At 46.9% G+C, this 252,335-nt stretch overlaps 3 protein-coding genes and 1 long non-coding RNA gene across 22 annotated transcripts in view; 3 read left to right on the top strand and 1 right to left on the bottom strand.

Moving 5' to 3' along the window:
- The first annotated feature begins 24,446 nt into the window (after positions 1 to 24,446).
- Positions 24,447 to 66,323, top strand: Plekhg3 (pleckstrin homology and RhoGEF domain containing G3). 18 transcript variants are annotated; one of them, XM_076921942.1, is made up of 19 exons: positions 24,447 to 24,718; positions 48,912 to 49,301; positions 50,745 to 50,842; positions 52,004 to 52,073; positions 52,337 to 52,383; positions 52,494 to 52,644; positions 52,727 to 52,858; positions 53,016 to 53,198; positions 53,351 to 53,443; positions 53,702 to 53,788; positions 54,003 to 54,036; positions 54,388 to 54,486; positions 59,082 to 59,171; positions 59,606 to 59,644; positions 60,053 to 60,075; positions 60,417 to 60,761; positions 61,263 to 61,391; positions 63,197 to 64,610; positions 65,012 to 66,323. In XM_076921942.1, the coding sequence occupies exons 2-19, from the start codon at positions 48,951 to 48,953 to the stop codon at positions 65,737 to 65,739; spliced, it is 4,113 nt and encodes a 1,370-aa protein (XP_076778057.1). In that variant the 5' UTR covers positions 24,447 to 24,718; positions 48,912 to 48,950; the 3' UTR covers positions 65,740 to 66,323. The 18 variants fall into 18 exon arrangements, with proteins under 18 accessions (XP_076778057.1, XP_076778054.1, XP_076778055.1 ...); XM_076921939.1 differs by lacking the exon at positions 24,447 to 24,718 and adding an exon at positions 36,677 to 36,814; XM_076921940.1 differs by lacking the exon at positions 24,447 to 24,718 and adding an exon at positions 36,678 to 36,814 and having other exon boundaries at positions 60,056 to 60,075.
- Positions 66,324 to 67,791: 1,468 nt separating this feature from the next.
- Sptb (spectrin beta, erythrocytic) lies at positions 67,792 to 197,065 on the bottom strand. The gene is made up of 36 exons (XM_076921958.1): positions 196,867 to 197,065; positions 138,294 to 138,495; positions 120,558 to 120,709; positions 118,753 to 118,926; positions 117,762 to 117,853; positions 117,077 to 117,157; positions 116,657 to 116,772; positions 116,066 to 116,178; positions 115,116 to 115,303; positions 113,355 to 113,472; positions 112,643 to 112,801; positions 111,326 to 111,628; positions 110,544 to 110,694; positions 109,055 to 109,925; positions 107,446 to 107,583; positions 100,909 to 101,665; positions 100,356 to 100,558; positions 100,174 to 100,264; positions 99,109 to 99,255; positions 97,646 to 97,909; positions 97,099 to 97,305; positions 96,610 to 96,699; positions 94,381 to 94,659; positions 93,413 to 93,543; positions 92,095 to 92,299; positions 91,462 to 91,836; positions 89,945 to 90,189; positions 88,665 to 88,803; positions 88,173 to 88,257; positions 86,946 to 87,142; positions 86,654 to 86,703; positions 86,106 to 86,181; positions 75,052 to 75,311; positions 71,247 to 71,420; positions 70,906 to 70,948; positions 67,792 to 70,740 (listed from the first exon to the last, which is right to left on the bottom strand). The coding sequence occupies exons 2-36, from the start codon at positions 138,439 to 138,441 to the stop codon at positions 70,573 to 70,575; spliced, it is 6,990 nt and encodes a 2,329-aa protein (XP_076778073.1). The 5' UTR covers positions 138,442 to 138,495; positions 196,867 to 197,065; the 3' UTR covers positions 67,792 to 70,572.
- LOC143437077 (uncharacterized) lies at positions 150,764 to 159,704 on the top strand. The gene is made up of 3 exons (XR_013106762.1): positions 150,764 to 151,122; positions 158,518 to 158,712; positions 159,498 to 159,704. It is a non-coding gene; the product is annotated as an uncharacterized LOC143437077 (long non-coding RNA).
- Positions 197,066 to 236,241: 39,176 nt separating the features above from the next.
- Churc1 (churchill domain containing 1) overlaps positions 236,242 to 252,335 on the top strand; it is a 19,655-nt gene continuing 3,561 nt past the window's right edge. The window contains exons 1-3 of one of the 2 annotated variants that reach the window (XM_076921937.1): positions 236,242 to 236,390; positions 244,697 to 244,832; positions 247,106 to 247,176. In XM_076921937.1, coding sequence (XP_076778052.1) covers positions 236,352 to 236,390; positions 244,697 to 244,832; positions 247,106 to 247,176 — 246 coding nt within the window. In that variant the 5' untranslated portion in view covers positions 236,242 to 236,351. The remainder of the gene's footprint in view (positions 236,391 to 244,696; positions 244,833 to 247,105; positions 247,177 to 252,335) is intronic. The other variant, XM_076921938.1, reaches the window with a different exon arrangement.

The following is a 252,335-nucleotide window of genomic DNA, read 5'->3' as shown; positions in this document are numbered from 1 at the left end:
TCTGCTTTGTTTTGGTTTTTTTTTTTTTTTTTTTTTTTTTTTTTTTTTTTTTTTTTTTTCAGTGCTGGGTTTGGAACTAGGGGCCCTGCACAAACTAGCTAACAGCTTACCACTGAACAACAGTTCCAGCTGGTCCCCGACTTCTCATGGTTAGACTTGGGGTTTCCAGCATTCCAATGGTACAAAAGTGATGTTCTTTCAATAAAATCAAAACTTCGGAATGTGGTAAGTGCAAAGCTGTCAAAAGGCTTGGGAGGTTCTAGGCTCTGTGTAGGGAGAGGACCTACGTGATGTTAGTCTGCCTTCTAAATATTTATCAGACCCGAAAGATCAGTGCCGTTCTCACTGTTGGCCACAGAAATGTCTCTTTGTGCTGGGTAATGGTTAATGCAAATTCTTGCAACTGGCCAAGTTGCCAAGAATTGGAGACTGTTGAGTGCCAAGCCCTAAGCAAAACATTGATATAACCCTCTATGGTGGTTTGAGGGAGAACGGACCCCACAGACACATACATTTGGTTGGATACTTGGTCCCCAGTTGATGGAACTGTTTAGAAAGGATTAGGAAGTCCGACTTTGTTTGGAGGAAGTGTGTCACTGTTGGTGGATTTTGAGGTTTCAAAAGACTCCTGCCATTCTGAGCCCCCCCCCCCCCCCCTTCGTGGTTGTCTCTCAAGCCCTTGGCGACTGACGGCTCCAACATCATCCCTGCCTGCCTGGCACCGTGCTTCCTGCCATGCTGGTCATGGATCTAAACCCTCTGAAACTGTAAGCCCCAAATAGGCTCTTCTTTCTATAAGTTGCCTCAGTCCTGGTGTCTCTTCACAGCAATAGAAAAGTAACTAAGGGCTGGTGAGATAGCTCAACAGTTAAGAGCACCGGCTACTCTTCCAATGGTCCTGAGTTCAATTCCCAGCAACCACATGGTGGCTCATGACCATCTACAAAAGGATCTGATGCCCTCTTCTGGCAGGCAGGTGTACATGCAGACAGAGCACCCAAAATTAAAAATAAATAAATAAAACAAAACAAAAATATTTTAAAAACAAAAGTAATTAAGACACCTTTCTCCAAGGTTCAGGGGACATCAAGAAAGTTGGGGTAGACAAACAAAATCAGGGATGGAATGAGTCTTGGTGCTCATGCATTCACTGCCGCTATGGGTGAGGGGGCTATGGGTGGGGGTGCAAGACCTGCGCATGCACAATCCTATCAAAGATTATGGAAGAAGGACTCATGAGGCCCTAACCCTCCCTAAAGCGCTACTGGCAGTTAATGGTTGCTGAGGAGGGAAGTCATTTTCTTCAGCCATGTAACCACTAGTAAGTTGCTTAGTAACCTCCTACCTGTGCTGATGCAAGCAATCCTGACTGAACCCAGTGACTCACAACAAAGGATCCAAGGGTAGGCGGGGCTTGCGGTGAAGAGGGGATTTAGTGGGAGGGGAATGAGACAGTAATAAAGGTGAGAAGGACCACAATGCATTATATATACATGTATGAAATTGTCAGATAGTAATCTTAAAAAGAGTTCATCTGTTTTTATTTTATGAGTTTTGCATTATGCCTGTATACCATGTGTGTTCAGAGGCTAGAAGACTGTGTCGGAACCTCTAGGACTGGAGTTGCAGGTGGTTGTAAGTCATCATGTTGGTGCTGGGAACCGAACCCAGGTCCTCTGCAAGAGCCTAGTGAGGGCTCTTACCTGCTCAGTCACTTCTCCAACCCACCAATGTACTTTTTAAAGTACATGCAATAACTGTAGTCTCTTTTGTGAAGTTGGGCGGTGGCACTGAGCCACAGCACCTAGTCAGTCAGCTAGGATCACCAAGAGAAGCAATCAGTACCCTGTGCTGTATGCTGCTAGGTGATGGTCATAGACTAGGATGTTAGATGCCTTTAAAACATTTTTTTTACTTTATTTATTTATATGAGTACACTGTAGCTGTCTTCAGACATAGTAGAAGAGGGCATCGGATCCCATTACAGATGGTTGTGAGCCACCATGTGGTTACTGGGAATTGAACTCAGGACCTCTGGAAGAGCAGTCAGTTCTCTTACCCACTGAACCACCTCTCCAGCCCCAGTTAGATGACTTTTGACTTTATGATATTTTCAACTTATCATGGCGTAGCGGGATGTAACTCCAGCCTAACCCGGTAGCGCCTGTACTTTAACATGGTCGCACTCACAATGCACTTTCCCACGTCCCCATTGACTGGAGGGCACAGCCCACTCTGGTGGAAAAGATGTGAAGACTAGGGTGGCTCCATCGTTGGCAGTGGGAGCTTATGTCATAGCTTGATCACAATACATGTACTGTTTTAGTAGCGCACACACACTCAGCATAAGCATACGAACACCGGGTCTGAACACTTGCAGTTTCTGCCTTAGCCATCCTAGTACTGTAACTGCGTGCCTGTGCCACTAACACCCTCTCACATTCTTGTGTTTCTCTCCTTCTTCCTCCTCCTCCTTCTCCTCCTCTGCTTCTTTTTACTATTATCATTAATTTATTATTCATTCATTTAGTGTACATGGCATTATGGCCTGAGTGTATTATGAGCAGCATGTACATGCCTGATGCCTGGGGAGGCCATCAGAGTGTTGGATCTCCTGCAACTGGAGTTAAAAACACTTGTTGGTCACCATGTGGGTCCTGGAAATTGAACCCAGGTCCTTTGCAAGAGCAGCAAGTACTAGTCCTCTTAACCATGAACTATCTCTCCGTGGTCACTACCCTTTTAAGTTTCTTACTGCATTTTGTGTATGTGTGTGTCTGTGTTTTGGGTATGTTATGTGTATGTATGTATATGTGTGTGTCTGTGTATGTGTGTGTATGTATGAGTATGTGTCTGTCTGTATGTTATATATGTATGTATGTATGTGTATGTATTTATGTATGTGTGTGTCTGTGTTTTGGGTATGTTATGTATGTATGTATATGTGTGTGTCTGTGTCTGTGTGTGTGTATATGAGTATGTGTCTGTGTGTATGTTATGTATGTATGTATGTGTGTGTGTTTGTGTGTAGGCATACATGTGTCACAGCACACATGTACAGGTCAGAGGACAACTTGTAGGAAATGGTTTTCTCCCATCATGTGGGTCCAGGGCTCAAACACAGGCTTTCAGACTTGATGGAAGGTATGTTTACCTACTAAGCCACCTCCCCAGCTCAGATTCTTAGATTTCTTTCTTTTTGTTTGCTTGCTTTTGTTTTGTTTTGCTTTGTTTTTCAAGACAGGATTTCTCTGTGTATCCCTCTGGAATGTGTTCTGTAAACCAGGCTGGCCTTTTTTTTGTTGTTGTTTTTTTGTTTTTTTGAGACAGGGTTTCTCTGTAGCCCTGACTGTCCTGGAACTTACTCTGTAGACCAGGCTGGCCTCGAACTTAGAAATGCACCTGCCTCTGCCTCCCAAGTGCTGGGATTATAGGCATGCACCACCACTGCCCAGCAACCAGGCTGGCCTTAAACTAAAAAAAAAAAAAAAAAAAAAAAAAAATCCACCTGACTCTGCTTCCTGAGTGCTGGGATTAAAGGCATGGGCCAACACCACCTGGCAATTTTGGTACCTCTAATTGGAGACATTTTCACACACACAGGACGTATGCTATTGTTCTTCCCTGTTCTATAGATGACGATGTACTGTATAAACCGTCCGGTGCCTCGTCTTCCCCTCGTTGTCCATGATTCTTAGAAACAATCTAGATCATCGGGACCAAAGGGCTTCCTCATTGTTTTCTGCCATGTTGAATTCCACTTTGTGGAAGTACATACATCATTTATGTAACCAGTTCTCAGATGACACATTTATTCTATTTTGAAATGTTTTGATATTTCAAACAAAGCTGTAGTGAAAATTTTTTATAGATATTAGTCCCTGTAAATGTGATTTCGCCCACTAATACTATAAGTATCATAAAATGTAACAATGAAGGTAGTGACCACCCAAGGAAGGGCACAGAAGACAGACCCTAGACCCTTAATGTGCTGCCTGTTAAAAGCATGATGTGTAGCTGTGTGGTGGTGGTGGTGGCAAGTGTCTTTAATCCCAGCACTCAGGGAGGCAGAAGCAGGTGGATCTCTATAAGTTAGAGGCCAGCCTGGTCTACAGAGAGTGTTCCAGGATAGCCAGGGCTTCACAGAGAAACCTTGTCTCGGAAAAACAAAAACAAGCAAACAGAAAAGCATGACATGTTTCTATCTTCCTTCCTCTCAACATCTTTGTCATAAAAAACAACATTGTATCACAAAGTCAAATGTTTTCAGAGTGGAAGACCCTTTTGACTAAGGCAAACCCAAACTACCGGGGTTTGAGATGGGTACGCAAGTGGTTGACAACGACAAGGCAATGTCACCAGACGCAGACAGACACCCTGCAGAAGCTCCCTGGTTTCATTTATACCCATCTAACTTACAAATCACAGATCTTAGAGCTCCTATGTTTTTTATATACGGAACATATATTTAAATTTCTAGCTGTCTCACCTGGGATAACACCCCAGTGTGCCGGTTATCATTATTGCCGAGGCTGCCTCCAACACAGACTGTGCTGGGCTCTGCACGCAGACATGTTGATCATTTGAGAGATGTTTGGGCCAAGTCTATAATCCAGGGCTAACTTGGCCTGCTGCCCACTGAAGCTGACTTATGGGTTGGTTTTCCCCCCTGCCCTTGTGCTTACTTGGCTGAACATCTACAGTCTCTCAGCCTTATTCAAAGACAAACCAAACCATGAGGCCAGGATATGACATGGGCAGTAGGAGAGACTCCATAGATTGTGACTGCTAGCTACTAAGAGTCCTTTAGTAAGACAATGACACCAGCCATATAGATAGGATATAACAGTTCCTGGGTTGTCATGCCTACTAGCCCACCAAAAACAAGGCGAAGACATTCACACATAAGGTCTTTTGAAAATAGGACTATGATTCGTGGAAGTTATCAAATTTTATTCCCTTCAGAAAATTAATAAGAAGCCTGAAGGGACCATCTACAGTTCAAGAGTCTGCAGAAGAGACTGGCTAGGTACACTGAAATGTGCAACTTGGTTTTCTTTATATTGTTTCCACGCTCGGAGAGCCCACCATCTGGTATCAGCTTTTCTGTTTCTGAGTCTTTGTTTTAATATATTTATTCCTTCCTACCTACCTTCCTTCCTCCCTTTCTCTCTCTCTCTCTCTCTCTCTCTCTCTCTCTTTCTCTTTTCTTTTTTTTCTTTTTTCTTTTTTGTTTGTTTTCAAGACAGGGTCTCTCTATGCCATCCTGGTTGTCCTGGAACACACAGTAGACCAGGCTGACTTCCTGAGTGCTGGGATTAAAGGTATGTGCCACCACCACTGTCTGGCCACGTTTTATAATTTCGTTTTTTAAAATATAATTATTTATTTTATGTGTGGTAGTTTGAATATGCTTGGCCTATGGAGTGGCACTATTTGGAGGTATATCCTGGTTGGAGAAAGTGTGTCACTATGGGCGTGGGCTTTAATACCCTCATCCTAGCTGCCTGGAAATCAGTCTTCTCCTAGCAGCCTTCAGATGAAGATGAAGATGAAGATCTCAGTTCCTCTTGCACCATGCTTGCCTGGATGCTGCCATGCTCCCACTCTGATGATAACAGCCTGAACCTCTGAACCTGTAAGCCAGGCCCAATTAAATGTTGTCCTTATAAGAGTTGCCTTGCCGGGCAGTGGTGGCACACGCCTTTAATCCCAGCACTTGGGAGGCAGAGGCAGGCGGATTTCTGAGTTTAAGGCCAGCCTGGTCTACAAAGTGAGTTCCAGGACAGCCAGGGCTACACAGAAGAACCCTGTCTTGAAAAACAAAAACAAAAAAACAAACAAACAAACAAACAAACAAAAAAAAGAGTTGCCTTGGTCATGGCATCTGCTCACAGCAGTAAAATCCTAACTAAGACAATGTGTATTGGTGTTTTGTCTTCATGTTTGTCTTTGTGAGGGTGTCAGGTCCTGAAGTTGCAAACCGTTGTGAGCTGCTCTGTGGGTGCTAGGAATTGAACCTGGGACCTCTGAAGAGCAGCCAGTGCCCCTAACCTCTGAGCCATCTGTCTGTAGCGTGTTTTTTAATTTCTATACCCTCAGATACCCACAAGTCTGATGGGCTCTACTGCACATACTGGAGGGCATCGGGGTGTCCTAGTGCCCAGTGCCAACCCAAAGACTCTTGCTTTGGTGGGAAAGAGACAACTGTTCCCAGGCTACTTAGCATTTCAGTTGGAGTCAGTGAAGTGTGGCTGTCTGGATGGAAGGACAGGGAGTAGTTACAGACCTGCTGAAAAGAGAGGCATCTGCAAACCCAAAGCTGTTATCTGGGTGTTTTCCTGTCCTTCATTTGGTCAGCAGATACACGGGGCCTGTCATGTGCAGGCAGGGAGGGTAGAGCGGAAACCAGCGAGCAGGTTCTACCCTTAGAAAGCCTGCAAGCATAAAGACACAGAGTAGAACATTTACACTTGCATCAAACAGAAACTGAAAAGTAAGGGTGTACAAGCATTCCCTAGCTGAGGCTGACCCCAGAATTTAGAAGCAGATGAGAGCACACTCCTTGACTCCCAAGATCTCATTGCTTTTCTTTTGACTATCCATCCCTCTCCCTCACTGGCTCTGGGCAAGTGGAGGCCTGTAGGATACGCAGCTACTGGTGGCACATGTGGAAACACAGTGGCACTTCAGGCTTTGCAACTCTGCAAATGACAGGATGGCCGTGCTGGCTCGGATGGCAGTGGAAGCAAAGTCAGGAGGAAAGGTTGACTGCTGCCTTCTGCCCTTCCCAGCATGGCTGTCTAGTGTGCTGGGAAACCAGGGAAGAGCTGCTCCCCTTTGGTGTCCCTGCTGGCTCCACCTGCCTGGTGCTCCTGGTATTCTGTGCTTCACCCTTCCTGACAGGCAGGAAGACAGTGATCTGATAAGACAGGTGGCTCTCCCGGGAATACTTGTGTGTGGAGTTTGCTTAGCAGCCAAGGAGGGAACTGCTAATTAGAGAAAAATGCAAGCTTTTATTTGGGTGGGTCACAAGGGACCGTCCCACACTGCAGTATCTCATCTTGTTTAGGAAGAAATTGTCTATAATCTCAGCCTTGATTTTATTGTTCTTTTCGCCATGAAGAATCTGGGTAAATTAAACACCCATCCCTTACCTTCATCAAGCACCTGTAGAGGCAGCTGCTCCCCAGACCTGATAGAAGGACAGGTCCTGACACAGGATCCATAGAGGGGATCAACATTGACAGAGTCATTCACTATTAGGTAAACACTATGCTTTTCAATTTAGAAAATTCATCTATTGTCGCCTGGCGAGTTCCAGGACAGCCAAGGCTATACAGAGAAACCCTGTCTCGAAAAACTAAAAAAAAAAAAAAAAAAAAAGAAAGAAAAAAAAAAAAAAGAAAAAGAAAAGAAAATTCATGTATTGTCAATAAGATAGATTAAATGAAATGTTATCAACTGTAGATATATAAATGTAGATATCCAACTGACTAAAATTAGCAGGATTTGGGGTGTCCCTCTGTTGGTAGAGGGTTTGCTTGGCATGCAAGAAATCCTGGGTTGAATCCTCAGAAATGCATAAACTGGGCTTGGCTGTACATGCTTGTAATCTCAGCACTTGGGGCAGGGAGGTAAGCGCTCTCATTTTATAAGTGAGGAGACCGTTAACCACCTTCAAGTGGTATCTGCACGCTGTTTACAATGACAATCAAACAACTGAACATTATAATTACTAAAAATAAAAGGTTGGAGGCTGGAGAGAGGGCTCAGAGGGTAAAACCACTTGCTGTTCTTCCTGGGGACCTGGGTTTGGCTCCTGCATCCACAAGGTAGCTCACAAAGGTCTGTAACATTAGTTGCAGGAGATCTGGCACCTTCTTCTGACTTCTGCAGGTACCACATACTCGCAGGGTACACAGACATATAGGCAGGCAAAAACACTCACACATGTAAAAAATTTTAATAAATACACTTTTGAATAGAGAGAGATTGAAGAATAAAAATGTTACTCAGTTGGTAGAGTACTTGCTTAACGTACATGAAGCTCTGGGGTCTGTCTTCAACACTACACAAACCAGGCCTGGTGGTACACGCCTAGCACTAGGAAAGTGGAAACAGGAGGATCAGAAGTTAAAGGCTAGCCTGAGTTACATGAGAACTCCATCTCAAACCAACCAACCACCAACACACCAACCAACCAACAACAACCCTTCCCATAGTATTCATGTAGATAATTCTAACTAAACTCAGTGAGTCACACATAGAAACACACACAGAGGCATAACAGCACAAGAGGGGACTTGCTGACAAAACAAGGGATTCAGAGGAAGTGGGAAGGGGATGAGAGAGAGTAGTGGAGAGCAAATGAAAATATAAAGAATAAAAATAAAATATGGTCTAGTCATGGTGGCTCATGTCTTGAATCCTACAATTGTGGGGCAGAGGCAGTTGGCTCTCTGTGAGTTTGAGGCCAGCCTGGTCTACATAGTGAGCTCCAGGGCAGCCAGAGCCATATAATAGAGAGAGACTCTATTACAAAACAACAACAACAAAAAATAAAATAAAATAAAATAAAAGCCAGAGAGTGGTGAGAAGGTTGGAAGATGGCTCTGAAGCCTTATTGTTCTTAGGCTCTGAAGCTGGTAAGTAGCTACTTAGCCGCACAGTTCTTAGCAGTCAGACAATGGCCATCTAAACTCAGAGCAGTGACCCTGGCTGTCTTGGGGAAAGGCAAGGGGCTGCTTGCTGCTACACTTTTCAATTCCTATAATATCATGTTTAAGTTAGACACATTTTACCTTCATAAGATGTATAATAAATACTTTTTCATATTTTCCATAATAGAAATGTAAAAAGCTCCATTTATTTTTTTATTTAACATTTTTGTTTTGTTTAACATTTTTACATTGTGATAAAAATAACATAGCTGGGCGTGGTGGCGCACGCCTTTAACCCCAGCACTTGGGAGGCAGAGGTAGGCAGATCTCTGAGTTGAAGGCCAGCCTGGTCTACAGAGCAAGTTCCAGGACAGCCAGGGCTACACAGAGAAACCCTGTCTCAGAAAACAAAGAAAACATAAGACAAACAACTTGTGTACAGTTCAGTAGTGTTAACTATTTCCATTACGGCACAACAGAGTTCTAGAACGTTTTTCATCATATAAAAAAGGAAACTCTGAACTCATGGAGGGCTAATGCCCCATGTCTACCTCCCAGCAACTCTGGGAGACCATCCTACTTTCTGCTTCTCTGAGTCTGGCTGCTTTCTGTACTTCATCCAGGTGGGATCCTGCAACATTTGTCTTCTGTGACTGGAGTATTTCATCTAGGATAATGTCCCCAACGTTCTCCCATGTTGCACCCACAGGATTTGCTTCGTTTCAACGGGAATGATAGCCCATTGCGCGTACAGCCATGTGTGTTTGGATTGTCTCCCCGCCCGGCTGTGGTGAATCCTGCAGCGATGTGTGAGGAGGTGCAAGCTCTGTACCTATTCTAAAACGGCACTCAGGGGCTGGGGGTGGAGCTTAACCAGCAGAGTGCCCGCCCGCTAAGCAGGAAGCCCAAGCATTGTTTAAACCAGGTGTCATGGCACATACCTGTAATGTGACTGGAGGATCAGAAGTTCAAGGTTATCGTGGGCATAATCATTCTACTTCTTTTTCCCATGAGCTCATATTTTAAAATTAAAAAAAAAAAATTAAGTTCAAATTAAAACAAACTTTTGTTGTTGGTGGTTTTTGAGACACGGTCTCTATCTAGTTCTGTCTATCCTATGAACTCACTATGTAGACCAGACTGGCCTCAGACTCACAGAACTTTGCCTCAGTGTTGGGATTAAAGACATGCATTCCTGACCCTCAAAAAAATTAATTTGTTTTAAATTAAAATTTAAACTTAAATAAAGAAAACAAAACATGAGCCTGTACCTTGGTGTTCATATGTGCAGGGCTCGCTTGGGTCTCCTGAGTTATCGGGAGCCAGTTACTTAAGCCCTGGGTGCGGGAACAAGACAGGTCCCTTTCAAGACTGGAGGCTGAGAGCCGGGCCTCCGCTATCTAGCTGGATCGTTTCCCACTGTGTGAGGTGACAGCTTGTTCTTGGACAGGAAATTATATAAGTTCCACTTTTTCTCCAATGACCTGGAAAGCATGCAGTCAACACTTGTAAAACTGACATCCGGCAGTGACTTGTCTTAATGGGCACGTGACCCGATGTCCTCCACCACCGCATAAGATACTTTCCACAGTAAGGGACAAGTATGGGATACGGGGGTCTCCAAACTCATGGTGGGGGAGAGTTGTGTTCCCTCTGGGGCTTTTGGGAGGGGTGGGGGTTATTTCCTTCCTCACTGGACAGTGGCTTCATGGCCACCTGGTAGCCTCAGATGACTTTTGGTAAAGTCCTTTCCATAGGCAGTGCCTCTCAGACCTGGGTGACGGTTGCCAGGGCTCGGCAGCTGCTTTCTGTCTCTAGGAAGGAAGTTAACACCAGGGGTCGTCCTCGTTTCCCAGTCTGCACCATCTGCCTTTCCTGTCATCAGCCACCAATTAGGATGTTGTGTTCCAATTTATCTGATTTTTTTTCCTTTTGAGGCCTGGAGGTGAATGGAGGAAGGATGTTTCCTGAGAATTAGAGTCTACTCTGTCGTCACTCGCTGTGCATGGATACTGAAACCATGTGTGGATACCTATTAATTTTAATTAAATTTTAAAACAAATGCAGTTCCTTAGTTGTACTAACCAAATTTCTCTGTGCATGCATGCATGCATTTGTGCATGTGATTTGTATGTGAACATGCGCACGCACATGATTTGTGTGTGCATTCCTCTATGTGTTGGGTTTTAATTTTATGGAGACAGGGTCTTATATAAGAAGTCCAGGCCGGGCGGTGGTGGCGCACGACTTTAATCCCAGCACTTGGGAGGCAGAGGCAGGTGGATTTCTGAGTTCCAGGCCAGCCTGGTCTACAGAGTGAGTTCCAGGACAGCCAGGGCTACACAGAGAAACCCTGTCTCAAAAAACCAAAAAAAAAAAAAAAAAGAAGAAGAAGAAGCAGCAGCCCAGGATGGACTCAAACTAGTGACTATATAGACAAAATTTATTATTATTATTTATTAATTTAAAAGTTGTGTGTGTGTGTTCTGCTTGGTTCTTTCCTCTTACTTTGGTTCTCTCCTTCTTAAGATATCCTGTCCTTAAGATAGGGTCTTTCTTGTTGTGTTACTATGTTGTGTATAGCTAATTTTCACATGGGTTTCAGAGATTAAACTCAGGTTGAGAGGCTTGCACAGGAAGTATTTTGACTTACTGAACCAGCTTCTATATAGAGACCCTGTATTTTCTTTTAAAAATTTTCTAGATGGTTGTGGTGGCACACACCTTTAATCCTAGTATTCAAGAATCATGGGCAGGTAGAGGTCTATGAGTTCAAGGCCAGCATGGTCTACATAGCAAGTTCCAGGGCAGCCAGGCTACATGTGAGACCCTGTCATTAAAATAAATTGATTGATTTTAGTTCTATATCACTGGTTCTGATTGTTGATGTTTTCTTTTTATCTTTTAAAGCTCAGCAAATGTATATTTATTAAGTAAAAGAATAGGAGGGGGGCCTCCAAGGAGGAATACCCATCCGTGGACTTATCCCATATGCTGGGATTACAGGCATGGGTTTTGTTTCTTTTGATGATAGAATCTCATTATGTCGCCCTGGCTAGCCTCAAACTCAGAGATGTTCCAGATGTGCTTTCTAAGTGCTGGGAACACAGGCGTGTGCCACTAAGCCAATGTTTTAATGCTCAAAGGCCACATGTGACCAGTGGCTAATGTAATGGACGTTGTGGAAACGGAATACTCCATTGCCATGGAAAGAGCCACAGAACATTGTTGTCAGTGCCCCATGTTTTTCGTCTGCACTTCTGTCTGAAGTGCTTGAGAGTTGCCACCGTTATCAATCAGCCAATCAGCCAGAGCTCTCCGTTCATCGAGAATCAAAAGCAGAAGTGAGCAGCCGGAAAACAGCTGACCACCACAACTTGTAAGGAATGGCCAGATGAAAATATACAATCCAGAGACTAATATTGATCTTAGGTTTGCCTTACTAATGCTATCTTCTGTTTCTAATCATGTTTCCCCCTCTTCAGCTTTCTAAAGTTCCCCTCATTGTAAAAGCTCTGGTTAGGAGCTGGAGAGTTGGCTCAGTTGTAAAGGATACTTGTTGTTCTGCTGAAGTATCTGATTGAATTATCAGCACTGACATGGTGGCTCACAGTTTTTGGTAGCTCTAGTTCCAGGGTATCTAACTCTCTCTTTTGACCTATCAAAGCATCATCAGGTACACACATGCACACACACACACACACACACACACACACACACACACACACACACAGGAAAAACTTTCATACACATAAAATAATTTATAAAAAGCTAACAAAACAAAGCAAAAACCTCTGGTTAGAGCCTTTAGCCTCCAAAGGCTTGCCCAATCGTGCATGTGGTGAGTTCCCTGGCCTCTGCCCTCTACTTCAATTATCAAAGACATCTGCTTTCCATGTCTAGCTAGAATGAAACTAAAACTTTGCTGTTCACAGTAAAATTCACAGGGTCAATTTCAGAACTAGAGCCTAATGATTTTTTTGTTTCTGTTTTGGGTAACAGTTTCCTCTGAGATTGAAACATTTCACCCCACAGGGAATCTCCTCAAGCAGGAACAGCTTCAGGAACTCCCTGAAACTGACTAGATTCATGAGCTTCTTCCCAGAATAAACAAACCAAGCTGCAAAGAAGACTCAGGCTGGCAGAGCTTCCAGGAAGAAGCAGAAACCAACAGAACTGCCTGGAAAAGGTTTAGACCAGAGCCACTTGGAAAGGATACTCACCAACCTGTTGAGCTCCAGGCTCCTAGCTTTTGTGGCCTGTCACCCATGCTGGAGTGAGCTTTGGTGATGCAGCTGTATTTGAGCTATTTCTACTCCTGAAAATAACCTCAAGCAAACTCATTGTTTCACCAAGCTGGACTTTGCTGACATCTGTACTTCAGTCTGTCATGAGATCCCTACTTGGGGTGAGTAGATGTGTTTGTTACATCTCCCCAGAAAAAAGTTTTGCCACACAACACTCTGACAGAAGGCCAGTGTAATGTCTGGCACATAACCTCAATGATTATCTGGGGATCACGAAAATTTATGGGACATGATTTTAGGGTAGAAAATAGCTGGGCTGTCACAGTGTGGGAGCAACTAGAGACAAGTTGCTTCTAGCTCTCCTTAGATGAGAGACAAGCATGCTGTTCAAATGCCCGATGACAATCAACTGCATTCCTCTGTTCAAGCTATCTGATGGCCTCTTGCCAGAACCCATAACAGAGAATGATGACAGGGAAGGGAAGGAGGAAGAAGATAGGGAGGGCAAGGTGCTGGACTTGGCTCTCTGGAGCTCAGAGCTGTCTCTCCCCTGGGGAAAGTGGCCTCATAGCGCCTCTGTCAACACTTCTGTAGATCAGGTGTCTCAGGTTTTTTTCCACTTGTGACTTCATTTCACCTAAGAAATTTTTTTTTGTTGTTGTTTTGTTTTTCAAGACAGGGTTTCTCCGTGTAGCCCTGGATGTCCTGAACTCACTCTGTAGACCAGGCTGGCCTCGAACTCAGAAATCCGCCTGCCTCTGCCTCCCAAGTGCTGGGATTAAAGGCGTGCGCCACCACTGCCCGGCGAGAGTATATTTTATTAATGAACAAGGACATGGACTCTTAAAAATGTGTAGACGGCTCACCTAAGAAATTTTATTTGACTCTCAGTATATAGGTATATAACACAAATTAAAAAAAATAATTTTCTGATGACAAACAATAGAGAAATTGAATTTGAAACAATTCTTTGGTACACATATCATTTTTGTATTTATTAAAGGTGATGTAAAATTCATCATCTAATGAGATAGGTGTGCACAGGAGGCAGAGGCAGGCTGATCTCCAAGTTTGATCTCTAGTCTACAAAGCAAGATTCAGGCTAGCCTGGGCCACACAGAGCATCCCTATCTTGAAACTCCTCCCCCCAAAAGTTTTGTTTATTTTTATATTATGTGTATTGTTATTTTTATATTATGTGTATGAGGGTTTTGCCTGTATGTATGCATGTGCACCCAGTGTGTACTAGCTGCCCTCGGAGGTCAGAAGAAGGCAGTCAAGTCCTGAGAACCTGGAGTTATGGATGGTTGTCAGCTGCCATGTGGGTTCTGGGAACTGAACCTGGGTCCTCTGAAGGAGCAGCCAGTATTCTTCATTGCTGAGCCACCATTCCAGCCCTCCCTGTTTAATAATATTTAAAGATGAAACTCAAGTCTGTAAATCAAACAATAATTTTGTGGTTGTTTTGTTTTGTGGTGCTTGGAATTGAACCCATGACCTCACAGATGCCAGGCAAGTACTTTATCACAAATCTACATGTCTAGTGCTCAAAAGGCAGTTTTGATGATCAAACTTTCTAACCCAATTTAATAAAAAGACATACTATGAAGGAGGAGGGTGAGAACAAAGTAAAAATCTTTGTTTTTCATAGTGAAACTCTCATGTTTCTATGAGAGCAGAAAGCTTTGTATGTACATTGTAAAACACTGTAATCCATAGCATCCGGGAGTCTGTGAGCCTTGCGTGGTGTGTGCTGTGCGGGCAATATGAAGTGCAAGTGTGCATTCGGAACCAGGCTGCAGTAAAGTCATGCTTTGCCATTGTTGGGTGCTGTCAGAAAGCCCTTGGATTCCTTACCAGCCCTAATATAGAATTAATCCCTCTTGGGGCTGCTCCCACCAGACATGAGACTGAATGGCATTCAGTCATTTCCCAAATATCCTCCCCAACCTAAATATGCCCAGGATTTGACAACATTCAAGCTATTAAAAATAATTTAAAAGCCTTTTGAGTGGTGTGGAGATCCTTGAGATAAGCACATACCTTGTTCTTTGAAAGGCAAACACACTGTGGGCGGGCGGTCGGGCGGGGGTGGAATATCTTTCCTTTCTTCAGGTATAATAATAAATGGTCACACAGAAAATGCAGACCTGCAAATCTTTTCTATTTGTTTTGGAGTTTATTTTTTGATTTGGTTACTTGTTTTCCTCCTAGAACAAAGTCATGTCTTAAACTAAGTCTACAAGTCCCAGTAACCAGGACAGCTGACAAGTGACTTCCACGGGTGAGTTGATGGATTGGTGAGTGCCTGGCTGGATGGCTTCATAGATAATGTAACTATGAGCTAAAGTTCCCCAGGAGAGCCATGTCTGTCTTAAGATTCTGCACACGGATGAACTGAATAGAGGGTCTCTTCGGGCTATTCCAATCTCTGACTTGATATGGCAGTAAGGAAATTGGGATATTAAGTCTGGCCTTGGAAACCCAGCATTTATAATCTGAAATTAAGAAAGAAAAACAACCAAACAGTGTAATTTTAATTATTTCAAACCTTATTTTTAATGATGGTTCTTAAATGTTTTAACCTCCCTTGTAGCCCACCACCCACCAGAGGTAGTAGAGAAGAAAGGATACAGGGAGGTGGACCTGTTTAGAAATGGCTCTTTGGAGCAAGTCTGATCTGCGTTGTCTGGAAATTAGCAGTTCAGTTCACAGGTCAGCAGCAGCAGCTGGATCCACTCAAATTTATGGATATACCAGCAGTCCTGTTCTGTAGAGTTGGGTTAGCAGAGACAGTCAGCTTGGCTCAAGTCAGCAGGAGGAACCAAGAGGAACACCAGGAGAAGTTCTCCGCTGTGCCTCTCTCAACTTGGTTACATACAAGAGAGTAACCAAGGCTGATGAAGGCAAGATGATTCTACAAAGTGCCCCACATGCAGAAAGTATGGGTTTTGGTAGGAGCACCTGGCCGTCAAGGATAGGACGGGCCTGTGAGTCTCCTCACTGTCACTGTGCTGATGGAAACGCTCAGCTATGCCACCCACCTGTGTGCCAGCTTTCCCACTTTCCTGGATGAGTTGCTGATGACTTAGGAGACTCTCGGGGCTGGGCCACAGTTACTCTAGTGTGCTTTAGAACCAATGTGTGTGCCGGGCGGTGGTGGTGGCGCACGCCTTTAATCCCAGCACTCGGGAGGCAGAGGCAGGCGGATTTCTGAGTTCGAGGCCAGCCTGGTCTACAGAGTGAGTTCCAGGACAGCCAGGGCTACCAAAAACAAACAAAAAAAAAAAAAAAAAAAAAAAAAAAAAAGAACCAATGTGTGTTTCCTGTATGGTGTGGTGCAGAAACCAAGGGAAGGGTATGCAGAATGAGCTACTTCAGTTTGGCTGCCCTGTCATCTCAGGAAACTCAGAGTAGCCAGGGCTGAGAACTCAACAGGCCAATACAATGAGCAAAACATAGCCATGATTATAGTCAGGGAGAACTGCCTCCCTCTGCAAGCAGCTGGGCAATTACCTACTAATTAAGCCCTTGTTCATTGTTTTGGAAGGATCTGGTAGAGTCCCTGGAAAACCTGCCCTGCCCTTCTGTTCACCAAGGTGTTGAAGATTGAGGATTGCAAGGGAGTCAATGCGAACTCCTTTGTCTGATTTAAGAACAGCCAGACTTTCTCCCAAGTCAGGATGCCTCACAAGCGAGACCCTTTTCCTTATCTTTTGGAGCATGTGGGGATTGTCTGTGTGTGAAATAAATAATAAAAATTCTTATGAGGCTAGAGAGATCTCAGTAGTTAAGAACTCTTGCAGAAGATAAGAAGCTCACAGCAGCTGAAACTCCAGCTCCAGGGGTACCCAGTGCTCTCTTCTGCATGTGCCTGCATTCACATGTACATACCCCTATGAAAAGACATACATAATTAAAAAATCTATCCATCTATCTATTTATCTATCTATCTATTTTGTTTGTTTGTTTTTTCGAGACAGGGTTTCTCTGTGTAGCCCTGGCTGTCCTGGAACTCACTCTGTAGACCAGGCTGGCCTTGAACTCAGAAATCCGCCTGCCTCTGCCTCCCAAGTGCTGGGATTAAAGGCATGCATCACCACCGTCCGGCCTATCTATCTATCTATCTATCTATCTATCTATCGAATGCACATATCGAGTCAGGCATGGTGGCACACACCTTAACCTCAGCATTCAGAAGACAAAGGCAGGTGGATCTATGACTCTGAGGTCAGCCTGACCTGTTTATCAAGATACAGGGCAGCCAGAGCATCACAGAGACCTTGTCTCAAAAACCAAACCAAAGGAACCAATCAAACAAACACCCCAAGAATATACATGCTAAATCTGGGTGTGATATGCATGCTGAAAATCCCAGCTTTCAGAAGGCAGGTGAGGGAGGATCAGGGGTTCAAGGCCAGCCTTGGTTACAATGAATCCTATCAAACACCAATGAAACAGCAAAAAGAATGAAGATCTATATAGCCCTGAATTAGAAAAATTCCAGCAACTCTTATGAACCCCATGCCTGAAAACCTCTGGTACAAAAGAATCTAGAAGTCCAAACAACTCAAAATATCATTTCACCCAGTAGGTCTACTCCAGATGGTCTTTCACTTTGGTGTGGAGCAGTGTACAAGCAGTAGCCTGTCTTGCAGACAGAATAGCAGCTCACAGGCCAGAAGTCATGGACTGAAGAGTTAAGCTGCGTAGAAAGCAAACCCAATGCTTCAAAGGCCAATGTGTGGGTGCCGACTCCCTGTCTCGGGCGTCGTGAGTACTGACTAGCCCTTTTGTCTACTGATAAGGAAGGTGAGCATAAGAGATCTCCAGAAATGGTTCACACAGGCTCCCTGCTTCTTGAAAAACCGCAAGTGATTGGCAAATGCTTCTGTTGCAGACGCAATGTCAAACAACAGCTTGTTTCGTTCAGACTGCCCGTGCCGTGGCAGTGAGCCGTGCATGGGGCACTCATCTTCTCCCTTCCCCCACAGCCTCTTCCTCTTTCTGATGTCACAGTTTTCTGACACCAAGAACAGAGGAAGCTATCAATAAAGAATTTCAAGGAGGGGCACCTTATCCCATCCTTACCCCCTGCCATAACCATCTCTAGGAGTTAATTACAAACCTTCCTTAGTGGTTTTGGGAGAAGCGTGGGGCCACAAAGCTTTGAATTATTGAGTGTTCTAAGGCACGGAATTACAGTGTCTATAGCTTCATATAGCATTCTCTGCTGAAATGCAGAGCTGAGTCTGCCCTTCCCTCACTTGCTGAGCATCTTAAGATGCTGATACAGTAACAGATTTTGGTTTGTTTGAGGCAAGGGTCTCTCTCTATAGCTCCAACTGGTCTCAAACTCATATAACATTTTATCCATTTAATAATAATAATAATAATAATAATAATAATAATAATAAAAACCCTGATGGTATTTTTTAAAGTATGACTCAATTTATTTTATCTGTATGGGTTTTGTGCTTACATGAATGTTTGTGCACCACATGCGTGTCTGGTGACCACAGAAGGCAGAAGACGACATCAGATCCCTTCGAACAGGAGTTACAGATGGTTGTGAACTGCCATGTGGGTGAAAATTGGAATCAAATTTGGGTCCCCTAGGAAGAGGAGCCAACACTCTTAACCACTGAGGCATTTCTCTGGTCCTCACTTTACTGCTCAAAACTCACAATTCAGATGGAGGTGGTGGTGCATGCTTTTGGCCTCACTAGGAAAACTGTTAACTAGCCATGGCTGACAACTTGGTTATAACCAAAATCCAAAAATGGAGGGCACATCTGTGAGTGACTTTTGCTCAATTTGAAGTAAGAAGATCCTCTTTTAGTCTGGCTCCAAGAGAGGTAGGAAGACAAGCCTTTAATCCTGGTCTTTTGACCTGGGAAAGGATATGCCTTTAATCTACATCTAATCTGGGCCACACCTTCTGATGGAAGCCTATCCAAGGGCATGGGAGAAGGAGGCTGCTCTCTCTCCACTTGCTGTCACTCTTTCTGGCAAGTCAGTGTCTTCACTGGCATCAGAGCCGCTTTCTTCGGGATTCTGGTGTATACTAAAGTTCCAGCTGACACATCCAGCCTGTGGACTGAGCACCTACTGGATAGTTAGACTTTCTGTTTACAGCAGCCATTATTGGGTTAGCTGAACCGCAGCCTGTAAGTCATTCTAATAAATCCTTTCTCTTTATGAGACTCATTCCATAAATTGTTACTCTAGAGAACCCTGACTAATACACAGACTGAGGCAGCTACTCATAAAAGAGGCTGGAAGCCAGGGGATCATTTAAGCCCAGAATTTCCAGAGCAGCTCGGAGCTGGGCCTGGTGGCATAGGTCTGTAATAGCAGCTACTCAGGAAGTTGAGGCAGGAGGATGACTACCCCATGGCTTGTCTGAGAGCTACAAAGTAAGCTCATGAGTGCCCTGGGCAACTTCATAAGACTGTCTCAAAATACAAAAGAGCCAGGCATATAGCTCAGAAGAACATTTACCTAGTATGCATGAGTCTATGGGTTCAAGCTCCAGCACAAACAAATAATAAGAACAAGATACTCCCTTCCCCCAAAAAACCCAGCCTGACCCATCTGTTTAAATTGTAGTTAAAATGTACAATTCGGCTATTGTGGAACTCAGTGAGAGAACCCATGTTTAGCATGGGTATAATTTCCAACACAAAACCCCAACTCAGCAGTTAAGAATATCTAGTTGTCACCATATTTAAGAGTCCTGAGCTGGCTAGCAGCTCTTCCTCATTCTGCCAACCCTATTCTGGACAGTTCGTGTAAACGGAGTTACAACATGCTGTTCTTTGTGACTGGTTTCTCAGTAATAGGCTTTCTTTCTTTCTTTCTTTCTTTTTTTTTTTCTTTTTTTTTTGGGGGGGGGGGTTCTCTCTTGGCTGTCCTGGAACTCTGTAGACCAGGCTGGCTTTGAACTCAGAAATTCACCTGCCTCTGCCTCCCAAGTGCTGGGATTAAAGGCGTGCGTGCCCCACCACTGCCCAGCTAGCTTGCCTGTGAATTGAGACTTCATTCTGTTGTATTCTACGTAACAGTCTCTTTACCGCCAGCAGTTGATGGCTATTTGAGTTTTTATTGTGGGTCTGCTACGAATAATGCTGCAATGAGCCTTTATGTTCACAGTTGTGTGTGGACAGGTGTTCTCATGTCTCCTAGGTACATTCCTGGGACTGGAATTGTGGGTCATAAAGCAAATCTATGAAGAATGGCCAGACCATTTGAAGAATGGCCAGACCATTCTACAAAGCAGGCATACCAGCTGTGTGAGGGTTGCAGTTTCTCCCAGCCCTTAGGAACACTCACTGTCACATGCTGCTGGTTACAGGCGTGCTGGCAGATGCAGCAGTGTTCACTGTAGCTTTTATTTGCATATCCTCGGATAAAGCTGTAGGTTTGCTTGGTGTCCATTTATGTAGCCTTTTGGGGAGATGTCTATTCAGATCCTTTACACATTTAAAAACCACTTGTCTTTTTATTGAATTGTAGGGTTTTTGTATGTTACATTTCTTCCATTTTTTGGGTCTCTCTCTCTGGGTTTTTTTTTTTTTTTTTTTTTTTTGGTTTTTCGAGACAGGGTTTCTCTGTGCAGCCCTGGCTGTCCTGGAACTCACTCTGTAGACCAGGCTGGCCTCGAACTCAGAAATCTGCCTGCCTCTGCCTCCCAAGTGCTGGGATTAAAGGCATGTGCCACCACCACTCGGCCTCTCTCTTTCTCTCTCTCTCCAGTGTCTCACTATATAGTCCTGGCTATCCTGGAACTCACTATGTAGACCAGGCTGGCCTTGACCTTAAGAGATCAGCCTGCTTCTGCCTCCCTAGTGCTGAGATTAAACGATTGTACACATTACCATGCCTGGCTTTTTTTCTTTTTTTCAAACTTTTTTTTTTTTTTTTTTTTTTTTTAAGATTTATTTTTATTTATTTGAGCTGTCTTCAGACACACCAGAAGAGGACATCAGATCTCATTACAGATGGTTGAGTTGCCAGGAACTGAACCCAGGACCTCTAGAAGAGAAGTCAGTACCCCTAACCCCTGAGCCATCTCTCCAGCCCTTTTTTTTCTTTCTTTCTTTTCTTTTCTTTTCTTTTAAAAGGTTTATTTAATGTATATGAGTACATTGTAGCTGTCTTCAGACACAACAGAAGAGGGCATCGGATCCCATTAAGGATGGTTGTGAGCCACCATATGCTTGCTGGAAATTGAACTCAGGATCTCTGGAAGAGCAGTCAATGCTCTTAACGGCTAAGCCATCTCTCCAGCCCACCTGTCTTTCTTAAGACAATGTCACACTCTATAGTCCAGGCTGAAGGTCATTATATGGTCCTGACCCTGACGCCAGGACTAACATGCCTGGCAATTTTTTTTTCAGTCCTAGTCACAGAACCTCATACATGTTACCAAAGCAAGTCACCACTGAGCTTGCAACCCCTAGGCCTTCACTCTTTTAATATAGAAAAGTTTGATACTGTGAAGTTTATTGTTTTTTTCTTTTGTTGTATGTGACACATTTTTTTTCTTGCTTATTTTCTGTAGTGCTGGGGATTCAAGCTCAGAACCCTGTCCATGCTAGGCTCTGCTAAAAAGCAACTTGCAACCCTGAAAGAGCAGAGATTTCAGAGTGTTAATAGGGTCTCCTTTGAGAAGGATTTCTTCCGTGTTTGGGGATGTTCTGTCAGCAGCAGCAAGCCATGGCTCCTCCTCAGGGAACACAGCCCCAGGGGATCCATCCTCTGTGTTTACCTCCCTCCCTTTCCTGACGTTCACAATGGAGAGCTGAAATGACAATTTGGAAATGTTCTTTATTGTGAAAACTCAATGGCCTTGGTGTCTGGGATTTGAGCTTTCATGCAAGGCTTGGCAGCAGGCGTTCAGAAGGGAAGGGATGAGAGAAACCCTGCGTTGGTTCCCCATGAGTCATCTTGACTCTGGTTGTTTGGCTTTCTCACCCATAAACTAGGGAGAACACCTCCATTCTCCCTTCCAAGTGGAGGGGCTGTGAAGATGAATTAATTTGTATTTGTTAGACAGTCTGAGACCTCAGATTAAAGGCATTACTGAGACTCAAGGTGTTATTATAATAATAAATGATTTAATAGCAGGGTGAGGCCACTCGCTGAAGCAAGAACTGGTGGGAAGGTAGAAAGGCTCAAAGCTCGAAGGGGCTGCGGCTCGGAGACCCTGGTCCAGACACTGACCCTCTGGGTTTGGAAGCAGGAAACTGATTTTTCCCTGAACCCCTTGGTTGTTTCATCTAGCTTCGGCACGGCCTTCCTGAGTGCTTCCTACAAGTTCTGCAGAGTAAGATTATAATCTTTTCAGGAAACGGGCATATGAATTAAAGCAATTAGAAGCAACGCTAGGCTTTAGAATCAAGTTCAGGATGGACTCTAACAAGTGTCTAAAAGGAGAAAGAGCTGGCTGGCTAAATGCAGTTTTCCCTGTGGGGAGAGACTCCCAGCTCTGCCACCCACCAGCTGAAGGACCAAGCCTCAGTTTCTCCTTCTGTTACCGCAATTGTTCCTGTAAAACTCTCAAAGGCAAACACTCCAATGTCGCCCCCTCAGACTACACCTTGATGTGATTGATCTTGGCCAGACTTCTCCCTCTTCAGAGCCTCAGTATACTTCCTACAAAATGGGAGTAAGTGTATGCCTGCCTTAGTGGTTATAAAGTGCAGCGCACTTGGTAGGCATTCCCTAAACGTTACTACCATCGACATTTTTTTTTTCCTTTCCTGGCTAAAAAGCAAGGTGTGCATTCAAAAGGTTAAATCTTGGAGTGGGGGTTGGGGGACGTCTTTGGAAGTTGGGAGTTTAAATCAGTAGGAAAGGACTGGTAAGATTTAACAGATTAGAGAAGAAACAAGAAACCCAGAAAGTGCAAGGCGGGAAGGAGTGGGACTTCTCTTTCCCATCCCACCCAGTAGTTTTATCTTCTCCCGCCCCTTCCCGGTAATCTTGGTTCTCACCGGTGCTGTCCTCCAGCCTGTCGCTCTTCAGGGCCTTACTTTTTGGCCCTCCAGGAGAGACGCAGTCAGGAGCAAGGACTACTTTAATCTTTACTCTTCCCAGGGATCCCGTTTCAAAGTCACCTGAAAGCCATTTCCTCTCGTGCTCTGCCCCGCCCCTCCCCGTAAATCCCTAGGTCCTTGCTTTTCCCTGGAGCATTTTTTTTTTTTTTTTTTTTTTTTTTAGGGTAGTGGTGGAGGAGGGGATTTTATGAGCCATTTAGGATTTTCACTTGTCTACACCTGGCAGTCTAAATGCTGCGTTACTGGGGTCGATGCTCCACTTCTATTCCAAGAACCTGGTGCCAGCGTTTAACCCAGGAGTCCCACTTCTTCTGTGATCTCATAATGGGTTCCAATCTCCTACCCTTCTTCATGGTGGGTGTTGGGATAGCTTCTAACACTACCTCCCCTAAGATCTTTACCTGTGAAAGATTTATGCTTAATGACGTGTAGTAACGCACACCTTTAATTCCAGCACTCTGGAGGATCACCCAAGAGTTCTGGGCTAGCATGGGCTACAAAGTGTGGGCATGTCTCAAATAAAAAATTAAGAACAATAATTAGGGCGTGGTGGTGCACACCTGTAAACCACACTCGGGAGACAGAGGCTGGAGAATCATTACGCTCAAGGTCACCCTCCGCCAATCTCAGCTAATTGAAATCCTGCTTCCAAAAAAACCCAAAAAACAAAAAACCAACAAAAAACAAAATCAAACAAACACCCAAGCCAAACACAAAAGATTTATGTTCTTGCTCAAAATCTAACTTGTCTGTATTCTATATTCTTGTGCTACAACACCTCTCATACCCCAATTTCCCAGTGCATGCCTTTTGTTGATAGCCAGATCACACTCAAAATGGGGTCCGCTGTCATTCAGGTTCCTCAATCTGTTTTTCTCACTAACAGTCCCGCTGAGCGCCCCACCCGGCCCCAAGTTATGCGCTTCTTATCTCTTTTTCGTCAGAAGGTAAGATATTACAACTGTAAAGGGCTACCGAGACCTAGTTTCGGTGTGGAATTCGAGACGTGCCTTTCTGACTCAGCGGTCGTGGTGACCTGCTCAAGTAGGACCAGAACGTCCTTGCCATCCAGACCGGGGTATCTCCTGGGAAAGTCCAGGTGGCTGGGCTCGGAGTCCTCTCTAGTCGGAACCCAGTCTGGAGGCTTTGGCTGCCCTCTTGGCGTGAGATCAGGGCGGTGACCCTAGAGTAACCCCCACCACGTGCGTCTCGGGATCCTCGGGATCGAGTTCCAGGTGGCAAGGGGAGGCGGCCAGTAGGACCCACACGGCGGGCCACGCGCGTTAATCATTAGCCACGGCGGCCGCTTCCAATAATCCGAGCCCCAGCTCGCTCGCTCCGCCGTGAAGGTTCCGGGGCACCCCCCCCAGCCCCCCCATAGCCGCCAATTGCAGGATCGCAGCCGCGAGCGCTGTCTCCACCCACTGGAAACATTCCTGGTCCGCCCCTCCCTGACTCCCTCCCTCCTCCTCTCCCTCCCTCCCTCCCGCCGCAGCCTGGACTCCGTTCGGCCGCAACTTCCTGCCGGGTGCTGGGGAATCGTGCGCATTTCGGGGGTCCCCCGGAGTCTGGTGCTCGTAGCGGGCGGAGGCTGGGACCGCGAGGCAGCCAGCGGTGGGCGGGAGCGGCCGGCGACTTCTGCGGCTTCCGAGAGCGACTTTCAAACTTGAGCCCGCTTCGCGGCGCCACCTGGGCAGCCCCGCGCGCCCCGCGCGTCGCGAGCCGGAGGGGCGGCCACCGCTTGGTGAGTGTCCCCTGGTTTGCCCCTCTCCCTTTGCCCATGCTCGATTGGCGGAGTGGCGGCGCTCTGCGGGGGCCCCAGGCTAGCCCTCTGTGGGATGTGGACCTGGCCCAGGGCTGCCTCGGACGCACTTAGAGGTTGGAGCGCGGGGAGGTCGTAAGGGGAGTCACTTTTTGTTCCCACCCCGGAAACCAAAGCAGCATAGGCTTTGCAGAGTTTGAAATCTGGGCAGCTCTCGACGTTCCCGCCACCCCTTGTATGCACTGGCGCCCGTGGGCTAGTGCTTGCCTGGGACTGTGGGCCCTTCTAGAAGGACTCGTCTTTGGTCCCGCCAGCCCAGGAGTGCGCAGACACTCAGTCTGTTCCGGGTTGGTGCCACACAGTGCTTCTGGGGATCTCAGCTGCCTGTCCAGGCGGATTAGAGTGGGTGTCAGAAGCCAAGTGTCCCAGAACCTGCAAACCTAGAGCCCCTTGATGCTGCTCCTAATAGCCTCTCCCTCTCCTCCTTCAACTGGTTTGGTTATTGCACCCTTCTCTCAGTCCTTCGATTTGGAAAGCTTCAAGCCTCAGTCGTTCAAGATGTTTCTTCGGTGGCAATGTTTTATCCTGGAGCTACTTTTGAAAACAAAGAAGGAAAAAAAAAAAACGGAACAAGCGGTGTGATGGTTGGAGGGTGGAGAAAAGTAGCATTGGGAGGTGGTGCTACAAGTTGGGTTAGAGTATTGTCTAGAGTCACTAAACTCTTGGTAGATTAAGGGCTATTAAGGTTGCCGAGCCCTCCCCCCCCCCCCCAGCAACCGACCAGCACTAGAGCACCTTACAGAAAACCCTAGTCTTGGGGTTCCCAGTCTCCCAGCTGTGCCTGTTGAAGAATGCATTCCAGCCACAACCTTTCAGAAATAATTAGTGCGGAGTATCATGGCAGCCTAAGAGGACAAGGAAAAGATGCGCCCTGTGCCCGGCCTTACCAAGAGTTCCTTTCCACTCCCTCTGCTAAACTGGAATCTTGCACCATAGACGCTTAGCGTAAAACCCAGGGACTAAATACCAGAAAGTCAACTTCTGGTGCTACTGTTACTCCTTATGGGTTTGGGCTCACCGGATGGCTCACAGACCCCATCTCTCATTTGTAGACGTATTACTAACATGTCTGCTTGCCTCTGCTGGCCTCCCTTTCTGGACTTGCCCACAAGGTGCTGGGAATCAGGAACGAAGTAGGGACCACTTTCACCCCTCGCCTTAGTCTGGGCTGATTGCGGTCAGTGTTGTAGAGCGGCCTTGGGGCTTTTCTGTTGACTTTTATCAGACATGGTGGTCCGGCTAGGAGAGTGGGAAGACCACTGGCCTGAGAGTCCCACAGGATTATTTTTGCTAGAGGTTTGATGCTGGCCCGATTGCCTCACATCAAAGATTGATCAGGTCTAAGGCTTTTTTCCTACATGATTGGCCTAAAGCCAGATCTTCCCCTTTCCCCAACTCACTTATCTTTTCTGACTCAGTTTCCATACAGAGTACCTGATTTTCTTTATAGGGGATGTGGTAACAATAAAGGGGGGGGGGCTATATGAGAAGTATTTTATAAACTCCTACCAAAAAAAAAAAAAAAAAAAGCAGTGTAGTGGTTACAAGGGGCCCTTAAGTGTTTGCTAGATACACCCCATGTTTGACACAGGAGATGGTGGACACCAGGAGCCAATTGTGACAGTTTACTCTCTGGCTTGTAATATCTTAGTCCCAGAGTAAACACTGGCTTTACCAAACCCACTGCTATCTCAGGGTCACTATGTTTACACTAGAACAGGCCAAAGGCCATGGCCTGAGAGATGACCAGACCTGAAGGGGAGGAAGGTGTGGGTCCCAGATGTGAGGCCTGCCACTCCCACCCACCCTGTACAGGCTCTGGTCCTGAGATTGGAGGTTGCCACAAGCCGAGACTGGCCCTGAAGGGTTAATTGTGAAGCTGTTCTCTGTTGTGTTGTGGGTGGAGAGGACTGTGCTGATGGGAGGTGTTGTCTTTGCAGCTGCACCGAGGGCTGACTTCAGCCATCCCGGGCTGTTCTGTGGCCCAGGCCATTGCCCTGTCCCGCCTCTCCGGCCAGCTGCATGTCCACAGGCCTTTGTTCATGTGCTGTAGCTCGCCCTACTCATTACCCTCCTTCCCCAGTTTCTAGAAGCCCTCAGGACAGTGTTTGGCATTACTACTGACAATAGGAAAGCTCTTCTGGAGTCCCTGGGGTCCGACAGACCTGGCAGGCTCATCCTGGGTACACATCATATTACCCAGTACACTGTCTCTGTTCTCATCTCTCCTCCTTCCTACATCCATGCATCTTAGATCTATTTTATTTGTTCATCCATCTTTATCTAGCATCTTCTATGTATGAAAACAGGGTATGTGGGGGGACACGTTAATGACTGAAATACTGTTTCTAGCAATTGTTGACCTGGTGGAGTGGAATTTTACTGGGGGAAGTAGACAGAAAACAAGACGGGTCATTGAAAGCATGTTTAAAGTTATCAGGAAGATATGCCAGGGAAGGTCAATGTGAATTGCTGAGGAAGGGAGGAGGTGGCACCGGTCCCCTAAGGAAGGGACTTTGGAGTTGGTTGTGAGATTCTTTGAGCTCTGGATGTCTATCCCTTGAAACCTGGGTCAGCATCCCGATGCAACATTTGGGAGCAGGGTTTGGAGTTGCACAGACCTAGGTTTAAATCTCAACTTGACAACTTCCTAGCCCTGCAGCCATTTGTTGACTAAACTCCTTTATGTCTGTTTCTCACCTGTAAAGTGGCGTTAGTCATCCAGCCTACCACACGTGGCCTTGTGAGAGTGAACAAAGAGATAACACATCTACAGTGCTTAGCCAGCCCTACGGAGCTGTGTGCACCGAACTAGTTCTCCGACCGAATTCTACAGAGGAGGCAGCGGGGATTTCCTGTCAGGACTCTGGATGAGAAGCATTTGAAGTGTTGGGAAGTAGCAGGGAATTTGAAAGGAGGGCCTTAGAAGGCTTCTAGTGAGTGAGCCTCTCTATGCTACTCTGGATTGTAGCAGGTTGGGAATGTAGGACTCCCAGATGTGTGCCGGCCATTGTCCCTCAGATAGACAGGGTGACCTAGGGCAGCCCTGGCCTGCCTGGCTTTGGAATTCCCCCTGCTTCCGGTCAGTTGGTGAATCACACCTTTGTGTCTAGCCTCTTTGCTTGGCCTTACAGTTCTGAAGGCTGTCCACCCCTCTTCAACTTCGTCCTCCATGTGGGTTTGTTTTACTAGATGGGGGTGGGGATGAGAATATTGAGAATAAGGGATAAGGGAGTGAGGGGAGAGGTACCTGGTGAGCAGGCTGTTCAGGGAGAGTCTGATAGAGGTTCCGAGGTACCCTGCAAAGACTCAGCCTCATAAGGGCTCATTAACCAGGGACCAGAATGAATTAAAAATGTAGCGGTCAACTCATGGGCGTCCTTCTACCATGGGGGTCTCTGAGGATCAAACTTGTAGTCCGTCAGGCTTGGTGGTTACCACTGAGCCGTTTTGTTGGTGCAGAAATTAGTAGAGTGTTGCTATGTTGTCTGGTCCAGCTTCTCTTTCCTGGGCTTAAAAAAAATCTCTACTCAGAATTGCAACTGGCTGGATTATGGATACTTAGAGCCACTCTGAGAGCTCAGGGTCAGGTGCACGCAAATCAGGCTGTCTCCGCCCAATCCGTGTGATGGGGTCTGTCTCTTCCCATCTCTGCTGGAACTATCAGCCTCCTCCAGAGCAGTTTAATCTAAAATGCTGTTGTCAAAGTTTGTGGTCAGTGGTTTCCTGGGGGCCCTCCTGCGCAGGAAGTGAAAAATGTGCAGTGGAGGCCAGGCCTAGGGAAGCGGTCATCAGCCAGGCCACTCCCACAAGGCCTCTGCAGGCGGACATGCACAGGCAGGGCAGGCAGGCCCACCCTGTGATGAAGGAACTTTTGGAGACTGTCAGTTGGTATATAGCCAGATAGGATCAGGCCTCAGAGGAAGTTAGGGTGAGGGCCCTGTGTACCCTTGAACATGCTTGTGACGTTGGTATTCAGAAGTCAAGAGGAAGAAAACTGGGCCCTTGATCAGCAAGAGGCTGGTCTAGAGTTGCTAGCTGCTCTTCTGATGTCAGCCATTTGGGGACCAGTGTATCTTGTTAATTGGATCTGAGATTTGTTGACTTCTTTTCCCTCCTTTGAAACAGGGTCTGGCTGGACAAAGAGCTCAGTTTTTTTCAGACCATTTATACCTTACACTTGCAGTGACTGACTTGCCTTTACCTCCCAAGCGCTGAGATTTGTGCCACCATGTTTGTCTCTGTTGGCGTTGGTTCATTTAGAAGCTCTCTGAGGGCAGGAATGGGGGCTTTATTTATTGTTCTCATTCAGAACTGGGGATACTACAAAGTGTGATCGACAGGGCATGAAGGGCTGGTGCAGAGGCTCCACCCAGGAGGAATCCCAGCATGGTGGGCTCACCCGCACTGGGACTGGGAAGATGCACAGGTGGAGTCTACACTGAGTGGGCTGTTGCTGTCTGAGAAAACAGATTCAAAGGATACCAATATCTTTTTGGGTTTTTTTGTTTGTTTGGTTTTGGTTTTTTGGTTTTTCGAGACAGGGTTTCTCTGTGTCCTGGCTGTCCTGGAACTCACTCTGTAGATCAGGCTGGCCTCGAACTCAGAAATCTGCCTGCCTCTGCCTCCCAAGTGCTGGGATTAAAGGTGTGTGCCACCACCGCCCAGCGGATACCAATATCTTGATAGTGCTTTTGGGCTGGTACTTGGAGAGGAGCCTTGTATTTAATGTCAAGGGTTAGGGGGGGACTCCATTCAATGTGCTGAGCAGCCTCAAGAGCTGAGCATAGGCTGAACAAGGTTCTAGAAGGTGCCAGGTGCATGTAGGCCTTTTAGAGACATAGTGAGACTCCTAGGAATTTCTCTAATTATTGCTAGAGTCTGAGTTGAGATGGGAGAGAGGAATGTAAGATTTTTTAAAAATTTATTTTTTGTATGTATTTGGTGTGTGTATGTACCCATTGCACATGTATGTGTGTATGCGTGTGTTTTCACAGAACAGCTTACTTCTACCCTGTAGGACCCAGGAGTTGAACTGAAGTTATCAGGTGTGGTGGCAGGTACCTTTACCCACTGATACAACTATCTGATTTATTTTTTATTTTTTATTTTTTTTTATTTTTTTACTATTGAACCCAGGAGGATATCCTGTGGTTTCTTTATCTTTGCAGATGAACTGGGCTCTAGGACCTCGTAAAAAATTCACATTTTAAAATTGATTTTGTTGTTTTTATCCCAGGCTAACAGGTGACCTCTACATATGACCTTGAGCCTCAGGTCCTTCGCCATTTCCAGAGTGTGGGTTGTAGGCGCTCACCACAGTGGTTGGTTGGTTTATGCAGGGTTGGGGATTGAATGCTTGGCTTCATGTATGCTAAGGAAACATTCTACTGGCTGAGTTACAACTCTGGCTCTCCTAGCTTTTTTTTTTTTTTTTTTTTTTTTTTAATGGAATGTTTCTGCATAGCCACGCTGGCTTGTTTTGTTTTTAAGAGCTAAGGGCTGGAGAGATGGCTCAGTGGTTAAGAGCACTGACTGCTCTTCTAGAGGACCCAGGTTCAATTCCCAGCACCCACATGGCAGTTTACAACTGTCTGTAACTCTAGTTCGAGGGGATCTGGCACCCTCACAGCAAGGTACATAAAGCATACAATTAAATAAATTTAAAAAGATAGGGGCTGGAGGGATGGCTCAGTGGTTAAGAGCACTGACTGTTCTTCCAGAGGATTGGGGTTTGAGTCCTACTTGGTGGCTCACAACTGTACATAACTCCAGTTCCATGGGATCTGACGCCCTCTTCTGGCCTCTACAGGCACTGCACGCATGTGATGCACAGGCACACATGAAGGTAGAACACTCAAACACAGGACAAAAATAAAGCTTTTTTTTTTTTTTTTTTTTTTTTTTTTTTAAAAGCTCATAGCTTCTACTTTCAAGGCTATAGAGACAGTCTCTCTCTCTCTCTCTCTCTCTCTCTCTCTCTCTCTCTCTCTCTCTGTGTGTGTGTGTTGTGTGTACCACAGACTTGAGCAACAGATGACAAATCTTTATTGTAGAGAAAGAGGAACTAGTGTCCCTGTAGTTTTTATGTAGGTCATTGCTACATCCCCAGTGCCTGCTGAATGGTAGGATCATAATAAGTACTTCTCAAATAAGGGTCACGCTACTGTGTGACAAACCTCAGGAGTGGAGTTTTCATGTTCCTTCTTGTTTGTGTTTCTATGGTCTCCAGTCTGGCCTTGAACTCACAGTCTTCTCGCCATAGCCACTAAGTGCTGGGATCGCAGATGTAAGCTACCATGCCTGGTTTACAAATGACCTATTCTTGTCTTCTAAAGTAAATGACCAGGATATAAGATTCTACTTTGTACCTGCACAGGCGAGGTGGTAATGCAGGCAGCCTGGTATTCTTGCAGCTTGCAAAGTGTAAGGGATCTGGAGTTCCTGGGATCCATATTTGAGGCCGCTACAGAGTTTACCACCATGCAAATGGGGCCAAAAGAGGACACTGGGGTGTGCTTATAGATTTGAATATATGTCCCGTGACATCCTATAACACCACTCCCAGCTGCTTGGCGGCCTCCCTAAAATATTACTCATCTGTACATCACCACGAAGGGCATAGAGCCAGGGGCTGAGATGCTTATGAAATATCCACAGCAGCCCCCTGAGAGCCTGCTTAACTAGATCTCCGTATAACCTGTGTCTTACAGCCGAGCCCATGGTAGATGGGTAGCGGTAAGTGAGGAAGCCTGAGTAAAAAGGGAGAATAATCCTGGAGCAGTAAGTTGGCAAGGAAAACAGGCTGAAACAGAAACACCCGGAAAAGCCAGTACTAGCGGAAGGACCCGGGGTCATTTGTTTGCAGGGAATGGCCTGCCACGCCTTCCTTCCACCTGGATCATTGGTGGCATGATGGATGCCTGGCCAGCAGCCGTGACCCTGACTCATGCAGAACAGGCTAAATTATGCTCTCTTCACTGGGTTTAGGGGAGCAAGGAAGTGTAGAACGTAATGTTAAAGATTCCCAGTCAGATTGGCTGGCATCCTAAGAGGTGTTGACCATCGGCTAGTGAGCTCACATATCTCCCCAAGACCTTTCAAGGTCTGGTAAATCGCCCAGTGCCTCTGTGCTGACACTTAACAAAGATAAAATTTGAACTTCCCTTACCCTTAAAAAAAATTTTTTTTAGGGTGGGACTGGAACTGAGCCCAGGGTCTTCTGCCTGCTGTGAAAGCTCCCCACCTCAGCCACACCCTTATTCAGGATTTGAACTTCCTAATGACTCCAGAGCATGTGCTCCTGGTCGGCTCCCAGAACTGCAAGCGTGGACTGTTCTCCCTGGTGTCCTGGTGGGGCCGGGGCCCAGGTTTGGGTTACAGTAGAGTTGGGATGACTCCTCACTTAATTCAGTTCAGTGAAAACTGGTTGTCAGGTACCCCAGGGGTTGCTTACCTCTCAGAACAAGACTGCTTCCCAGGCATCTTTCTCACCAGCTAATGACAGGGAGGAACTGCCATCTCAACACCCCACCGGAATTTGCTACTTTGTTTAGTTTCTGGGCTCCGCGCCTATGCTGAGCTGTGTGGTCTTGGTGTCTAGTGATCCAGAATGCTGAGTTTTTGTGCTGTTCCTCCCGTTTCTTATAGAAGTAAAATGTTCCGTCTGTGCCCCACTTCCCACTGTATTTCCATTTTAAACTTACCTGGAATGGGCTTTCTGGTTGCTGGATTTTGGCCCTGGCAGTACATGGAAGAGCTTTAGCAGACGTACTGATGCGGGAGCCTCACTCTGGGTCGCAGGCATGGTCACAGACTGCTTCAGGACCCGTGCATGTACCCATGGCTAACCTTGTAAGACGGAGGTGATTTAATTTTTTTTTCCAGAACATTAGCCAGTTCTCCCCCATCCCCCCATTGAGTGGTCTATACTTCCCTACTGGCTTGTCTTTAATGTTTTTCTTTCCTTATTCTTTTGTTTCATTGATGTTTATTTTATATATAAATTAAAAGTCACCCATGCACAGTGTGTCACTCACTGGCTTATATTTACAGTTGCAGAGTTGTGTAGCCATGTGTAACTAATTTTATAACATTTTTATTATTCCCCCCACCCCCGCCCTTAGAAAAGCCTTTCCCATTAGCAGTCCTTTCCCATTTTACCAGCTCTGCGCTCCAGGTAGCCACTGAAGTACTTCCTGTTTCCCTAGTGTTACCTAGTGTTCTGGACATGTCTGAATGGATTTATGTACCATCTGTCTTTCTGATTGGCTTCCTTTCTGCACTCAACCTCTGGCTTCCGGTTCACCAGTGTCTCCTAAGGTGTTCCGTGTTGTAGAAAGCAAGTCATTGTTCATTGCTGAATACTTTGGCATTGTGTGGCTATATTGCAGTCTGCTCATTTGTCCACCAGCTGATGGACATTTCTGTTTGAGCTGTGTAGTGTTAAGTCATGCTGTTATGTTGGCTGGGGCAGTAGCTCAGTGGTAAAATACTTGTTTAGATGCACAAGGTTTGATGCTCTCCCCACCCCCCAGCATTGCCAGTAAGTAAATACGTTTTAAAAGTGAATATTGTTGCTGCTGTGAACATTTTAGATTATGTAATGTATAAACATCTTGGCGTGGACATATATTAATGATTTACGTAAGAATAGGATTGTTGGGTCATATGGCAATCCTGTGTTTAATTTAAAAAAAAAAATCTTTGTGTTAAATACGTATGTGTATCTCTGTGTGTGTCTGTATATGCCTGTTGTGTGTGCTGCATGCATGTTCTTGTGTGTGAGTGTGTGGAGGTCAGAGGTGAGTGTGTGACTCCTTATCTTTGACCTTGCTTGAGAAAGGGTCCCTTAGTCACTGCTGTGCACACTGATCTAGCTGGCCTGTGAGTCCCTAGAGACTCACCTGCCTCTGCTTCTCAGTGACCTGACCCCACCAATAAAACTGAACTATCTTATATGACTGTACTTACACTGACTGTAAATGTGAAGTTTTATGTCTGTGCTCTCGGATCTACGCTCTATGGGAGCCAGCACAGTGCAGTCCTGATGCGGGTGCTTTCCAGGGACAGGGAGAGTGGCAGGGAGAGCTGATTCTATAGATTGGATTGCCAAAACAGAGAATTGCTATTTTTAACAACAGTGTTACACATTCAGTACGGATAGACTGTGACTGACTGGCTGTTCATTTGATGGTCCTTAATTTCCTCTAACAGGATTTTAGTTTCTTGTGCCTTTTTTCTTTTGTATTTTTATTATTTATTTATTTTTGAGACAGGATTTCTCCACATAGCTCAGGCTGTCCTGGAACTTACTATGTAGACCAGGATGGCATTGAACTCACAGAGATTTTCCAAAGGTGTGCATCCACACCTAGCCTTTCTTGCTTGCCTTTAAAAAAAAAAAAACAAAAAACAAAAAACATTTATTTATGGTGCTGAAAAGTTGGCTTAGGGGTTAAGAGCCCTGGCTGCTTTTCCAGAGGTCCTGAGGTCAATTCCCACACCTACATGGTGGCTCACACTATGACTGTAGTTCTGTGGGATCCAGTGCCCATTTCTGGTGTACATACAGCACCATATACATAAAGTACATATGTGAATAAATCTGAAAAAAAATATTTATTTATTTATTTATTTATTTATTTATTTATTTATTGGGGTACCTGAGGTCAGAGGACAACCTGAAGTTCACTCCTTCCACTGGAGAGCACAGGGGACTAAACTCAGATGCTCAGGTGTGAACAGCAGCAAGTGATTTACCTGCTGAGTCATCTCATTACTCTGGGATGTCTTCTTAATTATGTTTTCAGATTTCTTCATCATCATCATCATTATTATTATATTATTATTATATAGGAACAGATCTTATTATTTTTAAAAGATGTGTCGGGGGAAGGGGGTATGCCCAAGCTGTAGCCTGCATGTGGAAGTCTGAAGAGTACCACCACCAGGAGTTGGTTCTTCTGGAACTATGTGGGTCCCAGAGAGAAGTTCGGGTCAACAGGTTTTGCAGAAAAATGCATGAGCCATTTTGCTAGCCGCTTGCAATTTTTGCATTGAGCCTTTTCTCTTCAGTGGGGTGTAGAGAGAGCTGGGTGCTTCAAAGCAAGACATTATGTAGATCTGTACTTACTTGCGATGTGTAGGTCCGGGCTTGCCGTGAGTGGAAGTGGGTGGTTGAGGTGGGGCAGAGAAGGTTGGAAGGCTTTGCCTGTGTGGCTGCTTTTTATTGTGTATGTCTCACCTCCCCAACATCTCAACCCTGCTCCCTTCTACTTAATGAAGATCCTGTCCCCCAGCCACGCCGTCTTCCCTCTTTTCTTCTTCTGCATGGCACCAGCACTATCCTGAAATATACTGTCTATTTACTGATGTGGCCATCTTCCCTGCTGTCACCTAAGTTCATCGAGAAGAAGCACAGTCTCATTCATGCTGGTTGCTATGTTCCCAGCACCTAGCCTATGATTTGCATTGAGATCAAACATGAGTGGTCCTCTGCCATTCCTGGGTGGTGTGCAAGGGGGCGTGGGGGTGGGGGACACGGATTGGTTCCTGGGCCTCACACATGCTAGGTCAGCATTCAGCTACTGGGAAGTTACTTCAGTTTTGGTTCTGCAGTATCAGCTACGACCAGGCAGCGGACAGGTGAGCTGCACCCCTGTCCCCCCATTCCCAAGTCTACATCAGTGTCTCTGCCAGGAGGACACTTCTTTCCTCTCAACACAGTCACCCACAAAGTATCATCTGTGTCCACATCACCTACACACTCATTTACATCAGCCTTCTTCTGGCTGTCAGCACAACTGACAGGACCTGGAGAGCATTAAGGGACAAACGTCTGGAAGCCCTGGACTTGCCATCTGAGGTTGTAACTGGGGTGTATGGACGGTACACTCACAGAAGCAGTTTGAGATTCTTACGCCTCACTCAGTGCTGTGTGCAGAATACTACCCGGCAACCCTGGAGTGTGTGGGCAGAACACCACTGTGTGTTTGCCCCCTGCTGTCTTCTGCTGGTCTCTTAAGTGATTTCTTTCTGGAAGCATCTATGGGTGAGATATGGGTTCCCAGATGACTCTGCTTGGGTCTCTTTCTGAGGTTGTCACACTGTGTGGGAACTTTTCACCAGCAAAATGTTAACTTTTAAAAAGAGCAGAAGAAAGGAGGTGTCCCATGAGGGAATGTGGATTCCTCTCTGGCTCCATCTAGTCTCCTGGGTCCTGTGTGTGAGGAGGGGGAGGCGTGTGTTGCTTGTGAATGAATTGCACAGGAATCCTGGATTCCAGCAAACCCTGCCTTCCCACCTCCCTAGCTGCATGGCCTTGAGTGGGGGAGTGTGGTGAAATTACATAGCGAATGTGTCAGCAGTGCCTGGCACACCCTTGTTGCTATTTGGGAACCATTAGTGCCTCAGTTTTCCTGACCAGAAAAGCAGGAATAATTCTGCTGCCACCTGTCCCACCCTCCAACTTGCAGCCTCGAGGATGGAAGGGTTAATAGCCTCAGGCTTCAAGGGCCTGAGTGGGGGAAGGTGCCCCATAAATGGAGTATTGTTGTGCTGTTGACTGATCTGGCTTTGTTTGAGTCTTCAGTGTTTGACTTCCTGCACTTAGTACCCCATGTGCTTAATCTCTGGAGATATTTGTGGCCCTCAGCTGCAAGGTGCTTACCTCCTGGGGCTGTGATCTGGGTCCTCACCCATCAGGGCCTGGCTAAGTCATTCTGGAAAGCTACATTTTCATGGTTAGGCCCCCCAGCAATCAGGAATGAGAGAAATGCAGCAAGTATGACCCACACGCGGAACTGGTTCTGAATAGGACGTTTATTGAAGAGGTTTCAGCAGGAGGCAGCGGGCGCTTTAATTCCCGAGGTTGTTGGTGGCAGTTTGTTGCTTGCCCAGCCCGAGCCTGTTAACTGCTGGGCTGCCGAACTCCGGGGAGAATGCAGCTCCCCAGCCCCTGGCCACCTTCCCAGGGCTGCTCTCTGTGTTGGGATGGGAGCCCTTTTGAGGAAAGCGGTAGGTAGCCTTGGGGACCCAGCCAAGAGTGTCTGAGTGGGGTGCAGGTGGGACTCTGAACTCTGGGACTCTAAGCTTCACCTGGCAACCTCTGGGGAACGTGAGCAGCCACAGGCTTGTGGCACAAGGCTTTAGAGTCTCCCCTGGAGGTTCAGAGATGAAGGATCACACCTGGTTCAGTGTAGAAAAGTGACTTCTATTTACCTTGCCAGGCTATTTCCAGTAGGTTTGGCCATGTGACTGGCAGACAGTCCTGTGGCTTTTGGAGTGCTTTGCTTGGGGACTTCAGAGGTCTCTCAACATTCACTGATGGGTGGCTAGAGAAGGTCCTGGGTGATCACACTGCCCCCATACCCACATACATACATGCATGATGGGAAAACATACTCTATCAGTTCTTCCCGAAGCGTCCTTTTCCCAGAATCCACAGGGGGTGGTGATGGTGGTTGTTTAGATGAAATCAAGGGGCACCATTAGTCAGGGAGGTGAGACGTGGGTCCTGGGCACCCTAATGGGTGTCAGGCCAGGAGGAGCCAGCACCTGCTATTTGTGTGGCTCTAGGCCTAGGGACCCAGGGGCAGATCCTTGCTCGGACTTCTCTACTTTCTCTTCTGTATCAAGGCCTCCCTCTTCATGGAGTGAACTGCACCGGAGCTGTCTTGCCCTATGTACTGTGTAGCCTCTGGGGTTTGGTAACAGGCAAGGGAACTGTCGAAATTCTGGTCTTTGTGTGCTCCTAACTGAGGGAGACGTTTCCTCTCTCTGCTGGAAACTGGTTGGATGAGTTTCCTAAGGCCTGTCTGGCTGAGGCTCTTAGCCAGGGTGTTAGGGACTGGGGGATGGGAGCAGGTGTTGTGTGTGGAGTGGCTTTCAGAGCTGCTGCACAGCAGTGTGAGGTACTGGGTCTGAAGATCTGGCTGTCTGTGAGGATTTACACTTGTGTGTAAATCCCTAAGGTCTGTCTTGGAGAAGCCACTCCCCTAACTTCTGGGCTAGGATTTTAAGGCCCTGGTGGAAGCCCAGGCAGAATCGGTTGTGGAAAAGCCACGGAGGAGGAAGTTAGTGTTTAACTACCTCAGTCCAGGAGGGAGCTTGCTTCTCTTGTTTGTTTCTGTACCTGGAGACTCCTGCTTAGAATTAGGGAGGAGCCTAGACTGGAGGAGATACCATGCTGGCAGCCTCACCCCTACTTCTGACATGTGTGGGAAAGGAAGTTAAAGATGGGGGGGGTCCCCTTTGAGGTTAAAATTCATATGGACCCTTCCCCAGCCAGGGTGAGAGCTATGGGCCCCTACTCCTAGAGGGAGATTCCCCTCCAGCTAAAACTAGAACCCATGGTCTCTGTTGGATTATAGCCTCAGGTCGTGAGGAATTGCATTAGGCTGTTTGGGTGATAGCTCTTACAGTCTCTTTTTACTGTACCCCCACCCGCTTTGAGAAAGGTCACATATAGCCCAGACTGGACACACACTCCCTATGTGGCTAAGGATGGATAGCTTTGAACTTCCAGTCTGTTTTATGTGGTACTAGGTATCAAATCCAGACTTTCCTTTCAGGCAGGCACTTTAGCAACTGGACTACACCCCAGTTGTTCTTCCTGCTTTTCTGAAACGCCCGATTTACACATTGCTTCGAGTCACCTTGAGTTCTGGATCACACATCTTCCCTCTGCATGAGAGTCGGAGTAGGTCTCACTCCTTTCTAGCCAGTGATCTCTGGGGTGCTTCCCCCACCCCACTCCCTTTATATGAGACATCTGCTGTGGAAAGTCTGCAGATCCTGGGTTTCTACCTTCTTTTCAAATCCTTCTTGGCCCTGTGGACACCTGAGCTTCAGTCTGATTCTCGAGTGGTGCCTTTTTAGGGCACATTCTCCCGGCTCATCTTCTGGAGCCTGTTTCCACCTGTCCCCATTGCTTGATCTTCCAGACCTGCCCTGGTTGTCTTTTCCCACAAAGCAATTCAGGTGGCCCCAGGCCCCCACTTCCCAGGCCTGCTGCTCCTGCTGCACAGGACTCTCTTTTAAAGGGAGTCCAGCTTTGCTGACCCCTTCAGGTCTCTTCTTCACCTGGCTTACTCCTCATTTGTGACTCAACAAAAATATCACCTCCTTTTACAAAGCTTGCAGGTCCCAGGCATACTTGCGCCTCTGTTCTCCTCTGTTGATTCATTATTGACTTAAGTGCTGGTACTCAAGGCATTGTTACATAGATAATCTGCCTACCAGCCCTTTCGTCTAGAGTTCAAGCTCCTCAAAGACAGAGACTGTGTCACCAATTTTAGTGTCCCCAGGGCCTAGCGTCATGCTAAGCTGGAGGCCTTCCGGAGCTCCCGTGCATCTCCTGACTCCACTCTCTGGATATTTGAGTTCTGTCTTCACAGTATAAAGTCTTGAACCCAGCCTGAAACATGCTAGCAAGCACTCCCCCAGCCGTGTCCCCCAGCCCATGCTGCCACTTAACCCTGGTTTGTCATTGATGCACTTGCTTCTCCTAATAGAAGAAGCTCTTGTGAGTCCGGCCTGTGTGTGATTCACCGTTATGTCTCCCACATGGCTGCCGCAGTGTCTTTGTGCAAAGTAGGCGCTGAATAAATGCTTGTTGAGTGAGTGGATTCCCAAGCTCGCAGCTTAGGGATGGCAGCTAGTGTTACCTCCGAGTGAGAGTCGGCATGGAGGTGTGTCCGATGAGCGGAGACAGGCCCCTTCAGAGGGATGCTGACGTCTTAGTCCCTGTTCTATTGCTGTGAAGAAGCACCATGACCAAGGCAGCTCACAGCCGAAAGCATTTAGTTGGGAGCTTGCGTATGTTTTCAGAGGGTGAGTCCATGACCATATGGCGGGGAGCGTGGCAGTAAGCAAGCAGGCAGACAAGGTGCTGTAGCTGAAGGAGTAGCTGAGAGCTTACATCTGATTCATAAGTTGGAGGCAGGGAGGGAGGGAGGAGGGAGGAAAGGGAAAGGAAGGCTGGGCCTGGTGTGGGTTTTGAACCCTCAAAGCCCACCTCCAGTGACACACCTTTGACAACAAGGCCACACCTCTTAATTCTTTCTAAACAAATCCACCAACTGGGAATCAAGCATTCAGTTATCTGAGGCCGCGGGAGCCATTCTCATCAAAACCACTACAGCCGGCTACAGTCCTGGGCTCTTATATTCTTCTGCCTTTTCCTGCTCGAATCTCCCTGTGACTTAGGAGCACTGGGTCCTTCCTTGCTGCTCTGACTGGCTAAAGCTGGTCTCAAAACCCAAGGACTAGTGAAGGATGGCGTTAGTTGCTCACTTATGTGTGCTTTTGCTCCCACGGTGCTTTGACTGTTTTTTCCCTTGGGCTTGTGGCTCCCCGCAGTTCTGCTTCCCCTATGGAATGCTGGGGAATGTGTCCTGTGGTGCTCACAGTGGGGCTCTTACTGACCCGGGGCTTTTTCTGGTGTGAGTTTCAGTTGAGCTTCTCTTGTGAGACTGTGAGATCGTGGTCTGAACTGTGTTGGGACCCTAGAAGATGGATACACATTGGTTTAGTGGGAAGGGCTAGGACTAGGTCCACCCAGTTTGACTTGAGCCATTTATTATTATTATTATTAATAGTTTTACATTTATTTATTGTATGCATGTGTGTGCTTGTGTATGTGTCTGTCCGTGTGTTTGTGTGTGTGTTTTGTCTGGGTGTGTGAATGCTATATCATGAGGAGGTCAGAGGACAACTTGAGGAAGCTGGTTCTCTCCTTCACCACGTTAGTTCCAGGGATCGAACTCACTGTAGTCTGGCTCGGTGGCAAAGCCTTTAGCTACTGAGTTATGATTTGAGATATGGGTAAATACAAATTTAGGTCTAAGTGAGAAGAATATTTCATCCAGGTGCTTGCGGAGCAAGCATCCTCTCTCTGGTTCTTGGTTGGCTTCCTGTATGTCGATTGATGCACAGGTTCCTTGTATCCTCCAGTCTTGGAGACAGTTCGTGAGGTTATTGTGACCACTTATCTGATGGAGAACTTGAAGCTTAAGGGCACATATAGTGGCAGGAAAGTAAAGATCCACCTGCTTCCAAGCCTCTAGTAAGAAGTAGTGCATTTTAACTTTTGTTGCAAAGCCTCGTTGTCCCCTCTTCTCTGCTGAGAGCTCTGCAGGCCATAATAGACTCCCACTGTGCTTCTCCTCTGCCTTTGAAGCTCTCTCAGTAACAAATGCTATAGCTGCGGTTCCTTTTCTCCTTTTGCAGCTAGCTCTCCATAGGCCTCAAAGCAAGCAGCTCTCCAGTGGGTCAGGCTAATCACATGGGGAGTTTTCAGGGCTGGGGCTTGGGGCCTTAACCGTGATGCTTGCTAATAAGTAATAGTGGTTGTGAATGAGAGAGAGAGAGAGAGAGAGAGAGAGAGAGAGAGAGAGAGAGAGAGAGAGAGACAGAGAGAGAGACAGAGAGAGAGAGACACAGAGAGAGAGACAGAGAGACAGAGAGAGAGAGACAGAGAGACACACACACACACAGGACCTGGTGCTCGTTAGGTAAGTACTCTACCACTTAGTTACATCCCCAGCACCCCCTCACCCCCAACCCCTTTAAACCTAGAGATGAGGGGCTAAAGAGACAGCTCAGAAGTTAAAAGCAGTGACTTGGGTTCAGTTCCCAGCACCCACATGGCAGTTCGCAACCATCTGTAACCCTAGTTCCAGAGGATCCACTGCCATCTTCTGGACTCCATGGGTGCCAGGCACACAAGTGGTGAGGCAAAGCAGCCATACACATAAAATCAATGATTAATAATAATAATAGTAACAATAATAAGTTTTAAATCTATAGAGGAAAGGCCCCTTCAGTAGGTGTGAAGTTGCCCCTAGCACAGCCTTCTAGAACCTTTACTGCTTCCAAGGCCTTGGCTGCTTCCTCTTCTGATACTCTGTATCTTTCTCTGCTTGGTGACAAGATTTGCCAGAAGCCATATAGACTTAGACCAGCTGTGAGCAAAAGTAACCACCCTCCTCTGTCCATGTGAAACGCCTTGGTCTGCTGCTTTCTTTGGAATACTTCTAGGGAGACCTTATCACTGCAGTCCCATGTCTAGACTTGGCTGTCTGCCCTCTGCTCCAGCCTTTTATGACTGATCACTGAGTCTGTGGCATGGCAGGGCTGCCTCTGTGGGGCCAAGTATGACGAGAGTGCTGGGGTGAATGATCAGTCACTGATGCTGGGGACGTCTGGGCTCATGGGACTGGCAGTGACTAATGTGAGTACTTCCAGGAGGAACTAGGTTAGGTCATGATCTCAACAACTGTTTAGATTTTCCCTGCCTATGGGAGGTAGTGAGAGGTGTTCTAGAACTGCAGGTCTTCCCGTGGGTGTTTATTGAGCACCTACAGGTGCCTTGCCCTGTTCAGACTCAGCCTGCTGTGTTTCTACAGACTTAGGCCTGAAGAAACATTTACTTTTGTATCAACCTCATGAACCAATGTGTCAAGTGATACCCAGAATCATTAGAACAGAGAGAAGCATTATAGTAGTTTCCTGCTTCCACTGTCTGTCTGTCTGTCTGTCTGTCTGTCTGTCTGTCTCTCTCTCTCTCTCTCTCTCTCTCTCTCTCACACACACACATGATTTTTTTAAAAAGCATTAAACTTTCAGATTTTTTTTTTTTAATGTGTATAAGTGTTTGCCTGAGTGTATGTATGTCTGAGGTCACCGCAAGGGTGCTGGGAACTGAACCTGGTTCCTCTGTATGAGCAAGTGCTCTTAACTCTTAACCACTGAACTAGCTCTTCACTTCCCTTACCCCCCAGTCTTCAAGGTAGCGGGGATCAAACTTTATTCTGGCCTCATGGGACTATGTGTTCCTTTTTCTTTCTCTTTATAGCTTTCAGAGGGTGCTGTATACCCTTTGACTTGTGGTCTTCCTCTGTGGTAAAGGTAACATCTCCCAGTCTGACTCTGCCCTCCTCATCCTGTAGACTTCTGACTCTGGCTTCTGCTCAGTACCTTTTATGATATTGTCAGTTGGGCACATAATCCAAGATAATTTCCACTTCTCAATATTCTTTATTTCAGTGGTTTTCAACATGTCAGGTCAAACAGCCCTTTCCCAGGTCACATGTTAGATAGCCTGCATATCAGATATTTATATTACAATTCATAACAGTAGCAAAATTATAGTTATGAAGTAACGAAAATAATGTTATGGTTGGGGGGCCACCATCCCGTGAGGAACTGTTGTTTAGTGAAGCACATCTTTAGGAAGGTTGAGAATCACCGCTTTATGTGATATCACATTGTGAAGACAAGGTGACAGAGGTCTCAAGGATCGGAATGTAAATGTCTTCGGTGGCTGGGGGACACTATTTGGCCAACAATATAGAGTATGCATGGGAGGGTTTATAAATGGTTGAAGTAAAGTAGATTCTGAAATTGGCAATTGGGAGAGTGTAGAGAGGGAGGGATGGGGACTTTCAAGTGTGAGAGCAAGCATGATGAACACATATGTCTCGGTTGTGAGAGGAAGGAGCAGTAGGAAGTAGGAGGGTGTCCCCCCTCTGAAGTGAGGTGCCAGGGGCTTTCCTTCTCCTTGAAGGCCAAGCTGAGTTTTTTAGACAGTCTGTAGGCTTGGTCTTCCTCTGGAATTCAGGTGGGAGAACCCCACTGACACGGTCCTATCCTGGGCAATTGTGATCTTGCTGCCTTCCATTCAGTCAAGGGCTCCTGCTGCTCCTGGGTGGTGGGAAAATGGATTCTCCAGAGAAAATGAGTCCCAGCCAGCTGGGCTGGGCTTTGGTGGCCCTGAAACCCCGGTCACACTGTTCACACAGCCTCTCCAGAACACATTGCTCACACCGAACACAATCACTCCCTAGGGATCGTCTCGGGGCTCAGGGCCCTTGAATCTCTAGGAGGCATGGAATGGGTGGAATGGGTCTGTGAGCAACACACTGGGGTTAGTGACAGCCACACCCCCGGAGAGCCCTCCCTCCCGAGAACCTCCGAGGGGTATGTGTAGCTTTAAGAACACACTGGCATAAGAGGGGCTTCTGGGAACACTTAGGGAGTAAGTCTGGTGTGTGTGTGTGTGTGTGGGGGGGGTGTGGTGCCGAGCTCTAAGGAAGTTCACATTGATCCTCAGTCTGTTTCGGTGGAAACATTGTAGCTGTTCTCTGTTGCTTCCCCTGGCACCCTCTCTAGGGAGGTTCTGAAAGTAGAGTCGGAGGATTGCTCTGGGGAAGGTCAAAGGTCCTTTGGCTGCTCTGATCTCCAGAGTTAGGGATAGAAGGCCAAGAAGGCCAGTGGATGGAGGCTGGACTGTCTCTGAGGAAGGACTGCTGCTTGTGAAGGGCCTGGATGAATTCTTCCCTCCACAGGGACCCATGGACTTTGGATCAGTTACCTTTGAAGCCCCCTACCCCCACTCCTTTTCTTTGTGCTGCTGAGGTAGGTGTGGTGTGTGGGGCTTCCTGTTTAAGGTAAAGGGTAATAGGTGAAAGAATGATTGGAACCCAGATATTTACAGGGAGTCTCCAACCTCCCCACCTACCAGACTTGGGGTTCATCCCAAGCTCCTCACTTCTCCTGCCATCTCCGCTTACCCTCCAGAGAGGGGCAGTTGGAGGGAGTGCAGACAGTTCTCAAGGGTCTCCCCAGGATCAGCAACAGGCTCTGTGGGCTCCTCTGTGGGAAGAGCCCCGAGGACACTACAGAGCCTCTGTGGATTTGGGGGTATCCCCTTTTGGGTCAAATTGAGGGCACACTATTGAGACACAGTTGGAAGGGAAAGGTGTGGGCTTGGCTCTAGTCTACTGCTAGGAATCCAAGAGGCCTGTTGCAGCCTGCCTGCCCCCTCCCTGCCTGGGGAGACTCAGGGAAGGTCCTTGGGGGATGGAGTCTTATACTTTAGATGGGTGTGGGTGGAGGAAGGCAGTAGATATATTTCAATTTAGATATAGAAGGACAGGGAGGGGAAGGAAGGGAAGGAGAGCAGGAAGGATGGGTGGGTTTCTCTTCCCTGGATTCTTTGGGGAACGTCTCAAAGAGGGCTTCATAGGGTAGGACTTGAGATTCTGTTCTCCATGAGGCTGGCTTGTGGATTGATAACTGGCTGGCTGATGAGAGCTGAAAGATGTGCTTGGTCTGCAGGAGCTGTGACCGTGGTGGGATGGGTGGGATTGAGTCTTGGCTGCTGCTTTTTCTTCTCTTTCCCCAGTGGACCTTGTCTTAAAAGACTTAAAAGTTTGAGCCTGGCAGCTCACGCCTTTAATTCCAGCATTTGGGAGGCAGATGAGGCGTGGGGGTACGGTGGGGAGGGAATCTCAGAGTTCAGGGCCAGCTTGGTCTACAGAGCAGCAAGTTCCAGGACAGCCAGGGCTTCACAGGGCAACTCTTAAAACAAAACAAAAACAAACAAACAAACAAACAAACAAACAAAAAACTAAAGTTAATTCTGGTCCTGGTTTATGGTGAATCTTCCACAGTGGGTGCTGTTTATCAGATAGAAAGGACAGGTAGCTCTGCCTTAGGGAGCATTTGGGTAAGATTTGGCTTAGGGGTCTACACTGCACCTGCCAGTGACTCGGGGCAGCTTCTTGCATAGGATATGTCTTCCAACAGTACCTCATGGCGAGCCTAACCGGTCCCTCATGAATCCTGCCCCACCGTGCTCACTGCCACTTGGGTTCTTTGGACTGTCTTTTCTTGGCCTCTCTCTCCAGGAGACCCTTGTGACCATTGGTAGGACCCCAGATCACTGCAAGTCTGAATATGTCATCTGAGAAATTTTAAGTCTGACCCTGGGAATCCTCTGCTCACTGCTTCCCTAAGACCCATGGTCTCAGAGTCTGTTTTGTTCCAGTGCTAGAGTGAGTCTTCAGAGGCTGGCCGTACGGTACAGATCCAGAAGTAGCCTTCCCAGTCCTTTGGATGGTCACATAGTTCTCAGGCTTTCAAGTTTACATGTGTCCTTGTAGCTTATCCTAAATCAAAGCAGTGGCATCCGGGGACCGTGACTAATGCTTTGCTGCTATGAAGTCCTTTAGTGTGGTAGCAACTGTGAGAGTGTAGGGACTGGAGTCCCAAGTGCCCAAGTCTGGCATGTACCATACTCAGTACATCTGGACAAGGACACTCAGAATAGCATCCACCGCAAGGCATTACCAGGGATAGGTGAGACTTACAAGTGGCCACCCTGTTTTGTTTTTGGCTCCAGAGGTTGCAGGTAGGTAGGTACCCTGCTTTCAACAGGACTGCTGGGTTCGAGAGCTTGGAAAGCTGTATGAAACTAAAGAGTGACTCTCAGAAGGTACCTTTCAGAGACCAACCCCCCTGATAGTGTGTGGCTGTGGTGACTCTTACTGTAAGGCTGGCTGTGAAATCCATTTGGGACTTGGGTCTTTTCCATTTAACCTCCCCTCAGGGGCTGACCTGACCCCGGGGCTAATCTGAGAAAGGTCTCAGGCCTTAAGTCCTTTGCCTGGTTGTTTTCTATCTGGGTGGAGGTCAAGGACAGAGTCGCCTTCCTAGAAAAGGGTGAGCTGGTTAACGGAAATGCTCTTGGATTGACAGAGGGAGCAGCAGTAGTAGAAGCAGTACACTTCTCCAGAGTGTTCCCCCTAAGATTAGCTCCTATGCTGTAGGCAGAAGCAAACACCAGCACCAATGCTAGAGCTGCCACTGGGCTCTCACCTGTCACGTGATAGGCTTATATAGACTGTTGTGTTTTATAAAAAAAAAAAAAAGAAGAAGAAGAAAGAAAGAAAGAAAGAAAAAGAAAAGGAAGCCAGGGGTATGTTTGGTAGAGGAGTGGTATGGTGAGGTGGAAGGGGGTGCCTCTGTGGGCCCATGCTGAGGCATCCCTTCCCCCTGAGGGACCGGCCAAAGGAAAGGTATGGCATAGAATAGAGTTTATTTAGACTGGTCCTAATGACCCCTGATCATGTAACCGGTAGCCCAGGGCAGAGGGTCTCAAGCTAATCTCAGTTTCACAAGGTGAGGTAGTAGAAGAGGAGACCCGAGGCAACAAGAGTGCATACAGGATAGCGGAAGCCTTCAGGGTCGCTGCTTCTGGGGAGCGTCCTCAAGACAGAGAACGAACGGCCTTGAGACTGGAAGAGTGAATGCAGCATGAAGTAGGTGCAGAGAGAGAATGCCAGGCAGAGAGGCGACATCCACTAAAGGCAGGGGTCCAAAGACCCTGGGTTCTAGGTAAGAGTAAAGACACATGAAAATGGACTGAAGTGACAGCTGTTTATAGATGGGTCCTCTTGTTCAGCTCAGGTCCTTGCCTGTGGGCCAGCTCTGGTCTGATAGCTTCTGAGTCTCAGGTTGGAGTTAAGAACACTTAGGAGAGTAGAGGTGAGAAAAGTGCCTAAAGTTCCTCCTCCTTCTCCTCCTCTTCCTTCTCCTCCTTCCCCTGCCCCTCCTCCTTCTCCTCTCCTTCCCCTTCTTCCCTTCCCCCTCCCCCTTCTCCCCTCTTCCTCCCCCTGAGGAAAAGCAACCAAGAGAACATTCTGGCAGCTTTGGTCCCATGGGTAGGCGTGAGGTGCTCTCTCTCTGGGCTGTAAGCAGAAGTGCCATCTGCTCATCGAATAAAGTCCACCTGTGGCTGTGTTTGCCCCACCTGGGTGCAGCTTCCTGCCTGCTGAGCTGTTCTGCCCAGCTGTGCTAAGAGGACACTGAGCTGTGGCTCAGCCCAGGGGAATTTCCTGCTGTGGCTGAGTCAAGGGCCTGCCTACACCAGGTACCTGGGAGTGGGGTAAGGAGTACGGTCAGATCAGTTTGTCATCCGGTCTCCTCCCTTTGAGTAGAGAGAAAGTTTTAGGTACAGGTGGAGACTTTGCAGTCCTTCTGAGAGTATTGCCTGCTGGTTGTAAGAAATAAGGAGCCTGCGCTGGTGAGATGGCTCAGTGGGTAGAAAGGTGCTAAGCCTGGTGATGACTTGAAATTAATGGCAGGAGAGAACCATATACGTACATATACCACGCATGTACATATATGGTATATACATACATGCACAAACGTAAACACATAAATACATTTTTTTAAAAAAGAGCCAATTTATAGATGGGTCTCCTCGTGCAACTCAGGTCCTTGCCTGTGGGCCAGGTCTGGTCTGGTGGCTTCTGAGTCTCAGGTTGGGATCACAGGTATGTACCGCCATGCCAGTTTTTGGTTTTGTTTTTTAAAGATTTGTTTATTTTATGTATGTGAATACATTGTCGATGTCTTCAGACACACCAGAAGAGGGCATTGGATCCCATTACAGATGGTTGTGAGCCACCATGTGGTTGCTTCGAATTGAACTCAGGACCTCTGGAAGAGCAGCCAGTGTTCTTAACTGCTGAGCCATCTCTCCAGCCCCATGCCTGTTTTATACAGTACTAAAACTTACAGCCTTGTGCATGCCAGGCAAGCACTTTACTAACTGAGCTATATTCTCACCTTTTAGATAGACCTGGGTTTTGAGGTCTCCAGAAGGCACCCTAGACTGTTGTGTTAGCTTAGGTAGCCTCTCTACTCTTCTAGGGCCTGAGAACTTGCTCTCTCCTGGTGAGGTCTTATGGTCTCCACCCCGAGAACAACAGAGAGGCTGAGCTGCTGGCATCTAGAAGGCACGGAACTTAAGGGACCTCACCAGTCTGTGTTCACAGTCTGAGGGAATAGGCTTCCCCCGGGTTTAGTTTTGTGTTTTTGTTATTACACTTATTTATTTGGGTGATGGCTGCATGTGCCGTGGCACACATGGGAAGGTCAGAGGGCAGCTTGCAGGAGTCAGTTCTCTCTTTTTACTATGTGGGTCTCAGAGACGGAGCTCAGGTTCGCCAGCGTGGGAGCAGGAGCCTTTACCTGCTGACCAGCTTGGTGGCCTTGTTTATAAAGTTGTGGTAAAATATGCAAAAGTGAAAATTTACTATCTTAACCATTTGTAAATGTCGTTCAGTGACATTGAGTCCATTTGTGTCATTACCACATGACTATCCGCTCTGAAACCGTTTTCATCTTCTTACACTGAACTTTGTACCCACTCAAAGTGACTTCCCATTCCACCCCCTCCCTGTCTCTGGCAACCTCCCTTCTGCTTTCTAATCCTGCAGGAACTCAGAGCTTGACCCTCCATCTGTCTGTTTTGCTCCAGAATCTCCCCGAGGTGACAGTTCCAGGCAGCGATGCCAGGATGCCCGTCTCTACTGCCCTCCACCAAGATGGCAGCCAGGAGCGGCCGCCAAGCCTAATGTCCACCACTTCTTCATCTGGTTCCTCCCGTGACAGCCATAGTGCCATGGAGGAGCCCACTGGCTCTGAGGCTGCAGCCCAGAATGGGAGAGGCTCCCCTTGGGGTCGGCATGTTCCCAATAGCAACAACAACTCCAGCGGCTGGCTGAACATGAAGGGACCTCTCTCCCCATTCAACGGGCGTGCAGGGACAGGTCCTGCCCATCACAAGCTCAGCTATCTGGGCCGGGTGGTGCGAGAGATCGTGGAAACAGAACGCATGTATGTGCAGGACCTGCGGAGCATTGTGGAGGTGAGTGCTGAGAGGCTGGGCAGGGCTGGCCATCTCTTCAAGAGGCCAAGGATGCTGGCCCATCTCTTTAGTACAACCTGTCTCTATAAATTTGCTTCCCATTAGGCTGTGAGGAAGCTTTGGGGACCTGCCGGGTGAAGGCTTTTGGCCTCTCATGCTTCCTTATGATCCCAGGCCATATCAGTAGGATTGTAGAATTTCCTGCAGGTGCTTGGGGAGTGGGCACTGGGATAGCATGAGGAGGGACTTTAGCCGGATAAGTGCTCTGTAGGGATTAAACCTGGGTAGGTACATCCAGGTTCCCTACTCGGCTATTTTGTGTCTGTGGAGCCTCCGGCTCTTTGCCTGAAGGTCGATTAGCTGTAGCAGAAGTAAAATGTTTCATATTGTAGGGCACTCGGGGAAAGGTGACCTCCATTGAGGAACCTGCCTGCTGGGGAGGCAGGTGTGTGAGCTTGTTAGGGCTATGCACAAAACCTGTTCTGTTGACTTAAAGCACCACAAACGATTTCTCTTTCAGACTGTTTTGTTTAAGGAAAATATGTAGGGCTGGAGACATGGCTCAATGGTTTACAGCACTCGGCTGCTCTTCCAGAGGGCCTGAGTTTGATTCCCAGCAGCCACATGGTGGCTCACACCATCTGTACTGGGATCTGATTCCCTTTTTTGAATGAAAGCAGAGCACTCATATATGTAAAACACATGAATAAATAAATCTAAAAAGCTGGGTGTGGTTGCACACACACACACACACACACACACACACACACACACACACACACACGAACGCACGCCTTTAGTCCCAGCATTCTGGAGGCAGAGGCAGGCAGATCTCTGAATTTAAGGTCAGCCTGGTCTGCAGATGGAGTTCCAGGACTGCCAGGGCTGTTACACAGAGAAAAACCCTGTCTCAGAAAAACAAAAAAAGAGTACATATTTATGTGAGTGTATATGCAGGTGTGTATATGTTCCATCTTTAAGTGGTTCTAAGGATTGACCTCAGGTCACTAGGAAAGAGTCTTTACCTGATGAGCCATTTCACCAGCCTCTTGGCTTGATTTTTTTTTTTTTTTTTAAGATAGGATTTTGCTGTGTAATGTCGGCTGGCCTCTAACTCATGTAAAATTTTCTCTACTGTCCTGTGGCTGTATTGGCCTGGCTTCCTCCCATTCACCAGTTTTCTGGCCGTGTCCTTTTCTCTGAGAAGGATACCAGCAATTAGACTTAGAGCCTCCTTAAATATTAAAGGATGCCTCATCTTGGGCAATCTTGTCTCCAGATGAGGTTGCATTCCAGGTTACCAAGTGGATGTGTGTTTCTGGGTAAATACCCACCGCTCAGTACAGTGGCACTGCCTGCGGGTCATCGAAGAGTGAGGTGTGATTAGGGGTGTTAGGTGATCAAGCCAAGGGGTACAGGGTCTTCACACCTCTCTCCATGCAGGACTACCTCTTGAAGATCATTGACACTCCCGGTCTCCTGAAGCCAGAGCAAGTCAGCGCCCTCTTTGGGAACATAGAGAGCATATATGCACTGAACAGGTATGTGCTGGGCCTGTTTTGCCTGGGGGCCTGGGGAGAATCCCTGGGTGTCTGGACACGTGGGCCATGAAACATAGGCCTGACGGTGGATCTTGGCACTGGGCTGGGAGACGGCACCAGCTGGCCTTTCTAAGGGTTTATAGATGGCGGTCACATGCTTGCAGGTTCCAGCACCTGGGTGTTAGACCTTGCATACTTGTGTGCTTCTTGTGGGTGGCTCTTTTTTTCTATGTCATCTTGCCCATCTTAAAGTTTATTTCTCTCCTTTCCCATGGATCCCAAGGGAAGTAAGGACTCTGAAGGTCTGACCTGTCACAGAGGGGTCTGAGCTTGTGGGCTGTGACCTCTTTGGCAAACCTTTGTCTCCAGATATTTACACTATAATTCATAATACTTGCAAAATTGCAGTTATGAAGTAGCAGTGAAAAATAATTTGTCCAGGTTGGGGGTCACCACAACATGAGGCACTGTATTAAAAGGGTCACAGCGTTAGGATATCACACAGGCCAGGCCAAAAAGTGACATTTGTGAAGATTCAATCTGCTGTTCTGGGACCACAGACACTCAGACCAGGGTATTGTCAAGAAAAACAGTTTAGCATGCAGCAGCTGACAGAGCAGGACTCTTCCTCTGGTCCCTTGCAGCTGGAGGAGTCTGGCAGTATGTAGTTAGGAGGGTAGGGTACACACAAGACCTAGGCAGGCACAGAACGGGAAAGAAGAGGAAAGCAGATGAAGTGACAGTAGATCTCAAGTGCCCCCCACTCCCGGCACCCCCAGTGTCAGAGTGCTGAATCTCCTGTCTCTTTGCTTCCTGCACCCTCCCATCTGGGAGCGGTCTTTGCTAGTTTCCTCTCTCTTTTTTCTCTTTTAATCTCTGTTTTTGTGTGTTTGACTCCTGCCAACAGAGGAGCTGTGTCCCCTCTCAAGGTGGGTACCCGTGTTCTCTCTTCCTCTGCTGCTTGCTGAGCATGTGGGTCTCTGGTTGTTTGCAGTGTTCTGAATACTTTCCGTGGTATTCCCGGGGGCAGGGTTCACTCAGGGTAGAAGCCATGACTCACAGCGTGACATCAAGGATGGCTGTGTTCTGTGTCTGAGGAGGTGGGCAGGGGGTATGCAGCTACAGAGGTGGCGGTCTAATGGTTTCTGTCCCCTCCCCCAGCCAGCTTCTCAGAGACCTGGACAGCTGCAATAGTGACCCTGTGGCAGTGGCCAGCTGCTTCGTGGAAAGGGTAAGAATGACAGGGTCCCTCCCTCCTCCTGTTTCTGGGATAGGAGAGCCCAATATAAGAGGACACTTAAGTACCAGGCATCTCTGTTCAAGGCTGATGGGTGGATGGGATGCCAAGATGGCTCTGCAGGCTGTCAGGGATGGGAAGACAGTGTGCCCAGGAGTCGGGAACCTGTCCTTTCTCCCCCTCTCCCTCCCCCGCCCCTATGTCTAGTCCTGTGAGAATCTCCCTGAAATCACTTCGGTTTTTTGGTCTTTCCTTAGAGCCAAGAGTTTGATATATACACTCAGTATTGCAACAACTACCCCAAGTGAGTAATTTTGGGTAGAGAGGGACAGCTGGGCCATTTGATGAGCGTGGAGTTCCTGTCCCCTCACCAGACCTTCCCCAGATGGTAACACCCATTCCTACCCCTCCCAGCTCAGTGGCAGCCCTCACTGAGTGCATGCAAGACAAGCAGCAAGCCAAATTCTTCCGAGATCGGCAGGAGCTGCTGCAGCATTCTTTGCCTCTGGGTTCCTACCTGCTTAAGCCTGTGCAGCGCATCCTCAAGTACCACCTGCTGCTCCAGGTAGCTCAGGCCTTCTCCCCAGGCAGAAGATGCTGGACAGAGCCTTGGACTCTGCTTTGCTCAGACAGCTGTCTTTTGTCAGGAAATTGCCAAACACTTTGATGAAGAAGAGGATGGCTTTGAGGTGGTGGAGGATGCCATCGACACCATGACATGCGTGGCCTGGTACATTAATGACATGAAGAGGAGACATGAACATGCAGTCCGGCTACAGGTGCTCTGGGCTGGAAGGAGGCAGGGCTTGAAAGAAGGAATATCGATTGCCGCTGTACTTGGCATAGTATCTGAGGAAGCCTTTGGGGTGGTGTCTGTGTGACCTTCCTGGGAACAGTGGGGCCTGACTCTGGGTGTTGGTGGGGTCTCTACTGCAGGAGATCCAGTCACTGCTCATTAACTGGAAGGGTCCAGACCTGACCACCTATGGGGAACTGGTCCTGGAAGCCACCTTTCGTGTACACCGTGTGCGCAATGAGAGAACTTTCTTCCTCTTTGACAAGATCCTGCTCATTACCAAGAAGCGAGGCGATCACTTTGTGTACAAGGGTCACATTCCGGTAACTGTGCTGCCCTCTCTTCTGCTGCCTCATGTCCCCTGGCTCCAGCTTCCTTCTAGCTTCATTGGGCTCCGCTGCCGTCTTCTGAAACTTGTCTCAAGGGTTGGGGTCCCCCTCTCTCCTGCTTAATTATCTTCTTCTCTGCCCCCCAGTGCTCCTCGCTGATGCTGATCGAAAGCACCAGAGACTCTCTGTGCTTCACCGTCACCCACTATAAGCACAGCAAGCAACAATACAGTATCCAGGTGAGGAGTGGCTTAGGTGAAGGGCTGGGGACCAAGACTTGCAAGCACACTTGCATGTGACTCCCTGTTCCCTGGCTGCCCCATGCCCTAGCGTCTCCATCTGTAAAGTGAGATCATCAGGGGCCCCCTCTGAGGTATAGACAGAAATCCCTGCACAGCCCCTCCTATTCTTTCTGCCCCTTGGTAGAAGTACTGTGTGTGCCAGACAGTTTTGACCTGAAATAATAAACCCAGTTCCTTCCTCCTGGGCCCTCCTAGGCCAAGACAGTGGAGGAGAAACGGAGCTGGACTCATCACATCAAGAGGCTCATTCTGGAGAACCACCATGCCACCATACCCCAGAAGGTTAGCTCCTAGGGGCTTCTTGGCTCAGATGGGCTTCAGAGAAAGCATGTTCCCTGACCCAGCTCTCAAGAATTTGCTGGAGCCTTTCTTCTTGGTTCCAGTGCACAGCAGGTGTTAGTACTTCAGATATTCAGGCCATGGCATGGAACTAGACGTACTCTGGGCAGACAAGGTACAGTCAGGTAATTACTATATGGGTTTCCTTTCCTTCCAGGCCAAGGAAGCCATCTTGGAAATGGACTCCTATTGTAAGTTACCCTTTTCTGCCTGTTTTGTCCCTAATTGTGTCCATTGTTAAGTCAGGCCATATCTTGGGCAAATCCTGTCCAATGTATTTGTCAAGGAGCAAGAAGGATAGGGGCTCTTTCTGTCAAGGACTGGGGATCAGTTGTGTAATTAGTAACATGGTCCGACCAAATGGCTGGGCTCTCAGTGCTTGAAGCAACCAATTGTAAGAAGATGGAAGATGGGGGACCTCCAGAGAGGCATCCAGGACCATCTGGAGCTGGTGTGGGTGATGAATATGTCATCTGGCATGGGCAGCTTCTAGTTAGGCCATTGGGGAACCAGAGGCCTAATTATTTCTCTCCTGGCTACAGATCCCAGTAGGTATCGCTGCAGCCCAGAGCGCATGAAAAAGGCTTGGTCCTCCCAGGATGAGGTGTCTACCCACGTGCGCCAGGGACGTCGGCAGTCTGGTAAGGGAGGAGCTGTGTGGACAAGAGACTTCTTTAGAGGATCCTGGCCCAGACCGGGATCATCTGTAGCAGCATAGTGGGGCGTCGCTCTCTTCAAAAGACTGGAGAGGACAGCAGGGTGGCTTGTTGGACGTCTGTGAACCATTTCCTCTTTATGCCCGTGCTGCCCTCCACCACCTCCCGTGCCTTCTGCTCACTAGGGCTGTCCACCAGCTCGAGGGCCTGGGGATGTTTGTTATTCAGGATTTGCTAGCTCTTCTCAGCCAGCTAAACCTCCTTGAATTGCTGCTCCGCCGGAGTAGCACTTGAAGGTCATGGATAGTTTTTCTCAGTTTAGGTCTCGAGTGACAGCAGAGGCTGGGTAGGAGGAAAAACGCTTAGACGGAGTGGCACCAAATCCAGACAGGAAATATTTATTTTGGGTCATGCCATTTTCCTCTCCTGGGTTTTCTTCCATGATGGGATTTGCTAATGTGTTCGTGGAGTTATTAGAACTGAAGCGTCTGTTTAGAAAGAGAAATGCTTCCTTTTTTTGCTCTAAGCTCTGTGATGGTGTGGTGTGGGGATGTTTCTGTGATTGATTCTACGACCTTTTTTTTTATTTTTTTGCTCTAACTATCTCTGACGTAACAATAAGTCTGAGCCCCAGGAGCAGATCTGGATTAAGCTGTGGCGAGTCTGGAAATGAGATCCATTCTACAGTAGTTTGGAACAGATGCTTTTAGATTGAGAATATTGTTTTGGTTGGATTCACAAGTGTTTAGGTCTTGATTGGCCACCACCTGCAGGGTCCTTGAACTCTTGGGATTGATATCTGAACCGTGGCCTTTGAGAAGGTGGAGCCAGGTGGTCTCTGGGGAGTTTTCATCTTGCAATGTTTAGTATTTTTCCAGGTGGTTCCTTTCTAGGCTAACCTAATTTGGCTACTTAAATTTTATGATTAAAAGCCTCCAACTAGGGTGTTGCTTTATTGGTCGCAGGCCATCTGTATTTTTCTTCCCTTCTGTAATTTTCTCCCTTTCCCACTAATGGTCCCTCTTAGCTTGCCATAGCTTAACACTAGAAGAGTCTAGCAATGGTAGTTGTTCCAGTTTCTTTGCTGGTACTGTGATAAAATACTCTCCCAAAAGCACCTTAGGAGAGGAAAGGATTCATTCAGCTCACACCCTGTTGAGGGAAGTCAAGGCAGGAACTTAAGGTAGGCCCACTTACTATTTTATATATTACCTGTGACCAAGGAATTCACTTCAAAGCTGAGAAGTACAGCAGGAACCATGGAGGAGGATGCTTGCTAGCTGACTCTCTACAGCTCATCTCAGATAGCTTCTTTATATAGCCAAGGGAATAGTGCCGCCCACAGTGGGCTGTGTCCTCCTACATTACTTTGCAATCAAGACAGTCCCTCACAGACAACTGATAAAGACAGTTACTTATTTGAGACTTTCAGGTGGTTCTAGGCTATGACAAGTTGGCAGCTAATGCTAACTAGGACAGCTGTGGTATTAATACCATGTTCTGTCATGATATCAGCATCAGAACTTTAGCTCTAAGAAATAGGGATCGAGCTCAGTAGCAGAGCACTTGGCTAGTGTGCCAAGACCCTAGGTTCAAGTCCTCGGTACCACAAAAGACAAAAAGTGCCCCCCAGTCAGGTGGTGGTGGTATATACATCTTTAATCTAAATACTTGGGAGGCAGAGGCAGGTAGATCTCTGAGTTTGAGGGAGTCTGGTCTACAGAGGTCTGGGACCAGCCAGGATTATACAGAGAAAACCTGTCTCTAAAAAACAAAACAAAAAAAGTCCCCCAAACTAGAAAAGCACCCATTGACACACGTACACACACACACACACACACACACACACACACACACACACCACCAGCTCTGAGGCATAGTTCTGTGAATGTACTTTACACAGGTGGTATATATAGTGTGTGAATTATAGCTCAAGAAAACTGATGCCTCTCTACCTCAGGACTGTAGCTGTCCAGGATGGTTGGGAAGTGAGCAAATATAAAAGGCTGAGATTTCCATGTGGCTGAGATTTTAGCCTGTGACTATTAAGAGAGTTGGCTTTTTAAAGACGTGTTAATTTTTCCAAGACATGCCTCGTCCTCAGGAGCCTTCTAGAAGATCACAGTTGCACTTTTCCTTTTCTGTAGCTGGAGCTGCATTGCTACTGATGGTGTGTGAGCTGCCAGATGTGATAGTGGCAGCACTGTGGGTTGCCATGGCGACGGCCTGTATTTGAGCTTCAAGTTCATCATGACATTTCTTCCATAATACCGAGGAGTGTCCATCCTCTTGCTCCTAGCACGTTCCCTACATAGTGGCTCTTTTTTCTCCTGTGTGGTAGAGGTCAGCTGATGGATTTGGAGGAATTATGTGTAAAAGCAGACCTTGGAGTTGCGGACGGGAAGGACTTAGATCACATGCTACAGCTTAGGTGCCCAGGCTCAGGGTCTTTGCTGCCACTGCCACCTCCTCTTTCTCCTCCTCCCCCCCCTTCCTTTTCCTACCCACCTCTTCCTCTTCTTTCTCTTCCTCCCCCTCCTCCCCCCTTCCTTTTCCTACCCACCTCCTCCTCTTCTTCCTCCTCCCTCCCCCTCCTCCTCCCTCCCCCTTCTTCTCCCTCCTCCCACCTCCTCTCTCCTCTGTCCTCCTCCTCATCCTCATCCTCATCCTCCCCCACCTCCTCCTCCAGAGCTCTATCAGGCAGACAAAGTCACTGTGGGATAAGATCTGTCATGGCTTTTAAACCCTTAAAAATTCTTTTTATAAGGTTTCAACAGAAAGAATAGGATATTTCTATTTCTCACTTTGTTACATTTTAAATCTTTAATAATTTACTACTACATGTATTTCTCTGTGTGTGTAATGTGTGTGTTCAAGTGCTATGGCATTTGAGTCCTTTCTTTCCTTCCACCACGTGTGTCTGGGGCCCGGGCTCAGGCCAGCAGGTGCCTATCCTGATGAGCCCTCTTTCTCATTTTAAAATCAGATGAGGGTGGTTGGGAGATAAAGCTAAGAAAAGTGCTTGCCACATAAGAATGTGGCCCTGAGGGGCTGCAGAGATGGCTCAGTGGGTAAGAGTGCTGTCTGCTCTTCCAGAGGTCCTGAGTTCAATTCTCAGCAACCACATGGTAGCTCACAAATGGTTTCAGATGCCCTCTTCTGGCATGCAGGTGTTCATACAGATAGAGCACTCATGTACTATAAAACCTGTTATGGTTCTGTTTCATCTCAAATGGGGGTTTCTACCCCACCTTAGATCATTCAGTTCTAAGATAAAAGTACATAACCTTTATATTTATAATAAACCTTAATCAGCACTAAAGCTGGACAGATATCTACCCTCTATGCTGTTACGTCTACTTTCCTATCAATAACCCTGAGTTATTGCCATGTTCTGTCTGGGCCACTCGTAACTCCAATTGGCCAGCCCTCATGGCCATGTTTTTGTACTCACCTAACCCCATGGCAACTCCTTCTCTCTTCTCTTCTCTTCTCTTCTCTTCTCTTCTCTTCTCTTCTCTTCTCTTCTCCCTCCCTCCCTTACTCCCTCCCTCCCCTCATGGTCCTTGGTCCTTGCCTCTGACCCCAAGCCCAGGAACCAAAAAAACCCAACAGTCTTCTGTCCAGTTATAGGCTATATAAGCAATTTTATCACCAATCAGAGATAACTTGGGGGACAAGGTTACATATCGTCACTTGAGTACTGTGGATTCTCTTGTCCCTGGGGGCAACCAGGCCTTGGGGGCCAGTATTTAGCATTATAACACGTAGCAAAAGACCAAACCTCAACAAGGACCTGAAGTGGATACCCCAGTACGCACATAAAAATCAGGCACACGCCTCTGATTCCAGTGTTGGGGAGATGGAAGCAGAAGGATCCCGGGGGCTTTGTGGATAGTCAGTCTAGCTGATTGGTGAGCTCTAGGTTCAGTGAGAGACCCTGCCTCAAAAAATAAGGTGGGAAGTTCTTGAGGAAGACATCTGATATTGACTTCTGGTCCTTCACATATATACAAATACATACCTGAACATGCATGAGCACAAAACAACAGAAATGCAATTAGGAGCCAGAGGCTGTACTCAGTAGGGACAGTGGTCATCTAGCACGTATGAATCCCTGGATTCAAGCCCAGTACCACGTAAAGCAGGTGTGGTGGTGTACTCTTGGAATCCTGGCACTTAAGAGGTGGAGACACAAGGGTCAGAGGTTCAAGGATATATTTGGCAACACATCAAATTTCAGGCCAGCAATGTAAGACCATGTCTTTTCAAAAAAGAATTAGAAGTTTACTTATGTGGATATAGAATGGGAATGTGCTGGCCTCAGTCTGTTCCCTTGAGGAGCAGCTAAGAGACCTCTGTAGACTTTCCTGTGACTCTTAAATTTATAGAAAAATCAGGGACATCCCTAAGCCGTCACATTTCATCAGTCAGGGTAGAGGTGGGCTGAGGGCTCTGTAGACAGGACTTTTGAGACAGGATTCTCTTATCCTTCCCCTCCTGTCTCATGTCTGTCCCCAGAAAGGCTGAGTACAAAGTGATGGCACCATTAGCCTAATAGTTGTGTTTTGTGTCCTCAGAGCCTGGTCATACCCTGTTCAGCAGGGCCACACTTTCCAGCAGACAGCAAGGATTCGAGATGCCAGGCCTTAAGGGCCGTAGAAAGTCGGGTGCGACCTCTGCTTCCCGGCCTGCATGCTATGAGGGGCTTGCTGTGGGGCATAGCTATTGCGCTGACGTGCTGCCTGTAACAGAGGTAGAGGCGCTTGAGATAGAAGCGTGGTTAGTGGCTAGTCGGTCATGTGGGTAGCATGGAGTCCGTCTTTTCCAGATGGCTCCTTAACTAAGGCCTTGGCTGGCACGCTAATACAAGGACTGAGCAGTTCACTGTGTGTTGCAGAGAGGCAGAGGTGGCTCAGGCCCCACCTGGGGGCCTCGGTAACATTGAAGAAGGCTTTCCTGAGGCTGGGGTTTGGGGGGAAGGTTGGGGGCCAGCTAGAGTGGACTTTGGGCTGGTGCTGGGCCGGTGATGCATTGAGCTTGGGGCCCAGATTAGGAGCAGCTGTTTCTTGGCCTGTGCTAACTACTTGTTTGTGTTCTTCAGAGCCCACCAGACACCTGCTCAGGCAACTGAGTGAGAAAGGTAAGTGTGGGAAGGTCAGGTTCGTCTCCCCAGGCATCCTCGGTGGGGTGGGAGGGTAAAGCAGCTAAGAACCTGGTTAGAGACTGTGGAGAACACAACAGGGGGAATTTGACTTGGGTTCTTCTCCCATGCTGTCTGTAGAGAGCCATGGCCCCTTTGTCCATACACTGTGCCTTTTCTTCCACTGGGATAGGAGCCTAGCAGCTTGCACAGACTGGCACTGGTTCTGTGCTGGGCTCCTGAGCTGTCATTCATTCCTTTGAAAGGCAGGACTAGGTGGGGGGTTTGGGAGTGTAGGAGCCCATGTGGGGTTTCCCCAGGGGCTCTGGTCTCTCTAAAGAGGTTCTTTCTTTCTCCTCTTCCTCCCTGCCCCTCCCACCATGTGCTTGGACCCTGTGGTGGTGTCAGCAGCCAGAGCAGCGGGAATGAAGGTGAGTGCCAGGGCTCTAGGGGCTGGAAGGAGGGACTGTGGGTGGCACTGCCCAGGTCCCTCCCTGGGGACCCTTTCATATCCTCTTCCTTACAGCAGCACCCTGTGGTGCCTTGCTTGGCCTGCATCCTCTCATTTTTCCCTCTTGGGGTACGTAGGCTTCTTTGGGGTGATTTTATTCTCAACCAGATCTCAGCCTTCCCACCACAAAATGCCTCAGTCGAGAGAAGGCCAGGATTTTGCACTTAGGAGTAGATTTTTCTATGAAGCCATTTCTAGCCACCTACAAGAAGAGGGGTTGCCCACAAGGCAGGTGACAAGGGGCTCTTATGCTCTGAACAGCATGCAGGCAGTGCCGGAGCCCTCTTGGACTTTGGGCAGCCACCCAGTGCCCAGGACCAGCAGCCAGAGGCTGAGGGGGCTTCCAGGGAAGAGCTTGAGGAAGAGGAGGAGATAGTGGAGGAGGAAGAGCAGCAGCAGCAGCAGACCTTCCCGGTCTCCCTGGAGGACCTGTCAGGGCATGATGGCAGCGAGAAGGTGCCTGGGCCAGAGCTCCCGGGCTCGGAGGAGGAGGAAGAGGAGGAAGAGAGTCTAGCAGTGGCGGAGCAGGTAGCTGACTTTGCCAGCTCCCTGCTGGCCGCCCTCCACTGCTGGCACTATCGGGCACTTTTCTCCCGGGGTGCTATGGTGAGGTGTCTCTTTGATCTCCCTTCTTCCTTGCATGTTGTCTGGCATGTGCATGTCCTTCCCGTGTCCTTCCCACTCTCCCCTACACTGTCCCCTCCTTCCTGCTGTCAATACTTAACTCACTCACTGTCACGCCCTGGTGAGCCCCTGGCATGCACTGTTCTAGGACTGGGTACCCACTGGGACGCCTCCCTCTCACTAGGACTAACAGGGTGGGGGAGGGGGGAGCCAGCAGCCATTAAGTGTGAAGGGCAACTGACTGTGTCTGTGAGGGGAGGTGGGGGAGGTGGGTTGGACTTTTCAAAAACTGCACACTTTGCAAGGATTTCTGTAGCCCCAGGCCTGGCGTTTCAGGTTGTTTGGAAGGGCTCGGGCACAGGACAGGGTCAGTCCTGGAGGTGCTGTCTGAACCTCCTTGGGGTATGGGAGGCAGTGTCCATGTTGGGATAGAATGCAGAGATGCCCATTTCTCAGTTGTAAGCTGACTTCTGCTTGCTGCAGGGGAAGAGACACAGGGAGTCTGAAGGCTCTAAAAGCTGCAGAAGGCCCAGTAACCGGTCTCCAACCAGTGCAGAGAAACGCATGAGCTTTGAGTCTGTTTCTTCACTGCCAGAGGTGAGCAGGCAGCAGGTGAGAGGGAGCTAGTACCCGGTAGCTGGAGTCCAGACCATAGGCAGGTCTTTGGGGCGCAGGCTATCTCATTGGGTACATGGAACAGGGATTCTCACTTCATGGCCCATGCCCCTTCCAGAGGCCTGGATAGCCTAGAGGTGTGTGGTTTGGCAAACAGTCTACCTGTTTCTATGAGTTAAGCAAAGGTGACCATCACTGGGCCTCCTCAGACAGGCTGCCTGTGTAGGACATAAGGCATGCCCTGTACAACGCGCTAGCTGCCTAAGAAAGCCTGGGGCCACCTGGACAAAGGGATAGAATGTGCGTATCTCTTTGGGGTAGCTCTCGCCATTTTCTCCTGTTCCCCACAACCATTGCAGAAGGAAAAGAGGCATAGAGAGCGTGCTTGACAGGCTGTGCAGTGGACAGCATCTGAGGGGACCTACCTCCTTTACTTTCTAAATTAGAAGAACAAGGTCAGGAGTTAGACCCCAGGTTGAGCCTCAGCCAGGACAGGGCTGAGGACCGAGATGACACTAGATAAAAATATAGCTGTCTACTGCTGTAACAGCGTGTCTTAGGTCAAGTGTTTATAAGCAGGGATATGTCATTCAGAGTAGTGAGTCTGCCAACTCCAGGATCAAGGCACCTCCAGCTGGTTTGCCGTCTGATGAGGATTCCCTCTCGACCTCAGTCACATTCTTGCTGTGCCCTCACAGCAAGGAGGCTTCCTTTAGTCTCTTTTCTGAGGCACAACTATGGAGCCCTTATGTGGCAGTCACTTCCTAAAATCCCTGCCTGTTCATGTTATCACAGTGGACAGCGGGTTCCAAGATGAATTTTCTGGAATCCCATTAATGGGTCAGACCTTGACCGTTGTACTGTCAGGAATGATGATAATATGTAATAGTCTGTGATTTTCTAGAATCTACTCACTGTTATCCATTGTGCCACTAGCCCACTAAATTTTCTAGTAACCATGTTAAGAAATACAAAGAAGCTGGGCATGATGGCACATGCTTATAACCTTAGTACCCGGGAAAGAGAATTTGATATTTTAAGGCCAACTTCAGACACATAGCAAGTTTGAAGCCAGGGTGGGCTCTATGAGAACCTCTCTCAAAAGGAAAGGGAAAAAAGGTGAAATTAATATTTTTTTTTCGAGGTTGGTTTTTTTTGTTTGTTTGTTTTGTTTTTCAAGACAGGGTTTCTCTATGTAGCCCTGGCTGTCCTGAAACTCACTCTGTAGACCAGGCTGGCCTCGAACTCAGAAATCAATCCACCTGCTTCTGCCTCCCAAGCGTGCCACCACTGCCTGGCGAAGTTAGTTTTAATATCTTATTTTACATAGCCTATGAGAGCTAAAGTAAAATTACTGATACTTTGTTTTATACAAAGCCCTCAAAACTCGGGATGTATCGTCTGTTCCTACGGGTCTTCATTTGGACTATGGTCAGGTCAGATGCTCAGCCAGAATGGCTGGTGGCGACTGTGATGGGCAGCACTGGTCTAGATCATAGGTGTAGCTCTGCAGGTTATGGAATCTGAAGTTTGCATCTGCACTGGTCTTCTCCCAGGAGACTGCTCTGGGAAGATACTTGTGTCAGCCGGCTTACTAGTGTTCTCCGTGGGTGTGAGGGCATGGGTCTGTCATCCAGCTGCAGGGACACTAAAGGAATACATAGACCTGGTGTCCTGCTTTTGAGTCACGTGCATTCTGATTGTCTTTGTCCTAAGCTGCAGGCCCTCTACCTAGCCTGAGAGCAGGCCATGCTCTCTTGGCCCCCAGCTCCACTCCTAATATGGTCTCTGTTGTGTTCCAGGTTGAGACAGATCCTGAGCCTGGGGTCGAGCAGGAGGCCTTTACTACCTTGGAAGGTCCCAGCACCGAGGAGATGCCTTCAGACCCAGAATTTCCAGAAGCCCTGGAGACACAGCTTCATGCCCCCAAGGGGCTGCTAGGAGTGGACAACCCAGCTGGTGAGGTGGACTTTGTAGAGCCTGAGGGCTCTGAAGACCTTAAGGCTCTGAGTAGTGAGGAGGAAGAAGAGGAGGCCGCCCAGGAACCCGAGAGCCTCCTGCCACCCTCTGTGCTAGACCAGGCCAGTGTCATTGCTGAGAGGTTCGCCAGTAGCTTCTCTCGGCGGAGCAGCCTGGCGCTGGAGGAGGGCAAGTCCAGTGGCCTCGGGACACCACGGCTTATCAGCCGAAGCAGCAGTGTGCTCAGCCTGGAGGGCAGTGAGAAGGGCCTAGCCCGATGGAGCAGCACTGGGGACTCTCTCAGCAACCCACCCACTGCAGAAGTGATCATTGGTGTAGACATGGTTACAGACAATGGCCCTTCTGTCAATGGGACAGAATCTCCAAGTGCAGGCTCAGGCTGCCCCACAGAACCAGACAGATCTTCCTGCAAGAAAAAGGAGTCAGCGTTGTCTACCCGAGACCGACAGTTGCTGGACAAAATTAAGAACTACTATGAAAATGCAGAACACCACGATGCGAGCTTCAGTGTCCGCCGGCGGGAGAGCCTCTCCTACATCCCTAAAGGACTGGTGCGCAGCTCTGTGTCCAGATTCAACAGCCTTCCCAAGCCGGATGCAGAGCCAGCAGCTTCAGCTGGGTACAAGAGGTTGGGGAGTTCTCGGCCAGCTTCATGGACCTTGTTTGACCTCCCAGGTCCCAGCCGGACGGACGAAGGGGACCCAGCTCCCGTCACAGATGCTGAGTTCCGCCCATCTTCAGAAATTGCAAAGATATGGGAAAGAATGGACTCTTCAGAGAGAAGTCCACGGACGGGGTCTGGCCAGAGCCAGGCCAATGGCTTTGAGCTACAGGAGCCACTGTTCATCTTGGAGGAGCATGAGCTGGGAGCCATCACTGAGGAATCTGCTTTCGCCTCTCCAGAAAGTGCCTCCCCTACTGAACAACCCAACCCAGCCCACCTGGCCCAGGAGTTGAAAGAGCTGGTGAAAGAGCTGAGCAGTGGTGTCCAGGGGGAGCTGGTTACCCCACTGCACCCCCGTATTGTGCAGCTCTCCCATGTGATGGACAGCCATGTGAGTGAGCGTGTCAAAAACAAGGTCTACCAGTTGGCCCGCCAGTACAGCCTCCGAATTAAGAACATCAAGGCAGCTAGGCCGCCTCTACAGTGGGAAAAAGCCACTCCTGAGAGGGATGAGCAGATCCCTTCCGTTTCTGGCCTGCCTGAGGAAGCTGGAGAGCTATCAGGGGGTAAAGGTATGATGTGGGTGGGGAGCTTGGGGTAGAAAAACCGAATAGATCAGTGCTTTTTGGGAAAGTAACCTCTAAAGAGGCTATGCCGCGAGAGGGCTGGACCCCAAGCACCACATGGTATACAGTGAGCCTTGGCACTGAAGGGCCATCCTATGCTTCTGATCGAAGCCTCAGTCTGTCGTCATCCCCTCCCCCCCCCCCCAGCTCTTCCAGTTGAGCAGAGGGAGCTTGGAGAACAGGCCAGGGACTCATTCCATACGAAGATGAGAGCAGAAGGGCAGATGGGACCTCTCTTCCAGCATACCCCAGTCCCCACATACAGCTGAAGACGGTTCCTCCCTCACCCTTTCTGTCTCGCATCTTCCTTCACAGTGGTTCATGTAGCTTGCTCTCTTTCTTCCCAGCCAGGAGGAAGCCTGTGCTATCCCTCCTCAGCTATGAGCAGCTGGTGGCTCAAGAGCAGGGCAAGTCTTCCTCTGCTGTGGAGACCTCTCCACGCCGTTTCTCCTTCAGCCCTTCTGCTGTCAGCCCAAGAACCACCTCACCTGGGTCTCGGTCCTCTGCTCGGAGCCCTCTCAGCCCCTTTGACACTGAGACCTTCAACTGGCCTGATGTCCGAGAGCTCTGCTTCAAATATACCTCCCACGACAAGACTGCTCAGGCCGAGAGCAGCTGGCCCCGTAGCCTGCTGGCCAGCAGGAGCCGCTCCCTGCCTGAGAACATTATAGAACCTCCTATGTCTGGCAAGGTGGACCGCTGCTGCAGCCTGAACACCAATAGGAACCAGAGAGATGGAGAGGCCTCCCAGCCTCCACCTCCTGAGTCTCCTCCCCAAAGCCGACTGAATGGAGGTGACGCCCTGTATGTCACTGCAGACCTTACTCTGGAGAACAACCGGAGAGTGATCATCATGGAGAAGGGGCCCCATCCTAACACTGCCATAGGGCTGGAGGAAGACAGTGGAAAGGAACCAAGTTCCCCAGTAGCTTTGAAAGGACAGGGCCAAGGTTTCCAGGAGTCTGCAGAGCACCAGCCCAAAGAAGATGGTCCCAGGGACTCAGCAGACACAAACAAACAGGGTAGAGTGAGAAACCTGAGGGAGAAGTTCCAGGCCTTGAACTCTGTGGGTTGACTGACTCCTGATGGAGAGAGCAGCCATGTGGAGGTGGAAAGGACCTGGCATGCTTTCTCCCAGGTCTGGCTCACTATGCTCTTCCTCCATTCTTCTGGAAGAGTGGTTTGGGAAATATGTGAACTCACCTGTTACCTGTGCTGGCCCCGCCTCTCCCCTGAGAGGTCCTATGATGATTTGCCTTAGGTCCAGATGAGCCACTTACCTTCTCTGTAAATACTTCTCTGATAAGAAGCCAACTATTTTATTTAAGCTTATTCTGCCCAGGGAGAGCCAGCACTGCCCTGGCTTCCCTTACTGGCTGGCCATTGCCCGGCTGAGAACCCAAGGAGAGAACTAGGAAGCAGCCCAGGCAGGCTCTACCCTTTAACTTCCTTGTCATAGGACCCAGGCAGGAATGAGGCCAATAATTTATTGCTTTACATCCTGTGGTATGTGTGTGTGAGTGTGTGTGTGTCTTGTAAAGAATGTAACGGACTTAGTTCAGGTACTCTCGAAGGTTGTCGCGCTGTCTCTGTGGTTGTTGCTAATGTACACACATTTCATTATTTGTCTATGGTGCAATATCCACTGTTGACCAACCATCCTGTGTGTGGCCTCCTTACTGGGGACATGGATGCTCACTCAATGTCCAGGCACAGCAAACAGAAGACATCAGGGTGCTCACAGGTCAGGTGGGGTACAGAGTGACAGGTGGGAGCTTGTTCACTGCCACATCGGCCTCTATGCACTGCTCTGTCCACCCCCAGTCTGACTTCCTATCTGGGGTGAGGATCCCACATGGGAGCCTTTAGCTCTTTTCCCAAAGACAAAAGTGTTCTAAAAAGCTGGAGCTGCCAGGGGCAAGGGGAACACTTAAGAGAAACAGGGCTTTCTAGTGTCCGGTGCCTTTTACTTATCTCTGCCTCTCCGGTTCTCAGGAGGGGCGAGGGTCCTAAGGTTGAGGCTTGGCAATGTCCTAAAGTGGTCTGCAGTGTTGTAGAGTATAAGTGTATTTTATTAGAATAGTTCCTGTCCTTACAGTACCCACAGAAGTATCTAAGGGCCAGAAATGCCCCATTTCTGAGTGGGTTCTTTTCTCCTCAGAAGACCAGCTTTACTTGGTCTGGTTTGTTCTGTCTGGGGCCAGAATAGAGGAGACTATAGGGCCTTGGTGACAGAGAGGTCAGTCTCTGGTGTACCTGCAAGTCTGCAGGTAGTAAGACCGGGGGATCTTCCAACCTAGGAGGATAGGTCAGATCAGATCTGAATATAGGGCCATCAATCCCCATCCCACCCTGATATATCAGGTGAGTGGTGGTCTCCTGGGCAGGAGCAGAGCAGGACTGCAGTAGGCCATGTCCTGTCTGTCCTCTTCAGCCACCGTCAGTCACCAAGAAGATAGCTACTGTTTCTGAGCAGGCCAGTCCCAGGATATGACACCTGATAGTGGCCATAAAAGCATTGGATAGGTGACTCAAAGTCTTGTCCCAGCCTTGCTCCCAGCCAACCGGGTCACCCAACTATGTATTTTTCTCATCTACAGACTGAAGGCTGAATGAGTCACTGTTTCTCACGCTCAATGATGGCATCTAGGGGCAGAACCTGGGCCGTGGTAGCTAATGTCTTTCGATGATTCTCACACTCCATGTGTAGGTGTGCCTGGGAACCTTGGACAGGGACAGTGGCATTTACTAATCCTATTAGAATTATCTGAAGACCCTCTGAACAGTCCTGTGTCCCACCCAGGCCAAACAGAACTGTCCCCCTGAAAATGGGTCCCAGGACAGATAGGGGATCAGGTTCCTGCTCTCAGTAGTTAACCGCCAAACCACCAGTAGTTAACTGCCTGAACAATAGATTGCTTAGAGACAACTTTGCCCTAGAGTTGATTGAACTCACGAATAAGCAAGCTTCCTTAGGGTCCCAGATGGAATCTAGGGCCTGGATACCAGCAGAGTCATCCCATAATACCCTTAGGAACAAAGTAAACCCTAGCCGTCTCTCCATGGTGCCTTCCCTCTGATGTCCAGTTTAAAGGAACAAGAGGCTAGTCAAATAAACAGAAACAAACACAGTATTATTGATTTATTAGAAAAACTAGTAAATGGGACTCCTCTGGTTGGTGGAAGCACATTTGAGCAGGTGGAGGACAAGGCCCAGCCAGCCCCAGGACCAGCCCCAGATGGCATGATCTGTGCCCAACAGGGTTTCCTTTCTCAACCTTCATCTCACTTTCTGTGTCCTCCCTGAGCTTGCTTGTCCAAGAGACCAAGCCATGTAGCCTGCTGGTCTCTTCCTCCTCTGAATCTCTGCCTCCTCTTGGTGATGGAGGAAGGAGATCCAGGACCAGTCTAGGGGACCTGTTGCCCTCCAATAGTCAGGAAGGAGAAGATGGGGGAGGGAAGGGAGCCGAGCCTACACAGACTTCTGTTAGTACCAGTAGAGTTGGGGTGGGAGGGTCCCAGGACCCTCTGCTCCTCCTCAGCCTGTCTGTCCAGGCCCAGGACAAAGACAACAGGGAGGGAGGGAGAGCTGCCCCGCTGTGCCCAGAGAGCTTCCTCCAACCGCCCTGGGGAGGAAGCCTGTTATGCTGGTGTGGACTGGAGCTGTGTTAACCCAGTTTGAGAATACTGTCAGGGAAGACTGCAAGTAGAAAATACCAGGAGAAAAGTCAGCCTTGCCAGGGCACCAGGAGAGCCCGGCCCTGGAGTGCACAGGGTTCCTGCAAAGTCAGTCCAGTATGTTGAGTGCCTTGGGGCCTGGGTGACATGAGTGACAAGTGTGAGGAGCTGGCTGTGATGGTAGGTCACATGCAGCTTACTACCCTTGTATAATCCTTTGCAGTGAAATCCTAACTCTTCCATTGGAGCCTTCTCTTTCTTGGCTCTGTGGAGTCACTGGAAAATTCTCACTTCAGGTGCTACTTGGGTACATGTAGAAGGGAAATGTAGACCCTCATCCCTTGGTCCCCAAAGACTAGGCCAGGGAAACTGCCTGAGGGAGCTGCTTGCCACCTAATGCTTCATCGAGGAGCCTACTTCGTGTCCCAGAGATAGACATGCCTTTCAGTGTACCAAGGCCATTTTATTGTCAGGGGTGCAGATGCCTCCCTGTCTACTGCTTTGGTTTCTCCAGCTGTACAGAGGCTGGTGAATGGTGCCCACTATGTTCCCTGTAGAAGGAGGGAGTTATAGAGTCCTATACACTGAGGCCAAGTTACAGACTGGCTGTGGAGTTGAAGATATCAGGTCCCACTGGCTAAGGTGGTCACAGTCTACTGGAGTTGAGTTCATACTCAGATCATGTTGGGGGTCACAGGGTGCAACTGATATCTGAGCTATACCTGTCTGGTCAACAATGAGGGATTCTGGGAAGGCCTAGTAACTGTATGCCTACCATTGAGCCTTACCCATGGGGAAGGCAGTAGAAACTGGCTGTGGGCCCTAGGGACACAGATGGTCTCCTAGGTGAAAAGGCCCCTTGCCCTCACCTCGACCATCTTTTGGATCTAACTCCAGCTGCCAAGTTGGGCTGGAGATGTGTTGCTCTCAGTTGTGAAGCAGTGTGCCTGCAGGCCCAGTGGTCCTAGTCTTCCCTAGGTGTGGGAAAGCACTCCCCAGGGACGAGCTGCAGAGCCCCTTTTGATACTTGAGGAGGGATAGTAGATGTTTGGTGATCTCTATACCATGTGACCCCTAAAAATCGAAGACCAGGTCTGCAGAAACCAACCAAGAGGAGTCACACCTTTATAAACAATAGCCTCAACATTCATCCCTATGCTCCAGAGGGTAATTGTGTCACAAGCCTGCATTTGTCACCCCTAGGTAAGGAACAGCTCTGTGTCCAGCTGCTGGTCTTGATGGTGCCAGCTGCAGGGTCAAGGGGGTACAGGGGGGGGGGATGTAGCTTTGAGATACTTGACTGCAGGGCCTGGGTATTCAGCTTGTATCCGGCACCAGCCCTGGCCACATACTGCTTGTTTGGCTGCAACTGGTGATGGAGAAAGAGCTGCAATATAGGCAGAGCCTTAAGCAGTGTTGGGACCTGTCTGTCTCTCCTGTGACAGAGGTCTGAACCCTAAGCTCTACCAGGGTTTCCAAGAGAGCGGTGTGAGGGCTTCTGGTTGATGCCAGGAGCATCAAAGGGTGTCACAGGGAAGAAGAGGCTCATTCACTCGGGACTCACCACAACTCTTAGGAGTATAAGAAAAAAAAAAGAAGGGACATACTAGCCCTGAGGAGAGAGTCCTATCTCTGAAGGAGCCCAGCGGGGAGGAGACTGGCAGTACTCAAAGCTTGGCATCCATACTGTCCCCTTGAAACTCCACCAGCCCCTTGTCCAGAGCTGGTTCTGAAGGCCCTTCCTCCTGCCCCTAAGGAACAGGGCAACCATCGTCAATATTCATTTTTGTTTCCCTCACTGACTATGCTCAGTGACCCCAAAGGGAATTTGTGTGGTAGTGGGCAGTGCTGGAGGAAAGCCATCGGGTATCCCAGCTTGTAGGCAGGAAGAGGAGAGTATACGCCTTACAGAACCGTTTTCAGCCCCAAAGGAGCTGGACCTCCAGTCCCTGGAGCCCAGCCAGCTGCATGGGGTAGGGGAGGTGGAGGGCTGTTGGCAGGCATTGGGAAGGCCAGGGAGGCCAGGCAGGCAAGGCAGCTATTGCAGTGCAGTGTGGGGCCCTGGGGCTGGCCCAGCAACTTGAGCAGGCAGGCTGCAGGCAGTGAGTGGCAGGCGGGAGGAGGACTGGCCACTGCAGAGGTCGAGGCCATGGGCTCCTTGTCCTTGCATGTCCCAATGCACACTGCAGTGCTGCCTGGCAGGCCTCGCCCACAGGGACCCTCCCAGCTGCTACTTCTTTTTGGGGAAGAAGCTAAACCTCTTCTCCTTATCCTTCTTGCTGACGCTGGCATCAGGACCAGTCAGGGAAGGCAGAGGCAGACTCTGTGCCTTGACACGGATGCTCTGGGACTCGTTGATGGCCGTGCTCATGCTCTGTAACCACAACAGCATCTCCTCCTGCAGGGTGGAAATGTCAAGGACGCTAGAGGTACACAGCCCTCCTGGGACCATGAAGGGATGGGTGTGCTTCTATGACTGCTCCCTTCTGAGGGAGCCCTGAGATCAGGTTTCCTTCCACCCACCTCATTGTTAGCTCATCTGAGTTAGGCTGCCTGTACTTACCTCATCCTTGCCATGGAAGAGCCACTCACTGCCATTGCTTAACCTAGGAAGACAAAGGGTTTTGGGTCAACCAACTCCAGAAGTCTTAACCTGAGCAGAGTCTTAACCTAGCCACTATCCTACAGCCTAATATTCATGCTCCTCTAGGGCAGCAGACCACCCAAAAAAGCTAAGTCTATAAGACCACCAATCTTTTCATTTAAAGACACCCAAGGAAGAGCTCCAGCTGGGAGCTGGTCTGCAGAGCATCTCCACCTGGCCATTAATGGCCAATGAAGCCATCAGCATAAAGATTCAAAAGGCTTAGGGCGCAGGTGGATGTGCTGGACAGTAAAGCTCACCTCAGCTTAAATACATGCTTCTTCTTCTTATAGTTGACAGCAATCTCACAGATGGCGTGCCTCAGGGCCAGAGGCTCCTCTCCATGGTAGGGCACCCCAAGGGCCAGGTTCTTAGCATCCTTGTAGAAGGTCAGCTGGCTGTTCCTGAGCACACAGTACAGGTTGTTCCAGGACCTACAACAAACGTGGACAGGCATGTCACCTGTGGCCCTGATGCAGCACCTCACAGCCAGTTCCGCTAGCCTTGCTGCTTGTTTTGTTTCATTGTTTTGTCTTTATGAGACAGGATTTCACTGTTGTCATCCTGGCTGTCCTAGAACCCACACTGTAGACCAGGCTGGTCTCAAACTCGCAGAGATCTACCTGCCTCTGCCTCCTGAATGCTGGGATTAAAGGTGTACACTGCCACCACTGCCACCAGTGCTGTTATTATTCCCCATTAATTAATTAATTAGTTAGTTAAGTGTTGCTTTTTTTTTTTTTTTTTTCGAGACAGGGTTTCTCTGTGTAGTCCTGGCTATCCTGGAACTCACTCTGTAGACCAGGCTGGCCTTGAACTCAGAAATCCGCCTGCCTCTGCCTCCCAAGTGCTGGGATTAAAGGCATGCACCACCACCGCCCGGCAAGTGCTGCTTACTTTTATTGCACCATTTTTAGCTGGGTAAATAGTCTATTGTTTAAAAAAAAAGTGGGGGAAGATTAAAAACCATCTACATGTAATTTCCCTACCAGAAGTTAACCATTGTTCACATATTGTGTGTCCTCCTAGTCTTTGTTCTGTTCCCATTTTTCTACTCAGAGATAACTAAAACTAGATTGTACTGTATATTGTTCAGTCTCCCCCAAACCCCCACCACACACACTGGGAATTGAACCCAAGGTCCAGAACATCTATCACTGAGTCTATCACACTTACCACATGGCCAGCCCACCATATTTCATTTTATATTCAGGTTAATATTGAGCATAACATTATGCCATAGGTATTTCTTCATAACCTCAATATTATTTAAAAGTAATTTTGCATACTTTTATGCAAAATTTATGGTATCCTCTTATTAGTGGATCTTATAACAGTGAAAAAGTTATCTGTAATTTAATAGTAATATAATGTGTGTGTGTGTGTGTGTGTGTGTGTGTGTGTGCATTGACGCCTAAGAAAATATATTTACTGAGAATGTTCCTTATCACGATGGGCAATTGCTTTCCTTTTTGATGGTACTGGGGACAGAACCAGAGGCCACAGGCCTGCTAGGCAAGTACACTACTATTGAGCTATATCCCCATCCTCAGGCCTGAACATTCCTGTGCATAAATTTTTGCTAATAATTATAGGTTTTTTAGAATATTTTTTAAAAAATTATTTTTATTTTTTGAGACAAGATTTTACTCTGTAGCCCTGGCTGGCATGGAACTCACTATGTAGACCAGGCTGGCCTTGAACTCAGAAATCCGCCTGCCTCTGCCTCCCAAGTGCTGGGATTAAAGGCGTGCATCACCACCGCCCGGCTAGACCAGGCTTTCTTCAACCCACAAAGATACACTACCTTTGCCTTCAAGGCAAGTGCCATTCTGGTATATGTTTGTAGAGTATGGTGTGTGTTCATGAGTGTAGGTTCCCTTGGTGGCCAGAAGAGGGCATCAGAGCCCGGAGTGGAGTTACAGGTGTTGTGAGCCATCTGATATAAGTGCTATGATCTTGAGCTGCTCTCCTTTTTTGATGCTGGAGTTAGAACTCAGGGCCTTGAACATGCTAGACAAATGTTCTAGTTATGAGTTACATCCCAGCCACTGTTTATTTACTTATTTAAATTTTACAGTGCTGGGGGCTGAACCCAGGGTCCTTCACATGCTAGGCAAATGCTAGGATTCTGATCTGATCTTGGGATATGTTTCTCGAAGTAGAATTTCAAACTATTTCTTTATTCTTTGCATATTTGATGCATCAGAATTGAGCTAGGATGCGCACGCGCGCGCGCGCGCGCGTGTGTGTGTGTGTGTGTGTGTGTGTGTGTGTGTGTGTATGTGTGTGTGTGCATGTGTGTGCGTGTGCGTGTGTGTGTGTTTGTGAATTATATTTGGTATACTGTCTTACCTCCTTTTCTGTTGTTTTGTGTTTGTTTTTTGAGCCAGGGTTTCAAGTATTAGCCTAAACTTGTCTTGAAATTGGTATTAGAGGTATGTTTAACTCTGTCCTATCATTTAAGGGAGGAAAAAAGAGAAACAAACAGAAACCCCCAGACACTAGATTTCTGCAAGCCTAGGCTTGTTTCTGTGGTTGTGTTTGGAGAACACTGAGCTCCCCAGCTCATGGTGGCTTGTCCGGGTTCCTGAGCTCAGGGTGGCCTTGTCTGAGCCCCTGAGCACTCCGCAGCTCATCCTGAGCTCACAGCGGCCGGTCCTGAGCTCACAGGTCCAAGCTCCTATACTGGCAATGGGAGGCATGCCACTGCATTTTTACAGTAAGGAACACTCATCTTCTGCTCCTTCTCATCTTCCTCCATCTGTCTGTTCATTCATCTGTCTGTCCATCCATCTGTCTTTTGAAGGCAGGGGAGGAGCTAGGAGGGCTAGAGAAAAGTACCATCTGGCCAAAGAGAACTTGATTCAGATGAAGTGGTTGCAGAGCCCTTTTCACAGAGCCCAGGCTTCCTGACTGAGCTCAGGCTCCTTCCTGTGGTAAGGAAGTGGCTAAGAAGGTCCTTGGAGGACAGTCCTGCCCTGAACAAATGATTTAACCTCTGCGGTGCTATTTCCCTATCTGGAAATGTAAAGGTCAGTATCCCATTGCAGCTGTAAAGGATGCCAACTCCACAGGAGATGGCCAGTAAACAGCGAGTCTCTTCAGGACCACTGAATCTCCAAATGCTTGTCCCTTTTTGAAGTTTGAAATCGATATGTTGACTCCCCTAGGCCAGAAGCTCTAGAGGTGACACTGGCTTCCACCTCCCGGTGCTGGCCTTTTTTTTTTTTTTTTTTTTTTTTTTTTTTTTTTTTTTGTACTCCCTACCTGAGCCTACTTCTCTTCTGCCACAAGCCATTGGCCCAGTCCCTATGATGCTGCTAAAAGAAAAGCATCCCAGGGACCCCAGGCAGGGGCAGAATATGACTAGCTCAGTGCCATGAAAGAATGCCTGCCATCTTTGTGTCAGCACTGGACGGGACCTGCAGAAGCTGTCTAGGTCACTAATGTTCCCTAGTCATCTCCCATTTTACAGGAAGGAAAGTGAAGTCCAGATGGGTAAAAGTGGGGCTTGGTTAAGACCGTGTCAGCGCGAGGGCTTCCTGTTGCCCACCCTGTGATAACTGGGCAGTGCTCATCCTGAGCTTGCTGTTCACCAGGCCCAGAATCCATTCTGGAAAGGCCTGCTATCATTATCACTCACCCTCATCCCATTTTTCTATTTCTTTTTTGAGGGGGTGCATGTAGAGATAGGGTCTCACTATATAGCTCTGGCTGTCCTGGAACTATTAGACCAGAACTCAACCTCAAACTCACAGAGATGTGCCTGCCTCTGCTTCCTGAGTGCTGGAATTAAAGGTATGTGCCACCACACCCAACTCCATCCTCATTCTGTTTTACAAACGGGGAACATAACTTGAGGGGTTTGGGTAATGTTTGATGAAGTCGTAGTATTTGAACTCAGACCCAAAATCAAGATAGGCCTATTGTGCCAAGAAACACACGGGGATAGCCTAAGGCTCAGGACCACTCTCCCCAGCACACACCTCTGGCATCAAAGCTCTGCTGGTGGAGTGACCCCTGGAGCTGCTTGGCCTCCCCAGTGGCCCTTCCCCCACACACCTGTTAGACGCCTTCTTGTTGGGCCCCTCTAGGTCGTGCTTTCTGCCCAAGTAGCCCTCCATCTGCACAGTTTGCCCGAGGTCTCGCTGGGCTGGCAGAGTCGTGGGCTCATCACCCTCACTCAGGGGTGTGTCCAGGACCTTAAAGAGGGGCTCTGTGGCAGGCCTCTCATCCCCAACGGATTTCTCCTGCTCATCCTTGTGGTGTCCTGGCAGAGGTGGTGGTTGCAGGTCCTGAGGCCATGGTCCTCTTTCTTCCCCCTGCTCAGGGGCATAAGAGAGCAGCATGCCTTCATGAAGGTTCAGGCCAAGGATAGCTTTTCTTTGGCCCTTTCCACCTGAGCCTAGTTCCCTTTTGCCACAAGCTGCCGGGTCCACTCTGGCTCTCCTATACCTTTGGATGGATGCCTATTCATTTCCCTGGTTTCTGACTCCATTTTCCCTGACTTCGTGGGGTAACCCCATCTTCATCTTGATTAGCAAAAGAGAGTTGTTAGAGGGAGATGAAGGGGTCTGGTGATGAACACATCCGGAGTGACTTTCAGGGCTATGACCAAGATCTCTAAAGCCTGTTCCAGGGTCCAATCCTTCCTCCAAATATTTCCAACTTTGAGACACTATGGACCTCTGGAAATAATTTGTAGAAAGGGCCTGCAGCATGGACGCATTACAAGGTACCTGGATGAGGGTGTGGAGTACTCTTCTGTAACCTTCAAATTGTCACCAGAGCCACAAGTCTCCCTCACCTTAAACTAAACTATATCTTCGCCAAACACTTGGGAAACGATCCCCTCATCATATAAAACAAATGGAGTCTCTTCAGGTTCTGACAAGTCCTCTTCCTGTCACCTGGTAGGAACTTGTTAACTAGGGCAGAGATTCCGATGATATCACTGGTTGCTTGTCCTGTGGGAATGCTATGCTGTTTCCTTCCCTCTGTGTGGGCTCCCTGCAGAGCAAGCCGAGTGAGGTAAGCAGCTCCTGGCTGTAGGTATTAGGTGCTGATGAAAAGAGAAGGGGCACCCCATTTCCTAACTGGATATCTCACACAGGACCCCTCTGAGGCAAGAACAACAGGAAGGTGTTCTGACTAGGTACCAAGGAAGGCAGTATCACTTAGGTCATGGGGCTAGAGCACCATCCTTGTGGCTGCCTGCTGGTAGCCTCAGGATGAGGCGGGGTGGCGTCCCCAACAGGATGCTCAGAACACTGGGGAGGAACAGGGAGGAATTGGGAAAGGGCAGGCCCTGTTCTTTTCATTGGGAACTTAGCTGAGGGTATGAAGCTTTAAGATAAAACTGGGTACTTCCAACAGCTGCCATGACTGGGCTCTGCCTGAGGGGGTGCTGTGGAATGCACGCGGGGGGGGGGGGGGGGGGGGGGAGTTCAAAGGCAGTGGCCAGGAGACAAGAGAAGCTGTGTGTGTCCCCACAATATTGGTACTGCTCAATAAAGAAGCTCTTAAGTACTGAGGTCCCGGTAAGATTTCATTCAAAGAAAAGAAAGGCTGGCTGGAAGCATTTGGAAACCAGTGAGCAAACATTTCTATATTTAATGAGAAAAACGACGCTCAGAGGCTAATGTCTTTTGGGATGTTACATGGTCAGTGGGTATACAGAGGAATTAGGAGAACGTACTCCAGAATCGGACAGGTCTGCGTTTCATGCTATTCTCATTCTTTTGTTAGAATCCTTTGAGGGTTGTGGCCAGGCTACTATGCTGTATGTATGCTGAAGAATTTATATCTCAGTGTCTGTCAGGAGCAAGTGTTGTCCCCAAGGCTCCAAAGGCCCTGAAATGCCTGCATTGCTACTTTCTAGTGAGGAGAACGAGCAGATGTGGTTGGGACGGGACCTCAGACCTCAGTTTGGAGTCGTGTGGCCCTGGTGAAGTCTACCTTTTCTGCCTTGGATCAAAAGTTCTGGAGGCAATCACCAACACAAATGGAAAGCCTCTTCTCATGGCTTACCTCTCAGCTCCAGCCTCAAGTCTGGTGGGGCTTTCTTATCCTCCAAGAGAGGGAACTCTGTCCAGAGGGCAAAAGTGTGACCACAATGCCTCTCCCAGAGATAAGCCAGGAGGGTCCTGATGCCTGACAGAAGATGCCACACGGGTGCAGGGTGGGAAGCCACCAGCTGGTTACAACCTGCCTTCAGCTGCGCCTCTCTCAGCCTCTACCCTCCTTGCATTTGCTTCCTATGCTTTTAATTCTTTGAGAAAGTGGCCTTTAAAAATCAAGATACATTCAGCTAGGACTGACTTCTTGCTGCTGCATACTTGGCAGAAACCTAACCTAGGCTGGAGCCAGGGTGTTCTGAGCAGACTTGGCTGTGTTACAAGTTAGCTCTGAAACAAGGGGCTTTCCAGTAATCGCAAAGATTTCTTCTCTGGTCTTGGTGTTGGGGTGGATTTCAGTGCATCCTGCTTCCAACCCCACACAAAGGTCAAGACCTGAGAGGGAGGACCCAGAAATGAGGCTGCGGGTGGAGGGCTTTGGCTTTGGAAGCCCTCAGTTTCCTCCTGGACCGGGGAGACACACAGATCTCCTGGGAGGAAGGTGGATGCAGGAGAGGGTGGGGAGGCTCCCAGAGTTTGTCTTTTCTTCAGCTTCTAAGGAAGTCTGGCCAGCTTCTGGAGGAGTAGGGGATGGGAAAGGGAAGGAAACACCCCTTCCATAGCAACCCACCCCTTCCCCATAGAACTTTGCCCCTCTGTACCCTTTCTAACCCCCAAAGCCCAGGTGTTGGGGCAGACAGGCCTGGAATGAAGTCTCTGGACTTCCATCTTGGGAACAGGAGACAGTAAGACAGGAATGCTGGCTGTTACGATCCTAGTCCTGCCAAACCCATCTGTCTCCCGGCTCTCCTGAGCTGTTATGGCCAGTGCCTGTGTAGACAACTGTTGGGGGCCGACTTTTAGCAGAAAGCGGCTATCAGCTTTGCAGCCATCTTGAGCCATATACCCTGACGTGAGATTTAAATTACAATAGCCTACAACAGCTGAGAACACTCGGATAATCTTGGTTTAGATACCTTGAGATTAAAGGTGTGTGAGATTAAAGGTGTGTGACTTAATAGTATACTTAGAAGTATAGAGATCAGAGTTAGAGACAAGACCTAAGGGCATGATTAAAGGTGTAACTTAGAGGCATGGCTTAGAAGTGAGACATATAAAAGGCAGAGACAGAACAGATCAGAATTGAGACGATAGAAGACATTAGGGAGACACAGCAGAGAGAAGACATTAGGGAGACTATAGAAGACAGAACCAGACATTAGGGAGACAAGAGAGAGAGAGAGAGATTCATACACATCAGACATTAGGTAAAATCTGGCCTCACCCTCGCTCTTGCTGAAACCCGACCTGCAGACCGGAGCAGCAGCTTGGGCCGGGATACAGTGGCCGCCCAAATGTGGGTCGGCCCAGGCCTCAACATTTTGCCTGGGCTGCGACATTTATTTTGGCCGCCCCAACTTGGGGCTAGTGCGGTCCCCAACAGACAACATGACCATCTCAAATACTCTTTTTCCTAGAGTATGGGCTTCTCAAGATGCCTCAGTGACCCTTAATGGGAAATCTTGGTTGCTTGCTGGCAGGCAAGGTTCCACCTGCTACTTCCTCTGTTGTTCTCAGTAGGAAAAACCTAAGGATCCAGACAGGAACGGGGGACTGTGGTGAATGATGAGAACCCTTCGGGGCAGCTCAGAGTCAAGCCTGAAGCTCACAGCTGAAAATGAACATGAGACGGTGCCTTCGAAGTCACTTGCTAGGCCCAAGGTCAACAAATGTTCCTTTAGTGGAAGGTCCTGGTAATTCATGTTAGAAGTTTTATAAAGATCTTACAACTTTGTGAGGACTCTGAGGAAGACTTTACCTAGACTTAGTGGGCAGAAACAAAGCAGAAAAGGAGTTCTGATCCACAGAGCAAAGTCACAAGACAGTAGCGAAGTGAGAAGGAGCTGTCTCTTAGCTTAAGGTCAGTACTGCACACACTGTGCCTGAAGCATGGACCTGGGCAGAGGTCTTCAGTATTCAGATGAGATTAGGATTGTCCCCTCAGGTCTTTTACTAGCAGCTGATGTCTCCAGGAGGAGGAGGACAGAGGTAGAATTGGCAATGAAGGCCTTATTAGGAAAGCAGGTCCCACCAGAGAAGGTTGGAAGTAGCAGGGACAGACAGAGTCTCCGCAAAGGGAGCCAAGAAGACAAGTCTTAGACTTTTGGAGACTGTGAAGAGGTCTTGAGGAACCACTGAATCAGCCTGTCCTACCAGAGATTAGAAAACTGGGTTCCAGAAAGTCCAGGGACAATCTGGAATCACATAGTAGGTTAGCAGAGTCAGGGCAAGAGTCCACAGAGTTATTTCTCTACCCCAAGAAGGTCTTGCAAATTTGAAAGGGAGGCAACACAAGACCTTGAGGGCAGGCCTGGGCGTGCTGGTAGTCAGGGAACCAAAGGAGCCAAGTGGCTGACCAAAGACCCAGCCATTCCCTGGGCTGCCTGGGCTTAGCTCAGAACCTGCCATGAATGCATTTGAGGCCTTCAGTATTGCTGAATGAGTTACTGCCTCTTTCTAGGCTAGATGCACCATAGAGTTCCCAGCAAACAGCTAGTGGAACGATGACCCATCCAAAATGGAACCAGAGATCATGTTGGTGGATGCCTGGGACAGGACTATTCTTGCCTGGTGGTGGTGGTACACACCTCTAATCCCAGCACTCAGGCAGAGGCAGACTGATCTGTGTGAGTTCGAGGCCAATCTGGTCTACAGAATGAGCCCAGGACAGCCAGGGCTACACACAGAAACCCTGTCTTAAAAAAAAGAAAGAAAAAAAGGCCAATCTTGCCCAGGTCCCAAGGGTAAATAAATTAGGGAAGGGACAGGAAGAGGTGGCATGTCCCTTGTTCTCCTGGAAGCATGCAGCGAACTTGGTGTGTGTGTGTGTGTGTGTGTGTGTGTGTGTGTGTAGATCCACTGCACTGTCAGGCAGAGGAATCTCTGGTAGAAGTGTTAGAAGTAGCCTCAGGTCAGGGCTCAGAGTTGCTTCTTAACCAGACAGGTTCTGCATAGACACTGGATTGAGGAGGTGGCCAGAGCCCCTGATGACTTCTGTGCACTCAGTCAGCAGGCTTTGACCATCAGGAACACTCCGGTTCTGCCCCATTGAGGGTGTCCATCACAGGATATCACCCAAGGAGCCGGGGAAAGCCTGGAGGAGAACGTGGAGCTACCTGGAAGAAATTCTGGGGGTCAGGCTGGGAGGTGGTGAAAATGTCTAGATCCTAAGAAGGGGCAAGTGGGCAGGGTGGGCCTGCAATACGAGGAGGCATTGCCTGCAGTAGAGGCTGGTTTCCTGATTTGTTAAACAGACAAAAAGAGGTGTCTGATGGGAAAATGTGTATACCAGTTTCTGGGCACGATGTCTGAGAAGGGAATTGGCTGCTGAATAAGCTTGGCTTTTAAGCACACAGCCTTGTTGAGGTCAGGAAACTGGGTTGGTGGGTGGGAATCTTCCTCACAGATACTGAGCGGTGGGTTAACGTTCATCTGGGGATTAATTTAAAGATGCATTTCCAGGATCAGCCAGCAGGTGGTGTGAAGGACTACACACAGACTATTGATTCCACAGGCCAAATATCCTGGCTCAGGACCACAGGGTCTTCCGAAAGATGCTCAGTGAATTAAGATGTACCCGTAAGCAAAGAACCCTGCTGAGAGAGTTTTCCCTCTACTGTTAATGTTGGTGAGAGCCAGGGGCACGTCTGGACCTCAGAACAGATGACTCCATGTCATAAGGTAAGTTCTGGGACATGAGCCGAGAGCACACATAGATGGAGTATCAAGGATGGAGGCCTTCAGGCTGGTTGGTGTCTACAACCTTGGTAATGTTAGAGTCTATATGGGAGAAGGTTCTTCTAAAAGATGAAGGGTTGGGATAAGGATGACAGGACCTAAATGACCATGTTCTAAGTGCCAAGTTCTCTACACACATTCTGTCTTGCAAGCCTCACAGCCTCTGGTTTACAGATCAGGGGGACAGGAAACCTGCCCACAACCATATATCTAACAGTGGAAGGTGGAAGATAGGTCTGCCTAGCTCCAAACACAATGCTTTTTCTATTCAGCCCTGGTGTGTTTATGTGTGTATAATACCATGACTCCTGAAGAAAGTATCACCTGATGGGGTTCCCAGTCTAAATGAGATGCGCCCAGCTTACATACGGCATGTGGCCAATTTGTTAAGGTGGTGCCATCACATCCAGACACTGGAAGGAGCTGGAAATGGGATTTGTACCACAAAAGACACACTGCTGGATGTTTTACGCAACCAAAAAGTACTAGGTGAGAGCAGGGTGAGCAGAGCCAGCCACTCTAGCAGTTCAGGATGTTATTCTCCCCAGTGTCTGATGTCTTGGCTCCTGGGCTCTTAAGAAGGGTTGTCTAGACAGTTTGTAAAGGCTGCTTGAAGACAGCTGTTTGCAAGAGAAGAAAAAGAATCGGTTTGCTGAGTTGAAAAGCAGCCAAAGACATGAAAACATGGAGACTTAGAGTAGACAGTTACCCCAAAGGAGAAAGGAGGGGCTGTGCTGAACCAGAAGTATAGGGGTGGGAAGGAAAGGCAAACTGTGGCAAATGGCAGGTCAGGAGATGGTGAGGGGCTCCCAGAAGTGGGGTTTGGAAGCAGAGATGTCCAATCCTACACCCAAAGGGCCAGTTGTCATCTGAAATGTCTACTGGGGAGCTTGGGAGAGATGGAGGGAATACAGTTCAGGCCACTGGACAAAACAAAAGGAAGTGGGAAATTGGTCTACAGGCTTCTCTTGGACACAGGAGGAGACCTGGTCCACTGCTACCAGAGGAGAGCAAGGTGTCTTCAGGAGTGGTTTTCAAATGCACATGACCTGTGTGCTGACTTTAGAGGAGTTAGCGACTGCCGAGTTTCTTAGTGACCTAGATCTTGGCACTGTCAAGTAGGCAGTTTCCTACCCACTTCTGAGGTGCTTCCAAATAGGACCTGAGTCTCAACCTGAGTCCATCAGTATCAGGGGACAGGGATGAAAGAACACACAGCTTGACACAAGGAACTTGGGGGAGATTTTGCAGCAGAAGAAGCAGGCATTAGCATCTGACATAGCAAAGAGAGAACTGGCCACACCCTGCTGTGGGTAATGTCCAGAAAGAGAGCAGGTTTCTCCAGGGAGCCAGGGCACAGTGCCAGACTGCAGGCAGACACACCCTTGACCCGCTGACTCAGGCATCCTGGGGAGACAGAAACACGCCCAAGTTTGGGGCAAAGCTGACATTTGTTCCAGGCGGAGGAGACTGCCCTTTTGGAACAAAGAGGATTTGCATTTGAGGCAAAATGTCTGAAAAAGCTGCTGTTTGGGGGTGGGGAGGGGCAAGGACTGGGAAAGCTGTTCAGGCAAGAAGAAACACAGCTGCTGTCCCACACCCACAGCATCCACCAACGTCAGAGCCTCGCTGCTGGCTGCTGAGTAAACCTCTGGACAGCTGGGAGGCTTGCTGCTGGGGCAACCATGGCTGGAGCTATAAACGCCTTGCCACAAAAGTGGCCATGGACCCTGATCTCAGTGCCTCTATAAGTTCCTGGGGTGCTGCCCCTCGCTCACAAGGGCTGGCTATTCCCCCAAAGCTTCTGAGACAACGGAAGGCAAAGAACAGCAAGATCCAGATCACCCCATCAGTCCTCTCTTGGCCTGTCTCAAGGGAAGTTGGCTATGTGGCCCATTCATGGAAGGTCACACTTGTGAACTACCCTTGGGTAAGATTCTTCCCTGCTGAAGGCAGACCATAAATACCACCCACTCTGACACTGTCTGGATTGGCCTTGATCCCCAGGGTCCCCCTGCACTGCACACTGTGCCTAGCCTGGGGACCCAGAGGCAGGAAGGGTATGCTGGTTCCAAACTGAGACTGTTTCTTGTTACAGCCCCGGACAGCATCTGTGTCTTTAAGGGGTGTCACTCCTGTCATCCCAACATCCCGCAGGGACAGTGAAACAGCAGTGTGTAAGAGGAGGTCTTGAGCCTGGGGAAACTCGCACACTCTTTAACACCATGAGAGATCCCTCTCCTCCCTCCTAGGAGAAAACATCTTTCCACAAACATAACACTGGGAAGTCTGAGGAGCAATCCCCGGAAGATGAACATTCAGGAGAAGCCCCGGCCCTTTCCCAGGGGAAGGGAAGGCACATAAGGCAGAAAGGGTGCCTGGCCAGAACGTCCTCCTGCATTACACTCTGGCTGAAGGCATAAGGAAACTCTCAGGCCCCTTAGGGCTCCACTTCTGGCACTACACAGGTTTGAACCTCAGCCCTTTCCTCAAATAGGGACAAGGGCAGATGCCCTAGGCTGTGACCTCTCCTTCCGCATCCTGGCTTCACAGTATTTGCTGGGGTCTCAGAGTTAGGAGCAGATGGAAGGAAAATAGGAAAGTCGTCTCCTCAGCCTCTCCCTTGAAAGGCTACATTGCTGACTCATGGGACTGTGGACTTTCTGTAACCCTACAAAAGACCTTTATAAAGGCAAGAGGCTTGGGGAGGGGGAGGGTTCCAAACCCACACATGTTAAATGGAACCAAAGACCAGACCCCAGACATTCTGACTTCATTCCAAGTCTTGCTTCTTGTGATACCTTGTGTCTCTGGCTTGGCCTCACACTTACCTGTGGGAAGGGACTGAGTTTTACCGGAATGCACTCTAACATGCAGAGGCGAGGGGCAGTAGTGGCATTGCACAGTGATGGTTTGGCAGCTCAGTCATTGCATGTACACACATGGGAAGGGGAGGCTGGATCGAGGCCCACAGGGTACTGCCTGTGGGATGCACTATCCAGGCGGGGCAAGGGTGCTCGGTCCACTCCCATTCGTAACTCCAGCAGGAAGCGACATGCATTAGTAAGGGCTTTCACACGAAGCAATGTGGCATGTATCTATACTACAGGACCCGACACCAGACTGCACAGATAGGACCAGCAGGAGAGCCATGGCACCCCAGGCCAATTCATGAGAAGGCGCAGCAGACAACTGAACCTTCCTGTGATGGGCCAGAGGTTGTTAAGGGCAGTAAAACGGGGCTGCAGTGAGCTTGGGAGGACCTCTCCGAAACGAGGTTGGGCTTTCTGTCTGCATGGGCTCCATCCTTTCTCATATCAGAGGTGATGTGGAGTTACATCCTCCTCCCTGCATCTTTAAGGCTTGGGAAGAAGCTGTAGCAGGAAGAAGGCTGTCTCCAGGAGGCCCTGGGCCTGGTGTTCATTGATTAGACATCTGGTTGCTTTCTGGTACATACATGGGCTGCTTTTCCAATCTGGTGAGTGGCTGGTTCCTCAGCAAGGATCTCCCATAAGGGCTCACTCCTCCCCCAGAGAAACACTCAGATTTAAGCAAATTTTATTCCTCCCAACCCAGTGATATTCAAGTGTCAGATGGAGGTGGCTCAGGTGCACATGTAGTTACATTTGCACAAACGTACACGTACACAACAGACAATGGTGTCAAGATGCTCAGGTGGACATGAAGCCCGCACACCAGGGGGACACCACGGCATGCAGACACACAGGGATGCAGGGTAGAAGCGCGGGTGGAGGCAGGAGGCAGGAGGCAGGGACAGCTCCAGCCCTGTTCACAGTCCATAGCCCCTGGAGTTCTCTCTCCCTCTGGTGGAAGTGGGGTGAGGGATGGGGCCAGGGGAGTTGGTGTTGGGGAAAAGGGAGCTCGAAGACCGTTTACTACAGACGCAATGGGAAGGGAACGGCAGCAGGATCTTCAGAGATAGGTCTTCCAGCAGAGCCCAACAGTGCCCTCTGCTGAGCATGATGGGTCGGTGCAGCTCAGAAAACAGCATCAAAGATACTGAGAAGTGTGCATGTATGTGTGCACACCTGTGTGCATGCGTGCAGGCGTGTGTGTGTGTGTGTGTGTGTGTGTGTGTGTGTGTGTGTGGTGTGTGTGTGTGTACAGGGATTCTGCACATGGTGGTATGTACATCTTTCTTGGGGTAGCTGATGTAGCAGAAATTCCCACCAAGGATGCTAATCTTTCTAAATCCCTACTCAGGTTACTCCACACTCACCTGGGCTCTGAGAGAGGGAGTCCATGAAGTTATCTGCTGCTTCCAAGACTCAAAGCCACATGCCACAGGGATCCATGCAGTGGTGCAAACCACATGCAGATTGCTTTCTTCTTAACCAGCTATTTCCCATAGCAATTCCCCAATCTGAGTCACAGCTGTCCAGGCTCTCTGAACAGACAGACTCTCAGGGCCCAAAAGAACCTGCTCCATGTACGGTCCTATGGCTGTACATCCCAGGCATCTGGAAGCCATTTTTCTTTAGACCTGAGATAAGGTTCACTGTTCTATAAATTGGGGGCTTCCTCACAGTACTCAAAGCTCTGGGGATCTCCTTCACACTTGCAGGACTCAAGTCTAATCCTGCCTTAGAACCATCTCCATAGTCAAACTCTATGACCTACAGACATACAGGGACAGGCTCTGTTTGAAAAGAGGAAATCTGCTAGATGGGTGGGTATCTATCTACCCCTTGCTGCATGAGATGTCTGTGAGTGGCTTGGGCAGAGTGAGGCAGTCTGTTGGTTTGTGTATGTGTGTGTACATGTATGTGCCAGCATGTATGGTAGAGGGCACTGTGCTAAGGACGGTGTTTGAAGAAAAATGGGGAGAGAGACCATGTACCCAATGGAATCGACTCTGAGTAAAGTGTTTCCCCTGTGCTGATGGTGATGTATTTATCCCATAAAATTTATTAGACTAGAGAAAACCAAACTTGTAGAATCATGTCGGTGGGCTGGCTTCTGGGTTGGAAGGAGAGGAATTATTTAAGAATTAAAATCTAAGTATAAAAGTAGACGAATCTGAAGGAGGCTCCTAGAGGAGCATGTGGGCAGGATGAGGGTGGGGACCAGGAAGCACACCCTGTCCTCGCCTTCCTTCTGCCCTGGCTGAGCCTAGAAGGGGTGAGCAGGCTCTGGCAGCAGCGACTCCCAGGAACTAGACAAGCGGGACATGAAACTGACCGGGGATGTTCTCTCGGTGGCCGCATGGTGGACCTGGGGCGCCTCGCCAGCTGTCTCGCCTTCCTCCTCTTGAGGCCTAAAGAAGACACAATCTCTCTTTAGCGACAGGTGCCTCTCTGCAAGGCCTGGCTTTCCCTGGCTTTCCACCTACTGGGAGCACAGAGCATGCGCAGGACATAATCCTCGGCTCGGCAAGGAGAGGAGCTGCCCTACGGCTTCATGGGAAAAGTGAAAGTGGACACGTCAGAAATGGATGAACTCCATACGAGACAGCCTAAGGGCAGTGTCCAGGAGTTCCTAATGGAAAGGTTGGCTTAGCAACAGGCACTGTTAGCTAACCCTTCCTTCCTGTATTGGGCTTCAGGCTTCTGTGCCTGGTGCAGCAGAGCTCTGAACATTCTGGGTTGTGCTGACAGGGCACCCGGAGGAGGTCAAAGGCTTTTGTTCACATGACAGCTGTTGATTATCGGCTTCCTCTGGCTCCGCCCCAGCCACCCCTTTACAACAGGCTTGGCTCCTTGTACACGGAGCACAGGGCTGACACTCACCCAGGTTCCTCTGTGGGTCTTTCTGGAGTCTGGCGTTCCTTAAGCTCAAGCTGGAGAGGAAAAAGTCAGGAGTCAGAGCAGCCACACAGGGGAGCTAATTCTCAGATGACCCTGCACTGTAACACACCCCAACGTCTGCAGCCCGAGCCACACAGCTTGTCTTTGGTGTTTATACATCAGTACTCTCCGGCACCTGTCCACCCTCTCACCAGCCTGAGTATAGGACACGAGAGTCAGTACCACACCATCCCAATAGCCTCGGCTCCCAGTCCCCCAGACGGCCTCAGCTCACCGTGGTGGGCTTCTCCAGGGCGGCAAAGCGCTCTGCCCAGCTGGCAGTGGACTTCTCAAAAGCCTCGTGCCTCTTGATGAGTTTTTCCACGCTGTCCACTGTATGTCCGAAGTCCCGGCTGGCCAGGTAGGGCTCCTGGGCAATCAACCATGCCTCGGCCACAGAAGCATCCCTGGAGAACTGGCACACCTCCAGCACTGTCACGAGAACAAGCCACAAACCCACCCACAAGGCCCAAGGGTCAGTTAGAGTCCAGGTATCTCTCAACTCTATGGTTACCTTGTTCAGCTGTGTGTTTCTGCCTAAAGCCACTTCATCCCCACACTAGAGACCCACCCCATCTCTACCAATGGTTCCATAGCTACACAAAATTTTACATGCATAACCCACCCATCTCGACCAAAGGTTATGTAAATAAAATCTTACATGTATACAAATTTACTTACATATATGTCGAATTTTATAAATGTATATTATCTTATTTATTTTTGTCGGGCTGGGTATCAAACCCAGGCCTTTGTTCATACTAGGTAAATATTCTATCACTGAACTTCATTACTCTCACTTAGCCTTTGAGACAGCCTCGGTGGTCAGCCCAGGCTAGCCACCTCAGACTCTCAGTGCTCTCTCCTCCACTTCCTAAGTGCTAAGATTAATGGTATGTGACACCATGGAGAGCCACAGTCATACTTTTAAAGCAGCCATTGGAACCAACTCCATTGTGGCTTATATTGCCTTGCTTTCAGGAGCAATCCCCTGCCTCAAATTCTTTCTTTTATCTATCTCACACAGTCACAGACAAACAAGCATGGGGACCAACTAGTCCTGGCTTTATCTTTGCTCGCAGCTTACCTTAGAGGTAAGATTTTCTTCCCCTCACCTCAGCCTCCAGCTGCTGGAGGACAGCGTTCCAGACCTCCACAGAACAACCTGAAGGCCAAATACTCAGGAGAAACTAGAGCGTCCCTGACCTCTCCCAAGCCACAGCTCTGCAGGGGAACCAAATGGCACAGGAAGGGTGGGAGAGGATGAGGAGGGTGGGCAGGGGTAAGAGGGTGGAGCACTTATCTGCACAGACCTGCCTGTCTCTCCTCAGGCCAGTGGCCCAGAGCTTTGTCATTGAGTACTGCCAGGGAGTTTCTTCCAGACATGACGTGGTGCCTTGTACCTCTAGTAGGGGACTGCTAGACCCTGCCCTCAGGTTCTCCAACCCTGAGCTATACTTACGCATGTGGAGCCTGTCAGAGCGGGCCTCCCACTTGTCATTCATCTCCTGCCTCCTGGACATCACTTGCTGCAATTTCTCCCGGATCTGTGGAGAGGAAATGGAAGAAGTCCAGGCTTCCGTGATACCCCCTTCAGTCTGAGGCAGTCACAGACAGCTGCAAAGAGCAAGCTGGGTGACACGGTCCTGAATTCAAGTTCTTGACTCTGCAACGTGCCAATGTGTAGCCTTGGATACGTCACTTCATGCTTCTGAGGTACCTTTATGTGTCCCACCTGAGAAGCAGAGTCAACAACTCCAAAGGACAGACACATGTGGGTACTGGGCAGGCATGTGCCTGCTCTCCTTTAGGGAGCTCCCATCTCCTTAAGGCAGGGGATGGGCTTGAGATGGCTCTGATTTCTGTAGGTACCTCAGCTCCTTGGATGCATCTTCCCCGTTCACTGAAGCTGCTTGGCCAGCAAGCATGGGCACAGTGACATGGATAGACTCACCTCGTCTGAGGCCTGATGTTGCCTCTGTAGCAGGGACTCCCCAAGTTCTAGGCAGGTGCTAAAGTTCTTGGCTCTGGTATTGATCTCTGCCTTGATGCCCTGATGATACTTCAAGAGCAATTCCACAGAAGAGACATCCCTGGGGACAGGCGGACCAGGGCAGAGAGGCAGTTTGAGAGACAACATTGGGCCACTCAGACCTGACTTGAGGAGTCTTGTCTATACTTTCTTCTCTCTGGCTAGCCAGGAATTCCTCTGTGTCCCAGCCCCAGCAGTAACACTAACATGTTAGCGTCTTCACTGGTCAGTGGCTCAACAAGGAGAACAGGGAATATTATTTGACAATAAAAAGATGGATGAATCCAGGAAAAGAAGCCAGTCACAGGAGACAACATACTATGCAATGCTATTTATACAAAACAGAGACTAGGTTGACAGAGAGACAGGAAGTACAAAAGCATCTGCCCAGGGGCCAGAGGCAGAGAGCACAGTGAGCATTGTGCATGGTTGCATGGTAATGGTGGTTTGTTTCTTTTTTTTTTTTTTTTTTTTTGTTTTGTTTTTGTTTTTGCTTTTGTTTTTTTCTGAGATCAGGTTTCTTTGTGCAGCCCTGGCTCTCCTGGAACTTGCCCTGTAGACCAGGCTGACCTTGAACTAACGGAGATCTGCCTGCATCTGCTTCTTGAATTCTGGGATTGAAGGACCTGTGCCACCACAGCCAGGCGAGGACTTAACTTTGGGTGTGTGTATGTGTGATGATGAAATATACTAACTTAGACTGTGACAGAGTGGTTGAATCATTGGAAATACATGAATACCACAGATGCTACACCTTAGAAAGGACTAGGAGAGGCAGAGACAGGTCACCAACACTTCCTGAGGTAGAGGTCCAGCCCTGCTGGATTTCAACTGCCATGAGCCTGACCTTGCCTCTTATGGACAGTCAACTTTATAGTGAGTTTTAGGGGAGTGACCTTGACATCTCAGTGCTGGAGAAGAATGGTCTCAAGCCTATCCAGATATATGACTCAGGTACTTTTACTGATAATAGTGGAGATGGTCCCCCTGGAGATTTAACATGACTGATATCTTCATCCTATTACTTTCAAACAGTCAGTTCTCCCAGTAGAAGATGAACCTCTCTGTTTCCACCTGAACCCAGATCAGGCCTCTGGTATCCCTCAGGAATTTCCACGCACCGGGAAGTCTGGGATCACTCCTTCTGGAGGAGCCTCGACTCTCCTAGAATGTACGAGATCATCCCTGAGGACGCCCCTCACCTGGGTCTCTCCTGGGTCTCGATCTGCCGGATGATGCTCTCCATCCAGGAGAGGAGGTCACGCACCATGCTGAAGAAGCGGAACTTGTCTGCTGTGTCCACCAGCTGAGCTCGGCGCCCAGCGCATGCATCGAGCAGTGCCTGCCAGGCTGCCGACACCTCCTGCTCCTTGCTCTGGATAGCATCTGCCTTCTCCCCAGCATACGCTGTCTGCAGTCGGGTGGCCACATCCTGGAACTGCTGTACCTGTGATGAGGGAAACCATATCTCAGGTGCAAGGCTGGAAGGCTGTCTGTCTCCTCTGCAACGCACTACTGCAAGGCAGGACCCTACAGGACAGGTTCCCTGCTCTAGTAACTCTGCCTGCCCAGAGCACGTGCTGGGCTCTGGCCCAGGGTTTGAGGGTGAAAGGGTCTCAATTCCCTTTGGCCTCCTCAGGAGTGCAGTAATGAGAGAAACCACTGTCCCAAGCACAGTCCTAGAAATTTAATTAACTCTCTTCGTCTTTATTGCAATCTATCGAAGGGGTGTTATTATATCCCAGTTTCTGTGATGGGGGAGCCAAGGCACAGGAATGCTAAGTGGGTGGCCTCAGGTTCCTCCCACTAACCAAGGAGACAACTGTTGGCTGGAACAACATACCCAGGTCCCTGGTTCTTATTCACCCTGCATGCTGCCTCTTCAAGGATAGACCTACCCCAAATCCTTTGACAGGGGCCAACTCAGGGACAATGACCCCTCACTCCTGATACCCCAATGGAGCTCTACCTGTCTCAGTAGCTGACACTCCAGGTAGGACAGTTACACACCAGGCACCACCTTCAGCTGGAGAACAAATCCCTAGGATGAACTAAGGGATCCAATCCACCTAGTGTTCTATCCCTGAGTCCTGTGGAGCTGGCTCAAGGCTGTTCTGCCAGCCTGACTCTCCCAACTCCACGGGAAGCCAAGGGAGCCTCTGGCAGCGGGTGTCCCTCTCAGATCCTGCCTATTACATCAAACCCTGAGGAATCCAGAGAATCTGCAGAGGTCCCTCAGGGTATGCTCCAGTCATCAGAGAGGGGATTTAAGTAGGTTTTAGGGACTCTAGAACCCCGGGAAAGGCAGACTTGTCTGGTAGCTAACTAAGCCTGAGGGGTCTAGAGCCAGGCCACTAGGGCCTGGGTTCTGGCTCCACCCCACTCTCCCCCCACTCTATACTGCACTGTCCTCATCTGCAAACACAATGTGAGTGCCTACTTAGAGATGCCTGTGAAGATCCAGCCACCACGCACATCCCTTAAAATAATACCCAGTACTAAAAAAGCACTGTGTGTTAGCGGAGAGGCTGTACACCAGCCAGGAAGCTGTAGCTTGAAGAACTACTTCTGAAGCTAACAAGTGTCTGAGAGCTGCTGTGCTCTGTCCTGAGCTGTTGGCTGTCGAAGGAAGAAAACTCTGATGTTCACTCTAGAGGTTCCCCCATACAAGCCAGGTGGGGGCCCTAACACCAACAGACAGGAAGTGGGCGGATGGTACCTGCACACCCAGGAGGTGGAGCTCCCGCTCAAAGGCAGTGTGGACCCGGTGGAAGGACTCAGCTGTGCTGGCGTCCAGCCCCACATCCTCCGGCAGCTCTCTGTGCTTCTCATCTATGAGGCCCAGGATCTCGGTGCCTGTGTAGAAATAGCGGTGCAGGTCGTAGGAGGCAGCCAGCAGCTGCATGCGAGTGTCAATGAGCTCCAGCAGATCTGCCCACATGTCATTGAGCCCATCCTTCCACTCGGCAATGGTGGCAGCCTCGCTGTGGCCTGCATCGATGAGCCGCTCAATGATGGTATTCACGTTGTCGACGCGCTCCTGCCCAATAGCCCCCGTCTCTCGGGCAAAGTCTCGGAACTTGTCACGGAGCATCTGGATACCGGGGTAGATAGAACGTGGTTAGCTAGGGACAGGCGGGGGCCACTTTGCCTGATTGTCACTGTGGCCACCTGGAACTAGCTGTCACACTTTCTCCAGGGTAGACTGCCTTTCAGCTGTTCTCCACTTGTGTGACTGCATCTCTGTGCAATTTCTTCCAACTGTCAGGGGAGTGAGACAGGCCTGGAGTGATGGCTGCCTGTGTCTACTGACTTAGAGGAAGACACAGAAAGTAAAAGCGTGGGTACTCACAGTCACATGGTCAAAGTCCTGCCCCATTTCTTGGGAGGAGGCCACCATCTCTTTTTCTGTGATCCACTGCTCTAGGTCGTCAGCCTCTCTCTTCAGCTGGAACAGGTGGTACATGTTCTCTAGTTTCCGCCTTCGTGCCTCAGCCATGTCCTTCAGCCCTGCATACTGCTTGTCCACTTGGCCCTGCAGTCTGATGATCTGCTCCCTGGGACCCAGATCAGGGAATGCCTTAAGGAAGGTGATCAAGACCCAGAGCGAGGCCTGGGGGCAGCTCTGGGGTAGAATTCTTGCCTAGCATGTGTGAGGTCATAGGAGCCATCCTCAGTTCAATGAGTCAAACCAAAAACAAAATAGAAGAACCCAGAGTAGCTGGCCCCAGAAATTACAGGTGTTTTTTTTCCCAGGAAAAGAATTGGGGAGAAAAGGAATGCCTGCTCCTCTCAAGCTGTAATGCCTCTGGGAACAGCAGGACAGTGTTGGAGTTCTCTCCAGACATGGTGCCTCTCACTGTGCCTCTCTGGGGAGGTCACAGATTCAAGCACAAAAGGTGAATCTTCTTCACTGTCCTCAGCAGGAAGCAATCAGTGCAGCTTCAGCAGGACTGACCCCAATGAGCTCTCCAGAAAAGAACAGAACCAGAGACTCAATTCTTGGGGCTCCCTGGGAGATGTGTAGGGTGGCTGCCAAGGAGACACAGTGTGTGTTGGGGAGGGTGTGAGGGGGCGGTTAATGGTGGCTGAGGACAGAGCCATGGGTGTAGCAGCCTCTGAAGTCTGCCCGGTATCTACCTGACTCCTACCTAAGGATTTGCTTTTTTGCTTTTTTTGAAGTTTTTTTTTTTTTTTAACCATAAATAAATAAATAAAAAATAAATACAACAAGGTGGTGGTGGTGCATGCCTTTAATCCTAGCATTCAGGAGGCAGAGGCAGGCAGATTTCTGTGAGTTCGACGACAGTCTAGTCTATAGAGAGAGTTACAGGACAGCCAGGGCTACATGGAGAAACCCGGTCTCAAAAAACAGTCTCAAAAAAAACCAAAACTAAAACCAGATTTGGCCTTCAGGATCTCTTAGTACAGACTAACTCTTCAAAGGACAGCAGTTCTCAGCTCACCAGGGCATTTTGACTCTGACCTTTAAACAAGCACAGTCTCGGTGGCCTATCTTGTAGGACTTCTTGACAAAATGGGATAGAGAATAGCCAGTAGTCCAGAAACCTCTAGTTCTGGGGAAACCGGTCCCATTTCTCCCTCTTTGGACCTGAAGGATTCTGACACCCACAACCAGCCATGCCAGCGCAGGCAGGCGGCACACATACCCCTCAGGGTGGCCTGCAGAGAGCAGGCTCTGGGCGCGGCCGGCCAGCTGTTTGATGTTCCTTCCATATTCCTCCACGGTGCGCTGCTGCCGCAGGTGCCGCTTGAGCATCACAATGGCGCCCTCTTCATCCTGCGAGACAGCAGGGGGTGAGCACCAGAGCCCTACCCCACCATACTCCTGGCTTTGGAAAGCTATGGTTAAGCTCTGGGGAGCCAGGCTGAGAGGGAAAGCCGCATGCCTTCCCTTCTTGTTCCTGCCTCCTAGAAGAGCTATCCCCAGCCCCTCTCCTTAGTCTTACTTTGTTTCTGCCCTTCATTTTTAACCCAACTTCAAAGAGTCTAACCTCATGAAAACTTCCTAGGTCCCGGATTAGCTGGCCTGGAGAGGGTAACCTACTCCTTCCAAGTCCACCAAAATGACAGTGGCTTTTCTGAGGAAAGGATAGGGTCCTTGCAGTTTTGAGAGACCCCACCCCACCCCCCACCCCCCACCCCCACCCCCCACTCTTTTTTTTTTTTTTTTTGGTTTTTCGAGACAGAGTTTCTCTGTGTAGCCCTGGCTGTCCTGGAACTCACTCTGTAGACCAGGCTGACCTCGAACTCAGAAATCCACCTGCCTCTGCCTCCCAAGTGCTGAGATTAAAGGCGTGTGCCACCACCGCCCCGCTCCCCCCCCCCCCCCCTTATGCCCTAGTCATTCCATCTCACAGCTTGGCCACAATACACTATAAAGAGCCATTGGGTGGAACACCCCCTAGTGGCAAGTCGGAAAACTGTAGGGATGCTCTCAATGAGGTGGGATGCCCTAAGGATGGTATCACAGATGAGCAGGGTTCTGTGGGTTCATTACACACCCATACCTTGCCCTTATTTTCTCATACCCCTGGATTTCTAGGCTCTCCAAGGGCTTGCCCACCACAGCCCTGCCTATCTGCTCAGCTGGCTGGTAGGCTGTGCCCCAGTGTACCTTAGGGGGTTCATCAGAGAACACATAGAGCTCCTGCTCGCCGATCCATGCTTCAGCCTCGCCTGCATCCAGGTAGTACTGTTGTGCCTCATGAGAGTCCCGCAGGCGCTGCAGCCGGCCAGCTGCTGCCTCCCGCAGCATGTCCCATGAGCTCTGCAGATGCCCCAGGCGCTCCTCGATATCTTGGCAGTCGATCTCAGCAGCCCTCACCAGCTCCTGCCCTCGATGTAGCACATCCTCCACCCGTGGTGCATGGCCTAGGATCTCATTCTGCAGGGTCTGTGGCCAGAGGAAGGACTCAGAGGCAGAGCCTTGCCACTGAAGTGGACGCTCGGTCGACAGCCCGAGACCCTCCCTCCCCGTCCTGTCAGAGTTGAGCAAGTGACAGCCTTAATGTTACGTGTCGAAGGGTGCTAAGCACTCCATGTGTGTCCTCCTACACTGTGCAGGTGTTCTTTCGAGACAAGTCCTGAGAAGCTGGCACAGGGCAGCGAATGAGGGGCTGAGACTGGACACAACTGAAGCAGATTCCAAAGTCTTGGTGTTTTAAAGACTTTTATTATTAATTTATCTTTCTACTTATGTGTCTGAGTGTATGCCACACATGTGCAGGTTCCCATGGAGGCCAGAAGAGTCCCTTGAGTGGGAGTTACAGAGAGTTGTGAGCTGTCTGATGGAGGTGCTGGGAACTGAACTTAAGAAAACTGAACTTTTAGAAGAGCAGTAAGTGCTTCTAACTGCTGATCCATCTCGCCCTCCAGTATGCTCTCCCTCAACCCCACCACCACACATTTGAAATAGGCTCTTATGTAGCTCTGGGCTGGCCTTGAACTTGTGATCCTTCTGACTTCACTATGCCCAGAAATTGGGGCTACAGGTGTTCACCACATACTCAGCGTATGTGGATCTGACCCATGGCTTTGGGCGTGGCAGGCAAGACTCTACCATCTAAGCTACATCCACAGGCCAACCCTGTGATCCTGACTCCTATGATGTATACCCTCAGGGCGTGATTTTAGGTGTCTGTGCTAAGGAAAACAACTTCAGAACCTGCAACTGCCATCTTATGTTAGCACGTCTTTGCTCCAGGTAAAAGGACAAGCGGATGGCTTGTTCCCCTGGTGGGATGCTTTAGTTTCCGTTTGTCTCCATTTCTATGGATGGTCCGTTTCTATGGAGACAAACAGAAGCTAAAGACAAATAATAATATACAGATCTGAACTGTATATTATCATTTCTTATTTGAGCCTTTGGTCACCCAAACGGCTCTTTCCACACACTCTGGTGACTGCGTTACCTCTTTCTTCAGGAGGCCCTAATACCTGAGGCCCTTTCTGGGGGGTCAAAAAGCTTTCTAGGGATAGTATGTACTCTTGGGCTCCGTATACCTCCTCCACCATAACATTTTCTTCCAAGCCTTTAAAATCATCTAAAGGCAGGAGCAAGGGCAGGGTGTGGGCAGAGCATTGACTTCCAGCACTTAAAACACATGAATAACAATATGCACAAGCACCTGCCCTGCTGGAGTGTGTTACTGTATTCTCCACTCAGAAGCTTGATTTCTAGTGAAAGGCCTGAGATCACCCCCAGACCAGACATGAAACCACTGTAATCTCACACAGTTGGCTTTCTTAGGACTCAGGCTCCCTCTGAAGCCTTGACAAGAAAAGTGGTATCTGCTAGTATTCAGGATTCCAGCCACAAGTACCTAATCTGTCCTAGAAGAGTGTTTCAGTAGATGCTTGCTTCTGGGACTCAGAGTCCAACCTCAGTGGCTTTCTAATGGGGTTGAACACCACAGGGATGGTCCTGTGTCTAGAGGAACACGAACTATAGCCCCTAAGAGCATTGCATAAGCCAAGCTTAGCCCCAGAAGAGAACAAGGGAATGTTGTGGCACTGGTGGCCTCCTCTTGGGAGTCCACCAAAAACAGGACTATAACAGCATGCTGGGCACCCCCCTGTACTCCCCACTCTCACCCCAAGCCAGGTACTCATTTGAGCCTGGTAGAGTCTGATGGTTAAACCCCTAAGCAGCATGATGCCCAGCCTCTCTGCAGCCACTAAAGCCCTTGCTGCATTGAAACTTCAAATAAAGTTAGGGGACTGAAAGCTGCCATCAGGAGCAATAATCTGCTGTCACCAGTGTTTGCACATCACAGCTAGGCCAGACCCCCTGGGGCCAGGCTGGAACAAGCAGGAGCAGATGCACTGGTGAGATGAGACTCACCTGGTTCTTCTTCATGAACAGCTGCACAGTTTGCAGATTAGTGCCATAGTCAGCTGACTGAGCCAGTGGCAGCCTCTCTTCTACCCAGAGCTGCAGAGACCAGAAGGCAGGGGGATTGCTGATGATAATCACAGACAGCCACCCTTTCCAGGGCACCCACAAAAAGTCAGACAAGGTGCTGCCTGGTTCTTCCCAATACTCCCCTCGGATTTTGCCCCCATTTTACAGACAGGTATTTCAAACTAAGGTTCCAAATAACCTGCTCCTGATCCCAAAGTGGAATCTTGTTCCCAAAGTCTCCCCATCAGTACGAACTTGTAAGTTCCCATTTACAAAGTATCTGCCCTGATTTTCTATTTAACACACTCTCTAAAGCAGCCCTATGAGATAAGGGTCAAGATAGACCAGTCATCTACTGCCAAGATTGCTCTGGGCAGCAGCCAGCTACCCCCATGGCAGCTGGCACCTTAACCCCAGGGGCCCACACACCGTCTCATCCTCTAAGTCCCGGCTGATCTGTAGCTTGGCTTTGGACAATTCCAGCTGCTTCTTCCTCCTCCCCAGGGGTTCTAGAAGGTCTAGGAACCGCTTTTCGATGCTCATGTCCGTGTCTCCTGCCTCCGCTCCTAGCGAGGGTGCCTCGGCAAAAAGCTCCTCCAGCTCCTCCTTCCGCAAGTTCACTTGCTCCTCCACTCGCTGGGACAGGAGAAACAGTGTCAGTACTGTCTGTGACACCTGGAGGTGGGCCTCCAGCCACCTACCCATCTTCCACCCATCCTTTGAGGCCCATTTAAAGTACAGCCTTCCCCAAGAAGTTTCTCTGGTTGCTTCTCCCCAGTCTTTTCTCCTGTATTTCTCATGCGCCTTTAACCTAGATTCCCGTCCCACCCATTGCAAAGGGGTAGGAGATGGCTTCTGAATCACGAGGCATTTTTGCAGAATACAAAGCGAAGCTAAGAGGAACAGGAGCGCTTTCAGGTTGGCTCCCTAAGATTTCCTTCTACTCCAACACTGAGTGTACAGCCTGCTCACATGCCTTCAACTTAGCCAACATCCGGTTGACAGTGGTCAGATCCTTGCCCAGGTCGTCTGATCGCAGCTGGTCCTCCATGGCGCCGATCCATTTGTTAAGATCAGCGTGGGTCTGCAAGCGCAGGTCAGAGCTCCGGGCAGCAGAGAGTTGTTCCGTCTTCGCCTTTGTGGTGGTCTGCAGCTCATCCCAGAGTTTGTGCAGGGCTTCCAGCCTTTCTGACACCACATCCTTGAACTGGGGCTTCTCTGCCATCAGCTGTCTCCCCTCCTGTGGGGGAAGGAGCAGAGCTCACTCTGGGCTTCAGTGGCCTTTGAGGGGCCCCATTCCAGGTGGTTGCAAGAGAAATCCTGAGGGTATGTTGGTAAGGCCAGGAATTGACACAGACCTTGGGTGAGGCCACACCAAAAATCCCCATGAACCTCTAAAGTTATCTACAGTTGGGGGTGGGGCAGGGGGAGCAGCGTTTGGACAAATGTCTCAGAGATCCCAGCGTGGGGCTGATACTGAAAGAAAAATTCAAGATTCATTCAGAAGCCAGGGCTGGCAGCACAGGCCCCTAACATCAGCACTCAGAAAGCTGAGGCAGGAGGATGGGGAGTTGGAGGCTAACCTGATGTACAAAATAAACTACAGGCTAACCTCGGCAATGTAGTGAGACTCTGTGTAAAAATTAAAAAAGTAAGAAGAGGGGCAGGGTGGGGGGACCCGGCTGAATGGTAGAGGTTTAATGCCCAGTTACCCCCCTCCTACGAAAGAAATCTATCAGGAGCCCGGTAGGGAGTGGTACACAGCAGTAATCTCTGTGCTCAGGAGGCTGAAGAGGGAAGGTCATGAGTTTGAGACCAGCCTGGGCTACAGAGCAAAATCCTGTCTCATAAAAAAAATTAATAATAAATAAATTAATAAACAAATCAGATCCAGGTACTCATCGCATGGGAAGCCCTTACAAATTCCAGAAGTAATGTTTTCACCTCAGAGGTAGACTGGTCACTAAGGCTGCCTGCCCTGGTTTCTCCTGTATGAATGTGTGTGTTTCGGGTGTGGACAGTGTAATAGGACTTGGCTCTAGGCATGTGTTCTATTAATAGTGGTTAGCATCACCAATGGCTTCCCAATTGTCAAACACTATCCTAAGTGCTCTTTCTGTCTGCAAGTATGCAATGCTCAGTCGGTAAGAGCTGTTGTCCTGGTTGCAGAGAGGAAGAGCTGAGAGCAGGGACGAGAACTCAGTCTGGCCCCCAGAGCAATGCCCTAACCACTATTAGGCATGGCTTCATGAGGACACTCAGCCTATCTCCTGGACTGCCACAGCAGGGAACGCCAAGGAACTGGACTCCTAGGTGGACTCCCCGCCACACTTTGACCTGGGCTGCTGGTCAAAGCTTCAGGACAGTGTCTGTGGCACAGATGAAGCCTAAGTCACAGGAGCATATCCGTGCTTGTCTGTCACCTGACTGTCTACTTACCGCATCAATGTTCTCAAGCCACCCTTGGTGTGAAGCCAGTTCTGCCATGAATGCCTGGTGCTTCATCCATTTGTTGTGAAGGTTGCGAGCTTCATCATAGGAGACGTCTGGAGATGTCAGCAGCTTGTCATTGATCCAGAGGGTGAGCTGCGGCCAAAAAGAGTGAGCCCTATGGTTTCTGAGTATACCTCCAGGAGAAGGTCAAGGGGTTGCCTGTGTCTTCTTTACTAGAGCATGTGTGGTGTGAGATAGCTTGTTCTTTCCATAGTTCCAGGACCTAGGACAAGGCCTGAGACATTGTAGTAACTCAGTACACTCTTAGTAGATGGATACATCCATCCTGATAGTGGGGTGATAAATGATTAATAAATACCAAGAAAATGTTACATGAGAAAGATTAAAGGCAATAATTATAAGGGGAGGGGGAGTTGTGTGACTGATATTTCCAAGATGTCCTGGCATCAGGCCAAGCCTGGCTTGTACCAAGGACAAGGTAGGTGGAAACTCAGGGATGTGGGCTAAGAGGAAGCCCCGAGGGGAGAGCAAGGAGGATGTCAGAAAAAGCCCCACTGCAATGTGGGAAGTCCCCTCAGAAGACTCTCCTTAAGGTTCCTATCCACCTGCCCTCAGAGGCCTAACAATCTGCACCAGGAACAAGGCTTGTTCCCTAATTCTAGAGCCTAGTACAAAATGAAGGTGCTCAAAAAAGCGTTATGGATTTCACGTCAGCACCAACAGGGCATTACATAAGAGCCCTGTGTGTGGATGAATGCGCAGACCCCACAGCCTTGCTGGTGAGGCTCTCGGTGATTCCAACCCAGAATGTTCTCAGACCACTCTTTGAGAAACCTTGTCCTAGACTGGGCAAATCAAAGGATGACTTCAGCCTTAGAGGTTGAGGGTAGAAAAGAACTGTGGGATGGAAGGCATCAAGGAGTACCGAGCCGAGTATCCCAAGTCCCCAGTTCCTGTAATGCTGCCATTCTTGAGACAGGAGTTCTTTGGCCTCCTACCTCTGAGTGCTTCAGACTGAAATCTTAGAAGCACCCAGTCTGTTGGCCTCACCTCCTTGCAGTTCTGGAGGAAGTTCTGCAACTCCAGGTTGTCTTTTAGGAGAACTGTAGCCTCCTGGGCCTTCTCATTGTTCTTCTTGTGCCTGGGAAGTTAAAGGAAGTCTCACTAGCACCAAGCCTGGGGTCCTTTCCCCAGTGTAGCATAGGGCCTCATGGCCCTAGGGTAGGGAGTACCTGTCTTCAATCAGCTGCACCTTCTCTTTGATCTTGTTCGAATACAGGTTCTCCTCAGCCACCAGCCTGTTTCCAGAGTCCACAGGACTCAGGACCTTATCTCGGTTGTTTTCCATAGACACTATGAAATCCTCAAACTTTCGGATGCCGGCCTCTGCAGCTGCTAGGGAGTCTGGAGGCTCCAAGTGAGCCAGAGTGTATTCCTGTTAAGGTAAAGTTTCCAGAGAAGGCCTGAGGATGAGCTAAGCAAGGATGCCACAGGCAACTGTGCAGGTTACAGAGCAACGCAAAGAGAAGGCTCTGCTCCCCAGGCCTGGCCTCCCATTCCCACCTTTCCGGCAGTGAAAGCTACGTGAGAGGGTAGTAATGCAGGGTGAGGTTCATTTCTCTACCTTCCAAATGATCCCAAAGCAAGACACCTTAGGACATGGGACCAGAGGCACGTGATAAAGAAAGAACACAGAGGGTCTCCTTTAGTTGGTGACTATGAAGAGCTCACCGCTAGTAAGTCTCCTGACGGACACCTGACCCAGCCCTGTATGCCTCTTCCTACCTGGTTGCTGAGGATGGCTTCAGCCTGTTTGGCATCTTTCAGGAACTCCTGGAAGCCCAGGCACTGGGTGAGCGTGTTCCCTCGGCTCTCCCACATCCGGTGCAGAGCATCCCAGTCCTTATCTATGCCCTCTAGTCGCTGGCCCAGAAGCTGGTAGTCTGGGTCAGTCTGACCTTCGATCACTTTCTCCCCAGAGGCCTTGACCCTGTGGTAATCGTCTTTGTGCGCATCAATCTCTTCCTTAATGGCTGCATGCTGCTGTAGGAGCTGCTCAGCCTCTGGAAGTGACTCAGGCATGTCCTCTGAGGCCACTGCCTTCTGGGCCATCGACAGCCAGGCATTGAAGTCATCCAGATCTTGCAGGAAAGCCTGCAGCTTGCTGGCCTCACCTAAGGAGAGCTCCTGACCTTGCAAGGCATCTTGCAGGCCTTTCCACAGCTTCTCAACATCTGCTTGACGCTGGCCAATGTCCTCTTTCTGCTCAGGGTGTGACTCCATCAAGTACTGTGACTCTCGTTCCAGGGCACTCACACGATCCCGGATGGCCAATACATCCCGCTCTAACCCTGACAACTTCCGCTGGATGGCAATGACACCTGCCAGGTCCTGTCCCAAGTCCTTGGTAGACTCCACAACCTTCGTCTTGTCCATGATCCACTTGCTGGTCTCCTCACAGTCTACACAGTAATTGTTTACTCGGAGAGCTGAGTCCACAGCCGCTCTCTGCTCTGACACCACTGCCTGGAAGGCCTGCCACCTGCCAGAGAAGACACAGACAGAGGGAAAACAGATGCCACACGGTTCCCAGAGGAGACACTGAATAAGGGGTTCCCTTTCCTTATTTCCCACCAGTCTTTCCCCACAGACCTTGTATGTTACAAAATAAAATGTAAATATATATATATATATATATATATATATATATATATATATATATACACATACATACATACATACTACCCAAGATATATCTAACCTATAGAGAACCCGATGTTCTTGATTCTCAGGTGTCAAGCAATGGTGTGCTCCTAGCCATACGTAATGTTGAACTGAACCTCAGGTAACTACGAACAGTCTGGGGTCTATGAAGGCTAGGCTTCTGGCTAGTGTGAAGGTAATACGTATTTAGTGGGAACTGTGCTGTGGGCTTTGCCCTTTGCTGGAGCTGGAAGTATCAGGTGTGATGCTGTGGTAGGGATGAGCAGTGGCTGTGACTGCAGCTCCCAGTCAGCCCTGTGACCCACGGATGTCAGGGTTTTTTTTCTGCCAGTCCCCTCTTACTTTTTGAGACAGTCTCTCATTAGACCTAAAGCATGTCGTTCTGGTGAGGCCAGCTGGCTGGCAGTGCCAGCTGCCTGTCTCTACCCTACCCCACCCCCATGCTGGGAATACAATAGCAGGTAGCCATGACTGGCTTTTATTCAAGTATTAGGGGTCTGAATTCCAGTCAAGCTCTGCCTGTTATCCACTCACCCCTGCGAATGTGTTTCCTGCTTATGACGCTGACCACTCACAGTGGGTTCATCAGGTTCTAACCCTGCCACAAGTCAGAGACATTCGTTCTGTATACAATTTCCCTAGGGTTTTAGAAATGTTGGAAATACCTAGAAAGCTCACATTATTAACTTCAAGAATGCTTCAGGACAGTCCCTAGTGTCTCTGGAAATGCCCAGGGCCACATTCAAAGTGCCCTAGGGCCTGAAAGCAAAACAAAACACAAAAGATTCCTGGTGGCTGGGCAGGGGTGGCGCATTCACTTGGGAGGCAGAGGCAGGTGGATTTCTGAGTTCGAGGCCAGCCTGGTCTACAGAGTGAGTTCCAGGACAGCCAGGACTACACAGAGAAACCCTGTCTCAAAAAACAAACAAACAAACAAACAAACAAAAAACCCCAAAACAAAAACAAACAAAAAGAGGCCTGGTGAAAAGAGAAAGGGACCGAGGAGAGAGAGGGGAAGGCTCCAGGAGGGACTGCCACAGCAATGCACAGTGACATCCACCTTCAGGCACAACACTGCTATGAAATGGGGAAACATACTGAGGTCTGGCAAACGTCCTGGAGTCTCCCGTTAGTCTGTAACATCCAAGAAACCTCTTTAGAAGAGTTGCCCGTCAGCCAGGGCGGACCACTGCAGACAACTCCCTCAGGGCCAAGCTTGCTCATTGCTCACCGTTTGAAAACGGACACACAAAAGTGAGCTGAATGCTTGTGTGGTGGTTTGAAACTTTTGTGTGTGTGTGGTGGTGAGAAACATTCCCCCTAAGCTCAGGTATCTGAACACGTGGTCCCCAGTTGGTGGCACTGACTGGGGGAGTTATGAAACCTTTGAGAGGCAGAGTCTTCTTTGAGGAAGCACATCACTTCGGACAGACTTCCCGTTCACTCTTTCTGCTTTGCAAAGCTCAGGGTTTGGGATATGAGCTCTCAGTTTCCTGACCCTGCTGCCATGCCTTTGGCTTCCTGCTAGGCCCAAATAAGCACTTTCTTTTCTAAATGGCTTTGGTCATGGCGTTTTATCAGCACAACAGAAAAGTAACGGACACAGAGGTTGGCAGCAGAAATTGGCTGCTGCTCTGAAGAATCTAACCATCTTGGGTTTTTGAGGAACGTGGAAGACTTTGGAATTTTGGACCAGAAAAGCAGTTGGCTGTTGTTAAAGCTTAGCAAGCCATTCTAGTAGGAGCCTGGAAGACAGTGGTGCCGAGAGCCACGTGGACTGGAGAGGTCCAGCTCAAGAGGCTTCAGAGGAAAGCAAAACCAGGAACAGCGGCGGGTTTAGAGACCACTCCTGTAGTATTATGACAAATGTCCAAGTCGTGAGAACGTCCCTGAGGCTAAATTTAAAAGTAATCATCTAATTTCTTCGGTGAAGGAAATGTCAAGCCTAGATGTCTGTTCAGTCTGTGGCCTAGGCATTACTGATAGTGCCTACGCAGGTCTCCAATGAAACAGAGCAAGGGGGCCAGAAAGAAATGAGTGGTTTAGAGAGAAAAGGAGCACCAGGAAGCTTAATGTTCTAGATAGGGCAGTGTTGGAAGACGTTGCTAAGGAGATTGGTGCCATTGAGTGCAGGCTTTTTCTGCATTGGAATAAAGGAAAGGGCTCCCTCAGGGCAAGACCACATCCAGCTAAATTCCCAACTTGTAAAAGGGAACGTAAAGAATTGTGTGTGTGTGTGTGTGTGTGTGTGGGGTGTTGTTGTTTGTTTGGTTGGTTTTTGGCTCCTAGAAAGCCACTGCTAAACTGGGCACTTGTTGCGCTTGCCTTTAATCCCAGTACTCAGAAGGCTGAGGCAGGCAGATAGATCTCTGAGTTCGAGGCCAGCCTGGTCTCTACACAGTTCCAGAACAGCAAGAGCCACAGAGAAACCCTGTTTCAAAACAAAACAAAACAAAACAAAACAAACAAACAAACAAAAAACCCAAAGAACAAACAACAAAAAGTGTTGCCTGTGGGTGGATCTCTGAGGTCAAGGCCAGCCTGCGCTCTACAGAGTGTGTTACAGAACAGCCAGGGCTACACAAAGAAATGTTGCCTCAAACCGACCCCCCCCCAAAGTAATGCTTAAACAGTAGGGGTCAGGAGCCATTCCAAGCTGGTAGCCTGACTTGGCAGTGCCGTCCACATGGCATGGAGAAGGTAGGAATGAAGGAATCATGGATTCTTCCTCCATTGTATCAAAGAGCGCCTGACATCAGCCCCTATGACAGGGAAACCCTACACGGCAGCTCAGAGAAGACAAGTGTAAGAGGCCATTACAGGAAGCTGAAGCCCCAATATGCTGGAGATCACACACAGGAAGTGGAACCAGCCTCAGGGAGAGGAGCGCACTGCAGGCAGCAGACCTGGAGGAATGGCGCCCTAGGCCCCAAGCTCTTTGAGACTGGACATGGAGCTATAGGATTCGGAGTTTGCCCTGCCAGGATTCGCTTTAGCCCAGCATTTCTTCCCAGTGCCCTTTGGGGATACAAATGCAGACTCTATGCTATTACATGTTGGAATTAGCTAATTTGATTTTTGTTTTTTCAGGGGTTATGGTTAAGAGATTGCTTTGAGTCTCAGAAGAGACTTTGAACTTTAAAACAGCATTGAGACTCGGGGAAGACAGGGAGTTTTGAAGTGGGACTGAATGTATTTTGTACTTGGATAAGGCATGAGTCTCTGGGGTCATGGAGTGGGCTGTGGTGTCTGAGTGAGAAATCCCCCCATATACTTGGACATTTGAACACTTGGCCCCTAGCTGGTAGCATTGTCTTGGGGAGACTGTGCAAACATTGGGAACCATCTACTTCCTGTTTGCTCCCCCTGTTTTGTGCTTGATGGTGATGAATGATGAAACTACTGGCTTATGTATTTGCTACACTATGCTTCTCACTGTTATTCTGGGGCATACATTCCACTTATGTTTTTCTGTAAGCAGTACGCTGTGTTTACCAGTCTCAGTTTCATGGACTTCGTGTTTATCGTCATTTCACGGCATAAACGTTCCTGACGTTTGATCCAATCCTCGTCTGATTTTTGGATGATGGTCCTGGGGATTGAACCCAGATCCTTGTGTGTGCTAACTCCATTTTAACCTACAATCCCAACCTCATCTCATGCTGTTTTGTTCACTATGGCCTTGAAGCAACAGACTATGCAGCAGATGTGTAGGAGGTTAAGGCCCTGAGGTTACATCAGAACACTCTGTGATGTTCACACAGAGACATTTCCAATAAGGTATTCCTGGTGTCAAGCTTTCAGCACTGTAATTATAAATACAGGTAAGAGGGGCTGGGGAAATGCCTGAGTAGTTAGGAGCACTTGCTGCTCTTGCAGAGGACCTGGGTTCAGTTCCCAGCACCCCATACCGCAGTTCACAAATGTTTGTAACTCCAGTTACAGTTGTTCTGGCCTCTGAGGGTACAGGTGTGAATATGGTACACACATGCACGCACGCACGCACGCACGCACGCACACGCACACACACACACACACACACACGCAGGCTCATACACACAAAAATTATTACACCTTTAAAAAATAAGTGTGAGGTAGTATGCAGAGCTCAAGCCAGTACAAAGAAAGGAAGGAGGGAGTATTTCAACAGCAGATGAGCCTTTCTGGGCTAAGCATGGACAGGTTTGGGATACATTGTTGAAAAAAAAAAAAAAAAAAGCACACCGACTGACAGGAACAGAGAGGTGAGAAGTGGTCCTGAGGGTAAAGGTACAAAACGAGTGTGAGATGGATCGTGCAAGTCTTGCTGTTTCTGCGTAGCTGAGCCAGAATCGGAGACAGACTTCAGTCCTTTAGCATCAGCCAAACATCCTAAACCAAAGAGCTGCTCCAAATGGAGTGTGCCACATGGTCAGAGGTGACCTCCCCTTCTCTGCTGAACTGGACGGGTTTTCAGCCCTCCCTCAACTCTTAGACGTAGCAGGAAGTATCTCATCACCCTAAGCCTCAGCTCTTCTCCAACCTGAGAATGGCGACTGCCTTCAAGTTTTTCACCTGAGGTAGGGCATGGCTTAGCCACTGTAAGCATCAGCATGCCACGGCTATAATGTACTGCAGAGTGGGCAAGTTCTTCCTGCCTGGAAGTTTCCCATCTAACTGCTACACTTGAACAGCAGCTCCAGCCCCTCCCCTTCCCCCTCTCCTCACTTCTCTCCCTCTCCCTCTCCCATTCTCACTTAGACAATGTCTACAAGCCTGGGGAACAGGCACTCCTCTCAGTATAAACATCAGACTTGCAAAGGAAATTCCAGACATGCAGGCCCCATCCTTGGACGGTGAGATGGTCAGCCCCCTTCCAGTGGCTCTAGAACATTCTGCTCAGCTTGTGGTTCTCGACAGGCTCCCAGTGGTCCCCAGAGTGCCAGACTATTTCTTCACAGCTGACTCTTCCCTACATGAACTGCCACACCGTAGGCAGTCTGTGGCTTAGGAAGCCCGAGTGACCATGTGGTAGTGTGTGTGCAGAGGATGCAAGCATTTGCTCTGTCCTCAAAGATCCTCCAGGAACCAATGGGCAATTATGCCCTGCTCTGAAAGCAGCCCCTCTCTAAAGGCTCCTCAGGGCCTGCTTTTTGTTCCAACCATGAAGCTTGCTCAAGGCTCCCTGCTAATTCTCCCCACTCCAGCCAGTCTTATTATCATTGTTGCATTTTGGCACAGGCAGGGACATTCTTCTATGGACAGTACTTAAGAACTCTCAGGAAGCAATTTCCCATGTCCAGGAATGTCTGGGGAAATATGGCACAGGTACACATGACTTACCCTAACTGTCTGCACACTCATAATGTTGTCCCTTTTATCATAAGTTCGTGGACACAGGCCTTCATCCCCAGACACAGCTTTCCAAGCTCTGCCTCTCTCCTCCCTGATGCTTACAATGGTATGAACTCCCCCCGCCCCTTGCTGCTGTAGCCCCAGTAGAAACAACCAGATTGGCAGAGAAAGACTGGAATGTTTATAGTTCAGGCCACTTCCTTATGTATGTGTCAGGTACTAGGAGAACCCCCCACCCCGACCCACGCTCTGCCCATTCCCCACCTCTTGTTCAGGCGGTCCTGATACTGTTTCACCTCCCCACTGCGTGGGTGGCCGCTCTCTACCAGGTTGTTGGCGGCAAGGTTCACACCATCAATCTGCGCCATCAAAGTCTTCATCTCCTGGTCCAGGATGTCAAACCTGAGATGGATAGAGAACACAAGGAGCAGTGAACGGCAGCAGATCCTCTGGTGTCCAGTGTTTCCTATTCTCCAGATGTGCGGTTCTGGCTTCCTCCCTCTTATCCTGAACGCTTCGTCTCCGGGAGGGAAGAAAGGAGGTAGAGACGCAGGCTTACACTGATTTCTAGTTCAATGGATTCAATTTTAAGCCTTAGTATTTCTGAACCAAGTTAGGAGACAGTTCCTTACTATACAGATAACAGCAACAGGAAAGTGTGAAGCAGCATGGGCTACAAAGGCTTATAGTGTTGGAGTTGCAAAGGAGTCAGTCACCCCAAGGACCATCTGCCACATGTGCATTGTTCTGGTTGCTAGTCTACCCTAGTTCTGCTACCAAGAAATATTGGCGCAAAGCCCCTAGTCAGAAGCTCTGTTCCTGACTGGGTAAGGGAGAGCTGCCGAGGATAGAAGGCCAACTTTCCCTGACCAGAGTTCAGCACCCTCTAGCACAGCGGCTCTCAACCTGTAGGTCATGACCCCTTTGGGGGTCAAATGACCCTTTCACGAAGGTTGCTTAAGACCACCTGAAACACAGATATTTACATTATGGTTCCTAACAGTAGCAAAATTACAATGATGAAGCAGCAAAAAAACAATGATAATGTTCTATTCGGGATCACAACAACATGAGGAACTGTATTAAAGGGTCACGGCATCAAGAGGGTTGAGTGCCACTGCTCTAGTGTCAGTGTAGGACCACTAGGCCCTACTTCAGGGAGTGGCTCCTCCTGCTCCGTGATGCTTGGATTCTGTGCTAGGCTGCTGGGATACTGCAAGGACTGAACACCACCCCTCCCTCACCCCTCCCTTACCCTTCCTTCCACCCCCCCCAATCTGGGACATGCCTCCTCTCCATCACCTCACCTACCGTCTGAGCATGTCCCCTAACCACAGATGAAGCACCTCTCCATCCAGTGCCTTAGCACCCCCTCCTCAGCCTGAGCATGCCACCACTCCCCAGCAAGGGTCATCCCCCTCCTCAGCATGAACACGCCCCCAGACCATATCCAGGGTGCTGCTGGACTCAGAATACCAGAAGTCAGAGTGCCCTTGGAAGCCTGTGGTTTATAAACTGGTCTCTGTGGCTCCTTGTGGTTCTCTGGCTTGGGGGTCTAGCATAGAGAGTTAGAGATGACAGAATCCCAGCCTCTCAGGCCCCATGTCCACAGCACCTCAACTTTTCCTGTGTTCCAATGCTCAGAATTCATCTGAGCAAAGACTCCTGTACCCGAGAAGTAATTGGATAATATTTTTTAAAAAATCCCCTTTGTCTCCAGAACTACGAAGGTCCCAGTGGGTGAAGAATCGGAGGCCTCAGAGTCAGACTAGAACTCCTGATGCTTGCACTATGTAACAGAGGAGGATCTAGAGGTGGGAGGTGACACTCAGCCCTCGGGTGGGGAGATGAGCAAAGGCTGAGCCTGTCTGACCTGTGCTGCACAACCTCCAGATCCTCCAGCGTGTTTGGAATATCCATCTGGTCCAGCCACTTCCCCTTCTCGGTCATCCACAGCTCACAGGCATCTGACTCCCCAAACACGGTGTACAAGTCCAGGGCTTCCTGCAGCTTGTGTCCACGCAATTCTGCCTGGGTCATCACCTGCTGGTAGAGCTTTCTGAGGGCCTGTAGACGGTCTGTTACATCCGGGGACTCTCGAAACTCCTCGGGGAAGCCTTGGGCTTGTTGCTCCAAGTGCTCCATCACCCCGTGGCTCTCCTCCAGCTCCTCTAGAAACTCCTTGTGCTTCTTTCCCAGGGCCCTCGTGGCTCCTTCATCTTGCCCTACATCTTCTCCAGAGAGCAGCCTGTGAGCATCTTGCAGCCAAGCCTTCAGGTCGTCTGCATCACCCTGGAACTGGAAGAAGTTTTCCGCATCCTGCAGGTCCTTCTTACGAAAGGCGGCCAGCTCTTTCAAGTGGTCCCATTGAGTCGATACTTCTTTGACACGGGTCTCGATCTGTGGATGTCCAAACTGCTTTTGTGCAACCATGTCCTCAGCCTCCTGGAAGATCTGCTTCAGATGGGCATCCAGTCCACGGAGCTCATCCTCAAAGGCCTTGTGCTTACGCTGTAAGATGAGCACACTGGTCAGGTCTTTGCCGTAGTCCAGGGAGGAGTAGATCTGCTCCTTCTCCTTGATCCAGCTTTCAGCCTCATCCATCTCCCAGAAGAACTTCCAGAGTCGCTTAGACTGCTCCAGCTGAGCCTTCCGTCCAGCTGCCATGTTGCTCAGTTCACTGAAGCACTGCTCTAGGTGGCTGACGCGGTCCTGGATGACCTGGGGGTCACAAGGCTGATAACCTGGAGGAAGAGGAAGAGGAAGACAAAGAAAGGGAAGGGTTTCAGTTATAGGCAAATTTCAGGTCAGGACCACACAATCCCAGAGCTTCCATTTTCCCCAGTCTTGGGGACCTTGTATGTGGTAGGCAAACGCTCTACCGCTGAGCTATGACTCTAGCCCGTCAAGGTCCTGTGGGACCGCAGTCATGGATTCCGTTACTCAAAGGATAGGCCAGACTCTTTATAACTGGTTCCCAACACACTTCAGAAGTGAGGGAGACTGAAAGTTGAGTCAGTTCTGGTAGACATGCATAACATGACATGAGACTTTAAAAAGCTCAGTTACAGATTTCCAGGAAGTAACGGAGACTCTCTTATTTAAAACAAGAACCTAGAAACACGGTCTCAGTAGCAAAAAAGAACAGAAGGCAGATGGCATCTTATGTCTCTCTGGTTACAGGCTGCCGGAAACAGCCTGCCCTTGGGAGAGCGCTGTTACCCTTCCAGTTGTGCACACCGTCACCTAAGGGAAGAGGCAGAATTCTCAAAGTGGCTTCAGATTTACCCAAGGCGGGCAAGGGGCCAGAGCGTGGGGTCGGGCATCAGAGGCCTCATTGGAGTGAAGCCCCTTTGCCTCACCTTTCCCCTCAGTGAACTGCAGCGTGGCCGCTGTGATGGCCTTCACTTTGTCCCCTTGGATGGCAATGTCAGCCTCCATTAGCTTGTGCTTCTGTAGCAGGTCTTCAACCTCTGACAAGTGCTTCCCAAATTCAGCAGACAAGATGTGAGCCTGGCAAGGAACAAGGGAAGAGGGACAAGGACAAGTGAAGAGAAAGGCCACCTTCTTAGGATGTGTGCATGAATCTTAGCCAGGGAGATGCAGATACAGCAGGGAGGTGCCTGCTGTTTGGGACTGGAGATGCTACAGAGTAGGATTTTCTACACAAAGATGCCCTCTGGAATCTTCCATGGAATGTCCTACAAAGTCTCAGACTTTACACTCATCTGCATCATCCTTTTCAAGGTCTGGAGCCTGGGCATGTCTATTTTTAGAAAGCTTGTGGTCAATTTCATGCTTGTTTTCACCCAAGACCTCCTGCAGCAGAGAGAGAGAATCCAGATTTCTCTTGTTTCCCTGTGCAGGGTAGGTCTAGATTCTAACCAGAGCCAAAGCCCAATTACGTGGAGACTGATCCTGTGGGCTTCTCATTACTGTCTATCTCTTTCTAATTCTTCTAGGTTGATGCTTGTGCAACCACTAACCCAAGATCCCTGGGTTATTGGGAATACTGTGAACATGGGCTAGTGACGTTTTTGTCCTTTCTCCACTGTGATTTAGAGGCGTGACTGGAGAGCGGGTATTTAAGGAAGCACACGCTGACTACAGAATGGGGTGTGGGGTGGGCAGCCTCAGGGCCCACCTTGATCTCATCCATCCAGTCGATACTGTGCAGCATGTCCTGGAAGAGCTTCTGCAGTGCCAGCGTGGCCTCAAGCCTCTGTCGCCGGGATTGCAGCAGCTCCTGCAGGTAGCTCCACAGACGGAGGATATTGTCCTTCCGGGCAATGATGCGCTTCTGGTCATGGTAATTCTCCTTCTCCAGCTCCTGGGCCAGGTCCTCCAGCGCCTTTACCCGCTCCTCATAGGCAGCTGTGTCAGTCTCAATGGCTTCGTGCTTCTTCTTGGCAGCCTCCACAGCTGCCAGGTCATACCCAAAGTTATCCTGCCCCCCAAGGAGGGAAAAGCAACAAAACAGCAGCTCAGTCAGACTCCCCTGGCTGGGAAGTGGTGGGTCCCTGAAGCAGTGCTGCCAGATGGAAGAAGCACATTTCTACAGAGGAGTTAGCTCTGCTGCCTGTCTTATCAGAGCGGAGTTTCTGAATGTCTCACAAGTACCTCTAAACGCCCCCAATTATCTCTGTGCCACACATGCAGGTGAGGCTGTGTCATTACAGACTCCTCTGGTGGCCTGCTGGGTCTTCTCACCCTGCCTAGAGATGATCTGTCCATTTCTGGGCAGGGGGGCTGCCTACACCAGGATAACACATCACTGCAAACAGATGGTTTACCCACACACTATCTGGGCCACATGTACAGTCTCCAGTGCTCTTAGAGCACTCACTATCCCCTTAACAGACAGAATTTAATTTGATTCTAAGCTCTTAAGTGGGAGGAAACAGATGCTCTGATGGAGAATCGGCCCTGGGGTTCACTGTTAGCCAGTGAAATATGTCCCAAGCCTGGAGACCAAGAAACCGAAAGGTGTTAACTCTACTGTCCCCAGCTGCTTGTCTTATCAGAGCAGAGGTTCTGAATGTCTCACCAGTACCTATGATTTAATCCTGTTTCCAGAGAAGAACCATAGTGTCAACTCTGACTCTAGGATCTATTGATGCTGCAGCCAACACAAGACACTTTAGGAGCCCTGTTTCTGTATGCGAGACTCTACTCTGAGAAGGAGACTTACTATGTGCTAGGAGTGTAGCTCGGTGCTAAAACACTTGCTTTGTGTGTTTCAAGGTCCAGGGTTGGACCTCCAAAGAGAGCAAAAGATAGAGAAACAGAGAGAGACTTAAATCCTATGGGTTTCTCTACAGATGTAGGGTTGACCCAGCTGAGCACTGCAAAGCTGAGAAGAGGTTTACTTAACTGCTGCTGAGACTGGCTTGGGTTCCGATTCCATCAAGAGCAGTGGTCTGAAGCACTTTCCCTCTCCTGCCACGCTGTGCCCCCTTACCTGGGTCACCAGACGCTGGTTTTCATTGAGCCACGTCTCTCTCATGGCAGCCTTTCGGTCGAAGCGCCGCGCCAGCTGCTCCAGCTTCTCCTGCCGGATGAGCTCGCTCCTCAGGGCCAGCTCTCTTTGGTACTCTGCTTCCTCCAGGCTCTCCCAGGCCTGCACGAGGCAGAGAATTCTTGAGGAACAGGAAGAATATGTGGTCTTGGGGTTGTCTCTCTTTCAGTCTAGTTTAGTAACAGTCCTTTGGGTTTTGTCTGGGTCAGACGAGTCAAAGGCTTCCCAGTCTACTTCCCTAAGTCTGCCTCAGACACTGGCTTAATAATATAATGGTGTCCACCTCTGTAGGTGCTCAGCAAATCCTTGGCGACTAAACAGCCACCTCTGTGCTATTAGAGCTTCCAGATGGTGCTAAGTCTCCAAACCTCTGAAACAGTGCACCATTTCCCTTCTGTCATAAGTAATTAACATTCTAGACTCAAAGACAAACTCAAGGTTCAGTAGAGGACAGGCTACCAAAACCAGCCCCAAAGAATGATTCTGGGTGCCTAAAGAGACCAAAATGTGAAGGGCAGGAGGTAGAGTCTGACCTTCAGACTCCCCTAAATAGCCAGCATGTAATTAACGCCAAATAAAGTGACCAGGTCTAGCCCTGCTCTGTGGCCACCCCCATCTCCTCAGCTCAGGTGGGCAACTGAAACTGCCACAGTACCCTGTTGATGTCAGACACCAGCTTCCCATCGTGGGGCGTGTACACTTTCTGATTGTTGGCTCTCATCCGGGATTGGATAGTGAACAGGAGGACTTCCAGATTCCCCTTCTCCTGAAACCTGTGGGGAACAGAATTTAGGATACTGGTATTGAGGTCCCCACAGACAAACTGTTTGCTGAAGTCAACAGGGAAACCCTGACCTCATGGATCTTGGACAGCAAAGCACATATCCTTTAAAGACAAGGAAAGAGACAACACAGGTCTACTTTCCTGCTAAGACATCTGACACTCACTGGCAGGGATCCAGTAAGAATCTGCAGCTTTACAACTCAGTTCAGAGAACATTCAGTGGCTAGCAGACTATTCATTTGCTTCCATAGGGATTTGCTAACCGGAAGGTTCTGGTAACTCCAAAAAATACCCACACAAAGAAAACCCTCTCTGTCCTACAACAGAATGCTTGTCAGACAAATTGATTTTAGTGGATAAAACCTTAGAAGCAGCAGTATCCACACAAGAACACACTGCAAGGAAAGCAAGTTTTGCCCAAGTCTCAATTAGCTGGTTCTTCAGGTCCTACAGACCACATGAGCTCAAGGGCCAGAAAGGGGAGAGGACACGGTCCAGTCCAAGTAACGGTAACTCTCACATTTCTTCATGTACCAAGAGTCCACCCACGTCTACCCTTGAGCACAACATTGAGGAATCAGCTGTGTGCCCAGCCTAACATACCACAGAGTTACTAAGCTCTCCGGGAGCCCTCTGCCCTCAAACTCTATTGGTACAACCAAGAGGTAACACCTTTGTATACCAGGCTTGATGTTATCAGTTTTGAATTTAAGACTTTAAAAGTGGGTTAGTGTCAGACCTGAAACCCGATCCAGGGTTACAGAACATCCTGGGCTAGGTGTCTCATTTCTCCCTGTTTGAGAGACTTGAATAGAAACTGTGAGAGAGACAAGTGGGGTAGGAAGGAACAGAGGGCATCACTGACAAACCAGAAGCCTCTTTTCAGAGGCAGACAGCTAATGGCAGAACGCCTGGAATTCCTGATGTATATACCTGTGTGCATATTTACATGAGTACATATTTGTGAATGCATGCACATGCATGCCTGCATTCTTATGTGTACTCACACATGTGCATGTGTTCATGTACATGTGTTGCATAGTTGTGAATATTTGTATGTGCATTCATGCATGGCTGTATCTGCACATGCCTGTATAATGGTGTGTGGTTGTATATGTATGTGCTTATATTCATTATACATGTATGCACAAGTGTGTGCATGGTTACATATGCACATGGGCATGTGGGGTGGGGTGGGGCAGAGCTCTTGAGAAGCAGGCTTAGTGCATTATTGGTGAGCAGCGACAGATGGAATGGAAAAAGATGGATATACTTGATGATCACAAGGCCCCATGCAGGGCACTCGGGCCGATAATACAGAGGCTATACCTTGAAAAGAAAGTGGACAGACTCACTAGGAGGAGTTATCAAGCACTGGCTCTCCAAGGAAGCCTGAGATGGCTCCCCAGTTGGCTTTGGGAGCCTAGAAAAGCATGTTCTTTCTCTATAAGTAAAAGTTACTCAGTGTCAGTAAGATGGATGGCATGGAAGTGGGGTGGCCAACAGGACATGAAGCAGGTGACAGATGCCCTGCTATAGAACTCAAGGCTGTGCCTCGTAGATACACTCCATAAGACACAACCCTCAGCTCTTCACTTTTTTAGCTCGAGCTCCTGAGTGCCAGAGCCTTACTTGGGCGGCTTCTCCACAGTACGGTAGGTGCTGAAGCCCTGCAGCTGCTGCTGGACACCACTCAATGAGTTGGCAAACTTGCGGCTGTTCAGGACACTAATGGTTTGCTCGATCCAGGTGAGCAGGTCTGAGGCTAGTCCACTGTACTTTTCAATCATCTTCTCGGTCTCGATGGCATGGTCAATGACCTAGGGAATTGTCTTGTTACTCATTCTCATCAGAAGGGAAATGTCACCAACGATGCTACCAATGAGACCTACCGTCAGTGTGAACTATACTGGGCCTCCTGCTTCTCTCTCAAGCCCTGTGGTGTTCTAGCTTGGGCTTGTTCCCTGAGACCCCACACTGCTAAAGGGATGGAGGAGACGCGGGTGCGGCTGTCTCCTTCACCGACCATGATGAGGTTCAGCGGCAGTGTCCCTTTCCTTCAGCCCTCTAGAAGATCAGGAAGTTTGCAGAGCCCTAAAGGCGCTGGTGCTCAAACATTTTAGGGATCAAGCGTATCCAGGCAGCTTTTGGAAACAGGAGCAAGGCGCACAGAAGTGGATGGAAACCTGTCTACTCTTGAGGAGCAGCCGGGGAAATAAATCAGGCATGGCGGTCTGCACAGAGTGCTCCTGGTACACTGTGAGAGTCTTTGGGGTCTGATGCCACGAGCAACAAACAAATTAAGAGCCTGTGGTGTTTGGGGCGGGCGTCTTGGGGAGAAACAGGCCTAGAGACACAGGCTCAGACATGGGGCTGTAGCCCATCAGGACAGACACCGACACTTCTTTGGAGTCAGCTTGAGCATTTTCCAGGGAAGTTTGGAGGAACTGGAAGCAGGGATCCTGCACACCAAACCAAGCTGGGGGTCCAGACCCAAAGCTTTTAGGATGGACAGGGAGCTCACACTCAAGGCCCAGGGCTGACAAACAGAGTACTGGTGTGTTGACTACACAGCTCGGTACCTTGCCGACTCGCTTGCCCTCCACTGCCAGCACCTTCATCTTGGAGAAGTAGTGATAAAACGCCACCACATAGGTGATGATGGATTTCTCATCTGGGTTTTCTGTGAAGACATCTGTAAGAGGGAGACGGGACATTCTGAGCACCAAAACTGGAGCCCAGGAAAGCCATGTTTCAAGCATTTAGCCCTACTTCCTGTGTCATGAAGTTCAACCGTGTGCATCAAATGACAGCTTTTAACGGTATGAAACAGAGTAGCTAGGTGCAGTGGCAGAGGCTGGACGGTCAGGAGTTCGAGGACAGCTTCAGCTACATTGCAAGGAGAAAGAACTGTGTGGAGGCCTCTGATTTCAGACAGTGCTGGGATCCACATCAGAACAATAGTCTACAAACACAGAATGAAGGCGATCCAAAGCCTCAAGGATCCTCCCCATAATCCAGGTGTCTGCTGAAAACCTACCATCACCGAAGAGCAGAGCAGGGCCCTGGCCTAACCCCAATGTCTCTATACTCATAGCTTGCCAGGCACCTGGCCCAGCCCTGGGAAGGAGTCCACCTGACTGCTCCTGAATGGTAAAATGGGTGTGGCTCACCTTCAGGGTCAAGGAGTGGGATGATGCCCAGCTGGCGCTCAGCCACATCAAATGCATGCTCCAAGTTATGTCGGGCATTGGAATCCTTCAGCTTGTCAAAGTCGATGAGGTCAGGCCTGGGGACAACAGCTGAACTGTTAAGATGGAGTGGCCATGGGGGTCCCAGGTACAGGCCAGTTGCAGCGGGAAGCAAGGATGCTAGACAGATGTAGGGAGTTGGGAAGGCTAGAGAAATGAGACACAGGAGCAAGAGACAGGGGAGCTGTGATCACCAGCTTGGAAGAAGGCAGCAGTATCACTGGAAGTCAAGGAAAGCCAGGGGGCCAAAGGTAAAGGGAGAATCAGCAGAGGCGACATGTTCCTTGTCCTCTAGTTAAGTGCAAGGTCTCAAATCTTCCCCAGCACCAGGGATTCCCTTACCGGTGTTTATGTATTAGGGCATTGAAGGCCAGGCCATCCTTCCAGCTGGAGGTGAAGTTGGTTACGTTGACATGGGGGTAGCTGCATTAAGAGAAACATTAAGACTAAGAAGTGAATTCTTTTGAGATCCCAAACAAGCGTCTGAGCTGAGGTTCTGTAGGCTAGGAGAAGAACAGACCTGTCCCATTGTGAGCTGCTTTAACAGAAGAGCACACAGAGAAGCCACACAAAGATACTCCCATAAACTATGGCTCACAACCCAACAGGTTCCAGAGTCTGACCACAGTGACTTTGGAAAGGAATCTTGAGTTTTAAGACTAAGAATCAGGTCAGGTCAGACTTGAATAAACTGTACCAGATCTGCTATAATTCCGGGGGACTGGTATCTAATGCCCCTTGGGGATGGCAGCCTCTAGGGCAGTGGTTCTCAACCTGTGGGTCGTGACTCTTTCACAAGAGTCGAATATCAGAGTTTTTGCATATCAGACATTTACATTGCGATTCATAACAGTAACAAAATTACAGTTCTGAAGTAGCAATGCAAATAATTTTATGGTTGGGGGGTCACCACAACACGACTAACTATACAAAGGGTCACAGCATTAGGATTGTTGAGAATCGCTGTCCTAGGGGAAGCAAGGAGCCAGTGGGAAATGGTAAATGCAGGTATCCAGGGCATACACACCCTGCTGTCTTCATCTGGCACCACAGGAGCAGAGCATCCTTGGCTGAGCGTGTCTCTCGACCTTCTTGAGTTTGGACAACAATGTCCTGAATCTGGGAGTGGCAAAGAAAGAGAAGAGCAGATCTGTATTCGGCTCTATGCTTTCCTGCTCTCCTACGGGGGGGCGGGGTGGGTGCTCTCCCTGTGTCCTCTGTATATCTGCAGCACTCATCCCTACAGCACCCCACACCCTAAGGTCTTGCCTACTTCTCTGCCTCAGTTAACCAGAATGGCATAGAGATAGCATCCTGTATCAGAGGGAACAACTCCAATCAGATGCCTCTGTAGGAGTTTGACACCTGACAATGAGACACCCTGACAGTTTCCTCTGATGGTACACCGTCTCACAGGGTGGAACAACAGCACGAATGTTGGGTGGTATTGCTAACTTGATTGTACTGAGTGACGGCTCTCAGACTCGGAAAGCATACTCTCCTGGGTGTGTCTGTGAGGTTGTGTCCAAATGTAGTTAACTATGGGAAAAAGACACCCTTTGAATGTGGACAGCTTCCTGTGGTTGAGGGGCAGGGCGAAGGAGAGAGCTTTGAATCTCAGACAAGAAAACGTTTTTTGGTTTAAAAAAATACAAAGAGATTTTTCTGCACATTTTTTTTTTTTTTGCAATTTCTGAATCATATTATTTCATACAGTAAGAAGTTACACACAGAGGGTAAGAGGACAAAACGCGGGTCCTGCAGCAGACTGTAACCTAGCTACAAGTCAGCTTCTATTTTTCCCCTCAAAAGACTAGCTGGGCATCCATCCCGAACATCAGCACTTTGGGATGGCACAGAATGTAGGTCTTCCATCCCAAGAACACTGTTCCACAGGGTGGGCTTCTAGCCTCCTTAAACGCACACAGCACACTCTAGTCACTGTGTTCTAAGGTTGTCAGCTCCTGACCAGCTGTGAGGGGTCCCCCCCCACAGTTTCTTCTACCCACAGGACCCACCTGGAATCGGAGGATGATGGTCCAGATGAGGCCCAGGACCAGGCGGTGGTTGCCGTCCACAATGTCGTGGGAGCCCATGTTTTCCAGGTGCACACGCTGTTCCTTGAGGAACTGCAGGGCTTTGTCCACGTTCTCCAGGCAGTGGATGCGCATCTTGCCCTTGGTCGGCCTTGGCTAAGGGACAGCAGGGCCTCATGGGCATGAAGGGACTTCACAGTCACACCAGAGGTGGCTGCAACCTGTTCCGCTGATGTCATCAGCTCTATCTTCACCCCCCTGGTCAAGTTCCAGGTTCCTCAGCCCTGACACTTTCCTTCTTTTTTTATATTTATTTATTTTCAATTTTATGTTTTATGGGTGCGTTGCCTGTATATTCATCAGTGCACCATATGCATGCAGTGGCCACAGAGGCTGGAAATGGACATTAGATCCCCTGGAGTTGGTGCTATAGGCTGCCATATGGGCACTGGGAATTGAATCCAGGTCTTCTCAATGAGCAGCCAGTGCTTAACTGCTCAGACGTCCCTCCAGCCCCTCCTAACACATTTTAACGCCTCCTTTTTAGATGGTTTCTGTGCCAAGCATTCAGCCAGGCTTCATAAGAGCCCTTCTGGGTCTGACATAGCTTCTGTGGGCACCAAGTGACAATCACACTCAGTAACACAGTAACAGACCATGAACTGAGTCCTTGCTGTGAACCAGGCATGCTTCTGAGACCCACTCACTGCTCATCAGTGTAAGAATGGTGTTTAGATCGGTGACTGACAGCGGTCCCATCCCTAACAAATCTTCCACCCTGAATGCCCCAGCCAGAACCCAAGGGGTTTATTATTAGTGCTAGTATGTATGAGTGTGCATGTGTATACAGATACATAGGTTTGTGTCATAGGACAACCTCGGGTGTCCTTCAGTCACTGCTCACAACTTTGTTTAGGTTTGGATTTTCTGAGACTGGCTCTTACTGGTCTGGAACCTGCCAAGGCTAGACTGGTTGGACAGGGAGTCCCAGGAAGTCCCCTATATCCACCTCGTCAGTGCTGGCATTACAAAAGCACACATACCACCTTGCTTTATGTGCATTCTGAGGGTTGGACTCAGGTCCTCAGTGCTTTACCATTTGACCTATCTCTTTATGTCTTTTGAAGGGCTGCCCGGCGAGACTCTCTCAAGTGGAGTTTCAGTGTGGACTAAAAGGCAAAAACTGCAGCCTAGAACTGAAAAGAACACTTTTCATTCAAACCCCAAGAATCTCACAATGCCTCAGTCTATCCACGGAGGAAGGGGGGGTGGCGGGAAGATCCTGCCTGACAGGCCTAAGATCACAAAGGAAGTGTCAGAGCAAAGTGTACACCCTCACCTACCACAGTGCTGGGCAGAAACAACTGAGAGCCCCCCCTAACAGGTTTCCACTTGGACCAGTGGCAAAGCACACAGCCAACTTTCTTCCACCCCTTCCTCTCTGCTGTAAGAGGAATACAAATTTCTCCAACAGCTTATATATGTAGGCCTATGTATTCCAGCTCCAGATGCCCAGACTCCAGTGAGAAAGGCAAAGCTGTGCAGAGCCTCTGGAATGAGCCTGAAGGGGTGGGAGTGGCCAGAAGGGGTGAGAAGTTCTGGGAAGAAGTCAGAGACCCCAGTCAGCCACCCGAACCCTTGACATTATGAGAACTGGAACCTGGAAGGGGACCATGGAGAAATTCTGGTAAGCCAAGGGAACCCACTCGACTCCAGCAAAGGCCTTTCCTCAAAGAGGTGTTGATGGCGCCAGCCAGGCTGGGGGCTGGCGCAGATGAGGGCCTTACCAGCATCTCTCCAGAGAGCACCTCCAGAAGCTTGATGAGCATGCGTCCATCCCGCAGGTCCTTGTAGAGATCGCTGATGCGGCAGGACACTCGAGCCAGGTGGGAGTTCACCCATTTCGTAAAGGTTTTCTTCTGAACCACTTCCCGCTCATCTGGGTGAGGAGAAGAGCTGGGGTGAGCTGAGCTGCCTGGGGCCGGGTGGGCTGGTGCACTATGGAGCCGAAGGGCTCTGCTGTGATTCTAGTGTCATCCTTGCCAGGCAGAGGATGCTGCTGCAACAATCCCCCCTCATTTCTGGGCGTATATGCCAACCCTGTAAGTCTGTCTCGTTTGCCTTTCCATTCTGGGGGACCACAGGCCATCAGAACAAAGGAAGTGGTATGATCACCTCCACCACCATCTCTCTACCACCTCCACCTCTACCGCCATCACCTCCGCCACCACCTCTTCCACCACCACCATCTCCACCACTGTCTATGCATTGTAGCAACACACCCTGATTCAGCCACCTGTTTCCTGATGTCAGGCAGAACAGTTTGTACTATTCTGTCATTAAACTCAGATTTTAATACCAGCTCTATCCATCCATCCCCTTTCCCTCCCTCCCTCCCTCCCTCCACTCCCTCTGCCTAGACTGCTCTTAGCATTTCCCACAAGCCCTTCCTTCATTTAACTCCCATTTGTCCTTAAAAATCCGGGCAAATGGAATTCTCAGGGAGGCTTTTCCTGACTCGCCCCTGGGCTCCTCCTGTGTGCTGTGATTCCTGCATTCTCATTGTCAATTATTAGTTGAATATACATCTTTTCTACAAGACCATGGGCCCATGGCGCCCAGAGAAACCTGTCCCATTTTGTTTCTCCATTCTCAGACCTCAAAGCTTGGTGCCTGGTAGGCACTTTGTAGTTGAATTGCAGGTGACTAGTGAAGCATTTAATCGGTTTTTTCATGTGGCTGGCTCGTGCTAGGCCTAATGACACACTGCATGCGCTCTCAAGCAGCTCCTGCTGTAGAAAACAAGCCAGGGAAGAGCCGAGCTGTGGAGAACTCCGATCTACCAATCTACGTAGGGTTAAAGGGAGTGAAGGCTTGGGCTGGAAGCTGTCCCTTGCAGATGTTACTGCTTCACCTTCCAGAATGGCAGGCAAGGGATCTTGACTTTCAGTCTTGAGATGGTGACAAAGCACCTCCAAACTAAATCAGCAAACCCAGCTCCCGGCCCATGCTAAACCAACTTAGATAGGTACCTACAGGTAGTTCTGTGAATACTGGTGGGGCATTCAGGCTAAGGCTTGAGAGAAGACAGAAACTATACATGAAGGATAGAGAATGGTAGAGAGGCATAACGAGAAAGAAGAGGAAAAAAGTAAGATAGAAACAACAAGACAGAAGACAGCGGAGCCCTCATTTGGTTTTGTGAACAGTATGTGACCACAGGCTCCCAGGCATTTGAGTTTGAAGACTGAGGCCAGGAACTGACCTGAGAGAGTGTCTGGGTCTGGGGGCCTGCAGATCCATGGGCAAAAGGTTGTGTAGGTGGGTCACAGCCAGGGCAGATACAGGAGGGCATGTCGGCACTGGGAGAGGAGGCTAGCTATGCGTTCCAATGAGTACAAACCATGGAAGGGTTGGCTTTCTAAATTATTAAATATCAGGCTTAACACAACAAAAAGAGGAGCTAAGCCAGGGCTGCCCCTGGGGCATGAAGCTGGCAGCTTGCATCAAAGTCCTTCCTACCTCGTGGCTATTTTAGTGTTAAGAACTCAGCGTCTTTATTCATCTGTTCATCCATTCAAGGAATGCTTACGGTACAACCATAAAGTACTCGGCACTGGGAGGAAGCCACATCAAGGACAAACCAGAGGGTCCCTATCCCGGGCAGACAGACTCTGTGAGACATATGACGAGTGCATGCGTCACTCATAAACACTTCTAAGGTAGCCATTTAAACAAGCTTTCCATGAAGTGGAGGAATACCATGCTGATTTGAAATAAAAGCACAACGCAAGTGTCATTCATTCATTCTATGTCATTCATTTGTTCTAGACCTCTGGGCCAAGGAAATCCCCAGTATGCCCTTCTGTCAACAGCAAATGCAAGTGTCATCCATTCACAAATGTCATTCATTCGTTCTATGTCATTCATTCATTCTAGGCCTCTGGGCCAAGGAAATCCCCAGTGTGCTTTTATGTCAACAGTAAATTGGAAGATTCTCTTGATTTCAGGGCTGTTATAGCAAAAGAAAAAAAAAAAGTTTAGATGATATGTTAGGTGGAATGCAACTGTCTTTATTCTGGGGTATGCTGGGCTGGGATTCCACAAAGCCAGCTCTAGCCTCACCCCCACCCCTAAGGCCTTTCCTAGACCTGTTTCTTAAGTCAAAGGTGGAAGGGACCTTCAACCAAGGGACTGAAGATTTTAGCTACTATAGAGGTGCGTGCCCTCAAAAGCTAATGTCATTTTGTTTCCTAATTTCCCTGTTCATAAGACTCTAAAGATTTCACTACCTGGTGCTAAGCTCTGCTTATCTGTGCCTGACAAAGAATGAGGACACGCCTCTCCTAGAGACACAGAATGTAACTCCAGGCTGCTGGGCTGGCACAGACACTGGTACAGACATCTCATAAAGCATCCTGAGCCCTCCTCAGTTTTCAATAAGCAATGATGCTGGAGTTGCAGGCTTGGAGCATGGCAGATGGCCTCTAGGCTGTCTTAATTTAAGGGGGGGAGATTTCCCAGAATCCCTAGCACCATGAAATACTTTGCAATGTTGAGGCATGGGAAAGATTCCGAGAGGCGAATGATGATCAAAAAGCAGAGTAAGGGCCCAGGGGTGGGAATTAATTTCCATTAGCTGTTCACTCAGCTGCTGCACACGGCCATGCTTAGCATGCTCCTCCCTCCCTCAAGACCTAGACGCTCCTCAGGAGCCGTCTGAGTGCAGGAGAGGCCAGTGGCACTGAGCCAGCTGCACTGGAAATCATGATTGTAGGAGCAGGAAGAGAGCGGACTGTGCATGAGGCCTGCTGTTCACAAGGGACCCAACAATCTTAACATCTACCCTGAAGAGGGCTTCAGTAAGGCCCTCCAGGAGCTTATTTCTAGTACTTATTTCTAGAGCCCTGCCCTTGCCCACGCAGGAATGGGGGCGGGGAGGTGAGTATGGATGGGCTGGTCCCTCCATGGCATCGAAGTCTGTCTCTTTGTTCTCTGCTTCTCTTCCTTCCTCACTCCTCAGGTTGGGGCCACACACATTCCCTCGAGTGTTAGGGCTGCCCCAGAAAACTCATCTTCTTCCCCAATCAGCTCTGACCTAGAATTACTGTGAGGGCGTTGTGACAGGTGATCTCCTTACAACTCCTTTTGAAAAGTTTAACTTTAAGTCAAATGTACCATACTGAAACCCTCAAACATCTACCCACTGACAAGCAAGGCTGTGCATGAAAAGTGCCGACACACAGAAAGATACCATCCTTCCACCATGATCACCACATCCAAGGGACTGTCCCAGAGGCTATTGGGACATAAGACACATGGTTCACAGTGCCTTAGTAAGGATCTGTCTCAAGAAAACAGACACAAACTCACTAAAAGTTTGCTTTGCAGCCATCTAAGAGATAAAGTACATTTTCACCAGACTGATAGCCAATCGTGGTGATTGACTTGACTACATCTGCCATCAGCTAAGTAGCTGGACTGTGAGGGATTTTCTTAACTGGCTCTTTCGAGGTTGGGAGACTCTAAGTCTGGTCCACCCCTTCTTGGTGGCAGCCCACATAGAAGAAGGAAAACACTGCATTTTGCCTGTTTGCCCTCACTTTCCCTGGCAAAAATAATCTATTCTGTTGGCGAGAAGGAATAATCTATTCCTCCGCTGGTGTTAGAAACTATTTCAGCGTTCCAGTGGAGACTGAAGACCAGAAACTGTCTAGGAATCCTGCAAGGCTCCAGCACCAGGTGGGGACTGCTGACCTGCAGCTCATGGGCTGAACAACTATGGAATTACTGGCCCCCTGTTTGGGAGACAGCCACTGTTGGACTACACAGATAGACTTCAGCCTGTAAGCCACTCTGATAAGAATCACACATGCACACGCACACAGACGTGCACACATACACACACACACACACACACACACACACACACGCACACGCACATGCATGCAGATGTGAGCACACAGACACACACACACACACACACACACACACACACACACACACACCCCCTCATTCTATCAGTTCCCCTCCCTAACACATCAGAGAACCCTGACTGGTACATACAGGCATACTGCACAAAGTAATACTAGATGAGTTACCAGATGAATGGCACCTGTAATTGATGTTCATGGGTCGTGAGAAAAGGGGTCTGTGACAGCTGGAGTTGTCAAGAAGGTCTTCAGGAAGAAAAGCACTTTGGAAGGGCAAAAGGAAGACAAAAGCCAAGCAGACATGGATGGAAGGTTGCTCATGGGCTACTGAGTAGCTACAGGCTTGGAGACTAGATATGGAAAACAGGCTTTAAGTTAGACATGAAGATCTCTGGAATGTGAGGCTTAGAAACAGACTAAGAGGCCCTGGGTTCAATTTCCAGCTGTTGAGAAGGCAAGGACAAGAGTTAGGGCATGAGTGGGAACAGGGAGGACTATTTAATATTTAAATGTGATTCTAAAGACAAAGGGAACCAGGGAAAGTGTGGCAAGGTCACCCCAGAATTTCAATTCTCAAGGCCCCTAATGATAAAGAGACAGAATGGTTCAGGTTATATCTTAGGGTAAGTCTTTAAAGTCTACACAAAGATGACCTTAAAAGACCCTCAAGGCCTACTATAAAAGAAATTTTGAGCAAATGAAAAACTCAAAATCACACAAACTTCAAGTATAGTTTTGTGATAAAACCGTGTGGCATTATCATATGAAAGGTAGAGAACGGGTGACAAGGAGGAAACCGTCCTGGCTACATACAGACATCTGACATCTGATAAAAGTACATTTCAAATACTCGAGAAAAAGGAAAAACGAATTATTCAGTAAAAGTTTTTGCAAAAGCAGATGACAACTCAGGAAGAGTTAAATCTATGCTTCAAATTCCAGAAAGAACTTTACTGAATTAAAAACTGGGGTGCACAAAATGAAACTATCGAAATACAGTAACCAACCATGGTAGAAGAGTTGTTTAAAATATGGCCAGGGAGGGTCAGCAGGGCACCAAATCCAGAGCCAGGAAATGAAACACTGAAGCTCAAATGTGCTAAGTGTTGTGTGGGGACAGAACACTGTGAGCAAGGGCGAACTAATGAGGGGGCAATGCCACCGAGTGGACCCCAGAGATTGCTTTTCCTGTGAAAAAACACTGCTCTAGTTTGGATCTGGAATGGTTCTCAAATACCCATGTGACAGAGGCTGCATCTGGTCTAGTTTGCCACTACTCCAAGGCAGTAGAATGTGGGGCCCAGCGGGAGGCCTTCCTGTAACAGAGGCTTGTAGCAGATTGAATGAGAATGGTCTCCATATTTGAATTCTTGGTCCCTAGCTGGAGTCTATTTGAAAAGCATTAAGATGTATGGCCCTGTTAAAGGAGGCGTGTCATAAGGACCAAGTTTTGAAGTTTCAAAAGCCAAGGCATTCCCAGTTAGCTCTGACTCCTTATGGATGAGGATGTAAACTCTAAGTTAATGGTCCAGCACCATGCCTGCCAGCCTGCAGCAATACTCCCTCCAATGATGGTCATGGGCTCTAACCCTCCCCAGTAAACTCTTTCTTCTGTAAGTTGCCTTGTTACGGTATGTTAACATAGCAATAGAAACCTAACCAAGAGAGTCACCGGCGTGTTCTCAGAGGGAGTTAGGGATCTAGGGTTCTGTCTCCCTTCTTGTCCTTCCCATCCACCCGAGTGTGCATCTAAACCTTGGCTGTGAGGTCATCAGCTCCGACCTTCTATGTGCTTCCACTGTGACAGGCTGCCTCACCAAAGGCACAGAGTTATACATGTTACACATTTCAAAACCTGTGAGCCAAAACAGACCCTTTCTCCTCATAAGCTGACAGACTCGAGAGTTAGTTTGTTACAACGAAAGAACCTGGTTAGCACAAATGTCTAGAAGTTAAAAGGAAGACGATTAACAATGCAAACAGAGAGCTAACAACAATAACTATAAAAATCTTTCAATATAAAAAGCTACCCAAGATGCCTGGAGAGGTACAAATTATAAGCACGCACATGAGGCTGAGGCCTGACTCATCAGTTAATAGCACTTGTTGCTCTTGCAAAAGACCTGAGTTTGATTCCCAGCTCCTCCTCTTTTACTCCAGCTCCAGGCAATCCAATGCTCTCTTCTGACCTACGTGGGCACCAGGCACACAAGTGGTGCACATACATGCATGAAGGCAAGGCATTTATAAACATAAAATAAACCTAGAAATAAATTAAAGCACATACCTGTGCACACAAATATAAAAACAAATTGTTCTTGTTGGAAAAGACAACTGGAAAAATGTTCCTCTCAGAATTTGATTATCAGGGAATGGTTGTTAATTTTCAACTTATAAGAGTAGTATTAGGTTTAAGTGGGAAATTTTTTTGTTTTTTAGAGACACAGACAAAGGTAATTAGCAGAAACATTCACGATTATCTTTAACTTACTTCAAAATAATTCAGCCCCAAACATGCAGACATATCAGTAACACCAACCTCACCAAACAAAGACATATCAACATGCCCCCAAACACACAGACATATCAGTAATACTAAATATTTTACCTTCATCTCTGATATTTTTGTGTTCAAAATTTCTCATACTAACAGTAAAAAAGCAAAAGGAAAGAACATGAAGACACACATGTTTCACTTCTCAGAAGAAAAACGAACTGAAAGTCTGATGAAGTAGAGCTCTGGCAAGACTATGGGGAGCACATCTGTGGGGAGCACATCTGTGGGGAGCATAGCATTCACATGTCCTGGAAAGAGTTTAACTGAGCCAGCCTCTATGAAAGGCATTTGGCGAGGATGATTTCAGATGCACACACATCCTTTTCCCAGTGACCCCCATTCTAGAATTTGTCCTACAGACACACTCAGACATGGACACTCAGGTTTACTCACTGTAGTTCTGGAAACAGTCAAAGATTACAAATTACCCAAGTATACAAAATTAGGGGACTTGCTGCATTGAGATATGTTCTTACAATGGAAAATTATTTACCAGTAAATAGAAAGAAGAGACTTTTGTGTAGCATTATAAAATAATTTCAAGCTATATTGGGTGAAACGCATAGAACTGTGCAAAACTTAAAAAATATAAAGCTATGAAAAGCCAATATAGATTACATGTTTAAATATGCATAAAATATTCAGGGAAAGATACATAAGATGTGATTAACACTGTGACCCAGCTATTTATTCCTCCCATGCCCGTAAAATTCCTTAATAGCTACATGCCCCTTTCCCTTTTCTCTGTTCAAAATGTCTCAAAATGAGCTGAGGGTGGGGAGGGGGCAGAGCCCGGGGAGAGAGCACTTGCCTCACATGCAGGAGCCCCGAGGTTCAAACTCTAGTTTCAGAACAAACCAAAAGCAGAGAATGATGGCATGTATAGCCAACAGTGGGGTTCTTTATATTTTACTTCCATTAATGAGGATATCAAGAAGGACATAAGAAGTTTCAAGTACAAAAGCGGGTGAGATATATTTTGAGGCAAAATTCAGGCTCTCAAGCCATATGTATGCATAATATGACTTTATAAATAAAAATAAATAAATCTGGGTGGTAAGACTGTGGGTGGTATTTGTTTTCTTCTTAATTGGCCGTATAGTTTCTACAATGACAAAAAAAAAAAAACTTAAAAAAAATTCTACAATTAGCATATAATACTTTTAACAATAAGAAACAACAGCTGTCATAGAGTATAGAGTGGGTAAAGGCTCAGAAGCCCCAAGGAATAAATGATAAAAATTTTAAAAGGGCAGCTTTCTTTCAAAAGGGCAGTGCATTTTAACCAGCTCAGAGCCTGATGCTCTGGGCAAACTCAGCAGGAGAGATAAGTAGGAGAGGAAGCCTGTGACAGGCACAGGAGGCTTGTGATTGGCTCATGGAGTATGAGCCTGGGCCAGACTTGAAAAGCAGATTCCCAACTCCTGGCTTTCTCTCCAATTCACTCCCTGAAGCCAAGGCTTAGGCAACACAGTGAGTCATGCTGCAACTCCCAGGAGCCTGGGACAGGTCTCAGTGACACAGAAGCCAATCTTTTACAAAGAGAAGCACAGAAGCAGACCCTCGGGGACACATCATCAATGGTGTTGGTGGCATGAACTCGATTCTTGTTTAAGAGAGGAATTTCCCTTTCAACAACTCACTCCCAATATGCTAGCTCTGTACAGCTGAAGGCGGTTCCCCTGCCCTGAAGGATTGATAGTCTAGTTAGAATGGATCTCATGGAAGAGCTTTCCGATGTGACTGCAAACCTGACTAAACCATATAGAAATGATAAAAGCTGAACACAATAAAGTTGGCTAATTAGCTTGGAGTAAATTAATGTAAAGGAAGACAAGAAAGCCATTAAAGCGCTCATCCATGTGCTTGCTAATGAGAACTGACATAGTGTATTTTGTGGAAAATATTTAGAACTACAACAAACATTGTAATACTTATATAATCACACCTCTATAGGCATAAAAATATAAGACATTAACAATGTCCTTAGTTCTTTATTTTTATCTTTCCTAGGCTAAAATAGCACATGTGCTATTCTTGGTTGCAACTTGACTACATCTGGAATTAACTAAAACCCAAAGGGGTGGGCACACCTGTGAGAGATATTTTTTCCCCTTAATTAAGTCATTTGAAGTGGGAAGACCCACTTCTAATCTGGTTCTTTGATGTGGGAAGATCCACATTTAATCTAAGCCACGCCTCCTGCTGCCAGCCTAAGGACATGGAAGAAGGAAACTTGCCCTCTCCGCCTGCTTGCCTTCACTAGCCAGTTCGTTCCCTCACTGGCATTGGAGTCTGCTTCTGGTGGATTCTGGTGTCTACTGAAGACCAGCTGAGACTCAGCCACATGGAGTGACAGCTACTGGATTCTTGGACCTTCCGCAGGTAGACAGCCATTGATGGACTAGTTGAACCACAGCCTGTTGTTGATGTTTTTGGTTTTTCAAGACAGGGTTTCTCTGTGTAGCCCTGGCTGTCCTGGAACTCACTCTGTAGACCAGGCTGGCCTTGAATTCAGAAATCCGCCTGCCTCTGCCTCCCAAGTGCTGGAATTAAAGGCATGCGCCACCACTGCCCATGAACCACAGCCTGTAAGCCATTCTAATAAATCTCATTTATATTCATTCTGTAAGGTCTGTTTCTCTAAAGAATGCTGGCTAATCCAGGGGGCAACTATCAGATCCAGGGGGCAACTATGAGATCCAGGACAAATGGCTAACTATGGTGTGTATTAGCAGACCAACGTGCTCACTGGCCTCCAGGCTCTCTCAGCACCGCAAGTACCTATAACAGAGTCTCTTGCTGGCATCCCGGATCCTCTCAGCTCTTCTCACTCCTATACAACCCTGCCGCTCTAGCCATGTGCCCTCTTGGCTCTCTCTGTCCTCTCTCTGGGTCTCCTTTGCTCCCACTCTCTTCTCTTCCTCTCTCAGCCCCGCATCCCATGACCCTGTTCAGGATACTGGCCATGTTTAGTCAACTACTTTCTCTCCCTGCTCTGGACCCTTCCAGATGCCTCTGGCTGTGCTCTCCCTCATATGCACAATGAAAGCTTTCTCCTCCAGCACACCTCAGAGCAGCCATATCCTCATGTTACTACCAACCAGCAAGTTTGTGTGCGTGCACATCTGAGGCCTGGAATAATGCAAAGCAGTTACTGATCCAGAACAAAAGCTAAGGAAGATTTTGAATTTGTTACTCTGGATGAAGAGCATGGTGGCTCCTCCCTACAAATGTGTTGGAGGACAAGGATTCTAATCGTCCTGAGTAGGTGGGATTGGACCCAGAGCAGCTTGGGCAAGGAAACCAACTAAGGGTCAGTGACAGACACCTCTACTTGGGGTAACACAAAAAAGACTGGGTGTAAAATAACATGGGCTCATCTGGAACATTCTATGGCCCAGGGCCAAATGCTTGTTGTCCCTAGCAGGTGACAGTATCCTGAGGCCGTAGGCTATCAGTGACTTCAAGGTTTGATCAGAGAGACTCAAGAAGCTGCAGGAGAGGAGAGAAACGTGAATAAGCATCTGGACTGGGATGTAATGCACAGATAGACCACAGAGGACTCAGGAATATGCAAGACAACCCGAGGACCCAGTCTAAACAGCACCACTTCCATCCTGTCTGTAAGCAGTGAGGAAACAGCTCTGTCTGCTCACTTCACAGGGTACTTGAGGGGTTATCGGGACAACCTGGGTAAAGCATGTACACACAGACTTGTGTCCCGGTGCCAGCTATTGTTAGACTTGGCTGGCACTCGTGGGGATACAAGGCTACAAGTCAGGATGGTCTAGGACACAGCCCCAGTCCAGGCAAGAATTTCTGGAGGACCTAACAATGTGTTTAAAAGGTTTAATTCTCTTTAATTCTCTTTCCCCAAGCCAGGACCCAAAGCTCCATCAGTCATAATAAAGTGGCATCTGACCTTTGTTAGTGATGTCAGTGATAACTGTCTTCTCAGAGAGGCGAGCTGGGAGAGCCTGGAGCATCATCTAACTCAAGCTCCTAGTGACTGGTGAGGAACCAGAGCACAGAGCAGAAAAGTGGCAGTACCAAGGTCACTTGACTATAGCATCAGAACAGAAGAATCAGCAGGAAGGACAACATCAGCCACTGCCAGCATGAGGCTCCACACATGGTGGCCTTCCTGGCCCAAACAGCCATCTGCCCTTCCTAGACGTCTGCATGGCTTCCCCATACTTTCTGTCCCCAGGACAAAACAACTACCTCAAACCCAAACCTAACCATACCACTTCTTTGCTAAAATACTCCGGTGGGTGGGAGCAAGCCTGTTCTCCATCCCTCCTATCCTGAGCACACAGAGCTGTCTCAGTTAACAGCCTCTCCCTTTAACCATTCAGTCGCCATTCCTGTTCCTTCACCATAAGGACAGGATGGAAGTGGTGTTAGGAATCAGGGTGCTGTTTAGACTGGGTCCTCGGGTTGTCTTGCATATTCCTGAGTCCTCTGTGGTCTATCTGTGCTTTACATCCTGGTCCAGATGCTTCATTTTCTGAGGTGACCAGGTTTTTTTTCTGAGGTTCCTGCTGCTTTCTTCCAGGACTTCTCTATGGCCTCTGAGGCCCTCTGAGAGATGCTCTGACATGGCCTCCTCTTCCTCTACCACTAACTCATGCTTAGACTCCAGCAAGCTTAATGGGTGACCTGTAAGCAGTGGTTGATGCTATATATTTATAGTGTTTCCAGAAAACCTTCCCAGTGTTCAGAATAGTGTGTGTGTTTTATGTGTGTGTATGTGTTGTATGTGTGTGCGTGGTATGTATGTAGTATGTGGTATGCATTGTGTGTCTCTGTGTGTGTGGTATGTGTATATGTGGTGTGTATGTGGGGGTGTATGTGTGGTAGGAGGGTGTGTGTGTATGTGTTATATATGTAAGCATGGTGTGTGTATATGTATGCTTGGGGTCCATGTGTATGTGCTTTAGGTATGTGAGTGATGTGTGTTTGTGTGTGTGTGTATTTGATCATGTGTATGATTATTTGTTCCTTTCTCACTTGACAGTAAGGTGAGATTTCCTGGCTGATCCAGTTTCCAGCATCCGAAAGCCAAAGTGTTGGGAGGCAAAGAGCTCCCAGACTCGTCTGCCAGCAGCCTCCCTAGCATTCTCTCGCACTGACATGATAAAAAGGGAAAAATGAACAAACTGAACAGATGCTCTGAAAACAACACCCTCAGCACCTCTTCAGCATGCAGCATGCAAGGGAGCCCTCAGGGAACCGGGGGTGGGATATGCCTGCTCCTCAGAGGACTGGCGTTGGAGCCTGCCCTTGGAGACGAAGCTGACAAGCCACAGGAACGTCCCAAAGATGGAGGAGGCTACTAATGTGGCTGGCTCAGACTGCATGGCACGGGGGAGAGAACGGAGTCTTATTATTAACCTCGGTGCATTAATATTTGATAAAGCTTCTTCACAATGATAGATAATAGTCACCCCTATGAAGGGAACAGCCTGGTTCTGCAAAGAGTCTCAAAAACGATGAATAGCTTTCATCAAGAGAGGAGAAGGAGCTGGGAGATGTTCAGTCGGCACAGCCCTTGCTGGGTGAATGTGAGCACCTGAGTCAGATCTCTGGAGCCTATGTAAAGGTGGCAGGCACTTGTGATCCCAGTTCTGGGAAGGTGGAGAAAGGTGGATTCCTGGGGGCTCACTGGCCAGTCAGCCTAGCTTAACTGATAAGCTTCAGGCCAAGTGAGAGACACTGACTCTATAAAATGGTGGGCAGAATCTACAGAGTGACACTCAAGGTCAGGTAGCACTGGGCTTCCTGCACAGAACACGGGTAGCTTCATCTGCACAGAGGCTTGCCTGGGCTGGGGCTTGGTTTCATAATTGCCTACCTCCAAGAGGAAGATGCTGATCCAATTACTTTTTTTTCCTCTGATAGTACGTTAAAATGACGGCTGATGAGTAGATACTTATCCGAATAGTATGTTTTCTCAATGTGTGATTTCTTAAATGTTTTGAAATTTGAGAAGACAAAACAAAACAAGAAAACCCCAGATCCCCAATACTTTAAAAGCTGGTATTAGTGTCACAACCTCTGGGCTCACAGGTAGGTGGAGGGATGCTGTGACCATGAAGAATTGATGTCTTGGTGGCAGCTACTATTTCTGAACCCACCAACAGGCTGTCATGAAGCAGTGGATGCCCAATCACTGAGGTAAAATCCTCTCCCTAGGAGAAATCAGACACCCTCTGGACACAGAGCCCTTTCTGGGTCACTAGGAGCAACAGGATCCTGGCACCAGTGGAGAAAGCACCCTGAGGGGAAGGTCTTAAGGCATCTCTTAAGAAGACTCTGAAGGCCACTGGCTACCAAGGTAAAGACAAATCCATGCTGGCCCCTCTTTGGGGATCTCCAGGACAGCCCAGGAGGAGCCAGGGGCAGTGAACTTGGAGAGCTGCCACCCTGAGAGTCTGATGGCATATCTGATAGTTAAAGAACTTAACCTCAGGACCTGACACCATGGGTCAGCAGCAGTGTCCATCAGAGCAGGGACACAGCCTGCTGTTCCCTCCCCACCCCCCAAGCATGGGTAGCCCTGTTACATTCTATAAATTGTCATCGTTCATTGTCACTGTGCAGCCCCATCCCACTGTCAGAGAGGAGATTACAAAGAGAACACAGAAAGGAAGCCTGCCTCCCTTTTGAAGCATCCTGGATACGCAACCCAAAGGCAAAGTGGAGCCAGCTGCATAATGTCAAGCTCTTGTTTCAAAGGGGGGGGGCTCTGTCTGGTTTCTCCTTTAGTAACTGTTTCACTGGGCAACACACAGAAAGACAGAACATGTCAGCCTCTCTTCCTCACAGGCCCCTTGGGAGACTCAGGACTGCTCTCTGGGCTGCAACCTTGAGATGCATCTATGTGCGTGGAAGGACCATAAATCACGTAACTCGTGTAGTGAGTGGCATATGGGGTGCAGGAAGCCAAGCTGTGTGCCTGTGGGGTGGGGGTAGGGAGGGGGAGGGCTGTGGGAAGGCAGAGCAGGAGGGAGTCACTGCATAGACCTCCCTTCTGTGACATCTTTGTGCTGCTTTTTTGGGGGTAGGGGGACCTTCCTCTTCCACCAGGGCCACATTTGTCGCAGGCATCCTCACTATGGTACATAACCAAATGCAGGGAAATGTGTGTGGGCAGGCAGGGGGGTGAGGAAAGAGTGAGGGGTCAGGGGTCAGTGTGCTGACTGTTACAGTTCCCTGCAGTCCTCAGCACTTTACCTCCCATTCAGGCGACCAGACATGTTTGTGAGTGGTTTCTAACCCAAACAGTGGGAGGAAACAGGATCCCAGTGACAGTGAGGGATAGCTCTAGGAGACCCTGGGAGCCTGTCGGTAGAAACACCAAGGCTGGAGCCTTGGGAAGGACAAGGGTTTTGGGTTTTGTTGTTGTTTTTGTTTGTTTGTTTGTTTGGTTTTTTTTTTTTTTTTTTTTTTTTTTTTTGCTTTCCAGCTGTTCCTTTCCTCTAACCCTTGAAGCAGACCCCAGAGGGAGTAAATGTAACAACACCAGAGATACCCATCAAAGCCTGGTCAGAAGGAAGCTTCCAGGCTGCCCACCACTTAGCCTGGCAAATGCTGCCAGCCAGAGACAAACTTTAAGAAGTGAAAGTGTGCTTATCGACCTGAGGGAGATATTCTCTCTGGGCTCCAGCACTACCACCTCCCACCCACCCACAAAGGTCAAATGCATCACCTCTCTAAGGTCTCTCTCCCATCTCCTACTTCACGTCAGTCAGATACCTCCAAAGTCATTCGTTCCAGGGCAGGTTCAGGTTTTTATATACAAGGACAGGGTAACCAGATGGCTTGTTTAGTCGGGCCTAGCGGGGTTGGGGGTGGGGGTACCAACATTGAAACAAAAAAGGAATAAGGAACATGTTCTCTAACACTGACAGACAGTGCACATAAGAGACTGAAAAGCTGGGGTCTGTTAACCTGAGGGTCATGAGGTGGAGGTGGACCGAGAGGGTCTGCCATGCTAAGAAGAGCACCTGGCAAAGCTCATTACAGTCTGGCTTCCTGGGCCCTGAGTGCTGAAGACAAAGCAAAGGTCTTGGAATAGCCAGCCTCCTGAAGAGACACAGGGCCCATGAGAAAGATTTACGCTCATTTCTGTAGTCCCACAGTGGGAGAGGAAACAGGATCGGAGTGACAGTGCAGTGCCGGTGGCTCTTGGAGACCCTACGCCTGTTTCTTCCAACAAGAGCTTCCCCAGGTAAAGTGTGCATGCATGTGCATGCGTGTGTGTGTGTGCGTGACTGTGTGTGTGAGTGTGTGTGTGTGTGTGGGAGGGGTAATTAAGGAGGAAGAAACAGTTCCAGAACAGAACAGAACAGGCCAGAATAACTGAGCTGATGACCCTGCACATCTGGGGTTAGGAAAGGACAGCAAGTATTTATAGACAGCTTTCCTGAGACCAATAAAATCTACTCTTCACCGGGGTTTTACTATTATTTTTTTTTCATTTTTCAAAAACTTTCACTTATTTGATCTTCACAGCCTTGGAAAAGTACTGCCACTCACTGTATAGCCTGGGAAGGACAGCTCTTCCACGGTGAGAGCAAAAGAGGGAGGATGGGGATTCCAGTCTCCAATCTGGACCTTGTGACATTTTCCTACATCCTAGACCTTCAATAGCAGAACAAAAATGGCAGCCCACAGCCAGCCTAGCGAGTGTACCGCAAGGTAGACTGCCACAGGCATGAAGAAGCAGGAGCCAAAGCCTTCGGGCCGCTAATATTCTTACAGGTGGACATCAAGTAGACCCAGTGATATGACGGCAACAAGTGTAGCTTTAACTTCCTGTGGGCCTGCTAGAAAGGGTGACCCCACCTGTCCCACTAGGATGGCTCCAAAGAGAACTGAAGATGAAATTTTCAAGAAGTTAAAACTGGGAGGAGCTGACATGTACTATGTACTCTTATTCATCAAGCAAAATGGACCTTCCCAGAGCTTTATAGCTTCTAGCAGAGACCACTCCACACCCCCTCTCAGGAGATGTTATTTGTAGAGATCATGCGAGGATCCCAGATTGACACGTTTACTTGGTAACCAGGCTTCTGGTTAAGGTCCAGGCATGGGATTCTTTACTGTGGGAGGGGCAGAGTTTCTGTTCTTTAGAAGGTAAGATGCTCTTGGTGATTGAACAGACTTAACCAGGCACAGCCAGTGCTAGGGCACGCTGTTTCCTGATGGACTAGGACTGACTCTGAAGTTTCTTGTTTGATGCCTTCTCCTGTCTCTTTAACCCATCGCCACCGCTTTCCCATTGGCTTGTCGGGCCTTACTGATGTGCCTCCCCAGGCCAATTGGAGATACTCCGAGCTCTTCTGATTTCCCAAATTACACACAGCCCTCAACGCCCAGCTCCTGGCGAATGTCCCCACATTTTGACTCTCTGTGTATCATCTCCTTTGCTTTCTCATTGCTATTTAATTTATGTGCCTTCCCCACAGTTCTTCTCCAGTTCCACTCATGCTAATTAATTGTGAGCACAGTTCATTTTCCCCTAGTAGATTATAAGTCCTCAGAGACAGATGCAATATTGAATTTATCTCTGCGGTTCCCCACTCTCCTTTCATGTTTAGCTGGGGGGATAGGTTTAAACTTTGTGGGCATACAACAAATAATTAACAAAATGAAATTTACTTAGGTTTCCAGTGTGTGTGTATGTGTGTGTTTATGTGTGTATGAATGTGTGTGCACACATTAGCTGTGAAATGGATGGAGTCCTGTGATGACAAAGGAGAGGAGATGCCACAGTCCCTTTTTGGAGTGAGAAGCCATTCCCAAGGGGCCTAAGTCCCTGCTCCTGCCTCCAGGTTTCCCAGGAGCTAAGGCATCTGAGAACAGAGCACAGAGAGGAAAGGAAGAGACAACTTAAGCAGGGCCATAAGACTGAACCACCCCAAAAGTGCTTATGGGAAAGCCTGAGACTTTCTTACAAGGTAGAAGATGGCGGCAGGCAGTGATGATATTCAGGTCCAATCAGGTAAAGGCTACTCTGCCCACTCACACACACCACCACACAGCCCATATAGCTCAAAGTTTCTTTTGGCCAAAGATTTAGGGTCAGAGTATAGTTTCCCCTGGCAAGTTCCAGGGAGACAATAGAAACAGTAAAAGGGGGAGAGGTCCTAAAGAATCAGATCTCAGACAGTAGGAAGAGAAGCCATTCTACTAGAGATTTTAAGATATTCCCGCCATGCACAAGTGTGTGTGTACATGTATATACACACACACACACACACAACACACAGACACTTGAAGGAGGAAAAGCCTTGTGCCATACAAGAGCTCACATACAGAGGCTCCACCACAGCAAGGAAGGACAACGATCTGTTGGGGGGGGGTTCAACTTCTGATCCCCATGGTCCCAAGCAGTACCTGTCAAGGCTTTACTTAATCCAGGACCTCTGAAAGAGCCTGGCGAAGCTGTTCTCATTATCCAGCTATGTACAAATTAGTAAGACACTGCTAAGCACAAATCCAATCCCAGTTCAAGATGAGAGAGACTCCATGCATCAGACTCTCCTTCCTAAGGCAGATTGGAAAGGACACTGTCTGTCTTAATTTCCTGTCTTCATTTGGACCACAGAGGCAGTGATGAGAATCGCACTCTCTGTATGTACAGGCAGGGCACTGAGTGTACAGGTCAGCTCTTGAACTTCTGCCTGTGTAGGCCCTCAAACACTCCTTCACCCAGACTTTCCTCACACTTTAATTTGCTCCCAGGTCACTTGGGACAGAGACAGATGGCAGAACCCAGCCTCCACCAATATCAGCACTTCCCTGCCTCTCAGAGCAACTGGGAGGAAGTAGGGGATTCTGGGACAAGCTGCTAAAGCCTGTACTCCCTGGGGAAAGGGTGCTCTCTGAACTTGGCAAAGGTGTTCTTGTCACTGCCATATGAGAGCTCACATACAGAGGCTCTACCATAGCGAGGAGGGACATGGACCTGATAAGGATTGTGACTGTAACCTTCTGACTCCCACGGCCCCAAGCAGTACCTGCCAAGGCCTTGATCCGGGACCTCTCAAAGAGCCTGGCTGAGCTGTTGTCATTATCCAGTTCATCATCCGGGGCATCCCAGCGGGCATTAATCCGGCTGTATGGTGGCTGGTTGCCCACGTTTTCAAACTCCGTGGCCGATGTCATGTCAGCAGGCTCTTCTTAGCAGCTGTGCCTGGCTCAGTCTTCATGGAAGGGTCCCTAGGGGACAGCAACACAGTCAAAGGGTTAGCGTCCAAGCCTCTTGCTCTTTTTCTCAGTGGGAACTTACTAGGGAAATCCAACAGAAGCAGATCCTATGGAAGCCAAGCACTGTCAGGGCAGCTTCTTCCCCTGGGGTCTCAGGGTCCTGTGTTACAAAATATCGCAGCAGTGGCAGTGGCCGGGACAGAGGCTGAGAGCTGCATGCGGCAGGGTCAGGATGGCCAGCAGGTGGAGACATCAGCCCCAGTGAGCCAGCTTTCTTCAGACCTGCTGCCCAGGCACTGGAGAGCAGCTTAAGAGACAGCTCTCCTGGGAGCCAGAGGCTGGGGATTGTGGGATAGGCACTCAAGGAAGAGAAACCTCAAACATGGACTAAGATCAGAAGTCTGCCTGATGGTGGAGACAAAGACAGGCAGAGACACACACAAACAGACAGACACACACACACACAGAGAGAGAGAGAGAGAGAGAGAGAGAGAGAGAGAGAGAGAGAGAGAGAGAGAGAGAGAGAAGATGAAAGTTGACTGGGTCTGACTTAAATGGAACCAGTGGGGGGGTGGGGGGGGGATGGGGGGACATTGAGTCTACCAGGCCGCCACTAAGACTCCACTCTTAACAACTGGAAAGCCAAGCTGCTTTTTCTTGTTTTTTGTTTGTTTTGTTTTGTTTTTTTCCTTCTTGAAAGTGCGAGCAGTGTTTGGAATAAGGTCTCCTGTTGACTCCCTGACCAGACCAAGCAGCCCAGAGAGCAAGGTAGCAGTACCAAGAGTTGTAGACCTTGACATAAGGAAAATTGGGTACATGAGGGACTGAGTGCCAAGGGAAAAGGAAGACCCATGCGACTGGCAAATGCTTCCCACGGGAGTTTGGAGGTATTCGTGGAAGCACGGGTAGAAAGGGACAAGAATATAAACAAAGGGGGAAAATGGCAGGAGCAAGATCAACACTGAAGATAAGAAGCAACAGCAAGAATGGGGGAGCTGGCAAGTAACTGGAGGATGAGAGAGGTTGGGGAGAAAAGACAGGAGGTGGCAGGACATATTGGTTACCAACGTCCATGGCCATGGGAGACCACTACCTTCTCTCATCTGTACCTGGGAACTCAAGGGATTCCAAGTTCAAGTCTGTATTTCAGAATGGGGGCCCAGAGCCTTCACAGTCAAGAGAGCGACCATGGGTGGAAAGGCCAGGGATGTAGTCAAATGGCAATAACTACTGAACTATATGCCATCTTTTCACATATGCCAACACATGGGCTCGCATCCCTGACACGGTCCCCAGGAGACACGCACAGGCAGGAGAAACAATGCTTGCTCACCACTCTGAGCATGACTTCAGTGCTTGGCCCTTACTCTTCACACTTAGTCACTTCAGACTCTTGCCTCCCAGTCTGATAAATCAATCCCACCACATCCCTTTGAGGTAAGACAGGAGCCAGAATTATCTACCCTAACTGCTCAAGGGAGAAAAGATACAGGATGAGGCCTCCCCAAGGTCGTCTGCCACGACTGTGGTGGCTTAGACGATAGGCCAAACTGTAGCCCTGTTGTCATCCTTGACTGGAATGGTTTTAGGAATATAGGGAGAGAATCAGGCCATTGGGACAGTGTGCCCCAGCTGCTAGGGCTGGACAAAGGTATTTACTGCTCAGGGCAAAGTGGGAAAGCCAGCCATTATCCTGAACACAGTATACCCCACACCATGCTAGGCCTGTGTACAAGACTGTCCCTTTGAACAGCCCGTTCTCCATAATAGACCAGCTGCTTCTAGGGCTGAGCTTTCCCTCTCAATGGTCTGAGCAGAGACAGCTGGGAAGTTTCCTGACTCCTCAAGCCTTCACTACCCCCCTGGAGGAATGCAATGACCACAGGCTTGAAAGCGTGAGTCAGACAGAGGCTGAAAGGCTGACCACCACCTGCAGAGCCACAAGCTTATCCAGTAGCCCCTGAGAGGGGCCAAGTTGCCAGAGGTGAGGGAAGATTGCCTCTGAGCCCCAGAGGTAACCAGACCCTTGCTCACTCCCTTCATCCTGGGCTATTTTTAAGAGTGGCTGAGAGAGGCCCAGGCTGTGGGTCTTGGAGTGAGATTACCTTAGCTATGCTCCGTAAATAAGTCTGCCCCAGAAAGATGAGCCCAAGCAGGCAAACCAGCAGGACCAGCGTGCAAGACAAGATTGATGGCCCTGGGTGCAGGAGATCAGGGACACAACAGCAATTCATCCTGCTTAAAGACGCCATCCTTCCTGAGACCGCAGCTCACAGAAAACAGCAGCCAGACGGTGGCTCTGCCAGAAATGTGGGAAAATACATTTGTGTATCTGAACAAATGAGTCTAGTGTGTTTGTTTGCTTGCTTGCTTGCTAATGGAAGGACCAGATCCCTGGGGATAGATACCACAGAAGAAATGAGAATGGGGTCTCTTCCTCCTGATACCATCCCTAGCCCCTGCCCAGGTGGCAGTTTTACCAGAGTCAAGGGGTGGTGAGGTGTGTCCACATGCTCAGGCAAAGATGGTCTCAGAGAGGATGGATGTAGAGGATGGATAGTCTCAGAGAGGCAGATTACCTATGGTTACTCCAGAAATGGACAACACCCCTCACCCCAGGCCAAGACAATGAGCCTGAAACCAAATTCAACCCAGTGATTTCTCAGTGTCATCCATGTCCCTTCTATTGCCACCACCATGCCCCTTCAAGGCCAGACTAAAAGAACCACTATGGCTAAAGAGAATAGCGTATGATGGGGTCTCATGGGAGAACACCTGATCAAATGAGGAACCACACAAATGGCATTCAAGTTGCCATCTGAGGAGAACTTAGAAATGGGATGATGTGATCAAAGCTTCAATGATGTCAGTCATTGATGCATACAGAGTGGCCTTCCATGACTTGTGGAGGACCTCAATACAGGCCTAAACTTGGACCTCATGCCCTTGTCAGCAAAAGGAGAGGTGGTGTCATATGGGTAGCTCCTTGAGCATTTAATTCCTGTTTCACCCCAAAGACCTTCTTAAGTTACCAAACCTCTTATCAAAGAGTAGGTGCGTCTCCTTTGTCACATGGCCAGAGTCATCCTTGTCCCTTGTCTCCAGGTGACATTGCAGGACAAGCCCTAGGGAGCTTGCCTATACAGCTCAACATTGAAAAGCCCATGTGACTATAACAGCACAGAGTGCTTGATCGGCGAAAGAACGGCTTACTCTGAACATACAACCCGGAGCCGCTCACGGCCACCTCTCACACATACCCGGAACCCATCTGCTTCTAGAATGGGTGTTAGGCCTCACAATATGAGCCTCAAGTGCTTTTCCCAGCTCATCAGTGGGGATCCGAGAAAGTGCCAGGGGCTACAGTGTTTTCCATGTAGGTCTGAGTTATGGTTTATGACAGCTTTCCCCCATCCTCCAGCAGAGAGAATAGACTTTCCTCCATCCCCAGTCTCCTGACAGTAACCAGTACTCTTTCTTCTTCCCTAGGTTCCTCAAAGGCAAGAAGCAAAAAGAGTGCAGATCCACTTCAGGGTGAAAAATGGGGCCACATCAGGGAATGCTAGTCTTCCTCCGTGGGGCTGAGTGAGGCTGATGCAGCCGCTCACACACTGACTTCCTTAAACAGGATTAGACACCCCTGATGTTTGTCTTGTCTGGTTGTTTGGTCTGCTCTTACCTGTTTTCTAGTGTGTTCTGTCATTTATGCTGTGCCAACCTGCTTTTAACCTATTTGATACTATGGCAACCCAGGTCAGGAGATTAGATCCTGCAGTTCCCTTGGTTACTTTTCTGCGAATGCATCTCCAACAAGGGAATGTGCCCTCCTACCCACTCCTTTCATAAATGGATTGCATATGCACAGACACCTTAAAGAAAAGGCAAGTACATAAACACACACCCACCAAAACAGAGAACCAATGAGATGTCATTCACTCCAGGAGCCTCCACTGTCACGAGACATCTCCACCTAGGAAATACAGTTTAGTCTCAATATGGCTATAACTAGTCACACAGCTCTCAGAACAGTAACCATGGGAGTGTCAGCATCATGGGGCAGGTTGGAGGCCTAGGTAAATGCCACCTGTAAGTGGCCTTTCCAGCAGGTGAAAACCACCAGCATTTCTCCTTCCAGAGAGCTCTCTGTCCTGCCACACTGTGCAGTTCATATCCCAACCAAGCCTGGACACAGTGACAGGGTGTGGCTTAGGGTCGAGAGCTCTAAGACTGTCTGTAGTTGCCAGCATAAAGGATCCCCATGCATTTGTGATGTTTTGCAATGTCCTGGTTGGTCACTCTTGACTGTCACTGTTTGGTGATGCCTCTCACAATCCCTGCTGCTGCAGTTTCCGTCATTAGGCAGGGGCTTCAGACCCATGTGTTACAACCTGCCTGCCCTCATCATGGAGGACTCATTAGATTATGACCATCTATTAAGAACTGTCTCTGGTCATACTGCTGCTGCTGCTGGAGCAGGGGTGGGGTGGTGCTAACTGAGTTCTGCCACCCTTACAGGGATTTGGTTGGGAACAGGTGCTGCTTAGCTCTGACACAGGGATTGGCTTATAAGAACAGTGTTTATCAGTGCTCACATCCTGCTCCACTGGGAACAAGCAGAAGAGAGAAGAGAGACAATGGTCCTCTAAGAAAGGTGAGCATCCCTGGTCTACAACGCCCCAAACTCTGAAGCTGTTTCAGTTTTGACATGATGCTGCAATTGGAGAATTCCATACCTGGCCTCATGTGATCTTAGGGTCACTAAAAAATACTACATAAAATCACCTAAGGCTATGTATGTAAAGTGTACATGAAAACAAATGAATTTCACATGTACACATGTACAGACTTGGGCACCCTTAGGACTCCTGTTATGTATATGCAAATATCGCAAAAATCAACAAAAAAAAGATTTAAAAAAAAATCCAGAATACTTCAGATCCCACGCCTTTCAGCACATGAAAGTCAAAGATAGTGTCTGGGCGTTTCCGGGCTCAACAGCAACAGTTAGCGAAACTGATGCTATGTAGCTCTGGTCTCCAGACTCCATTTTTTGTTAAGATGAACACCGATTTATTCTCTGGGGTAAGATTGAAAAGGTGAATACCCACTTTTTCTTTGTCCATTAGGAGGTCCCCAGCCCATAGTCACCTCTCTCTCTGAAGACAGCTGCAGGAGGTGAGGAAGCACAGAGGGCTCCAACACTGGAAATGGTCAAGAATAGATTGAAATAACAAATTTCAAATAATTAAGTATTTCTAATAAAAAGGATCAAATGAAAGGACTCCTAGTATCCCTGAGAATGGGACTAGACTTTGTGTGCAACACAAGGACCTTGACCTGGGATTTTCTTGCCAAAATTGTTGAGCCCTAGAATAGAGTCTTCAGGACTGACTTTCCATTTTCAGTATTTATAGGAAATCAAGAGATAAGAAAGCAAAGAGACAAGTCCAGAGCTCTGAGTGTCCTGCAGACAACTGACTCCGTTTCCTCTACTTCATGTCACCGAAACAAGGCTGAAGAGTCAGCTCAATGGTTAAGAGCACTGACTACTCTTCTAGAGGACCCAGGTTCAATTCCCAGCACACAGATGGTGGCTCATAACTATTTGTAACTCGTGCATGGGATACACAGACATTTGCAGGCAAAACACCAATGCGCATAAAATAAATAAAATTAAAAAGAGAGAGAAAGAAGGAAAAAGAGACCAGGTGGGTTTTATTGTTGTTGTTGTTGTTGTGTTTTCAAAGAGACAGAAATGACGGATTGTTGTGGATCAAAAGAGACTTAGAAGATGTAACAAGCAAACACTGTATAAGTCGTTTTGTATCTTAGGGCAATCAAGGCTATCTGAATAACAGACTCAGTTTTGGATGCTAATTAGGAATTATAGTCCGTTGTAATTGGTACGATAATGACATTATGATTATGCAAGAAAACTAATGGTTTGAATGAAAATGGTCCCCATAGGCTCATGTTAGCACTGTTAGGAGGTGTGGCCTCATTGGAGAAAGTGTGTCACTGAGGGTGGACCTTGAGGTTTCAGATGCTCGAGACAGGTTCACCCTTTCTGACGCCTGCAGATCTGGATGTGGAACTCTCAGCTACTCTACAGCACCATGCCTGCCTGCATGCTGCCATGCTGTCAGCACCATGATGACAAAGGGCTAAGCCTCTGAAATGTAAGCCAGCCCCAATGAAATGTTTTCCTTTAAAAGAGTTGCTGTGGTCACAGTGTCTTTTCCCAGCAACAGAGTGAAACCCTAGCTGAGACAAAACCTACTGTATATTTAAGCAATGCTGAAACACATTGGTGAGCAGGACATGGCACCTAGGATTTGCTTAAATCTGTTTTAGGAATGCAGGAAACAAATAAGCTAGATGAGAAAGTTCTAGCAACTGACCTGGGGTGAGATACACATAGGAGTCTGCGATACCATCCCCCAAGGCTTCTACAGGAAATTCTTGTAAGAAGTTTGAAGCTAGTTTGATGGCTCATGCTTGGAATCCCAGCATTCAAGAGGCTGAGGCAGAAGGATCTCCCTCAACTCAAGGCCATAGTTAAGTGTCAGGTCAATCTGGGCGATGCAGTGAGACTCTGTCTCAACAAACAAACAAGGTTTTAATAAAACTTATACTTAATGATATACTCATTTATAAAATATAGTAGTCTACCCTTTGTGAGAGATATGATCCTAGATTCTCAAGGAGATGCTTAAGACTTCAGCTAGTTCTGAATTCTATAGTGTTTTTCTCTATAATACAGATCTACAATAAAGCTTATAAATTAGGCACAGCAGATCAACATGATAATAATAGAATTATAAAATTATAACTATATACTAAAATTATGATATATAATATATTGTATATTATGTATATGTGCTATACACACACACACACACACACACACACACACACACACACACCTATATATAAAATCGCCAGCATCACTACCCTTGTACATTGGCTCCATTAAGCAGAATAGGAGTTACTTAAATTCTAGCTATGAAGGTCACCTGACACTAGAAAAGGGTACCAAGTGAGCGCTGGGTGGAGAGCATATACAGCGTGGGTAGGCGAGTGCAGACTGATAGGACAATTCACATCTACAGAGTACGAGCTGCAAGGCTTCATCATGCCACTCAGCAAAGTCTAAAGCTTACAAATGTACTTCTTCAGTTTTCCACTTAATACTTTCAGATTGCCATAACCATAGAGGGAATCCGCCTCACAGTCCTAAGCATGAAATACAAGTGGTGCTTAGGATACAAGGCAGCACCACTGTGGCCCCAACATCTAGCAAGGTCTGGCTTCTCCTGCCTCCCTCTCTGAGCTCATCTCCCATCTGCAGGACATGCAACATCCAAGCCTTCTTTCATCTCTTCAAACTCAGCATGTCTAGCCTACCTCTGGGCCCTTGTGTATGCTGGGCCTGTGCCAGAGACACCTTTTGGAGCAACCATGCATGTCTGTCTCTTTCCCATTCCCAAGACTCTTCTTAGAGATCACTCCCTTGTGGCAGTCCTCCCTGGGCACGCTACCTAAGCTGAGTCCTCCCCACCATCCTTGGTCTCGGCACTCTGATCTACCATCAGAACTGCACGTACACATCTGCCATTGACTTCTCCCCACTCTCTTGCCTAGACTGTGGGCTCCATGTGGGCGAGCCAAGCCACACCCATATTCTAGCGCTCGGTGCTGCACCTGGGACACGAGTAGGCACCCAGTACTTGGAATCCTCTTAGAGACCGACCCTCATTCTGGAGCCCTTCGACCTTCACCTCACCATACCCACTATCCCATGTTCTCCTTGTCCCGTCATCCCACTTGTGTGCACTAAGCATTCATTAGAATCTATTAGCACTAAGGCCAGTTATCACAGGTCCGTAGAGCGCCTTTCATTGGTCATTCCTTCATATTCTAAAGCTTTCTCTTTACTTCAGACTGTTGCCACTTCTTTCTTGCCTGGCTTTGGAAAACGTTCCATCTCTTCCTATGCTCAGGCCTTTCAACCTACCCCTCATAAAAACACATCCCGCCTCTGGAAGCTTCCAACAACACAATCTAATCAACTATGGCACCTAGGGCTGAGATCACCTCTCCCTTGTGCTGACTCTGTTCAATGTATCCTGTTGCCTCCACCTTCCACAAGTCATATCTCACACACAGAGATTCATCTGTCTCTCTCCCCAAGCTTTTTTATTTTTACAATGAACACATTTTTTCATTTGGGATTACCTTTCCCTCCCACCCACTCTCCTGGGTCCTCCACTACTTCTGGGCCCAAGTGGAAGGGGCAGTCAAAATGGGATTAAGTAACTGGTGGGAGCCCAGCCACCTTCTTTCCCAGTCTCCCTTCCTAACCTCAGCCTCAGTTGCCATGGGTAGGTCAGTGTAGATCCACACAGCCCTCTCTACTCCCAGCTCTCAGACCCTGGCATCAATGTTGTGTATAGCACTTCATTTTGTCAACTTGATACAAAACTGGAGTCATCTGAGAAGAGAACCGTGGTTAAGGAATTGCGTCCATCAGACTGGCCTGCAGGCATGTTGGTGGGGCATCCTCTTGATTAATGTCCAGCCTACTGTGGACAGATGGTCCTAGGCTGTACAGGAAAGCAGGCTGTGCAAGCCATGGAAGCACTTTTCCACAGCCTCTCCTTCAGTTCCTGCCTCCAAGTTTCTGCCCTGACTTCCCTCAGTGATGGACAACGACTGTAAGACAAGACAAAATAAACTCTTCCCTCCCTGGAAGTTTTGGTCACAGTGATCATTGTGACAACAAAATGTAACTAATGAAAATGTTTAGACTTTTCTCCTTCCACCAAGTTTTAACAAGCTCATGTCTTTCCATCCTAAGCAAAACTCTTCCCAATCCCCTGCCTTCCACCTTTCAAGACCAAACTTCTTAACAAAGTTGCCAAGGACACAAACAGGTAATTGGCATAAGAGGAAACCAAGGAGGCTACAGCCAGGCCAAGAGATGGTCAGGCCTTTCAGAACTGAGGAATGTAGATTGAAACAAGGAGGTGAAGGCAACCCTTAGCAAGGTAGAGCATGAGGATGATGAGGGCGGAGGCTACCAGCAGTGTGGACTGGTCCACCAGCAGTGTGGACTGGTCCAGCATGATACCACACACACCAAGGGGCCTATAAGCCACTTGCTGAACAAATGCGCAAGACTGGGAAATGTCCCTAGGATGAGAAGAGTTCTTCTGTAGAGGACTTAATATTTGGAGGTCAAGAAGGCTGGGGGCTGGGAACATGGCATATGCTGTCACGCCGAGGACTGATCATCAATAACCAATGCTGTCACTGTTGCTCCTGACCCTCAGTCACAGACTCCCAGCACCTCTTCTGTTGCTAGACCGAGTGGCTCGAGGGATGGCCAAAGGCACTGTGCCCAGGCCCTTGGAATCTCTGTACACTTTAAAACCTCTAACCCAGTCCCTGCCTCAGCGCCCTCAATCACAAGACTGTGCAGAGCAGCAGCTTCCATAGATACTTCTGGACAGGAAGGTCTTCCCCACTTCATGCAGAAGTCTCTTCTGTCTCCTTCCTGTGCCACAGAAATGCCAGTCACAGAAGGACTTCAGAAGGATTTCAATGCCAGCATCTCGACCACACAAACAAAAGCAGCTATCTTAAAAGACGGACTTGTAAATAATGTATAAGTTATGGGTGCCAATTTATTCATCCCCGCTGGAGCTTTTACAAAAACTCAATTAAAGCTCGTCTTTTAGTTCAGGCCGACAAGGACTCCTGAGGGAACAGGTGCTGGCCAAGGGGTTTTCCCGTCCTTGGCCAGGGCACCAAGCCTGACTTCATGGGGCCATCCTCTGGGGACACTTAGGAAGTTGTCTGCAAGAGGCAGCTCCAGACTCAAGCAGAGGTAACTGCAACTTCTTGAGGCCTGGCATCAGTTCGTGCCTCACCCAGTCTCCCAGGCCTTCTCAGGAGCATGCAGCCACTTGGCTCTTCAGCCCTGGCCTGAGCTCTGCTGGAGGGGAGGCACCAGCCACGAGCTTATGAAAGTCACACTGTAGGCCACGCTCCTCAGGAGCGATATCAAACTCGTTAGATCATCGAATCTCAACCTTTGGGGATGTACTGACTAGTTTTGTGTGTCAACTTGACACAGGCTGGAATTTTCACAGAGAAAGGAGTTCCATGGAGGAAATGCCTCCTTGAGATCCAGCTGTAAGGCATTTTCTCAATTAGTGATCAAGGGTGGGAGGGCCCATTGTGGGTGGTGCCATCCCTGGGCTGGTAGTCTTAGGTTCTATAAAACAAGCTGAGCAAGTCAGGGGAAGCAAGCCAGTAAGTAACATAACCTCCATGGCCTCTGCATCAGCTCCTGCTTCCTACCTGCTTGAGTTCCAGTCCTGACTTCCTTTGGTGATGAACAGCAATGTGGAAGTGTGAGCTGAATAAACCCTCTCCTCCCCAACTTACTTCTTGGTCATGATGTTTTGTGCAGGAATAGAAACCCTGACTAAGACAGGTAGTGACTTCTTTGGGAGTCACATATCAGATATTTACACTATGATTCATAGCAATAGCAAAATCACAGTTATAAAGTATCAATAAAATAATTTCATGGCTGGGGGTCACCACAACATGAGAAACTGTATTAAAGGGCTGTAACCTTAGAAATGTTGAGAACCTTGGCCCTGGATGATTGTGAGCAGAACTGGGCTAGGGATGCCTTAGCTACCTGCTTTACCTGTTACTATGATAAAATACTCTGACCAGAGCAAGGGTTTATTCTGGTTCACAGTTAGACTGTATAGTCCATCATTGTGGGGAAGCCATGGTGGCAGGGGATCGAGGCAGCTGGCTTTATTGCATCCATGGTCAGGAAAGAGAGACAGAGACTGAGAGATAAAGATAGACAAAGATAGTCAGAGACAGAAAGAAACAGACAAACAGACAAAGATAGACAGAGACAGCCAGCCAGCAACAGATTGGTACTGATGTACTTCTGTTAACTTTCCCCTTTCTATTCAGTCTAGGATCCAACCTCAGAAAATGGAGCCACCTACCTTAGTTAACCTAACCAAGATAATCCCTTACAGGCAGGGCCAGAGGCTAACCTAATGCAGGTAATCCACATGTGTCTGGAGGCCTGCCTCCCACATGAGTCCAGATCCTGACAAGATGACAGTCAACACTAGCCATCACAGAAGGGAAGCCAGAATAACTGAGATGTACACATCTTAATGCATACATCCCCGCTTACTGTGTGCTCACCTGACCAAACTTAAACAGCATTGTTGCTACTATGGCTGCCAGTACCCGACTCTGTCAAAATAAAAGACCTAGCTTGAAATCCTAACTGCTGTACTTAGTAGTTGTGTTCTACAAGCTTTTAACCACTCTGTGCCTCAGTTTCCCTGAGCTGCTACAGTACAACTACTCTGCACACCCATGTCTCGGCGCCCCACTTTCTGCTCACACAGTTGAGGTGCATTTCTTAGCCACCCTTCTGCTTAGGTGAGGTAAAGAACTAAGCAAAGGTGACCTGCATCTCTTCAAGGTCTTAGGCATCAAATCCTTCTCCATCATTCTCTGATCTTTGCCCCTAAGCTCCTAGAACCAAGGAGCCAGAGCCAGAAGACAGAGGGAAACTGGCTTCCTAGATGACTAGGGTGGACAGTTTCCTTCCGGTGCACACCGCTCTCCTCGCCTACAAAGTGTGCGAGGAATAAAAGTTCCTTTTGCACACACGTTCCTCCAGTCCACTCAACATCCACCACACAAACCTGAGTAAGAGATTATATGAAGTTATACAACCGTGATGCAGAAATCGTATTCTGCTAAAAGCCCAAGCTGCTATTTACAAAACAACATGCCGTGTATGTTCAACCTTGTGAACTCGATCAATACGATCTCATAGTAGAGATAAAGGAATACTGGAGGTGGAGTTTATTGTCAGCCCATCGTTCTCCCTGAAACCCTTTCCCCTTTCACCCTTTCTGCTTGTCCACGCTGTCCTAAACTGCCTTAAAGCCAGGTCCCTCCACTGAGTAGACCAGCCCTTCCTCCTTCCTCAGACCTACTTGTTAGTTGTTAGAAAAAGTCCGACCGCAGTTCAGAACAGACCACTCCAGACCACACAGTTCCAAGGGGGAGGAGGTTTATTCAGGAGATAGGGCAAAGGTGGGGACAAGAAGGTGGAAGGATAAGAGAAAAGAGAAGTAGAGGCTGGCCATGACCACGTGGAGAGAGAGGGGGGGTGTGTGAGGGGACAGAGAGGCAAGAGGGTAAGAGGGTAAGAGATTAAGAGTAAGAGAGTAAGAGAGTGAGGAGGGGGCAAGCAGCCCTTTTATACTGGATCATGCCTACCTGGCGGTTGCCAGGTAACTGTGGGGAGGAGCATACCTGGCTGTTACCAGGTAACTGTGGAGGTGGAGTTTACATAGAATACTAACACTACTGACCTTCCCACAGCCAAGTAAAACTGACACTGACAACCTAAAGCCCTGTCACTGTAAAGAGAGGGGAGCTGCGATCGCTTTACTGGGAAGATTCAAAGGAGGGAACGCCAAAGAGGCAGGTTTGGAGCCAAACCAGGGCAATGGGTGAGAAACGGTTGGCTGGACAGACTACTCACCACCTTCAAATAATGCAAAGGAGGTAACTAACGATCTATGGTATCTGCCGAGAAGGCCAGCTGTCCCCTCTCTGCCCCTGGAGACCATGGACTTCTCACTACGGCTTTGCGCTGTAACTCTGGTCTAGTTACATTTCTTGTCGCTATGATAAAAAAACAACTTAAAGAAGAAGGGGCACAATCTATGGGGTGGGAAAGGCAAAAGGCAGCAGGAACCCACGGCAGCTGGCCCCACTGCATCCTAAGCAGGAAGCAGAGTGAGTTAAATTAGCTCGCTTTCTCTTGGGTTTTCAGCCCAGACAGTGGGCATAGAATGGTATCACCTACATGTAGGATGAGTCTTCCTACTTCAATTAACCTAATCTGGATAATCTTCAGATGTACTCAGAGATCTGTTTCCATGGTGATTCTAAATTCAATCAAATTGACAATCAAGATAGGACTAGAGAGGTTGTTCAGTTAAAAGCACTGTCTGCTCTTCCAGAGGACCAGGATTCAATTCCCAGCACCCTACGGCAGCTCACCACCGTCTATAACTCCAGTTCCAGGAGACCCACACCCCTCACACAGACACACATGCATGCAAAACACCAGTGCATACAGGGTAAAAATAAATGAAAAACAAGACAACCACATAAAACAAAACAAGAAGAAATGCTTTGCCGGACAGTGGTGGTTCGTGCTTTTGATCCCAGCACTTGAGAGGCAGAGGCTGTGAGGACAGCCAGGGTTACACATAGAAACCCTGTTTTGAAAAACAAAACAAAACAAAACAAAACAAAGGATTGGCCACCACAGAGAAAGACCAGGGTTAGGGAGGAGTTGCCCAAGGTTTAAAATGCAGCCGGGAGGGTCAGACTGAAGGCTCCAATGGGAGGGTCAGACTGAAGGCTCCAATGGGAGGGTCAGACTGAAGGCTCCAATGGGAGGGTCAGACTGAAGGCTCCAATGGGAGGGTCAGACTGAAGGCTCCAATGGGAGGGTCAGACTGAAGGCTCCAATGGGAGGGTCAGACTGAAGGCTCCAATGGGAGGGTCAGACTGAAGGCTCCAATGGGAGGGTCAGACTGAAGGCTCCAATGGGAGGGTCAGACTGAAGGCTCCAATGGGAGGGTCAGACTGAAGGCTCTAATGGGAGGGTCAGACTGAAGGCTCCAATGCTGGCCTCTGAGAGCCACACTCAAACTCAGCTTCACTGCGCACTTACCATAGCCAAAGAGACTGGATGAATTTCCTAGACCCACTCTAGCAGCTGATATTTGATTACAAAATAAAAACAAGCATTCAGGGCTGGAGAGATGGCTCAGTGGTTAAGAGCACTGACTGCTCCTCCAGAGGTCCTGAGTTCAATTCCCAGTAACCACATGGTGGCTCACAACCATCTGTAATGAGATCCAATGCCTTCTTCTGGTGTGTCTGAAGACAGCTACTATATATATATATATATATATATATATATATATATATATGTATGTATATATATATAACAAATCTTTTTTAAAAAAAAAAGACAAGCATTCACCAGTTGTCTATAACTATTTATAAATTTAAGAAACACCTATGAGAAACCCTGTCTTGAAAAACAAAGAAAAAACAAACAACAACAACAAAAAAACCCTATGAGCTATAGAATCCCCAACTCTATTACATAGATTTAATTATAAAAAAATGTAACACTTTTATGAATAAAACTATAATGCACTGATGGAATAAATCAAAGAACTAAAGAGAAATACTGTGCTTAGGGATTAGAAGAATCAATGTTGCTTAAATGTGAAGTCTCCAAAAACTGGTCTATAAACTTGACCCACTACCAGATGAAATTCTGGTAGGACTTTTTGGTAAAAATCAACAAGCTGGTTTTAAAATTAAATGGAAAAGTGAGTTAGAAAAATAAAAGTCAAAAACATTTTGAGATGAAGAAAACTCATATCACTCCATTTCAGACTTACCATAAAGCTACAGTCATTAAAAGAGTAAAAAATGCCAGGCACGGTGACACACACCTTTAATCCTAGCACTCAGGAGGCAGAGGTAGGCAGATCTCTGGGTTTGAGGTCGGCCTGGTCTATACAGTGAGTTCCGGGATAGGAAAGTATGGCACAAGGTCAGCATATATGCCGATGGATTAGAAAGTCCAGAAATAGATGGGCATATATGATCAATTCCATTTCCAGTTGTATTTATTTTATTTTATGAGTGTTTTGCCTGTGTGTTTGTCTGTGTGTCACATGCAAGTCTGGTGCCCTCAGAGGTCAGCAGACAAGGTTGGATCAATTGGAACTGGAGTTATGAATGGATGTAAGCCACCATGTGGATGCTGGGAGCTGAACCTGGGTCAGCTTAATCCAGATGGGTTGTATAATCCAAATTAAAATCATCTGTTCTTCAAAAGATACTGCCAAGTATGAAAAGACAATCAGTAGAGGAAGAAATATTTGCAAAACACACATCTAATAAGGAACGCCCATCCAGAAGCATAAAGAACTCTCAAAACTCATTAATAAAAAATAAATTAAAAAATTGAAAACCTAGATAGGTAGTGGTGATATATACCTTTAATCCCAGCACTTGGGAAATAGAGGCAGGCAGATGTTTGTGAGTCTGAGGCTAGCCTGGTCTACAGAGTGAGTTCCAGAACAGCCAGGGCTACACAGAGAAACCCTCTCTGGAAACAACAAAGAAAGAAATTAAAAAACAAAACAAACCCTTAGCTGAGAAAAAGCAAAAGGTTTCTAAAGATGCTTCAGCAGAACAGTGTGTGGATGGCCAATTAAGTACACAGGAAAAGGTGAGTGACTTCACAGGGAGATGCAAATTAAAGCCACAAGATAGCAGCATATGCTTATTCAAATAGCTTATTTAAAACAAACAAACAAAGCCCTGGACCGGTCCCCATGCGGCTACTAAGGCTTCCTCGGTTGCCTGTGAGATGCAGAACAGTGCAGTGAAGATAGAAAACAGTGGCCAAGATTAGACATGTGTTTACCACACGACCTAGCAATCCCACTCCCAGGCATTTACCCAAGAGCAGCGAAGACTTCTGTTCACACAAAACTCCTATGCAAATATTTATAGTGACTTTACCAACCAAGACTTAGAAACAACCTAAATGCTTATCAACTCATCCAGAATAGCTAAGCCAACTGGTACCATCCACAAAGTCGGATATCACTCAGTGATAAAAGAGACTCGATAAACACACAACACTGACGAGTCACAAACACATTACACTAAGTTAAGAAGGATGGAATAAGAAGGCTTCCTGTCACATAATTTGATGTATGTGACACTCTGGAAAAAGGCAAAACTATAGGGACAGCGATGCCAGGGATTGGAGTTGGGATCACAGGCTGCTAACAAGCATGAGGGAATGCAGGGGCATGACTGAGTCCTTACACACCATGAATATTTATCAAACCTATAGTAATCCAGAATTTAGAAAGGGTATGTAAATTATACCTGAATAAACCTAAAAATAAAATAATACAGCTAAAATTATAAATAAACATAAAAGTCTAAAACACATCTATGGAATACTTACTACTTGCAGTCACATTGTTATTAACTGCTCTGACGATAATAATTTAGAACAATTATTATAATTTAGTTTTACATAAAGAGAGGGTTTTCTTCAGCAAGATACAGTAATGTGAATATGTATAGAGAAGGGTCCTGGGTGTGGGAGGGATGGCTGATGGGTTAAGAGCACTTACTGCTTTTGCAAAGAACCAGGGTTTGATTACCAAAACCCACATAGGCATGGGAATTAATCTGCAGAGGATCCTAGGCCCTTATCTGGCTTCTATAGGTACTTGCACATACATGTATACACACACACGCACATGCACAAGCACACATTAAAACAATAAATCTTGGGGATTGGAGGGATGGCTCAGCGGTTAAGAGCACTGACTGCTCTTCCAGAGGTCCTGAGTTCAATTCCCAGCAACCACATGGTGGCTCACAACCACCTGTAATGGGATCTGATGTCCTCTTCTGGTGTGTCTGAAGAGAATGTTCTCACATACATACAATAAATAAAATCTTTTTTTTTTAAATCTTAAAAGAATTTTCCCTATGCCCAAGTTATCTAAAATATCATATAAATAATAACAGTATGAATAATGGCAATAAGTTAAGTGGGATTTCAGAAGCAGAAAAGAATATTTGAAGCTAGAAAAGTCTTTAGAAGAAACAGCTGAGAACGGAGTGGTAATTTTTATTGTTGAATATAATGATATTTATCAGAATGTTTTCTCAAGCCGTTTCTCCATGATCATCCTCATAAGTCTGTAGGACAGACAGATGAGAGACGTTATCAATCTCAGTGCAGCTACACAAACCAAGAGTTGGAAATCAAATTCTCTTAAGCTATGAGCCATCTCTCCAGTCAGAAAATCAAATTCTCTACCTTAGACTTGGGATGATGGAGCCAATGTCTAAACTCAGGACTTCAGAAAGAGCCTGGTTTGTTTTCTGTCTATGGCATCTTGAGCAAAGCTCTTCTTTTTCTTAAGACACGCAGGACTGTGGATAGGCCCTTCATGGGAGCCAAATGCCCCTCGCTTTTCTGGTAGTGTTCCATAAGCCCAACATGCTTGTTGGAGTCTTTACCAAATATGAATGAGAGCCAACTAGGCGTGCGTGCGTGCGTGCGTGCGTGCGTGCGTGTGTGTGTGTGTGTGTGTGTGTGTGTCTAGGCTAGAGGTTGGCATCAGGTGTCCTCAACCACTCATATTAGTAGTATTGTTACTCTTGTGTGCGTCATATGGACCACGGTGTACATGTGGAAGTGAGAGGATGACGTTGGGAAAGTGGTCTTTCTTTATGTTGTGGGTTCTAAGAAGTGAACTCATGTGGGCAGGATTCATCAGGCCTTACCCACCAGGTAGCCTGCCTTCTTGTCCACTATTTTTTGAGACCCAATTCTTCTAGACTGGCTAGCCAGCAAGCACCAGGGCCCTCCCTCAGCACCCCCAACCCAGAGCTCTGGGATGGCAGGCATGCCTGGCTTTTATGTGGTTGTCAGAGATGGAATTTAGGAACTCGGACTTATTCAGCGAGCATTTTACAGACAGATCTGGTGCCTCAACTCAGAGCAGAGGTTTTTTTTTTTTTTGAGGTAACTGGTTGTTATATTTATGGTTTAGATGTCTCAAACCATCTTTTATAAATACAAAAAAAGAAAAAGCCTGCCTCAAATGCAAGGTAATAGGCTCATTGTGCAATTGTTTATATCCTACCTGGACTCTGGGGCAAATGCAGAATGCTGTTTACTCTTTGGAGAGATCAGTTCCCTTGACTGAGGACAGCACATGCTCGCAGGGCTTGCCTGCCTGAGCTGTACCCCGTATAGCTCTTGGTACCATTCCTGTACACACTGGATGCTCACACACTGAGCTCCTTGCTTCTGGAGCCTGTCCTTATGCCTAACTCTGAGCAGAGGGGAGTGCAGCTGCAGAGCAGTGTTTCTGGTGTAGAAGCCATAGCACTAGAGGAGTGACATCTACAACCTAGACATTTTGCTGTGATAAACATTTTTTTTTACCACCACTAACAAAATGATACAGGGCCGTACTGTGATGAATATCAACTATTTCCCAAGTGGGTGCTAAATAGATGCCCACAAGCAAGTGGCCTGTCCTTGTCATCGCCCTCTCCCCCCAATGAGTTACAATTAGGTAGGTGACTAAGACATCCCTCACAGACAGAGCTGGAGAACACACCTCTCCCTCCTCTCTGCTCCAGTTATCTTACCTGGTCAACAGGGAGCCAAAGTCTCCAGCTATGAAGCTGTTACCATCAAATATTTAGTGGCAATTTGCCTCGTGCCAGGCATGGGGTTTTGTAAACACCATCACATGTAAAACTCAGAACAGTCCTGAGAGGCAGCCATTCCCTTAATCCCCATTTGATAGGTCAGGAAAGGGGGAGGGGGAGCTTAGAGGATCAGCAACTTGCTCCAGTCAGTCAACCTTTGGGGACAGAGCTAGGAGTCAAACCCAGGCAATCTGGCTCAGAGCCTCTGCTCTTATCCACTTTGGTTGCCACCCCATTGGCCCAGTCTGACCCCAGCCCCGGGCAGGAAGGAAGCGGGAGACCAAAGGGGCACAGAAAGTATAAACAGTTTTAAGAGCATCAGAGATGAACTCTCCCACATCCAACTCAACACAGGAAGGAAAGGTGATCTTCACAGGGAGACCCAAGAGGCCTCTTAGGGTCACAGCTAATCCATCCTGGTATTTCAGAACACAAACACACCAGGCCTCCAGCCTGCACCAGATCCATATCTTACAAGGGCCACCATCCACTTTTATCCCCACTCACAAACAGCAAGGTGGAGAGCATTCTGGGATAAAAAAGAAACTGAGGCAGAAGAGAAACGTCTGCAGCCAGGCCCGGGGCTCTCATCTAAAGTCCCGCCTTGTGTTTTCATGGGCTTTCTGTAACATAAAACATATCCGCCTATTTGAAGGAGGGAAAGCCCAGTGTATGGCAGACAAGAGGGCTTCTAGCAGGAGGCTCCACAAGGTGTCGTGGTTTGATACCACTCTCCCCATATCTGTTAAAGAGCGCGGCAAATGTTATCATCTGGAAGCAGGCAGAGACTACCCCTAATTCTGAGCACTGTACATGGGCTCCCCAGAAGCTCCCACACTGGACTTAACATAAGTACCTCTCCCATCACATAATCAGGTGGAGCTGCTGCCAAGTACCCAAGACCACGTTCTTCTCTTAAAGTGGCCTGATTCCAAATAGTTCTTGTGGAGCAATGGCTGAAAGACTGCAGAGGGCTGCCTGTTCCTGGGACGCATGTGGGTGTAGCCGGTGTGGTGGACACATAAGCCAGGAAAGGTCATTAGCAAAGTGTGGAGAAATGAACCTGTCCTGCTAAAACTGTACAGGGATTCCAAAACACCAGCCAAGCTCCACTGCCCTCTAACCCAAGGCAATAGGAATCTTCCATTCAGAAGTGGCTTGAGCTAGTTTCCAGAAAGAGCCGGAGACAGCATGTGAGGGATTTAGGGCCAGAAAAACTAGACTAAGGTGACTCTGATCTGGTGTTCTGAACCAGGCAGTATTTCCTGGAGTTAGGCACATCTGAGGAGATAGACTGCCTGGGGATAACTGGACACAGTCGCTTATTAACTGTGGTCTTAGGCTGCTTAAACTCTGTAAATCTTTATCTCTTCATCTATAAAGTGGAGTTAATAACAGGTATCATCTCCCAGCACTGCTGCCTGGATCAAGTGAGAGGATGTGTTAAAGCCCTGGGTGCCTGGCACGCTACTCTTTCTCAGAAAAAAGTGTCAGCCCCTCCTGCACTCACTTTCCTCAGTTATTAACTACTCTTCCCTCTGTTCATGGCTCTTAAACAAGTACAGTCTTTTGGTTTGTCTGTTGTTTTGTTTTTAGTCACCAGAAGCCTATTATCCCTGGCACTTGCACAAGCACTGCCACCACGGCTTGTCTGGGTGTCGTCTGTGTGGTGACCCTACTGCAGGATGCCAGACTCCTGCCAGGCAGGCCATCTATTCTTTGCATTCTTCATGGATTTTGTGAAGCTGGAAACAGGCAGGGGCAGTAGCATCTTCTATCCAGATATCTGAGGTGAGTCCCTAAAAGAGATACTGGGGAAGGGGCAGAGGGTCCTGTAGCTAACACAAGCTTACAGGCTTGCCAAGCAATTCTTGAGATTGTTGCTGATCCTGTTTCTGGTTTTACATAAGAAAACATGGATTTAATACACTAGGACGGAAAGAATCAATATCCAAATGTTTGCCACAATACTCACAATAAAGCCGTCTTCCCACCCTTTTTCCTGTCTATGTGGTCACAGCACCAACACAGTTCTGCTCCCACCCCAGCGCTAGCTGCTGATGCTGGGGAAGGCCTGCCTGTGACATCCTATTCAGTTAGTGTAGGTTTCAGACTTGGCTTAGTGACTCCCTTCAGACAAGGGAGGACAGGATTCGCAGAGGGGAATGCTGCCTGGTTCACCTCGGCAACACACCCACCAAACAGCTGACAGGCCTAGAGAAACCATCATTATTATCCTTGGCATTAGCTTATGGACTTTGACCCAAACCACTGCATGCTCATCATTACAGGTAAGAAGTTGCCCGTTCTTACCTACAAATTCAATACTCTGGAGGACGGGCAGGAGGACCGTGAATAGGAAGCCAACCTGGGGCTCTATGTGGAGCCCTTGTCAAAAAAAAAAAAAACCGTACAGACTTCCTAGTCTTTGCTGGGACTCTATACACAGCTACCACCACCAGACCCCCATGCCAGAACAGAACTGTGTTTAGCCTGTGTTTATACAGAAACTGTTAATTTGATGTATCTCCTTCCTGCCAACCTAATATATTTTATTAGATTGTTTTTAATTATAGGTGTTGATGTATGCCAAGCCCTTAGAGAACCCCAACAAAAAAAGGCTACAGCTGAGAGCCGAGGCTAACAGTAGTGGACTCTGTCCACCCTCAGAATGGTACCAGTTGAGGAGAAAAGCAAGGGATGAACAGCGAGGGAGGATGGCCTTTCTCTCCGAGAACCGCTTGGCTATGGTCATGGCATAAACACGACCAGCTGGAAACCTGCCTCTGTCTTTATATTTACACTTGTCTGCCAATAAACGGATGGATATCTGTTATAAATTGTCCACCTAGGCATGGAGGGATCGAGTCCCAACGCACGACAGGAAATAGATCTCTAATAACAAACAGCTATAGGACACCATCATTGAAGGCAACACTACTCATATTTAGTATAGGGGTGAAATGGCCCTAAGAGTCTACTACACTGTCTTTGGTCCACTCCTATGAGTGACTTCTGTCTGCTTTTGAGACAGGCTCTCATGCAGCCTGTGCTCAGTGTGTAGCTGAAACTGACCATAAACTTCTGCTCGTTCCGCCTGACTTCCTGAATGTTGAGAACACAGAACAACAACACCCCTAGCTCATGCCCGTCTGGGGATCAACCCCAGGTTCCTCACATCCCAGCCCCTACAAGTGCCCCTCACCTGCTCTATTCAATACATTTAGAAACTGAGGCTTACAGAAGCCATCCAAGGCCATGTGAGCAAAAGAAGGAAAGGGGGAAACATGACCTCCGCTTGCCTGCTGCTGGGCTCACAGAATCATTTCGGGACTCTATGGATACATTTCAGTTTTCTTAACAGCCTGGTAATTCCCACTAACACTTAGGAGGGCTTTAATAGGCAAGAAATGTAAAGGGTTTGCTGGTGCCTGCTGTAAATTCCTCCTAGTGTAAAAGTCACACTTAACCTTCTCCTCCCCTGTCCAACACTATTTCTATATATAAAAAAATAATAACCAAATGTTTCTAAAATACATCCAAATACTACCCAAGGGTTCCACCTGATCTCTGCAGTGGGAAAGGTGCCCAGTTCCTTTGGTGGCCACAGGATGCTACTTCAGAAACAGAGAGGAAGCTGCTGTTCCTAAAAGCCCTGGGTGATTCATGTCACTAGCCCAAGAGAAATAAGACCCAGAGTCTATGCATGCCCTTAAACTGATGCTCCCACACCACATGCCTCTCGTTAAAGGGACAAACAGTCTCCGAAAACCAGGAACCCAAAGGTCCGAGAAATAGCTACCCAAGCCAGGCTGGCACAGCCCACACGTACTAAGCTCCTCCTGAGCCTTCTCCATTATCTAGACATGGCAGGACTGGCCGACCCCTCTTGCTTATCTCTTTGTGCCTCACACGGTTGCTACACCCACTGCATGCAGGACCTCTTTATCGGGAAAGATCCACAGGACTAGCTTGTGCTTTTGTGCACAAGTGGTTACTCAGCCCGCCAAAAGATTGATAATTCTGTGTCTGCCTATTGGTATGTACATTATAAACACACACAACTGGTGGGTACAGACGGGGCAGACACAGGCCGCAGAGCATGCGGCTTTGGATGCTGCAAACCGACTCATAAAGCTGTACCATCGCCCTTTCCCTAGAATGCCTGCCATTGTCCTTATGCCCAACAGCTAGAAAACAAAAACAAAGCTCGCTAGGCTTTGAATGATATTAATTCATTCCATAAATATCCTCTAAGTTCTCTGCTGAATTCTCACACAGCAAGTTTTACCAAACTGTAGGATTCTAGAGATGAGACCAAGGCACCCTTTAGCCTTCCTGTGGCACTAGTGTTGGGAGACAGCAGGATCACTGAGCTTAGAGGCTTGCCAAATGGCAGCAGCCTTTGACAACGTGAAGTGACATTTAAGGCTTAAAAGTCTTCCTGGATGTCTCCCACACTGTGAAATAATAAGCTTACCACAGGCTCATCTACTTTCTTTGTTTCTGAGTCTTTTTTAAAATTATCGTTTATATTTCTAATGCGCGAAAATTATTTATTAGATATGGTCAGACACTGGGGCCAATATTGATTTTAAAAAAGACACATTTTACATTTTATGCATAAAGTAAGTAGACCAACGAATGTAAATAAAACATGCAATGCCTTCCTGGTCATTAAAAGATTGAAAACTGTCACTGTAATGCATGGTTCCAAGCACAGCCTAAGGTCCCTCACGAAACACTAGATGCCACGTCCCTGTATCACCTGTAATCAGAATGAAAGCAGAGAACTGTTACTCCTGACTTGTGGTAAGTAACCTGACTATAATGCATCGAGCTGACTGGACTTCCCTTCTCCCTACACAGAGAAGCCCGATCTCCACCACAGAACAAAGACTACACAGTAATTAAACACCCTGGCCCAGAAGCGAGCGGGGAATGAACCTCATTCTCCGCTCACCCTTTGAAAGAATCCGTAAACATGGGGTGGGAGAGGAAGGAGAGGCTGGAAAGACCCTCAACATCTAACCTATCTGTACAAGACAAAGGGGGTCTCGCACTTGGTAGCAGACACACGGCTGCATAACCTGGACAGTTTCAAAAAGAGGCAGGATCCAGTCTCCCACAAGGTGCAGCCTGTCGGTATTTGTAACTGGATAAAAAGCACAAAGCCAGGGAACGGTGGACCTGGGCTGTAGCAGCTGATTAACTCAATTCATGTTTATTGAGCTCCTAGGAAGTTCAGGGCTGAATACTGTGGGCAAAGGTAGGCAGTATCATCCCCTGGTCTTCTAAGCTCGCAGCTTCATTGTTAATAGGACAATGGCAGGAACAGGCTCTGCCCGCCGAGTCCATTCAGGTCCTGTGTGAGCCACATTCGGAGTCCTTCCAACTGAGTCTAAACAGAAGTCCGAGGTAGGCTTGGTTTCACTGATCCTTCACATTCTTGCACAACGGCAACACAAAGAAGTCAGCTCAAACAGCAGATTCCAATCCAGCCTACAGTTTTGCTGATAAGGTGAAAGGGACATCAGGGGCTCCCCACAGCCCCAGGGCAGAGGGAGGGGGTGCACCAGCAGCATGTATGTTAAGGTGGACAGTGGTCTGCAGCCGCCCACTGAGCTATCAGGAGTCACGCTCCCACCTGCAAGCCTTTGTTCTTTAATTCTTCTATTTTGATATTTGTTGGTATGTTTTGAGACAGGATCTTGCTATGTAGTCTGGGCTTCCTAAAAAGTTTCTATGTAATAGTCGGGGCTCTTCTAGAATTTAATCTCTGTCTGTCATAGCTTCCCAAGTGCTGGGATTACAGATACACCCCCATGCCAGACTATCTTCATAGTTCTTTCTCTTTTAAAAATATTTTTAATTATGTGTATGTGTGCGCATGTGTCCTTGGAGGCCAGAAGCATCAGATCCTAGACTTACAGGCAGTTAGGAGCCATTTGAAGTCGGTGCTGAGACCCCCCCAGCACCAAGCTCAGGTCCTCTGTAAGAGCAGCCATCTCTCCAGTCAGTCTCCTTAATATTTTTTTTAGCAATTATAAAATCATTTGTCTATATGTATAGTTACTTCAGGATGTGATTTCTCCCACATCTCCCAAGTCTGGCATCACAAAGCCCCATCAGGTTTGGGTTGAGTATCTAAACTGTGAAGCCCCCAGAAAACTAAAATGGAATTTCAGTAGGAAACAGTAGTGCTGTTACTATCTGCAAACATTTTCTCCCAAGCACAGTCTAGTCTCTTGGGCTAAGAGGACCCCAATAAGGAGAGTAAGAGGAAAAGTCTGTTCATCCATCCTTCTGCACCTTCCCAGGCCAGCTGCAACTCCTCTTGAGTGGCCTTGCCTCAGACCATCTACCCTGATGTGGATATTTAGAGGGGCAGGGGGAGGCAACCACTGAACTACTAAGCCCTAACAGCAAGCAGAGCACGCCAGGAACCTCTGAGACAGGAGCATTTACCCGCCACGAGACACCACGCCAGCTGGTGGGAAATGCTGACTTGCTATATTCCCTTCCCTTTCCGGACAGATTCTAAATAAACCACTTGAAACTCACTGCAGAGTTCGTGCCGAACACAGCATCCCTCGCTTTGCCGTGGTGACAGCGGCAAAGACCAGCTCTTGGAGAGAGGCGTGCCCTGAGTCCTCCACTCTCATCGCCCAGCCCACCCGGCCAGCACCCTCTGTCACCGGGGGAAGGAGGGCACCCCACCTCTGCTTCCTCCACAATCCACAGGCGGCCCAAGCCAGGCAATCAACTCTGAAGTGCTTTTCTCTCTCTCGTTCCTCTCCTGATATTTACACTGATCAATCATCCAAGGTCACTTTTAAATATAGTCTGAGAATAGAGGAGTCCATGCCTCCCTTTGATAATCTCTTCTAGTGACTCAGTCCTCACATTAATGTTTTATATTTGGCTTTCATTCCTTTCCTGCCATTTATGGGGGGAGGGGGAGACCAGCCAGCCAGCCAACCACAGGATGGTTTTCCCTTTTTTACCGTCTGCTGGTGTTCCTTTCTTTCTCCTCCCATATGCTTTTGGATTTTTATTGTGGGTCCCATTACAAAGGAACACATTCCCTTTCTCCTCTCTTCTTCATGCCGACTCCTAACTCCCACTCCTTCCTCTCTAGCAGGGGCTCCCTAAGGAGACCAGGCTATGGAGGGAGTTGGCCAGATGTTCTGAGGGCATGACGTCACTGTTCCACTCCCGCTGGCAGTACCATTTTCAATACCGTCCATCACATCACTTGTCATTTGCTGGCTTAAATAAGTAGCTGGGGAGAAAAACTCTCCTAGTTTTCATTTTCATCAGTATTGCATATGACAACTACAGACCTGGAAAACCACAAGCTACCTCAACCAGTGAGCAAGCCCACGGTGACTCCTTTACTCACCAACACATGGGGTCCAACTAATTTACTATGCTGTACCCTGTGATCCATCAAAGTTGTTTTTACCTTAATTATACCTTATACAGAAGCTCCTTTTTACTTTTTTATCAAATGTTATTACATTTATTTATTTTGGGGGTCAGGAGGATTGAACTAAGGTTTTCAGAATTGGCAGCAAGCTGAGCCATGTCTCCAGCACCTCGATATATATATATATATAATTTATATAATTATATATACACCACACTATTTTTTTCAACTACAAATGGCAGGGTAAATAAGGGCTAGCTGTTTAACAGCCACAGTGAATGCATCCCCAGAATACAGTAATAATATCTTCTACTTTCAACTGGAAATTCCCCTTTGTATCCACTATAGACAAGGGGTGTAGAAGAGGGGACCGCGTTCACCTCACATGTATCAAGATGCTCCTGGACTCTGGATGTGACCCATGGTGCTGCAGCCTTAAAACTTTCACCCAACAACAGTGCCCAGCCTGCTTCTGTACAGCCCACAAGGACAGAGTAACATTTAGATTTTTATCTTTATTATGTTTATTTTATGTGTGTGGTGTGATGCCTACATGTGTGCATGTGTTCTACATACCTTCCCTGTGTTGGAAGGAACTGGAGTTACGGGTGATTGAGTCCATGTGGGTGCTAGGAACCGAACCTGGGTCCTCTGCAAGAGCAACAAGTGCTCTTAACCTTAGAGCCACCTCTCCACCCCCAGATTCTAGATTTTTAAAGGACTGTAAAATAAATAAGAATATATGGCAGAAACCATCTGCAACCTGTGCTGGCTATCCAGCCCTTTAAGGGAAGGTGATACTCTGCTTCTGCACCTGTCTGAAGTCTATGGAATAACAAAAATCCAGGATAGCAAAACCAGTTCTCAACAATAATATAACATCTGGTGGAATCACTATCCTTGACTTCAAGCTGTACTACAGAGCAATAGTGATAAAAAAACAAAAACAAAAACAAAAAAAACCTCATGGTATTGATACAGAGACATACAGGTAGATCAATGGAATAAAATTGAAGACCCAGAAGAAAACACACACACCCATGGTCACTTGATCTTTGACAAAGAAGCCAAAACCATACAGTGGAAAAAAGACAGCATTTCAACAAATGGTGTTTGTCTAACTGGCAGTCTATGGAGGGTCAGACACTGTGCAACCGCTTACATGGCTCACCACCAGTAGTATGAAAAAGAGGGGGCATCAGGAGGGTAGAAGAGTGACTTCCAGGGCAGCGGTAAGAGAAGAACCTCTTCAGACACCCTACCACACTATGGATGGCTTCTTTAGAAGCCACCTAGGAAATCTTCGACCTGATCTCAGAACTAGTTGACTTAACCTCAGAGCTATTTTTAGAACAGCCTACTTTCTCTTACAGAACCTTTTACCCCATTATGTCAGTACAGAAACATCTGCTAATATCTTTAAGTTTCAGGCCCCTCACACGGGCTCCCTCCCAACCCTGAGCTTCTTTCACAAGCAGAACCTGGGCTGTGACAGTGGCTTGAGCTAGGACACTAACCTTCCACCCTCCCAAAGGAACATCCAGATTCTTAGAAGCCACAGACAAAGACAAATAGTTCAAGAATGTCAGCGCTTTTTAATTCCTGTTTTTAATGAAAAATTATTATTGGGGGGGGGTGTACGTGATACGCATGAGAGCGTAGGTGTGGGTGTGTGTCAGGATGTATGTGTGGAAGTCAGAAGAAAACTTGGTGTAGTTTTTCCCCTCAGCCTTTACATCAGATCCAGGGTTCAAGCTCATGTCTCCAGCCTTATTTGATAAGTGCCTTTATCAACTGGGTCATCTTGTCAGCCCACCCATTCTTTAGGATTTCTGTCAGTTTAGAAATTGTGGAGGAAAAATAGTTATTGTGACCTCAGCCTTCCATTTCTCTTCTCTCTCCCCCTCCCTCTTAATAGAGTCTCTATGTTACTTTGCCTGGCCTTGAACTCTTGGCCTCAAGCATGCCTCAACATTCTAAAGGGCTAAAAGCTGGTGCCACTGTATCTAGCTCCTTTCTTAAAACAATTATTAATTCACTGAAAATTTCATGCAATTTGCATGTATGTCATGCATGTATTTTGAATACTGACCCTACCCCATCTCCTCTAGTACCCACCCTCTCCACCCTATGTTCTTCCTGGCGGGCCATTTTCCTGACCACTACTAGTAGTAATTCCTTCTGCTTTCTTCCTTGTACCTTTTCCTTCCAACAAACTGGCTTTGGGGATGTCAAGATGACAGCCAATTTGACATGTTCTCATCGTCATTCAGCAGGGTGACATCTGAAGGACCAGAACACTAACTACGGTTTTTGTGACATTAGAGGTAGACATATTGAGCAGACTCCAATGTGGCTGTGACTTCTGTCCACCTACACATCATGTTCCTTTAGAACCTGACACAGCTTTCCAGTCAGAAGAAACCCAGAAAGACCACTGTTAGCCCTGGGAGCTGCTTTTAGATTTTAACTCTTCTAGGATAGATAATCCAACAAGACCCACAGACACAATGACATAAGTTCCGTGCATAATTTTACAAGTTTGTGTGTGTCATCTCTATTCATGGAAAAACAGCACAAGGACCAAGTGTCAGAGCTCAGGACAGACAGAATATGGGGTTTAAATGCAAGCTGTGCCCCTTAAAAGCTGCAAGAGCTTGGACAAAAGAATTTAATCCCTTTGCGCCTTGGCTTCTTCATCTACAAAATGAGACTAAGAAGATCATCCACTCTATGGGATTGTTGTGAAGATTAAAGGCTTCATATATGTAAATGCCAAGCACAGAATAATGCCTGGGACCTAGAAAGAGTAACAAATACCCACTAATATCAATAATAGTCATTGTATGTGTCTATGTCTTAATCCCAGTGCCTGGATCATTCATTCATTCATTCATTCATTCTTTAAAAGGGTGATCACTTGCCCTTTGCTAGGCATTGTGCTTACAAAGGTTATTATAATCCTTTTTATCTACAGACATTGTTTGCCCTGCCCGCCTCAAAATAAAGTTTTCTTAAAGCCATGTTCCTAGCTGGGCAGTGGAGGCACACACCTTTAATCCTAGCACTTGGTGGGCAGAAGCATGAGGATCTGTGAGTTCAAAGCCAGCCTGGTCTACAAAGTGAGTTCCAGGACAGCTAGGTATACACAGAAAAACCCTGTCTTGAAAAAATAAGCAACTAACCAACCAACAAACACTATGTTCCTGTGTTTGAGATAGCTGTAAAAGTGTGGTGAGACATAGAGAAATTCCCAGTGTCTGTGCAGCACAGCAGAACAAACAACATGTCTACAAGGTGGGCAGGTGGAGATCAGAATCTTCCAGACAGAAGAACGAGAATCACGGATGTAGCCAAGCACTGATCAACCACCAACACTGCATAAACCAAGTGAGGCGGCTCCCAACTGCAGGTCCAGCTCTCAGGAGATGGACATAGGATGATCAGCAGGGCAGTGTCATCTTCAGATGCAGAGTGACTTTGAAGCCACCCTGGGCTACTTGAGACATGGTTTAAAAAAAGAAGAAAAAGGAAGGAAGGAGAGAGGGAAGGAAGGAAGGAAGGAAAGAACAGAAAGAAGGAAGGAAGGAAGGAAGGAAGGAAGGAAGGAAGGAAAGAAGGGGAGAGGAGGGGGGAGGGAGGGAGGAAAGGAGGGAGGGAGGGAGGGAGGGAGGGAGGGAGGGAGGAAGGGAGTTATCTAAGTACACTTGAGCACAAGAAAGAAGAGGCAAACTAGACAAGGGCATTCCTAGGAAAGGGAAAGTCAAAGCCACAGATCATGGAAGGAAGAAGCAGCTGAGTCACAGAAGCTGGAAGCAGCTTGAAGAGGAGCAAGAGTGGGGAGACAGACAAATACCATGGAGCCGACAGAGGGCTTTAGGTGCAATGGTATGGGTAGGTTGGTTTCTGGTCTATGTATCAATTGCGTTGTTATGTAACAACAGAGGTTGGTTTAGAATGGAAGTAGTACAGGCAGGGGAATGACTAAGATACTAGTATGGGCCTGGTGTGGTGGCTCATGTCAAAATCAGCACTCAGGAGGCAGAGGCAGGTGGATCTCTGAGTTAGAGGCTAGCCTGATCTACAAAGTGAGAAAGTGAGTTCCAGGACAGCCAGGGCCGCACAGAGAACCCTGTCTTGAAAAACAAAACAAACTAAAAGAGATTTTAGTGTGGTCATTGGGATGAGTGGTATAGGCAGGCTAAGACAGAGGGGGCTGTTTACAAAGTTGTAGAGAATAATAGTGGGTGGCTGGAAATAGCAAGTGTGGAGGGAGAGTGATGAATGATTGTCCACTTTGGGTGACTAAGTAGCTGGTGGTTTCTACCAGCTTGGAGATTATAGGAAAGGAGGAACTTTACTAGAAGGGATAATGAGACTAATGGCTCTACGTGAGCCATGGCCTGTGCGAACCATGGTCTGTGTGAGCCATGGCCTGTGCGAGCCATGGCCTGTGCGAGCCATGGCCTGTGTGAGCCATGGCCTGTGTGAGCCATGGCCTGTGCGAGCCATGGCCTGTGTGAGCCATGGCCTGTGCGAGCCATGGCCTGTGTGAGCCATGGCCTGTGTGAGCCATGGCCTGTGTGAGCCATGGGCTTGAGGTATGAGTCATGGTCCTGTGTGAGCCTTGGGCCTGTGTGAGCCTTGGGCCTGTGTGAGCCTTGGTCCTGTGTGAGCCTTGGCCTGTGTGAGCCATGGAGTTAGGTGATGGGAATAAAGCATCAAAGCAAAAAGCACAGAACAGAAGCTCTTTGGTTTTGTGGTGCTTTTAGTCCAGTGATAGAAATTAACAGACAGTGAATTACTCTAAATAATTGATAATTTACCAATTGAGGAGTGCTGCAGATGTGTACAGGTATTAGGGAAAATGCTAACTGAAAATCCTCCTCTCACTTGGGGACAGAGGGGGCTTCCCTGGGCAAGTGGCCTTTAAATGCTTACCTGAAATCAGTAAGTACTAGAAAGCAAAGAATGGGAAAGAGCATGTTCAAGACACATAGGTGTCTTAGACGTTCTGTGGGGTGTCTGAGTAGAATTAACTTGTTGCTAGCTATCCAAGTCTTGGAGGATGGAGAAATGGCTGAAGACTAGAGAGATTAGAGTTGTCTGTCACTAAATAGGTGGCAGCAGAAACACCCAAAGTAGACAATATTGGTCCACAAGAGGGAGAGGATGTCCAAAACGAGAGAGGAGAATAGACTATTGGTCCAAAAGAGGTACAGGATACCCAGAATGGGAGCTGAAATAGACCCTAGGAACCCATCCTTGGCTTTGCCAAAGAATCTATAGAAGAACAAGGCAAGTCAGGAGATGATGTCATCAAGAAAGAAACTTGCCCCCAGCAGCAGGGAGCAGACAATGGAGTCTAACGTCCCAGAGAATCGAATCTATTCCCAAGTGGGACCACAATAAGAGTAGCTTCCGCAGATCCATGCAGACAGACTCCCAGTGGCTTGAGTAACAGGATCGTGAAGACAGCCCATTCCTTCAAAACATCTGATGGAATTGTGGAGCTTCAAGGATGGCTACAGTGGTACAGGGCCAAGGGATAGTTTCTGCCAGTGGAAAAACACCACCAACAAAACTAGCCTGGTCTAAAGACTAGAGGAAAACAGCAAGTCAGGAAAGACTGAAGAGTCTATGTGTCAGGCCTAAAGAGTGCCAGTGGTTCTAACACCTACTACCCTAGAATCTCACAGAGTGAGTACTCAGGAAAATGTAAAGTCTGGGCAAAACCATGCCATAGTTGTACAGAGCCTTCAGTGGGGATGATGCCCTCTCCAGAGGGAACAACTTGGAACTGCCCCTCAGTAATGCTTCAGTTGTCTTTGTGGAATTAACAAGAAAGACACATGGACAAGAGGTTACCTCCTCAAATGACTCCCCAGCCCAGGATGCTGGGATCAAGACTTTGTACTTCATTAATGGGTTGCTGCTGTTGGCTCCTCAACCATCTCTTCCGAAAGTGGCACCTGAATGACATCATCCTTGGGGCCATTGCCCTTAACTCAGGGCAACTCTCCAGCAAGCAGGTGCCCTTTACAGCCACTCTGGTCAAGTGACAGCAGGGACACCTGGAACCAGTTGGCTCTGGGAAGGAGACAACACTCTACCAAGCAGGTAAAGGGCTTCCATGTCATCAGAGGAACAACACATCAAATGAGAGAGCAGCAAAATCTTCGAAAGGCAAAAGGAGAGGGTAAACAAAGGCAGAAAGAAAGTCAACAAAGCATCTGTAGAAGAAAGAAGAAAGATGATTCCATAGGGACGCCGGCATAGAGATCTCAGGCCAGCACCGGAGGAAAATACATTCTGTTGTTATTCCTTGTGAAATATGAAACTGTGTGTGTGTGTGTGTGTGTGTGTATCTGTCTGTCTGTCTGTATGTATGTATGTATGCTATATTGTTTGTGTGTGGGTGTTTCATTGCTAAGGTATGTGTGTGTGTTTCATTGCTAGTGTATATGGTGTGTGTGTGGTGTGTATATGTGCTTCATTGCTAGTATGTATGTGCATGTGTGTATGCATGTGTGTGTGCAAGTGCATGTGTGTTTCATAACTAGTGATCAAATCCATGGGGTCATACATGTCAAGCAAGCACCCCACCACCTCAACTCTATCCCTAACCCTGCTAACCACCACTAACCAGTTATTCTTTTGGGTTTGGGGAGATAAAGGGTGCTAGGTTGCATTAGATGAAATATTCCTCTCACAAGGTCCCAAATATTATATATAGTCTCCCGAGTTCCAGCACAACACAATCGCCTGGAGAAAAATGAGAATTCTTCTCAATGGCCTCCAGACTTGAATTCTTCCACAGTTCTTGGATCTATCTGGGTCACAATATTCATGAAGCCACATATACAATAAAGAAGGAGGCGTAGAAGGTCTATCTAGTCAGCCACTGGGAAGACATGATATTTGTTTCTTCTCCCTGGCTCCAGAGGGGCCTCCTGGAGCTCCTCAGTGCTCCTGTGGCAGGCACTGCAGCGGGAGCTGATCTCAAGGTGCCAGGGCCCCCAATAGGACACCTGCTCAATGCATTGAGAGGCTCCCAGGCTGGGACACAGAGCTGCAGGAACACTGGCCACCACCCAGGCGCCAATCTGAAGAGGGAGGCCTAGCAGATGGCAAGGACCTGCATGGCCCAGCGGGCTTTGGAGCCTCCTTGCCTGGTTCAGGATTGAAAAGAGAGGGAAAGCAGTGAAGGAAAGAGAGCCGTGTGCTAAGCCTAGGTTCCGTAGCTCCCCTCCTTAAGCAGGGTCACTGGCTGAGAGTAGAAGGCTGGCTGTCCAGGCACCTCACTACAAGAGCAGGCTGCGGCTCCTGCTGCTGCTGCTGCTGCTGCTGCTGCTGCTGCTGCTGCTGCTACTGCTACTTCCATGGGAAGTAGCTGTCCTTGAGAAGGAAACTTCCTGACTCACATTACAAAGTCTACAAGGTTGGGACCAAGAGTCCTTCCTGACCCTCCCCCACCAGGACTCTTTGCAGCTGCCTGCCACCTGAGAGGGAACATCCTGCCCACCCCAAGAGGAGAGTCCATGGCCAAGTTCCTTCCCTTTCATGAGAATCCAACTTTCACAGCACAAGCAGGGCACCTTGCTACCCAGGAAGAAGCCAGCTTCTTCAAGGCGGCAAAGCTCCAAGGTTCTGAAGGGAATACTCAAGACTACTCAATAACGCTGGGATCCATGCCCTGGGCAGATCACTCCTCATGATCACAGAAGCCCTCTTACTACCCAATTGGTTGCCCCAAACAACTAGCAGGAGCAGACTTTGTAAACCATATGCCTTGAGGTTACCAACAGCTCCCAAGCAAAATACAGCCTGCACTCTGAGCAATGTGACCTAGTCCATAGAATGCTCTCTCACTTCGATCAAGGGTTCAAGTCACAGCCCACAGAGAGGGACTGTCGCTCAGTGGTCAAGTGCTGGCTTAGCAGATGCAAGATTCTGGGTTCAATTTCCACCATTTGGGGGGAGGATGCAGACTGGCCAATGAGATGGGCTCTGTTAAGCAGATGTTTAGTCTGAAGATGTAGCTCAGCTGGTATAACGCTGGGCTAACACACACAGTCCTGTTTGATCCCACACACACTGGGTGTGGTGACTCACACCTGTGATCTCAGCAACTGGGAGGCAGAGGCAGAAGGGCCACAGCTTCAAAGTCATCCTCGGCTCTACAACAAGTGCCAGGCCAGTATAAACTACATGAGACTGTTTCCAAAAGAAGATATTCTGGCTGGAGCGATGACTCAGCAGGCAAACAACTTAGTGTCCAAGCATGAAAACTCCAGTTCAGATCCCTGCACCCAAATAAAAAGCTGGACATGGCAGAGCCTGCCAGTAAGTAACCCCAGCAATGTGGGAGAGGGGATGGAAACAGGCAGATCCTAGGGGCTTCTGGTAAGCCCATCCAGCTAAAATGGCTCCCCAAATAATAACGCCGAGAAGTAATGGAGGGAAACATCCCAACATCAGCCTCTGGCCTCTACACATGCCTGTTTAAGTAAGCATACCTGCGCATGTACATACACTGTAAAAAAAAAAAACCACACATACACACAAGCACACACACACACATCACACATACATGCATACACACGCCACACACTCACACATCACACAGACATACAGAGCAGGGGCACCTTAGCTTTAAGCAATGCGGAGCTACTTTCAGAGGTCACTGATCAAGCCATGACATGCAAGCTGCAGCTGCTGTTGACACGCTGGCCACTGTGTGTAGGGAACAGAGTTCTTCATTTCTGAAGCCAGTAAACAAACACTGGACCTCCAACCAAGGAACTCCAGGTCATTCAGCACGAAACCCCAGCATGCAGCATGATCCCTGCAAGCCACCAACATACACAAACAATGCCATAGTCATCCATGAGAAACCCTGGAGAGAGAGAGAGCAAAGACCTGGCTTAGAAGCTCTGGGTGCACATGCCCACAATTACGTCACAACGAACGTCTCCTAACAACTGTTGGACTTCAGAAGGAGAAGCAACAAAACAAACACCAACATTCAACTCAGATTCTGGAAGCCACTGAGTCTGAAAGGAAAAACTAATCTCTCTGTATTACAAATTAGTGCTGAGTGTGGTGGCTCACACCTGTAATTCCAGCATTGTGGAAGCAGAGGCAGCAGGACCACCTTGAACTTGAGGACAGCCTGGATTACATAGTGAATTCCAGGCCAAAGAAAGCTACATAGTAAAACTAAGTATGTGCTACACACACACACACAGGGGACTTCAGATATCTGAATTCTTGTCCTAAATGTTTGTTTTACTAACCATTTGAATTTACTATTGCCAGAAATAAGAGAAGCATCCATTGTCAAAATGTTTATGTTCAAAGGACCCTGGACACACGGAGCTTTTGATCCTTTACATCACAAGCGATGGGCTCCACACTAGCAAATCTGATAAAGAAAAACCCCAGCTACAGTGACAATAGCAACTAGCGACTCTGGCTACTGACCATGTGCCAGGCAGGCATCTGAGGCACATTTGTGTCCATACCGTAGCGGATACCTCTCTGCCAGGTGGATACTGTTATTTATTAAACTTTAGTAAGGAGTATTTGGTTTCAGACCCTGGGGACAAGGGACTGAGGTGCATATTTTACATACCGTAGCACACCTGGCCTCCAGGTTCTCCCAGCATCTCAGTCCCTACCTGGCATACTCTGCCCCCAACCTTGAACTTTCCAGCCCAGGGTCTGGGCCCAGAGACTCCTCCCTATTTAATCCAGACATTTTGCATGCTCACTCTTTCTCCTCTTTCTCCTCTCCTCTCCTCTCCTCTCCTCTCCTCTCCTCTCCTCTCCTCTCCTCTCCTCTCCTCTCCTCTCCTCCCCACAAACAGGGCCCTTTCTCTCTACCTCCTCCTTGCGGCCAGTGATCAACTCACCTACCCATGAGCAGTTTCCCAATAAACCTGCCTTTAATATAATCTAATCTGGCTTGAATCAGCTCATTTCACAGGTGGCTCGGAAATAACCCATCAAGGAGGAATATGAAGCTTTCAAAGATCTCATGGCCTTCGGTAGCCACGCAGCTAGTAAGGGCTGGAACCTGGATTCAAAGTCAGCTAAGACCTTAGTCAATGCATGTACCTTCTCTGCCATGCCACACGGCAGGAGCTTCTATTAAGAATGAAGTCACCTCAGGAAGAATGGAAATGTACTACTCACTGTACCACAGACAGAGGGCAAGGAGCACTGGGTGATGTCAGACAAGGAGGCAGCCCGGGCAGCTGGGTTAGCTGGACGGTTATTTAAATCTTTTAAAAGGCAGGCAGGGCAGGTGATGTAGGGAAGCAGTAGGTTTAATCTTAATATCTCTCTCTCTCTCTCTCTCTCTCTCTCCTCCCTCCCTCCCTCCCCCCAGAGACAGTCTCCAGCAGAGGAGACTGCAGGAGAAGCCGCCAGTTTCTAACAAGAGCACCATCTAGAGAGATTAAGAAATACAGGCAGAGGCACCAATGAGATCAGACCAGGGGCAGTGGGAGGCCCCACAGGGAGACAGGAAGATAAGCCAAACCCAGCCACCCACAGGTGACTCTGGATGAGGAGGGAGCTAGAGAGTGAGGCAAAGGGGCACCAAGTCAGTGGGAGAAGGCAGGAGGGAGGACGGGAGAGCCAAGCAAAACGAGGTCATCCGGACTAAACCAGCTTTACACGGAAGAAGTCGGTGCCTGGATCCTGCCTGGGAGAAGAGGCAGGGACTCCCCTGGGCTCCAGGAAAAATCTTTTTTAATTTGTCTGTGGGGACAGACTGGAGGAACAGTAGAGGCCAGCCTTCTCCTTCCTCAATAAAACATTTTATTAAGCCCTCTTAGCTAAGGCTGACCACATCCATCCCAATCAATCAAAAACCTGCTCTACATTACTGGTCAAAACCCAATCAAAGCCAAGCAGTGTTGGTGCACGCCTTTAGTCCCAGTGTTTGGGAGGCAGAGGCAGGTGGATCTCTATGAGGTTGAAGCCAGCCTGGTCTACAGAGTGACTTCTAGGACATCCAAGGCTACACAGAGAAATCCTGTCTCAGAAAATCAAAGCTAAAATTTAAAAAGGTTAATTTAAAAAAAAAAAAAAGGAAACAAAACCAATCCAATTAGATATCACTTCAGCACCGGCTGAATAAAATATGGCTCCTCTATACAGTAGAACAATTTTTGTCTAAAGTAGGTATATAGTTATATAGGTAAAAAGATGACCTTTATGTACTACTAAATAAACTAATGTGCCAGGCAGTGGTGGTACACACATTTAATCCCAGCACTTGGGAGGCAGAGGCAGGCGGATTTCTGAGTTCAAGGCTAATCTGGTCTACAGAGTGAGTTCCAGGACAGCCAGGGCTACACAGAGAAACTCTGTCTTAAAAAACAAAACTGAACTAAACTAAAATAAACTAAAATAAAATTATGTGTTTGAAGTATATAAATGTGTTAATAGTGTTTTCTCTAAAAAAGAAAATAAATAACAACTGTTTTATAAATATCTGTTTTAAAGTATTAGAATAACCATCAAGGTACAGTCAGTACTTTAGGAATAGGGAAGGTAGACAAGTGTGTGTGTGTGTGTGTGTGTGCGTGTGTGTGTGTGTGTGTGTCTGTGTGTGTGTCTGTGTGTGTGTCTGTGTGTGTGTCTGTGTGTGTGTTTAGTATTTTATATCAGTAAAACTTCATATTACATCAGTAGTCAAAACAGTATTCCTGAAAAACCCACCAAGAACAAATAACTCCTGTTTCATCTTAATGAGGAAAGGATAAAACAGCCTCAAATTTAAAAGAATTAGTATTTTCCACAAACAAAATACTTTCAACTCCTAGAACCTAACCCAGTTAAATCGACTATGGGCTGATATTTGGACTCCTCTCCTTCCCCAAAACAGAATTTGGGGTGATCCCTAGGAGCTGGGCTTCTTAGCAGAGAGCCTCCCTGTTCATTAGGCAGCAGGGAAGTCCTCCATTGACACACCAAGCAAAGAAAGAGCATTCACACCCAGAGCACTCTCGGGAAACACAATCCTCTCTTATCAGCATCTCAGAGAGTCATCTTTCACCGGCTCCTTGAACGAGCCCCTTTGTTTCCCCCAAGGATCATCATATATTCATTTGGCTTACAGAACAAATGAAGAGAGGCTCAGGATGAGTCCCAGCAAAAACCTACAAGTCCTCATCGTCCGCCGAAACAGAACTGGAAGAGAGAGACCCTGAAAGGGGAGGGTGGGCGGGTGCCTAGGTAGGTGTGGGTTTGTGATAGGAAAGATGGCTCACCTTGTAACTGCACTTTGAATTTCACACATTGCCCTTTCATATGCCATATGCCTCACAATGGAGCCCTAGAAAGAAAAGGATGAAGCCTTCCCCGGGATGCTGAGACCAGCTGCTAGACAACCCATTGGTCTGTGGATAAACATAGCCTCTGGCCATGAAGATCAAGCAAGGAACAAAAGGTCCGTGCCCTTGAGTGCGTGTAGCTACCAACCATGGTACCCACCACGTGATACTACTGGGCTACCTGCCAAGTAGTGGGGGCTTCATCTACAGTAGGGCTGTATACAGTGAGAGAATTGGCTTCCTCTGCACGTGATGCTTTCTGGGCCTGAGGGCGTCCCATCGTTCACCAACCCTTTTTCTCATTGCTAGGAGCCATTTCATCTCCACTTGCTTCCCAGGGCTCTTTACCCTTCTCTCCTCCACATGCAGATTCCCTTGACCCATTTCAAACCATCTTCATCCATCAAGTTTTCAGAAAAGCAGCTGGAAATCACTTTGGCTTTACTCTGTAATTTGCGATAATCGAATTCTGATCCTCTGCTACAGCTTTCTCCAGGGTCAGTGAAACCTCGGTTAAAGCTAATGTCCTCTTATTCTCTTCCGAGGATGACACTTCGCCTGCTTGAGACTCCATTTCCCGGAGCTGGATTTCCATTGCTCGGCTTTTCCTGGGTTCTCACCCATAGTATGTTACATCATTGTCACAGTTACTAGGTCTTCTGTCTCAGCTGATATGCTACATGGATGCATTACTCAAAATCAAGGCCTCTGTTCTGCTTCTCACACGATCCTATCCCGCTGTCCACACTATGGGCTGTTCAATTGACACCCCACCTATTCTCAGCCCCTCCCTGGCTCAAACTCACTGTAGCAGCTCCCCAGAGACACACGTTGAGACTTCCCACCAAACATCTAAACACTGAATTCTGTCTTTCAATCCCCTCCCCAGGACCAAAGCTACTGCATCTCTTTAGACTGAAGTCTTCAGAAATTAGCAATGTCAACCTCTTAGATACCAGAGCTAGATGGCTGACCATTCAGCAGCTCTCCGTTCACCACTGGCCCTGTGACCAACAGGTTTAAGCCCTCTCTCAAGACTCACATCCTCCTCTGATTCCCTCCTAAAGTGATCCTATACTTGCTAAACTACTTTTAAAGTTTGGGGTTGAGGAGAATGCTCTTGGGTTGTGCTTGGAGAGGCAACTCTCTTGTCAGTACAGAATGGATTTTTTAAAATCAAAGTTAAGAAAAATCTGAAAATCTTTTCTGTACTGGCTGTTTTTAACATGTCAACCTGACCCAATCGAGAGTCATCAACCTGACACAAGAAAGAGAGGAGGGAGCCTCAGTTGAGGAACTGCTTCCATGTGCTACCGCTGTAAGGCATTTTCTCAACTAGTGATCAGTGAGGAAGGGCACAGACCATGGTGGGTGGTGGCATCCCTGGGTTGATTGATGGCCCTGAGTTCTATAGGAAAGCGGGCCGAGCAGGCCATGAGAAGCAAGCCAGCAAGCCGCACTGCTCCATGGCCTCTGCACCAGCTCCTGCCTCCAGGTTCCAGCCCTGCTTGAGTTCCTGTCCTGTCTTCCACCAATGATGGACTATGATCTGGAACTGTAAGCCAAAGGGTTCTTTCCACTACAACTTGCTTTTTGATCATGGTGTTTCACTGCAGAAATAGAAACCCTAACTAAGACTTTAAAAAAAAAAAAAAAAAAAAAAAAAAACAAACCTGTTGTTTTATTTGGTTTGGGTTTTTAAAGATAAGCACAAGCTGCCCTTGAACTCCTGATCCTTTTGTTTCTCTTTCTCCTGTGCTGGGATTAGAAGTATGCCGTGCTATGACAGATTCTTTCAAATATTTTTGGATGGCAAAACATACTTAACTGAAGCGGTTTCTGCTTGTAAGACCTTTGGTCTGTTATGCAATGGCACCTATAAAGATGGGCACTGGGACCTCACTAACCCCACAGAAGGCCCAGGCGCTGGCTTCTTAGAGGCTCCTGTGTTCACCTCTTCTGTGCTGTTCCTACTGGCCCAGTTTAAGTCTCTTGAGCACTCATTATCTTCCTCCATGACATCCTAACAGACACCAGTTCCTGTCACTCCACTGATCATCAGGGTTGGTTCACTGCTCTGGTTGGCTAAGCAGGTGTCTCCTCCCTCCCTTCCTCCCTCACAGGTCCAGAAGAGGATGACCTCCCTGATAAAGGAAGTTCACTCTTTGCTCATAGGTCTATAAGTAGCTGTGGTCCTCTGCTAAAGCTTCAAAACAACCTCTCAAAAATTCTGATGCTAACCTAAGCATCTATAAGCTTTTTCATGGTCAATCTCAATGTCAAGGACTGTTATGGTCTAACCTCAACATACCTTTGGATTCTTCCATCATAACATCTCCTCGCTCATCCTTTACCTATGTCACCCCATACGTACCACATTCCATTTGACCCGATAAGTGCCAGCTCTCCCACTTGTTTCTCAAGCCAGCGCAGATGGCCACTCTTTGGCAAAGGCTGCCTCCTCTGTGTTCCTAGCCCAAGCCAGTTTTGCTTCCTGAAGCCCCTAGAGCATGCTGCCGCTCAGGACCTACCTGACTCTGCTTTCTATTATGCCATACATCGATCACCTCTGTCCTTCCCACACAGCCTCACACATACCAGAGGATAACGTGCTCAAAGAGCAGCTGGCCATTTCTCTCACCTCCCTGCACCACATCTGTCTTGGCTCCATCACAACTTAGCTCTCCGTGTCATTGCTGTGTTCAAGGTAGATTACTAGCTATGTTTAAAACAACCAATGTAAGGAACTAGATTTTAAATGCTTTGTTTTTTTTTTTTTTTTTTTTACATACCCAGGGCCTAGCATTCAACCTCAAGTAAACGACCTGGCTTGACTCGCCTCAGCTTTCCCATCAGTAAAATGGGAATGGTGATATCTCATCTTCTGACTGTCTTGCAAACTAAAGGAGTCAAGGCACTTGAAGCTCCCAGCAGTCCCCGGGGACTGTGAGTTAGGAGTTAGTGGTAGAAACAAATAAAGGCAGAGTCTCAGAGTTCTCCAACTGTGTGGGTCGTGTGACGTTGTCAGAAGTATCCAAGAAGGGTACTTCTAAAAGTAGGGATTCTCACTTTAACATCATAAACCTAGAACTCAGATTCTATAGTCCCGCCTTCTGTTCTAAAAACTTTCATATAACTGGTGCTGTCTACCTGTTCAGAATGAATATGTAGGGCCAGGAGTGCCATTTGCCTTTAATCCCAATGCCCAGGAGGCAGAGGTAGGCAGATCTCTATAAATTCAAGGCCAGCCTGGTCTACAGAGGGAGTCCTAACTGGCTAGGGCTTTGTAGAGAGACCCTGTCTCAACAAAAGAGAAAGAAAAAATAAAACAAACAAACAACAAAAAAAGAGAAAAAAACCACACACATACGTGCACACAGATATTCACCTACACAAATATTTACAAACTGGAGCCTATGCCTAGCAAGGAATACAAGACATTGCTAGTAGTGGCCGCTATCAGTAAAGCATGTGTGTACTGCTCTGCAATGCCTGACTTCTTATCATGGGTATCTGCCCATGTTACAATTTCACAAAATAAACAAATAAACAAATAAATAAAATTAAAAAAAAATTGTAGAGGCAGGGTCGGAGAGATGGATCAGCAGGTGAAGGTGCTTACCAAGACTAACCATCTAAGTCCAGCTCCCCAGCCATATGACAGAGAGAGAGAAGAGGCTCCCAAAGTTGCCCTCTGATCTCAACATGGGCACAGTGGCACACACCACCCCAACACACACACACACACACACACACACACACACACACACACACACACACACACACACACGAACAAACACATGCTAGAAACTGTAAAAACAAAGAAGGAAGCGGCCAGGAGAGCAGATGAGCAGGGCTGGGCTACACAGAGGCCAGGAATCAGAGGACCTGGGCCCCATGTACAGAGTCCTACAGCTTAGGCACTCTGCAACTTCAGGCAAACTACTTCACTTCTATGGACCCAATTGGGACCAGAGATGGCTCAGCAGTTAAGGGCACTGGCTGCTCTTACAGAAGGCCCAAGTTCATTTTCCAGCACCCACATGGAAGCTCAAAATCATCTGTAATTCCAGGTCCAGCAGATCTGATGCTCTCTTCTGGGCTCCACGGGTATCAAGCATACATACGGTGCACAGACATGCATGTACGCAAAATACCCATACTCATAAAATTTAAAAAAAAAATGTGGTGGTGGGGGGGAGAAATGAAATGAAAAGAAGAAACAAGAGAATGGAATCAGATGTCTTCCAGGGATGGTTCTAAGGGTGCTGCTTAGTATGCAAGGTGCTTTTTGGGTACATTTTATCTACAGACCATCTTTCTTTGAGTTTTGATGCCTCAAGCATCAGGTTTTGAGAGAGGAAATGTAGTCGCAACTCCATCTCCATCCTCTTCCCAATTCAACTAGAAAGCATCCCTGCTGTTTTATAGACAGAGAAAGCAAGTGTAGTCTGAAATGATCCCTTGCCAACCAAACGCACTGCTCAGCACTGCTCACTAGACTCCGCTGTTTGCAAAGACTTATGACTGCCAGAAGTTTTTAGCTCCCGATTCATTCTGTCCCTCCTGCAGAGGAGGCGCTAGGCGTATGCAAAACAAGCAGAAGGCTCCCTTTGCTGGTGGAGACCGGGTGAGATATAAAATGACTTCCTCGGGGCCACAGTATAAACAAAGCTGGCTCCCAGCAGAGGCAGGAAGTATCCAACCCTCGGGATTCAGTCTGCGTCTCTCCCTAACCTGGGAGATTCACCTTGAAGATGAGCGCTTCACTGCAGTCATTTTCTGAGTGTTTTCTGGGTCACAAGCAGTCAGAGCAGCCGAGCCCAGGCTGCCAGTGAATTGCTACACCGAGAGCTCAGAACCGTGTTAACTTCTCTACTATGCTCACCCCCCTGCGCTTAGGCAGCCTGGGTGAGAGGAGCCCAGCTGGACTACAGCAGCTGAGTACTTTTCCAGTCTCTGGGCAAAGTGACTTCACCCAGTTTTGCAATGCAAATGACCTGGTTTGTCCTCCTAGGTGTGGGTTTCTGTCTTAGAGGATACTCACTTCCTCTCCCAGAGTTCCTGGCTTGTATTCTAGACACTTCAGTCCCTGCACCTGTAAACACCCCCATTCTTCTCAGAACTCCACACAATGAAGGCTCCCTCTTCCCATCCCGCAGTTTCAGTCAGCACTACGTACAGAATTTGATCTGTTCAGTCTATACGTAGGATCCTACGATTTAAATGGGAAGCGAGAGCAGCCAGAAACCATCTCCCAGCTTGAGTATCGCTCCCTCAAAGGCATACCCAGATGAGCCACTGGCAGCTGGACTGCCACCAGTGACCTCTGCTGTGGCACCTAGTAGCTTGCAACAGGATGATTACTGGTTTTCATGGCTTCCTAGACCTTCTAGAAGCTCCTATGCGCTCAAGTCGACTCTCACCAGGTAGAGTATGTTGACTGCTCTATCTGCTTATCGCAGGCCTCACTGTTTGGCCCCTCAGAACACACTGAGATCCTAGCCGACTACCCTGTCGGGAGTTCCTTCCTGCCCTCGAGGCTCCATCACACTGGCCTTCTGTTGATCGGTTCATCTCAGACCCTACACACATATTTACCGAGGCCTCCTAGCCCCACTCACTGACTCTGGCAGCCAATCACCAGCTCTTATGTTTCCCTACGCATGGAACGAGGCAAGAGTGGGAGTGTGTCCATGACCGAGAGTTTTGTTGAAGGAAACAAAACACACTCAAAGGCCTGAGCATGCAGAATGCTAGTGAGTCCAGCCATCGGTGAAACTTGCTTTGTGTATGGGTAAGGCAGAAATGAAAGCAGACTCAACCAACCAATAAGCACTACATAGCCTTATACAATATAGCTTCCACTTCCCATGTCTACAGACGAGCAAACGGACATGCAGGCTACATGTACCAGGGAATCAAAACTTCTCTATAGGAAAGTTGGAGGGTTTTTTTTTTTTTCCTGAAATGTGTTCCTTAACTCTTCCCCCCTTATAAAACAAATCTTACATAGATGCGTCTGGGGTGGCCATCAGAGAGTCTTTCATCACTGCATTCTGAGGATCAGCATCAAACAGTCACTGAAAAATGAGGTGGGAGGGACTGTATGCTGTATGAATAAGCAGCAGCGGCAGACGTGTTCTCATGATGCCTGTTAAAACCAGCTGTCACCTTTCCTCCCCATCCATGGGAATCGTGGAAAGAGCTGGAGGAGGCCGAGGTGGGAAGAGCCCCACTCAGTTCTGTAGCAGTCCTCACCTCTCAGCTTCACTCATGAACAGCTAGTAATTCCACCCGCCCTTCTGGAGACGCCTATTTTGTGTTAGCAGAGTGCTGAATATTCCAGAAATTACCCAATTCGGTCAGCATTTCTAGACTACCACCCATGAGCCAGGGAGTGAGTCGGGCACCAGAGTCTCCATGGGAACAAGACACTGTCTGTTCTTCAAGAAACTCATAACCTAGCAGAATCCTACACATGACCAAGCAGCGTCAGAACCAACAGAGGAGAACAATTGTGTCTCCTCAGGTTAGGGGAGAGACACAGGGGTTTCAGGAAATTTTCACGGTGGGGTTTTATTTGAATGGGGTGTTTGGGTACACAACACACAGATTGTGTGGCAGACAAAAGACACACTTCAGGACTAGACAGCAGTAGAAACACAGGCACAGAGGCATGAGAATGTATCTCTTTGAGCAAATCATAGGCACCCAAAGTGGGTAAAGGGAGAGGGGATAAAGCCAAGAAAGGCAGCCACAGACTGGAAAGGTCCCTGTCTGTCCACTTAGCTTTATTTCTTCACTGGGAGTTGAACTCAGAGACTTACTCATGCTAGGTAAGTCTCTATCACTGAGCTATGTCCACAGCCTTTCCTCTTTAAATTGTATTTAGGTGCAAAGGAAAAAATAATGGTTTGTTGGTTGGTTGATTTTGGTTTTTCAAGACAGGGCTCTCGGTGTAGGCCTGGCTGTCCTGGAACTCACGATAGATCAGGCTGGCCTCCAGTTCACAGAGATCCACCTGCCTCTCCAGTGCTGGGATTAAAGGTGTGTGCTACCATCGGCTCTCTTGAGAACCTAAGAACTTTGACAGGTAAATGACTTGGTCAGACTCATATTTTTAAAAAATAACCCCAAGGTCAGAGAATGGCACTGATTGAAAAGTTAGAGACAGAAAGTCAGTTATTCAAACATAACATACCAGCAGACACTGCAACACAAAAAATATCTGGAAATTGGAGAAAACTGAACAGAAGTCAACAGCCATGTGGATGCCAGAGTTTGAAAGAACAAATATGCAAAATGTTGCTGAAGTTTTCATTTAGGGAGGCAGAAAGCAAAGAGCTTTCGACAAAAGGCAGGCGAGCAGGGCTAGGGCCGAAGCTGGAGTCCCCGCTATAACGCAGAGAGAGGGACATCTTAACACAAGCAAATGAGGGCAACCAGGAGAAGGCTGTGGTACACAACCAAGGAGGGAAACTGAGGCTAGAGATCAGGCTGGTAGATGCACTGGAGACCCCAATAATGAATAGCTCATAGAAAGAAATGGACTGAAAAATGTTAAGAATAAGTAAGAGAGGACCGGGTAGCCCAGTGGCAGGGTCCAGACGGGACCTAGTTTCAGAGAGAGAGAATGCTCACAGCTCATGGGAATCAGGAAGGCCACTGCAACGAACAATACTTCTGACTTTTTCCAAGGCAACTTTAGTGCAGACGCCTCATAACCATGGGTATACCGTGCGGTACTAACCAACACCTATCTCCACCTTCAAATGTCAGAGAACCATGTCGGAAGTAGGACTCGGGTGTTAATTATTTATTAAAAGCTAATAAAGGGATTTGAGCCTATCAGGTTAAATCCTTACAAATATAAAGGGGCATATGGAAGTATGCAATTAATTGCCTATCTCATTTCAGACTAGTTTCAGACTATTAAAAATTCAGAAAGGAATCATTAAAATGAAAGTCATGTAATGTCTTTTTTTTTTTTTTTTTTTTTTTTTTTTTTTTTTGAGACAGGGTTTCTCTGTGTAGTCCTGGCTGTCCTGGAACTCACTCTGTAGACCAGGCTGGCCTCGAACTCAGAAATCCGCCAGCCTCTGCCTCCCAAGGGCTGAAAGTTTTTTCTGAAAGTCATGTAATGTCAACCTTCACCCAAATACGGGTGTGCACAAGGGTTCAAAGCAAGCACTTTGGAATATACATGTGGGTTCGAGTCTGGCTTTAACCTTTGTGGGCAGTGGATTGGGCGAGTTAACTTATCTAAGCTTGATATATTTTTTTTATTCATGTACATCCCAATCACTGTCCCTCTTCCCTGTCTCCCCCGCTTTGATTTTCTTTTTTAAAATAATCTTTTAAATTAGAATAATAGTACATAAGTGATATTGTAAGTACACACGAAAGCTTTTAGCATAGTGCCTAGACTAGCATATAAGTTCTCAATAAATGTTGACCTGTTACTATAAACATATTTTCAAGTTAAAATTATGTATTAATTTGGGGCTGGAGAGATAGCTCAAAGTACTGGCTGCTCTTCCAGAGGACCCAGGTTCAATTCCCAGCATCCACATAGGAGCTCACAACTGTCTGCAACTCCCTGGGATCTGTACCATTTTCTGACCTCCATGGACACCAGGCACACAGGTAACGCACAGATATGCATTCAGTCAAAACACTTATATACATAATATGTATATATACACACATACACACAGAGAGGTATGACATAATGTCAAACACTCACGCTATTTTTTAGCCAATAAAAAATTTTGAACCACTCCCTTCTGTGTGCCAAGCATGGCTTTAGATTAAAAAAAAAAAAAAGTACACATACATGCTTAGGTGCTAAGAAAAAAGTATGTGTGTGTGTGTGTGTGTGTGTGTGTGTGTGTGTAAGTATAGATTCATATACATATTTAGGTTCTAAGAAAAAAGTATATATATATACTCATATATATATATATATATATTATATACATATATACATACAAACATAAAAAGTATATACATATATATACTTTTTTAAAGAATAAAGCTCAGTTTCTTATTACAAGAAATAGAAGGCGAGTTGACAATTAAATGGTAAATGGTTCATCCTGTAGCTAAAGCAATAAGAAGAAAATAGAGGAAGCACGTGGTGGCGCCATAAGCCTAGTGAGGGGAGGGCCTACCAGCAAGGGGATCAAGGCGAGGCAACATGTAAGCCTTAAAGGAATGTATAAGGAAAAATTTAAGGATGATTAACATTAATGCGACGATCTCTTACACCTTGGGAAAGTCAGAGAAGCGGGAGCTCTTGCCCAAGGGCAGAGAGAGGGAGCTGGAAGCAGCCCAGCCACTCATCACCCAGCCCAAGGAGACTTCTTGGCTGATGCACATCTTCCTATAATGTTTACACCTTCCCTACCTGAGTTTGGCTACATGATCTACAGAGCAAAGCAAACACGTTCTTGTCCTCTAAGTGTCTTCCATCTAAAAATAGACAAACTGATCTACGGACACATTCGGGAGCTTGGATGACAAGTTATTCCCCAAAGATGGTGATCTCAAATAATATTTAGGTTCAGTGTGGTCCCCAAAGTGATGATATTAATACATTTACTCTCTTCCCATTGGAGATATTAAACAGTGGAGGGGAATATTACAACTGACGGATGGGCTCCTTAAAAATAGAATAGACGATGATCCAGCAATTCTGCCTCTAGATATTTATCCAAAAGGAAAAGCAAGATCTTGAAAAGATACAGGCATTTTTCACAGTGATATCTTGTTCACAGCAGCGTAATTTACAACAGGCAACGGTTGGAAGCAACCCAGGCATCAGTCCATGGACGGGGAGGAGAGAGAAGGGAGTTAGCGTTCAGTGGATCCCGAGTTTGAGTTTCGTTTCGGAGGGTGAGAAAAGACCTGGAGATGAATGGTGATAACATCCAGAGAGCAGTGGAGATGTAATTTTGCCACTGAACTGTATAAAAGTCGTTTAAATAACAAATTTTATGTCAAGCATATTTATCACCATGCAGAAAGAAAAAACATTTTAATTGCATGGTTGCCATGCCCCTGAAATAACTATTCTTCATCATTTAGGGGCAAATAAAACAAAAACAAAACTTTGCTTCTGACAAAGTCTTGGAGGTGTGGCTAATGGGTGCAATGTTCTTCCTAACAGGGATGAAGTCCTGGGTTCCGTCCCTGGCCCCCGAAGAGATGGAGGGCATGCATGATTTAGGGTATATCAGAAAGTTCTTTAGCTAATGCAGTGCTTTCAACCTTCCTAATGCTGTGACCCTTAAATACAGTTCCTTATGTTTTGGTGATCTCCAACCATAAAATTATTTCATTATATACTTCATAACTGTATATTTTGCTGCTGTTATGAGTCATAATGTAAATATCAGATATGCAAGATACCCGATATGAAATATTAGATATGCAGGATACCCCTATGAGTCATTCGACAACCTCCACCCAGCACCACTCCCAGTCGCCCATGCCACCCCCCCAGCCCTCCACCAAAGGGGCAGTGACCCACAGGCTGAAACAGCGATCTAAAGGAACAATATCCAGTTGCCATTCCCTGGGAACGGACACCTTTGCTGCCCAATAGGTAGGTAGCATTGTGGGTAGCTACCACTAGAAAATTTTCAATTAATCTAACCCTGTGTGCCAGCACCATCTATCAAGAATTACTAATAAGCAGTTGAGTGTGGTTGCATATGCCTATAACCCCAGAACACAGGAGGCAATGAGGGAAGATCTTGAGTTTGAGGCCACGTTGGGCTACATAGTAAGAGCGTGTCTCAAAGCCACAAACAAAAAGTGACTAGTCAGTATAAAACTTAGATTGATTACAAATCTTGTAAAGTAAAATTAAAATAATTTTTTTAAGTTATTAATGGAACTTCTACTTCCAAAAGCATTAGTTGGGACTTTATGTCAGACCCAGGACCGTAATTCAAAAGTTAGTTCCTTCCCTTAAGAGCTTATTATCAGCCAAGTATGGTGGGGCCAATCTCCAATTCTAACAAAGGAGAAGCAGAGGCAGAAGGATCACAAATTCAAGACCAGCCAGGGCTGCATAACAAGATCCTGTCTTAAAGAAACAAAGGTTTGTGGGTAAAGCCACTTGCCATCGAGACTGACAACCAGAGTCCAAGCCTCAGGACCACCGTGCTGGAAGGGAGAACTGACCCCCAGCAGTTGTCCTCTGACCTCCACACTTAGCCACGGCCTGCTATACGCCCCTCCCTGCTCACACCCAAATAAATTGAAAAATAAAAACAAAACCTAGACAAATGAGCGAGCACACTGCCTGGTTGAGCAAGATTAAACTGTAATGATAAAAGAAGTCTATAGTTACATTCCAATCGGTCATACATGTACCAAGTGTGGGAAGGGTGGGGGGATCATTACAGGATGGGAAGCATGAGGCAAACTGACTACCCTTGATTCCAGATCCTCCGTTAACCACTCCAAACCTGGGAGAACTGTTTAGAACTGAGGAAGACAGAAGAGGAGGTAGCTGAGGGTCTGCAATAGGAAAGGTTGACAGTTAAGGGTAGAAAATCAGACTACGGTCAGGTTACAAGGACTCTTGGTAAGTACAGATTTCCACCCTACTCTAACTGTAACTGGAAGCTCTAGAAGGGGTGTTGTCTGACAAACAGTTCTCAGTGTAGAGAGGCTGGCAGGACCCCAGGTCACTTAGGGATCTATCTGAGAGTCAGTCTCTAAGTGGTAAAGCCTCCTAAACCATAAAGAGAAGCTCAATCTAGATTTTCGCTAGATTTAATCTATCACTCCAAAATGGGCCGGGATGATACTTAGATGTGCACAGTACTTTTCTGAAAAAATACTTTTTTTTCTGAAAAAAAGTAAGAGTGAAGGGGCTGGAGAGGTGGCTCAGCGGCTGAGGGCAAGCACTATTCTTACAGAGCACCGATTTCAGTTCCCAGCACCCACGTCAGGTGGCTCACAACGGCCTGTGACTTCAGCATCAGGGAATCCAACCCTCTTCCAACCTGCACATAAACCCAGCACTTACAGGCATATGCACAAACACACACACTCACACATACATGAATATAATCGTCTGAGCTGGGCACTAATAATGTACACTTTTAATCCCAGCATTTGGGAGGCGGATCTCTGAATTCCAGGCTAGCCTGGTCTACAGAACAAGTTCTAGGATAGCCAGGGCTACACAGAGAAACCCTGTCTGGAGAAATGAAACAAATAAACAAACAAACAAATAAACCTCTAAAAAGTAAAGACTGAACATAGCAAAGATTTTTATTTTTCATTGTAAAAACCTGTATATTGTTGAGTATACATTTTAAATATATAAAGGAATTCATTTTTATAAATTTAAAAGGTCTTCTTTATGATTAAAAAAACCCTATAAACATCACAAAATGTTTGCACTTTAATCAGCAAATGGAAAATGTTCATATCACCAAAATGAAATACTTTTCAGTTTTGTCTCTACCCTGTCGTCACAGTGATGTGGGAATGATCTAAAAGGAATAGCAGTAGATTCACAGACTCTCCCTGCCCCCAAGCCTTCACTTCAAAGCAAACAGACCATGAGCCATATACAATAAAACGTCTTATTTTTTCATTGCTATCTTTAAATGAAAAGTCTGCCTGACACGATCCCAAATCCACTGCTCAGTGAAACCAGAAATCCAAAAATAATAGACTCTAGTATGTTTGACAAAATGTATCACCATCTCAGTAAATGGTCCTTTTATTTTGACCCTTGTTGGAACCCAAAACAATTACACCATCCTTGCTTGACTCTTTCTTTCTCCTCCCTATCCAAATCCCACCAACCCTGCCTTCCAAATATACCCAGCATCCAACGGCAGAGTACCACCTCCCTCACCCCATGCCTTGTCTGTCACCTGGACTGCAGTCATTTTCACTGAGACTTCTGCCTCTTGTCCTCCACAACCAATCCTCAGGACAACAGATAGGGCCACTTTAAAATCAAACTGGAACAGGTCAATTCTCTGTCCACAATGCCCAGCAGCTTCCTATTGTGCTTGGACTAAAGCTAGAACCCGAATCTCCCGCTGCGTGCCCCCTGGCCTCCTGTCTCCTTTTACCTGGATCTCTGCTAGGATGAGACCTCATTAGAGTTGAACCTTCTCTTGTTCCCTTCATGCTGCCCAATTTTTCTCTATAACACTTGATATTATGATCTACCCATTTGCTGTCTTTTGGTATGATTTAATACTCATCTATCCCAATGAAGATGTGTGCTCCACGATGTCAGACTTTTTTTTTTCTCCCATGTTCTCCCATGTACCCTATGAGCAGTGCTTCTCAACCTGTGGGTCATGACCCTTCTGGAGGTCATATGTCAGATATCCTGTATATCAGATGTTTACATTACAATTTATAACTGTAGCAAAAGTACACTTATGAATAGCAATGAATAATTTTATGGTTGGGGGATCATTATAACATGAGGAACTGCATTAAAAGGTCACGCCATTAGGAAGGTTGAGAACCACTGACCTAGAACATGTTTGGTAAGTAAATGAGAACTCAATAAATATTTTTTGGAGATTGAGAGAGGTACAAGCCAAAAGCAGGCAGCATCACTGGGAAAAAACAGAAAATGTTGAGGTTCCAAATGAGGCAGAAGCCTAATGATGGGATGAGGGATTAGAAAAGCCAAAACACCAATAACAAGAATAGCAACCCACCACTCGTCTACCTGTGGCATCTGCCGCTGACCCATTAAGTTGCACCCTGACCATCGTTATGGTATACTCTGTAGGGCCATTCTTGAAGATTTGTGGGTATGCTGGAGTGTAAACACTGCTACCAGCAACAGCGTCCCCGTGCCTCTCTCCAAAACCAATAAACTCACATGGGAAGTTCTACTGAAGGAAGAAAGCAATTGCTGTCTTGGCCAGAAAGTCCAGAATATTCAGTTCTCCTATAGACAAAAGCTAGACAATGTCTTCTTGTGATGGAACTAGGCAACTGGGTGATGGACAGGTTCTGCTGGCAACCACTGCCTGGGGACATTTCTAGTGCAGTCCCCCAACTCTAAAAGAAGGATAATGAGATATTCTTGAGTGCTCATTATAAAATAAAATGAAATTGTACAAAGACATCCTGAAAACTGAAGGGACTAAACCTTGCCTGTGTGCTCACTCCCTTGACGTAGGACAAGTCCACCTTGTATGCCCTCTAATTCGCTTTCTCTTCAAGAATCTGGCCTGACCCCTCCAACACATATATCTCCACTTAAAAACCTGCACTGATTTCAACATGAACTTCTAAACGTCTTCAGCAAATGGACCCTTAGCCATCCATCTTCATTGTGTGGTCACACTCCAAATACACAGAACTACTGACTGGCACGTAGTAAAGTTCTGCTGCCCATCTGGGTGGCACCACATACTTGCAGCCCCGTGCCACGCCCTTACAGCCTCCCATCTAACAGTCCTTGACATTTTTTTAAAGCCCTCCTGAACATCCCAAACTGCATCAGATCTTCCTGCCATGGCCTTTTCTGAAAGCACCATTTCCCCCAAAGCATTCTACCACGCCAGCGTTTGAGGGTCTGCCTCTCAGGAGAGAAAGGGCCTCTGTTTGCCTCTTTTCTGTGTCCTGAGCGTACGCCAATGTGAGGTACATAGTACATGCCCTATATTTGCTCTCTTTCACTCTCTGTGACTTCTGCCTCAGAGCCAGGGTTAGGGAAGGCCTGGCCTTGTCTTCCTAAGGAAATACGCTGGACGGTGAAGTTGATTCTCCACTCAAGGGTCTTCTGGAATGAGTCAAGAGCTGAGCATGGGGATGGGATGAGGTTTCAGATCTTTCCCCCATCCTTGTCACTTAAGATGGTAGATGCATCTCGCTTTATCTGAGACGCTATGAATCCGCACATGAGACACACCTATATTTAAGTCTGGTACAAAGAGAAAAGATTTTCAACTTACTCATTTGCAAAACTATCCAAGTTTCTGCTTCTTTCACAATAGTGGAAACTTCGGAATTGACTATAATTCAATGCAATTATTGTTCTTTGACTGTCAAGGTGCCCTGTTCCTCTTTTCATAAATATCCTGCAGGATCCCAGCCCAGTTCAATACAAAGTCTTTTTTTTCCCCTAGCCCCATTCCTATTCGTTTGCTAAATTTACAGCATTCAAATGAAAGAAAGGAGACCTGCTTTTGCCCCCACTGTTAACATGATATATGTCTGAGTTTTAATTGCCCTTTAATTATACCCTCAGCCAGGTCTGTACAGATATAATAGAACTATAGCAAAGCCTGAAAGGGCCTCGCTGAGGTAGTGAGAAGACAGCTTTGTAATATTTCCTGCAACCAGAAGGAAAGAACAAAATGAGAGGTGGTCTGGGGATGTCAGAAGCTAAACAATTACAGAGAAAGCACTCAGCCTTTAAACTCTGCAAGCTGCAAGGCTGGTGATCCCCTAGTGATTTGATGTTCGGCTAAAGCTGGCTGAAAATGGAAGAACTCAGATTGCCTGGCTGTGAAACTAAGAAATAGGCAACAAAAGGAAGCCATGCTATGACATTTTCTAAATATTTACTACCGGGAGCTGACTATTCAGTGAGAAGAGCCAGGTCTGACAGTGAAGTCCCTGGACTGTCTCCCACATTCTCCTCTGATCTCTAGCTCCACCTTCCAAGCCAAGAGACCTTTACCTCCTGGGGCTGTCAGAGAAGAAATGCTTGTCTGATAGCCCCAGCAAGTCCGGAGAGATGAGCTAGTTACTGTACAGACCAACATGCACGCCTCCTCCCAGGCTCCTTCCCTACAATATAGTAACCAAAAACATCTGCCCATAAAGACCAAATGAATCAGTACAAACTACTCTATAGACAAAATACCCTTTCCCAAGTATCCTCTGACCTGTATTTTTGTCTTAACCCCATCTGGGCCACTTCAAAGTCCAGTATCCACGGACTTCCCAGCCAGGCATCACTATAAAAGTCAAATCTCTCATCAGCCTACACAGCACCTACTTTCATTCCTCATGCTCCCAACTCAGTTGATAAGTGTTAATCTGAAGGTCAGGGGTGATGAAAAACATTACAGACAATGAACAAGTGTATTGACAGTACTTCAAACTTCCCAATGGTCATGTTTTCTGCCTTTTCATGTCATGGGCAGAGTTTGATTTTGGACAAAGTGCTTGACTTTGAAGCAATATTCTTCAAGAGCAATTTAGGAATCTGGAGACTGGAGAGATGACCCAGAAATTAAAAATGTCTACTGTTCTTGCAAAGGACACAGGTTCTGTTCCCAGCACCCATGAAGAGTCTCACAATGCTCTGTAACGCCAGTTTAAGGGCATCCAATGTTCTCTTCTGGCTCCCTATAGCACCAGGCACATATGTGGTACATATACATACATTCAGGCTAAACATTCATATACATAAAGTAATAAATAAATAATTCTTTTTTTTTTTTTTTACAAAAGACAAAACAAACACCAGGTATCTGGCAATCCCAATGGTTCTCACAGAACCACAGAATCCCACAGAAACCCACAGAAATGCTATAGAAAAATAGATGCCTTGAGATATACACTGCCTGTGGGTAGCAATGTGCATACCCTTTTATGGGATAATGTATACATGTATAGTTAACGAGCAATGGGGAAATTAGAGAACAGGCTAGCATTTCATTATCGAAAACATATATTTCTTCTTCCTCTCCCTGTACCTTTTCATTTTTGTTTCCTGGTTTTGAACTTCACTAGGATGAAACTATTGGATATTAAAATATGTTCTTGCCTCATTTCACCCAAAGGAAAGAAAACCTCAGTGGTTTGAATGGACCAAACTACAGAAAACAAACCTCCCTGGCCATGAGAGGGAAAGAGATACAGAGAAGACATGGGTTAGAATGACAAGAAGAAAAGGAGCATTATAAATGACAGGTGAAGTGCAGCTAGGTCTCACCTTTAAGCAAGTGTCCATATAAACAGAAGGCTAGAACCAGTGACCTCCAAGGTCCCTTCCGACTCCAATCCTATTTTCCTCATGAATTTTTTATAGTCATCCTGTCCTGTGCATCACCATGCCCTTCTGGTCACTTCCAGGACTGAAAGAAAACTCTTTTTTTTTTTAATCTGTGTTTGACTATTGCCAAAATTATAATTCTGTCCTTGAAACAATGACCTGAAAACAAGAGGGCACTGGGCTAAAAACTTCTGAGCAAATAAATGCTCAATGCCGCCTTGAGGTAGTATGTTTTAAACTTCTCTGACATAAGCAAAATTATGATCTGAGGTTCAAGGAGTGAGGAGTTTGATAAGCCAGTGCTACAAGCAAATCTTCCCAACCTATTCTGCACTCCCTGCCGAGCACCTAAAGGACAACAGAGCAAGCAATGGAGCTTGAATCCTGGCCTCCCCTCATCTCTCATCAGCTGTGTGAGATGAACAAGTTATTTAATTCTCTGATCCAATTTCCCCACTTTAAAAATGTATTATTATGGTGTGAGTATGTGTGTGTGTGTGTGTGCATACAGGGACACTTGTGGAGGTCAAAAGACAACTTTGTGGAGTCCATCACACAAGGCTTCAACAGCAAGCACCTTTGCCTGCCGAGCCATCTCACCAGCCATTCCTTTGCTCTTTAAAATGTGATAATATGTGTGACCTTGCAGAATTGACAATTTTCTTCTTCTTCTTCCTTTTTTTTTTTTTTTTTTTTTTTTTTTTTTTTTTGTTGTTGTTGTTGTTGTTGTTGTTGTTGGTTTTTCGAGACAGAGTTTCTCTGTGTAGCCCTGGCTGTCCTGGCGCTCACTCTGTAGACCAGGCTGGCCTCGAACTCAGAAATCCGACTGTCTCTGCCTCCCAAGTGCTGGGCCCGGCTCTTCTTTTTTTTAAGAGTTATTTATTTATTATATATGAATACACTGTAGCTGTCTTCAGACACACCAGAAGAGTGCATCAGATCTCATTAGAGATGGTTGTGAGCCACCATGTGGTTGCTGGGATTTGAACTCAGGACCTCTGGAAGTGCAGTCAGTGCTCTTAACCACTGAGCCATCTCTACAGCCCCCATAATTGACAATTAAATGCCATATAAAGCAACCCTGATCATTCATTCTCTCATTCAGTCAACAAAGACTATCCGAGAATCCACTACCAGCCAGCCACAAGTACATAAAAAATAGAGTAAATAAAAGCTATTGTTCTTTTTATTTATCAAAAACCTATTTTCCAAAATTGTGACAGACTGACATTAGTTCAAAGCTTTCACTTGCACCTAGTTTACCTAAATAGCCATATTTGAGCGTGATTGCAGGTGGGAGTCAGCACCCTGTTATGACTTTACTCCCAAGCAAACAATCCAACAGGTGTGTTGGTTCCACCGGACACCTTCGGCACACTTAGATGAAACAATGACCAGAGCAAAAGGTGGTATCCCAGCTTTCCACGGGGCAAGTCGCTGGGGAAAACTTGATATGCCTGTACTGCAAGGCCCAGCCTGAATGCCTGGGAAGTTTTGGGTGCTTTCAATTCCTTGGGCGGACTCTATGTCTTCAGAGAACTCAAGATTAACAGGACTGGCTCATCCCCAGCCACTACCACTGGGCCGCTGATAAAGGGAGGTATACCAGCAAAGGGTCCTTGTCCTTTCAACTGTGCTTTACTCAATGCCAGAATTTGGTAACTTTGTATAACCGGCTGGCCTCATCTCAAGGTTGGTGGGCTCTTCTCTGCTCTAAGTTTACTGTTGCTTTTGTTAGCTAGTCCCCAAGTCTCTGGGGGTGCTGGGCATTCATAATTAACAAACAGTTTGCACTTATAAGAGTTTCCCATAACATTCTGGAAATCAGGGCTCATTGTAAAAGCATATGAAGTCTGATCCTGGAATAGGAGATGACTGCCCTGGGTCATAGTCACCGAGCAGTTAAAAAGAGATTCTAGATTAAAATTCTGAGCGATCTGTGAAGCTAAGGGTAGCCTAAGAGAATAGCTTAAATATGCCTCGATTTGTTTCTTCTTCTTCCCCGAAGGCTCCTCTCATTCAGGAGCTATCTGAATCACCTCCCTTGGAAACTGAACTATATACATCTATTGCACAGGCAGGGGTTTTATATGGCTGCCTCCTATCGTGGAGGTGACAGCCGTATCCTCTCCCCACTGAAGTTCTTAGTAAAAGAGACCATCACTATATAATCCCATCCTGCCGGATGCATCTAAAACAATGGCTTCTTTCCATATCCCTTCAGTGAGTTAAGGGTGTTATTAACTCTAGCACCTCTAATTGCTCACTGAAAACAGTGGTTTGGATATTAATAGACTATAAATCAAGGCCCTACCTAAGGCTTGTTGTCACGGAAACTGTACTCAAGCCTCGTAGCTATTTCCCCTTTGGGAAGTCTGGGTAAGTTGGTGGGACTTAAGGATTGTGTTAGAGCTCTTGTTTCTTCCATTTTCTTCTATTTCTTCGGGGCCAAGTTGCTGGAACTGGCACGAAGGGTAAGAGTAGAGTGGGCAGTAGCTTGGAGAATAGGAACTCAAAGGGCGATGGGGGTCCTTGAAGTATAGTTCTGGGACACTTGATCTTTCCCTTCTCAGTCTACACTGGGTCACTCTGCACGTCCTGCCTGGCATCCTGAAGCCCGGCCCCCTCTGCTGCCCTGAACTGTCCTCCCAGCCTTGGCACTGGGCAGCCCTGGAGCGCGCTAGCCAAGTTCCAGAAGAGGATCCGACACGCCCGGGGGGTTGAGAAGCCAGGCAGCGGAGGGCACAGGCGCGGACAGTCCTCAGACCGACCACAGGCAGCCCCCCCCCCCCCAACACACTTTGCTCCTAGGTGAGGGTCCTGGGGGAGGCGAGCAAGAGCACACACACCCCAAACCCACTCCCCGTGCCCCAGGGCGACACTCTACTAGCTGGCTTCCCAGAGCTAGCGCCTTACTCGCCCAGCGCCTGCGAAACCCACGCGGATTCCCGCGTCCCGGGGTGATGACTGCCGCAGCCGCCAGGGCCTCCCGGGCTCCGCACCCCTCCCTCCCCATGCTAGGCACCCGGAGCCAGGCCCCCACCGGGCCGTCGCTTCACCCACCCCTTGGGCCTCGCGCACCCGGGCGCTGGCTCCGGGGCACCCAGCTCCCTCCCGCCGCGCGGCCCTCGGGGACTCACCTGCGCTGGGGTTGAAGCGGCGGCCACCCCGAGCCCGGGGGCGGCGGCGCAGGGGGAGGAGGGCAGCACGGGGCTCCTGGCACAGTGGCCGCCGGGCGCCTGGTGCTGCGGAGCCGCGGACCCGCCCAGAGATATAAATAACATTATCTGAGGAGGGACATTCCTGCCGGGGGACATCGCTGCTGCCGGGACCAGATAGTCCCGCGGCGGGGGCGGGGGCGGGGAGGCGGGGCCGCAGCCTCCCGCAGCGCCAGGCCCGCCTTCCCCACCCACTCCTGCACCTGCCAATCAGACTGCGCGCCCGGAGGCACCTGCCTAGCCGCTAGCGCCGCCGCCGCCGGGACCTGGGGCGCCAGGGTCCTCTCTCACCTCCCCTGATCCTGCACACTCAGAGCCCCTTGCCTCGGGAAGAGGACTCGACTCTGCAGCTCCGGCCTAATTCGTGTGCCCCGGAGCCGCAAGCCTGGCGGCTAAACGGAGTCCTCCCAGCCTTTCCCGCCTTGCGTCCCTGCAGATCACGATCTGGTTTTGAAAAATACATCTAAAGACCCGTTTAGGCCGTAGGATGGGTGAGGAGGGCGCCCTGGCTGTTGAGCCCCTCCTGAGATAGGCTGGTAGGGACAGATTGTTCTCGCGGGCGGGTTACGTTAGAAAGCGTGCTCCCGGCCGGCTACAACCGGCTGGTAGTAGGAGCAGACGCTGGGAGCGCAGGGGGTGGGCACTGGGCCGAGGCCCCCGCCCCCAGCCTGCGGGTTGGAGGCCGCAGCTCCAGCTTTCAAGCTGGGTACTGTCCCGGCTGTGCTGGTTGGTGGCGCGCAGCCTACAGTTGCATATTGCAGGGGCCATAATCAACAGGCAAGCGGGCACACCAGCCCACCTGCACCTTCTTTTGAGCCTGGATCTCCGGGCAAGACTCGGCTTTCTCACTGCAAGCTTTGATGGGGTGGGGTACAGCAGGCCAGAGGAGACGCTAGAACCAAGGGTGTCAAGTAAGACATCTGCGACCACGGAGAGTGACACCGACGAACATGGGCGGCTGGCAGGGCAGGCTGTTTTCTTGACTTTTCAACAATACAAGGTCATTGCTCAGTAGGGTTTGCTGCGTACCTTGCTGTACCTTTGCTCTTTTTATTTTTATTGGGGGTGGGAGGTGGGGTCCTCCACACGCTGTGTCTGGGATGGTCTCTCACAGACCATGAACTCGGGTAATCGCAGGTGTAATGGAGACAGCAGTGGCTCCATTACATAGATCCAGAAGGGAGTTTTAACTTTGATGCTCCTTGGAATTCTTAAGAGGAAACAGGCTTTCTCTTGACTTGTTTGCTTGAGTGTATAATTATGCTGTTTTCTAGGATTCATGAGCAAAGGGTGTTCAATTGCCAGATGTTCAAGCAAAAGATATTTCACTGCCTGCTGTCGTCACACTTCTTTTGAGAGTAGATATTTGGACATTAAGAAATGCTAATTGGGACAAAATCCACAGGTATTTAAAAGCCATAGAACTCGCCCCTCTCCTTTTGCCTGAGTTCTTATTACGTACCAATTTCCCGGATGACACCAGTATTACAAGGAAGATGACACACCTGCTCTGGTTATCCCAGAGGTTAGCAGTGATTTTCCCTCCCTCTCACCCACCCCACCATCTAGCAATTCTTTGTAGGGAGCAAGAGCTGTAGGTCTTCAGCAAAGCAACATTTAGCACTGCAAAGGCCCTGGGACTCCCCAGCATCCTCCCCGCCCCCACCACACCAAACTGTTTGCTTTGCTTGTTGTTGAGTTTAAAAAAAAAAAATCATCTTTTTAAGAACCAATTCCTAGCAAAAACAAAAAAACAGGCCAACTTCAAAAGCTTAGACTTGCATATCACAAGTCGAAATCCTTGATCTATTTTTTGAAAGAAAAGGGGTGGTGGAATTATGTATTTATATGTTTTAAACCGTGTGTGAATAAACTTATTAAATAAATTCATGAATTCCAGAATTGCAGCTTTGCAGCTACATAATTATATATTACAGGAAACAGATAATTCTTAGCTATAGGCTTGTGGCTCTGAACTGAATGGTTGCACACATATTTTTCTTTGGAGCATTCAAATTTATAATTTTCAACCACAAGAAAAAAATTAATATGGTGATGACGAAGAGCGCTCCAAAGCAACAGACATATTACCCAAGATTTTACAAACCCGCTCGTCTACTGTGGCTATCTCCACTTTAGCTGAACAATAAATAATTCAATACAACCTCATTTGCTGCAGATCCTGTTATCCTGACAACATCCCCGAATGCTTCCCAGCTAATAGAGTTACAGTGAAATGATAAATCAGAGCCCAGTGAGAGAGGAAGTTTAGAAGTGCAGAGAGAAAGGGCATCACACAACAAGCACAGAAATGAGAAATTGGGAGCAGTGGGAAGGGGGAGGGGAGGAAACACTGAGAACGGTGGTTTGCTATCAAGGTCATTATTGAGAAGGAACATCTTCAGGGACCTTCTTAGAAGATTATGCAGTATCTTTGAGAATTCTCTACAGGAGATAAAGACGGACCTTCATCTTTATTGGTCAAGGGACTGTCCCTGCCCATGTTGACACTCTGTGCTTCCAAGCTTCCCTAGTTAATCTGCAGCTTTACAAGAGTTCTGGGATCAGAAGGGAAAGTGAGCACTATAGTAGATGCTGTGAGCCAAGGTCTGGGAGGAAGCCTTCAGAGACTGAGTACCCAGCTCTAGCTGAAATCAATAGGTGAGACCAAGGAGTGTAAGTAGGTAAGGACCCTGAAGGTGGCTAACTACGGGGGACTGCTTGCTATCCTCCTGATATTCATGCTCTCTCTCTCTCTCTCTCTCTCTCTCTCTCTCTCTCTCTCTCTCACACACACACACACACACACACACACACACACAGAGTTCTTTGAGAATTCCTTACATGTCTGGATCATATTCACCCCTCCCCAGATCCATCCCCTTTCCCTACCCCTCCTCCAATTTTATGCCTTCCCCAACCCTTTAAGACTAATTTGTGCTGCCCAAATATGCTATTTTTATTGAACCACAAAGCCAAAGCTATTTAAGTAAACCACTTTGAATTAAACATGACCATATATATTAGAAAGATATTCAAAAGCAAAACCAGGGAGGAAGCAGTAAGGCGAACTCCTCAGTATACCATTGAGAATCACGGGGGGGGGGGGGGGGGGGCTGAGGACTGGGGAGCAAGCCTTTGCCCTCACCCGCCTCAGACTCCTAACTGCTCCCCCATTCTCCCATTTCCTTCTCCTTCAATTCTTTCTCCATGTTGCAGCCGAATTCTACTCTAAGTAGGAAATCTGATCATGCCACTCGGTTACATTAAGTCTCCCCTGGCTTCCCATCACTTTCAGGATACAGTACTAAGCACTTAGCATGGTACCTCGCACACGAGACAAAATTTGTAAAGATACAATGAGTGAATAAATGAACAAATCAGGGATTAAAAGAGATTGCAATCTCAGAGACTAACCAGAGAAGTCAATAAAAGCCTCCCCTGCTCCCCCCTTATATACATTATATGTAATGTTTTCAGGAGGTCCATGTTTTAAGTATGTCCAAATAAGCTTGTCTGAACAAATTCACATTCTCTGAGATGTGATTGACAGTACTGTGGCTGAATTTTACCAGCTCCTGCGCTACTGCACATCATGCCTAACTTACTGTCTGTCAGGGAGAACAGGGGCTAGCTGACTAAGGAGACCGTGTGCTCAGTACTACCTTCCAGCTCACTCATGGGTCATTCTTCTTCCCGTGTCTCATGGATAACAAGGTAAAGCAAGCACTGGTTCAGGTGGATTGGACTCTTACTGCTCTGCTCTCTCGGTACTATCTTCAGTCATGGTCCTCAGATAGAAACCCCATTCCAGTCCCCAAGCTTCAGTAAGTCTAAATCTTGAGCACACAAGACCACAGGAATGTAGATCAAATGCGTTATAAGGAATGTGTAAATACTTTGACACTAACTCTGTCTTAAGTCTTCCACAGATATTCTATAGATATCTTTAATCAAGAGTACCTGAGCCCAAAACCTATGTTTTCACCCTTTATTAATATTTATCAGACAGGAACTCAGACCACCGGGAGAATTTATAATTTAAAAATGACTTTGAAGTGGCTGGAGAGATGGCTCCGCAGGTGAGAGCACTTGTTGTTCTTAGAGAGGACCCAGGCCTGCTTCCTTGTGTCAGCATGGTGGTTCACTTTCACTCTGGGGATCCAATGCCTTCTGACCTCTGAGGGCAGCAGGCATGCACACGATCTTCATGGAGGCAAAACATTTGTACACATGAAAGAAATAAATTTAAAGAGATTGCAGTTGAGTTTATTATAAGGAATGACAAGCTACCATTCTAAACAATTCAACTAATTAAACAATTGTCTGTGTTTGTGATAATTGTTGCCAACATAAATGGTCTTGTTAATTGTTTTGTTTGCAAGTGAGCAGTTACCAAAATCACGGTATTTTTTTTTTCATAATATTAACCAAGACCTTTGGGAAAATTTCAATAAAGTTTGGAAAGAATCGGCAATAAAAAGCTCCATTACCTCTGCAAATTAATTTCACTCTCTATTCTGTGGGTTATTTCTACAGATGCTCAGCTTCTGTTTGAATATTTCTTCAATGTTTTGAAGTCTATAAGAAACTACAATTCAGCTTAAACATGATATATTTCATAGAATACATATAGAATATAATTGATTCTTGCTAGGACCCCTGACTTTTTTTTTTTCTTTAGTTTTTATTGGCAAGTTCTATGTTTAAAAAGTTATCATTTTCTTTCTGTAAGATGCTTTCACTTTATTTTATGAAGTAAATTGCTATGGTTATCTTCATTGCTGGGTTAAGAATCTCAGAATTTATTTCCCAAAGGCATCACAGGCTCCAAATCTCAAACTTATTAGAGCCGTTTATTCAGGAAGTGGTAACACATTTTAGTTTTTTGTTTGGTTCTTTGGTTGGTTTGGTCTGGTTTGGTGTTTGAGACAGTGTCTCACTCTGTATTCCAGACTGTCAGAATGACCTGGAACTCACAACAATCCTCCTGCCTCGGCTCTCAATGTGCTAGAATTATAGATGTTGAGTCACATGTGGCTTTGAGTCTTAAATTAACAAGATCCATATTATAGTCTCCTGCTTGAACTCATTCAAGAATTTAGCCCTGGATACTGGAGAGATGGCTCAGCGGTTAAGAGCACTGACTGCTCTTCCAGAGGTCTTGAGTTCAATTCCCAGAAACCACATGATGATTCACAACCATCTGTAATGGGAACTGATGCCCTCTTCTGGTGTGTCTGAAGACAGCAACAATGTACTCACATACATAAAAATAAATAAATAAACCTTTAAAAAAATAATTTAGCCCCAAATTATGCTGAGCACACGCACGGTGACAACTCTGTGCTGCTCACCCTTTTCCCACCATGATAGAAATTGTCCAAATATGCTTCCTCCAGCACCCAGCGCTGAACCTTGCAGACAAACCAACTGAAAGCTGTGGACCCTTCTCTTGGAATGGGTTTCCAGCTTTAAGTAGCCATTTTTTATGCCACCACTGAACCAAGTGCTGTCAGAAGGAAGTAGATATTTGCCTCTTAGGGCTCCAGGTACTTGATAGATCTCCTGCTAACATCCCAAAGACTACTTCTTTCTTCCACAAATAAAAACAAACCTTCAGAGGCAAATGATCTTGGGAAGGAGTTAGCTTTTAAAGTACAACCTTTAGGTATAGGAGTAAGAAAGAAAAGTACAGTGCAACTTACTTAATAGCATTGTATATAGTCAGTATCAGAGCAGGCCGGAAAGACCCACAGATAGAGACTCAGAAGACTCTACCTCCCCTTCAGCTATCAATGTCTCAATTTCTTAGCCACAAAATAATGACGCTGAACTACATAGACTCAGAGGACCCCTCCAGCTTGATCAAGCTTTCAATATTTTACACATAAACTAAGAATTTATAAATCAGCGTGGTAGTGGGTCACACCTTTAATCCCAGTACTCAAGAGGCAGAGGCAGGTAGATCTCCATGAGTTCGAGGCCAGCCTGGTCTACCCAGGGAGTTCCAGGACAGCCAGGGCTACACCGAGAAACCCTGTCTCAAAAAATCGAAGGAATTTATGAAATGTTTATCATAAAGATGTTGATAGGGCTGGAGAGATGGCTCAGCAGTTAAGAGCACTGACCGTTCTTCTGGAGGTCATGAGTTCAAATCCCAGCAACCATAGTGTGGCTCACAGCCATCCGTAATGAGATCCGATGCCCTCTTATGGGGTGTCTGAAGACAGCTACAGTGTACTTACATATAATAAGTAAATAAAAACTTTGGGCCAGAGCAAGTGAGGCCAGAGCAAGAGGGAGAAGGGCAGAGGGAAAAAAGAGATGTTTATAATAGTGAAAAAGTATATGCAATGTAAATATTCTTCAAAAATAGAAAGTTTTAAAAATGAAGATTAAAATTTGTTAAAATGGGGGCTCAGTGGTTAAGAGCATTGGCTGTTCTTTCAGAGGACTCTGATTCAATTCCCAGCATCCACATGGCATCTCACAACTGTCTGTAACTCCAGTTCCAGGAGCATCCTCACATAGGCATATATGCAGGCAAAATACCAATACACATGAAATAAAAAGAAATATATTATTTTTTAATTGGTTAAAGTGATGTCAAACACAGTATGTGGGAGCCTGTAATCTCTGAGTGGGTCCTTGCTCCGGGCCCAACATTCTAACCAATGGAGAGTTGAATCACAGCAGACAGCTACCGGAAGTCTGTAAGAAATGAATCAATTAAATCAAACAGGTGCCTGCTTGACCGACTCTCCTGTAGCCATTAAGTTGTTTTCTATGCCTTAGGTCCATTTCTCTGTACCTACTGGCTAACAGGATGGACTGGGATTCTCAGATTCTGGTCCTTGCAGCTGCCTGATTTGTGGATCGATTTTGTTTTGTTTTGCAAAACAAATGAACTCTACTAAATTTAATTGGTCCACAGAAGTTCCTTTTAAAACCAATTATGGCACGTGTATACACACAAAGAAATGGTCATTTAAGCAAGGGTATAGGTTTATATCTACTAGAAAAGAGAAATGTCATGACTTGTTATTAACTTTTTAAAAAAGGACTCCAAGTGGGAGCTGGAGAGATGCCCTGTTGGTTCAGAGCGCTTGCTGCTCAGTCATGAGGATCAGCGTTTGGATTCAGCATCCATGTGCCACAACTCACATGCCTGTAACACCAGCTCCAAGGGATTTAACACCCTCTCCTGGTTTCCATGCACAGGTGTGCATATACTTGTACACATGCGCACGCACACGCACGCAAACGCACGCACACACACACACAAGCACATATGCATTAAATGATACCTTTTTTTTTTTTCCAGGATGAGGTTTCTCTGTGTAGCCCTGGCTGTCCTAAAACTCACTTTGTAGACAAGGCTGGCCTTGAACCCACAGAGATCTGCCTGCCTTTGCCTCCCAAATGTTAGAATTAAACACATGAACCGCAAGGCTAAGCGGTGTGTGTGTGTGTGTGTGTGTGTGTGTGTGCGCGCATGTGAAAATAACCTGGCAGTAATAGTGTATGCTTTTAATCCCAGCACCCAGGATGCAGAAACAGAGGCAGGCAGATCTCTGTGAGGTTGAGGCCAGTCTGGTCTACAGAACGAGTTCTAGGAGAGCCAGGACTGTAGTCCTGTTTACAGAGAAACCTTATCTTGAAAAAAATAAAATGAATAAAAATTTAAAAGTAGAATTTAAATAGTTTATATCAATAAGAATACTGCTAAAATATATTTCTGTATGATGGGTTTAGAGTTATTCTTATTTCCTTCTCCTTTTTCTATAGTATTTGTTTTATAAGCATAGACTATTTTGTAATAATCAACAGATATTTCCAATTTGGGAAGAATATAGTAAAAACTAAGCAAAATGTATTAGATACTTTCTTGAAAACAAGTTTTGCTAGAAAGCTAGGCAAGAACAAAGTATTGGCGAGCTTGCAAAAGCAATGTCTGAGCATTTTCCTCAATAACTCAGACAAAAAGTACATGCTACAAAGGTTAAAAAAAAAACTCTTTTCTGTTACAAAAAAGCTGCACAGCCTACCTATTTTTCTAGCTGGGGATATCACCACCCAGGTGGGAGCTAGAGTGGCTTGACCCATGTCCGTTCCTCACCAGTCTATCCCTTGCACCGAGAGCTGTCAAGCTATGAGACTGGTCCAAAGAACCAGTCTGAGGGTATAGAAACTAACAGTCTTAACTATGTGAAGATAGGACTGATCTTTATAATTTTGTTTTCTTTACTGCCATGCTTTAATTGTTTATGTTTCCCAACGTTACTCGGCAATATTTGTTAGTTTGTTTTGTTTTCTAGTCCAGGCTAGCCTCAAACTCACTATATAGTAAAGGCTGGCCTTGAATTCCTGTGCTGCCTCATTTTATGTCAACTTGACACAGTTAGAGTCACTGGAAGGGGGAAAACCTCAATTGAGAAAATGCCTTCATAAGATCAGGCTTAAGGCAAGCCTGTAAGGCATTTTCTTTTCTCCTTCTCTTCCTCCTCTTCCTCCTCTTCCTCCTCTTCCTCCTCTTCCTCCTCTTCCTCCTCTTCCTCCTCTTCCTCCTCTTCCTCCTCTTCTTCCTCCTACTCTTTCTCCTCCTCCTCTTCCTCCTTCTTCTTCTCCTCCTTCTCCTTCTTCCTCCTCTTCTTCTTTTTAAAAAAAAAAGATTTTAAAGATTTCATTTTATTATTTATATGAGTAGTATCTGTTGCTGTCTTCATGCACACCAAAAGTGGGCACCAGATCCTATTACAGATGGTTGTGAGCCACCATGTGGTTGCTGGGAATTGAAACTCAGGACCTCTGGCAGAGCAGTCAATGCTCTTAACTGCTGAGCCATCTCTCCAGCCCAGGGCATTTTCTCATTTAGTGATTGATGGTAGAGGACCCCATCCCACTGTGGGTGCCATCCCAAGCTGGTGGTCCTGGGTTCTATAAGAAAGTGGGCTGAGCAAGCCATAGGGAGCAGGCCAGTAAGTAGCACTGCTTCATAGCCTCCGTATCAGCTCCTTCTTCCAGGTTCCTGCCCTGCTTGAGTTTCTGTCCTGACTTACTTTTGATGATGAACTGTGCTGTGGAAGTGTAAGCCAAATAAACCCTTTCCTCCCCAAGTTGCTTTGGTCATGGTATTTAATTGCAGCAATAGAAACCCTAACTACGACAACTCCTAATCCTTCTGCCTCCAATTCCCAAGTGCTAGGATTATAGACATGTGTTCACCACCACATCCTGCTCCAATCAATCTTGATAATTACACCTACCACTCACATAAGAATGAACATGCAGAACTAATTATTGGAGGCAAGGTAGATTAAGCCAATCTGAAATTCACATACGAAAAGTCAACAAAGTAATAACAAGCTTTCTACATACAAAACAGTGAAAGAATTTTCACCCAAAATAGAATAAATTGGTGAATAACCACCCCCCCGACATGCACACACACAAATCCTATTGGGGACTTAGTTAAATATAGCCACTCCTGTAGCTGTCATTCAACAAGTGGGACATGTGCTTGTAACATCCTGTCGGGGAATCTCTGAGGGATGAAAGGTCTGTGGCTGAGCTTCTGATGGCTTGAGGGATACTTTGTGGCTGACTTCAATTATTTGTTCTACAATGTTTGCTGTTCACCAGTTGCACCATGCCTTCTGTATCCAAAGAAATCCCTTGGTTCATTTTGGAGATCAGCAACTACACAGAGGACCTACACAAGAGTCAGAGAAGAAGCTATGCCTCCAAGGAGAATTTCTACGAGTCAGACTCAGCAACTCAGGAAGTCAGCTGGCCCTGTGTACCAAGTGCTAATCCCAGCAGGACATAAAGAATCTGTGTAAGTCAAAGGCAGCTGATATGTAGGGGCAGTACCTTTACTGATTTACTGTTTGTGTGTCTCATCCTGCTCTCTGAAGGGCATTTAAAGACAATTCTTACCTTTTACTTACAAGTGAAATCCTGTGCCAGCTTTCTCAGCTGGCTTGTGTAATGTCTAAAATTTAAAAATCTGTCCTAACATGGGGCAGTGGTGTGGTGCAGGACTTTCATCCTAGCACTTGGGAGGCCAAGGCAGGCAGATCACTGAGTTCGAGGTCCGCCCGACCTACAGCGTGAGTTTCAGGACAGCCAGGGCTACACAGAGAAACTTTGTCTCAAAATAAGTAAACAAACAAACAACTGCCTTAAGTATCTTCTCTGTGGTCCATAGTGTATGTTGTGATGATGAACCATGATAGATAGGCACACACAGAAATAATACTGGGGAGTTTAATAGTCAACTATTATTATATGTAGTTGCTTTCATTTGTTTATTTATTTACTTAGCAAAGCCACGTTACAGTGCCATAAGGTAATCATATATCCCCTTGCCTAAGACAATCCTGGTTTGTCCCTGCTGTTCAGGCATAATCAATAACTGTTGCCCTGCACTCTCAGAAGTGTGATACAATATATAACATATGTATCCTTATATGTAACCTTATGTATCAGCTGCCACCAAGAAGCCCCCAGTAAATTCTTGTATATAGAAAGTAACTTGGCTTTAGTCATAAAAGAAAGACTTATGACAAAAAAGACAACCACACAACACAATGTTATGATTACTTTATTATTAGTTGCTATGTCCTATCAAGGACAATTAATCTCTACATAAATTTAAGTCAATTCTGCCCTCTACTGTCTCCTGACAGTATTATGATGCTGTTCACAGAGGCTGATGATCCAATGTTTAGAGTAGTGGTCCCTAACCTATTACAGTTATTATTAGCTTTTTCAAAGTCTCCTGATGCCTGTGTTGAACCCCACACAAGTTACATTAGAATCTATGGTGGGAAGACTCAAATATCAAGAGTTTGAAGCCTGCTCCAATGTGCAGTCAAGGATAAAAATCACTGCTTAAAAATGCCAGGTCAGATGTCAGGCAGTGGTGGCACACACCTTTAGCACTTAGGAGGCAGAGACAGGCAGATCTCTTGAGTTTGAGGACAACCTGGTCTACAGAGTGAGTTCCAGGACAGCCTGGTCTACAGAGTAAGTTCCAGGACTGCCAGAGCTACACAAAGAAACCCTGTCTTAAAAAATCAAATAGTCGCCAGGTGGTGGTGGTGCACGCCTTTAATCCCAGCACTTGGGAGGCAGAGGCAGGCAGATTTCTGAGTTTGAGGCCAGCCTGGTCTACAGAGTGAGTTCCAGGACAGCCAGGGCTACACAGAGAAACCCTGTCTCTAAAAACAAACAAACAAACAAAATCAAATAGTCAAGTCAGATAGTCTTCGGTGATTCACTCAGCTTTTTCATTCCATAGTCTAGATTATACTACACACCTAATCATATCTAGTTAAATTTTAAAGATTTGAGAAAAAGATAAGAACATCAGGACAAATCAAATCACTACTGGGAAGTTGGCCTTACTCTTCCCCCTAAGGGATGATATTTTCCCTGATATAAAAGTATTTTGTTGTTGTTGTTGTTTTAATGTACATTGATGATATGTGGAACTTTCTAGAAGATGAGTCTATCTAGGCATCAGCCTCATTTCATCTCCCCAGTTCTTTACTGATGAAATTACCTGCTGAGGAGGCTCCATGGTACCAAGAAAGCTGAACCAGGAAAATGGGGCAAATGAGGTAGCGCCCATTGCATTAAATTACTGCTTCCTTTGTCTTGAACATTCAGAGCCGTGTTAATGGAGTTCATCATATGGAAAAAGCACTGATGCAAAAGCTCAGGAAATCTGCTGGAGTGGAATTTGCACTAATTAGAACATTAACTAAATTAAGGCACTAGGGAGGACTGAACTCCAAAGGGAATAAGAGAGAAAAACATACAGAAAAATCATTAATAATCATCAAGGGAGAGGAAGAGAGCAGTACTGCAGAAAACTAACCAAAAAGAATATTTCTGATGATAAGTTAAAAGTCCACCTCTCACTCTCTTTTCCTAAAGTTCACTTCCAAAGCTGATGGGTCCAGGGTTTGAGATTTGTCCCACTGGAAGCCATGTTGTTCTTCCTAAGTTCAAAATGTGGGGACCACCAGAGTGTTGGTGAGAAAAGGAAGGGCTTGTTTCAGAATTTAGACACTGAGCTCCTGGGTAGACGCCTCCTGTGCAATCAGCAGAGGCTCTCAATGCCAAAGAGAGGAAAGGAGGAAGGGATGTAGGGGGCAGAGGGTTAGGACTTCATACACATGTTTGCAGTTGTGTGATGTCATTCTGTCCATGCGTAGGGCAGGGGTGGAGTCTTGGAAAATGAATTAGAAACCAGCTTGAAAGATTCCATCCGTGGCTGATCCTGTTGTGGAACAATTACTGAGGCTTTCAAAGGTTTCTTTCCAAATAGTCAGTGAGAAGAGAGTGGAGACACCTCCATAGATGTACATATGGGCTCACAAGAACTGCCTGGCCTGGTGGCTCACACTGTAATCACATGACTTGGGAGGAATAGGGTTGTCATGAGATCAAGGCAAGTTTGGGCTGTGAGGCCCTGTCTTTAAAAATGAATAATGAATGACTTTCTTTTCTGGGTGATGGCCACCATGAATACCTGATGAAAGCTAGGAACACTCTCTACAAAGAACTTTCTCCCCGGGGGAGAGAGGAACGGATATTGATACTTAAGTATATAGTTTTACGTATAGTTGCATAACCATGTTTGCTACTCAAAGACACTTGGTTGATAAAATAGCCCATACATGAACTTATTTACATTGCTGTAAACATGTATTAATTAATAAGATCATAAGAGCCCCAAAATCTATGAATAGAGCAGTCAGTAAACTAAGGTTAAATGGTGAGAAGGACCTTTGACACTTGTAGTGAACACATAATGGTTTTTTGTTTGTTTGTTCGGTTGGTTGGTTGGTTTCGTCTTGCTATGTAGTCCAGGCTGGTTTTGAACTCAAAAATCCCTCTCTGCTACTTGCCAGGTACTGGGTTACAGCAATATGCCACTGTGGTGGGCTTTAGCACATAACATTCTTGTAGCCTTATAAAGGGAACTGATACTAAAATGAAAATAAAATCGACCTGGGCGGGGTGATGCTGAACCTTTAATCCCAACAAACGAGAGGGAGAGGCAGGTGGATCGCTGTGTGTTTGAGGTAGCCTGGTTTACATAATGAGTTCTAGGTCAGCCAGGACTACAAAGTGAGACTGTGTCTCAAAACCAAAGCAAACCAAATAAATAAGATAGAAAATACAAATATCTGGGCTAGAGAGAGGGTTCCTCAGTTAAGAGCAAGAGCCTTGGATGCTCTTGCAGAGAGATTCCCTCCAGGCTTAGCTCTCAGCACATACTTAGTGCCTTACAGCTACCTATGATTTCAGTTCCAGGGGATCTGATGGCTCCCTCAGGTACCACACCCACGAGGCATACTTACATGCACGCAGGCAAAATACTCATACACATAAAATAAAAATAAATTTTACATGAATGAAAACACTGGGTCTAGGGAGAGGGGTCAGTGGTTAAGGCATTTGCTGTACAGTTGTGAGGTGGGAATTTCGATCCAGAGCCCACATTAGCGGTGGTTGTGGTGGTCTGCCTGTGCTTCTCGGCTTGGAAAGGGAGAGAGAAGATGCCCCACAGATCCCCCTAGAGTAAGCTACTATCAAGACTAGCCATACCTGTGAACTCCGGATTTGATTGAGAGAACTTGCCTCAATTAATAAGGTAGAATATAGATCGAGAATAATTCTGGACAGTAGCCTCAGGCCTCCACAAGCATGTGTACCCACACACATATGCCCTCAAACATGACAACATGCATACATGTGTACATACACACCATGCACACAAGTAGAAAAAATGTTAATGCATCTTAACAGGAAATGGTAAGAGGTGTGAGCAAAAGTGGATACAGGGGATTCAAAGAAATTTATTGACTCGTCCTGTTTCCATGCATAGCATTGTACCTTAATGGGGACTGGATATTAGGATTGTTTGGTTCTGGGCTGAATCAGTCTCATAAATTCATTTATATAAAAGTTACAAATAGTAGTAAAAAATGACCTCCATGTCTTGTACCTCCTCCCCTGTGAATCAGCTTGTTTTATAAGGAAATTTCACACAACCACTCCAAAGACCACCAAGTAGCTCCCTTATTTTTCATACCTATAAATCAGTGTTAAAGTGCTGCGAAAGGTGGGTTAGAGAGATGGCTCAGCAGTTACAAGCACTGGCTGCTCTTCCAATGGTCCTGAGATCAATTCCCACTAATCACATGGTGGCTCACAACCATCTGTAATGGGATCTGATGCCCCCTTCTGGTGTGTCTGAAGACAGCTACAAGTGTATTCATATACATATCATTAAATTAATAATTCTTTTTTAAAAGGTGTGGAAGTTAAGGCAGAAAAGACCAACTGAGCCAGGCGGTGGTGGCGCATGCCCTTAATCCCAGCACTTGGGAGGCAGAGGCAGGCGGATTTCTGAGTTCGAGGCCAGCCTGGTCTACAAAGTGAGTTCCAGGACAGCCAGGGCTACACAGAGAAACCCTGTCTCGAAAAACAAAAACAAAACAAAAAACAAACAAAACAAAAAGAAGAAGAAGAAGAAGAAGAAGAAGAAGAAGAAGAAGAAGAAGAAGAAGAAGAAGAAGAAGAAGAAGAAGAAGAAGAAGAAGAAGAGATCAACTGAAGCCATAGCATGGCTGACTTTGAGAACTCTGCTGAAGACCGTGTACCTAATTTGATTGGCAACAGGAAATCTGTTGAAGGCTGGAAAGGTTTTAGGCAAAGCACAGATAGGACTGGAACTGTGCTTTAGGAGCTAGAGTCCAGCAGCCATGTGTCTGATGGCTTGAATGGAAAGACAGGGACGAGCCATTACCACATCACAGGGCGTGGGAACTGGGCTCACTGAGGGTACTCACCAGCTGGCGGTGCTATTCACAAGTGGCCGCATCTCAGGAAACCATATCTCTGGAGGGTATAACTTATCTCTGGCTTCCTGGCTTCTCCCCCCTCCCCTTTCTCCACATCTAGGCCACAGCACCACGAGCAGTTTTCCTTCAATATCCCCTTCTGCCATAATGTTCCCAGGCTGCCATGGGCTTAGGCATGGTGGAGCCAGCTGTCCGTGGGCTGAAACCTCCGAGGCCAGGAGCCAAGACAAGTCTCTCCTCACTTAAGCTGTTGATCTCAGAATTTTGTCAATTAAGCAAAAAAGGTGATACAAATTGATACTGACAGGTGGAGTCCTTGCTGTGGCTACCCTTGACTGAAAGGTTTAGAAGCCCATGGAACTGTTTAGCAGAGAGAATTTGGAGAAGGGGGCTAGGAAAAGCATAGAATATTGTAAACAGAGGTTAGTGAATGATTGTGGTGTGAGTTCAAGAGGCCAGAATCGTAAAAGGAATTACAAACAAAAGCACACTGAAGTTTATCTGGTGTCTTAGTTAGGGTTTCCACTGCTGTGAAGAGATACCATGATCAAATCAACTCTTATAAAGGACAATATTTAATTGCAGCTGGCTTACAGGTTCAGAGGTTCAGTCCAGTATCATCAAGTTGGGAGAGTATGGCAGTGCCCAGGCAGGCATGGTGCTGGAGGAGCTGAGAGTTCTGCATCTTCATCAAAAGGAAGCCAGGAGCAGACTGCCTTCAGGCAGCTAGGAGGAAGGTCTCAAAACCCACCCCCACAATGATATGCTTCCTCCAACAAGGCTACACTTCCTCCAACAAGGCCACACTTCCTACAAAACCACCATACCTGGATATATTAACCTTCCAAAAATATTGTGTTGAGGTATTATTTCTCTTCATACATGCCTTTAGGGAGACAAAGGCAGGTGGATCTATAAGTTTGAGGCCAGCCTGGTCTACAGAGTGAGATCCAGGACAGCCAGGGCTACACAGAGAAACCCTGTCTTAAAAAACTAATCAGCAATCAACCAACAACAGCAATTGTGGGGCTCCTCACTCTTGTGGATCATCGGATGATTCAATACACAAAGCCAGAGGGCAGAGATGGGGCGGGGGTGCCGTTTGAAGCCCTGTGAGTATGTGTGGTGAATGATCACACTGGGGCCAGCTATCTGTAGGCAGATCACCTTTACTTAAGGTAATTCAAGGCTCATAACTTGAACTGAGGGTAGGAATATCCAGGATAGGCAAAGGTCATTGGGGAGGGGGCTGAGGTTTAGGGTACCTGGAAAGTCTCATTAGCATGGGGAAGCATTTCAAGAATCTCAGCTGAACAGGTTCTTATAAGGAGAAAGGAAATTGATCCTGTAATCTAAATGAGGCTACCTGACATTTCTCAGGTAGTGGCATATGTGGGGGCGGGCGGGGGCGGGGCTTAGAATTCCCCAGACAAGGTCAGAGAAGGAAAAGCCCTGCTAGTGAAGGGAGTCGTCCATATTGCGTCGAGCCCAGAGGCTATCAGGTCATGGTGGACTTCAACCGTAAGTAGCAGAATTTTCCCACAAACAATAACAAAAACCCTCTTCATTCAGGTCCTTATCAGCTATAAGATTAAATTTAAATGCTTTAATCTAGAATTTGATTTCTCCTATTGTCTGTTCTATACCTGGGTTTCTTCCTGTCTTACATGAATGCTCTTCTCTAGGGAAAGTAATTTTCTTTTCATTTTTAAAAAAAAACTTGCCAGGCACTGGTGGCGCACACCTTTAATCCCAGCACTTGGGAGGCAGAGGCAGGTGGATTTCTGAGTTCGAGGCCAGCCTGGTCTTCAGAGTGAGTTCCAGGACAGCCAGGGTTACACAGAAAAACCCTGTCTGGACAAAAAAAAAAAAAAAACAAAAACAACAAAAAAAAAACAAACACGTTGATTCTTTGTGAGTGTCACATCATGCACCCCAACCCTGCTCATCTCCCCATCCTTCCATATCTTCCCTCTGTCCTTGCAACCTCCCTCACAAAAAGAAAATAAAAGATAAGAATGAACAAATAAACAAACAAAACCTCTCATCGACTGGAGGCTGCAGTGTGTCACAGTGTGTCCCACAGTTTACCCTTTTGTCCACACGTCTTTACTTGCAAATGTTTATTGCAGTGAGTCATGGGGTCTGGTTCGAGGCCTCCGGCTTCTGTTACACTAACAATACTGGATCCTCACCTGGACTCCTCTTGGGTATCCTGTTGCTGCCTTGTGTCATGGAGATCCTGTACCTTTGGATCAGTGGGACCAGCCCCTTCACACACTCCAGAGTTCAGTGATGAGGTGGACGTTGGGGTGGGCTAGTTCAAGCCCTGGAGCTAGACCTGGGTGGTAGTTGAGTAGTTGAGTAGCTGAGTTGGTCAGTCTACCAGTTCTCCTGCACACACATCACCAGGGTGAGCTCTCTAGCACCATCCTGGCTAGCTCACGCAATGCAGCAGTCAATGCAGGGCAGGGCCAGCTCTCCCACCCTTACAACCCTGGGGCCTGTGACAGATGGTGAAGGAGGAGGGGAAGGCATCTTCCCATCCACCATCCTACTGCTCTCCAGTATGTGCCCATGCCACCAGGGTCAGCTTTATAGTGCTGCCCAGGTGAGGTGTAAGGTCCACTCTCCAGAGTGCTATAGTTGATGAAGGGCAGGGCCGGCTTTCCTGAGTTCTACAACCAGTGAGGGTTCTACACAGCACTTGGACATCAACATGGTCTCTGGCAGCAGCCCAGACTAGGGACATTTTTGGTAATATGAGCCAGGGACATTGACCTAGACCCCTGCTGCTGCATGGCCACGGACCTAGACATAGGCCAAGACATCACCATAGCCTTGGGTTCCCCGTCAGACTACTCAGATCATGTCGTTCCTTTCCATCCCTGAGACTCCAGTTCTGTCTCTCTTCGTAGCACACAAACCATCCTCCTCTTTCTCTCCCATCTTTCCACCACATACTTGTACATTGTAATGGTTCCCGCTGCAAGTGGACCATGAGGCAAGTGGGCTTCTGGGTATTTCTGCCACATGGCCTGGCATGGGTGGGCCTATGTAATTTTTGTTTTGTGAAACAGGTTTTCTCTGTATAGCCCTGACTGTCCTGGAACTTGTTCTGTAGACTAGGCTGGCCTTCAACTCAGAGATCTGCCTGCCTCTGCCTCCCAAGTGCTGTGATAAAAGGTGTGTGCCACCACTGCCTGGCGAGTAATTTTCAGCTGCTGACCCAACAGATAACACAGTCCACAGACATAGAATCCTAGGGTTACATTTGAGGAGACCATAATATAACCTATGCCTCCTCTTTCTCCTTCTCCTCTTCCTCTCCCTGTTTTCTTCTTCCTTTTCAGCTTTCTTCCTCTTCTACCTTTTTTCTCTGCCATATGTGCACAAGTATATGCATATGTTTAGAGGTCAGAGGGCAACTTTAGATGCTATGCTTCTCAGAAATACCATCTACTTCCTGAAAGGAGGGGTCTCTCATGGACCTGGGGTTCACTAATTAGATTAAACTGGCTGCCAGTGAGCCCCAAGGATCCTCCTGATCCTGCTTCTCCAGTGTTGGGGTTACAAGCATGTGCCATAGCATCTGGAATTCTCATGTGGGTTCTAAGGGTAGAACTCAGACCCTCATTCTTACAAGCAACCTCTTTACTGACTGAGCCTTCCCCTCAGCCCCTACCTGTGTTTTTAATATCTCCAGGTAAGTTATATTTCTCCTCCTCATTTCTTCTTCCCTCTTTCTTTCTTTTTTCCTTCCTTCCATCCTTCCATCTGTCCTTCCTTCCTTCCTTCCTTCCTTTCTTTCCTTCTTTCTGCCTTCCTTTCTTTCTTTCTTCCCCCATCTCTCTCTCTTTCTTTTTTTTCTTCTAGCTTACATCCTAATTCTTCCTTTGGGACTTGACTCAAGTTCCACCAGCTTCGTAAGCTAGTACCCTCACCACGGTGGAGGATTACTCTTGCTCCTAGATTCCTAAACATAATACTATACCTATGATAAGCATATGCTATATCTCCTAGACTATGAAGTTTGAGTGTGGATTATACAATTATACCAATCCAAACCCTGCATCCACTTGGAGCATACAGGACCAACCAAGCTATATGATCACCCTACCCATCTAGTATTGAATTATCATGCAGAGTGTGTTACTTGGCAGTTTTTGTTGGTTTGTTAAAAATACACATATGGGACTGGAGAGATGGCTCAGTGGTTAAGAGCACTGACTGCTCTTCCCTAGGTCCTGAGTTCAATTCCCAGCCACCACATGGTGGCTCACAACCATCTGTAATGGGATCTGATGCCCTTTTCTGGTGTGTCTGAAGACAGCTACAATGTACTCATATACGTAAAAATAAATAAATAAATATTTTAAAAATTTAAAAATACACACATGTATTTTTACAGTTATGTGCCTCCTCCCCATGGCCATAAGTCATCTGAACCTAAAACATGTATTCTCCGTTACCTAGCCCAGTGTCTTACACAGTCCAATGTCAAACGCATGATACACTAAAAACTGTTCATGTGATGTTCTGACTCTATTATTTAGGAATGAAACATGAGTTATAGATTTTCAGAAACAGTGAGTTCACCACCCAGTTCTCATGCTGGTAGGAAGTTCCTTGGCACAAAACATGCCTTCAGGATTTTGATGAAGACAGGGCAGTGGCTGCCAGCACAGGTTGGCCCCACAACTTTGTTACTTAGTAATGTCTTTGCTCTCTATCTCAACAGCATCCTCTTCCCGATGCTCCATCTGGTACATTGAACACAGATGATGGCTCCAACCTAGGGCTCATTACGTCACATCAAAACAAAACCCGTACCTGAGGAAACGCTAGTGCGGCCAACGAACCCAAAACCAAACATTGGGAAGTTGGGATTTGCTTGGTTAGTTTTGCCTAATTAACATCTGAGCCCTGCTCAGTGTTGTTTGGCTGCGCGGTTGCCTTGCCACTGGGGTGACCGTTCACCATCGCAAGTCACTCAGGGAAGACAGAATGTAACCCGAGGATCTCTGGCCAGGTCAGGCCAGAACTAAAGGTTCCTTGGAGCTTTGGCCTGGCCAGAATGACCAAAGTGTTAACTCACTGAAGGGAAGCCAGTGCAGGGCCAATAGCCAAGATTTCCCCCACTACCTTTGGAGCAGCTATGCTAGTAGTAGCAGTTACTGCTGGTGGCCAAAAGCCGTGGCCATAGCCACTAAGAAAATGGCGGGGAGTAGCTGCAAGCAGGGGCTCAGGCCCAGTCTTATTGGGCAGATCTGAGATCCAGCAATGAATGCTTCGGGAGAGAAAAACTCTTCCCCGGAGTCTTACAGCTCAATAAAACAGCCACCCTCAGATTGTTCTTGGTGAAACAATTTGTGTACTTCACTTCATGGGGGACCTTATTAACATTTTGGGAGTAAGGCGGGATCGGGGGTAAATGCTTCCCATCGGCTCAGTCTGAGATGTTAGGGATGTTCTATTTGCGTAGGGAAGGACTTCAGGTGTTGTCCCTAAGAGACTGACTGTCATGGCTCTCTCAATAAGTTGTCGTGGTTACATGGTCCAGGACAGGTAGAGCTTAGCAGGGAGCTGGGTCCACACCTACTGTTCTCGGTTTTGAGCTTCCCTGGGGTTTTGAACCAGCTACAACTTTACCAGTTCCCCTATCTGGTGACACAATCCACTTGCTCCACACAGTGTCATTCCTGCTAAAATACCAGGAAGGAGAGGAGAAGGGAGATGGGAGGATGTGGAAAAAGACAGCAGCCAGAATAGCCCAGGCTCTGAAAATAAACTGGAACGAAAGCCAGAAAATGAAAGAGCCATGGAGAGAGAGGACTAGGACAGAATCATGTCTTAGGAGTAAATAAATATTCGACAGAACAATGGGAAGAGTGTTGGGGTCAAAAATCCAACAAGAGGTAAGCCAAGATAGAAACTCCTGTGTCCCGGACTGCTCTTCTGCTCCGGTCTGCAGGTCAGGGTCTAGCAAGAGAGAGAGTGGGGATAAAGGGGAAGAGACACGAAGAATGGAGACAAGACAGAGGTTCTGATCAAGTCTCTAGTCTCTTTTATTGTCTCTCCCATTGAAGGGAAGTCCGGGGTATTTATATGCTTTGCCATGTGCCTTGTAGGTGTGGATACCACATGCCTTGCAGGTGTGGATATCACGTGCACCTTGCAGGCGTGGATACCACATGCACCATGCGCCTTGCAGGCATAGATACCACGTGCGCCTTACAGCTGTGGGCACTAAACAGCAAAACAAGATATATGGGATAAACAAGATATTTATCAGAGTGTGCTTGGTTGTTGTAGGCTGTTGAAAAACAAGTCTCTTGTCAGGATATATGGCTCAAGATGGCTGCAAAGCTGATAGCTGCTTTCTGCTATGAGTCAGCTCCCAAAAGGTCCCCCTTTTTAATTTTTTTTTTTCAAAAGGGAAGGCTGGGAAAACTTACAGAAACCATGCCTGTCTTAGGTTGGAACAAATGACCCCAGCCTCCCTTTCCCATCCTTGTATACTCAACAGCCATTGGTTGAGCTCCTGTCTTAGGATGGTGAGGCCTCCCAGTTAGGGGCAAGGATCTTGAGGTGTTCTCTTACCTGTCATTGACTATCTGGCTTAGCGCATAAGTTAGGGGTTAATCCTCATCAGTCTTGATGACAGAGGTTTCAGAGTCCCCTACTTCCAGCCTGTAATAGCATACCTGTATGGGTTTCATTTGAATAGCGTCTATCTGTTGTCGTACAAAAGTTTGTTGAACAGCATGAACCCGAGAGACAAGAGACTTAACAATGCCTGGATGGTTGGTATAAAAGCAATACTCTTTCTTAAGGACAACAAACAACTCCCTCTGACAGAGGAGTAAAAAGTATCTATGGAGGATAATGAATTTTACAAATGTGTTATAGCAGAATCTAAATCTATAGAAAAACAGAACTGATCATAGCTTTAATCTTAATAAAACAAGTAAGGAAATCCCTGTCCCTGCTCAAACCCAAAAAACAATTATAGTAACTGTGGTACTGGGTTTTCTCCTGGGTCTAAACAATGTTCCCCACTAAATCATAAGTTGGGGAACCAAGAGTCCAATAGAGCTACCCTGGAGATGCGGGTGGTGATGTCTCCTTCAGCATTGAGAACTTCCCAAGTCAGGTTTGCTCGTTGATCTGTTCCAGTTTGAAGGCCTTCATGTTTTCTGCAAAGAAAAAATATGCTTCTAAGGGGGTTTCTCCTCCCTGGATTTGTTATTGTTGTCTATTTGTTTAATCAGTCTCTTTGGCAGCCAGCGTGAGGCATCTGAAGTTTGGGAATATATGCATACAGAACCTCTTCCCCAGATAAGCACTGGATCTGGCCCATTCCAGGTTCCAGGTCTTTCCAGAGGACTGTTGCAAAATTCTTTTTGGTATCAGGATGCCAGAATCTATCTGCAGTAGATTTTCCTTCAGACTTCATTAGGGCTGCACATAACCAATCCCAACTGGGATAAGAGATCTCAGCCCCAGAGATTAATGGGAAGGCCTGAGGTGACATAGGGTTGTATATTTCCTGTAGTTCCTTCTTTATCTTTCCACGTCAGCACCTTAGAGCTTTATTGTGGGTTTTGACTTTAGCCAATACCCCTTAAATTGGTTAAGGTTGGGATCAGAGGCCAGGTGGCAGACTAATCACTTTGTTTTAGGATAGTCACATCAGCTCCTGTAACAACCAAGCCTTGGAATGCCTTTCCATCCAGCCACAGTGTCATCATAGGTTTTTGTTTAACTATAGGCTATACCCAATATGCATCAGAGGAACCAAAGCCTTGGTCCCCTCTCTTAGGATTCTTATATTTGTGATTAGTAGGGAACAATGGAAGTAACAATAGTTGAGCTATCCTCCTTCCTGTAGGAATGGTGACTATATTCTGAATTGCCTGGGCCATTACCTTAATCTCACCTTGATAATCATTGTCTACAACTCCAGGAAAAATTTGTAGTCCCTGCATAGTAGCACTGCTTCTTCCCACTATCAGGCCAAACACATTTGGATAGAGTGGTCCAAACACTCCAGTGGGTAAAGCCTGAGGTCCCATTTCTGGGGTTAATACTGTGTGGGTGGCAGAAGTGAGGTCTAGTCCTGGGCTTCCTGGTGTTGCTCAACTAAGTTCAGAAAGGGATTGTTGTTTGCTGGTATGAAACTGACTGCTCCATAAGCCTGTTTTGGCTTGTGTTGGTTCGGGGCCTGGAGCTGGCCCCTGTTCCCTTTTCCCTGATTATGGGAAAGGGTGTTTCCTTGTGTGTCTCTTTTGGACCTATATTCACTAGCCCAATGCTAGTGAATGGATACCACGTGCCTTGCAGGTGTGGATATCACGTGGATAGCACGTGCACTGAATGCCTTGCAGGCATGGATACCATGTGCGCCTTACAACTGTGGGCACTAAACAGCAAAACAAGATATGTGGGCTGTTGAAAAACAAGTCTCTTGTCAGGGTATATGGCTCAAGATGGCTGCAAGGATGATAGCTGTTTTCTGCTATGAGTTGGCTCCCAACACTCCTGGAGGGAAAAATCATTAGAAGAGGAAGAGGAGGGAGGGGGAGGGGGACAGAGAGGGAGAGGGGAAAAGGAAGAGAGGAGAGGGGAGAGGGGAGAGGGGAGAGGGGAGAGGGGAGAGGGGAGAGGGGAGAGGGGAGAGGGGAGAGGGGAGAGGGGAGAGGGGAGAGGGGAGAGGGGAGGGGGGAAAAGGGAGAGGGGAGGGGGAGAGGGAGAGAGGGGGAGAGGGGAAGAGGGGGAGAGGGGGAGGGAGGGGAGAGGGGGAGGGAGGGGAGAGAGGGGAGAGAGGGGAGAGAGGGGAGGAAGGGGAGGGAGGGGAGGGAGGGGAGGGAGGGAGAGAAGGGGGAGGGGAGAGGGAGGGGAGAGGAAGGGAAGGGGAGAGAGGGAGAGGGGGAAGAGGGAGGGGAAGAGAGAGGGGAGAGAGGGAGAGGGGAGAGAGAGGGAGAGGGGGAAGAGGGAGGGGGAGATAGAGGGGAGAGGGAGGGGGAGAAAGAGGGGGAGGGGGAGAGAGAGGGGGGAGAGAGAGAAAGAGGGAGAGGGGGAGGGAGAGAGGGGGAGGGAGAGAGAGGGGAGGGAGAGAGAGGGGAGGGAGAGAGAGGGGAGGGAGAGAGAGGGGAGGGAGAGAGAGGGGAGGGAGAGAGAGGGGAGGGAGAGAGAGGGGAGAGAGGGGAGAGAGAGAGAGAGGGGAGGGGGAGAGGGGGGAGAGGGGAGGGGAGGAGGAGGAGAAGAGGGGGAGAGAGAGGGAAAGAGAGAGAGAGGGGGAGGAGGGGGAGAGAGGGGGAGGAGGGGGAGGAGGGGGAGAGAGGGGGAAGGGGGAGGGGGAGAGGGAGGAGAGGGGGGAGGGGGGAAGGGGGAAAGGGAGAGAGAGAGAAAGAGAGGGTGAGAGAGGGAGAGAGAGGGAGAGAGAGAGGAGGGAGAAGAGAAGAGAAGAGGGAGAAGGTACCAAGGGCTTAGCTTCCTGGAATCCCTCTTCAGCAGACCACTAAGGAACATTGGCTGCATTCATCTGCCTTTTCCATGACAGCATACAGATACTTGCTTACCACCACTCTAGACTGCAGTTCCCAGAGAGATTTTGTCTGTAACCATTTGGGCCGACACTTTTATGTCTGTATATTGGAGCCTCACAACATCAACAGTCTTATTAAACACACAAACCTAGTTAGAGATACTGTCAGTCTCTTAAACTGTAGGGTGTGACACCAAGTGAAGGAATGGAAGAGTCACAAAAGATTTGGCACCAGCAAAAGGTTTCTGAAGATGCAGTGACCAACTCTTGAATCAATTAGATGAGTCTGAGGTGTCTATGGCTGTGCGTGGCTGTGTCGTGTCGTGGGACTTCACTGCATTGCTGGTCCTCAGTATTAAGTCTGCAGACTCTGGACCCACACTTCCTGACTTGTACGTGATTAACAACTATGTCCTTGAAACATAATAGCTTAATTACTGAAAAGTAAGACTTTAAATAACTTCTACTGTCATTTATCAGAAGGTTACTCAAATGCTGTCAATACTCAGAAGGTATTAAAGTAATATAACATTGGATTGTACTGTGACAGACAATTGATTTTTTTTGAAGTTGAGGGTTTGAGGATGTAGCCCAGTTGGTAGAGTGATTGCTTAGCATGCAGAAAGCCCCAGATTCAATCCCCAAAACTATATGAACGGCAGCAATGGTTCATACTTGTAATTCCAGCATTCAGGCAGTGAAGGCAGTAATATTGGAAGATCAAGATCGGGCTGGAGAAACGGCTCAATGGTTAAGGGCACTGGCTGCTCTTCCAGAGGACCCTGTTCCCAGCACCTACAAGTAACTGCTGTAACAGTTCAGGGAATCCAGTGCCCTCTTTTGGCCTCTATGGGAATTGCATGCACGCAATGCCCAGATTTACATGCAGAGAAAACACCAACATACATAAAATTTAAAAATAAAGGGGGAAAGAGTTCAATGTCACCTTTAGCTTCATATGAAATTCAAAGCTAACCTAAGAAACTTTTAAAAACTCTGTCTAAAAACAAAAATGAAAATAATGAAAATGATTGTTCATTAAATGAATTTTTGTCTTGGGATTGGGACATAATTTCCAATGATTTCTGAAATGACCCTAAACATACTTCTACCATTTTGCACTATGTATTTATGTAAAGTGGTATTCTCAGTACTGCTGATTATAGAGTCAAAATATTGATCAACTTTGAAAAATATCAGAGACACCTGCATCCTGTAGTATTAAACACTCAGCAAATTAGTTCTTTGTATAAAACAAATAAATACAGGCATCTCATTAGTATGCAAATTTGCTTCAGTCTTTAATGACTGATCAAATGCAATATACTAAAGAGTTATTTTGAAGTTGATTTATGATTTATTGAGTAAAAACTCATATACTTGTTGTATATGCCTGCATACCTGGGATCATGTAAAACTTTGGGGGTGAAAAAAAGTCATAAACAGAAAATAACCTAAGAAATCCTGATGTAAGTAGATATTTGGAGTTTGATAAAGATCTCTCTAGAAACAATGGCCACTTAAGATACCACAGAGACACCTTTTTTCCTTTTTTTTTTAAGATTTATTTATTTATTTATTTATTTATTTATTTATTTATTATGTGAGAACATTGTCCCTATCTTCAGACACACCAGAAGAGGGCATTGGATCCCATTACAGATGGTTGTGAGCCACCATGTGGTTGCTGGGATTTGAACTCAGGACCTTTGGAAGAGCAGTAAGTGCTCTTAACCGCTGAGCCATCTCTCCAGCCTCCCTTTTTTTCCTTTTAAGATCTTTTCATACCTGGACTTTCTGGGCTTGTTGAATCGATGACCCCTTGGGGTACCTGAGCTCTTCATTAGGTTATTTTTAGCACAAAGGAAATTATCCTTTGCCTCAGAAAACTGAAATCAGAGATAGGCCACTTTAGTAGCTCACATGCAACCAGAAAGCATTTTCTAATTCTTGTCCACTCGCCCTGATTCCTACCTCTGTCTCTGCTCTCTATCTCTGTCTGTGATTTTGTTTCATCCTTCTCTGCATCTCCCATCTTCCTGCCTTGGTGGGAGGCGGAGTGAAACCTAGACCTTTGGTGCAGGAGAGTGTGCTACATAATGTCTAGCTCTGAGATTCCCTGGGGCTGGAGCTGGCTACAGTCTCCCAATTTAGCCTCCTACTTATTCTAGTATGTTCTTTAGATTCTCCGGACTCATCTGAATCATTAAACTAACACAGGTTACTTAACAAGAAATAGACTATCTCTTGTTAATTCTCACAGCAGTTGGGGAACATGGAGTAGTTCCATTTTGCAAATGAGAAAAAGAACACAGGGAAGTTAATTACCTTGCCCAGCACACTGAAGAGCAGTCACTACAATATATTGTGATCTCTGGGGTTTCTCTCCTTCCCTAGAATCTGAGTCTCTTGAAGACAGAATCCCAAACACCATAAATTATATGAATTAAATCCCTGAGCTTTATTATTATCTTATTACTTCATATATGTGTGTATGTAGATTTTTATATACATATGTATTGAATACTGTTAATTTTTCAATGAAAGGCCCTCTGATGTACGTATCTCAGGTATTAACTGATTGATAAGGGACAACTGAAGAGCCACGATGTCACAAAGTTACCAAATCCCTCCTTCAGTTCAAAGCAACACATGTTTTTTCTTTGTTTTCTGTTGCTGAAAAAAAAAAAAAAAAAAAAAAAAAAAAAAAAAAAAAAACAAAAAAAACACAAGGTTCTGTACTTTAAATGGAAGAGATTTATTTGTCTTACAGTTTGAAGATCCAAAAACAGACCTCTTGTTGTCTATTCATTTCTACTGTGGGCCTTTTGGGGACATAAAACATGGCAGATGCCATCATTGTGAAAATGTGTGTAAGAGGGAGAGAATCACGATAACATAGGAAGCCAGAGATTCACAATCCATGATCATTCTGTTTTATAACACCTTACTAGCAGGGAACCATGGGAATCATACCTTCCAAAGGTACTCCAGCTGGGTAATGATGGTATACACCTTTAATCCCAGCACTTAGGACGCAGAGGCAGGTCTGAGTTCGAGGCCAGCCTGGTCTACAGAGTAAGTTCCAGGACAGCCAGGGCTACACAGAGAAACCCCGTCTCAAAAACAAACAAACAAACAAACAAAACCCCTTAAAATTTAAGGAGCTGAAGACCTGGCTCAGTGGTTAAGAGCACTGGCCAATCTTCCAGAGGTTCTGAGTTCGATTCCCAGTAACTATATGGTGGCTCACAACCATATATGGGATCCAATACCCTCTTCTGGCATGCAGACAGAATATTCAGACATAATAAAAGAAACAAGATGGTGTTCCAATGAACTCCCTCCTGCCTATCTTCACTTCTTACAGATCCTGCCACCTTTTCAACATTGCCACACTGGAACTAACTGAAATCAGGAGGTGTTACTGACCTTCTAGGAATGAGGCGACAAGCTAGCCTCCAGGTTTATAGATCACTTCCTAGAGAGTGATGAGGTGTTATATCACATGACATCAGGGCACAGTGTTTCCCTTGACTTGGGCAGAACCTTCCTTCCAGTAAGTACAACATAAAGACATGGCAGCAATGATTGTTTGTGCTCAAAGATCTGAGTGATTTATTGAAGCTTCTTTGGACTTCAACTCTTTTGTTGCTAGGCCATTTTAGAGACGGAGTCTCACTAAATAGCCCAGGCTGGCCTAGAATTCACTATATAACTTGGGCTGGCCATGCCTCAGCCCCCTCTCAAGTTCTGATATACACATAAACAACATCTTTGTTTATTTTGTTATGCATGAGTGCTCTGTCTGCATGTATGCCTGAAGAGCATTACAGATGTCTGTGAGCCACTGTAGGGTTACTGGGAATTGAACTCAGGACCTTTGGAAGAGCAGCCAGCACTCTTCCATATACACATCTCACACAGCTATAAGCTACTATGCCTAGCTCGAACATTTTAATAAATACTGTATGTAATTTATAAAATTAGTTAACTGTGCGGGGGTTGGGTCCACGTGGTGTATTGTTGGGAGCTGACTTTTAGCAGAGAGCGGCTATCAGCTTTGCAGCCATCTTGAGCCATATACCCTGACATGAGACTTGTATTACAATAGCCTACAACAGCTGAGCACACTCTGATAACATCTTGGTTTAGATACCTTGGGTGTGTGAGATTAAAGGTGTGTGACTTAAAGGTGTGACTTAGAGATCAGATTTAGAGACAAGACCTAAGGGCATGACTTAAAGAGGTGACCAAAAGGCATGGCTTAGAAGTGAGACATATAAAAGGCGAGAGGCAGACAGGAGAGTTCAGAACAATTTGGAGTAACAGAGATTCAGACACTAGGAGTAGGAGTAGACATTAGACACTCGGAAGAGAACAACAGGAGTACAACTAGGAACTAGGAACTCAAGACTTGGGACTTGGACTTGGAAGAGAGACTGAAGAATAAACGGGATTGAATCGTACTCTGTCTGGTCTCCATTCTTCGAGTCAATCCTCACTCTCTCTCTTACTGAACCCTGACCCACAGACCGGAGCGGCAGCTTGGGCCGGGAAACAGTAGCTGCCAAGCGTGGAGTGGAGAGGGCCACAACATTTTTGGCCGACCAAAGTGGGGCAGCTCGGGCCTCAACATTTTTGGCGCCCAAACGTGGGCTTAGTGCGGTTCTCAACAGTGTAGAGTGCATATGTGGAGATCAAAGGGCAAGTTTCAGACGTTCTTGCCTTCTACTTGAAGCAGTGTCTCTTGTTTCTGCTGTTGCTATGTAGCCCAGGCTAGCTTCCAGCCAATTCTCCAGTCTCTGTATGTGGCTCCTCCAGCACCATGTCTGCCTGCATACTGCCATGTTTCCCAGCATGCTGATAATAGACTAAACTTCTGAGACTGTAAGCTAGCCCCAACTAAATGCTTTCCTTTATAAGAGCTGCTGAGGCCACGGTGTCTCTTCACAGCAATAGAATACTGACTGAGACAATGAGTGGCAGCAAGAAAAAAAAAAAAAAAAAAAAAAAGGAGGAAGAGAAATGAAGCAGCAAGGCCCGGGGCTGCAGAAGTAGACTAGCCTTTGACCATGCAGCAAGGAATTTGGCCTCTATTCTGAGAGAATGGGGAATCACGGGTTTTTAAAGTGCCAGGACAATGAGATTTATAATGACTGTCACATCCTCGGCACAGTCTACTCCAGTCACAGAACAATATCCCTCAGCTCTTGCAAGCCTGGCCATGAACTCCTTCTGGTTCACCAGGAGGATTTTTGTCAGGAGAAAGGTGTTCAAAGAGCCAGAAGCAGTGACCCTGAGGTAACTTTCCAAGGCTGCACCCTGGAGGAAAATAGCCATTTGCTCTCTCTTTCCAGGATAGCCTCTGGTGCCAGCCTGCTGCTCTAATGGTGCCCCCTGGACAGAATCATTCAGGTACACGTCTGTACCTTCCAGGTTGAAACATTACCAATTTCTTTCCTAATTCACTAGCCTCCTGTTTTTATCTCTTCAAATTTAAAGCTAAAGGGTTTTTTCTTGTTGTTGTTTTGTTTTAGTTTTTTTGTTGTTGTTGTTTTTGTTTTGTTTTTGTTTTTTCTGAGACAGTGTTTCTCTGTGTAGCCTTGGCTGTCCTGGAATTCACCTTGTTGACCAGCCTGGCCTGGAACTCACAGCGATCCAACTGCCTCTGCCTCCTGAGTACTAGGATCAAAGTCGTGCATCACAACTGCCCTGCACTAAAGTTATTTTTAAGACCCACGAGTCAGATGTAGATGCTCATATAGCTAAGACATTTGTGAATCCTTTTATAAAATAACCCTGGGAGGGAGGTCCATTTATTAATGTGATAACTTTATAGACCAGGTAACGGAGCTCAACCACTAAGCAAGAGGATAGCTCTCTTGTTATTATACTACAGCTGGGAGCTAAAAATAAATAAATAAATAAATAAATAAATAGATAAATAAATAAAAATAAATAAAAAGGCCCACAGTTAGACCCTAGGTTGGTTCCCAGCATCCACACGGAGCATCTGACAACTACCTGTAACTCCACCTCCAAGGTATCCAATACCCTCTCTGGCCTCCTTAAATCAATCTCTCTCTCTCTCTCTCTCTCTCTCTCTCTCTCTCTCTTTCTCTCTCTCTCTCATTGTCCCAGGGAAATGCTGTTGATGATCCCCAAAAACACACACAGGAGCCAATCTGATGCAACTCACAGCAGGGTCTTTATTCTATTCAAGCTAGCTTGGACTCCCCCAATGTACCACCATCACTCAAGACGGTTTTGGTGGTGGGAAAGCCCCACATGTCTATCAGTGCAAGGCTTTTTAGTAAGCAACAAGCAGGGACTACGTGTGCAAACATCTAATTGGAAAGCTACTGTGGCCTTTAACATAATTGGCTGGTGCTGGGAGTCATACCATAGACTTCACTTCTGCTCTCCTCTGCATCAGTGGTTGTTAAGCAGGGGGTGAGCTTGTAACCTGGGGGTGCAGGTTTGTTGGGGGAATAACCTGGAGACACTGATCTTGTTGAGGGTGTAACCTAGAAATGCTGGTCTTGTTGGAGATTAGCCTAAAGACTGGAGCTAGGCTCAGGTATTGTTGGGGGGCAAGTTGGAAAGTAATGCTAGGTACCAGCCTGTTAGTCTACCTGAGCTCAAACTTAGGTCAAGTTCTCTAAAATGGAGTCTGAATTTAAAAGCTTTGGCATTTCTCTCTCTCTCTCTCTCTCTCTCTCTCTCTCTCTCTCTCTCTCTCTCTCTCTCTCACACACACACACACACACACACACACACAGAGAGAGAACCAATCTTAAAAACAAACAACAAAAAAACCCCTCTTAACTGTGAAATCACATTATTTCCCAAAGTCATGCACCTTTCTTCAGTTGAAGTCAAAGCACTCCTTTCAACCCCACCCTCATCTCTAGATTCCTTTGACTTTTGTGGCTGAATCACTTTGTAGGGTTTTCCCTGCTGATCCTCTTCTATGGGCAGAACAGGAGCCTGTTGGCTTCACTCTCTTTACACCCTCAAATACTCCAACAATTCCAAATGCCTCCCCCAAGGTCAACACAGGACACAGAGATAATACAGACAGGATTAAAATAAAACAAAACCTACTCTGGGGGCTCCTGTATCCTCGGGGTACACTTTGCAGCAGGGCAATGAGCCCACACAATAAAATCCCATCTTAAAGTTCTGTTTTGTTGATTAAATCCACTCCAATTCATACACGGTTTAGTAGAAAAGTCTACACAGATCTTGATGTTTTGAAAAGAAATCGAAGAGAGCCGAAGAAAACTCAAAAGGAAATGGGGCAGAATCTCCTAATGTGTGCATTTGAAAGACTGTAGCTCATCACTGGAACAGAGGAAGCAAGCAGCTCAAAGCAGCCTCCCGGAGGGAAGGAAAAGGCATAGCTCACTGGAAGGCAAACGAACCAAACAACCAAAGGGCTTTGTCTGTCTGTCTAATCCTACCTTATTTTTGATGCTAGAGAAACTCACACCCCACAGCCTCCTCTACCACTGAGCTGCACCGAAGGCTGAGGTTGCCAGCTTTGAGGAGCTCAGGTGTTCTTGCCCTCAGCCAGGTCCACCTGTGCTGCACCTAGCACTGCAGCCATGCTATTCAGGGCAATAAGGTGATATCAGGTAAGGACAACCACGGTCTCTTATTTCACACTTTCCTTGAGACGATGGAAAGAATGACATATGCTTTTCCTGAACAGGCAGTGAAATTGGCTTAACAATGTTACCCCAAACCTGGGAGACACTTCTTTAACCCTTTAGAGAAAGAACAGAGAGGAGACACTATTGGCACTGTGTCAATTTGAGAGTCTAAAACTCCTATGCCTTAGGCATGCAATAAGTTTTATGTTTGTTTTCCTATTAAATTAAAAAAAAAAAAAAAAAAAAAGGGCCAGGTAGTGGTGACTCAGGCCTTTAATCCTAGCACTTGGGAGACAGAGGCAAGAGGATCTCTGAGTCCAAGGCCAGCCTGGTTCTACAGAGTGAGTGTCAGGACAGCCAGAGAACCCCTGTCTTGAAAAACCCAAACCAAACACACAAATTAAAAAAAAAAAAAAAAAAAAAAAAAAAAAAAAAGCCAGGTATGCACACCTGTAATGCCAGCATTCATAAGGCTGAGGCAGGAGGCTCACCATCAGTTGAAGTCAGTTGAGTTACTGAGCTCCAGGCCTGAGCAGGCTACAGAGTAGGACTGTCTCAACAAATCAAATGTAAGAGTGTAAACGGAGCCTCAAACTGTACTCTTGAGGGAAGGCTTTACTCTTGGTAATGGTGTAGCTCTGCAATTGAACCGGAAAGTCGGGTATTTTAACATTTAGATTCCTCTAAATCAATTCCGTTTATCAAGAGACAGTCTCATGTATTTGGCATACAACACTGAGGTCATATTTTTAAAAGATTACTATGGGTAGGGTGGTATTCTGGGGGGAGGAGGGGTGCGAGGGGAAACATGAGATAGAAACAATGTTTTCTGCAAACTTTTTAAAAATATAGTTTTATATATAAGGGAAAGAAAACAAAAGGTTTCTTTTCTTTTTAAAAAAAAATCATTTGCTCACTTTTACATCACAATTGTTGGTTGCTCTGGGTACAACCCTCCTGCTTGTGGCCTCTCTTTCCCTTTCTCCCACCTGTCACCTTCTGATCTATTTATGTCCCTGTTACTCTAATCACACTTGAATTTCTGCCCCCTCCCCCATTCTACTCTTACTTGACACCTCCCTTCCTGAACGTGATTGGATTTGAATGGAGGACTTCGGTGCATAGCCCTTAGATCTTTATCCTCCCTGTGATTGCAGGACTCCCCCTTCCGCCCCCCCCCCCCCCCCATCGATCATTTTGACTATATAATGGCATTCTGGGGTAGTAAAAAGACAACTGTAATTTTATATTTTGTCTTTTGTGCCCCTAAACACAAAACTACTTCATACCAAAGATTATGTTTTGTGATCATCATGTAAGTTTTTATATATCTTTGGGGGTGGGGAGGGGAGCGGTGTTGTCCTGTATGGCTACTGATGTAGCGGCAGAAAGCTATTCATCTCCCCCTAGTGGTTCCTCATGGTATCTGTCTTTCTTATTTCCAACTTTTCCCAGTTCCATCCCAACAAATAGCTGCAGAAATCAGCCTCTAGCCGCGAGTCTGGTACCACTTTCTCTTCGCCTTTCAACGACTCAAATAACAAAAGCGTAACCCCCGCCCTCCCGCCTGGACTATCCATCTGAATATCTATGTAATTTCTCTTCCGTTTTGGGACAGGATTGTATGCAGCCAAGACTGGCTTCAAGTTCTTGTGTAGCTGAGGATAGCTTTGGACTTCAGATGCTTCTAAGTGCCCAGGATTACAGACGTGTGACGCCACACCCAGTTTATGTGGTACTGAAGACTGAACAGGAGCTTTCTGCATGCTAGGCAAATGTTCTACCAGGTTGAGCTACACCCCTGGCTCTATAGTATCTGCTTCTTGAAATCCTGTACATACTTCAAGGTGCAATTTATTTTTATGTGCACCAGTATGTACATGGTGCCTGGAAAGGCCAGACCAGGGAGCATCTCCTGGAGCTGGAGTTACAGATGCTTGTGAATCACCGTGAGGATGCTGGGAACTGAACCTAGGTCTTCTGCAAGAGCAGCAGGTGCTCTTGAACCTCTGAGCCAGCTCTCCAGCACAGGTAGAAATTATGTCCTGATCCCCTACCTCGGAAAAGCCTCTTCATTTGTACTCCACATCACAGCCTGCCAGGACTTAGCTATGGGTATTTGGGCTCATTTTATTTCTGACTGTTTTGTAAGGGTCTGGTGAGCAGGAAAGCAGTGTCTTTTTCATGTTCTGAACCATGCAGTTCCTTACACAGATCAAACACACTCAATAAATTTCTATAGAATTGAATGAGATAGATATAATGGCTAATACAATTTAAAAGCTGTCATTGGACTTTGAAAATAAACATTAAAGATGGATTCAGAGAATTATATTGATAAGCTTAGCTCATTAGAAACAGAATGAAAACCACGTGTATAATTATTATCATTACTATTATTGTTATTATTATCATTCTCATTATTTTTGAGCCCTTTGTGTAGCCCTGGCTTTCCTAGCAATTACTCTGTAGAGCAGGCTGCCCTTGAACTCAGAGATCCACCTGCCTTTGCTTCCCTAGTACTGGGATCAAAGGTGTGTGCCACCGCTGTCTGGCTTGCTTGTGCTGTTTTACATTTTCTACTAGTTACATTTTAAAAGGTGAAATGAACTTTAGTAAAAGGATAATTGTCTTTCACCTGCTCAAAGAAGGAAGAAAATTCACCCTTGACTTATCTCTGTACCTTACACAACCCATACAAATGTACGCCTTAATAGTACTAACATTTTAGTTGTGAGATTCAGATGTTGCAGAATGTACAGGTCTGGCAAGATTCTTCCTCGGGGATGCTGAAGTGACCTACTGTTCAGCCTCCTACCTCCTGAAGCTGTTTCCAGAGAACTGCTTCCAGAACAGCCTCAGGAATAGCTGGTGCTTCCAGATGACCTTGCTTCATCCAACCTTCAGACAGATCCAACCAAAACTTCAGTCAAGCCCGGAGCCTTCTAAGCACACAGAGACTGGATAACAAATGCTAAAGCTAGCTTTCTTAAGTCTAACCAAATTTTCTAATTTTCCTACCCATCCTTATCCCTTTAAAGAATATTCATCATCCTTATTCAGCAGCAAGAAGTTGAGGCGAGTCGTCATCCCTATCCCTTGGGTTTGGGTGTCTAGTCATGATTATTTTATAAATTATAGATAGGTTGTCATATTTTTGGGTTTTTTTTTTTTTTTTTTTTTTGAGACAGGGTTTCTCTGTATAGCCCTAGCTGTCCTGGAACTCACTCTGTAGACCAGGCTGGCCTCAAACTCAGAAATCCACCTGCCTCTGCCTCCCAAGTGCTGGGACTAAAGGCGTGCACCACCACTGCCTGGCTTAGGTTGTCATTTTTAAGGGATAACTTTAAAATGGTCATAATTGTGAACAAGAAGGAAATAGATGGAATGGATTACTAAATTTATTCTTAAGCAAAGCATTATGTAGCCACAATCTTATGTTGGTAGAAATCTTTATAATTGATACAAATCAGAGTTATAATTTTACATTGATATGGAATTTATAGATTGATGCAGATTTAAGATTTTCACTGGGGGGCTGGAGAAGTGGCTCAGCGGTTAAGAGCATTGACTGCTCTTCCAGAGGTCCTGAGTTCAATTCCCAGCAACCACAGGGTGGCTCACAACCATCTGTAATGGGATCTGATGCCCTCTTCTGGAGTGTCTGAAGACAGCTAGAATTATTCATAATGTGTGTGTGTGTGTGTGTATGTGTGTGTGTGTGTGTAGAGAGAGAGAGAGATTTTCATTGGTATAAATTCTTATATTGATACAAAATTTGAAATTAATATTGTTACTTTTAGATAGGCATTGTGGCTATGCAACTCATTTAAGAATACAAGGCTTAGACCTAGTTCTTTTTAATAACTGTAATAACTGCTATTACAAATTGTTTAAGATGATTAAATAGTGCAAGTTAAAGGCCAAGTAATAAATTCATGGTTATATTAGATTCTGATCTAACTATATTAAGGTGATTCAAATAGAAATAGCTAAGAGTAGTCAAGGTTTAACAGTTCAGATATGCTTTATATAGATAGATAGTCTTCAAAAACATCCGAAATCCACAGAATAGGACATTTAATATTAATTCATCATTAAAGATCATTTGGCTAGAGACCTGTCTGCTCTCAACTGTGCCATTTTCTTGGTTCAAAGAAGAAACTGAGCATCAAAACCTCCATATGGAGTTGCTCCAGTTATGGCAAGATAGCCCTTGACAAAAACTGTTCTACTCACCTACAGACAAAAAATACTGTCCAAGAAAGGACACATGATGCAGGGTAGTTGACAGTTTAGCTCTGCCAAGACAGAGTAAACAAGTCCTTCATAGGTCCTGCTTCATTTCAAGGTCTGTCAGATGGTTCTGGGCCAGAAGGCTAAAGACAGATGCTCAGACATTTTGAGTAATAAGGGATTGTTCAAGTAGTCAGCTGTCTCTACAGTTTAAGTTTTGTAAGCTATGTTTTTGTGCTTCCTATATATTCAGATGATATTTAATTTGTTCTTGAATTTCTCAGGGTTGAAGACTCATTATAGTCTCATAATCAAGCTTAAGTTGTTTAGCCTTGAGGAAGATGATATGGAAAGGGTGGTTTTCTGATGGTACTACAAATTAAAGTCAGAACATGATTCACATTTAGAATTAAACTCTTTCAGTTAGGATAAATAGTAGAGTACTTTATCTAATTGACAAATATGATGGACTGGATATTAATTGTATAGCATACTTTGTAATTTTCATAATTGTTATGATTATGCTCAATTTATGTCTGAGAGAAGAGCCTCTTTTTAATTTGGACAGAAGGAGTGAGATGCTGGGAACTGGTTCTAATGCTTTGTCCTACTTTGGCTCCCAAAAGCCAGGCTTCCAGACCTGAGGGTCCCCGCCCCCATCTGGCTTCAATTGGTAATAAAGAGTTGCTGTACAGCCAATGGCTGGGCAGGGAGACGGGGCAGGACTTTTAGACTGCTCAGCCAAGGGACCAAGGGAGAGAGAAGGAGGAGAATCACCATGACTCCAAGGAGAGGGTTCAGATTTAAGAACTGCAGGAAAAAAAAAAAAATCAACCAACAATGTAGGTGGAAAAGGAAAGCGGTTCTGAGAGGGGGAGCGGGCGGGGTGTGTGTGTTTGTGCTGCCCAGAAGGCAATGTGCTAAGCCAGGAATACCTGAGGAAAATGTGTGCTGTCCATGGGGAGGTTTAGAAGTACCCAACCATTGAGCTAGTCAAAGCATATCAAAATTAGCTGGCGTGTGTGTGTGTGTGTGTGTGTGTGTGTGTGTGTGTGTGTGTGTGTTTTCATTTGCAAATCCAGAGCTCTTGGGCAGGTGCAGCATGAGACTTGCCAGGAGCCAAAGTGGTTTCTATACTTCCTTGTTCTCTTTTCTATATATATATATATTATACCCACATACACATTTACACACACACACACACACACACAGTAGTGACTACATTCTGCATATCATGGAGAACAGCTTTTTTCCTGTCTGAGGTTGTATTATCTTGCTTAATATTACAAGTCCACTCATTTTTCTACAAATTTTGTGATTTTATTTTTTTCTTTAAAACTTAATACTTTCCCTTTTTTGCTTGTTTGTGTTTGTTTTTTGAGATGGGATGTTTCTGTGTAGCCCTGGTTGTCCTGGAACTCACTCTATAGACCAGGCTGGCCTCAAATGCATAGAGATCGGCCTGCCTCTGCCTCCTCAGTGTTGGAACTAAAGTCATGTGCACCACTGCCTAGCTCCATTTTTTTATATATAGAAAATTTTCATTTTCCTTTCATCTGTTGATGGACATCTAGGTTAATCTTGATTCTTTGCTAGACTGAATAAATCAGGAATAAACATAGGGGTGCAAATATTCCTGTGTGTTCTGGGAAAATGCCCAGGACTGGAGTAACAGGGTCATATGGTAGTTCTAGTTTTAATTTTTTGAGAAATCTCCAAACTGACTTCCACAATGGCTGTATTAATGACTGTATTAATTTGCACTCCCACCAACAGTGAGTAACAGTTCCGTTCTCTCTACTTCCTTTCCAACACTTGTCAGATTTATTGATGAGGGCCATTTTGAAAGGGGTGAGATGGCATCTCAAAGTAATTTTTATTTGCATTTCCCCGATGACTGAGAATACTGAACACTTTAAAAAATAGTTATTGGCCATGTGTGCTTCTCATTTTGAAAAGTGATTATTCAATTCACTTGCTCTATTGACAGGCAGTTTTGTTTCCTTGGTATTTAGTTTCTGCAATTAGAATATTCTAAGTCCTGGATATTTGTCCCTGGTCTGAAATATAGCTGGTAAGGATGTCTTCCCATGCTGTGGACTGTTTGCTCTGCTAATTGTGTCCTTTGCTGAATAGAAACTTTTTATGACATCTAGTCTGCTGATACTTAGGGTTGGTTTCTGTTAGTGTTAGTTGGTGTGCTATTCAAAAAGTTCTTGTCCAACCCAATGTCTTTTTAAAAATTTACTTCTATTTTATGCGCATTGGTGTTTTGCCTGCATGTGTATTTGTGTGAGGGTGTCAGATCTTGGAGTTACAGACAGTTGTCAGCTGCCATGTGAATTCTAGAAGTGAAACTGGGTCCTCTGGAAGAGCGTTCAGTGCTCCTGACTGGCTGAGCCATCTCTCCAGCCCCTCCAACCCAATGTCTTGACAACTACCCTCTATGCTTTCTTCTGGAAGTTTCAGTGTTTCCTCTTTTAGATAATGGGTTTTGATCCATTTTGAATTGATTTTTGTACAAGGCGAATGATAAGAATCTAATTTAAATAATTTAGTAGAGTCTCGACTTCGCTCTAAGCTTCTCTTCCCAAATACCTGCTTACTCCTTTTCTGAAGTCTGATCTCTTATCTGTTATTATAGCACAAAATGGTATTTAAACTGTCATTTCAGGGTTTTTGAATCTGGTGTAAATGGAAGCAAGAAGAAATAATTCCCTTTTTTTGCTGTATTGTGTTCGCCTTTTTTTGCTGTATTGTATTCGCCTTTTTTTATCAGAATTCAAGAAGGCGCCTACTAGAAGTTCTCTCAGGCTCAAAGCCGCTTCCTCTTTTCGACACATCTTTTGAGTCCTCAGATCTTTTCAATATCTGAAGATTCTTGAGTCCAGTCCTTGGCGCACCCTCATTGCCAGGAGACAGCGGTGGCTCCCGCCTAACAACCGTTGCTATGGGCGGAGACTTCTGGCCCGCTGTGGAGTCCTTAGAACCCGAGCCGCAATCAAAGTCTCAGCTCTCGCGAGGTTTCGTCTTCCGGAATCTCTGGGGACGTTCTCCGTAAACTGCGTGACGATGTGTGGGGACTGTGTGGAGAAGGAGTACCCCAATCGGGTGAGCAAGTGGGCGCGAATAGCCTTCCGCAGGCTCGGTGTTCGACCGATATTCCTAGACAGGCCAGGGCCTACTCTGCCGTCCTGTCACCCCAGTGACCCTGCTTACGGGCGGCAGGCCCCCTCCCTGGTGGCTGACGTCAGCGGTCCTTCCGGTTCTCGTGTGTTGCTGGGAACAAGGGGAACCCTCACGATTACCTACCCACCCAAATTGAAAGCAACCCCTCAACCCCTACTGCAATCTCGGCTTCATCCTTCATCTCGATTTGATTGAAATTCTTTTACGTAATTCTGTCGCTGGATGAACGTCTGAGGTCATTTCAGAATCCACTTTTTGGAGTCAGGTCTTGTGTAGCCCAGGCTGGCTTCAAACTCACTGTGTGGCCGAGGAGGATTTCTTTAACTTTTGATCCTTCTTCCAACATACCTCCTGAACGCTGGCAGTACAAGCGTGGGCTCAATTTATAAAATGTTAGGGATAGAACTGAGAGCTCGGTGCGTGGTAGGCGAGCTTTCCACCAACTGAGCTACACCCCTAGCCTCCTGTTCTAACCCACGTTTGAAGATGGTAGAACTGATACTCAGAGAGGAACTATCACTTGCCCAAGTATGAGAACCAAGACTAGGTTGAGGTCCTCTTTTCCACCCCGTCCGGTTCACTTTTCCTTGCCCCTTCTCTTTCCCTTTCGCTTCTTGGTATTGAGGAGTGAACCCAGGTTGTGTACCTGCCCGGCAAGCACTCCACCAACGAATGCAACTATATCCCCAGCCCTTATTTTAAGTCTTTGCTCCCCTCAGGCTTTGGAGGGTTTGAGGTTTGACTCTTACCGGTCTTTTAGGGAATCGTTACTGCGCTTGATGTGTGTTGACAGATTGCTTTGCTAGTCTGTGAAGGAGTGACTACCAAAGCTGGGGGTTGCGGTGTGAGGGAGTATGATTGACAGACTGCTGTTTAAACAAAGTGAAAAGGACGACAGATAGGGAATGGGGCTGCGGTGTTTAGCATCCAAATAAGGTGGTTTTGGATGATGATTTAGAGGAGGAAGAAACAGAAGGAAAATAACAAGATGAAGGATCCTCGAGTTGGTTGGGAGGTAAAACATCTTCATTGTTGTTTCTCTTAATGTGAATGATAGGGCCGGAGGCAGGGTGCCACATGCCTATAATCCCAGCACTCAGGAGACAGAGGCAGGCAGATCTCCAAGTTCAAGGGGCCAGCCAGGGCTACACAGAAATCCTGTCTCAAAAACCAACCAACCAACAAAACCCATAAAAACAAAACTTCTTTTGTGAGTCTTGGGGTTGTTATGTTACATGAGTTTTTCATTATGGTACAACCACTTTGGTTTATAAAATAATTAACATTCATTCATTATCAAATTAGGATGTCCACTGGAGTGATACAGAAGTGCTTATTCTAGAAAAATGCTCACCGGGCGGTGGTGGCGCACGCCTTTAATCCCAGCACTTGGGAGGCAGAGGCAGGCGGATTTCTGAGTTCTGAGTTCAAGGCCAGCCTGGTCTACAGAGTGAGATCATGATTTGTAGTAATAGGCCAGGGCAAAACTTGTGTTCATAAAAGGGAATATTATACAAGTAGGGTTGTGAATGTGAATCAGCATAGAGCATCAGCTCTCAATGGAAGTGGCTTTGCCTCCCAGGGGGATTTGGCAGTATCCAGAGACACTTGACTGTCACAGTGAAGGAGCTCCTTGACATCCACTGGGTGGACACCAAGTATTATACTGCAATCACGGGACAGCCATCAAAACAGAGGGCCGTCTGTCCCAGAGTGGGTAGTGCAGAGGTAAGGAACCCAGAATTACAGCAAGGGGAGCGCTAGAATCAGATACAGTGATCTGACTTCAGTCTGACAGTATTGGTAAAAGAACACAAGAAGTGCAGCCTTAAATCAAGCAAACTAAAATTCAGTAAGACTTTCCTGGTTGGTAACATGAAGTTGGGAAGCAAGAAGTTACTCTAAAGACGTTGTATTGATGGCTGCTAAACAGAGTATGTTCAGGGGTGGTCATACTTATATGATTGATTGCTCAGTGATTGGTGCTATTATTGCAAAGGACCTGGATTCAGTTCCCAGCACCCACATGGCAGCTAGCAACTGTCTATAATTCCAGTTCCAGGGAATCCAGCTCCTTTGGCCTCCATGAGGCATTGGTAAACATGGGAGAGAAGCTTCCAGAATGTTTTTTCTTCCCTTAACTGATGGTTCTGCTGTTTACTTATTATTCTGTATGTCTTTGCTGTTGTTACTACTTTTCTATACTGTGGTTTAGGGCATGCTTTTTTTTTTTTTTTTTTTTTTTAAATCTAGAAAGGGGTTTTTATGAGTCTTAATGATGAACATTGCATCATTAACTGGGAACTATGAGGAAGGAGTTTCTGGGGGAGGTTAGTAACAGAGTTGTTAGGGGCTACAGAGATTGGCTCAGAAGTCGAGAGCATCTAACACTGTCCTGCCGAAGAGAATCCGAGTTCCCTTCCCACCACTCACGTCAGGCAGCTCACAGCAGCCTTAGCTTTGGCTTGGGGGATCCAGCACTGTCCTCTGGCCTCCACGGGGACTGCACTCATTGCCCATACACAGAGACAAAGACACATACAAGGTTTTTTATCTTTAAAAAAGAGAGACAGTCGGTTCACTCTTTTCTCCCCTCCCCGCCCTCGTCCCCAGAAGTAGTAAGATAACTTTATTCCAGTAAAATAATAGTGCAGATCAAAGGGAGATAGATGCTCTGGGTTGGCAAGATGGCCACCAGGTGGGTCAAGGCACTTGCCCGCCAAGCCCAACATCTGAATTCCATCCCTAGGACTCACACAGTGGAGGAAGAGGACCAAGTCCTGCAAATTGTCCTCTGACCTCCACATGTAGAGTGTACCCTCAAAATAGAGAGATGGAATAAACAGAGAGATAGACTGTCAACACTGAAGTGACTGGAAAGCCTAGAACGTGCCATTCTGAAGTGTTCTCCCAGCTTTCATTCTGTTATATAATTAGAGAGCCGTCATGAGAAAGAATTGAGTGCTTCTTTGGAATTGGAGAAGACAGATTTAGAAGTAACTAGTGGGTAGATATTAAGAAAGTTTCCAATGCAACTTGAGACACAGGATGGAGACTGCTAAAGGACTCAGTGCAGGCTTGTTTACTAGAAGTGGCCATTTGGAATCCCTTGGTTAATTAAATTCAGAATCCTTTTTCCAGAACCAGGGATTCTTCTTTCAATTAACTGGGACTCATTAAAGCTATGGCATATATTTTTAAAGATTTATTTTGTTATTTTTAATTACAAGTATGTGTGGTGTGCACCATGGCATATTTTAAAGAATATAAACCACCATCCACTAATTTAAAAAAAAAGAAGAAAGAAATAGAAACCTGGTGGGTGATGGCACGTGCCTTTTCTCCCAGCACTCAAGCCAGAGGTGAGTAGATCTCTGAGTTCAAGGCCAGCCTAGTCTACAGAGTGAGTTCCAGGACAACCAGGGGTACACTGAGAAACTATGTCTTAAAAAAGAAACAAACAACTGTAAGGCCCCCACGAATGGAGGACCTCACCCAAGCCTCTGGAATTCTCGGCCACCCATTAACTGCAAGACACCAAACTTGATGTAATCAGCAAGAGGCATATTTTAATCAGTATACTGAGGTCAAGACCCATGACCCATGCAGGGGCAGTGGGGTCTGACCCCAGCGCTTTGGAGACAGAGAGAATATAAAGCCCAAAACCACAACTGGGGGAGGGGGGAACCACAACCCAGGGGGAGTAAGGGAGGGCTATTGGAGAGCACCTGTGGAAAGTCCCAGCCCATTATTCAGTTTGTGACAGGGTACAAGGAACAGGCTATTCTCTAAGAGTCTATATGTCAGCCAAGTTCCTGGTATCCAGGTTGCACAGGCATGCTAACTTGAACTTCCAGCTCAAACCCTATTCAATCTATCTTATGGTCAGTTTTTAGTTCCTGGTACCCATAGCGATTGGTCACGCTGTCCTGAACTCCCAGCTCTGAACTCTTATCTTATTTATTTTGTCTTGTGGATAGCTAGTTTCTTAGGACCCAGTGTGCAGAACAAGCTGATCTGCATTCTTGACTCCATCTGTGGAAGGTTTAAAATTTTTTAACTCTTTTACAACAAAAAGACAGGTTTCTCTACATAGCCCTGGCTGACTTGGAACTCAGTCTGTAATCCAGGCTGGCTTTGTTAGGAAGCTCTTCAGTAAGCAGTAAATGATATTTAGTTATTTATCTTTGGGTAGATGGTTTTCACAGACTAGAATGCACAGAACTAGGTTCCTTTCTAGCCTCTGACCTCTACATGTAGTGTAAGTGTGCACCTCCAAAATACATAAGCAAGGCCAGGGGTCCAACCTACCTTCTGTACTACACTGAGAACTTGAAATCAAGTATGAGTTTACTTGAAAATAGACCACCAATTTCCTGAACCGCGTGGGCGAAGTAATCGTATGGTAGTCAGAGGGCAGTTTTCAGGAGCCCCTCATCTTCCAGCTCGAGTTTCAGGGGTAGAAGTCATCAGGCTTCTACTTTTACCTGGTGAGCTGTCTCACTGCCCCCAGCCAACTTCTTAAAAACTCAGTTGTGAAGCATTTTCTTTTTCCAGAAAAGCATTTTGCGAACCAATTGGACCTAAAACTATATTATATTTTCTAAGATTGTAACAAAATATTTTCAACACAGTGTGAAGGAAACTTGAGTTTCATGTATCTCCCTTCAGCTTTAGACTCTGTAGTGACACGATGGTACCACAAAAACAAGCGACTAATTGAATCCGAGACAAGAGTCTGTGAATTAGCGATGTACAAATAAAAATTACATTTTATATACTTCATTTAAAACTTAGCTTCCCAAGTTCATGTAGTCAAAGGTGTCTTAATAGAATTAAGTGAAATTTCAATAATTTTGGGGTCACTGAGACAGCTGTGTATGAGTAGGGTTTCTTAAACAACTCTGCAGTTTAAAGATTTATGGTTGGCCGGGCAGTGGTGGCGCACGCCTTTAATCCCAGCACTTGGGAGGCAGAGGCAGGCGGATTTCTGAGTTTGAGGCCAACCTGGTCTACAGAGTGAGTTCCAGGACAGCCAGGGCTACACAGAGAAACCCTGTCTCGAAAATCAAAAACAAAAAACTTGATTTAAAGATTTATGGTTGTAAATACCTATACAAAAAGGAACAATCTGGACCCAGTAGGCTAACATTCCAGTGGAAAACAAGAGCACAAACCTTCAAGCCAGGAGAGGGAAGGGGGGGGGCAGGGAGGGAGGGAGGGAGGGATAGAAATGAATAGAGTAGGGAATAGAAAAGCCATAGAGAGAGCTCTCCTCCTCTGTGCCCCTTCCCAGCCTCCATGTCTCCCTCTACTCCCTGTTCCTGTTGGACAGGGGCTCGTGTATCTCAGGCCGGCCTTGAGCTCACTGTGTAGCCAAGGATGACTCTGTCTGATCCTTATGCTGAGTACTGGAATCACCAGCACAGACCACCACACCCCATTTATGTGGTACTGGCTATTGAACCCAGGGCTTCATGTAAGTGCTCCCCCAGTCAAGCTAAACCACTGGCCTCATCAGTCCTCTGCTTTGAATTGTAATCAGTCCCTGACAGAACACACATAGTAACATACATAAACCTTATAGCTACGTTGACATGTATGATCTGAAATAATAAGAATTTTTTATGTTGTAGTCCTTGTTAGAATAGTTTCAAAGTTTTTTCAAACTTGTAACTTTTTCGGGTTTTTTTGTTTATTTGGTTGGTTGGTTTTGAAGACAGGTTTTCTCTGTGTAGTCTTGACTATCCTGTAACTCACTCTGTAGGTCAGGCTGGCCTCAGACTCAGAGATCTGCCTGTCTCTGCCTCTCAAGAGCTGGGATTAAAGACGTGCATCACCATGTCTGGCCCTCAAATTTATAAGATTTTATACTATACTATCAAACTAATAACCTTTACTGTCTAATTTTCATACTTTTTAGCCATTTCTTCTTGTATATATACCTTTACAAGTCTTTAGCAGAGTTTTATGTAAATCACATTTTCTGAGTGTCCTTAACAGGCCAGGCCAGCCAGGGCTACACAGTGAGACCCTGTCTAAAACAAAGAGTGGGGCCAATAGACTTGATTGGACAGCTCATATGAATAGACTCCAGGAAGACTATTAATCACTGGGAGAAGGCAAATTAAAACTATGGTAAGATTTCCACTTACATCACTACAAAAGTAAAAAAATATGTTCAATAACTAGGGTTGGGAAGATGTGGAGTGACTGAGAACAACACATTGCTGACAGGAGTGTGAAATAGAGAACCTCGTGTGTGTGGGGGGGGGGGTGGCTAGAGAGATGGCTCAGTGGTTGTGTGTGGTGGTGGGGGGAGTGGCTGGAGAGATGGCTCAGTGGTTGTGTGTGGTGGTGGGGGGAGTGGCTGGAGAGATGGCTCAGTGGTTGTGTGTGGTGGTGGGGGGAGTGGCTGGAGAGATGGCTCAGTGGTTGTGTGTGGTGGTGGGGGGAGTGGCTAGAGAGATGGCTCAGTGGTTGTGTGTGGTGGTGGGGGGAGTGGCTGGAGAGATGGCTCAGTGGTTGTATGTGGTGGTGGGGGAGTGGCTGGAGAGATGGCTCAGTGGTTGTGTGTGGTGGTGGGGGGAGTGGCTGGAGAGATGGCTCAGTGGTTGTGTGTGGTGGTGGGGGAGTGGCTGGAGAGATGGCTCAGTGGTTGTGTGTGGTGGTGGGGGAGTGGCTGGAGAGATGGCTCAGTGGTTGTATGGGGGGAAGTGGCTGGAGAGATGGCTCAGTGGAAAAGAGCATTTACTGCTTTTAGTTTAATTCCCAGCAGCCATCTGCCAAACAGCTCATGACTACCTGTAATCCAGCCCCAAGGGTAGCCAAGACCTCTGGCCTGTGGGCACTGCATCCTTGAACAAACCCACAAACAGACCACACACATTCACATTTTTTTTTTTAAGAAAGGAGAACTTGGGAGAAGTATTTGGCAACTTCATAGGAAGTTCAATATACCACTTAAAAAATAACCTATGTGACCCAGAAATTGAATTTGTAGACATTTACCAAGAGAAGACCTGTGTCTGTGTTTGTTTCTAATTTGATTGACTTAATTCTAGTTTTTTGGCTTATCATTTAAAAATACTTCTAAAACTTTATGATTTGCTGTTTGTATCGAATGTTGTTTCCCTGTTGTTTGTAAGTACTTGGACTCAGTTCTCTTTCATTTCCCTGTTGTTTGTAAGTACTTGGACTCAGTTCTCTTTCATTTCCCTGTTGTTTGTAAGTACTTGGACTCAGTTCTCTTACATTTCCCTGTTGTTTGTAAGTACTTGGACTCAGTTCTCTTTCATTTCCCTGTTGTTTGTAAGTACTTGGACTCAGTTCTCTTTCATTTCCCTGTTGTTTGTAAGTACTTGGACTCAGTTCTCTTTCATTTCCCTGTTGTTTGTAAGTACTTGGACTCAGTTCTCTTTCATTTCCCTGTTGTTTGTAAGTACTTGGACTCAGTTCTCTTACATTTCCCTGTTGTTTGTAAGTACTTGGACTCAGTTCTCTTTCATTTCCCTGTTGTTTGTAAGTACTTGGACTCAGTTCTCTTTCATTTCCCTGTTGTTTGTAAGTACTTGGACTCAGTTCACAGATGCTGGGCAAATGCTCGAACACTGAGCCACATCCCCAGCCCTGCTCCTCTCTGGCAAACACACTTGTAGTCCTTAGAAACTCATGGACTGGGCTGGAGAGATGGCTCAGCAGTTAAGAGCACTGGCTGCTCTTCCAAAGGTCCTGAGTTCAATTCCCAACAACCACATGATGGCTCACAGTGATCTGTAATGAGGTCCAATGCCCTCTTCTGGTGTGCCTAAAGACAGTTACAGTGTACTCCTCATATACATAAAATAAATTTTTTTTTTTTTTTTTGTTTTTTTTAAGACAGGGTTTCTCTGTATAGCCCTGGCTGTCCTGGAACTCACTCTGTAGACCAGGCTGGCCTCAAACTCAGAAATCTGCCTGCCTCTGCCTCCCAAGTGCTGGGATTAAAGGCATGCACCACCACCGCCCGGCAATATTTAAAAAAAAAGAGAGAGAGAGAAATCCATGGACTTAACATGTACATCAAGTATCCTTATTAGTAATTCTGTAGGAAAGCTAGTATCTTTTAAAAAAAGTGCTCTGAGCAGGTGTGTTCTGGCTGTGTCTTTGGCCTGTAGAAACTTTGAGTCATTTGGTCAGTTTCACCAAAGGTTTCAAAGTATAAGACAATTCCAGTTCTTGTACTCTAGGGGAACACCTGTCTGGAGAATGGATCGTTCCTACTGAACTTCGCAGGCTGCGCCGTGTGCAGTAAACGGGACTTTATGCTGATCACAAACAGATCCCTGAAAGAGGAAGATGGAGAAGAAATAGTTACCTATGACCGTAAGTAGAGTTCATTTTGAAATGCAGATCTGTTAGCAGGTATCAGCTTTCAGAAGTTGGTGTGTTGTATGGGTGTTCTGAGGGCACATTGAGTGTTACCAATTACTGGTAAGTTACTGAGGAGAAAATACAGTTAGGACCTCCTTTACCCAGCATCTCCACACTGTGAACATGTGAATAACATAACATGCAGGTCTAAACGTGATCTTCCTGCTTCTGCCTCCTCAGTGCTGCAATTAGAGATGTGTGCGCCACGCCCAGCCAGTTGTGAAGACTTTATATCACCTCAAATAAGATAATGTCTTGGTTGTTTTTGTTTGTTTGTTTGGGTTTTTTTTTGGTTTTGTTTTTTGTTTTGTTTTTTGTTTTTGTTTTTTGAGGTAAGATCTCATTTTGTAGCTCAGGCTAATTCAGAACTCATTCTATAGCCCAAGCTTCCTGGAACTCATGGCTATCCTGCCTCAGCTTCCCAAGTGCTAAAATTAAAGGCCTGAGCCTCTACTCCTAGCCAGAGTTTTGTTTTTTAAAAAACTCTTGGATTCATGGGGCTTTAATAGAATGGGGTCCTCCAGTAGACATAAAGGTCAGGACCAGCCTGGTGTGGTGTTTCACCCCTGCTGACCCAGCACTCAGGTGGTAGAAGAAGGAGGGTCAGAGGTCCAAAGGCAAGCAGGGCTAAAGAACAGGGGAGGGGAAGAGAGGGGAGAGTGTCACACTGTAGCACCATTTTCCCTGGTACTGAATGACCCTGGTGTGCATTGGTATTTTCCACTTTGCTTCTATGTTTTTATCTGCTCTGGCCTCCTGTCCCACTGTCCGTCTGTTGCTTTTATCACTGGACCTTCCCACCCTTAACGCTAGGAAGTAACACTTGCAGTGAAGGTGAATGCGCTTTGAGAACAGTGCTAGGAAGTTGTTCATGTGAATGTGCATGTTATGTGTACGTGTCATATGTACATGTTATATGTACATGTTAGCATGCACCCAGACATTGTGACGAATACTTAAACTGCTAGCATCTCCTTTTTGTTTTCCTTCTGGTTCTTGCTATGTTCTGAATATGAATAAGGAAAAAGTATGCTGATAAGATTTTTAAAGACAAGTATGAGAAACTTAGAATAGGCTCAGACAGTTAAAAAAACTCCAGGTGTTTTTGCCTCTCCTTTTAAGCCTGTGTCCCCTTTAAGATGTATTTTTTTCAAGGTAGCAGGGTGTAGTGAGTAAGAGTCATATAAAATTCTGGCTCCAAACCTCCTGTCTCTGTAATCATCTATTCACTTAGCCACCGTGTCCCTTTGTTTCCTGACAGTGTGGTAATAATATTATGTCTCATCGAATGTGAGATTACAGGAATAGCTAAAAAACGTATTTAAAGAGTATCTGACACAGTAGCCACAGTTTATCAATTATTGTTACATTGTTTTTGTTTTTAGTAGATCATTTTGTTACCTCAGATTCACTTTCATGCCTGTAGTTGTTTTTCTTTATCCCTGGTTATGACTGCACATTTCCTGCGTTCCTGAGAATAACAGCTTCAGCACAGCTAGATGGGTCCACACTTAAAACACTTGGTGCCACAGATCTTTTACCCTAGCTACTTGGTGACAAGCACCTTTACTCAATCTTGACAGCTTGATCCCAGCTACTCAGAAGACTGAAAGGTCAAGGCCTGCTTGAGCTGCAGATTGAGTTCAAAGCCAGCCTGGGCAACTTAGTGAGACCTTGACTTAGAAATGACAAGAAAGTTGGGAATGTAGGTCAGTGGTAGAGTACCTGCTCTAGGATTGGTCCTAGTACCGCAAAAGTCAACAAGTAAACGGCACCTAAGTATCTGTTTGCAGCTTTCTGTAGGGAGCTTTCTTTTTCTGTTTTTTTTCTTTTTTCTTTTTTCTTTTTTTTTTTTTTGGTTTTTTGAAACAGGGTTTCTCTGTGTATCCTTGGCTGTCCTGGAACTCACTCTGTAGACCAGGTTGGCCTCAAACTCAAATCTACCTGCCTCTGCCTCCCAAGTGCTGGGCTTAAAGACGTGCGCCACCACTGCCCGGCTATAGGGAGCTTTCAATGGGAATATGTGCACAGTGAGCCCTTGAGTTCAGATCTTAATTAAAGTTGTGATAGAATCTGGATTTCTTGAGGTCAGTATTCTAATGGGTCTCTTGCTGTGTTAAATGTGACAGAGTTAAAATTTCTTTTAAGTACTATATGCTGAGAATAGCAATTTTATTGTTTTAACAAACGTCTCCAGACTTCATTATGTGCCTTTGTTTTGGCAGATCTGTGTAAGAATTGTCATCATGTGGTAGCCAGACATGAGTATACATTCAGCATCATGGATGAATTTCAGGTAAATGTGTCTTGTTGAGGAGGGACAGAGACCAAAAGTATTCTTGAGCATCTATACATAAGCTTTGTAGTGAAGTGCTCGTAGTTATTACTGGAGCCCACCCCTGTCTTTATTTGTGCATTCTGGGAAACTTTAAAGGTGGTGGATCTGTGCATCTTCACAGGAGTCACAAATCAAGATGTGTGCTTTACAGTGACATTCCAGCCCTCTTGTTTTATTTAATTAACCCATTATGGGTTCTCAAAAATATTTAAAAGATTTGGTTTTTGTGTGTGTGTGCCCGTGTGTGTCTGTGCCCCTGTATGTGTGTGTGCGTGTGCGTGTGCGTGTGTGTGGTGCCCTCCATAGAACAGAAGAAGGCCCTACATTCCCCAGAACTGGAGTAACAGATGGTTGTGAGCCACCTTATGGTAGGAACTGAACCTGGGTCTTTTGCAAGAGCAGCAAATGTTCTTCACTGCTGAGCCATCTCTCTAGTCTGCCGTTTCAGGTTTTTATGAGATTACTACCATGGTCCCTTTTCTCCAGCTGCTGTGGGAGTTACACAGTTGGCTTACTTCAAGTGTTGCCTGCTGGGTGGTACCAGCACACACCTTTAATTCCAGCTCTGGGGAGCCAGAGGCAGGCCCATGGTGAATTCCATGTGTTGTCCAGCCCTCTGGGTGGGTATGAGTCCGACAAGGTGGTTGTCTTTTTGCTCTTGTTGGTGTGTATGTAGATTTGAGCGACTCTCTGGTTTCAAGTATAGTAAGTTGTTTATTTCTAGTTTGTTAAGTTAAACTTCAAGGTGACTGTGTCAAGGTTGGAGGATAAAAGCAGAACCACCAGAGAAAAAGGGATTTGTTATATTTTCTTGCAGTCAGGAGAGCATATGAAGAACTCTGGCCTCTGGTGTAGGCCCGCAGTTGCTGAACATTCATAGGTCTGATGGTCAGGAAGAAAAACTGGGCAGCAGAGGGCCCGGCTCTGGACACCCTGGGGTCCAGGGCTCTCCCTCACAGCACTTGTTTTCAAGCTTCCAGACTATCTTTGTGTGAACTTCCTGTTTATCCACAAAATAAGAATATCAGGTTAGAACTTTCAACAGTCAAAGGAAAGTTTTTCAAGTCATTCAAATTTGGATAGTATTTACTTAGGAAAATAAAAGTTAATCCATTGCAGTAGAACTGTAAGACAGCTTACTACCTCCCAGTTGTATTTTTAAGTTTTTACTTATTTTATTTTTTGTGAGATTTTACCTGATTTTACTTTCATGTGTGTGGGTGTTTTGCCTGCATGTATATCTGTGTACCCATGTGCATGCAGTGCCCACAGAGGCCCCAAGAAGGTGTCAGGGAGTTACAATTTCAAGCTGCCAGTGGGTGCTGGGAATTGGACCTGGGTCCTCTGGAAGAGCAGCCAGTGCTCTTAATCACTGTGCCGTCTCTCCAGCCTTTAAAGTTTTACTTATTTTATTATGTGTATGATTATTTTGCCTGCATGTATATTGTCTATGGCCAGAAGAGGGCACTAGATGCCCTGGATCCACAGGGGATTTGGAGCCACACATGGCATGAGCTGGCTAGCATGTGGGTGCTGGGTACTGAACCTAGGTCTCCTACACGAGCAGTAGGGACGGCAGCAAGTGCCGTTAACTGCTGAACCGACTCTAGTCCCTCACTCATAGTTTAAACGGGAAAAAGGGAACATAGTCAGATGTGTCAGGGTGTGATCTCAAATGTTTTGGTCAATTTAAATATCTTGACCATTACTCTTTAATGTCCAAACCGTATGCCTTAAAATCTGTATATGTGTACCTTAAAGCAAAACCATGGTTCAGGAAATAGAAGTGGCCTCTGTCTTTATGAGGAAATGGGCGCCTGCAGCTCTCTTCCCAGAGTCCACATGAGATTGCCTGTGTATGTCCTGAGAGAGCTGCTGTGAAGCTCTTCCGTGAGACCAAAGCCCAGTCATTCTCCTTGACTGAGTGCAGCCACCTTCCAGCAGCCCCCAAAAGTACTCTGGGTAGACATAAGAAAAGGAAAAAGGAAGATGGCTGTAGTCATAGTGTCTAGGTAGTTACCGCTCCTCCTGAAAACAGAAGCCCTTAGGCTGCGCTCTGCCTACAGTCCTATCTTACCAACATCTGCTCTTGCTCCACCTGCCACATCCTGCACTCGGCCAGTAGATGGTTTGAAAGTATTCTTTTATACTTCCTTGTTGGCTTTCCTGGCCATCCTTGCTACAGCATAGTGATCCGTATCCCACGGCTGTCGCCGGCCCAGCTTCCCTCTCCCTTGCCTCAGCTCTTCCAGACAGACCCCATGTGAAGTAGTGTTTCAACAGCAGCCTCTGCTCCCTCCTCCCCACGGAGAGGATTCTACTTCCTCCTCTTGAAAGCTGCTCTACCTCATTTTCTGGACAATCACATGGTACTGTCTCCAGCATCTTTTCTAGATTGAAAACGATATATTAAATTTATATTATATTTATACTTTATATTATCCAGTGCCCTCTTTTGGCCTCTGCCGGCACTGCCCTTCCGTATTCCCATCCATAGCACACACACAAGTACACATAATTTTTTTTTAAATGTTTAAAATTATATTAAACATACTTAGTTCTTATTTTGTTAAAAATAACCTAAAATTTGTTTGACTCAGCTACTTCTGTGGCTCATTCTGCAAGCGACATTTTACTTCTTTTTGCTTTTTCACCTGAATAGTTTTGGTTTGTTTTTCCTTTATCTTTTTTGGGAGTGACTCATTGTGCGGCACTGGGAATCCTCCTGTCTTATCCCCAAGTGCTGAGAAAGTGGGCCTGCACCGCAAGGCTTGGTTTTGAGTGTTTCCTTAGCCAGCTCTTATTTCCCTGTTTCTCTGAACTCCCTGTAAAATGGCCTTCATTTTCATTTGATTAAATCTACCCTCCCATAGGCTTTCTGTGGCCTGTCTGAATCCTGTGCCCCTGCCTGGTTCTGACTCGCTCAGTGTCTTTTCCAGGTCTGAGTTTAACCATCATCTTCTCAAGCATTTCTACTCTTGAAGTCCATACAGCTTGACTGGTTTTTTCCCCGTCTTTTAAAATAATTTCTAACTGCTTCTTTGTTTTTCCTCTCATTCCTTTTTCTGTGTTTTAATGGCAAGACCACAGGGGGCACAAGGGAGAGAGAAGTACAGAGAACAGCAAAATATATCACACATGATAGTAATACTTGAACTCTTCCGACAAAAGCCTTTCAGTGGGTGGTGTGTCACCTCAGGATGTTGGGGATGGGAGATAGTCTTCTGTTCCTCGATAGGCCAGGAAAGAGGCCAGGATCCAGAGAAGTAGGTAAAGAGCAAGGGCCTCTGAGTGAGCAGAGGATCCAGCCACACAGTGGGCAGATTCTGCCCGACCCACCTTCCTCCAGACCTCTAACGCTTAGCGCTTTGAGTCTTCTGTGAGTGCCTGGGGGCCCGTGAGTGCCCACTTGGACAGCTTGGTAAAAGGTTCTGACCTCACTACAGCCCTGGCAGCACAGGGAGCCATGCCCCTGGCATCTCAGCTTAAAATCTAGGCATACTTTCCCACAGAAACACCGTAATGTGTAGTTAGAGTCCACAGCAACAGTGCAAACTGAAAAGACGTGGGCATTTTCCTGGGAATCTGACTGCCACATATATAACATTACTCCCATGGGAAACTGCTTTTGAATTCCAAGTTACTGACTTACAATGAAATTTGCATTCAAGGCTGCCTATGAATCAAAGAGTCCAAGTGTAACCAGTCTCACTAATTTAATAATCTTAACAGGTTATATCATACATTGTATCAGGTTTTTTCCATATGATGTATGTTTGGTAAAGGTCATGGCGCATTCTTTCCTTTGTTCATGACTGGCCACTGTGCATAACATCGCAAAGCTTGGAAGCATTGACTAGAAACCTGACAGAGGTTAGGTTAGTTGGAAGTTCAGTTCCCTCCTCTGTTTTAATTGAACAAACATTTTTATTTCATTGCTGTTTAGATTTTGTTTTGTTTTGAGCCATAGTGGGGATTAAACCTTAGTCTTCATGCTTGCAAGACAAGCACACTACCAGCTGAGATGTGCTCTCACTCAGAACTTAGTGGTGTGTGTAGCTTCGCACGGTCATTCCCATCCTTCCCCCCTTTCTCTCTCTCCTCTTTTCTTCTCCTTCTTCTCCTCCTCCTCCTCCTCCTCCTCCTCCTCCTCCTCCTCCTCCTCCTCCTCCTTCTTCTTCTTCCTCTTCCTCTTCCTCTTCCTCTTCCTCCTCCTCCTCCTCCTCCTCCTCCTCCTCCTCCTCCTCCTCCTCCTCCTCCTCCTCCTCCTCCTTCTTCTTCTTCTTTTCTCTCTCTCTCTCTTTCTCTCTCTCTCTGTGTGTGTGTGTGTGTGTGTGTGTGTTTGTGTTGACATAGGGTCTTGCTGTGCAGCCCAGGCTGACCTCAGCTTTATGATCCTCCTGCCTCAGCCTAGTGTGTGATTGGAAATGTTCTCCGTCACACTTTGTTACTTTTGTCTTTGTTTCCAATAGGAGATTACCTTCCCAATAGTGATGTCTAGTGGCTTCAAGCAGTGGAAGTATTTGACAACAGTAAATGCCTTGTAGGGGTTGATTATTGTTGTATTTTATACTCGTTTGTGGTGTCTGTCCTCTAAACTATAGCCTATATGTATTTCTACTGGGCGTATAGAGGAGACTTTAAATCACGAGTGCAGGGAGGTAGCTCAGTGGAAGATTGCCTCCCTAGTGTATACAAAGTTTAGGATTTAATCTCCAGCACTGAAGATCAATCAGTTGACCAATTGATTAATTCAAGAAAGTCTTTAGAGTCTTTATGCCTTTGTCTCTGTTGAGCTTGGCAGCCTTCTCTAGTGACTGTCCAAACCCAAGAAACTAATTGACTGACCCATTTCCAGACAGCTAGCAATAGCAACATCAAGTGTGGAGACACTAGTAGACTCTATGTAGATACTTGTTTTTGTAAACAAAATAAAAATATTTTAAACAAAAAAGTTTAAAGGAAATACATCTATGACAACTGTCAGAACAGGACTTTGCCCTAAGGAATTGTGCTTAAAATAAATCCCCTTCTGTCGGCAGTCTAGACACTTGTTACACACCAGACCCATGAAACTTCTTAGACACTTCAATAGATGAAATCCCAGGCAATTAACT

The sequence above is a fragment of the Arvicanthis niloticus genome, chromosome 23 (genome assembly GCF_011762505.2).
Source record: "Arvicanthis niloticus isolate mArvNil1 chromosome 23, mArvNil1.pat.X, whole genome shotgun sequence".
Lineage (NCBI taxonomy): Eukaryota > Metazoa > Chordata > Mammalia > Rodentia > Muridae > Arvicanthis > Arvicanthis niloticus.
This window is presented reverse-complemented; position numbering and strand designations above follow the sequence as displayed.

What these genes read in the sequence shown, in the direction of transcription:
- Plekhg3 (XM_076921939.1), top strand. Translation starts at nt 36,791, where the DNA reads ATGGGAGCCCTTTTGAGGAAAGCG. An exon ending in GAGCCCTTTTGAGGAAAGCG is followed by an intron (nt 36,815 to 48,911) that starts GTAGGTAGCCTT and finishes GTTTTGCTCCAG; the next exon opens with AATCTCCCCGAGGTGACAGT. An exon ending in CAGAGGTGAGCAGGCAGCAG is followed by an intron (nt 61,392 to 63,196) that starts GTGAGAGGGAGC and finishes GTTGTGTTCCAG; the next exon opens with GTTGAGACAGATCCTGAGCC.
- Sptb (XM_076921958.1), bottom strand. Translation starts at nt 138,441, where the DNA reads ATGACATCGGCCACGGAGTTTGAAAACGTGGGCAACCAGCCACCATAC. An exon ending in CAGGACCGCCTGAACAAGAG is followed by an intron (nt 101,666 to 107,445) that starts GTGGGGAATGGG and finishes CTTCTCTGGCAG; the next exon opens with GTGGCAGGCCTTCCAGGCAG. An exon ending in AGACCCACAGAGGAACCTGG is followed by an intron (nt 86,182 to 86,653) that starts GTGAGTGTCAGC and finishes TGTCTTCTTTAG; the next exon opens with GCCTCAAGAGGAGGAAGGCG.